The 288,358-nt window shown below is 42.8% G+C and overlaps 3 protein-coding genes across 4 annotated transcripts; 2 read left to right on the forward strand and 1 right to left on the reverse strand.

Annotated features, from left to right (window-relative positions):
• Positions 1–5,717: 5,717 nt before the first annotated feature.
• On the reverse strand, positions 5,718–121,888 carry LOC147897080 (uncharacterized). The gene is made up of 9 exons (XM_087382039.1): positions 121,803–121,888; positions 120,764–120,816; positions 92,873–92,958; positions 64,542–64,625; positions 64,191–64,273; positions 8,614–8,752; positions 7,261–7,432; positions 7,019–7,100; positions 5,718–6,143 (listed from the first exon to the last, which is right to left on the reverse strand). The coding sequence occupies exons 2-9, from the start codon at positions 120,764–120,766 to the stop codon at positions 5,989–5,991; spliced, it is 804 nt and encodes a 267-aa protein (XP_087238165.1). The 5' UTR covers positions 120,767–120,816; positions 121,803–121,888; the 3' UTR covers positions 5,718–5,988.
• A 57,332-nt stretch (positions 121,889–179,220) lies between these two features.
• Positions 179,221–186,961, forward strand: LOC147897081 (protein BROTHER of FT and TFL 1-like). The gene is made up of 4 exons (XM_087381210.1): positions 179,221–179,581; positions 179,751–179,860; positions 180,686–180,795; positions 186,868–186,961. The coding sequence occupies exons 1-4, from the start codon at positions 179,221–179,223 to the stop codon at positions 186,959–186,961; spliced, it is 675 nt and encodes a 224-aa protein (XP_087237336.1).
• A 44,042-nt stretch (positions 186,962–231,003) lies between these two features.
• On the forward strand, positions 231,004–241,861 carry LOC147897082 (NADH-ubiquinone oxidoreductase). 2 transcript variants are annotated; one of them, XM_087381715.1, is made up of 3 exons: positions 231,004–231,076; positions 231,139–231,503; positions 241,540–241,861. In XM_087381715.1, the coding sequence occupies exons 2-3, from the start codon at positions 231,359–231,361 to the stop codon at positions 241,686–241,688; spliced, it is 294 nt and encodes a 97-aa protein (XP_087237841.1). In that variant the 5' UTR covers positions 231,004–231,076; positions 231,139–231,358; the 3' UTR covers positions 241,689–241,861. The 2 variants fall into 2 exon arrangements, with proteins under 2 accessions (XP_087237841.1, XP_087237842.1); XM_087381716.1 differs by lacking the exon at positions 231,004–231,076 and having other exon boundaries at positions 231,132–231,503.
• The last annotated feature ends 46,497 nt before the right edge of the window (positions 241,862–288,358 follow it).

Here is a 288,358-nt window from a genome sequence, read left to right on the forward strand (position 1 = left end):
AGATAACCTTACCCATGCATGGTACCAATGGACCAGATAAGTCACCAAATGACTCCCCCCAGTTTGAAGATGCAGATGGTTGCACAAGAGAAGGAGAACCATACCTTCTAACATTTTCTTCTTGCCCTTTTGAGTGAGGATCCTCTAATATGGATCCTCCCAATGTTTGATGCTTTTGTCTCAGTGTTAGCTTTCTCCAAGAAGTCCACATGTCAGGAATAAGGTGACTCTAAGTAGTAATGCCTGTTTTATTATGACCACGACAGTTAAGTGTTATATTTTTTCAAGAATATTTCTTTATCAAGAGATGTTGAACATCATGGGTGAATCATCACCACTTGTGGTAGGAAACACTGCTTGCATGCAGTTGAGATAGATAAGAATAGCCTATTCATAGGTTACATTGGCATTTAAATAGGAAAAGAAGACAAGATACTAAGGCTTCCAAATTCACAAAGGGATTCAAAGCATGAATCTCAGCAAAGTGAAGCAAGAGAGAGAATCAAATGTTTCCTTGTCCTCCTCTTTGTAGTCTTGAAAGTGGCAGTATCCACTATCCACCTATACTAAAGGATATGCCGAAGCGCGATTTCTTTTTCAAATTATTAACACTAGTTTGGTAAAAGGAGAGAAAAATGTCATAGGACACTTTTATGTCCTATTAACTTAGCCATTTCCTAGAATTATTCAAAGGGTATTTTGGGGTTTTAATTATTTACCATAATAGATTATATGCTGAAAAAACTTAGAACTATTATGGATTAAAACTTGCACTTATTACTTTAAGTTCTACCTAAAGCTTTAAGGTTGACCTAATATTTAACTTTCAAGCTTTTCTCAATTTTTATACAAAATGGCCATACTTCTTAATTAGAATGAGTTTTTTAAGAGTTTGTAAGTCCTAGAGTCTTAAGGATTTCTATAACAAACATGTTTAGATTTTTTTGAAGCTAGATAATCATATTTATTAAGGTTGATGGTCTCAAATGTAATTTTAGTGATAGCGAGTCAAATTTTAAGGGACTTATTAAAACCAAGATTTGCCCCATCTTTAGCATCAAAAGGCATTAAATTTTGGAGAGCATAACTTTTTGCTTAGAACTCCAAATTCTGAGCTTTCTGAATCGAGAATTTACAACGAAAATACTGATGGATATACCAATAACATTTGATGCAAAAACCTACGACCTAAACTTCGTAATGAAGAAGAAGTCCACGATCTCGCCTACAATAGTTGGGTCTTGCTTTTCTTTGGTTTTAAAGGTTGGAAGGTTTGGAGACTTACTTGAACAATTTTGCAATTTTGACGTTTAGAAATCCCCTTATGCAAAGTTTTCACCTAAGTGCAGTTATGGAGACTTCAACCCATGACCACCTTTGTAGTAGGAAGAGAGAGCCTTACCACTAGGGTAGAGGCATTTCATGTGGGAATACGACTGTAAATAGGTGGAAGCTTGACCTTTGAATTTCAAAGGCCAACTATTAAGATCTACCCTATTAAGCTAGAACTTTAGGGTATTCTTGTAACTTGCCGAGTATTGATTCTTCTCATTTGTGAAGCACCTTTTTTTTTTTAAAGTGCCAATAGCGCTCCCATCAAGATAGAAACCCGAGATGCCTTGGGGCTTGAACTCATGATGTGCACATACACCCCCACACGTTTTAGCCACTTCTCTATATCTATTAAGGGGAGGGTGGCTCAGGGAGGCTCGTAGAGCTTCGGGGACCTTCGCGGCTACAAGGCATGCTAGACGTTAGATCAGAAGGGGAAGATGGGAGGTCAGCTACCGTGGCTACACAGAGGCTCGAATGCGGTTCGGCAAATGATGGTTCGACACAAGGCTCAGACGCGAGGAGGAGCATAGTAGCTACACATGGCAGCACAAGAAACGTCATCATATATGCGCTGGACACATGGCCAACTCACGACTGAAATGATGCAAGGATCGAGACCCTCAATCGCCACATGTCGCGCATGCACACCGCCAGTCTGGGACACAACGGTCTGACCCACCACTTTGACTCGTAGACTCAGGACACGAGAGAGAGAGAGAGAGAGAGAGAGAGAGAGAGAGAGGGAGGGAGGGAGGGGGGGAGAGAGAGAGAGAGAGAGAGAGAGAGAGAGAGAGAGAGAGAGAGAGGGAGTATATATCTATATCTATATCTATATCTATATCATATAAACAAACTATATATATGTATATATATATATATATAGAGAGAGAGAGAGAGAGAGAAAGAGAGAGAGATGGAGATGGGAGTTTTTCATAGCAAGGCTTATCCGAAGCGATCCGCATGGATCGAACACACACACACTTACGACACAAACTAGAGCCTCAACCGCCAAGACCTACGCGGGTTTTACTAAACTTGGTGGGGAAGGATGGCTTATACAAAGAGGGAGATGGGAGTCTTTTACTTCGTATAGCAACAATGCCAAGAAGCCAACAAGGATGGCTTATAGAGAGAGAGAGAGAGAGAGAGAGAGAGAGAGATGATAGCATGGCTCGAGATACCTCTCCAATATGCATATTTTTCCTTTCTGCAAGTCCATTTTGCTGTGGGGTATGACTGCATGAATATTACTGCTTTATGCCATGCTCCTGCTGGATGATAGCTATCCTTATGTACTCTAGTTCGTGGCTTAGTTAGTATGCCACCTTAGTTAGCTGAGTTTGGTTTGAGACCCACTGGGCGATGTACCAACCGCATCTGTAGCTAACAAGTCAGTTACATAAATACACAACAGTCACCCTGGGATAAACTCTCTCTCTCTCTCTCTCTCTCTCTCTCTCTCTCTATCTATCTATATATATATATATATATATACACGTGCACACACATTTGTTTAAATATGTATTTAAAAAAATAAAATAATATATATATATATATAATATACATATATATATATATATATATATTATATATATATATTATATACATATATATATATATATCAGTCACCCTGGGATAAACTCTCTCTCTCTCTCTCTCTCTCTCTCTCTATCTATCTATCTATCTATCTATCTCTATATATATATATATATATATATATATATTATATACATATATATATATATATCAGTCACCCTGGGATAAACTCTCTCTCTCTCTCTCTCTCTCTCTCTCTCTCTCTCTCTCTATCTATCTATCTATCTATCTATATATATATATATATATATTATATACATATATATATATATATCAGTCACCCTGGGATAAACTCTCTCTCTCTCTCTCTCTCTCTCTCTCTCTCTCTCTCTCTCTCTATCTATCTATCTATCTATATATATATATCAGTCACCCTGGGATAAACTCTCTCTCTCTCTCTCTCTCTCTCTCTCTCTCTCTCTCTCTCTATCTATCTATATAGATAGATAGATAGATAGAGAGAGAGAGAGAGAGAGAGAGAGAGAGAGAGAGAGAGTTTATCCCAGGGTGACTGATATATATATATATATGTATATAATATATATATATAATATATATATATATATATATATGTATATTATATATATATATATATATTATTTTATTTTATTTTTTTAAATACATATTTAAACAAATGTGTGTGCACGTGTGCACGCATGCGTGTGTTTGTATGCACATATAGTTTTCCTAGAATATTCTTAAATTGCTCAAAGTTTGAGATTTACAAATGAAACCTTGAATTTTATTAAAGAAGATTGCAACTTCTAGACCAAGCAAAGCTGTGATCTCTAGCCCGTGTAGACGGGTCAAGTTACTCGGCTAAACGATGTTACCGGGTTCTTCATGCCAACTTCTCTTACTTTCTCAAGTGCCGTTAGAATATCTCTGCCCTTCACTCTACTCCCCCTTTCGAGCTCAAGCTCTCTCTCTAGTCGAGCTTTCTCTCTCTTTCCATAGCTCATTGGAGATAGCCAAGCTTTGAGTTGTGCTTTGTTCGTGAGCGGGTCGTGGAGTTCTTTCTACTTCTAGAAGACAAGCTTCTTCAAGTCTTTGCCTTGCAGATTGCGGGCAGACCCTCAAGCTCATCTACAGAATGGCTCCGATTGTCCTTGTTGAGCTTCGTCTGCTCCACATCTACCCACGAGCGCTCAATGGGCTTTCCTTGCTACAGGTCAGGTGGAAGCTTACTGCATGGCTGCTGTCTTCCAAAGCGTCTCTAAGCTTCTACACAACAGTAGCCGTTCAAACTATTGGTTGCATGCCTCTGTCGACGTCGTTCAATTGCTCTTTTCTTCCCACTAGTGCCTTTGCTTCGCGTTGCTATAGAGTGGTCATAGCGATTGCTTCTAGAATGTCTTCACACCCACTTCAGCTCTCTGAGTTCATGTCTGCCTTAAGGCTCCTGACCAAAACTCTTATGAGCTACCTTCTTTGTTGTCTTGAAAGCTTTTCCCTGTTCTACTGCTATTTGCAATTTGAACTATAATGCAAGCCTTTCACCACCAGAGGGACACACCCTCTAAAAACTCGAAATGAATAGAAAAAATACCAGAGACGCTATCTCAATATTAACTCGAAAATGAACAAAACTCCACTCAACAACTCTTCTCAACAAGCCTTATATGCACTCTTGCAAAAACTCTCAACGTACCTCTACAAAACACACCTAGCAAGGCTTGCACGGCAACCTTGACACAAGATTTCAAAAAATGAGGCCAATGGGAGAAGGGAAAAACATTCCTTGACACACAGTCCTCTCCCCCTTCGCAGTATGCTCACAGATTTTGAAAATCCAACATTCTAGCACACACTCAAACACTCTAACACATAGGCAGAAACTCTTGCCTACCAAGTAGGAACTAACTGCATTGATACTATGTGAAAGAGCACACAGCTCTGATACCATGTGAAAGAGCACACAGCTCTAAATGAGGACACACCATCCAACACTCGATGCACACAGCAAAGAGGATGAGAGAGAACACACTTTTTTTTAGTGAAGTCCAAGCAATTATATTCACAAAAGTGTTTCCAAGGAGAGCAATTACATCTTCAGAAAACTTGAATGTAAGTCAGGTACTAAGAGTAATCCAACTGGCCCGGATGATGCAGACAGTCATAAAAGGACTACTTGAGGGACAAACTTGTTCAGAGAAGGATCACCAAAGACCCAATGTTTTATGTCCTTCCGAAGAGTCCATAGTGCCCAGTAGCGAACCCAGGAAAATGGCTATACAAAATTACCACAATATATATTATCTAGTGAATTGTAAGCGGTTTGTCCTAAAGTCCAAAAGGACTGTTTACACACGGACTTAGGATCCCTTCTATCCTCCGATCCATCTACCCATATATACAACATATGAACATATGTGACACCATATGCACACATATGATGGCCAACTCAATGTAGGTATCTTATAATAATTCAGAGTCCCTTTATGTACTCCTTGGGAGCTGCCTTGTGCTCTCCCTGAACAGATGTATTAGCTAGGTTTTTTGCTCCCCCATAGGCATGTTGGTCTCCTGTGGACATCTGTAGACATTAACAGACTTTCTTTCTTGCTTTCTCTCTCTCTCAGATACAGAATAGGAGGCAAAAAGAAATGCCGAATTGGCTGCATTGCAAACTATTCAAAACGGGATGAAAAATGTACTTTACTGCATTGGCAAGTATGAACATGAAGAACTCAAATGGTGACTACAAAGGCGTGCAATCTCTTCAACTAGTTCTTGGGATTTTACTTTTAAGGATATCTACTCCCCTCTCTTCCTCCAGTCTGCCTACTACTGCCATGTTAATTTCCGTTAAGACCCAAGGTTCTTTCCCCCCTCCTTCTCCAGGGTGCCTAGTACATCTCCCATTTTGGTTTCCTTTAAGACCCTCAATTTTTTCTAGCATATGGAAGACTCATTTAAGAAACAGCCTCCTTGATAGCTTATCCTACCAACGATGATCAACACATCTCCTTCAAGCAAGCATGTAGCAGCACACAGATCTGTAAGCAATTGCGTTTTTTTATCAGATTTCAAATTTCCCTTGTGCATGGATGCCTCCTATTTGCTTTTCAAACGTGACTGCAGGGTCGAGAACTTCTCTTCAAGCTTTCTCTCTTGCTCTTGAAGGATTCCAGTGAGCTCAGATTTGATTTGCTGAAGGTAGAAGTCGACTATTTCCTTTGTCTTTTGAGCTATCTCCTGAGGTACAGAATCTGTTTGAATGGAAAACATATAATGAGAAGCTTTGTTGATGATATATCAATTCAATACACTATTGCAGTAGTCTTCCTTAGTTGAGATTAGGCTTTGAAACAATCAATACAGATGTTTCCTAAATAAAACCAGGTTGTAAAGAAATCCTATGCTTTCCTGAAGGACTATGAGTGGACAGCTTATATTGGTGAGTTACACGTTCAAATCAAGCTGGAAAATCTCACGTGTATCCGACATTTGGCAATAAAATCATACACCACTGAAAGAAAGGTCCAAAGTTCTCACATTTAAAGACATTAGGCATTATGCTTCCAAAAAATAAAAAATGTTTGCTTTTAAAGAAAGCCAGAACCCTCAAAGATCTTGAAAGTACATGTCAACTTTTCTAACCTCATATGAGGACTCCAGTTGATGGGTCTGATTTCCAAGATAAGAATAAGGTCTCACACAATATAGACCATTGGACTTAAAGCAGAGATAGGCCATTTGAAGGAATTTATGCCATATGAAGAGATCCAACTAGGGGCATTTCATGGAGGGATAAGCGCTATGGATGGTATAGCAATTCAAAATCTCAATTTATCTGGAAAGAAAACCCAGCTCATGAAGTATGAGAGAATGAATTTCTGAAATACTCCACTAAGAAAACCACCATCCATTTCTTTATGCATGTCCCCTGTGAATATAATTATTTTTTGCCTCAAGGAAATTTTCACTTTTGCCCACTCAAGTTCAAGTTCGCTATGATCAAATTTTGCATTGAAAGTTGTTATTTTGTTTGACTTTTTCTGCAGTCAATGAGAACATAAAAACGTAGAACGCTCTTTATCATCATTAAACAAGTCATGCAATCAATAGAAACTTTTGTACTTACCCCTGTAAGCTGCCTCTATGCTAGCATGTCTATCAGCTTCCTCAGCCAGGGTCCGCTCTGCCAACTTTCTTGCATCCTCTTCCTGATCAATATGGTAAAAGCTTGATCAATATGGCATGAGTATCCATGATGCACTCTTGCAGAGAAAACACGATGAGTATCTTAAGACGCATTCTATTAAAATGTTATTGAGAAAGAAAAAAAGGCACTGTGCATTACAGTTACATGTCTGAATGCCTTACGGTTTTTTGTCTTTCCATTGTTTCTTGCTCAATATCCCATTGTTCCTGACTTGCAGCTTCATTAAGTGAGGGAATAGGAGGTGGAATCTCAATATCGTCCTCGTCTGTCTCCAAATTGAGAACCAAAGTTGGACAAAATGCGTACTGGTATAATTTATAATGCCTATAGTACCTGTTCAAAAATGCAAATTTCAACATGAGAAAACATAACATGAGACCAAATTAATTTTGTATCATAATTTTCATAATATTTCATGATAGGAAGTCAGTTTCTGGAAACCAAATGTTTGCACTTATTCAGCTGCAACTTCACAGACAGGGTGCAAGGAAGTTATATACCTATATGAATCCAGGAACATTCCCAAACTCATCCTCTAAAAACACAACATTGTGCAGTTTCAATCTCATGATAGTCACTCACAAGGTTGAAAACCATAGACTCCATCATGCATAGCAGGGACTAGCTACTATGACATCCCCACTGACGTCATTAGCGCCCAACAGTGGGTGTAGACCATAGTATAAAAATATGCTCTCACACATACAAATCCACACACCCACACATACTAGAGCATCCATTTATACAAAGTCTTCATACTAAGTTTCTGTCGGCACTCCGGAGGTGAAGGACAGACTCAGCCATGATGAAGGCTAGCACTAAAGGAGAAGGCTAATCAAAAGGTAGTCCAAAATCTCTTCATTCAAGCTACAACTGCTTGTGAACTCTATAAAGGTTTTCATTTTAGTCTCTCCCCAACGAGCATCTAAATCTAAATCTAGCTAATAGGGCAACGCGCAACGCACCATTTAAGATAGAAAGAATTATCACAATACCAACAGGCCACAACTTGGACGAAAACTTCACAAGGTGAAATTTGCATGTCCGCTAATACGGCAGAAGCATATACCTAGATGAATCCACGAACAATCCCAAACTCATCCTCTAAAACACAACATAGTGCAGTTTCAATCTCATGATAGTCACTCACAAGGTTGAAAACCATAAACTCCATCATGCATAGCGAGGACTAGCTACTATGACATCCCCACTGACGTCATCAGCGCCCAACAGTGGGTGTAGACCATAGTATAAAAATATGCTCTCACACATACAAATCCACACACCCACACATACTTGAGCATCCATTTATACAAAGTCTTCGTACTGAGTTTCTGTCGGCACTCCGGAGGTGAAGGGTAGACTCAGCCATGACGAAGGTGCAAGGAAGTTAACAGAAAAACAAAAATGTTTCAAGATTTGTGTACATGTAAACATTCCCACTTTGCAATGATAATTTCATTCCAGTAGTATAATTCTTAAAATCAACACGTCACCTGAGCAGAAATACTTACGTATTAAGAAGGTATCTTGTAATAGCTTGTAGTTCAGCCCAGGAAAAGATTTGAACAGAAAAAGGTGGTCGTTGCACACTATGCATCAGCAAAAGATGTTTGGTTGTTTCCCAACTTCTTTCCAGCGTCAAGCATTGACCTGATGATTATTTTTTAAAAAAATTAAAGTATTTTCTGTACAAGTCGCTTGTTCCTTTCCCCCTCCTCTTCTTGACAAGAAAATGCTTTAAGAAAACTTTGCTAACTATGATGAGAAAAAGATCAAAATTTTTAAAGAGATGCACCAAAAAGACAGGCAAAACTGCAAGGGAAATTTAGAATAGAGTGGGAGATCAACACTTATGCAAAGGCTATTTGCTCGCATCAGCTGCACCCACGTCCCTAGGGATGCTCAACACCCACTTGACCAATGGAACACCTCTACTATGTCAAAGTTTCCATGGTCACAAATAATTCTTGTACAATGCTTCCTCTGCTCCCAAGGTAAGGTAATGTAAGGAGCCAATTGCAATATATAAGGGAGCAAATGGAAGTGGTAACATAAGGAGCAGCCAGTTACAATATATAAGGGAGCACAAATGGAAGGGGTGGGGTGCCTTTAAGTAGTAAGGATCGACTTGCATTATCCCCACTCCCCACAAAATAGGAACCTCATTAACAGAAGTTGAGCATTAAGGAGACAAAACCAAGTAATTGGCAAATATATACAGGGTCGCAAACATAAAAGCATTCTGAACATTCTTTTGTAGAGGGAAAAAGTCAGGCTTTTGGACCTCTTTTGAAAGTCCCTGCACTCAGAAAGACAATCACTAAACAATGAAATGTTACAATAGGTCACCTGAGGGAAAAGGATGGTACTTTTGCAGTCGTTGAATCAGATTTTCATAATTTTATTTCACATGTCACGCAGTGTGCTCTACGGCGTGCAAAATTATTGTACAGAGCCCCCCCCGGCGGCCCACTCTACTTCTACATATCTCCTCCCTCCTCCTCCACCTCTATTATTCAATTGGGTGTTGAGTGACTATTTCCTCAAAAGCCGACAAGTTTCATGCGTTGATGAAATTAAAATTGCATGTCCGAATATCCCTTCTCAATCTAGGTGCAATGAACTTAGACAAACATCAATGAATTCGAGCGACTGTGAGAAGAGAGGAAGTTGATGAAGTGTGTCATTACACATCTTCAATTATATCAAGAGCATCTCCTCTTTTGTTTGTATTTTTCTTTATGATTTATTTTTTCAATGTCGTCCTCTTATTATATCGCAAGGGGGTAATCTTCCTCCCTAATTAGGTGGTTTCCATGTGATGACCCTCACACCCCTTCCGCTTCTCTCCCAGCCCCTTTTGCTCACCCCTCGCAACTCCTTCCGCTTACCCCCTTCCGCTCCTCCCTCGCAGCTCCAGCAACGGGCCAAGGTCACAAGCAAGCTTCTGACCAAAGCATTCCATAGTTAACCACCTGGTCACGATAAGAGCAATAGTACAAGGGGCAATGGGTACACAAAGTGCACTCTATTGTCGCTTCGTAGACTTCAAGAAAGCATTTGAAATGGTACCCTAGGGAGAAGCTTTGGGCACGATACCAAGGCTCGGGATCCTGCAAGACCTAAGGGAAGCCACATGCAGGCTATATGAGAGTATTAGCTGAACTAGCAAGGCCACCGATAGACAGCTCAAATTCAAATGGAAAGGCCAATATAGGCAGAGATATCGGTGTCAAGCAAGGATGCCTCCCCTCCCAACCTTTATTTCGTTTGTTCATTGATGTACTAGATCAATGGATGAGTAGTGATGAGAGTGGTTTACAAAGACACTTGGATGCCTAGACTAAATTCTGTATATTTTCCTATATTCAGTGAACATTGACAAGACCAAAATCATGATCGGTGGGACATGACACAGGCAACTCACATTTAAATTTGAGGACAACGATTTAGAAGTGGTACAATCATACAGATAATGTTCTAGAGTTCACAGATAACTACAAAAAGAACACGTGTGCAAGAAGAATCCTGGGGGAAAGGAAAGCACTCTTTAGCCTCCAAAGACATGCAAAAGGTCACACTTTGATGAGAAAATCTCTGCACACCACACTAGTGCAGACAGTGGTTCTCTATGAATGCCAAGCTTGGGCTCCACACGACTCACCAAAATTATGTACCATAATAGAAAGAAAGAAAGAAAGAAAGAAAGAAATTTTATTAGAGTCTTTGGAAGACCGATGGGTCTATGAGACTGAAAGAAAACCTGATACAAATCACAGTAAGGGTGGAGCTACTGAAACGAGCATCATCACCCGTGGTGAATCCAAAGTCTAATCATACATAATCAAATACATCTAGATGTAACAATGAATAGAAAAGGACTGGAGCGGAGAAGAATCCTCCGTATGTCATGTGGCCCTGGCTGGTGCATAGCCGGTGATGGGACGCCGGTGCCCGTCAAGGGGTGTCGTGCGTCTCGGTCTCCTGGACGAGGCTCGACGCAAGACCAGAGCCACTGTGACTCCTGTGGGATGTATCCCGGGTCTAACAATGACGGGAGGTCCCCTAGAGTGATCTGTGTGTCCCCTCGATGTCTCGTGTGTCATGCTGCAATCGTCGGGTCGGGGTCTCTGTCACGTCTGTGGCTAGAGACTAGACGATCAATGTCACTCGATGGGAAGATCGATGTCTCACTCGATGGGAAGAACTCTGTGATCGTGCTTTGAGAGGTGTCTAATGATGTGGCCAAGCCCTGTCGCCTGAGTAAGTACTCTCTGTGTCGGACCCCCTCGTGAATGAAGGCCGCGAGGCATCTCTGATTTGGGTAGGCGCGAGGAATCTGGAAAGGAACCTGGAGCCGTCTCTGAAGAGGCAGTGGTAGTGACCTCGGATCTCGTAGTACACTGGGCACCTGAAAATAAAATGCTCCTCCGACTCAACCTCCTAACAGTCGCACAATATGCATAAGCGATGCTCCCTAGGAATCCCCTCTGCTCTGCCGCTCTCTATGTGGAGGCGGTGTGATGATACCCGAAATTGTCCGATGGAGATCCGTAGTGAGTGAGGCATATGAAGCTTAGTGTACCCCGGTGGTGTGATGAATTCCTCCTCCGAAATACGAAGACAGTAATCTCTGTAGAAACTCAGCTTCACTGGAAGCTCCCTCGGCTCCAACCATGTAGCTGCAAGAGATCCTCTCGAATTACCCGGTTGGTGTGTGGCCCGATCGGGATGGTGGGTGGGAACACCGGAGGGGCATCTAAACTATACAGAAAAGGAGGTATCCTATCGATGTGGAACCCTAGTCTCATAAACTATCTGTGAGTCCGTGCATACCAGCATTGCTCCTCTCCCTCTGCTACCAACCTCATGGAGGAATCAAGAGCCAACCATGGCAACCTCTGTCTCCCTGATATGCAGTCCCCATATAATCTAACTCGGTGTAGATACGTGATGGTCTCAAAGGCTGCATCTAGCTGGAGTGGAGAAGCACCAAACTCGGCCTGAATGATGTGATGTGGTACAGACGGTTTCCCCCAGATCATCCGTGAGAGCATGAGGATCTGCAGGCACTCCACCCGTGTCTACTCTATCTCTGACATGTCAGGCCCCCAACAAGGGCTGCCATACATACCGGCTGGTCGGACCAAGGAGCCGAAGAGAAGAGCCTTGGTCCGAGGGTCCTGGAAGTGGGAGTGGAAGCATCGTCTCTCTAGTCGAGCCAGTGAGGCGTATCCCCTGCTCAGTCTGGCCTGCATCGTTGGTCTCATCGTGAAGATCGGGCCGGAGAAGATGACCCCCAAGTAAGTGTATGAGGATACGATCTCCACTGGTGACCCACCAAAAGTAAAAGTAAACTGCTTTCGTTGCATGTTTGCTCGAGAGGTGTTAAAGATCATGACCTTAGTCTTGCCAAGGTTGACCTCCAAATCATGGGATAAACAAAAAGCCTGCAGTGCATCCAGGTGTTGCTGGAGCCCCTCGGGTGTGGACGACAAGAGTGCCACGTCATCTGCATAAAGAAGAATCATGATGATAATCCCTGCAAGTGAGCAACTGGTCCCTCCGAACGCCCCCATGAAAGTCTCAAGCTCATCGATGTAGAGGTCAAACAGGGTCGGTGATAAGGGACAACCCTGTTTGACCCCTATGGTATTCAAGATCTCATTTGTCCAACCTGCGTCTGTCCGAACTCGGCTTGAGACTCTCTCAAACAATGCCATGACTGCCCAGATGAACTCCTGATCCCAGTGTCTATAGGCGTGTGATGAGACGAGCTCGAGGTACGTGTCAAAGGCTTTGCGGAAATCCACAAAGCAGCAATATACCCTCTCCTTCCGTGATCTGGCCTGCTCAATGACACTCCTGAGTGTGAGTATGTGATTCATAGTCCCATGGTCTCGCCTGAAACCGGCCTGACCCTCAGCTCTGAGCCCTCTCATCTCTACGAATAGGCTGACCGACGCATCCAATACAGCTGCATAGATCTTGGACATCACATGTCCAATCATGATAGTCCTGTAGTTACTCGGGTCCATGGGATCCCTTGCCTTGTGGATGGGGGTGATGGTGTTGAGTGTCCAAGTGCAGGAGAAGCCAAGGCAAACAACGTCATTGAATAGCTTTACTAGGATCGGGGCTAACGTTGATAAGAAAAAAAATGGGAAGACAACCAGGAGTTATGTACTTCACCACGTCAGATAGGTGAGACTTCATAGGGATCAGCTGCAATGTGGGCTCATAGATGATGAGCTTATGAACCAGGTTCCAGAGCAGATATCCACAGCACGCAAATAACAAGTCAATCTCCCACACAATCTGACTAGAACACACACACAGAAACACACAGACTCTTTGAAAGAAGGGAAAGACCACACATCCTAAAACAAACTGAACTTAGAACTGAACTTCCCCCAAAAAAACTCAGAAAACAGTCAGCCTCTGAATACTATGAACCCACAGCCCACTGCTCAATGGCCAGCAAGACCCCCAAGCATAACCTCTGTGTGCATTCTTCTGTAATCATTGCTTTGCTCACTCCCAGGTAGTTAGCATTTAACACTGCCCAACCATGAGTACACAACTTGAGGCAACAACCAGCCTATGACCCTCGTGCCCACAAGCTGTCCAAAAGAAGAACTAGCGGGTACAATCATCTGTAAACCTGCAGGTACGTTCACTGTACAAGCAGCCGTACAATCATACGTATGACAGCAGGTACTTACACCCCGTACAACCATGCACAGTAGTCCGTACAGCCTGCATTTAATGATGACCATCCTCTGTACAGCTCGTAGAAGACATCTTTAATGACCCATACATGCCTGTACAGCCTGCAATCAAGGCACCATACTACCAGCCCGTACCAATCAGCAATTAAGGCCCGTACAAACTCGTACTGCAGCCCGTACAAGCCCATGCTTGAGATTCTGTACCAGCCCGTATGTAGAATTTAATGCCCGTCTGTACGTCGCCGTATCAGCAGCATTAGCTGGCATTCAATTGCTCCTCCCGTACACAGTCCCCTGCATCAGCCCATACAAAGCCCGTACGGCTCTTTCCAGTCCTCAACCCACGCACGTCACCCGATGCAAGGCTACCCTTAGTCATCTTCCATACGACTAGCATACACCCCCCGGTGCAGTGTTTCTCCATGCCTGAGTGCTCCTGAGCCCCCGATCCTCCTCCTGCAAGTTGTCACCTTCATCTACCTCCAGCTCATCGACTAGAAGCATCCCTTCATCCATCACGTAGCCAACTTTGCATGAGTAGGATGCCTTCCTAATTAGTCCAGCCACCTCAGCCTAATCTGCCACCTCATTAGTGACATTTTACCACTCTCAAGACATTTCCCCCAAATCAAGTTAAATGCACATTTTGGACCTTTAGTCACACAATTCCCACACACATTAGCATGCACATTAAAGCTTGCATGCACCCCCGTGCACACACATGAAAAGCCCTTGACATGGACACCATAACATATCAAATTCCTGTAACATGCAAGTGCACATTGACTCAGGAAAACATAAAAAAACCCTTCATGACTTGACTTTACGTGACCCTAAAAACATTCCATTTGGCCACACACTGGACACCCTTGCTCTGGAAGTCTGGTACAACCACATTGCATTTCATCATTTCCCATGAAGTCCTTACAAAACATACTTTATTATCTCAAAAAAATATACATCAGTCCATCATGCTTGTGAAAGAAAAATCCACAAATGCCAAAAGCCCACACCTACCCTAGATGTGTACAACTATGTGCCTACCCACAGCTATATACAGTGCTAAAAGACTTGATACAGATTTTGTCCTATCATTTTGCCCATCCCCAAGTCTGCAGACATTCATTTCTTGTCGATAGAGGTATATAAGATTTGCATTTCTTCAAAGATATCCTCATCCATGAGGTCTTCCGGCTTATTTGGTTTCATCATAGCAGGTCCACAGCCGCCCACACTCATGATCCTATGAAAGTATTTCTTTAGTGTGAAGCCATTAACTCTATTCTTATGCTGCTGACCATCCAAATCCTCAAGTTGATACGATCCATTTTTGAATTTCTTCGTCACACAAAAAGGTCCATCCCATTTGGTCCAAATTTCTTCTTGAAGGTAGAATCCAGACTACTGTTGTATCTCAAAACTAGATCACCCTCCTTGAATTTCCTGTTTGCTCTCTTCTGATTCTCTTCTTGAACTAAAGCATAATGTTCCACCGCCTTTTGTCTATCTAGTTGTGCTTCCTGCAAATCCAATAACCGGTTCTGGAAAGTAGAATTTGAATCCTCGTTTATCTTCATTAACATCTGTAATGCAGGAATTTCTACTTCCAAGGGTAATCGAGCTTCTTTCATGTAAACAAGATGAAATGGTGAAAACTGGGTGCCTTCTTTTATTGCAACTCTGTAAGCCCATAAAGCCCAGTGCAAGGCAAGATCCCACTCCTTCTCATAGGTTCTCATGATCTTTCCCATGATATTAGTACACAAACCATTAAATTTTTCATTCATCCCATTACATTGAGGGTAATACGGACTTGCATATCTGTGTTTAATCTTCAGCTTACCACATAATAAATCCATCAGTTCACTCCTGAAACCTAGACCTCTATCAGAAAGCAACTCCAGTGGTACACCAAATCTACAGCAGATATCCTCACACACAAACTTACATACAGATTTTGCATTGACAGCCCGTACTGCTCGTGCTTTAGCCCATCTCGTCAAATAATCCACAGCTGTCAGCATATAACAATTTTTCCTGGCTGTCATGGGTAGAGGACCGATGGCATCTATTCCCCATTTCTCGAAAATATTATAAGCAAGCATGATATTTCTGAGTTCTGGATGTAAGATCCTCTTACTCATTTGCTGACACTGTAGGCATGACTTGCACCAATGTCGTGTGTCTCTCTGGAGGGATGGCCACACATATCCTTCTATAAGTATTTTGCTTAGCATGATTTTGAAAGTAAAATGTCCTCTACATACTCCCTCATGATTAACTTGTAGAATATGAAAGACTTCCACATGCCAGGGAATTCTTCTGAGCACCATATCAGCCCCTTTCATGTAAAGAATATCATCGATCAGACAATAAGAAGTACAGCTTTTAATAAATCTGTATTTTCTTTGTTTCGGAACTTCTTCAGGCACTTTACCAGTTAACAAGAAGCTTTCCTCACAAGCTAATGTCTCCCTTCCTTTGTATAAGGGCTCTTGCACTCCTACTGCATCAACATAGGCTGCTATAATTTCCTGCGCAACATCATGTGCATTTACATTCTTACCTCTTTCAATATGCTGGAGTGTCCAGGCATCCAATTGATTTAACAGTTTATTCACCGCACTTATCCATCTCTTCAGATGAACATGCTTAACCTTCCAGACACCTAAAATTTGCTTCACAACCAACAAAGCATCTCCCTTAATCATGAGTCTCTTAATACCCAGACTAATGCATACTTTCAAACCTTCGAAGAGGGCTGCATATTCAGCTTCATTATTACTGTTGGCTTCAAGCTGAATTCCCATTTTCCGAATCTCATTTCCTCCAGGATCATAAATGACAATTCCTCCTGTACTTTTATTTAAACTTTTTTTATAAGATCCATCAAAGTGTAAAACAAATGCATCCTCTAGTACTTTTTCTTCATTCATGTCAGTGTTCTTCTCCACATCTTCAACTAAAATAGGTCCTTCCTTATAGGTGAGGAGATCAGCCAAGGAAGCTCTGGTAGAGTTCTCAACCAAGAAGGTAAAAGAGTACTCCTGTAACTCTACTATCCATTTAATCATGCTCCTGGAGATGTTTGCACTATCAACATATGAGGCAGTAGTGAACATGAGGTGAGAACCACAAAAGCCCTGGACAATAGATAAGACCGAAATCTCCTACAGGCACACAAGAGGCTAGCCAGGACCAATTCAGCCGCTCAATACTTTCTTTCTACTTCACTCTTCACCCTACTAGCATAGTAGATTGGCCTCATATATCTGGAACCCTCTCCCTGTTGCAAAAGAATAGCACCAATAGCATCTGGTCCCACAGACGGATTCACATAAAAAGTCTTGGAATAATCTAGTGGCTTTACACTTGAAATATGAGTCAAGGATTCCTTAACTGCCTCAAACACCTCTTCACGCTCTGTCGTCCATTTCAGAGGCTCAGATTTTACCACCTGCTAAAGGGGATACAAAATCTGAGATAACATATGAATAAATCTTGACAGATACTTCACCTTCTGGAGAAAGGTATGCAACTGCTTGGTATTCTTAGGAGAGGACAGCATAATTAAATCTTTTACTTTACCTGGATCCGGCTCAATCCCATTCTCAGATACAATATGCCCCAATATTTTAATGCTGGTCCGAGCTAACTGAGTTTTCTTAGGATTTAATTGACCACCATTATTATCAATCTCATAGAATACCTAATTCAGCTTTCCACAGTGCTCCCTTCTTCCACTGTACACACAGATGTCATCAATAAACACTTTACAAAATTTATCCAGGAAGGGTGATAAAATCATATCTGAATTCTCCTGATAGTGCGAGGGGCCGTTGGTAACTCCAAAAGGCATTTTCCTGTAACACAAACAGCCCCAGGGGGTAACGAAGGTAGTCTTGATTTGATCTTCCGGGGCTTCGAAAAAAAAGAAAAAAAAAAGTAATTAAAAAAAAAAAAAACCTCCTCCCTCTCCCTCCCCGCCCCCTTCCTCCCTTTCTCAGCTCCCCACGCCTCCCCCTCAGCCTACCTCCGTCTCCCCTCTCTTTCTCCTTCTTCTTGCCCCTCTCTTTCCCTTCCCTTCCCCTCTCTCCTACCCTCTCTTTCTCCTTCATCCTGCACCCACGTTCAGGGCGTCCTGGGCAGTAGTTTCACGGACGGAGCTTTTTCAGTGTTGAAATCGGCCTTTTCACTCCGTCCACCTCCACCGGCCATGAGAACCGTCATTTTTTCAGAAGACGAGCTGCAGCAGCTCAAGAAAGATGTGGAAGTAGAGGGCTCCACATCACTTTTCGCCCGCATCTTTGGGTCACACCCTTCCAGATCACAGGCTAGAGACTGGATGCTGGTGGCGTTACCAGGAGACCTCGCCCCTCACCTCAGGGATATTCAACTTTTGGGACGTGGATTCTTCCAAGTGGTTTTCGACTCCCACGAGTCCACAACCCTTGTTCTCAAAGCTAGTCCCCTAGCTTTGGGTTCGAGGAGGATCTTTCTTTTGCCCTACACCTTGGGCTTCGATCCGGTCGAGGAGGACAAGCAGGTCACATCACTGTTCATTAGGTTTCCTGGTCTTCCTCAGGTCTACCATCGATTGCTTGCCACTATCGGAGCCACATTCGGAGTGGTCACGGAGATCCCCTCCCTTCCTGGCATGCCTTCTTCCTTGGTAGAGGCAGTCAGTGCAGACGGGTGCCTCGTGTTAGGGTCATTGTCTCTGACCCTAACATCTCAGATGACCACATTATGCTTCAGCGTCCAGACGACTCTCTCTTTCGACAGAGAGTCGAGATTTCATGTAGACAGGACCAGTGCAGGATTTGCAGGACCCTTGGGCACTTTGCTAGAGACTGCCCAAGGAAGAGAAAAAGACCCAAGAGGTCTTCTGGTGCGGCTCCTTCACGTACTACCACGACTGCACCTCCCCAACACCCTGTACCACGCACTCCAGGACCACCAAGAGCAACAAGGCGCCCTGCTTCGCACACCCCAGGACCACTAGGGCAGCAGGGCGCCCAATGCCCGTAGCACACCCAGTACCATGATGGAGAGCTATCAGAGCGGCTCCCTTACCTCAAGAGGAGACTTTTGATCCTGTTCAGACTCCTGTTCAGACAGAAGCCTTCCAGACTCCAAAGGTGGATGTTGCTGCAGCCCCAGACACTACAGTTCCACATCAGGAGGGGCCTTTAGATCCACCAGCCTTAGTCACTTTGGTCTCTGACCCCTTGGTTTCTGACCATGAGGGGACTGTTGGAATACTGAAAGGAAAGAGTAGAGTGGACACAAAATCAGAATACTTGCTTATAGAATGAAGAAGAAAGAGGTCCTTAAGTAGGCACCTCATACAAGGTCACTGACATCACTGATGACCTCAAAGCTCCACAATCATCTCCTCAATCTGCTCCTAGATTCACTCAATCATCCTATGTGGCTTTTCCACCACCTAACTGTGCTTGTGGGCACCTAACTGTGCCTCTAGCACTCACACATAGAAACATAAGGTGTGCCTGAGGCATACACCTTGAGATATCCCAACAAAAAGGAAAGAGTAGAGTGGACACAAAATCAGAATACTTGCTTATAGAATGAAGAAGAAAGAGGTCCTTAAGTAGGCACCTCATACAAGGTCACTGACATCACTGATGACCTCAAAGCTCCACAATCATCTCCTCAATCTGCTCCTAGATTCACTCAATCATCCTATGTGGCTTTTCCACCACCTAACTGTGCTTGTGGGCACCTAACTGTGCCTCTAGCACTCACACATAGAAACATAAGGTGTGCCTGAGGCATACACATTGAGATATCCCAACAAACCCCCCCTCAAGGAAATGCCTCAGGCTATGTCAAGGATACATCTAGTCTCATAGTTTCTCATGCCATCTCATGGTGGTCAAGGATAAATCTATGGCTAGGTTCTCATGCTAGCAAGGGTTCCCTTGGGTGTAAGGTAAACAGAAAGGGATACAAATAGACCTTCCAATGGTTATCTCCCCTACATGTACATGCACACAATGTCTGTAGGAGGTACCATGGAACAAAACATACACATGGCCTACATCATAAGGTGACCAGAGGTGTTTACAAAACACACAACACACAATAGTTTATTTTCATTCATTTTGGAGGACTATCCAGGCTTAGTACCTTGACATAAAAAGAGAGATCTGGAGCATACATAGAGATGAGTTTAAAATGCATAATCTTCATGGGATGCCTCATCTTGTGGAGGCAAAATATCCATGTCAAGGCAAGGTCTTACCACATGGGCAGTGTCTAGTGCCTTATAAGATGGTACTATGATAGAACAAGTGGATCTGAAAGTCATATCCTTCAAGAGAACAATTATCTTGTCATCTCCATAGTTGTGTAGAGAAGCATATCTTAGGTATCTGAGCTTCATCTTTTTCTTGTACTTGGAGTCAAATAAAAGTGCCATGAGAGGGTAGATCTCTGTAGTTGCTTCCTTTTTGGCAACCATTGTTTTGGCAATCTTCAACAAGGAAGTCAGGTTGGCATTTTCATCCTTTGTAGCATAACAAGACATTGCTTTATGTTTTGGCTTTTCACATATTTTGCATAAGCAAGCCATGAGAGGCTCTAACCCAAGTATTGGGTAGTGTCTTCTCTCTTACAGGGCTTAGAATAACAACTGAAATGCTTCAAAATATAAGCATTTAATGTAGCAAATAGTAGTGACTAGATTTCAAACAATGATGCTTCCTTTTACATGCTTCATAGAAGTGGATGAAATAAACACTTTCCAATCACAACCAGGTCTAGCAAATCAAAACAAAACTGAAGCAACACTTGTAATGAAGTTATTGAAAACTTCAAAAGACCAGAAATGCTAGAGTAGCATTTTATGTAGCATCATCTTCAAAACTTGTCCAAAACTGTCAAAAATGAAAAGCTGAACTTGGAGGGCTTGTAGCTCACTCTTCAAAGCAAAGAAAAGAGGGCTTTCTGAAGCAAAAGAAAGCTCATATACTAGAGAGGGTCCAGCATAGAGGTTGGACGAAATGGTGCGCACTTTTGCCCGGGAGAGTTGCTACATGCTGAAACTGAGTTTTGACGATTTCTCCCTCGTTACTGAACCAAATGACCTGAAAAATGGCTCAAAATCTTCGTCTTGAGGTCGCCCATCTACTCCTAAGAGGGCTCAGGCAATGGCGGAGTATGCAGGGAGTATTGAGCAACAGAAGAAATTCGCTGTTTGGAGAATGGCAGCCACCACAGACGTTTTTTCTTCAATTGCTTGCAGGTGGAAGTTCGCCCATACTAGAGGAGTTTCCAGCTCAGAGGGTTTGGGCAATGGCTGTCTGTAGATGGAGAACCAAGCTCTCAAAGATTTTGGGAAGAAAGAGGAAAATGGAGAAGAAGAAGATGAAGAAGAAGATGATGATGTGGCAGAAATGGGCTCAAGGGGGATCAAAGGGCTCTGATACCATGTTGGAATACTGAAAGGAAAGAGTAGAGTGGACACAAAATCAGAATACTTGCTTATAGAATGAAGAAGAAAGAGGTCCTTAAGTAGGCACCTCATACAAGGTCACTGACATCACTGATGACCTCAAAGCTCCACAATCATCTCCTCAATCTGCTCCTAGATTCACTCAATCATCCTATGTGGCTTTTCCACCACCTAACTGTGCTTGTGGGCACCTAACTGTGCCTCTAGCACTCACACATAGAAACATAAGGTGTGCCTGAGGCATACACATTGAGATATCCCAACAAACCCCCCCTCAAGGAAATGCCTCAGGCTATGTCAAGGATACATCTAGTCTCATAGTTTCTCATGCCATCTCATGGTGGTCAAGGATAAATCTATGGCTAGGTTCTCATGCTAGCAAGGGTTCCCTTGGGTGTAAGGTAAACAGAAAGGGATACAAATAGACCTTCCAATGGTTATCTCCCCTACATGTACATGCACACAATGTCTGTAGGAGGTACCATGGAACAAAACATACACATGGCCTACATCATAAGGTGACCAGAGGTGTTTACAAAACACACAACACACAATAGTTTATTTTCATTCATTTTGGAGGACTATCCAGGCTTAGTACCTTGACATAAAAAGAGAGATCTGGAGCATACATAGAGATGAGTTTAAAATGCATAATCTTCATGGGATGCCTCATCTTGTGGAGGCAAAATATCCATGTCAAGGCAAGGTCTTACCACATGGGCAGTGTCTAGTGCCTTATAAGATGGTACTATGATAGAACAAGTGGATCTGAAAGTCATATCCTTCAAGAGAACAATTATCTTGTCATCTCCATAGTTGTGTAGAGAAGCATATCTTAGGTATCTGAGCTTCATCTTTTTCTTGTACTTGGAGTCAAATAAAAGTGCCATGAGAGGGTAGATCTCTGTAGTTGCTTCCTTTTTGGCAACCATTGTTTTGGCAATCTTCAACAAGGAAGTCAGGTTGGCATTTTCATCCTTTGTAGCATAACAAGACATTGCTTTATGTTTTGGCTTTTCACATATTTTGCATAAGCAAGCCATGAGAGGCTCTAACCCAAGTATTGGGTAGTGTCTTCTCTCTTACAGGGCTTAGAATAACAACTGAAATGCTTCAAAATATAAGCATTTAATGTAGCAAATAGTAGTGACTAGATTTCAAACAATGATGCTTCCTTTTACATGCTTCATAGAAGTGGATGAAATAAACACTTTCCAATCACAACCAGGTCTAGCAAATCAAAACAAAACTGAAGCAACACTTGTAATGAAGTTATTGAAAACTTCAAAAGACCAGAAATGCTAGAGTAGCATTTTATGTAGCATCATCTTCAAAACTTGTCCAAAACTGTCAAAAATGAAAAGCTGAACTTGGAGGGCTTGTAGCTCACTCTTCAAAGCAAAGAAAAGAGGGCTTTCTGAAGCAAAAGAAAGCTCATATACTAGAGAGGGTCCAGCATAGAGGTTGGACGAAATGGTGCGCACTTTTGCCCGGGAGAGTTGCTACATGCTGAAACTGAGTTTTGACGATTTCTCCCTCGTTACTGAACCAAATGACCTGAAAAATGGCTCAAAATCTTCGTCTTGAGGTCGCCCATCTACTCCTAAGAGGGCTCAGGCAATGGCGGAGTATGCAGGGAGTATTGAGCAACAGAAGAAATTCGCTGTTTGGAGAATGGCAGCCACCACAGACGTTTTTTCTTCAATTGCTTGCAGGTGGAAGTTCGCCCATACTAGAGGAGTTTCCAGCTCAGAGGGTTTGGGCAATGGCTGTCTGTAGATGGAGAACCAAGCTCTCAAAGATTTTGGGAAGAAAGAGGAAAATGGAGAAGAAGAAGATGAAGAAGAAGATGATGATGTGGCAGAAATGGGCTCAAGGGGGATCAAAGGGCTCTGATACCATGTTGGAATACTGAAAGGAAAGAGTAGAGTGGACACAAAATCAGAATACTTGCTTATAGAATGAAGAAGAAAGAGGTCCTTAAGTAGGCACCTCATACAAGGTCACTGACATCACTGATGACCTCAAAGCTCCACAATCATCTCCTCAATCTGCTCCTAGATTCACTCAATCATCCTATGTGGCTTTTCCACCACCTAACTGTGCTTGTGGGCACCTAACTGTGCCTCTAGCACTCACACATAGAAACATAAGGTGTGCCTGAGGCATACACCTTGAGATATCCCAACAGGGACTACATGTACTTCTTTCCGGCAGACTGTTCCTGCCACAGTCAGGACATCCGAGAAAGTGCAGGCGCAGATGAGGGCTCCTGATTCCTCTTCACCCCAACCACAGGCCTCCTCAACCCCTAGCTCCAGTTCTGCTGATAGAGGCCTGGTAGGTCCTTCTTCTCCATCTTCCACGAGTGCAGGTCTTCTTCGCACTCCTCGGCCAGACTTGCTTATCAGGAATTCTTTTTCAGCACTGGCAGATTCGGCGACTTTCATGGATGATGAGGAGTTTGTGCCCTCCACCTTAGGGGTCCTGGTCATTGGGATTCCTTCTAACAGGGCCTCCCTTTCAGCAGGTGTGGGGATCCTTTCACCTGTTGAGTTTCCTGCCCTCAACAGGAGTGTTTCGGCCGAGGGCAAGCTGGTCTCCTCTACTAGGTCAGGTAAGCCTTTCCATCCAGCATCCTCCTATCGATGAGGATAGTCAGCTAGAACATACAGGGCCTAGGCGGAGTTCCACACCGTCGCCGTAGGCAGCTGATCCGGAACCAGCTTCATCTAGGCGTCACTGGAGGTGCTATTGATATCCTTTTTATCCAGGAACACAAGCTGGATGCGAGTGATTGCTCTAAGTCTGGCAAATTGCTTTTAGGACATACCTTCTGGTCGCCTGTTATGGGCACAAGGGGAGGTACTTGCATTTCGGTCTCTCTTTCTATTCTCCCCTTGGTTGCTGGTCATGGTATTATCTCCCCTTCTAGAGCTCAATGGATCATTATTTTGATTGGAGGGCGTAAGATTGGTCTTCTCAATCTTTATGCTCCCAACAACAGAGGGGAGCGGATCTCCTTTTGGAAGGAATTACTCTCTTGGGCCCCCATTGCAGATTCTTGGATCATTGGTGGCAACTTCAACATGGTTGAGTTGCCTTCAGACAAAAAGGGAGGCAGACAGGGTGCAATTCATTCTTTGGAGAGGGCAGCCTAGGATGCCTTTCTCTTTCAGTTTAGTGGCAGAGACACTTGGTTGGATGATGCCTTTCATATTATGCCACAGTCACTCCTGCACTCTTGGTCGAACAGAAGAATACACATGCCCATTCATGCATGGATTGACAGATTTTATGTAGACGATTGGGCACTTGACAGAGGAGGATCTGTATGCATTTCTACTGGGGTTTCCACCTCATATCATTTTCCAGTGGTGTTGCAGATTCTTGAGCCTCATCGAAGAGGATGCTCTGCCAGTGTCAAGATTCCGGATGCTTTTTATGCAGAGGAGAGCCTCACGGAGGATATTTTACAGATTTGGGTTTCTCACATACAGGGTGGAGCTGTCCATCCATCTCAGGTAGCTGCATCCTTATCCGGAATTAGTGACTATTATCATTCAGTCATTGATTCTAGGAGACGTGAGATTCTTAGATGTGAGAATGGTATACGCCAGCAGTTAGCGTCGATTCAGAGGGAAGAGCAGAAGAGGCCCACAGATGCTTGGATTCAGGAGCGCCTTGCTGCAGCAAGGGCTCATTTGCAGACATTGTTCGATCAGAGAGCAGAGTATGCCTTTCATGCATGGGAATCCTTTTGGATTCAGATGGGTGGCAGGGTCAACAAACACTTTTTCTCTACTCATGGGCCCACACATAGTAGAGATAGTGTTTCGCAGCTTGTTGACTCAGACGGGGTGTTACAGTCAGATCATGATGCTGTCATGCGTGTAGCTTCAGATTTTTTTGCATCCCTTCTTATTGCAGATCCAGGCACACAGGCCATTGATGATGCTAGAGAGGTTATTTGGCAGTGTATCCTTGTATTAGTGAAGGATGATATGTATGTTTCTCTGGATGCACCTTTCACCAATGCAGAATTCAAGACTGCATTACTTGCCCTTCACAAGGGCAAGTGCCCAGGTTCAGATGGACTTACCCCCTCCTTTTTTATTACTTTTTGGGAGCAGATTGGTGATCACATTACATCAGCCCTGCAGGGCATGTGGGACTCTGGTGAGATGCCAGACTCACTCACAGATGGTCTCATTCATCTCATCCCAAAGGGGGGTAATAGGAATCTTGTGTCTCAATGGAGACCCATCACTCTTTTGGGCACTTTTTACAAGATTCTAGCGAAAGTCATTAGTCTGCGGCTACAAGTTTTTCTTCCAGATTTGATTCATGACATGCAGACAGGGTTTGTGCATGGCAGAAGCATTTTTGATAATATTTTCTCATTTTGGGAGGCCTCAGAATGGGCCATGCAGAGCCGCCAGAGATTGGCCATTCTACTCTTGGACTTTGAGAAAGCTTACGACAGAGTAGACTGGGATTTCTTAGAGGGTACTCTATCTCGCTGGATGCGTCAATTTTACGAGCGAAAACCTATGAGCAGGTTTATCCGAGCGTGTTTTTCAAGAGATTTTTAAAAATGTTTTTCTTTAGGAAACATGGTTTTTACACTTTTATTTTCACTAGAACTAGATCCCTTTATCATAAAAATATACAGACAAGTCACTCATTCATTTTTACACAACATAATTTTCTTATTTAGAGACATCCCTTTGTACCCCTGTTATTACCTTAAAAAAGTGTTGATTCCTTTAAGAAACATTCCTCATAGTCACTCTCAATGTAATAATACTATGCATATATAATTACTTATTAACACATTTATATCATATGGCAATATCTTTTTAGTGTTTTTATAGCATATTTATGGACATGTTTCTAAAGAAGTTTAAATTACTATAAATAAGTATTAACTTGGGCTTATATATCACTCTCATAAAATACATGTAATATTTAATACTATATATGAAAGATTTTCCAAAATATAACTCCATAGATGTGCTCAAATGGGGTGTTCCGATCAGTTTGAGTGGTTGAATGACTATATTTGGACATTGGATATGAAAGTTATGTCACTTTTAAAAGTGCTGTCCAAGGTAGTTTCGCCAGCGAAACTACCTTGGGAGACTTGCTTCAAAGGGGTTTCGCTGGCGAAACTACCTGGATGGCTTGCTTCAATGAGTTTTCTTTGAAGAAACTCTTTCATGAAGATAGGTTGAGAGAGGGTTTTCAATGTCACCCCCTATTAGGTAAAAGTTGTAAGAAGGATCATAAGGGAATTTTCATAGAGAAGTCTACTCTACTTTGCATATTTCTAAGTGAAACTATGTTTTCTTCTTATCGATTTTTGCCATATTTATGCAGAGTTGGAAGCTTTTTTTTTCCTTCGCTCGGACGCTCGGAAGATTTCGCTCAGAAAATGCTCGTCCCCTATCTCGCTTTGGTTTTTCAAATGCATGGATTAGAGGAGTATCCTCTCTCTACAGATCAGCCCATAGCCAGTTGCTCATTTGGGGGGTAAGAGGGGACAGGTTTCAGATTTCCAGATCCGTCCGCCAGGGATGTCCTCTGTTTCTTTTTTTGTTTGTGGCGGAAGCTATGAGTATCTACATTAGATCTCAAGCTGATATTTATGGGCTGAGGCAAGAAGAGCTCCTGGATAGTGAGTTGGCAGATGACACGGCTATTTTTTTGGATGCCTCCCCCAGGACACTTACTTCCTTATGGACAGCCTTAGATTTTTGTTTTGCACAGCTGCAGGTGCATACATCAATTGGCATAAATCCAGTGGTTTTTGGATTTGTGAGGATGACACCCTGGATTGGGGTAATGATATTGGCTTCACTTGGGTACAGAGGGGCTTCTCCGTCAGATATTTGGGCTGCTAGGTTGGGGCGGGCATCTCTCCCTCACAATAGTTTGCTCCGGTGTTGGAAAGCATCAAAAGAAAGCTGCTTTTCTGGAGCTCAGCCAAACTTAACTTGGCCTCCAGGGTGGTGGTGGTTAACCAGGTTCTTCTAGCCACAGCATGGTTTGTATGCTCTTGTTGGTGCCACTCAAGGGATTGTATCACTCAGCTTAAGAGGCATGTACGAAACTTTTTATGGAGTGGTCTAGATGGCACAACTGATGTTACAGCCAGGGTGGCTTGGGAGACCTTGATTCTTCCTACAAGAGAAGGGGGTTTGAATATCATCGACCCAGATCTACAATGTAGAGCTTTACTCTGCAAGTTCATTGTGAGAGGGCTTATGCCAGGACAAGAGCCTTGGAAGGATTTTTTTATCAGATGCGTACAGTCTCGCACGCGCACTTCAGGAGAGGATTGGACACACAATACTAGATGGGTTTTCACCACAACCCACCTCAGGTCTCCCTCTTCCCCTCTTATGGTTGCTATCCTGAAAGCATGGGCCAGCTTCAGGAGTACTCTTCGCAGGATTCCCCCATCCACCTGTGAAGAGATTGAAAGGCAGCCTATCATGTGGAATGATAGGATTTTGGATGAGCTTGGCAGACCACTTGGAGCTTCTCCTTACATGCAGTGGCCAAGATGGGAGAGGCGTCCTGCATCTACAGTGGGAGCATGGAAAGCCTTCAGGAAGCTTCCTGTAGACCAAGAGGCCCAGATGGTTCTTAATCTCAGCAGAGGGAGTGCAGGGAGAGTCCAATAGATTGATGCAGCCTTGCCGTTGGATTGGGTGGACACAGATGACATGCCCATTACTTGCTCCACATGGATGGGGGCATTTTCCAGATTGGGAGTTCCTTTATAGGTGATTGCTTTTCTTGACCCACATGAGGATGCCTTAGTATTTGATGTTTCTTCGGGGGGCAAGCTGTCTAGATCCACAGACGATATCTTGTTGGAGGTACTGTTTCAGCCAGTCAGGATAGTGGGCTTCATGGAGCATGGCTCTCTTTCACAATGGTACTTGGATCCTGACCCGCTTCTTCTTGCCCTTGGCTCATGGAGGCTGTGGCTCTATGGAGGTGTCCCAATTAAGTTTTTGCAGTGGGACCCTGGGGATTGGGAATGGATAGATGAAGGGCACCGAGAGAAGGGCATCCCCTTTTTTTGTTACACGGTCAGTAATGCAAGGAAATTCCAGCTCAGCTCTAGGGGTTGGAAGCCTACCAGAGCTCCTCATTGGGAGAACTTTCAGATTTCTGCTGACTTGCAGAGAATTTTTTGGCAGAGGCTCTGGAAATCCCACCGGAATAGAAAAATCACTCTCTTCTTTTGGCTTTTTATTCATGGTGGGATAGCAGTGAACCATTGGAGGTCCAAGTTCAGAGCTGACACTTCTTGCCCTCGCTGCCTTTCTGCTTTGGAGACAATACAGCTCTACCTTTGGGATTGCAGACAGGCGAGAATCATATGGAAGTGGATTGCAAGACTTTTCAGCACTTTTGTTCGCCTACCTTTCTATATGACCTGGGGATCAGTGGCTTGGCTTACTCTTTCAGGGCCCCGGGTATTTTTTGAGAGACTTGACTCCTCTTGGGCTCTTCACATCCGACGACACCTTGTGGAGTCATGCTCTCTAGAGGATGTTCCGGCCACTCTTTTCAGGGCTGCTCACTCCTCGGTCGACTCTCCATGGGAGATCCTAGCTAGCATTGCAGCATGGCACATTTGGAGAGCCAGGTGCACTGAGGCTTTGGAGGGTTCTAAGGTTCACCCTTCTCAGATCTTGGCCAGTACTTGGACAGATACTTGGACAGATACGATACACACTTTGATGGCCATTTGGGCGACCTTGCAAGGATCATCTCGAGCAGCCTCCTCCAGGAGAGTTACTTTTCTCAGAGATTGGAAAGACTCTCCCTTCTTTGCTGAGACTTCTACAGGGTTGAGATGGCATTTTCAGCCTCAGCCTTGGTTTCTTTCTACCTCATTCCTCTGAGGTGTTTTTGCTTAGCATGGTGTATTTCCGCACAGAGCTTGCTCTAGCGGGTTTCTTTCTTACTTAATAGAAGTCTCTTTTTTGAAAAAAAAAAAAAAGATCGGTGAGACTTCATAGGGATCAGCTGCAATGTGGGCTCGTAGATGATGAGCTTATGAACCAGGTTCCAGAGCAGATATCCACAGCACACAAATAACAAGTCAATCTCCCACACAATCTGACTAGAACACACACACAGAAACACACAGGTTCTTTGAAAGAGGGGAAAGACTACACAGCCTGAAACAGACTGAACTTAAACACACAGGTTCTTTGAAAGAGGGGAAAGACTACACAGCCTGAAACAGACTGAACTTAGAACTGAACTTCCCCCAAAAAAACTCAGAAAACAGTCAGCCTCAGAATACTATGAACCCACAGCCCACTGCTCAATGGCCAGCAAGACCCCCAAGCATAACCTCTGTGTGCATTCTTCTGTAATCATTGCTTTGCTCACTCCCAGGTAGTTAGCATTTAACACTGCCCAACCATGAGTACACAACTTGAGGCAACGGCCAACCTATGACCCTCGTGCCCACAAGCTGTCCAAAAGAACACCTAGCGGGTACAATCATCTGTAAACCTGCAGGTACGTTCACTGTAGAAGCAGTCGTACAATCATACGTATGACAGCAGGTACTTACACCCCATACAACCATGCACAGTAGTCCGTACAGCCTGCATTTAATGATGACCATCCTCCGTACAGCTCGTAGAAGACATCTTTAATGACCTGTACAGCCTGCAATCAAGGCACCATACTACCAGCCCGTACCAATCAGCAATTTAGGCCCGTACAAACTTGTACTGCAGCCCGTACAAGCCCACGCTTGAGATTCTGTACCAGCCCGTACGTAGAATTTAATGCCCGTCTATACGTCGCCGTATCAGCAGCATTAGCTGGCATTCAATTGCTCCTCCCGTACACGGTCCCCTGCATCAGCCCATACAAAGCCCGTACGGCTCTTTCCAGACCTCAACCCACGCACGTCACCCGATGCAAGGCACCCGATGCAAGGCTATCCTTAGGCATCTTCCATGCGACTAGCATACACCCCCCGGTGCAGTGTTTCTACATGCCTGAGTGCTCCTGAGCCCCCGATCCTCCTCCTGCAAGTTGTCACCTTCATCTACCTCCAACTCGTCGACTAGAAGCATCCCTTCATCCATCACGTAGCCACCTTTGCATGAGCAAGATGCCTTCCTAATTAGTCCAGCCACCTCAGCCTAATCTGCCACCTCATCAGTGACATTTTACCACTCTCAAGACATTTCCCCCAAATCACGTTAAATGCACATTTTGGACCTTTAGTCACACAATTCTCACACACATTAGCATGCACATTAAAGCTTGCATGCATTCCCGTGCACACACATGAAAAGCCCCTGGACATGGACACCATAACATATCAAATTCTTGTAACATGCAAGTGCACATTGACTCAAGAAAACATAAAAAAAACCTTCATGACTTGACTTTACATGACCCTAAAAACATTCCATTTGACCACACACTAGACACCCTTGCTTTGGAAGTCTGGTACAACCACCTTGCATTTCAGTTCCCATGAAGTCCTTGCAAAACATACTTTATTATCTCAAAAAAATATACATCAGTCCATCATGCTTGTGAAAGAAAAATCCACAAATGCCAAAAGCCCACACCTACCCTAGATGTGTGCAACTATGTGCCTACCCACAGCTATATACAGTGCTAAAAAACTTGATACAGATTTTGTCCTATCAACGTGTCGATCCCATATGTGATAAACTCAGTGCATAGCCCCTCCTGATCCTTAGCTCGGCCATTGTGCAGTTTCAATGTCGTGTCCTTGACTCCCCCTTTGGTGAACAACATGCAAGTGGTGGGGTGAGGTGTGTGTATGAGATCTGGAGTGGGCTAGTGTGGAACATCATAAAGATGGTGTGCATACATGTGCCAGACTCTCGTGTCGGTGAGGGGTGATGGAGACCTACGCTCAAGGAATGCCCGCCAAAAATCCTTAGAGTTGTTGCTGTACAAGATGTGCAGTAGCTCCTCCTCATTTCGACGAAGAAATGCTTGCTTCTTCCGACGTATGAGACATCGGTACTTGCGTACCGTGTCTGGTGTATTCGGGAGGTGACATTTGGTTTCAAGTCGGAGCTGTCGACGATAAGCCTTGCACTCCACATCGTACCAATTGTTGCAGGGTACAAAACCAAGAGGTGGTGATCTAGTGGACCGTGTGGTGTGGGCAAAGATTTGGAGGGCAGTCTCGTGGAGTGTGCGACTAATCAGGGCAGCACGGTCCTCTATGAGTGGTATGTGATCGATGTAGGCTAGGAGTCTATTTAGGCATCCAGAGTAGGCCGGTAAGAGGCTGTGATCAAAGTGTATGTCGTGGTAGGTGTCGTACTTCCTATGTGGTGTGTGCAATGTGGCTAAGTGTGGGGTGGCGATAGTGAAGAATAGGTATGTGCGATCAACTCCTGGAGAGAGTGGTGCTACGGTGAAGTCGGTGATACATGAAGTGAAGGTAGGGGATCCCATGATGTAATCTACTACACTAGTGCCCCCCCCCCCATGTGGGAAGCAAGTAAAACCACCTGAGGAGGGCCATAGGTCAAGCCCGTTGTAGATGATGGGATCATGCATCCTGCCCAGATCACGGAGCACATGTCCATATGGTGTAACAGGCCCGTGTCGGTCCGATGAGGTCATGGTCATACCTGCTCCGTCTAGGTCCACGTCTGGTAGCATGATAGAGTCGTCTCGAAAGTCCAGGAGTGGTGCCTGGCGCGTGCTCGTCCTGGCGTTGAAGTCCCTAACAAGGAGAACTTCCCCGCAGGCTGAAAGGTCTGGGATATCCTGATGTAAGGGTGCATATGGCAATGTCTCACCCTCCTCTCGTGCCACTTTGGCGAAGTGGGATGTGTCCGGCGGGAAGTAGCATATTGCTATGAAAAGGTCACAGGTGTATGTGCGTCGGATCCGGATCCACATGAATCGGGAGTGTGCGTCCTTCCTCTCAATGGAGATGGCTCCAGCAAGGGAAGACCTGTACAATACTACGACCCCGCCTGATCCTCGGACTCGTCCTGTATCCCTCGTCTCATCCCTGAAGGCTGACTCCCATGTGTAGCCACTGACTATCGGTAGTGGACACTCTGGGCTCTGGTGTGTCTTCGTGTGAAAGACTATGTCTCGTCCTGTATAAGACTCCGAGAAGTTCCCTGGGTCTGACCATAAGGTACCATTACAGTTCCAAATGGTGCAGTCTAGGGTCTCGGAAACCTGAGTCTCATAGGCCCCGTCCACCTAGGGGATACGGGTGGGAGCCCGATGGGTGCTGGTCAACAACCTACCATCTCAGACCACGGCCCATTTCCCCTCCTTGCGGGCAACATCCCGTTGCTGCAGAAGAACTGATCGCTCCTCAATCTGTAGTGGTGTTAAATCCTCGTCCATGGACAGGGTGGGATGCTCTCGTAGAGCGGCTTGGCGTCGGAGTGTCGCTAGTTGAGCATGTGAATCTCTGAAGCGAATGACTAGGGGCTGCTCTCGGTTGGGATCTCTCCCAACACGCCATGCTCCCTCTATGCCATGGTCGAGGACCCCCATGGTGGTGGTCACAAAGGTGATCGCCTCCTCCATGGGTGTCGTAGTGGTGCTGGTGCTGTCTCGCGTGATCCCTCGTATCTGGATGTTGAGGGCCTTCGAAGCCCTCTGTTGCTGCTCCTATATGGCGGCTGAAACAGTTGCCTTTGCGGGCTCCCGTTTCACCACATCCACCCATCTAGTCGTCTCTACTATAGCCGACTGTATCGTGGCTATCTGTGCCTCCATCTCTGTGATTGGGGTCCCTCCAAGTGCTCCTCTGAGGGTCCCGAGCTCCTCTCGAAGCTGTGTGATGTCGTGTCTGAGTCCCTGGATAAGGGTGACCTACTCGTGTATAATGCGGGCTTGCTCCTGGGTGTATCGGGCCTGCTCCCTGGGTGTAATCTCCTGGGTGTAATGTGCCAGCTTTGCCTGACGGGCCCGGATGGTGTGTATCTCAGCCAATAGGGAGTCCTAAGCATCTAGTGGGGGCCTAAGATGTCCTGGTCTAGGTGGGAACTGGATCTCGAAAGGGGTTGGAATGAAGGTGGGTTGCTGAGGTTGTACTGAGGGTGGGGACAGCATGATCTGAGCGGGGGAGTGGTATGTAGGAGTAGTGAGGCCAGACAAGGTGATGAAGGGTGGCTGACTGAGAGGTAGAGGTGATACGAGGGGAAAGTACTATGGAGCCGTGGCCGGTGGGGCCAGTGGTGAGGCTATTGGAGAGGAGACCTGTGATGATGCAGGAGAGGGGGAGGAGAGAGGTGGCGTAGATGATGAGGCGGATGATGGTGGTGAAATAGTGGTGGTAACCATAGAGGTCGAGGATGTGGTGAGCGGCATGGGCTTTGGGTGGGCCCCTTTCTTCTGGGCCGCAGTGCTGTACACTGTCAAACCACTCCGGTTGCTGCATTTGTTGAAGTCCTCCAGACTGAGTTGCTTTTGTGTTTTCGCCTTGTCACCGTTCCCCTTTCCCATCTCCACGCGCATGCAAATTTGGACCGAAGGGTCTCCCGCCTAATCTCCTGTCCTCATCCCCCTGTTCCCTTCATTATGGTAGCAGCGGGCAAAGAAGGGATTGCAAGAGGTTGGAGCTGTTGAAGAAGAAGAAGAAGAAGAAGAAGAAGAAGAAGAAGAAGACGGGGAAAAAAAAAAAAAAAAGAGGTCGGAGCTGCGAGCGGGGTTTTTTTTTTTTTTAAAGCGAGAGAGGGGGGGGAGGGGCTGAGCGAGGGGTAGCGGGGGGGTAGCAGAGGGGGTAGCGGAGGGGTACGAGGGGGTACGGACGGGTAGCAGCGAGGGGGTAGCAGGGGTAGCAGAGGGGGTAGCGAGGGGTAGCAGAGGGGGTAGCGGGGGGGTAGCGGAGGGGGTAGGGAGGGGTAGCGGAGGGGAATTTATATGTTGTGCAACAAAAAACAGATTTGATATGAATTTTGGCAAACCCAAGAGGGGATTTCTATGTCACAGACAAAGTATTCGAAGGGGTTGTTGCAGAAATTTTAGATGGAGAGCTATAAGCATGTGGCCACTCCATTGGAAAAGGGAATCAAGCTGAGTAAGCATGATACAATTGAAAAGTTTGATGGCACATTGTACAGGCAGTTGGTAGATAGGTAGTTTGATCTACTTATGCTCCACACAGCCAGGCATTGCCTATGCCACAAGGCTTCTTAGCCAGTTCATGCATTGTCCCATAGTCACGCATTGGAATGCAGGGAAGAGGGCTCTCAGATATGTACAGGGTACACTTTCCTATGGGCTGCATTATGCTTCAGATGGTGACATTTCTCTCAGTGGATCCACTGACTCAGATTGGTCAGGGGACATCGATGATCGCAAGTCCACTTCCGACTATTGCTTCTCATTGGGCTCAGCGTGCATCTCATGGCTTAGTAAGAAGCAAGACCGCGTGTCTCTCTCCTCCAGTGAAGCAGAATACAAAGCTGCAAATTCAGCCACTATGGAATGTATGTGGTTAAGAAAGCTTCTACATGACTTGCATCATGCTCAAGATGGTGATGCAACTTCGATCTTCCACGACAGCCACAGTTGCATTGCTATTGGAAACAATCTTGTATTTCATGCTCGCATGAACACATAGAAAATCACTATCATTATGTGTGGGATTGTATCACAGATGGCTTCATTGATCTCAAATATTGTTTCACTGATGACAATGTGGCAAATATCTTCACTAAAATCCTGTCAGCGTCTCTGTTCACACGACATCGACATGGCTTGGGGATATGAGATATTCAAACAATGTCAAGGGGGGTTGCAAAATGACAATGTTTTCTTTTGTACTCCCATAAATTGCTATATCTACATGTGGATGAATTTGTGCAACCATGGTACTTTGGGTGTTGCAGGTGCTTTTGGGATCATTCCAAAGCATTTCAGCCATATCATTGAGGGGGATTTGTAGAGATATATACAATGATATGGTGGTGTAGGATAGACTAGGACTTAGTCTATTTTGGAGTTTTTGTGTACTCTAGTACTTGGACTATATATACCAAGTACTAGTGCTTCATTTGGTTGAACATTTCAGTAGGAGTTCACTTGTGTTCACTTCTTGTTCTCTTGGATTCTCAACTCTTCTCCATTCCTTTTCCTACACTAAAATGATGTATGGGTTTTCTATGGTGTGTGGCTCCATGTCTCTCATTAGTCCCTGGAGCCACGAGGGGGGGAGCCATGTATTGGCTTTGATAGGTCTATTTATCAAGCCTAGCATGTGAGTTTCAGGATGTTGGTGCATTGATCTCCTAGACCTCTGAGTTGGTCATACATCCATGCATGATGAGCCTCTAAGCCATGCTACGTAAGTCTCTGAGTGTATACCATGATCACTAGCCTCTGAGCCATGCTCACTTGCCTTTGAGTTAACATGGGAGCCATGTCTAGTTCTAGACCGTCATTGTCATGTTCTGTTCTTGGTTCCATTCTAGTAGTCACTCACCTTTTCTCCATGGAGGGGGTGTTAGGAAATGGAGTCAAGTTGAGTCAGTTTGGTTTGTTCTAGTGAGTCCTAGTGTGATTTTTATAGTACTAGGTGTCTAGGAGTGACACGTGTCATATTGGGAGTTATCCCATATACATCTAGTACTTAGTGTGTGTGTGCCTATCCTATAAAGGCATTGTACTTTCACTTGTCAAAATCAATCAAGTCTCAAGCCTCTTTTGGTTATGTAAGTACTTTCCTTTGGTTATTCATTTCTTTTTGGCTATCTAGTCTAGTCTTTCATGCCTTAGCCTAGACTACCTTGCCTCCCATTAGGTTCCAATAGAATCAGACTTTTTCCAATTACGGTTAGGAATCCAAAGGATTTCAACTCAATTCGGCATTGGAGTAGGTATAGGCAGAAGAGAGTTGTTGAACAGATAAACTCCTTTCATATATAAGATGATGCCCTCCTTTTCTAAGTGACCTAGCCATTTCACATCTCGATTCTCTAGCCTATTCATGATGAGAGTTTTATCATTCTTAACAAGTATGAACTCTCTTCGGACCTCTCACCATTGTTTAAGATCTAATGTCCTTGTCTGTTCCATAGATGCCCTGTGTCTGCAGCCCTTTCTGAAGAGGATCCAGGCATGTGAGAATTCCTCAATTGACAAATAACTACCCTTGAGGAAAATTGAGAACCAAACCAATTCTAAGGCCTTGAAAGCACCCTTGACCCTTGGCTGACCAAATGATATGAGCCTTGACCCCTTCAAAAGAAGACCAACCCATATGATTCTTGCCTGTCTGCAATCCCTAAGGCAGTGCTGGCTGCTGCTCCTCCCTGCTCCCTTACTGCCCCCTCTCCCTCAGCCCCTCTCTCCCTCTGTCCCTTGCCCTCAGCCCTTCCCCCTCCCCCTCCCTCAGCCCCTCCCTCCCTTCTCCTCCTCTCCCTCTCAGCCCGCCCCCTTCCCTTCCTCTCAGCCTGCGCCGCCGCCCCCTCCCTCCCTCTCCTCTCCCTCCTCTCCCTATCCTCCTCTCCCTCTCAGCCTGGGCTGCCCCCTCCCTGCCTCTCAGCCCGCCCCCTCCCTGACTCTCCTTCCTCTCCCTCTCCTCTTCCTCTCAGCCTGCGCTGCCCCCTCCCTTCCTCTCAGCCCGCCCCCTCCCTGCCTCTCCCTCCTCTCCCTCTCCTCTCCCTCTCAACCTGTGCCGCCGCCCCCTTCCTCCCTCTCCTCTCCCTCCTCTCCCTCTCCTCTCGGCCCGCCCCCTCCTTGCCTCACAGCCCGCCCCCTCCCTGCCCCTCCTTCCTCTCCCTCTCCTCTCCCTAGCTGCGCACTCCCTCCCTCTCAGCCTGCCCCGTCCCCTTCAGCCTCTCAACCTCTCCCCTCTACCCCTCCCTTCCTCGCCCCCTACCCCCGCTCCCTCCTCACCTCCTATCCCTGTTCTCTACCCCCCTACCCCCGCCTTTTTCCTTCCTCCTTCTCCTGCAGCATTCTTTGGAGTGGAAGGAGGCCCGAAATTTGTCAGAGTCGGCCTTCTCACCTCGATTGGCGATGGATATTCCGTCAGCCAATCCTACTCCACCTCCACCGGCCGCAAAAACTATTACTTTTTCTAAAGACAGTTGCAGCAGCTCAAGAAGGATGTAGAGATTGAATGCTCTACCACGTTGCTAGCACGCATCTTCGGGTCTCATCCCTCCAGATCCCAAGCCAGAGACTGGATGCTTGCGGCTCTCCCCCCAAACCTCACTCCACGATTCGTAGATGTTCGTCTTCTGGGACGAGGTTTTTTCCAGGTTGTTTTTGACACTCCAGAGGCTACGAGCACTGTGCTCAAAGCTGAGTTTTTACACCTGGGACACAGAAAGATCTTCTTTGACGCCTTTGATATTAGTTTCGACCCAGTGGAGGCAGATAAGGAAATATTTTCGCTCTTGATTAGATTTCCCGGGCTTCCCCAGGTTTACCATCGACTTCTTTCTGTTATTGGGGAGCATTTTGGCGCGGTTGCTCAGATCCCACCCCTCCTTGGATTGCCATTGACTGCAGCAGAGGAAACCAAGGCTGATGGGGTACCTAGAGTTAGGGTCCTTTGTAAGGATCCTAACCTCAAGATGGACCATGTTATGATCCAGCGCCCGGATGGTTCCTTTTTTCACCAGAGAGTAGAGATTTCAGGCAGACAGGACCAGTGCAGGATATGCAGGACCATTGGACACTTTGCAAGGGATTGCCCCAGGAAGAAGAAAAGGCCCAAGAAGCCCTCTAGTATAGCTACCGCCCCACGGCCTTGACAGGGGGGTGGTACAGGTCCAGCACTTTCTCCTTGGCCTCGAGAGAGGAGTGGTACAGATCCAGCACCTGCTCCTCGACCTCCGCATGGCGGTCCTCCTCAGGATGGCGGTGGTACAGGTCCAGCACCTACTCCTCGGCCTCGACATGGGGGTGGTACAGGTCCATAACCTACTCCTCGACCTCCACCTACCTCAGGGGCACGTGACGCATTCCAGTGGGTTCCGGCTCGTGTGCAGATCCCTCCTTCAGTTCACGAGGGTACACTAGTGGACTCTGCTTCACCTCGAGCTATCCCTCTAGTCTCACCTCGCACAGTCCGAGACACTGAAGCTTCGACCTCCTCCCTGGTTGCAGCTTCTTCCCTAGAACCAGTGGTGCCAGACACTCTCCTTGAGGCAGTAGAGGTCTCCGCGGCTGGGTAGACACAGGATCAAGAGCAGTCCTCACTTCCTCCCTTGGATAGGGGGAAGGGGATGGTTTACACTATTGATCCTCTTCCCTCAGAAGGGATCCTTCGCACTCCGGTGTCTGGCTTGCTTCACAGGAACTCATTTTCAGCCTTGGCAGAGGATTCAAATTTCCCAGAGGAGTTTGTGCCCGCTAGGTCGGGTAAGGTGTTCCACTCTACATCCTCCTGTCGATGAGGATTATTAGTTGGAACATACAGGGCCTAGGTGGCGTCCCACATCGCCGCCCTAGACAGTTGGTCCGGCTTCCATCCAAGTGTTATTGGGGGTTCCATTGATATCTTACTTATTCAAGAGCACAAACTGGATTCTAGAGATTGTGCCAAGTCAGGCAAGGTGCTTTCTGGCCATACTTTTTGGTCACCGGCCTTGGGCACCAGGGGGGGCACTTCTATTTCAGTTTCGCAGTCAGTTCTCCCCTTAGTTGTTGGACACGGAGTCATTATTCCCTCTAGAGCTCAGTGGATTATTCTTTTGATTGGAGGGCGTAAGGTTGGTTTCCTTAACCTGTATGCCTCCAACATTAGAGGGGAACGTGTCCTTATGTGGAAGGATTTGCTCTCCTGGGCCCCCATTGCGGATTCAGGGGTGATTGGAGGTGACTTTAAGATGGTTGAGTTACCGTCAGACAAAAAAAGGGGGTAGAGAAGGACTTCACTCTTTGGAGAGAGCAGCTTGGGATGCCTTCCTTTTTCACTTCTGTGGTAGAGATACTTGGTTGGACGATGCCTTTCTTATTCAGCCACAGTACCTCATGTTCTCTTGGTTGAACAGGAGGCAACAGATGCCTATTCATGCACGCATTGACAGATTCTATGTAGATGATTCGGCACCATACAGAGGTGGATCGATATGCATTGCTACTGGGGTTTCCACTTCAGACCACTTTCCTGTTGTGCTGGCTATCTCAGAGCCTCACTTGAGAGGCCAGTCTCCCAGCATCAAGATTCCAGATGCCTTGTACACAGAGGAGGACCTTACAGAGGCAGCCCTGCAGATATGGGTTTCTCATGTCCAGGGTGGGCAGCCATATCCATCACATGTAGCTGCTGCCCTTTCTGGTATTAGCGACTTGTACCTCTCAGTTGCTTGTACCAGGAAACGAGATATTCTCAAACGTGAGATTGGTGTTCGCCAGCAATTGGCAGCTTTGCAGAGGGAAGAGCAGAAATGGCCTTCAGGTGCTTGGATTCAGGAGTGCCTTGCTGCAGCAAGGGCTCATCAGCAGATATTGCTTGATTAGAGAGCAAAGTATGCCTTTCATGCACGGGAGTCCTTATGGATTCAGATGGGTGGTAGAGTCAATAAACACTTTTTCTCTACTCTTGGCCCTAGACATAGTAGAGAGAGTGTATCCCAAGCATATTGACTCACATGGGGTTTTACAGACAGAGCCTGATGATGTCTTACGCATAGCTTCAGACTTTTATGCCACCCTTCTTACTGCTGATCCTAAGACACAGGATAGAGAGGTTGCTAGGCAGGCTATTTGGCAGAGCATCCCTTTGTTGGTCAATCCGGAAATGCATGTTTTGCTCGATGCACCTTTCACCAACACAGAGTTCAGGATTGCACTTTCAGCCCTTCACAAGGGCAACTGCCCAGGTTCGGATGGCCTCACCCTTTCTTTTTTCATTGCATTTTGGGATATGATTGGAGACTACATTACTTCAGCCCTGCAGGCCATTTGGGACTCTGGCGAGATGCCTAAGTCGCTTACAGAGGGTCTCATCCACCTTATCCCGAAAGGAGGTTGCAGAAATTTAGTGTCCCAGTGGAGGCCTATCACACTTCTGGGGACTTGTTACAAGATTTTGGCCAAGGCAATCAGCCTCCGATTGCATCCCCTTCTCCCTGATCTTATTCATGACACGTAGACGGGATTTGTGCATGGCAGAAGCATTTTTGATAACATTTTCTCTTTCTAGGAAGCTTCAGAGTGGGCCATGCAGAGTGGCCAGAATCTAGCCATTCTACTTTTGGATTTTGAGAAAGCTTATGACAAAGTAGATTGGGGTTTTTTGGAGGGCACCTTTCTACGTTTTGGCTTTACTGATGCTTGGATCAAAGGTGTTTCCTCTTTGTACAGATCAGCCCACAGCCAGGTACTTATTGGTGGGGTAAGGAGTGAAAGATTTCAAATTTCGAGATCAATCCATCAGGGATGCCCCCTTGCTCCTTTCCTTTTTTTGTTCGTGGCCGAAGCTATGAGTATCTATGTTAGATCTCAAGCTGACATCTTTGGGCTGAGACTTCCCATCAGAAGGGAAGAGGAGCTACTTGACAGTGAGTTGGCAGATGACACAGACGCTCACTTCTTTCAGGACAGCATTGGATTTATTTTGCTTGGCGGCAGGGGCGCAGATAAATTGGCATAAATCCAATGGCTTTTGGATCAGTGATGAGGACACTCCAGTTTGGGGCCTTGACATAGGATTCACTTGGGTTCAGAGGGGTGTGCCTATCAGGTATTTGGGCTGCCAGGTCGGCATGGATATTTCTTCCATGCAGCAGTTTGCTCCCGTGTTGGAGAGCATCAAGAGGAAGCTCCTTTTTTTGGAGCTCAGCCAAGCTGGATCTTGCCTCTAGAGTTGTGGTGGTCAACCAGGTCCTCTTGGCCACGGACTGCATCATTCAGCTCAGGAGACCGATCAGAAACTTTCTTTGGAGTGGGCTTGATGGCACATCAGATGCCTTAGCCAGGGTGGCTTGGGAGACCCTCATCCTCCCTACACAGGAAGGGGGACTCGATATTATTGATCCAGATTTACAGTGTAGAGCTTTACTATGCAAGATGGTGGTGCGAGGACTTATGGAACCGTGGAAGGTCTTTCTTATTAGCAGCATACAGAGGTGCACACCTTCTTCAAGAGGAGACTGGATGAGCAGTATTAGGTGGATCTTCACCACAGCACACCTCAGATCACCTTCGTCCCCTCTCATGGTTGCCATTCTGAAAGCTTGGGCCAGTTTCAGGAGGACTCTTCGGAGGGTTCCTCCTTTCTCTCGTGAAGAGATTGATAGGCAACCCACCATGTGGAATGACAGTATTTTAGATGATCATGGCAGACCACTGGGTGCCTCACTCTACATGCAGTGGTCTAGGTGGGAGAGGGGATCTGCATCATCTATGGGGTCTTGGAAAGCTTTCCGCAGGCTTCTAGAGGAGACCAAATCAAGGTTGACAGGACATCTCAGAGAGAGTGCAGGGAGGATCTTGCAGATTGAGGCAGGCCTTCAAGAGGTTTGGGTAGACACAGATGATATGCCACTCACTAGCTCCACTTGGGCAGATACTTTTACGAGAGGCGGTGTTCCGCTTCAGGTTTTGCCCTTTCGAGATGCACATGAGGATGCTTTAGTTTTTAGTGTGCACGATGGTGGCAGATTGCTCAGGTCCACAGAGGACATCTTGCTTGAGTCTGCTTTTCAGCCTATCAGGGTTGTAGGTCTTTTGGTGCAGGGATCAGATTCAGTGTGGTTCCTAGACCCAGACCCCCGGCTACTCTCCTCCAGGTCTTGGAGGCTTTGGCTCTATGAGGGAGTTTCCTTTAGGTATTTGCAGTGGGACCCCGGAGAGTGGGAGTGGATTGACACAGGGCATCGAGAGAAGAGCATCCCCTTCTTTTGTTACACGGTTAGTAATGCCACGAGATTTCAGCTCAGTAGTAGAGGTTGGAGACCTTCCAGAGTTCCTCATTGGGAGACATTTGATATCACTGCGGATCTGTAGAGGTGCTTCTGGAGGAGACTCTGGAAATCCCACAGGAATAGAAAGATCACTATCTTCTTTTGGCTCTCTATCCATGGTGGGATTGCAGTGAACCTTTGGAGATCCAGGTTCGGAGCCGCCAACCCTACTTGCCCTCGTTGCCTCTTTGCTTCAGAGACTATTCAGCATTGCTTATGGGATTGCAGACAGGCGAGGATGATTTGGATGGGGGTAGCCAGGATTTTCAGTCACTTTGCCCACTCCCCATTCTTTATGACATGGGGCTCAGTGGCTTGGCTTTCTCTTACAGGGCCTCAGGTATTCTATGAGAGATTTGACTCCTCTCAGGCCATTTCAGTTTGACGTCATCAGATTGAGTCCTGTTCGTTGGATGTGGTACGATACCTTCCTTTTACAGCTGTACATGCCTTTGTGGATACTTCTTAGTGAGCATAGCATCCTGGCATATCTGGAGAGCCAGATGCACAGAGGCTTTGGAGGGTACTCAAGTTCATCCCTCGCACACATTGGCTACTATCTGGACAGAAACCGTACATACTTTGATGGCCGTATGGACGAGTATGCAGGGAGACTCCCGTGCAAGGAGGGCTTCTTTCTTCAGGGAATGGAAGGATTCTCCTTTCTTCTCTGAGACTACTACAGGGTTGAGTTGGCACTTTCAGCCTTAGCCTTGGTTTTTTTCCACCTCACTCTGAGGGGGTTTTATTTATCCTCATGATTTCATGATGTATTCCGCTTTGAGCTTGCTCTCACGGGTTTGTTCTCTTACTTAATAGAAGTCTCTTTCATGAAAAAAAAAAAAAAGAAGACCAAATAGATCTCCATATAGTGCTTCCCTTAGTTGAACAAGGTTCGGGATGTCATATAGCTGAGAGATAGGGAAAGTGCTTCCACCTGGTCTCTCTCATGAGTTTCACCTAATCCCAATTTCTCAAAAGCAGGTGGATCCACATCTCCTCTTTGTTGATAGCAGCCTTTATGGTCCAGGAAGCAGCTAGCTTTTGAGCTGCATTCTGAACGCCAACCACTCCAAACCCTCCTTTCTCCTTGGGTATTGTGCAAAGCTACCACCTAACAAGAGATCTTCTTCCTATTTTTCTCCCTTCCAACGAAAGATCAGCAGAGTTAGTAAACTTGTTTAAGCCTTTTAGGGGGGAGGCCAAAAAGTCAGATAAAAATGGAAATAGGATATATGCAATGGTTGAGAGCCATTTTCCTTCAAGCAAGGCTAGCCTAGAATCCTACCGACCTATCCAATTTGCTCTTGAACCTGTCCAATAACATGTTTAGTCCCAGCTAGAGGAGGTTTGAAGAAATCCCACTCGGGTATGGCATAATCTCATTGAACCTTTACTGTATGTGTAAGCAGGACAGGTCAGTTATGTAAAATCGTTGCTCTTTCGTAATACACAGTTCACATCAATGATAGAAGCATTTCACACAATATAAACTGCAACTTTAATGAAATGAACTAAGAGACCTACGACCTTCTGGACAGCAGCGCACCTCTACTGAGTTTGTTGCTGCAATACAAGATAGACTCACACACACAACAACTGCTAGAACCCTATACGACTAAGCTGATCATACATTAGAACCGACTCTCATCGGAGAGCTATTTTTCTCATTCGCGAACCTTTCTCACTGAAGCATCTCGACACACCGCCATCATGGTTTCATAGAGACTTGCCCTAATTGGATAGGCCACGTGGCTGCCATGCACTACGTGTGCTAACCATGCATTTGACCCCTATGAAGATCAATCTCCAACAAGTTATTTGTTATTAACTGGGGATATTTTTCCTCTGAGGGGAGCTTCCTGTCTGATACCTCCAAGGATAGGGTTCAGTACCACCTCCAATTATGAGATCCTATTGAAAGAATCATCTGCTCCTTTTTATTGTCTTGGGACATTTTTCATACAGAAAATTCTGTACCTCTTTCTGTCCGAGTTCGTTGTCAATTTCCTTTTCCAGTAGCTTCAGTCTTCATCTGTCTCCTTTTGTGGTTTAACTAAGAGTCTTCACGTCCCTGTTTATCATTCCATTTCTTGCTGCTGGTGCGCATCCAGTCTGTAATATTTAAGCATAGTAGAAAACTGTACCTTTGATCTGGTTTTCCAGGCTGATTTGGGCAGTCTATATTCTAGCACCTTTACATCAGGTTTCTCTTGGCCCCAATATTTCCAGTTTCTACATTTTGACGCATGAAACAGGATGGGATAGGCTCTTGTCTCCTTCAAGCCATCAATTTAGTGAGGAGCCTCTTTTGAACTTTTTCTACCTCAAGTATCCAATGACACATTATCCCCCCCCCGGTGGCCCCCCAACACTCAACTACATATCACAGAACTAATATAAGAAGCACCTTACAGCATATACCTCAGCAACTAGTTCTAAATGTAGGCCCCTATGCATTTGTTTTTAAAGTTGTCGTATTGCCTCCATCTTCCTCCTTCAATGCAACAGCCCCATCTGTTGTGGAGGACATATCAACAATCTTTATTATTTGTTCTTGAAGCCACGTGTGTGTGTATGTGTGCGCGCGCGCGCCGTGGGATCCCTTGTTTGATTCGACCTAGAATCTCCTACGTTATTGTCCTGTGTGGGTCACCTTGAAAACCTTGCCAATACCTCTTCTCCTGCACATTTCCTCTATTGCAACTCTTTTGGGGAGAGTGTTGCATCTTCCCAAAGCAAGAATTTTTGGCCTTGAGCAGGGACGTACAAATTTGCATTTTATGGGATATGGAGCAACCTGTACTTTCGTGTTTGAATATACATTATGGTTTCACACATCCTTTTCACATTCCTTTATATTTTGCTTCTTTCCCAAATGCATGTTACAAGTGTCGTTAGCTTGGTCATTTTGCTCCAAATTGTCCTCCATCTACTGATGTTACGAGCTCCTTTGATATTCCTCAGCCTTCTACTCCCCTCCAGTCAGATAAAGTGCAGAAGCCAAAGATTAAAAAAGAATGGAGACGGGTTCATCACCCTCAAGGAAAAAAGTTGGTCTCACTATCTCCTTCGCTTCTTTGTCGAACCGTTCCAAGCTCTTTCAGTGGAAGAGACATGTATGCCTGAATCTCCGTCTCCTTCTCTCAATGTTTCATCGCCTTCTGATGTTGATGGTTCTGATTCTAAGGAGGCCTCTTTAGTTCAATCTCCTTTGGTTGCAGTTGATTGACTCACCTAGCCTCTTTGGTTATTGAGTCACACTCTTTTGAGTTGCAGGTGGATCTCTCTCCTTTTGATATAGTTGATGATGATACAGTGGAATAGACTGGATTTGAGAGCGCAAGATACTCAGGATGCTTCTCCTCAACCAAAAAGCAGTTTTACACTTGAGGCTATGCATCCCATGTTGCAACAGTTTTTTGACCCGGTGATTCAACAATTTCACCTTCCTGCTCACAAAGGTCAAAAGAAATTGCATTTTATTGATGGCACTACTACTTCACTCGATGCTTTTCTGGTACAACATGGGATCACTTTCGAGGATATTGTCTTATGTCGCCACCTGGAGGGCGTAAATTCATATTTTCCTCTTTTGGCTTTTGGTTTCTTGTTATCTCCATTCCCTTTCTCTTCTAAATAGGTGTTCCTTTTGTACTTTTCTTTTTTGTACTTCATGGTGGGTTTTCACCTTTTTTTGAGGTTTCCCATGCAGTAATATAAAGCATTACAAAAAAAAAAGTGTGTGGCATGTTGCTAAGGTGACCATGATGTGACCCAGGTGTGACTCTTGGTGGGAGTCCCGGAGACTTTAAGTACAACAGATCCCCCGCCACTATCATTCACCGTCCCGGTGAATGACTGAGGGTCTGTGTGAGAGAAAGTTAAGTATAAATTACAAATAAGAAAGTGACCTTGTGGCTGACATCCCAAAACTGAAAAGAAAGGGCTCATGGCCTTACAACTGTAAAACTGAAATAAAACTGGCTCATGGCCATACAACTCCAAAATTCCTTTATTTACATGAGAGCTGCAAAATCCAAATGTACAGAGCTCGCAAAAAGAAATGCCGAACTAAAAGATCCAGGAGCTACTGCTTGCTGGATGAAGGTCAGGGAGGGGGAGGGGGTGGGTGTGGTGGGTGTGCTGATGTTCCGAGGCTGATCTTTGCCTCTTCCTCGACTGTGTCCATGAGGTTGCGGATGTCCTCGTATTTGGATTTATATCTGTGGTAGCTAGACCTGTAATGATCACATCGAGATTTGAGAGCAGCATTTTCAGCTTGCAGCCCATGGAAGTCCTCTTGCAACTTGGAATGTGAAACTTGGAGACGGTCCTCCTCGAGAATCTGCTTCATCTGACTCCACACCACCTCCACCTATTGATCCACAGTATGCTTGTCCTCTGCTAGTGAGGTGTATTTGTCCTATAGGGCTGCAAGCTCCCTCTGGATCAGCCTGTTGGGCTGAATGATTGTCCTCCAAAACTTTCTTGCTGGCTGTCCACTCTGCCTCCTTCACTGCAAGACACTGCTGAAACTCGTCTTGTTGAGTTTTCCACGCAGCCTCCCTTGCCTATAGAGTTGCTCCCCACTCCGCTTCTTTCACCTGTAATGTTGTATCCAATTCTTTATGCATGCTGGCTACCTGCTTCTCATGTTCCAAGCGGAGGTGTTGCTTCTGTGACAGAAGCTTGCAAACCTGACCCGTAGTATTAAAGAGGGAGGCACCCATCTGAATGAAGCTATCATCTATAATGCGCTGAGCCATACGAAGGGATCTTTTAGCCCATGCATACCTGTCCCGATAGGTCATTCGGTCAGCCATGTCAATGAGTTTGCCATATTCCTCGAAGGCTGCTTTCATCCCTTCTTGCTCTAGGTCCTCGAGAGCTGCCACTGGAGCCAGTGTGTCAATGTCTAGGTAACAACTTGGAGCTTGGGATGGCTTTCTTGTTGGAAGCCATTGTCTCTTGCAAGGGAAGTGTGAAAATTTGGTCCAAGTCCTCCTCCTCCATGCAAACACGAGACCGCTTCCGCTTTAATGCATACAGCAGCCGTTTGTGTTCCTGGCTCTGTTCCTCTATCTGGGCCTCATGGGTGAATAGATCTCCTGAGGAGGATGCGAAGTAGGTATCCAACATATCATTTTGAGAAAGTGGAGGACAATTAGCTTGAAAAGGTATCTTACCCCCAGCAAAAATAACCTCGCCAGGTCGAGTTTTCAGTAGGTCTTGTTCAGCAGCCTCCATACTCGGTTCAGGGGTCAGTTGTCGAGACACCCGGGGTGGTGTCTTCGCGTCACCAGTGGCTCCCAAAGTAAGATTCAAGTTCAATAACCTGTGTCACTCTGATGCCTCTCCACCACGAGATCCCAAGGCAGAGGTCCCTGCTGCCATAACTTCTGTCAATGGATCCCCCTGAGTTGTGGGGCCAATGTCCGTATCTTTGGACCCTACTGACCCTTATGAGATGATCGGAGGGGGAATGGTCATGACTGCGGGGGAGGTAAGTGGTAATGTCATGCCATGGTGGGTGAGACCTGAGGAGGGCACGGGAGAGACCGCGGAAGAACATCATCAGGGAAATCAAAATCTGCCTCGAAGGGAATGGATGTATTGGCAACTCCTGCATGAGCAACGGATGACAAAGCTCGAGAGGCTGGCTCAAGAGGGGATGGCTCAGAAACCTGTGTTGCAGATGTGGGAGTGGGTATGGAGACTGGAGAGGAAGAGGGGACAGAGACTGATGCAGCAGAGGCCAAGGATACTGTGGCCGCACTAAGAGCCAATGGAGCTGATCTCAAGTGGGGAACCATAGGGGCGGAAGGTGGACGGTGAGGAGAAGATGAAGTATGTGAAGGTGGAGGAAAAAGTGCAGGCATTGCAGCCCGCCACTGGTGCAAGAGGTAGGTGAGGTGAGATCCACAAGTACATGTGTGTGTGCCTCTGTGTGTGCGATTTCGAAAAGTGGCCCGAAATGTTGAATAGAAGAGGGATGCAAAATCATACTGAGTGATGGTGAAGAGAGCATTGAGAGTAGAACGGATACCTTTCGTGATGTAGTAATGCCCGGGTGCTGAATAGAAGCGAGTGAAGAAGTAGCGAGTGATCACTGCTTCTCTGCTTCCACCTTCCAAAACCTTTTTGCAATCATATCCCTTCCTGTTGGGTTTGCACTGTGATAGGAATGAAAGGAGATGTGGTGAATCGTCAGAATGAGGCTGAATAGGGAGAGCAGGGAGCCCCATGTACTGTGAGACCAAATTGGATGTGAGAAGTTGCCTGGAGCCCATGAACTCAAAAGTGTCTGTGACAGAGTCATAATATCTGATGAATTCTGTACACAGTTCCACATCCACAAGAGGGAAGATGACCTTGTCGAACTCAGTTAGACAAAGGGTCTGGATCTGTGAAGATGTCAACACTGAGGATAGTTTGAGGTTTGGATCCAGAAGAGGTTTAAACATAACCCGAATGTGGGAGAGAGGAGGGGTGGTTATCGAAGGGCTCTGTATCTCTGTTGGCCCACCCGACCCTTCCGAATGTGGTCTCCGTGCAGAGGGGGTGTAATCTGAGCCCCCATGGTCGGAAGAAGAGGCACTAGAGCTCTGAGAGTGGGAAAGAACCTCCCGCTACTGTCTTGATTGCGGTGGCTCTCCATCCGAGATGATAGTGATGTCCGAACCAAGATGGGGATGCATCACAGATGAAGTCGGCCCTACTAATGAAGTCGGCCCTACTGATGAAGTTGGCCTTGCTGATGAAGTTAGCTCTGTTGAAGTTAGCTCTGCTGATGAAGTCGGCCTGGCTGATGTAGTCGGCCCTGCTGTAGAGTCTGTAGGCATGGGTGAGGTCTTCTCGTGCATGAAGAAGGAACAAGATGTGAAGTAGAAGCTGATGGTAGAAGCTGATGACAAAGCAGGAAGGTGAGCTGATGACGAAGCAAGGAAGGAAATCAGGAAAGGAAGGAGAGCTGATGACGAAGCAGGTGTTGGAGATAAGTGCACACTAAGTGTACTATTTCCTAGTCTACATTTGTCTAAGTCTAAGTCTAGTCTTTATGTCTTGAGTGTGTGCCATGTGGCACTTCTACAATTATCCCATAAGCACTCTTGCTTTATGTCTTGTACTTTGGCCCATATATTCAATGGGTCACATCATTCTAATCTATCAGTCTAGCTTGTGTCTTGTCTACACTCTTCTCAAGGTATTTCTAGTCTTTCAGTCTTGTTATTTCATTTCCAGTTTCTAGTTCTAGTTCTTGCTTCCATATTCCAACATGGTATCAGAGCTAGGTTGATCCCTCTTCTTCCTCTTCTCTCCCCTCAGTCTGCCTTTTCTCAGATCTCTCTCCCGCTGCAGATCTGCGCTCCCTCTTCACATTTTCCCCTCTTTCTGCCCCGCCATTGCGCTCCAAATCTACGCGACAGATCTGTGTGTTTCTGCTCCAGATCTGCGCATCATTTCTGCCAGATCTGAGCTCCAGATCTGTGCAAACCTGCTGTCACTTCTGCACCCGCTCCTGCTGTCGCTCCTGACAGATCAGCGCCGTCCGTACAGGCGTCCGTACTCCGCTGACCGTACGCCGTCTGTACTTCGACGTTGTCCGTACGTACCTGCACCCGTTGTACCAGTGCTGTACCTGCACCCGTTGTACCAGTTCAGGTGGCCTCTACTGCTGCAGATCTGCCTGCCATTTCTGTCCTGATTTCGTGAGCTGAAGGAGCTGCCCACGACTTTCTGAAGCTGCTGCCCGTACCTTTTCTGTTCGAAATAAAGGAGGAGCTGAAGCTTTTTTATCTCTGCCCAACCTGCATTCAGTTCTGCATTCAGTTCTTGCTAAGGTACTGTACATTGTCTCTTTCAGTTTGCTGAGCAGTCTTTTTTAATCCTCATATCTGCAAACTGCTGGCTCCTCCTGCTTCGATGGGCTGTCATATGCTATGGCCCTGACAAAGTGGTGAGAGAACTGGCTTCTGGGATCTCTTCTTCTCATTTATTTCTACAATATTGTAAGGGAATAGACACTGCCCTTGCATCCTAGCAAGAGGTAAGACCTTCCCACATGGCATCCTCCTCTCATTCTCTCATATCTATCGACAAATTCAATGGGTCCAACTTTCATACTTGGCAGATCAAAATCAAGTGCCATCTTATGAAAGAAGGCCTTTGGGACATTGTTCACCGTGATGCTCCCGAAGGTCCATCTGAGCAAGTTGTTGCTGCCAAGAACGACAAAGCCTATGCTATCATATTGCTCGGCCTTGGAGATGATTACATTCATCACATCTCCGACATACAGTCTGCTCCTCAAGCATGGATCACTCTGGATACTCTTTTTGGAGCCCGATCTAAAAACTCTAAAATTGCACTTATGATCTCATTCTTTGATCTACATATGCAGGAAGGAGCTACTATAGCCTCTCATGTTAATTATCTTCGCAGTCTTATGGTTCAGCTTGCGTCAGTTAAGTCTCCCATCTCCGAAGATATTGCTATTGCTGTGCTTCTCAAAAGCTTACCTGACTCCTATGATACTCTTGTCACTACCTTCAAGTATCATAATAATCCTTCTCTTGAGGGTATCATCAATGCTCTCCAAGAGGAAGAAAGAACTCAACAACGAAAGGTAACTGACACTGCATTTTTAGCAAAGAAAGGAAGTTCTAAGGTAAGAAAGCCTTGCACCCATTGTGGCAAAACTAATCATATGGAGAAGGACTGTTTCAAGGCTCATCCATGCACCATTTGTGGCCGTGATAATCACCGGGAGAGGGACTGCTACTCCAAAACCTCTACATCCACCCCTGCATCTACCTCAGCCCATGTTGCTACAACATCTCCATCAGCTGATCCTGCTGTTCCTTCCTCACATGATGAGAAGTGGGCTTTCTGATTACTTCTATGTTTTGTCTACCACCTTGACCACCGATGATGTAGGTCAAGGGGTTCTAGTGTCTTGGTCTTTCTATTTGTCTATCAATCTGACTGTGTTTTAGATCCATCTTGTCCTTACCCTTGTGGACCCATATGAGGATATCACTTGAGGAGGGGTGTCTCAGGATCATTTGTCTGTCATGTTTTCTATCTTGTCTATCAGTCTATCAGTCTGTCTTCTAGTCTTGTCTTTCTGTCTTACTCCTAGTGTCCACTTAAGGAGGGTGTTGGAGATAAGTGCACACTAAGTGTACTATTTCCTAGTCTACATTTGTCTAAGTCTAAGTCTAGTCTTTATGTCTTGAGTGTGTGCCATGTGGCACTTCTACAATTATCCCATAAGCACTCTTGCTTTATGTCTTGTACTTTGGCCCATATATTCAATGGGTCACATCATTCTAATCTATCAGTCTAGCTTGTGTCTTGTCTACACTCTTCTCAAGGTATTTCTAGTCTTTCAGTCTTGTTATTTCATTTCCAGTTTCTAGTTCTAGTTCTTGCTTCCATATTCCAACAGCAGGAAGGTGAGCTGATGACGAAGCAAGGAAGGAAATCAGGAAAGGAAGGAGAGCTAATGACAAAGCAGGAAGGTGAGCTGATGACGAGGCAAGAAGGGAAGCAGGAAAAGAAGGGGAGCTGGTTTCGAATCAGGAGGTGAGCTGAAGCAGGAAGGTGAGTTGATGATGAGGCAAGAAGGAGGAAAGGAAGGGGAGCTGATGACGAGGCAAGAAGGGAAGGAAAGGAACGGGAGCTGATGACGAGGCAAGAAGGGAAGGCAGGAAGGGAAGGGGAGCTGATTTCGAATCAGGAGGTGAGCTGAAGCAGGAAGGTGAGCTGATGACGAGGAAGGTGAGCTGATGACGAGGCAAGGAGGAAAGGAAGGGGAGCTGATGACGAGGCAAGAAGGGAAGGAAAGGAAGGGGAGCTGATAACGAGGCAAGAAGGGAAGGCAAGAAAGGAAGGGGAGCTGATTTCGAATCAAGAGGTGAGCTGAAGCAGGAAGGTGAGCTGATGACAAGGAAGGTGAGCTGATGACGAGGAAGGGGAGCTGCTGTCGAGGTGTTGGCAAGGCCTGCTGAGAGATAACGAGAGAGTGGGGCGGGTGATAACAAGAGGGGGAGTGATGGCGATGAGAAGGGGAGCTGATGGAGAAGCACGGAGTACTGTGGAGACGAGGAAGAGACCTATATGGCGAAGTAAGAGATAGAGAGAAAATTTGAGCAGAGGAAGCAGGAGTACTAGGGAGACGAGGAAGAGACCTATATGGCAAAGTAAGAGATAGAGAGAAAATTTGAGCAGAGAAGGGCAGATCAGAAGAAGGAGCTGAGTTCGAGAGGGCAGCGAGGTGGCAATTTGCAGCAGACTGTCCAAGAGGGAGAAGCGTTCCAAGGACCTTCCCAGGCCGCCTATGAGGAAGAGGCGATTTGCTGCAGGCTGCCAGAGAAAGTGAGGCGCAACTGGAAGAAGGGCTGCTGGGAGAGATGCGATCAAAGAGAGGGTGCTGTTGGGAGTGATGCGATCCAAGAAGAGGGTGCGAGATGGGCTGCAAGGAGAGGTGCGCTGCACCTGGTTGGTGCAATCCAAGGAGAGGCTCTTGCTAGGGAGCTGCCAAGAGATTTCATTGATGGAGGGAGCTGCTGCAGGCATTGATGGAGGGGGGGGGCTGCTATCGTTGATGGAGGGGCTGCTGCAGGAGAATTCGCTGATGGAGGGGGGGCTGCTGAGGAGAAGTTATGCAAGAGGGACGATTTGCTTGCTGCGTATGGTTGCGTTGGAGGGGGACAGCCAAAAAGACACAACCAAAGAGCCAAATTTAGGAAGGTAAGCCAAAAATAGCATGAGTGGGCTGTAAGATGCGATGGATGAGCTGATCCCAAGGATCTACGCTAAGTTTAGCCAAGTGCTAAATATAGCACTGGTGGGAATTGGGAGGTGAGATGAAGGACCTACGCTGAATTTGGCACTGAATTTGGCGGCTAAATATAGCCCTGGTCGGAGGTGGGAGGTGAGAGAAAAAGCGGTGTGGGCAAGAGGCAATATTTGAATGAAAAAGGTGGGAGGCAATATTTGAATGAAAAAGGTGGTAAATTTTGAATTTGAATTATATACCTCTTGTATAGGCCAGTGGATGAGTGTGACATAGGGGTGAATGAGGGTGAAGGAGGGATGAACCAAGGCTGAACCAAGGATGAACAAGGGGTGACATTGGTGTGCACATGGGTGATTGAGGGGTGAACAAGGAGCGACAAGGAGTGACCTAGGGTGAACATAGGAGGAACAAGGGGTGACATAGGGAGGAACATGGGTGACAGAGAGTGAACTTGGGGAGGTGACATAGGAATGAACAAGGGTGAACTAGGAGTGAACAGGGGTGACCTGGAGGTGAACATGGGTGACCTAGAGGTGAACATGGGTGACAGAGAGGTGAACATGGGGAGATGAAATAGGAGTGAACAGGGGTGACCTGGAGGTGAACATGGGTGACCTAGAGGTGAACATGGGGAGGTGACATAGGAGTGAACAGGGGTGACCTAGGAGTGAACAGGGGTGACTTGGAGGTGAACATGGGTGACCTAGAGGTGAACATGGGGAGGTGACATAGGAGTGAACAGGGGTGACCTAGGAGTGAACAGGGGTGACTTGGAGGTGAACATGGGTGACCTAGAGGTGAACATGGGGAGGTGACATAGGAGTGAACAGAGGTGACCTAGGAGTGAACAGGGGTGACCTAGGGGTGAACATGGGTGACAGAGAGGTGAACATGGGGAGGAGACATAGAAGTGAACAGGGGTAACCTAGGAGTGAACAGGGGTGACCTAGGAGTGAATAGGGCTGACTTGGAGGTGAACATGGGTCACCTGGAGATGAACATGGGGAGGTGACATAGGAGTGAACAGGGGTGACCCAGGAGTGAACAGGGGTGACCTAGGAGTGAACAGCGGTGACTTGGAGGTGAACATGGGTGACCTAGAGGTAAACATGGGAAGGTGACATAGGAGTGAACAGGGGTGACCTAGGAGTGAACAGGGGTGACTTGGAGGTGAACATGGGTGACCTAGAGGTGAACATGGGGAGGTGACATAGGAGTGAATAGGGGTGACTTGGAGGTGAACATGGGTGACCTAAAGGTGAACATGGGGAGGTGACATAGGAGTGAATAGGGGTGACCTAGGAGTGAACAGGGGTGACCTAGGAGTGAACATGGGTGACAGAGAGGTGAACACGGGGAGGTCACATAGGAGTGAACAGGGGTGACCTAGAGATGAACAAGGGTGACATAGGAGTGAACAGGGGTGACCTAGAGGTGAACAAGGGTGACACAGAGGTGAACATGGGAAGGTGACCTAGGAGTGAAGGGGTGTGACCTAGGAGTGAACAGGGGTGACTTGGAGGTGAACATGGGTGACCTAGAGGTGAACATGGGGAGGTGACATAGAAGTGAACAGGGGTGACTTAAGAGTGAATAGGGGTGACTTGGAGGGGAACATGGGTGACCTAGAGGTGAACATGGGGAGGTGACATAGGAGTGAATAGGGGTGACCTAGGAGTGAACATGGGTGACCTAGAGGTGAACATGGGTGCCAGAGAGGTGAACATAGGGAGGTGACATAGGAATGAACATGGGTGGCCTAGAGGTGAACAGGGGTGGGGTGACCTAGGAGTGAACAGGGTGACCTGGAGGTGAACATGGGTGAACAGAGTTTCAACCTGAGTGACAGGGGTGAAGAGGGATTAAGGAGAAGTATGTGCCAAAGAAGGCAAGGGCTGTTTCCGTCTTGCCAGAGAGGGAGAAACTCAGTTTTTATTGATCTCCCACCAAAGAGCGCAATTGGGCAAAGAGTAGAAGCTTGACAGGGTTAGGGAAGGGAATACATTGTTGTTTTTTTTTTTGAATAAATAAAAATTCAACTAATAGGAATGGAAATCCTTATCCAAAGAGAGAGAGTCAATGTGGATGATACTTCTTTACCCGTGAGCCATTTATAGGTGCTGGTAACTTCTTGCCCTCCAAGGTGGCCAAATAAACCCCTCCACTGGGAATAATCCTTGTGATAAAGAAGGGCCCTGTCCAGCCACTGACAAATTTGGGTTTATGCTTCAGGAACTTACTGGAATATAACAAGACCAAGCTGCCAACTTGGAATTCCCTCTTCTTGAGATTTCTATCATGCCATGCTTTCTGCCTTCTTTGCCATACTTCTCGAGCAAGGATCGTTTCACGACGATGTTCATCCAAGGCTTCAAGATTACATAATCTCTCAAGTGTGCATGCCTCCAAGTTATCATCCATCTCTGCCATGACCCTAGTGGTCTTCATGTGGAACTCATGGGGCATAACCGCTCCAAGCCGTAAACTAGCTGGAATGGTGAATATCCAGTGCTAGCCTTGTATGTGCTGTTCTGTAAGCAAAAAGAGCAGCTGGTAGTAGAATATCCCAATCTGCCAAGGAATGAAGGCATAACCGAGCCACAATATGAGATATGGTCCGATTGGAGCTCTCGGCCAAACCATTGGCTCGAGGGTACTATGAACTAGAGGTCTTGTGAACAATTTGCAGTTGGGTGATGAGGTCAGTAATGACATCATTGAGAAAGTGGGTACCTCTGTCACTCATCAATTCCACAAGACATACAAATCTAGAAATGATTTGATCATACAAGAATGAGGCCACAACTTGAGCAGTGCAGGTCTTCGCGGCCTTAGCCTCCACCCATTTAGTGCCATAATCAGTAGCAATCAGAGCATACGTGTTCCCTCTTCGAGTTGCAAGAGAGATGGGTCCAACAAAATCCAATCCCCATCTATAGAAGGGTGGTACAGGGCTGGATGGCTGAAGGGGAAGGTACTCCCGTCGGGTAGGCTTCGGCCCCCCTCTTTGACATGAGTCGCAGCGGCGCACATAAGCATTGCAGTCTTGGAATAGCTTTGGCCACCACAACCCAGAGCGCATTATCTTTCTAGCAGTGGCCTCTGGTGCCATATGACCTCCCCCCATTCCTGAGTGAGCCTCCTGAAGGATGGCTTGTGTTTCATGAGGGAGCACGCACCTCCTTAAAATGTGGTCCTTCCCCAACTTGTAAAACTGACCCGCGATCAGTTTGAAAGGAGCAGCCTAAACAATCTGCCTCCGCTTTTGTGCTGGAGTTAACCCTTTGGGGAACTCACTTGTAGACAACAAGTGTACAATGTTTGCATACCATGGGGGAGAGCAGTCCACAGCAAACAGGCAGTCATCCTTTGGTACTGTGGCACCGACACGGAAGAGGCCCGCATCTGGAAGGTCATCATCAACTCCTATGGCTGCTTCACCTGAAGAGATCCTTGACAAGTGGTCTGCTGGTTGATGCAATCGGCCTGCTCTCACTAGGATGTCAAAGTCAAACTCTTGAAATAGAAGAATCCACCTGCTCACTCTCCCCCTAAGCGTTGGTTTGTTCAGTAAGTATTTGAGAGCTTGATGATCAGTAATGATGATAAGCTTACTGCCCAAGAGATAGTGCCGATACTTTGTCATGGCATAGACCATGCCCAAGCCCTCGTGTTCAGTGGTGCTATAGTTTCTTTCTGCTCCGTTGAGTTGTCTGCTTGCGAAGTACACAAGTAGGTCGAGTTTGTGCTCTTCATCTGGTTGGGCCAATATCGCCCCAATCGCTAGCCCACTTGCATCAACATGCACATGAAAAATGACATCCCATTGAGGTTGCCGCAAGATGGGTGCCTTTACTAGACGATCCTTGAGGTTGTCAAATGCCAATTGTTGAGGTGCCGACCAGTTGAAGGACTGCTCCTGCCGAAGGAGTTTCGTCAACGCCACTGCTATGTCGGCATAGGACCTGATGAATCTTCTATAATAACCCACATGTCCCAAAAAAGACTTGACTTCTTTGGGTGTGCGAGGAATAGGCAAGGTCAATATCACTTCCACCTTTGCTGGGTCCGTGGTCATTCCTTCAGCTGAGACGATGTGGCCAAGGAGAACCCCTCGCAAGGCGAGGAAGAAACATTTGTCCGGATTCAAGTACAACCTAGCTTCTCTGCACTTACGAAAAACCCACCTCAACTTACTCATGTGATCAATCTGAATAGCAGGTTCGAGGTGAGAAGCATTCTTACCATTGAACACAAAGAAGTCATCCAAGAATACCTCAAGAAACTTTCCGATGTTCTCTTGGAAGATTTTGGTGACAAGACGTTGAAACGTGGCCGGTGCATTGCATAGACCAAAAGGCATCATCCGGTAAGCATAAGTTCCCCATTGGGTGACAAAGGTGGTCTTTAACTGATCTTGCTCTCGCACCCGAACCTGGTTATACCCATTGTATCTATCCATGAAGGAGTAGAGAGCATGACCAGCTACGGTTTCTAGCACCCTGTCAGTGAAGGGGAGAGGAAACCTATACCAATGTGTGGCGGTATTCAAACTCCTATAGTCGACACAAACTCGGAGTTTGCCAGTCTCTCTTTTGCGCACCACTACAATGCCACTAAGCCATTCAGAGTAGTCAACAGGGTAGATCAACCCTGCTTGCTCCATCTTTTGAATATCAGCATGGACAGCCTTGCCATAGTTAGGATTCATGCGATATGGTCCCCTGATCACCGGGTCTGCTTCCAGATATAGATCGATGCGATGTTCCATGAACTCAGTGGGTACTCCCTTTAAATCCTTATATGACCAGGCCTCGTGGTTGGTCCTCTGTCCCAATGTTAAGATACCTCCAATCCCTGGCATGGTCAACCTGAGGTATGCTTCCTAATGTGGAGTTGTTCAGTTCTTCTGCTCCCACAACTGGGTGCGGAGGAGAATCATCCAGAGAAAAATCCCTCACTACTTCCATCCAAGAGCTCGGATAGGACGGTTGGGTGTCTTCTCGAAATGGTTGAGATGTAGAGGCAGCACTTGGGCCCATTCTCTTTTTTCCTTTTTGTGCTTGCTTGAGCATTCCTCTGTATGGTAGTCCAACCACCTCATATGTAGTTTCGGGAACCTCCTGTGTCGTTAAGGGGTCAGCTTCTGACATGTATAAGTCGAGTAGAACAAGGTCCACGACATCTTCTTCTCCCTGTATGCTGTGGGCTTGCCTTGAAGGTCTAAAGTTCCAGACTCCAGTGTGAATGCGGACGGCTCCTTCAAGTTGTCCAGCCTCTTGACCCCTCCTAGGTTGGTCAGGTTGCACAATGGATTCAATAACCCTTCCAAGAGTCATTTCCAACACCGCTTGCGTTTGAGTGACATTAGTAAGTAGGTGGTCATCCTCTTCTTCTGCAGATCCATGAGTGTCTTCTCCAATACCATCATTGTGCTCAGCCAGCCCATAATCTATGTGGTCATCCTCTTCTTCCACAGATTCATGAGTGTCCTCTTCAGTACCATCATTATGCTCCGCCAGCTCATCATCTTCTTGCATAGCATCCTCTTCCTCCTCTGTTGTGACCCCATGGTCTTTTTCTTGGTGTGAGCCATCCATGTCGTGTGCCTCCATTGCTTCCATTGCTGCTTCATGGTCTTGTCTTTGAGTCACCCTGTTGGCCTCCCCACCACTTGGTCTGGTACTTGTGGTTATCATTCGCTGATACATGTGGGGATTATTAAGAAGACCAAAAGGCATCCGTTCATACATGAGATCAGCCAAACCAGGTGGTGGAGAGGCTTCTTGGCTCACCTCTTGTGCATTTTGTGAAGTACCAAGATGGGCTTCAGGATTCTCTTCTGGACACAACTCCACCATGTTGATGGCTAAGGATCCCAGGGCCCCCATCCAATCCAAGATGACAGCTTCTTCCTCATCTGGTCCAGCAAGCTCTCCCCATCATCTCGTGCTGCTGCTGTTACATAGGTTTCACCTTGGAAGGGTGAGTCCTCCACATAGGCCAGCTCTTCTTTCTGTAGGGGCCAATCCCCAAGTACCCATCGCTCCTCTTCCACCCCTTCTTCTTCTTCAAAATCCTCTTCCCCAAGTTCCACAGGTCAGTGACGAGCCCTTCCAGTAACCATGTCTATTTCTAAGGATGTGGATCCCAAAGGCAGTCGAACTTCATCACTTGACCAATCTTGAATGGCCTTTGCTGAGCGTAACCATGGTCTACCGAGAAGTAGAGGATAAGTCTGCTCACCCTCCATCATATTAAGTACAATAAAATTGGACAAGAATGTAGCTCCCCCAATCTTCATGTGAACAGCTTTGACAGCCCCCATAGGCTTCACCTTTCATTGATCCGCCATGCATACTTGAAAATGTACGTCAGTTGTCAATTTCAAACCCAGTTGTTGAAGAGTACCTCTCGGCATGATGTTCACTGTTGCCCCACCATCCAAGAAAACATCTTTCAGCTCCACCCCATTGATCTCCACTATGAGCTTGGGACTTTGTTCACATGTGAGGGCAGCATAGGCTGAGCAATTGTCTAGTGTTACTCCATCTTGAACTGTTACCGTCTCTGGTGTGGGCCCACCATGAACAGATCCCCTTTGGCACCCTCCTGGCATGCAATTCAAGAATGCAATAGTCTGATGCTTGATATGTGGAGACAATTGACAGAGTTGTCGTAAGGTGATATTGGGCCTAAAATCCACCAAGTCATCCATCAAAGAATAAGGCTGGACAGTAGCAGTAGCCTTTTGTGCCTTCATCCGCTGAGCTTCTAGCCGAGGGTCGAAGCTCACACGAGGGAGAGGAGATGCCTTTGGATTCTCAATCAATATTTCCTGCGGTGACTCTCCCATCACCCATTTCCCCTTTTCTTGGGCACTACTAGGCTTCACCCCTTTTTCCTTCTCTTGCTTCACATTGTGCTTCCTGAGTGGAAAGTGGATGGGCCTGCCCGTGACTCCTCACGTTTTTGCCCTAAAGTTGTCACTTCCATTGCAAACCTCACTATTCTGGACTTGTGGGAAGGGAACTGAGGTGTGACGCCTTCATCTTCAGAACTAGATTGAAGATCTTTGGTGACACTCCTGACCACCTCCTGGTACCTTGAAGGCATAGATTGCTCACTTGGAGCTGAGGTAGTTTTAGAGCTATTGATAGGTCTTGATGGCTGTGGGGCCCTTCGGGTCCTTTCTAATCCAATTACAGGAGAGGACAAGGGTGATGCATTCCTGTACCCAATGTCCACCTTGGAGGAAGGAGGTGGGGATGCTCCTCTAGTGACTGAGCTGGTATTAGTTGGTGATGAGGCCTCCGATATTGATGTTGAGTCATCCTTACTACTGTCACCCTTCATTTGTGACCTAGTCACAGCTCCCAACACTGCACCAATCAAATGGGGTTTGTCACCCTCCCCCGCCACTACTACGTCAACCATGTTGACTTGCGATGTTGATTCCCTTCTGCCATTGGGACAATCTCTGGTGTAGTGATCATTTGTGTTTCACTGTGTACAAGAGGGTCCCCCGAATGGTTGTGTACAATAATCTTGGTAATGGCCGTACTCGCTACATCTATAGCACATGATGGGCTTGCGAAAGTTGGTACCTTTGTCTCCACGTCCACCTCGGAACCCACCCCGTCAACCGCGGATATAAGGGGGTCCATATCCACCCCCTGACATAGGTGGTTGATACTATGCATAGTAGGGCGGAGGATAGAAGTATGGAGCCCCAAATTCACTAGGAGTAGGAGCTTGGAGCAAAGGAGGATTAGGAAGTAGTGGAGGTGGAATGATAGGATGGGTGGGTGGTTCAGGTGTCTTCACAGGGGCTGAAGCTAGGGGTATTGGCCCTGAAGTGGTCGGTGCAGCTTTGTTGATTATAGCCACCAGTGGTTCTCCAATTGGATACTCCGGTAGAAGCTTCCTCAACTCCTTAAGATACCTACACTCGGAGGCATCATGTCCATGAATTTCACAAAATGTGCAAAAGGAGGTCGGGGTGGGTACCTTACGCTTCGATGGACATTCCCAATAGCCATGGCCAGAACCCTTGCAGTCGGTGCACCAGAGACCACTTCTTATCTGAGCTTCAAAGGGTGACGATCCATCCACTTTTGTTCTGTCTTTCAGACCTTCTTTGATTTCTTCTAATTCCTTCTTGAGTTGCTGCCATGCCTCTGAGCCCTTTTCTCTCGGAAGTTGGGTGATCTGGGCGGGTGTTGAGGCGAAACTTAACTAGGACAGTTCCATCTTCACCGCTTCTCTCAGAAATTCTTGTAGTGAGGCATGCTCAGGGAGTTTGTCAACTAGCCTTATAGCAATGGTGGAGGGTAAAGCCTTCAAAAACCACCCCTTCATGACGGCGTCATTGGGTGGCACCGACATCTTTGCCGCCAAGACCCTCATCCTTGTATACATCTTAGAGATGCTTTCTCCAGGCTTCATGGTGTCAGTGGATAACTCTTGGTCAATCATGTGTTCGAATTTTTCCAACTTGAAAGTGCGTAAGAATTCCTCCCTTAGGTCTGTCCACATTTGGAAGTGGTCCGGAGGAAATTGATTGTACCATACATCCGCGGCATCCTCCAATGACGAGGGAAAGATGTGAAGGAACGCATGCTCATTCTCCACACCTTTAGCTCTACATGCTGTGAGGAACTTCCTCACATGAGCTTCCGCATCCTCGTGGAGGTGGCCTTTGAACTTTTGAATCTTCACGTGGACCTTGTTGAGTAGCTCAAGAAGTCTAGCTCTGTTTGGAGGACTGAGAACGGCCATCCCCACCCGAGAGGTTGGAGAAGATGCAAGAGTTGGAGGGAGTCCCGATGGGGCTGTAATGAGTGTTGGTGCTCCCAAGGAGGAGACCACCCCGACAACTCCTCCTATGGAGGACCACAATGGGGAAGTCACTACTGATGTAGTCATAGAGGAAGTGTAATTAGATGGTAGCGCGTAAGTGGGGGGTCTCGGTGTTGCAAAGGGAAAGGGTGAGAACATGGAAGATGTGGGGGTGAAAGAGGATGGGAGAGCATTTGGGAAAGAGAGGGACGGAGTTGAAGTCATGGATGAGTAGGTAGAAGGGAAGGAAGGAGGTGGTGGAAAAGGCAACACCGGTGTGGATGGAAAGGGAGATGAAACCATCATGGCAGGTAAAGGCATGGCCGGAGCAAAAGTACCCCCCAATGGGATAGATGTAGAAGAAGGATTAGCTAGGAGCCCGGAGCTATGCATAACAGATGAGGTAGCACCTTGTCCACAAGAGGTCGAGGCGGGAGCAGATGGAGTCACCACTCCGGTAGAAGAGGTGGTTGATGAAGACATCGTTGCAGGAGGAGGAGAGGGGCTGCCTTGACCTTGACGAGTCCCTGAGGAGCCCTCGTCCTTAGTACCCTCTTCTTTCACCTGTTCTCCGCTTTGCACTTCTTCTTCTCCGGAGTCCGGATCTGACCACCAGGGTTCCTATTGATCCAAGTCAATGAGAGTGTCGATGAAGTTACTTGCTCTGGCTACTGCTCCAATGGGCTCACTTTGTGCTCGAGTTGAGGACTTTGCAAACTTACGTTGCACGTAATGCTTCTTGTACCTAGTTTGGTCTGCCGGAAGTCTTTTCTCCACTCTCCTCAAGTACCTCCTAGTTCTCTCACTAGCTCCTTCAAATGTTTCAAAACTACTCAGCATAAGACCTCTCTCTAGGACCCTAGATCACCACTTCACTGGTGCTACTCAACACCAGCAATGTCCCACCATGATCGCCATAAACTGTCTGAGGGAGGGGAGGGGGTCCTAACACTTCCGGAAGTATTACCGGAGGCCTAGGGCCACTGGTGTGAGAAGCGAGTAAGACATGCCATAAGTGTCACTGATAGTCGATGGTGTCAACTATGTGCAAGCGATAGATGGTGTCAACTATGTGCAAGCGGTACAAGTGCTGAAGTGATGTGAGCAAGAAGAAGACCAAAGCGGAACAACATCATAAAAGCCAACCCTCGACATGAACGGCAAAGAACTTCAACCACATGACACAGGTCCGTTGTACCAGGTGAAGGGAGAGGAGGGGAGGAGAACACAACGGAAAGAGATTTTAGAGTAGCGAGTAGAGATGGGGAGTAGCATAATTCATTAGAAAGCAAGATGACTGATACACCCGGAGAAGATACACACGAGGCGAGCTCTTGACTCTAGCCTCGACTCTAGCCTCTCACTCCTCCACTCACGCCTCCCGCCCCTGCCAGAATGTCCAGGTCAAGTCACGTCCAAGTCAAGTCATGTCCAGGTCAAGTCATGTCCAGGTCATGTCAAGTCATGTCCAGGTCAAGTCATGTCCAAGTCATGTCAAGTCATGTCATGTCCAAGTCATACCCAAGTCATGTCCAGGTCAAGTCATGTCCAAGTCATGTCAAGTCATGTCCAAGTCAAGTCATGTCCAAGTCATGTCCATGTCAAGTCATGTCCAAGTCTATTCCAGAGTGACCAAGAAGAGTGACCAAGATGTGAACATATGTGAAGACGATGCGACTAGGTATGACCAAGGTCTAACAACTTGGCATGTTGCTGAGGTGACCATGATGTGACCCAGGTGTGACTCTTGGTGGGAGTCCCGGAGACTTTGAGTACAACTGGCAGGGATATGATCTTAAATTTTTTATGGGTTCGTTACTGGGCACTATGGACCTTATGGAAGGACCGCAATGATAGGGTCTTTGGTGATCCTTCTCTTGCTAAATATCAGTTTTTTCGTGCATCATTATGACAATCATTGTATGACTGTCTACATGAGCGGGACTTAGATTATCCTGCTTTCTTGTAATAGAATTAGTTGTTTAAATATTTGTAGCAGTTTGTTCCTTTCTTTGAGACTTCTTTTTGTAATATAACGACAACTAGATTTCACCCCCAAAAAAAAGTGTGTGTGTGTGAGAGACAAACAGATGGACAAACAAAAGAGGAGGGGGGAGGATTGGAAGTGGTTAAATGAACATCATTATTATCTCAACCAGATTTCATTGCATCAAACAGCAATTCTCTTTACAAATCAGTTGCAATGCCAATATGCATCTACTGAAACAATTCTTTCTTCTCCACCGTTTATCATAAATGGTCTATGGGTTAGCTCGTAGTTTACCAACTGCCTGAGTATGAACGTCCTTGACAATTGAAATGAGTGCAGAAGTGTTCTCTGGTGAGAAGTGATGGTCCTGAGTGAAACTTATCCTCCGTCAAGGTTCAACTGTTCTTAAATTTGCAATCAAAAAGAGTGGACGAGCATCTTCTGAATTCTCACAATACTAGCTTTGAGGCACTTTGTACAAACTCACACTACATTTTATGTAGTGACCTCTTAGCAAATAGACCCCAAAAAATGCCTCCCAAGTACTTAATCACATGTTTATGTGTTACACTAGAACTTGTGATAAACCCTTGAAGAGTAAGAAAAGATTATCTAAATCTACCAAACACGTAGATTTTTGGATACAGGAATGCACTCAAATACATGTCGAGCAAAACTTCAGATTGGGACTCGCTGTTATGTTCAAGCTTCAGGTAGATCTGCAGATGCCTGAGAATAAGATCCATCAGCAATCACAAGTCTCTGTCATTTATTGGAGGTAGAGATCAAAATTCTGAAACACTGAAAATATTTGTCTGACTATACAACAACAAGGAACAATGCAATATGGTGGCCTTTGTGCACGTACAATCTACAACAAGATTTATCATAAGTTCACACCCCCCTGTATTGCACACTTCTTGAAACAATTTCATCAGTGCCATTCTATACACGTAATTTTATTCCTCAATGTACAAACATTCATGGAGATATCCACCAGCTGCTACATCGCCTCTAATACAATGTGATGATCTTTATAAAAAGAGGAAAAGAACATGTACAAAACCAGTGTATTCAATCCTTTTCAAGGTGACCACACTAAAGATTTTCCTTTCATTGTACACAAATAAGCATATATTATTGCAGCCTAACAAAACAACAAAAAAATACTTGACACGAATGCCTCGATAATTTGATGCAATGCGGACACAAACTCTCGCTTACTACAGACCCTAATGATTTCTTAGTGAATGTCGGGAAAGACACATGGATAATCTCTCTCTCTCTCTCTCCCCACTCGGCCTGCTCCTCTCGCTCCTCCTCCACCCATGCCTAACACCTAGCTCCCTATCTCTTCCCATCCTCCTACTCCTCCCACCTTGTTGTAGTACCCAGAAGCACAGCAACGCATCAATAAAAGGTGGCGCCCAAGGTCAAGTCGTGGCGGCGGCGGCATCAGCACAGCAGCAGCCTGTTTCTTTGCTTAGGTCGCGCGGGGAGGGAGCCAGTCTTTTTCGCAATTCGTCAGCTCGAGAGGTGCAAGAACAACCTATCCTCAACCCCTAGGCTGAGCCAAGCCCTGGGCTCAGTCTAGGGTATTAGAGATAGCAAAAGTGCCCCCAGCTATACACACGCCACGATGGAGCTCCCAAAGGTGAAGACCTTTGTCACAACCCCTGTCAGCAAACCCTCCTACTCCGACATTGCAGCAACACCTAGCCCATACACATTGCATTACAAGCGAAGGAGATTGGCTCAGCCCTGCAAGAACAGATATACTTTCTATAGTGGGAGGTAAGGGAGCTCAGACTTATGGTTGCAGCTCTTGGGAAGAAAGTAAAGGAGATGGAGAACAATGGCAAGCAAGAAATCATACAGGAAGTACTACAGATACAAAGGGAAGCATCACCTGCACCACAGTTGGTAAACAAAGTCCAAGACATGGTTACCAATTGGGTCAAGTCGATCAAAGAGGAAATCTCCTCAACAATGGACAATAAAATCAACAAAATTGAAGTATATGGAGAGGTACAAGAGCAAGAAAAAAGGGCTACTAATGCTCGATGTCTATGCATTGGAGGACTACCTAAAGATTGGTATGAATGGAGTCTGGCAGAATATCATAGCAGCAACCCCTCAGATTGAGTGGGATTTAAAGGACATAACCATTGTGGCTCCTATTGGGATACAAGCTAAAGTGGTGCTCAATGACAGGAAGGCAAGAGCCAAGATTCTTATGCAAACAAGCTGAGAGGTACCAAGGTATGGATATCACAGGAGCTCATACCAACTCAGCTCAAGATGAAGATGAAGTACACGGAACTAAACAAAGTGAAGGACGCTCACAAAGAAGGAAAATGGGCTGCCTACAGAGATGGAAAAGCACTTATCAAAGACTTTAAATCCAAACCCAAGGACTCTCAGTCTTAAACTGATGTAATACAGGCCAATTATCTTGCTTAGTACAATGTATCTACTCTATAATAACTTTGGGAGTGATATATGCACTTCCAAGAAACTCTCAGTCTATAACTGATGTTCGGTGTTTACCCTTTTGATGTGTGCACTGTCTCATAGTTCCGCAAGGGCTCCTAAAGACGTTAATACTTTTTTCTTTCTGTTCTCTCTCAAGGAAACACCAAAAGCTGGAAAATGGGCAGTACCGAGACGGAATAGCATTAATTTGAGATTTCAAGTCTAAATCTAAAGACCCTCAATCTTAAACTGATGTAATGAAGGCCATTTTGATATAGGACTACAACTTAGATGTGTGCTAAAATAAGCTCGAGCTGAGTTGCCATGTGCACTCCTCAACCCTCTCTAGTTTATCCATATGATATAAGGGTTTTGCTTTGTACTTGGTACTTTGTCCCATAAGCCCCGTGAGGCTTTCTGCAGACGTTAATCTCTCTCTCTCTCTCTCTCTCTCTCTCTCTCTCTCTCACACACACACACACACATCATGTCACACATCTCATCGCTCGCTGTCCATCTCGTCAATCCATCCCGCCGCTCGTCGTACATCCCATCGCCCGTTATATCATGTTGCCCGTCGTTTGTACCTCTATACAATCCATACAGCCCGGACCTCCGTATAGTTTGTACCTCCGTACCACCAGTCATCCGTAGATCCCGTCGACCGTGCCTCCGTACATACTATACATAGTAAAACAGCAGTAGAGCAGTCTGTGCCTTGCCTCGTCTGTACAGCGCAACGGAGCGGGGTTCGAGTCCACCCCAAGCTGAGCTACGCCCATGGCTCAGCTTTGGTGGTTAGCTTCAGCAAAAGGCTTGTTAAAATCTTCACAGGCCACCATGGATTTCACAAAGATAAATACTTTTCACTACACCGATTAGAAAGCTCTCTTACTCCGATGTTGCAGCCTCGGCATCGACACCCAGCCCCTATGTATTGCATTACAAGTGGAGGATTGGATCTGATCCATGGGAGACAATATACTTTTTTTTTTTTTGCAAAAAAGAGACTTCTATTAAGTATTAAAGAAAACCGTTAGAGCAAGCTGCATTCGGAAATACGGGATACACCATGCAATGCATGAAAAGCTCAAGAGCCAAAAAGAAAGGATTGGGGCTGATAGTTCCATCTCAATCCGGTAGCAACCTCCGAGAAAAAGGGAGAACCCCTCCAAACTCGAAGAAATACAGTCCTCCTAGAAGAGGCTGCCCGTGAAGGGCCCTACATGCTAGCCCATATGGCTATCAAAGTGTGAACCGTGTCACTCCAAATACCCGTGAACACCTGTGATGGGTGTATCTGGGTGTCATCCAAGGCCTCTGTGCATCTGGCTCTCCAAATATGCTAAGAGGAAATGCTAGCCAAAATCTCCCAAGAGGTGTCCACTGAAACATGTGAAGCTCGGAAAGGAATATGTGGTACATCTTGAAGAGAGCAAAGCTCTATCACCTGCCAGCAGATCGAGAGTACCCAAGAAGGCTCACTCTCATAAAACACCTGGGGCCTAGTAAGGGATAACCATGCGACCGAGCCCCAAGTCATGAAGAAAGGGGAAGTATGAAAAATGCTGAGTATCCAAGCAACTCCTTTCCAAACAATTCTCGCTTGATTGCAGTCCCAAAGGCAATGTCGCACTGACTCCTCTGCAGAATGACAGCAAGGGTAAGTGGGATGAGCCACACTAGTTGGTTGCGAGGGTTGGCGCACCACCTATACTGTTGGAATATGAAGCCAAAGTGAGTCTAAAATGAGTGTTCTAGGTGGTCTAGGTGTGGTTTTATAGTCTAGTGAGTCCTAGACATGCCACGTGTCATATTGGGAGTTATCCCATATACACTATGGCTTTCTAGAGTCTAGTGTCACATAGAGTCTAGTGTCACACTATATAGTGTTGTACTTGTCTTGAGTCTTTTGATATCAGTCAACATCAAGCTATCTACATGTGAGTATTTTGGTTATCATTGCCTAGCACTTGTTCTTTCATTTTCCTTTCCATTTTTCTTTTCATTATGCTTTCCACATTTCCATTCCATTTCTAGCTAGCTACTAGATCTCTTCATATGATATCAGAGCCATGTTCCTAGTCCTGCTCTCTCTTTCCCTTTCCCTTCCAAGAGGTTGAGGTGAGGGAGGCCAATGAAGCTACTCTAACTCCTCCTCCTTGGATGGCTGCCCTCTTCTCTCCTTCCTTATGCTCTCTTCTCCACGCCATGATCTGCCACCTCTCTTCTCCTTCCTTCAGCTACATCTTTATGTGACCTGCGGACGATGTGACGCTTCTATTCAAAGCGAGAAGCAGAATTACAGCTTTATGTCTTCAGCAAAGTTGTAGAGGACCTTGAGTACTACAAATTTTGTTTTTACATCATTGCAATCCGAGTTTTCTGTGAAAAGTTACAGCCCTTGCAAGAAGTGACGAAATTTGTTTCTGCGAGCGAATTTTGTTCTGGAACTCAATGATTTGACAGCCCAAGCATGATGCAACCAGCTCAACTTTGGTTTTGCACTGTGAAAGAAATGAAAGGAGATGTGGTGAATTGTCGGAAGGAGGCTGAATAGGGAGAGCAGGGAGCCCCATGTATTGTAAGACCAAATTGGGTGTGAGAAGCTGCTTGGAGCCCATGAACTCAAAAGTGTCGGTGACGGAGTCATAAGATCTGATGAATTTTCTATACAGTTCCACATCCACAGGAGGGAAGATGACCTTGTCGGACTCATTTAGACAGAGGGTCTGGATCTTTGAAGATGTCAACAGCGAGGATAGTTTAAGGTTTGGATCTAGAAGAGGTTTAAACATAACCCGAATGTGGGAGAGAGGAGGGGTGTTTATCGAAGGGGTCTGTATCTCTGTTGGCCCACCCGACCCTTCTGAATGTGGTCTTCATGTAGAGGGGGTGTAATCTGAGCCCCCATGGTCGGAAGAAGAGGCACTGGAGCTTTGAGAGTGGGAAAGAACCCCCCGCTACTGTCTTGATTGCAGTGGCTCTCCATCTGAGATGATAGTGATGTCCGGGCCAAGATGGGGATGTAGGGTTGAATGCATCACTGATGAAGTAGGCAATGATGATGAAGTCGGCCCTGTTGACATCTTTGGGCTGAGACTTCCCATAAGAAGGAAGGAGGAGCTACTTGACAGTAAGTTGGTAGATGACACAGCAGTTTACTTGGATGCCACTCCACAGCCGCTCACTTCTTTCAGGACAGCATTGGATTTATTTTGCTTGGCGGCAGGGGCGCAGATAAATTGGCATAAATCCAATGGCTTTTGGATCAGTGATGAGGACACTCTAGTTTAGGGGCTTGACATAGGATTCACTTGGGTTCAGAGGGGTGTGCCTGTAAGGTATTTGGGCTGCCAGGTCGACATGGATATTTCTTGCGTGCAGCAGTTTGCTCCCGTGTTGGAGAGCATCAGGAGGAAGCTCCTTTTTTGGAGCTCAGCCAAGCTAGATCTTGCCTCTAGAGTTGTGGTGGTCAACCAGATCCTCTTGGCCATGGCCTGGTTTGTTTGTTCATGCTGGTGTTGTTCTAGGGATTGCATCATTTAGCTCAGGAGACCGATCAGAAATTTTCTTTGAAGTGGGCTTGATGGCATAGCAGATGCCTTAGCCAGGGTGGCTTGGGAGACCCTCATCCTCCCTACACAGGAAGGGGGGTCTCAATATTATTGATCCAGATTTACAGTGCAGAGCTTTACTATGCAAGATGGTGCTGCGGGCACTTATGGAACTGTGGAAGGACTTTCTGATTAGCAGCATACAGAGGTGCACACCTTCTTCAGGAGGAGACTGAATGAGCAGTATTAGGTCGTTCTTTACCACAGCACACCTCAAATCACCTTCGTCCCCTGTCATGGTTGCCATTCTGAAAGCTTGGGCCAGTTTCAGGAGCACTCTTCGGAGGATTCCTCCTTTCTCTCGTGAAGAGATTGATAGGCAACCCATCATGTGGAATGACAGTATTTTAGATGATCATGGTAGACCAGTGGATACCTCACTCTACATGTAGTGGTCTAGGTGGGAGAGGGGACCTGCATCATCTTTGGGGTCTTGGAAAGCTTTCCGCAAGCTTCCAGAGGAGACTAAATCAAGGTTAACAGGACATCTCAGAGGGAGTGCAGGGAGGATCTTGCAGATTGAGGCAGCCCTTCCTGAGTTTTGGGTAGACACAGATGATATGCCACTCACTAGCTCCACTTGGGCAGGTACTTTTACCAGAGGCAGTGTTCCGCTTCAGGTTTTGGCCTTTCGAGATGCACAGAAGGATGCTTTAGTTTTTAGTGTGCAGGATGGTGGCACATTGCTCAAGTCCACAGAGGACATCTTGCTTGATTCTACTTTTCAGCCTATCAGGGTTGTAGGTCTTTTGATGCAGGGATCAGATTCAGAGTGGTTCCTAGACCCAGACCCCCGGCTACTCTCCACCAGGTCTTGGAGGCTTTGGCTCTATGGGAGAGTTCCCATCAGGTATTTGCAGTGGGACCCCGGAGAGTGGGAGTGGATTGATGCAGGGCATTGAGAGAAGAGCATCCCCTTCTTTTGTTACACGGTCAGTAATGCCAAGAGATTTCAGCTCAGTAGTAGAGGTTGGAGACCTTCCAGAGTTGCTCATTGGGAGACATTTGATATCACTGCGGATCTGCAGAGGTGCTTTTGGAGGAGACTCTGGAAATCCCACAAGAATAGAAAGATCACTCTCTTCTTTTGGCTCTCTATCCATGGTGGGATTGCAGTGAACCTTTGGAGATCCAGGTTCGGAGCCGACCCTACTTGCCCTCGTTGCCTCTCTGCTTCAGAGACTATTCAGCATTGCTTATGGGATTAAAGATAGGCGAGGATGATTTGGATGGGGGTAGCCAGGATTTTCAGTCACTTTGCCCACTCCCCATTCTTTATGACATGGGGCTCAGTGGCTTGGCTTTCTCTTACAAGGCCTCAGGTATTCTATTAGAGATTTGACTCCTCTCGGGCCATTTTAGTTCGACGTCATCAGATTGAGTCCTGTTCGTTGGATGTGGTACCACACCTTCCTTTTACAGTTGTACATGCCTCTGTGGATACTTCTTGGGAGATTCTAGCGAGCATAGCATCCTGGCATATCTGGAGAGCCATATGCACAGAGGCTTTGGAGGGTACTCAGGTTCATCCCTCGCACACATTGGCTAGTATCTGGACAGAAATCTGGACAGAAACCGTACATACTTTGATGGCCGTATGGACGAGTATGCAGGGAGACTCCCGTGCAGCCTCAGCTAGGAGGGCTTCTTTCTTCAGGGAATGGAAGGATTCTCCTTTCTTCTCTGAGACTACTATAGGGTTGAGGTGGCACTTTTAGCCTCAGCCTTGGTTGTTTTCCACCTCACTCTGAGGGGGTTTTATTTATCCTCATGATTTCATGATGTATTCCGCTTTGAGCTTGCTCTTGTGGGTTTTTCCTCTTACTTAATAGAAGTCTCTTTCATGGAAAAAAAAAAAGAGAAGAAGCGGTGTGGGCAAGAGGTATAGCACTGGTGGGAGGTGTGAGAAAAAGCGTTGTGGGCAAGAGACAATATTTGAATGAAAAAGGTGGTAAATTTTGAATTTGAATTATATACGTCCTATATAGGCCAGTGGACAAGTGTGACATAGGGGTGAATGAGGGTGAAGGAGGGAGGGTGAACCAAGGATGAACAAGGACAAGTGTGACATTGCTGTGCACATGGGTGACTGAGGGGTGAACAAGAAGTAACCTAGGGTGAACATGGGATGAACAAGGGGTGACATACGGATGAACATGGGTGACAGAGGGTGAACATGGGGAGGTGACATAGGAGTGAACAGGGGTGAACTAGGAGTGAATAGGGGTGACCTAGAGGTGAACATGGGTGACAGAGAGCTGAACATGGGTGACAGAGAGGTGAACATGGGGAGGTGACCTAGAAGTGAACAAGGGTGACCTACAGGTGAACAGGGGTGACCTAGAGGTGAACATTGGTGACAGAGAGGTGAACATGGTGAGGTGACATAGGAGTGAGCATGGGTGACCTAGGAGTGAACAGGGGTTACCTAGAGGTGAACATGGGTGACAGAGAGGTGAACATGGGGAGGTGACATAGGAATGAACAGGGGTGAACATGGGTGACCTAGAGGTGAACATGGGTGACAGAGAGGTGAACATGGGGAGGTCACATAGGAGTGAGCAGGGGCGACCTAGGAGAGAACATGGGTGACCTAGAGGTGAACGTGGGTGACAGAGAGGTGAACATGGGGAGGTGACATAGGAGTGAACATTAGTGACCTAGAAGTGAACATGGGTGACCTAGAGGTGAACATGGGTGACAGAGAGGTGAACATGGGGATGTGACATAGGAGTGAACAGGGGTGACCTAGAGGTGAACAAGGGTGACAGAGAGGTGAACATGGGGAGGTGACATAGGAGTGCACAGGGGTGACCTAGGAGTGAACAGGGGTGACCTAGAGGTGAACATGGGGAGGTGACATAGGAGTGAACAGGGGTGGTGAACATAGGTGATAGAGAGGTGAACATGGGGAGGTGATCTAGGAGTGAACAAGCGTGACCTAGGAGTGAATAGGGGTGACCTAGAGGTGAACATGGGTGACAGAGGTGAACATGGGTAGGTGACATAGGAGTGAACAGGGGTGACTAGGAGTGAACACGGGTGACCTAGAGGTGAGCATGGGTAACAGAGAGGTGAACATGGGGAGGTGACATAGGAGTGAACAAGGGTGACCTAGGAGTGAACAGAGGTAACCTAGAAGTGAACATGGGTGACAGAGAGGTGAACATGGGGAGGTGACATAGGAGTGAACATGGGTGACCTAGGAGTAAACAAAGGTGACCTAGAGGTGAACATGGGTGGCAGAGAGGTGAACATGGGTGACAGAGAGGTGAACATGGGGAGGTGACCTACGAGTGAACAGGGGTGACCTAGAGGTGAATATGGGTAACAGAGAGGTGAACATGGGGAGGTGACATAGGAATGAACAGGGGTGACGTACTAGTGAACAGGGGTGAGAACATGGGTGACAGAGAGGTGAACATGGGGATGTGACATAGGATTGAACAGGGGTGACCTAGGAGTGAAGAGGGGTGACCTAGAGGTGAACATGGGTGATAGAGAGGTGAACATGGGGAGGTGACATAGGAGTGAACACGGGTGACCTAGGAGTGAACAGGGGTGACCTAGAGGTGAACATGGGGAGGTGACATAGGAGTGAATAGGGGTGACTTAGAGGTGAACATAGGTGACAGAGAGGTGAACATGGAGAGGTGACCTAGGAGTGAACAGGGGTGACCTAGGAGTGAATAGGGGTGACCTAGAGGTGAACATGGGTGACAGAGAGGTGAACATGGGGAGGTGACATAGGAGTGAACAGGAGTGATCTAGGGGTGACCTAGAGGTGAACATGGGTGATAGAAAAGTGAACATGGGGACGTGACATAGGAGTGAACAGGGGTGACCTAGGAGTGAACAGGGGTGACCTAGATGTGAACATGGGCAGGTGACATAGGAGTGAACAGGGGTGACCTAGAGGTGAACATAGGTGACAGGGAGGTGAACGTGGGGAGGTGACATAGGAGTGAACAGGGGTGACCTAGGAGTGAACAGGGGTGAACTAGAGGTGAACATGGGTGACAGAGAGGTGAACATGGGGAGGTGACATAGGAGTGAACAGGGGTGACCTAAGAGTGAACAGGGGTGACCTAGAGGTAAACATGGGTGACAGGGAGGTGAACATGGGGAGGTGACCTAGGAGTGAACAGGGGTGACCTAGGAGTGAACAGGAGTGACCTAGAGGTGAACATGGGGAGGTGACATAGGAGTTAACAGGGGTGACCTAGAGGTGAACATAGGTGACAGAGAGGTGAACATGGGTGAATTGGAGGTGAACATGAGGTGAACATGGGTGAACAGAGGGTGAACCTGGGTGACAGAGGGGTGAAGAGGGATTAAGGAGAAGTGTGTGCCAGAGAAGGCAAGGGCTGTTTCCATCTTGCCAGAGAAGGAGAAAAAAAACTCAGTTTTTATTGATCTCCCACCAAAAGAGCACAACTTGGCAGAGAGTAGAACCTTGACAGGGTTAGGAAAAGGAATACATTGTTTTTTGTTTTTTTGAAAGAAAAAAAATTCTAATAATAGGAATGGAAATCCTTATCCAAAGAGAGAGTCAATGAGGATGATACTTCTTTACCTGTGAGCCATTTACGGGTGCTGGTAACTTCTTGCCCTCGAAGGTGGCCAAATAAACCCCTCCACTAGGAATAATCCTTGTGATAAAGAAGGGCCCTGTCTAGCCACTGACAAATTTGGGTTTATGCTTCAGGAACTTACTAGAATATAACTATACCAAGTTGCCAACTTGGAATTCCCTCTTCTTGATATTTTTGTCATGCCATGCCTTCTTTGCCAGACTTCCTGCTTCACGACGATGTTCATCCAGGGCTTCAAGATCCCATAATCTCTCAAGCGTGCATGCCTCCAAGTTATCATCCATCTCTACCATGACCCTAATGGTCTTCATGTGGAACTCATAGGGCCTAACCACCGCTAGGCCGTAAACTAGCTGGAATGGTGTATATCCAGTGCTACCTTGTATGTTGTTCTATAAGCAAAAAGAGCGGCTAGTAGTAGAATATCCCAATCTACCAAGGAATGAAGGCATAACTGAGCCACAATATGAGACATGGTCCTATTGGAGCTCTTGGCGAAACCATTGGCTGGAGGGTAGTATGAACTAGAGGTCTTGTGAACAATTTGCAGTTGGGTGATGAGGTCAATAATGACATCATTGAGAAAGTGGGTACCTCTGTCACTCATCAATTCCATAGGACATCCAAACCTAGAAATGATTATGAGGCCACAACTTGAGCAGTGCAGGTCTTCGCAACCTTCGCCTCCACCCATTTAGTGCATAATCAATAGCAATCAGAGCATACTTGTTCCCTCTTCGAGTTGCAGGAGAGATGGGTCCAACAAAAGCCAATGCCCATCTATTAGAAGGGTGGTACAGGGCTGGATGGCTGAAGGGGAAGATACTCCCGTCGGGTAGGCTTTGGCCCCCCTCTTTGACATGAGTTGCAGCGGCGCACATAAGCATAGCAGTCTTGGAATAGCTTTGGCCACCACAACCCAGAGCGCATTATCTTTCTAGCAGTGGCCTCTGGTGCCATATGACCTCCCCCCATTCCTGAGTGAGCTTCTTGAAGGAAAGGTGGACTCGATATCACATGGGCAGAAGAGCTTGGTTTCTTCATCAAAAGGAAAAGAGACTCTTTCTACTTATGTCAAAAAGGGAGTTCAGTGATGTTGATGATCCATGGGATGCTACATTCTTTAAAAAAGATATGAATTCAAGCCTTGTAGTAGGCATAATGATAGAGCCAAAAGAGACTTTTATGGATATTTTCACAAAGAGTTCAGATCCTGAAGTTGGCGGTCTTCATTTTGTTGTGTCAAGGAGAGACTCAAAGACCTTTGTGATGCCTCCTCCTCAACCATCAAAGTTTCCAGAGCTACAAAGTCCATTGGAGGCTCTTGCATATACTTGGGAGCAATTTCCTAGTGTGGTGGCAAAAAGGATGCATGCAAAGATTATGTTTGAGTACTTTCACGATGCACAATATGCTCCTCAGATTCAAGGATCTTCACATGAAGGAGGTGTTTCATGAGGGAGCACACACCTCCTTGAAATGTGGTCCTTCCCCAGCTTGTACAGCTGACCCATGATCAGTTTGAAAGGAGCAATCTGAACAATCTGCCTCCGCTTTTGTGCTGGAGTTAACCCTTTGGGGAACTCACCTGTAGACAACAAGTGTACCATTTGCATACCATGGGGGAAAGCAGTCCACAGCAAACAGTCATCTTTTGATACTGTGACACCGACACGGAAGAGGCCCGCATCTGGAAGGTCATCATCAACTCCTATGGCTGCTTCACCTGAAGAGATCCTTGACAAGTGGTGTGCTGGTTGATGCAATCGGCCTGCTCTCACTAGGATGTCAAAGTCAAAGAATCCACCTGCTCAGTCTCCCCCCAAGCGTTGGTTTGTTCAGTAAGTATTTGAGAGCTTGATCATCAATAATGATGACAAACTTACTGCCCAAGAGATAGTTCCGATACTTTGTCATGGCATAGACCATGCCCAATCCCTCGCGTTCAATGGTGCTATAGTTCCCGTTCCACAGCCACGCTATGCCTCTCTCTCCTCCCAAAAGATCCCGGGAGGGATGAGAGACTTCCCACATTGCTTATGGGATTAGGAGGCTCAATGCCACACGTCCCACGAAGCCACAACGAGCCCATATATGGGTTCTTGCCAATTAACCACAAACCACAACAAGCCCATATCCAACAACAAGATTGTAGAGTCTATAACCCTTTCTTTTAATGTTGTGACCTGCAAATATGCATTTCTCAGCTCTGTCATCCAGCTTTTCCCACAACTCTTGAGATACATGTGCATATGTTACCCATTAAAATGTGCGAAAGTAACTTATATTGGGTCTTGTTTCATACCAAGCTTGATACCGTGTCATAACCTTAATTGGGTCGGACACCCATCCAAAACATAAAGGGCACGTTGTTGCTTCTATCCAAAACTTGTGAGCTAGTCCTTTGGCCTCAATCGTGCACCTGGACTTTCCATTTGTGACCTGTTTGTTAGAAAATTAAGTCAAGTTGAGTGTGTTTTAGTAAGTTCTTCTAGGAGTTATCTAAAAGAGTCGTGTGTGAGTGTCACATGTCATATTGGGAGATATCCCATATACACTTTGATATTCTAGTGTGTGTCTATCCTATATATGATTATATGTATGTCACATCAACACACATCAAGGAGTCTATATCAAGCTTTATCAATGTGAGTCTTTCCATTTTGGTCTATTGCTCATTTCCATTTCCTTTCACTTTCATTATGCTTCCATTTGAGTATTATCTTCTCTCTCCCTAGCCTACCCTCTCTCTCTCTCCCTCTCCACCATGTTCCTTCATGTGGTATTAGAGCCATCCTCCATCCTCCCTTTCTTTCTTCCTCCATCCTTCCTTCTCCTAGTCCTTTCTCTCTTGCTCCTTGCTCTTCCAAGGGATTGAGGTGAGGGAGGCCCAGAAAGAGGAGCTACTCTCCCTCTTTCTGCTTGGAAAGCAGTCCTTCACCCTTAGCCTCTCCATGAGCTACTTATCTACATCGACTTTGGAGCTGTTTTCATGGAGTTGCTGTGACTATCTGCCTCAAATTTGCTGCAGATTTTTGCTTAGATTTCGAGCAACTTGGTCATCATTCTCGTGGGCATTAGGGTTAGAAGAATGTGGGATAGAATAGATGCATCATGTCACAAAGAGAGAGAGCTCAAGTGAGGCAAAATCCATTGTATTAGAATGAAGGAATGTCCTTCTTTATATAGAGTGAGAGGATGGTGCAAGCACCTCCCCTATATCAGTGGCAATCAGCCCCTACATTAGTGGGACTGGCCTAAATCAAGGAACCTCCCATGTGGGGGCCTTTGTGCTTACAGGTGCTTCAACAACAGGAGGGATAGTATCCACTTTATAGCGTAAAGACTGCCAAATGAGTAACAATGGTGAAGTTTCAAAAAATCAGAAGATCAATTCATGAAAACATGTGCAAACATTCCAATGTATGCAATAGCCTGCACACAGATGTGCTATCATAAACCCTTTATACCTTGCGGTTAAATGTGGAATATGTGTTATCCCAAATAAGCTTGAAAGAACCCACGAACGGTGAATAAAAGTTTCCCTACGACACAACAATTCAAATTCACTTAATCTCATTCAGTTTTGCACAATATGACAACATTCCAAAATGTTCACTGGAAGTCTGTAACAACATAGAGACGGGGGACAATTTTAATTGAAATCTAACCACTGACAATAAACTACTGCTTCAGATGACTCCCCAATTTTTGAAGTGGGGGAAGTTCCAATCTAATCTCACACTAATTTGTTCTATTGAAGAATCCCCTACAGTCATTGAATGACAAGTCACCTGATTCGACTCATAACGTTGGTATGGTAGCATGGCCTGCAGAACGTTTCATTGACAGTAATCAGTAAATGGGGATTTCAGTATCCTTAATTCTAGCTAATGCCATCATCAATGTATCATCACTTAGGTCACACACTAGACACCTCATAGCGCTAGGTGTGCTTCTACAACACACACACACGCACATGTGACTCCCCTAGATGCACACATGCACCATAGAGCAAGCCCTCGACCATACTTATCCCAACATACCCCCCCTCTTGGATGGGTGTGCCTCTTTGAGAAAATTTTAATACCACCTAGGTTTAGGTGCATCGGATATCCTTTGCATGGTCGATCAAGGATACATATAGTTTCATAGTTTCTCATGCCATCTCATGGTGGTCACACATGGCCATCTCATGGTGGTCAAGGATAAATCTACGACTAGGATCTCATGCTAGCAAAGGTGCCAAAGGGTCAAGGTTTACAAAAAGGGTTAGACCAAACACACATATCACATGGCCTACATCATATGGTGACCAGAGGTGATTTACAAAAGATAAAAACACATAGCATTCTTTTTGGAGTACTACTCCAGGCAGAGAACCTCAAAATTTGACCAAGTGATGATAAACAAAAATTCAAAAGACAAATTGCTCAAAAGGCAAAGTCCTTGTCTTCTAACACAAAATTTGATGCTTCATTTGTTGATGGAGTTCTCTCTTCAACCATATTTGTCATAGTTCTCTTTTTCTCATTGCAAAACTTCTCAGAGTGATTATTCTTGCCACAATAAGAGCAAGGGTTGATTTTATAATAATCCTTCTCAAGATGATTGTTTTTCCCACAGTGTTTGCATGCCTTGTACCTGCTCCTTGAAAACTTCACTGCAAGTGCTTCTATGTGCATTTTGCCCATTCTTGAAGTGTTCTTTCTTTCCTCTTCTTGTAAGGCAATAATAATGCCCTCTAATATGGGTTGAGGACCTTCAAAGTAGTAACCACATAGTCAAAGTCTTGAGGCATACTCTTTAAAAGCACTGCCATAGCATCATCCTCAGTGACAGGAGAGTTAATTGAGGCTAGTTGTGTCATTAGACTCCTCATAGTGTTGACATGAGCAGCAACATTGTCTCCCTCCATTTTAAGTTTAAAGAACTTAATTTTCAGATTTAATTTGGAAGTATGAGAGCTAGCACAAAATAATATGTCTAATTTATGCCATCCTTCAAAAGGGGATTCCAAATCTGAAATGTGGTGTACATAATCATCTCCCAAACCTAATGCAATTATTGCATAGAATTTCTCTATTCTTTTTGCATCTGCAGGTGTAGAAGTAGAGTTACTAGCCTTTCCTTTACCTTTGGTTGTAGTTAATTCACCTTCCTGAGAGGATTGAGTTCCTTCCTTGACTAAGTCCCATAAATTCTCTTTCATAAGCATAAACTTTGTCTTCATCTGCCAAGTATGAAAGCCTTGGCCATTGAACTTGTCAATTTTATAAGTAGCCATGAGAGGGTCTTACCTTTTTCAGACAGTGTCTACTCTCTTACAAAATGACTAATCTTGTTGAACAAAGAAATCTCCCTCACCATACAAATGTAGATTGCTAGAGATGAATTCAGAAAAACCTAATTGTTTAGCATATTCATACCGAGTTGGCTTCTCCCAAAGTTTCTTGACCGGGGTCTTCTTCACTTTAAACTTTGTCCTTCTTGTAGTCTTTTTCAAGTACTTAACATTGGAAGAACAATCAGAACTTGGCATCTTGACAAGAGATTAGTCCCAACTTCTATCTGAAATTGCATTCTCTGATCTGTACCTTAGCATCACTCATTCCTCAAACATCATCCTAGCATTTACTCTAGCATCAAATTTTCAAAACTGTCCAAAATGCTTTGTAAAATACTAGCTCAACTTGGAGGGCAGAATTCACACAATTGGAGAAGAGTTAGAGAGGGCTTTCTGTGCAAAACTAAAGCTTGAATACCAAGGTAGATTCAACACAGAGATTGGGCGAAATAGTGCGCCATTCTGTCTGGGAGAGTTACGCCTTCTTCGACTATCTTTTCCTTGATTTCTCCTTGCTCCAGCATGCATTGGTCTTCAAAATATACCAGCAGCAAGCTCTAGGCATAGCCTAACTTGTGCTTGAAGGAATTTGCACATAGGTAATCACACAGGCGGAATTGCGCGATTTGTCGTCGACTTTTGTTTGGATCAGCACAGGTGACTACGACCATATCTGGAGGAATGCTCTGAGCCAGAGGTACGCCCCATAGGGTAGAGTCTTGAGCTAGGAGGGCTTGGCAAAAGACGCAAGGAATGGGGAGAACAGAGCTAAGCCATTTCTAAGGAGGACGGAAGAAGAAAGCTTCAAAAGGAGGTGATGGAGAAGATGATGAGGTGGCACTACCAAAGTGAGTTCTCCAAAGTCTACCAGCTCTGATACCAAATGTAGAAGAATGTGGGATAGAATAGATGCATCATGGCACAAAGAGAGAGAGCTCAAGTGAGGCAAAATCCATTGTATTAGAATGAAGGAATGTCCTTCATTATATAGAGTGAGAGGATGGTGTAGGCACCTCCCTTATATTAGTGGCAATCAGCCCCTACATCAGTGGGACTGGCCTAAATCAAAGGAACCTCCCATGTGGGGGCCTTTGTGCTTACATCATCACTTAGGTCACACACTAGACACCTCATAGCACTAGGTGTGCTTCTACAACACAGGCACACACACACACGTGACTCCCCTAGATGCACACATGCACCATAGAGCAAGCCCTTGATCATACTTATCCCAACAATTAGTGAGCGTCTTCATAGAGGAAAAGACAGCTCGTTTTTTGCTCAAAAATAGTATGTTTTATGCTAAAAGACAGCTCGTTTTTATTGTTTTTAGAGCGTTTTTGTGAAAGAAATAATTGCTTACTGTTGTGGAGACATTTCTACTACTGGTCACCCTAAAAATAATCTCATCCTCAACCTTTATGCTCCGAACAACAGAGGGGACCGTGTTTTGTTTTGGAAAGAGTTGCTCTCATGAGCTGACATTGCGGATTCATGGATTATTGGAGGTGACTTCAACATGGTTGAGGCACCTTCAGATAAGAAAGGGAGAAGAGAAGGTGGTATCCACTCCCTTGAGAGAGCAGCCTAGGATGCCTTCTTGTTCAGGTTCAGTGGCAGAGATGTTTGGTCAGATGATGCATTTCTTGTTCAGTCTCAGTCACTTTTGTTTTCATGGTCGAACCATAGGGTGCAGATGCCTATCCATGCTCGGATTGATAGATTCTATGTGGGTGACTAGGCTCTTGATAGAGGGGGGACAGTTTGCATTGCACCCAGTGTTTCCACTTCAGACCATTTTCCGGTAATTTTGTCCATTTCAGAGCCTCATCTGAGAGGACGGTCTCACAGTATTAGGATCCTTGATGCCTTATACACGGATGAGACTCTCACAGAGGCAGTGTTGGAGATCTGGGTTTCTCATATGCAGGGGGGGTGGCCGGTCCTTCACATGTGGCCACAGCACTTGGCAGTATCAGCGACTTCTATCACTCGGTTGCTAGTGCTCGGCGAGATGAGGTACTCAGGCGAGAGATCGGTATCCGCCGGCAGTTGGTAGCGCTTCAGAGGGAGGAGCAGAAACGACCTTCAGATGCTTGGATACAGGAGTGCCTTGCTGCGGCAAGGGCTCACTTGCAGACCTTGCTTGATCAGAGAGCAGAGTATGCCTTCCATGCACGGGAGTCCTTTTGGATATAGATGGGAGGGAGAGTCAATAAACACTTTTTCTCTACACTTGGACCCAGACATAGTAGAGAGAGTGTCAAGCATCTCATTGACTCTAACGGCGTTTTGCAGTCCCATCCGCCGTCATGCATTTAGCGACAGATTTTTATACCTCCCTTCTTTCTGCAGATTCGAACTCACAGGCCAGAGAGGTGGCTACAGATGAAGTTTGGCAAAGTTTACCTGTGTTGGTCACCCCAGAGATGTTATGCTCACTTGATGCACGCTTTACCAACACAGAATTCAAGACTGCTCTTTCTGCCCTTCATAAGGGCAAGTGCCCTGGTTCTGATGGTCTTACTCCCTCTTTTTTTATAGCCTTTTGGGATATGATAGGTGATCATATTACTTCATCCCTGCAGGGCATTTGGGACTCAGGCAAGATGCTTGACAATGGATAGAAAGACTCCCTTCTGGGTCATTGTTTGCTTGGGTGTAGCCATTTTTGGTGAGGACCGAGGGACTCATTCACCTTATCCCGAAAGGTGGCAACAGGAATTTTGTATCCCATTGGAGACCCATCACTCTTTTGGGCACTCTTTATAAAATCCTTGCCAAGGCGATCGGCATCCGACTACAGCCCCTTCTTCCAGATCTCATCCATGATACTCAGACAGGCTTTATGCATGGCAGGAGCATTTTTGATAATATCTTTTCCTTTTGGGAAGCCACAGAGTGGACAAAGGCTAGCAGTTTTACTCTTGGACTTCGAGAAAGCCTATGACAGAGTAGATTGGGGTTTTCTTGAGGGCACTCTTCTACGGTTTGGATTTTCAGATGCTTGGATCAGAGGGGTGGCCTCCCTCTACAAATCAGCCCACAGCCAGGTTTTGATTGGAGGGGTAAGGGGTAACAGGTTTTAGATTTCCATATTAGTTCGTCAGGGATGCCCTTTAGCCCCCTTCCTCTTTCTTTTTGTGGCAAAAGCTGTGAGTATCTTCCTTAGATCTCAGGCTGAGCTTTTTGGGTTTAGACTGCCCTTGAGACAGGAGCAGGAGCTTTTTGACTGTGAGTTGGCTGATGACATTGCTATTTTTATTCAGGCCTCCTTGCAGTCACTTGATTCTCTCCGGACAGCCTTGGATATTTTTTGGTTAGCTGTAGGGGCACACATTAACTGGCATAAATCCTTTGGCTTTTGGATCAATGATGACGACACTCCAGGCTGGGGAGTTGACATTGGTATTTCCTAGATTCAGAGGGGTGTTCCTATTAGGTATTTGGGATGCCAGGTAGGATTGGACATCTCTCCAGCACAACAGCTTGCCCCAGTACTAGAAAGTATAAGAAAAAAGCTCCTTTTCTAGAGCTCTGCCAAACTCGACCTTGCATCTAGAGTTTTGGTAGTGAACCACGTTCTCTTGGCCACCTCCTGGTTCGTGTGTTCTTGCTGGTGCTGGTCTAGGGATTGTGCATCACTCAGCTCATCAGACCAGTCAGGAATTTTTTATGGAGTGGACTTGATGGCACAGCAGATGTTGCAGCAAGGGTGGCCTGGGAGACTATTATTCTCCCTACATGTGAAGGGGGCCTTAATGTCATTGACCCGGACTTGCAGTGTAGGGCATTGCTTTGTAAGGTGGTGGTGAGGGGACTCATGCCTGGGCAGGAACCTTGGAAGAATTTCTTTTTTGGACACATTCAGGCTTGCACACCAACCTTGGGAGATGATTGGGTGGACAGCCCTCCATGGATTTTCACATCAGCCCCTCTCAGATCTCCTGCATCTCCTCTCATGATTGCCATCCTGAAAGCTTGGGGGAGCTTCAGGAACACTCTTCGAAGGATTCCACCTTCTACCGTCGAAGAGATTGATAGGCAGACGATCATTTGGAATGATAGTATTCTTGACGAGCATGCCAGACCACTAGTCACTTCCCATTACATGCAGTGGTCTAAATGGGAGAGAGGCTCCGCTTACACAGTAGGCACTTGGAAATCTTTTATCAGACTACCTGTGGATCAGAGACTGTAGTCTGTGAGTCACCTCAGAGGGGTAGCACGCAGGATTCAGCAGATAGATGCAGCCATCCCGGTGGAATGGACAGTTGAGCTGCCTATTACTTCTACCGCTTAGTTGGGGCTTTTTCGAGGACATCAGTTCCTTTGTAGGTGATCGCTCTCCGAGGTCTTGGGGAAGACGCACTGGTCTTTGATGTTGGGGATGGAGGTTTAATTTCTACATCCAAGGATGGCATTCTTCTTAAGGTTGCCTTTTAGCGTGTCAGGATTGTTGGTTTTGTGGACCTTGGAGCGGGCTTGCAGTGGTACTTAGACCCCGACCCTCTGCTCTTGGCCTTGGGATCCTGGAGGTTGTGGTTATATGGAGGTGCACCTATCAGGTGCTTGCAGTGGGACCCAGGAGAGTGGGAATGGATAGATCATGGGCACCGAGAGAGGGGGATTCCCTCTTTCGTTTCACGGTTCGTAATGCCAGGAGGTTTCAGCTGAATAGTGGTTGGATTCCCTCCAGAGCCCCCCATTGGGAAAGCTTCTTCATCACCGCAGACTTGCGTAGAAATTTCTGGAGGAGGCTCTGGAAATCCCTCAGAAATAGAAAGATCACTCTTTTCTTTTGGCTTTCTATTCATGGAGGGATTGCAGTGAACTTGTGGAGATCACGATTTGGGGCTGATCCCACTTGTCCTCGATGCCATTCTGTAGAGGAGTCAGTGCGACATTGCCTTTGGGACTGCAGTCAGGCGAGGACTGTTTGGAAAGGGGTTGCTCGGATACTCAGCATCTTTCACACTTCCCCTTTCTTCATGACTTGGGGCTCAGTCGCATGGTTATCTCTTACCGGGCCCCAGGTGTTTTATGAGGGTGAACCTTCTTCTTGGGCACTCTCGGTCCGCCGGCAAGTGATAGAGCCCTACTCTCTACAAGATGTACCACTTACTCCCTTCAAAGCTTCTCATGTTTCAGTGGACACCTCTTGGGAGATTTTGGCTAGCATTTCCTCTTGGCACATTTGGAGAGCCAAATGTACTGAGGCCTTGGATGGCACCCAGATACACCCATTACAGGTGTTCACGGGTATTTGGTCTGACACAGTTCACACGTTGATAGCCATATGGGCTAGCATGCAGGGCCCTTCACGGGCAGCCTCTTCTAGAAGGACTATATTTCTTCGAGTTTGGAGAGGTTCTCCCTTTTTCTCGGAGGTTTCTACTGGATTGAGATGGCACTATCAGCCTCAATCCTTTCTTTTTGGCTCTTGAGCTTTTCGTGCATTGCATGATGTATCTCGTATGGAGCTTTCTCTAACGGTTTTTCTTTAATACTTAATAGAAGTCTCTTTTTGCAAAAAAAAAAACCTCATAGACTTTCCAGCACTTTTGTTCGCCTCCCCTTCTATATGACCTGGGGATCAATGGCTTGGCTCACTCTTTCAGGGCCCCAGGTTCTCTTTGAGAGACATGACTCCTCTTGGGCTCTTCACATCTGATGACACCTTGTGGGAGTCGTGCTCTCTAGAGGATGTTCCGGCCACTCTCTTCAGAGTTGCTCATTCCTCGGTTGACTCTCCATGGGAGGTCTTAGCTAGCATTGCAGCATGGCACATTTGGAGAGCCAGATGCATTGAGGCTTTGGAGGGTTCTCAGGTTCATCCTTCTTCTGCAGATCTTGGCCAGTACTTGGATAGATATGGTACACACTCTCATGGCCATTTGGGCGACCATGCAGGGTTCCTCTCAAGCAGCCTCCTCTAGGAGAGTTACTTTTCTCAAAGATTGGAGAGATTCTCCCTTCTTTGCTGAGTTGGCATTTTCAGCCTTAGCCTTGGTTTCTTTCTACCTCATTCTTCTAAGGTGTTTTTATTACATGCTTAGCATGTTGTATTTCCGCACAGAGCTTGCTCTAGCGAGTTTCGTTCTTACTTAATAGAAGTCTCTTTTTTGCAAAAAAAAAAAAATAGTAACCTCGTTTCTGCCCTGACTACAACATGAGTTCCTACCTACGCTATTCCAACTAGTCCGATGCCTTTTCTTGGCCGTTTTCTGCCCCAATTGCAAGCTAAGCTATTGCTACAGCCCAGATTATTCTAGCCTTTGCTCCGAGCTTGCACTTCAATCCGTATTGCTGCAACATTTGAAGTAGACATTGATTATTCCAAAGTGAGAATTGTTATTGAAAAATTTTCTGGTAAGAACTTTCCAACTTGGCAAACCAAGCTGAGGCTTCTGCTTATGAAGGAAGGTATGTGGAAGGTGGTTAGGGACAAAGACAAGAAACCTGAATCTGATGAAAAGAAAATTATAACGTGGGAAACTCTCAATGACAAAGGTCTTTCTATCATTGGTTTGGGTTTGTCTGATGACGTTATTCATCACTTGGATTTTGATGACACTGCACATGAATTGTGGGACAAGCTAGAGCGCTTATTTGACAACAAAATTATCAATTCCAAAGTGTTTCTCAAACATAAATTCTTTAAGCTCCATATGAAGCATGAAGATTCTCTTAATGCTCATTTGAATTATATGGAATCCCTCATCACCCTATTTGCTTCTTTAAAGGCCCCTATTCAACCATTTCATCAAAGGACAAATCCCGTGCTACTTGAAGCGCTGGTATGATATCACAAAACTAAGGAATATCCTCAATGCTGGAAAGGAGGGCAGCCACCTGATCATCTTCCCTTGCAATGCTTATCGATCATGAATGAAGGCACAAAGATGTTCATAAGGAGTAGGCTTTATATTCCAAGGATAGAAAGCCGTTCAGACCTTTCAAATATACGTATTGTAAGAAATTGAGGACCGCTATTTTTCAAAAGCTTGCCAAACAGCCCAAGGAGCATGCTAACTTGGCTGTAGCTGCCACTAGTGAATTAGAAGAAAATGACACTCTGACACCAACTTTTTCTCTCATTGCTCATCTCCAAAATCTATCCTTTCCTCAGGAGGTAGATGAGGATGATGAATATGTCTTCTAAAATATGTCCATGAGCTTTTGATGTATATGGGTACTCTGCCTTGGGTAGTCCCCTAAAAATTGAATGTAATAATCTCTTTGAGTCAATAAAGGTTCTCAGCCTTGGATAGTCCTCCTAGAACGATGTATTGCTATCTATGGTGTGTGGCTCCATATCACCTTGTTTTGGAGCTAGGAAGGGGATGTATTGTGGGAGCCATATATTGGCTTTGATAAGGTCTCTTTATCAGCCCTGGCCGAGTTCCAGGATGTTGGTATATTCCTAGACCCATGAGCTAGTCATGTAGCCATGCCGAGACATGAGACTCTGAGTCATGTTGAGTCTTAGGCCATGAGAGTGCTTGGATCAACCTCTGAACATGCTCAGAATTTAGCCTTTGAGTTACTTGCGGTGCACAGATTAGTAGTCCATCATTGTCATGTTCTATGCTTGGTTCCATTCCAGTAGTCCCTCACCTTTCCTTCATGGGGGGGTGTTAGAAAATGAGGTCAAGTTGAGTGTGTTTTAGTGTGTTCTACTAGGAGTTCTAGTAGAGTCTTATGTTGTGTGAGTCCTTTGTGAGTGCCGTGTGAGTGCCACGTGTCATATTGGGAGATATCTCATATACACTTCGGTATTCTAGTTTGTGTCTATCCTATATATGATTGTACTTGTGTGTCACATCAACACACATCAAGGAGTCTACATCAAACTTTATCAATGTGAGTCTTTCCATTTTGGTCTATTGCTCATTTCCATTTCCTTTCACTTTCATTATGTTTCCATTTGAGTATTATCTTCTCTCTCCCTAGCCTACCCTCTCTCTCTCTCTCTCTCTCTCCACCATGTTCCTTCACTGTTCTTCTGCTCAACCACTCCATTATGCTTAAGACTATAGCGGACATGCAATGATCTAGGATGCCTTTCTCACCCAAATCGTTTGCTAAATCCTTGGACATTTACTCCCCTCTCTATCCAAACATAGGGTCTAAATCATGCAACCACATTAATTTTAAACCATAGCAATGAAATGCTGAAACACAATGAACAAATCTGACTTCTTTTTGAGTGCAAACATCCCAAATTAATCTTGAGAAGTGATCTATAAAAGTATCAAAATAGAAGTAACCTCCAGGAGACTAGGTCATCATAGGACAGCAAACATCACTGTGAACTAGCTACAATTTCTTTGCAGCCGTGACTGCCATAGTTAATAGGGAACGGGGAATGTTTCAGGAACGTCATATGAATGGGAACATTTTGGGAAGGGGGAAAATAGGAACACGAATGCCATGTCATACGACATGTCATGATATGGCATAAAACTATGCTAGAACATGAAAGAAACTAGCTTTATACAACTTTGAACTTTCCATTGGTTGCAGCTTTTCTCGATGGGGTTTCATGATGATCAGGGTGCTCATAGGAACCCAACTTATCCTGAGATGAGGGCAGCCTTCATGGATAGGTTTATGCATGTCAGAGATCCTGACGGCATTTGGAGGGAGTTATGTTCCTTGCAGTAGCAGCCAAACCAATCAGCCGATGAGTATGTTGGTAGATTTACTGTGATGTGGAACAAATGGCAGGTGGCTCTTTTGCCTGAGACTCCTCCCAGGATCATCAAGAAGGACAGATTTGTTGCTGGCCTGAAACCAAAAATCAGGATTAAGGTAGAATGTAAAGAGTTTCCTACTTCTGAGGATGCCCTCAGAATAGCTAAGGAAAAGGAAAGGAAGCAGAAGAGGTTGACACAAATGTCTTGTGAGATGCCAGCAATTCAGCATGTTTCTGAAATCATTCCTCATGTAAGGTAGAAGCACAAAAGCCTGAGATTAAGGAGGAGGAGAGCATGAAGGAGGAGATACATGAGACGTTTGAGCTCATGAAGAATCTAAGTTTGAATCTAATGAATGGTAGGGGATGAGGTAGACCACCAAATGGTTATGGAAGAGGTGGAATGCCTTCTACAACTAGTTCGATCCCATGGCAGGCAGGCGGAGGTCATGCTTCATATGCACCCTACATCCAATGCTTCAATTGTGAAGAGTGGGGGCATTACAGCTCACAATGTGATCAGCCTCGTGCTGGTGGAGGTATGTACCAGCTGCAGGTAGGTTTAAATAATAGGGTGGATGATCACAATTTAGAACTTAAAGATGTAACTTAGCCTAGTACATCTGGGATCCATAAAGCTACTACAGAGGAGAAAGGAAAAGCGAAGGAGGTTACTTTTGGTTTGCTTGAGTTGGAAGAGGAGAAAGATGTCATGCCTTTGGGGAAGAGGGACATAGAGGAGGAAGCTTGTCCAAGTGCTAAGAAGGGGAAACAAGATGAAGAATTAATTATCTACCAAAGAAAGAAGAGTAGAAGGTCCAGAAGAAAATTTAAGACCTTGGATTATCCCATTGGGAAAGAGCAGGGAGAGTATGACTTAGTGAAGGACCTATCAAAGAGAAAGCCAGATATCACTTTTGCTCAAATGATTTGTCTGTGACCAAGGCTTAAAAAAGAATGGAAGCGGGCTGTAAATCCAGCAAAGAAGAATGCTCATAAAGAACTATATAGCTGATGTCTTGCCTGATTTATTGCCTGCTGTGGAAGCTTGGCATAAGGGAAAGGGGTTTAATGCATCTTATATAGATGGGCGAGCACAGATTTGTGTGATCACGCAGTCTTGTGTGGAAAGGTTAGGTTTGAAGATATCTCGCTCTTCAAGCTTCCGTATCAGAATGGCTAATCACTCTAAGGTTAAGACCTTAGGGATAGTACCTGACTTGGAGGTTGAGGCTTTTAGTGTACCTTGTCGAGTGGATTGTCATGTGATGCCTCTGCAAGGATGGGGGCCTACTATCCCTTGATTCTTGGAAGGCCATGGTTGAGGAAGGTGGGTACGATTCAGAATTGGCAAAGAGGGATCTTCTCTATGCATTCAAATGGAAAGAAGCTGAATTGTGACATGGTAGGCAGGGCTGAAATTCCAGGTACATCAAGTGAAGAAGAAAGAAGTGAAACCAGCAATGAAGGTGAGAGCTTAGTGACTAGTGATAGTGATGAAGGAGTGATGGCATTTGTGGGATTGGAGGAGGATTCACAGGTGGACTAATGTAGGGACAGCAGGGGAAGAAGTGGACAGATTTGAGGTCATGGAGGGCTTGATGCAGCCCGAAAGCTCCCAAGAGTCAACTCAAGTGTTGATTGAATAGGCTTTTGATCCACATCTGACTATTGGGGAGAAGGGTGGGTATTTGAAGATGCTTGCAAAATATCCAAATCTGCTTATAACTTCTTATGAGGAGATCAGGGGGTTCAAAGGAAGTCCTTTAAGAATTGAGCTGACATTTTACTTTGTCCACATTGAGCTCGACACTGTTATGCTGATCCTGTGGGTGTTCAGACTTCATCTCCAAATCTGAGACTATTTGTTAGATACAATGACTAGTACTTAATTGAAAAGATGATGATGGTGACTTTGTTTTTTTAAAGGCTTGTCTATGTGCTGGTTATTTAATCTACTTGAGGGTTTTCCACTGCTCCCCTACTATTTTTTTTCTGCTATCACCGTCAACATGTCGATACACAAATCAGGCTTGAGGATCTTCCCTGCATTTGCACCAGACCAGAGGCAGACTAATAGGTGTGACAGTGGCACTTGTCAAACATAGGGCAATACGTCATACGGTTAGATCTCCTCCAGCACCATACATCTCGGACTTGGTGGGGGACCACCAGGAGTTCCCCACCAAGATCTAGTTCTATCGTGACCACTTCTTGAGAGTATCGGAGGATGTACTCATCATCAGATCCCAGTACCTCAAGGACAGAGAAGTTTCACACACTTTGAGGATTGCCATTGGATAGATGCGGGTCTCATCCCATCAGTTGAGGATTGAGACTATGCAAATCATGCATGCTGGATGAGGTCGAGACATAGAGCCCTTTTTATGTATTCGCCCAACCTACCATGAGATCTAGGGACGATACCATTGTCTCTTTCGGAAGGGGCATGTCTTTGGCCCACTTTCATGCCTAATCCACTCCATGAGATGCGGCAACACAAAGATACACTATTGTGACAAATCAGAGAGCAGGAGGAGGAGACCGCACCACAAGCTACTGAGGTAGACCGAGCACAGAGACATGTCACAGATTACTATGCATTTTGAGTCAACTCTAGGACACAGTGGGATGGAGGAGAAGGAGATAGCTGATATGAGAGCAACAGGGATCAGTAGAGAGAGCTGAGACCATGCTCCCGAGCAAGGGACCTCACCCGACACGGAGAGGGACCAGAGCACATACAATCTAGGTCCGGCCTATCTTAGCCCTCCTCAAGGGGGACCACCAGAGACAAGGTATCACTCTTGACATAGCCCACAAGATCCAGAGATCGAGGAGACCATGTCCTTAGACGCAACACGAGATAGCTCGATAGACACAGATCCAAGATATCCTCACAGCTCACCAGAGAGCCACCACGGTGTCAGGCTTTGGTTTCTGAGGCGCAGCTTTCAATCTGTATTTGAAATCTTAGTTTTGTTTGAGCTCTTAAGCTCTTTAGCTTAGTTTTAGCTTATCATAGTACTCAGCAAGGGACCTAGAGCGCCCTTTGCTTCAGCCCTTCGTGGCTTGTATGAGCTTTTTTTGCTTGGTCTACTTTGTCCCATAGGCTTGCAAGGTCTCCTGAGGATGTTAATCTCTTTCTCTCTCTCTCTCTCTCTCTCTCTCTCTCTCTCTCTCACACACACACACACACACACTTTTTTTTTTTGTGAAAACTTTTGTTTGATTATATTACAAGAGTAGCGACCTCAAAAACGAGGCAGCCAAAAGTACATCTAACTGAAAATCTCTCTCTCTCTCTCTCTCTCTCTCTCTCTCTCTCACACACACACACACACACACACACACACACTTTTTTTTAGTGAAAACTTTGAGTACTTTATATTACAAGATAGCTATCCAGAAAAAAACTGGTAAGTTGAAATATTACATCAAACGAAAACGTCCATGTAGGACAAATATACACCTTGATCTATGCAGTGAGTTTGCAAACAATTGAAAAGCGATTGCTGCAAAGAACTATGGAAGAAAACAAAAGGAGAAAAAACTGGATACCCAAAGGCTTTGTGGTTTCTAGCTTTTCAAGTCCAGGGTGCCTAGTAGCGAACCCAGGTAAAGAACAACTCAAAAGCCGGCCGTCTAGGATAGATCCCAAATAACCAAAAAAACTTGCCAAAAGAACACTCTCTCTCTCTTTCTCTCTCTCTCTCTCTCTCTCTCTCACACACACACACAATTTGTGAGCTGGGGTATTTTGAATATGTTTCAATGCCATTAGCATAGACAATAGAGTATATACATAAACTCTTATGCCTATGTCTACTTTTAGACAGAGCCGTGGTTCAAATTAACATTCCATACAATACAGCTGCTATCTTTGGAGTTCCGATGCATTTCTTAAAATAAAGCTACTATTCTGAAGGTCACATACATTCCATACAACACAGCTAATATCCAGAAGTTACAAACCAGGTATCACATATTCTAAAGATCACATGCATTCCATACAACGCAGCTAATATTTGGAAGTTACAAACCAGATATTACATATTCTGATACAAGCTTGTATCTATGAGAAGAATGGATGTTCATTGCACTTTCATAAGAGATTTCAGAATGTTGAAAACTGAAATCCACACTGGTAGACATTCCATTAGCTAAATGCTAACATTTACAGGGAAAGGAGGAATCCAAGTACGAATTATGATCCTCTCTTTTGTGACATACAACCATACCTCCTAATGTCTGATGGAGAATCACTGTCCTCCAAGATGCTCAGAATTTGAGATTCTGAAAGATCACGCCAAAGCAGTACTTTTGCCTGCAAAATGTAGTGTCACTCTTTTTATTGGCCTCTCAGCAATTTCCACTCTTAGGCACTTCACCTATGTCTTGTGAATCAGCACAAAAATAAAATTTGTACAGTTCTCTTTGCAGCTCCCACTTATAATTGCTATATCTTCAAAGCATAATATCGTATTATCTTTCTGTGGCCTCCCACCTTCCACTTGATACTACCCATACATCTCTCTCTCTCTCATGGGCATGCACAACACACACATTTTTTTGGGGTAAAAGAACCTTTCATTAAGAAGAATGTACATTCATAGTTGTCCCAAAGTGAGACAGCTACTACTCTCACACACACGCACATGTACAGAGAGAGACACACAAAAACAATTGCTACCACTATTGAGGAGGGTTGGAGGTTTTTCAAGAGAAAAAACATCCAAATGTGGAGCACTATTAGACTGAACTCACAGGTTCGGGCTTCATCTCAACTAAATTAAATCTGTAGGAACACAATGTTGAGAAAACCTGACGGTGGGAGATCCCAGCCAAGCCATTGGCAATCGAAGATAGCTCAAAAATGTTAGTAGGCAGGCAGCTCTCAGAAGAGGAAGCTGCATGGATGATGACATGGCCATCCATGGTAACCTCTATCCTTGCCTATCTCATGGAATGCTCTCTGAGCTTATATGCTTCCCGCCATAGCTAATGGGTAGTACCCAAACAAGTGCCTTCTGCTCTAGTTTGAATATTGTGGAGTACTCAAATTCACAGGTATATGCATAGCATCCATCCATCAGTAACCTCATCCCCTTGCCGCCGGGACACCACATAACTCCATTGGTTATCATGCATCGCAACTATACCATGAGGCTGGCCCATCTCCACATAAGCTCCATATCAACTCCACACACATAGATCTCTTGGGCTCACCCAACCCATGATCTACAATCGAAGATTCCTCAATAGGCTCTACTACCTCCTTAACAGTCACAAACACAACAATTAAGTCATCAACAAACAAGCATCTAACCAGAAGTGTGTTCCATTGATTGTGAGAGAGGTGACTCTCTCTTATAGAAATGGAGAGAGGGTGGCCTAGATCAAAGGCACCTTCCCTACATCAGTGGCAATCAACCCCTACATCATAGGAACTGGCTAAATCAAAGGAACCTCCCATGTGGGGGCCTTTGTACTTACATCATCACTTATGTCATAGTCTAGACACCTCATAGCACTAGGTGTGCTTCTACTACACACACTTACACACATGTGACTCCCCTAGATGCACACATGCACCTTAGAGCAAGCCCTTGATCACATTTATCCCAACATAACCCCCCTCAACGGTTTGCCTCTTGCTATGTCAAGGATACATCTAGTCACATAGTTTCTCATGCCATCTCATGGTGGTCACACATGCCATCTCATGGTGGTCAAGGATAAATCTATGGCTAGGATCTCATGCTAGCAAAGGTCCCCAAGGGTCAAGGTTTACAAAAATGGGATAGACCAAACACACATATTGTTAGAGACTCACTGTTCCCACCTGTGAGCCCCCGTTTTGTGGGGACAAGGGGCAGTGAGGGTAAGGTGGGATGGGAAAAGAGAGACTCAGCAAACAGCAGCACTCTGGGGGGGGCTCCATGCCTACCTAGAGGCAAAGCACTGGCTGCACAGGGCGCCCTTTTATAGGGCCCTGTTGCAGGACCAGTCGGTCCAACCAGGGCCACCGACCAGGGCCGACCCTGGTCGGTTTTACTGACTGACCTGGTCAGTCCCCAGTCACGGAACCGACCCTGCTGGTCGGTCAGACGAACAGGCCTGGGCAGTGCCTATAAAAGGCCCTCACTTCCCTTCATTTCAGTCATCCAGTGCAGGACAGAAAGCCTCTGATTTGGGCTGTGCTGTGCACTCAGACTTGGCATTTTCTGACACAGAATTTCTGCAGTTTGTCTCAGCACTTGGCTGAGTTTTGTATTGCTCTCCTGGAGCCAGTTTTCTGCCCACCATCCGGTGGATGAATATATTCTCTCTCTGCCTAAGTTTTCTCTGAGTGAGTATTGTATCTGTGATCATTTATCTGAGTTGAGCGTTATTAGAGTGGGAGAGGTCTTGGCTGGAGGTTAGAGTGATTCTTTCCTTCTGTTTTCTAACATGGTATCAGAGCCATAGGCTCCCGACTCTTCCTCATCAATATCACTCTCTGAAGGAAGGAGTTCCTTGGCTATAAGGCAACTCTGTTTTCAGCTCAGTTCAGTACAGAAGGTCAGTTCATTTATTTCTGTTTCAGTTTTTCAAGTTCTGTAGCTATTCACCGAGATGGATCAGCGATCAGAAGCCTCTACATCCATTGCTCGTCCTTCCTCCTTCTCCAGTCATCTTCCTTCTTCATTTATCCCTAATTTCGGTGAAGCTGGAAAGCTTGATGGTACAAACTTTCCAATCTGGAAAGTCAAGATCCGAAGCCATCTGTTGGCACGGAAGTTGTGGAAGATTGTCAATGGTACTGAAGAAAAGCCGGAGGATATTGTGGACAAGAGAGGTGAAGTTCTAGCTGAAGCAGATGCAGATGAACTCTGTGCATGGGAGGAGAGGGATGCTCAGGCCTTAGCAATGCTTATAGGCACGACAGCAGATTCTGTTATTCCTCATATCCAGTTGGCAGAAACGTCTTCAGAGGCGTGGACCATACTGAAGGAGTTGTATGAAACCGATAATACAGCTCGTATCATCACATTGCAGCATCAGCTTTATAACCTTGATATGAATGAGGGTGACAGTGTTCATGATCATCTGACGAAGGTGAAAGTTGTGCGGGACCAGCTCGCTGCGGTTGGTCAGAAGGTGGACTCGAGTCAATTAGCATTACTCACACTCCACAAGTTGCCACGGAGTTTCAAAAGTTTTGTGACTACGGTCACTGCGGGTCAACGGACAAAGCAAATCAACTTTGAGGAGCTTTGTCCACTCCTACTTCAGGAGGAGGCCCGAGAGAAACTCTTTACGCAAAACGACGAAAAGGCATTGGTTGCCAAAGACAAGCCTGGCAAAGGCAAGTCAAAGGATTCCAAGAAATCAGAGGACGCTGAACGTAAGAAGAAAATGAAGTGCTTTTACTGTGAAAAGCTTGGCCACTCTGCCAAAGAATGCCGGAAGAAGAAGGCAGATCAAAAGCGGAAAAGAGAAGCCAAAAACAAAGAAGAGCCTAAGAGTGATTCTGCCAATGTGACAACTGGTCAGTTATTCTTACTCAGTGAACATTGTTCAGCTTATGCAGTTAGTGAAGGAAAAGAAGGTTGGTATGTTGACAGTGGTGCTTCTAAGCACATGTCCAACAGAAGGACGTGGTTCAAAACCATGGACAGTACACACCCGGATTCCAAAGTTTCTGTTGGGGATAGCCGGACATGTCCTGTGAAGGGCATAGGTAGCATTCCTTTCATTACCACGGTGGGTGAGGAGAAGGATATCTCTGGAGTACTTTATGTACCCGACCTTTGCAAGAATTTACTATCTGTAAGTCAGATGGACAAAAACAACATGGCAGTTCTTTTCCAAGATGGCAAGGTCACCGTGACATCCAAAGGGAGTGGGCAAGTGGTAGCACAGGGTGTTGAAGAGAATGGACTGTACCGTCTCAGTGCAATGTTGGTTCATGATGATCACGGAAAGTCCAAACTTTGGCATGAGCGCTTCGGTCATGTCAGCTATGGAATCTTGGCTGAAATGTCAAAGTCAAAGATGGTGGATGGACTTCCACCCATTACAGGCAAGGATGATGTCTGTAGGGCTTGTCTTGAAGGCAAGCAGCACAGGGATAAGTTCCCACAAGAAGCTTCGTTTCGGGCCAGCAAACCACTTGAGTTGGTTCACGCCGACATTTGTGGTCCAATGTCTACTGCATCATGGGCAGGATCCAGGTATTCACTTCTCTTTGTGGATGATTTCAGTAGAATGACTTGGGTATATTGTTTGGCTAAAAAGTCTCAGGCTTTTGAGAAATTCAAAGACTGGAAGGCTAGAGTTGAAAAGGAGACAGGGGAAGGGGGGGAGAATTCACCTCAAGTGAGTTTAATACATTTTGTCGCAAGCATGGGATCAAGCGACAACTCACCACGGCACATACTTCTCAGCAAAACGGGGTAGCCGAGAGAAAGCATAGAACCACCACTGAGACAGGGCTTGCTATGCTCCGAGGGAGAAATCTTTCTAAAGCCTATTGGAGTGAAGCTATCAATACAGCGGTACACATTCTCAACCGTACCAAGACAAAGGCCGTCAAGGACAAGACTCCATATGAGGCATTTTATGGTAAGAAGCCCTCTATTTCTCATCTCCGCATTTTTGGTTCTAACGCGTGGGTGCATGTGCCCAAGGAAGATAGGACCAAGCTTGATTCCCGAAGCAGACCATGTATCTTTGTTGGGTATAGTGAAGAATCCAAGGCCTACCGCCTCTTCGATCCAGTAAAGAAGCAAATACTCATCAGCCGTGATGTTGTCTTCGCGGAAAAAGAACCTGAACCCCAGGAGGAGCCTCAGATTGAGGAGGAGGAGATTGTTCAACCCCCGATCCCACCCCGTCCCAGATTGACCATTCAAGAGGTTACCCAATCAAAAGCTGATATTACACCCGATACACAGGAAGAGCAGGATGTTCCCGCAAAGATTCCCGTTCCTCCTCCCACAGAGAAGCAGAAAAAGTTGCCCCAATGGTACCTCCGGACATTGGAAGAGTCTCGTGTCACCTCTTTACCTGAGAGTAGCAGTTCCGGATTGCGTCGGTCTCAACGTCTTCAAAAGACCCCATCCGTGAATGTTGCTTTGGTGGCTCAGATTGTTGAGCCCAGAACCTTCGCGGAGGCGAAAGACAATCCCGAATGGCAGGCTGCCATGCAGGCAGAGATGGATGCTATTCTGAAGAACCATACATGGTACTTAGTGGCCAGGCCCCTTCGACGAAAAGTCATCGGCACTAAGTGGGTATACAAACTCAAATACAAATCTGACGGCAGCTTGGATAAGTATAAAGCCAGGTTGGTTGTGAAAGGTTTTGCTCAAACTGAAGGCATGGATTTTGATGAAACTTTTGCTCCCACAGCCCGCATGGTTACTATCCGGACAGTGATTGCCCTTGCTGCCCATTTCCAGTGGCCTATTTTTCAAATGGATGTGAAGTCTGCATTCCTTAATGGAACCCTGGAGGAGGAGGTATATGTGGAGCAGCCACCGGGCTTTTAGGATCCAGTGTCCCCATTAAAGGTCTGCAGGTTGAAGAAGGCGTGGTACGGGCTGAAACAGGCCCCCAGAGCTTGGTACCAAAGGATTGATATATTCTTTCAGAAGATTGGGCTCAGTCGGAGTCCTTCTGAGGCAAACCTTTACTTGTTCATTGAGAAGGGATTGCGATTGGTACTCATCCTCTATGTTGATGATCTTATCTTGACAGGTGATCATGTCAAGAAGATTTCACAAGTCAAGAAGCTACTCATGTATGAGTTTGAGATGACTGACCTTGGGTTATTACATTACTTCCTTGGGATTGAAGTAAAGCAGGCTAAAGACAGGATTTTCATTTCCCAGGAGAAATACTGCAGAGAAATTCTGAAGAGATTTCAGATGGAGGATTGCAGAACAGCATTAACTCCCATGGAGGTCGGGCTGAAGCTAAGTGTTCACGACACATCTCAGCTGGTTGATACTCTTTTGTATCGACGATTGGTAGGAAGTTTGCTTTACCTTACCAATACGCGTCCGGATATTTGCTATGCAGTTGGGTTATTATGTCAGTTTTCTGCTTCTCCCAGGAAAAATCATTGGAATGCAGGTTTACGTGTGCTGAGGTATCTGAAGGGTACTTGCACCTTTGGGATCAGCTACACCAAAGGCATTGAACTAGGCGGGTTCTGTGACAGTGATTGGGCAGGTGATGTGGACACCAGAAGGTCGACGACAGGATATTGTTTCTTACTTGCATCTGGAGCCATCTCTTGGCTAAGTAAGAAGCAACCCACATTATCCCTTTCATCTACAGAGGCAGAGTACAGAGCCGCGTGTACAGCCGCTTGTGAGACATTGTGGTTGCGGTGGATTCTGGAGGACATGGATGTGTGTCAGGAGGATGCGACAGTGCTAATGTGCGACAATCAGAGTTGCATAGCTATTGCAAAGAATCCAGTGTACCATGCGCGGACCAAACACATCGAAGTTCATTATCATTTTGTTCGTGAGCTCATCATCGACGACGTGATCAAGCTTATCTACTGCCCGACCGCCGACAATTTGTCCGACCTTTTCACGAAGGCACTCCCTCGAGAACAGATGGAGCACCTCATCAAACGCATGGGGATTGGCCCACAGTTGTGACATTGAGGGGGGGTGTTAGAGACTCACTGTTCCCACCTGTGAGCCCCCGTTTTGTGGGGACAAGGGGCAGTGAGGGTAAGGTGTGATGGGAAAAGAGAGACTCAGAAAACAGCAGCACTCTGGGGGGGGCTCCATGCCTACCTAGAGGCAAAGCACTGGCTGCACAGAGCGCCCTTTTATAGGGCCCTGTTGCAGGACCAGTCGGTCCACAACCAGGGCCACCGACCAGGGCCGACCCTGGTCGGTTTTACTGACTGACCTGGTCGGTCCCCAGTCAGGGAACCGACCCTGCTGGTCGGTCAGACCAACAGGCCTGGGCAGTGCCTATAAAAGGCCCTCACTTCCCTTCATTTCAGTCATCCAGTGCACGACAGAAAGCCTCTGATTTGGGCTGTGCTGTGCACTCAGACTTGGCATTTTCTGACAGAGAGAATTTCTGCAGTTTGTCTCAGCACTTGGCTGAGTTTTGTATTGCTCTCCTGGAGCCAGTTTTCTGCCCACCATCCGGTGGATGAATATATTCTCTCTCTGCCTAAGTTTTCTCTGAGTGAGTATTGTATCTGTGATCATTTATCTGAGTTGAGTGTTGTTAGAGTGGGAGAGGTCTTGGCTGGAGGTTAGAGTGATTCTTTCCTTCTGTTTTCTAACACATATCACATGGCCTACATCATATGGTGACCAGAGGTGATTTACAAAAGATAAAACACATAACACTCTTTTTGGAGTACTACTCCAGGCAGAGAACCTCAAAATTGCCTTACATGACCAAGTGATGATTACATTTATTTTAAAGATGTTGGACCTTAAAAGACCCAATATTCTACCACAAAGTTTGTTTGTGCATTTGTTGAAGTACTTTCCTCAATCAGATTTTTTTTTTTTGCAAAAAAGAGACTTCTATTAAGTAAGAAAGAAACTCACTAGAGCAAGCTCTGAGCGGAAATACAACATCATGAAATCATGAGGATAAATAAAACCCCCTCAAAGTGAGGTGGAAAACAACCAAGGTTGAGGCTGAAAGTGCCACCTCAACCCTGTAGGAGTCTCAGAGAAGAAAGGAGAATCCTTCCATTCCTTGAAGAAAGAAGCCCTCCTAGCTGAGGCTGCACGGGAGTCTCCCTGTATACTCATCCATATGGCCATCAAAGTATGTATGGTGTCTGTCCAGATACTAGCCAAATGTGCGAGAGATGAACCTGAGTACCCTCCATAGCCTCTGAACATCTGGCTCTCCAGATATGCCAGGATGCTATGCTTGCTAAAATCTCCCAAGAAGTATCCACCGAGGCATGTACATTTGTAAAAGGAAGGTGTGGTACCACATCCAACGAACAGGACTCAATCTGATGATGTTGAACCAAAATGGCCCAAGAGGAGTCAAGTCTCTCATAGAATACTTGAGGCCCTGTAAGAGAAAGCCAAGCCACTGAGCCCCATGTCATAAAGAATGGGGAGTGGGCAAAGTGACTGAAAATCCTGGCTACCCCCATCCAAATCATCCTCGCCTGTCTGCAATCCCATAAACGATGCTAAATAGTCTCTGAAGCAGAGAGGCAACGAGGGCAAGTAGGGCTGGATCTCCAAAGGTTCACTGCAATCCCACCATGGATAGAAAGCCAAAAGAAGAGAGTGATCTTTCTATTCTTGTGGGATTTCCAGAGTCTCCTCTAGAAGCACCTCTGCAGATCCGCAGTGATATCAAATGTCTCCCAATGAGGAACTCTGGAAGGTCTCCAACCTCTACTACTAAGCTGAAATCTCCTGGCATTAATGACCGTGTAACGAAAAGAAGGGGATGCTCTTCTCTCGATCCCTGCATCAATCCACTCCCACTCTCCAAGGTCCCACTGCAAATACCTAATGGGAACTCCCCCGTAGAGCCAAAGCCTCCAAGACCCAGTGGAGAGTAGCCGGGGGTCTAGGTTAAGGAACCACACTGAATCTAATCCCTGCACCAAAAGACCTACAACCCTGATAGGCTGAAAAGCAGACTCAAGCAAGATGTCCTCTGTGGATCTGAGCAATCTGCCACCATCCTGCACAGTAAAAACTAAAGCATCCTCCTGTGCATCTCGAAAGGCCAAAACCTGAAGCGGAACACCGCCTCTCGTAAAAGTACCTACCCAAGTGGAGCAAGTGAGTGGCATATCATCTGTGTCTACCCACTCCTCTGGAAGGGCTGCCTCAATTTACAAGATCCTCCCTACACTTTCTCTGAGATATCCTATCAACTGAGACTTGGTCTCCTCTGGAAGCCTGCGGAAAGCTTTCCAAGACCCCAAAGAAGATGCAAGTCGCCTCTCCCACCTGGATCACTGCATGTAGAGTGAGGCACCAAGTGGTCTACCATGATCATCTAAAATACTATCATTCCACATGATGGGCTGCCTATCAATCTCTTCACGAGAGGAAGGAGGAATCCTCCGAAGAGTGCTCCTGAAACTGGCCCATGCTTTCAGAATGGCAACCATGAGAGGGGAAGAAGGTGATCTGAGGTGTGCTGTGGTGAAGATCCACCTAATACGGCTCATCCAGTCTCCTCTTGAAGAAGGTGTGCATCTCTGTATGTTGCTAATAAGAAAGGCCTTCCACGGTTCTTGCCCTAGCATAAGTCCCCGTACCACCATCTTGCATAGTAAAGCTCTGCACTATAAATCTGGATCAATAATATTGAGACCCCCTTCCTGTGTAGGGAGGATGAGGGTCTCCCAAGCCACCCTGGCTAAGGTATCTGCTGTGCCATCAAGCCCACTCCAAAGAAAATTTCTGATCGGTCTCCTGAGCTGAGTGATGCAGTCCCTAGAATAGCACCAGCAAGAACAAACAAACCAGGCCGTGGCCAAGAGGACCTGGTTGACCACCACAACTCTAGAGGCAAGATCCAGCTTGGCTGAGCTCCAAAAAAGGAGCTTCCTCTTAATGCTCTCCAACACGGGAGCAAACTGCTCCATGGAAGAAATATCCAAGCCGACCTGGCAGCCCAAATACCTGATAGGCACACCCCTCTAAACCCAAGTAAATCCTATGTCAAGCCCCCAAACTGGAGTGTCCTCATCATTGATCCAAAAGCCATTGGATTTATGCCAATTTATCTGTGCCCCCGCTGCCAAGCAAAATAAATCCAATGCTGTCCTGAAAGAAGTGAGCGTCTGTGGAGTGGCATCCAGGTAAACTGCTGTGTCATCTGCCAACTCACTGTCAAGTAACTCCTCTTCCCTTCTAATGGGAAGTCTCAGCCCAAAGATGTCAGCTTGAGATCTAACATAGATACTCATAGCTTCGGCCACGAACAAAAAAAGGAAAGAAGCAAGGGGGCATCCCTGATGGACTAATCTAGAAATCTGAAATCTCTCACCCCTTACCCCACCAATAAGTACCTGGCTGTGGGCTGATCTGTACAAAGAGGAAACACCTCTGATCCAAGCATCAGTAAAGCCAAAACATAGAAGGGTGCCCTCAAAAAAACCCCAATCTACTCTGTCATAAGCTTTCTCAAAGTCCAAAAGTAGAATGGCTAGATTTTGGCCGCTCTACATGGTCCACTCTAAGGCTTCCCAAAAAGAGAAAATGTTATAAAAAATGCTTCTGCCATGCACGAATCCCGTCTGAGTGTCATGAGTAAGATCTGGAAGAAGGGGCTGCAATCGGAGGCTGATTGCCTTGGCCGGAATCTTATAACAAGTCCCCAGAAGTGTGATAGGCCTCCACTGGGACACTAGATTTCTGCAACCTCCTTTCAGGATAAGGTGGATGAGACCTTCTGTAAGCGACCCGGGCATCTCACCAGAGTTGCAAATGCCCTGCAAGGCTGAAGTAATGTAGTCTCCAATCATATCCCAAAATGCAATGAAAAAAGAGGAGGTAAGGCCATCCGAACCTGGGCACTTGCCCTTGTGAAGGGCTGAAGGTGCAGTCCTGAACTCTGTGTTGGTGAAAGGTGCATCAAGCAAAACATGCATATCCGGTTTCACCAACAAAGGGATGCTCTGCCAAATAACCTATCTAGCATCCTGTCTAGTCCCGAGAAATGTGATAGGCCTCCACTGGGACACTAGATTTCTGCAACCTCCTTTCGGGATAAGGTGTATGAGACCTTCTGTAAGCGACCCGGGCATCTCACCAGAGTCCCAAATGCCCTGCAAGGCTGAAGTAATGTAGTCTCCAATAATAGCCCAAAATGCAATGAAAAAAGAGGGGGTAAGGCCATCCGAACCTGGGTACTTGCCCTTGTGAAGGGCTGAAAGTGCAGTCCTGAACTCTGTGTTGGTGGAAGGTGCATCAAGCAAAACATGCATATCCGATTTCACCAACAAAGGGATGCTCTGCCAAATAACCTGTCTAGCATCCTCTCTATCCTGTGTCTCAAGATCAGCAATAAGAAGGGTGGCATAAAAATCTGAAGCTATGCGCAAGACATCATCAGGTTCTGTCTGTAAAACCCCATGTGTGTCAATAAGTTGGGATACACTCTCTCTACTATGTCTAGGGCCAAGAGTAGAGAAAAAGTGTTTATTGACTCTACCACCCATCTGAAGGACTCTCGTGCATGAAAGGCATACTTTGCTCTCTGATCAAGCAATACCTGCTAATGAGCCCTTGCTGCAGTAAGGCGCTCCTGAATCCAAGCATCTGAAGGCCGTTTCTGCTCTTCCCTCTGCAAAGCTGCCAACTGCTGGCGAACACCAATCTCATGTCTGAGAATATCTCGTCTCTTGGTACGAGCAACTGAGAGGTAGAAGTCGCTAATACCAGAAAGGGCAGCAGCTACCTGTGATGGCAATGGCTGCCCACCCTGGACATGAGAAACCCATATCTACAGGGCTGCCTCTGTAAGGTCCTCCTCTGAGTACAAGGCATCTGGAATCCTGATGTTGGTAGATCGGCCTCTCAAGTGGGGCTCTGAGATAGCCAGCATAACAGGAAAGTGATGTGAAGTGGAAACCCCAGCAGCAATGCATACCGATCCACCTCTGTCAAGTGCCCAATCATCTACATAGATTTGTCAATACGTGCATGAATAGGCATCCGCTGCCTCCTATTCGACCAAGAGAACAGAAGGGACTGTGGCTGAATAATAAAAGCATCGTCCAACCAAGTATCTCTGCCACAGTAGTGAAAAAGGGGTGTGCGAAGCAGGGCACCTTGTTGCTCCTAATAGCCTTGGAGTGCGTGATACAGGCCGCAGGGGAGGTGCAGACGGGGAAGTATGTGAAGGAGCCGCACGAGAAGACCTCTTGGGTCTTTTTCTCTTCCTTGGGCAATCTCTAGCAAAGTGTAAAAGGGTCCTGCAAATCGTGCACTGATCCTGTCTACCTGCAATCTCGATTCTCTGTCGAAAGAGAGAGCCATCTGGATGCTGAATCATGATGTGGTCATTTGAGATGTTAGGGTCAGAGACAATGACCCTAACTTGAGGCACCCCATCCGCTTTGACTGCCTATTCCGAGGAAGAAGGCATGCCAGGAAGGGGGGGAATCTCAGTGACCACTCCGAAAGTGGCACCGATAGTAGCAAGAAGTCGGTGGTAAACCTGAGGAAGACCAGGAAACCTAATGAACAGTGATGTGACCTTGCTGTCCTCCTCGACCGGATCGAAGCCCAAGGTGTAGGGCAAAATAAAAATCCTCCTTGAACCCAAAGCCAGGGGATTAGCTTTGAGAACAAGGGCTGTGGACTCGTGGGAGTCGAAAATCACTTGGAAGAAACCACGTCCCAGAAGTCGAATAACCCTGAGGTGTGGGGTGAGATCTCCTGGTAACGCCGCCAGCATCCAGTCTCTAGCCTGTGATCTGGAAGGATGTGACCCAAAGATGCGGGCGAAAAGTGATGTGGAGCTCTCTAATTCCACATCTTTCTTGAGCTGCTGCAACTCGTCTTCTGAAAAAATGACAATTCTCGCGGCCGGTGGAAGTGGACGGAGATTGGCTGAATGGGGATCCATTCGCCAATCGAAGTGAAAAGGCTGATTCCAACACTGTTAAAGCTCCGTCCGTGAAACTACTGCCCAGGACGCCCTGAAACGGGCGTAGGAAGGAGGAGAAAAGGAAAGGGTAGGAGAGAGGGGAAGGGACAGAGAGGAGAAGCGGAGGGGAGCTGAGATAGGACAGAATGGAGAGGGCTGACAGGGAAGGAGAGGGTAGGCGACGGAGAGGAAAAGAGGGGGGGTTTAGGAGGGAGGGAGGGGGCGGGTTAGGAGGGAGGGAGGGGCCTGAAGGCAGGGAGGGAGAAGGTGGGCGGGGGAGAGGAAGGGAGGGGGCAGGTTAGGAAGGGAGGGGGCGGGGGGGTTAGAGGAAGGGTGGGGGAAGGGGCGGGGGCAGGAGGGGGCGGGGTAGGGGGCGGGAGGAAAAGGGGGGGGCGGGGAGCAGCGGGGGGGGGAGAGGGAGGGCGGGGGAGGGGGAAGGGGAGGGAAGGGGCGGGGGAGGAGGAGGGGGCGCGGGGACAGCGGGAGAAAGAGGGGGGGAGAAAGGGGGCGGGGGAGGGAGGGGGCGGGGGGGCAGTGGGTGGGGGAGAGGGGGCGGGGGAGGGGGAGGGAGCGGGGGCGGGGCAGGGAGGGCAGCGGGTGGGGAGAGGGAGGACGAGGAGGGAGAGGGAGGGGGCGGGTGGGGTGGCAAGGGGGGAGAGGGAGAGTGGGGAGGAGGAAGGGAGGGAGGAGGGAGAGGGGGAGGGGGCTGGCAAAGGGGAGGGAGAGGAGGAGTAGCAAGGGGAGGGAGAGGGCAGGCAGTGAGGGTGAGCGGGAGGGAGAGAGAGGGAGAGGGGGCTGGTTCAGAGGGAGAGGGGGGGGGGGGCAGCAGCTCACGGGGAGAGACCTCAATCAGATTTGCCTTGGCATTCTTTGTAAATGCTTGATCATCTTCAAGCTTTCTAGTGTCCAAAAGTGATTTCTCTTGTTGAAGAGACTCACAAGCAATATGAGTATCATCCTTCATCTTGAAAACTTTGAGGAAGCCTTCAATGTTGATCTTGACATCCATATACATCTTGTCATTTGCCAATGAAGTTGGCATGAAATTAAAATGTGAAGAGAGTAGATCTCCCTTTTTCAATGGTAGCATCATGAATATCTCATCAGCAAGAATGTTGTTCTTGAGAAGTACAAAACATTTCCAAAAGGAAACATACTTTGAAACATAGTCATCAACATTTGCATCCATTTGTTCACCACTATGAGTGATCATAAACTTCATGATTGTAGAGGAGGATAAGTTTGTCTCACCATATACATACCATACTTGCTCATCTCCATATATGTTGGCATGTCTCCACCATGTTATGCTTCAATGCTTTTAGAACTGAAGTCTCCTATCAATGCATCAACCTCAACACACATTTGTACTTGTTTCAAGCATGAAACCTCTCAAAACTGTTTTCTTCTTCTTAAAGTAGTTAGAGTTTCGTTCAGTAACAACAAGAATTGGGCATATTCCCTTCAACTATCACTTCAAACTAGTCAAATACTTGCAGATGAATAAAAGTCTTGAACTTCCAGCACTTGCTCAAAGTCAATGCAATGGATTCTTCAACCAAAACTGTCCAAATTCTTCAAACAGCAAACATGGAAGTTGGAGACCAAAATTCGCATAGCTCGTAGCTCTATCCAAGGGGACTTTTATGCAGAAATGAAGGCCATATACTAGAGATTATCCTCAACCAAGAAAGAGTGCAATGTTGTGCCAGGTCGCCATAGCCAAGCTTCACAAATTTGACTGGTTTTTTGTCTGTTTCTCCTCGAATACTTGACCAAACGAGCTCAAACTTCATCAGAAGCTTGCTTGTAGTGTTGCCCAACTTGCCCTCAGAGGAATTTTGAAATGAATGACCACAGAGGCAGAATTATGCAAAAGCTCGGCGGATTGTTTTCTTAGCGGCACGAGTAGCTCAGGTGAAATTTTAACAAACCCACCGACCCAGACATGCGCCCTAGAGTGGGTAATCTCCTGCTAGAAGTACTTAGGCAATGGTGAAACGATGAGGGAGAACAAGCTCTCACAAATTTGGGGGAGAAATGGTGAAGATGGTAGAAGTAAGGAAGAAGATGCTGAGGAATCTTTGAAAAAACTAGGAATTGATGCTAGAGAGAGCATCTAATGCTAGGCTAGGCAAGATCTAGAACCTAAAGCTCTGATACCAAATGAAGACGTGAGTGGGATAGAAGAGATCCATCTTGGAAGAGAAGTGAGAATACAAGATGCAAACCAGAAGTGTGTTCCATTGATTGTGAGAGAGGTGACTCTCTCTTATAGAAATGGGGAGAGGGTGGCCTAGATCAAAGGCACCTTTGCTACATCAGTGGCAATCAACCCCTACATCATAGGAACTGGCTAAATCAAAGGAACCTCCCATGTGGGAGCCTTTGTACTTACATCATCACTTATGTCATAGTCTAGACACCTCATAGTTACTAGGTGTGCTTCTACTACACACACACACACACACACATGTGACTCCCCTAGATGCACACATGCACCTTAGAGCAAGCCCTTGATCCCATTTATCCCAACAGATTCGACATGGCCAACCAAGATGAAGCCGAGCGGGCTGATATGGGTAGCAGATTGGATGGCGCAGATTTGTGGCCAAGTCGAGGTTTCCTCGCCAGTCATCCCACTAGGTCGCCCAAACTGAGGAGCCGCTGGAGCAAGAGGACCGAAGTTAAGGATGAAGTTTCAAAACTTCAAACGAAGAGGGAGAGTGTCATGTTCATGGACTGTATCTGACGTGTGCTTGCAACTTAGGCACACAGGACTAGCTCAGGTAGCTAGAGGAGGCTAGGGGATAGGGAGGCGATTCTCAGGTTGGGTTGCAAGGGCAACGGACGAGTTAGGGTTCTTGCTATTTTTAGCAGCACTAGGCTCGAGCCTATATAAGGAGCCCAAGGGTTCAGTTTTCAGTCACGCAAGCTTGGCTCTTCCTTGCTGGTCTAGATCCTGGACCGTGTTGCGGACGCACACCTTCTTTTTGGCGTAGCCCGGATTCCCAGCAAAATCTTGAGACCTTATGGGCACCTCTTGGTGGTATGGGACACGGATGGTGGTAGACTGGTTTGATATAGATGTTTATGCCAGCAACCCAACCTATGGCTCGGGAGGATGCTCGGATCCTACCGGTTTGTGGACCCAGGAGCATCGTAGTTGGGTGGTGAGCTTGCTTACTGTTTTCCTTGTGGATCTATGGTCAGTTGTTTGTGCTAGTGTGTGGGTCCGGATCTCTACAAGTGATCTTGGTTGTGTCAGTTAGTATCAAAGCTAGCTTTTGGAGGGCAAGTTAGTTGTAGGAGAAGGTGATTTTGCTTGGCACTTCCAAGTATGTTCAAATTTCGTTTTGCAGTCTTTTTGCTAGTGACAGCTGAATTTCGTCAGTCAGATAGGGACGGAGTATTGTCCATATGTGGGAGGATGAGTCCTGGCTCGGTTTGGGATTGGCACCTGTTAGAAAGGGAGGTTTTTGTTGGAGAGGAAGGGGCCGATTTGAAAATTGGGGCATGGATTTGGATGGAGTCTGGAAGGTGATTTTTAGCTTTGGAGGTGCAATCTGGTTGGGGAAAGTGGTTCACGGTGGAGTTCCTTATTGGAAAGCCCAAACATGCTCCAGGAATTAGGCGCCTAGCCTGAGAGAATGGGAGATCATGAAATGCAATCCTGCTGTAGTCATAGTAACCCCCAAGGCAAGCATATAAAATTAGAAGGCTTAGATTTTTTCAAAAGCTAAGGCACCAGTTTTAGGACAAAATCTCAAGATATACCTACAAAGATAGGTGCTCTTTTGCTTAGAGGCATTCAGCCCAGGATTCGCAAAGCGCCTATTGGGTTGAGCATTCGACTTGCCGCTTTTTGCCCTCCCTACCTTTTGACACTTAGACAACAGCTGTATAGCTATTCGGGCTGTTCATCATCTCGCTGGTTCAGTCACCTACTTGTTTTGGGACAGCCCACTGGCTGTTTGGATTGCCAGGCTATTCGCCTAACTGATTGGCCCTAAGCTCAGTCAACCAGCAGTTCGCTCAGCCGACTAGCAGTTAGGGCAGCTGCCAAAATTGTTCAGCTAATCGCCCTCCTATTCGACTAGCCTGTGAGCTAGCCTCTCCTCTGTCCAATCAAAATTTCGGCAGGTCTATTGCAGTTTACAGCCTTCTACCTCTTTCCGGGTATTCCTCTTGCTGGATTTTAGCATGGCTGATGCAAATCATGTCCCTCAAGCGGACCACCCTATGGCAAATTCTAGCCAGCCTTCCTAGATGTCTGAATGAGAAGTCGATATGGACAACTATGATCTTTACGGAGCTCTAGCTACTAAAGACGCCTTCAACCAATTCCTAAGGCAAAACTTGAGCCATTAAATTTGAATCATGAGAAGATGTTTCAGTAGATCATTGCGATGCATACTCATGTTCAAGCTTTGTCTCACATGGATGCAATGGTTTTGGTTCTTAGACCGAACATGACTCCCGCTCAGTTTTCTAGGGAACAGAAAGATCGTAAGAAGGAAGTGGTGGATACTTGGCTCCCTAAATGGCAAGTACACTTCAACTTCCATCCCTATTCTCAGGACAAAAGAATTCAATTATCAATTGGATACCTAGCAGGAAAAGCTCTTCTCTGGTGGAAAGAATTGAGGCCTCGGCCAGCCACTTGGGTAGAGTTTGAGATGACTTTCAGAGCTGAATTTCTCAAGAAGGAAGACGATTACAATATTGTGGCTAAGTTTAAGCTATCAATATGACCAAGCAGAATCTCAATTTCGAGACATACCTACAAAAATTCAAGGATCGCACTCCTAGATATAAAATGATCTAGAAATCACTCTAGGACTCAATAAAACACACTAGAAGTCACTCAAATTGACTCTATTTCCTAACACCCCCCCATGGAGGAAAGGTGAGAGACTACTGGAATGGAACCAATAACAGAACATGACAATGACAAGACTACTAATTTGTGCTCCGTATGTAACTCAGAGGGTAAAGTTTGAGCATGTTCAGAGGTTGATCCAAGCACTCTCATGGCTTGAGACTCAACATGCTCAGAGACTCATGTCTTAGCATGGCTACATGACCAGCTCATAGGTCTAGGGAATACACCAACATCCTGGAGACCCTATCAAAGCCAATAGCTCCACATAACATCCCCCTCCTAGTTCCAGGGACTAATTACGAATGTGGAGCCACACACCACAGATATGAAAGGAAATACACCATTTAGGAGGACTATCCAAGGCAGATAACCTTTATTGATCCAACACACATCATTATTTCATTCATTTTTGGAAAACAACCCAAGGAAGAGTACCCAAATACATCAATCTCAGAAAATATACTCATCATCCTCGTCTACCTCTAGAGGGAGAGAGAGATTGCAGATTTCAGCGAGAAGTGCTTGTTCTAGAGTGTTGTCCTTTTCGTCCTCATTGGTGGCATCTTGCATCAAGTGGGCATGCTCCTTTGATTGTTGCTTTGCCATCTTTTGAAAGTAATGATCTTCCAAATGGCCAAGCTTTTTGCAATAAGTACATTCGAAGGTTTTAAACTACTTTTGCCTTTCGATAAAAGTGTCTAGGTCTTCGTTGAGTCTTCTTATTGCAGTTGTGTCCTTGTTACAATGATCCTTCTCAAGGAGAAGAGCCACCATGTCATCAAAGGTGGTTGTTGCAAGGCGAAGAACTTTAAGGGTGTTCTCAAAACAAGAGACCCTTTCCATACTTTTCATGAGAACCCCCATTTTGTCCTCATCATTTGGTGGACATTTTAAACTGGATAGTTGTTGCATAAGCGATTGCAACTTGGCTAAATAATCATGGAACTCATCACTATCCTCCATTTGCAATTTGTAAACTTGTAATTTCAAAAACACTTCAGACTTTGTAATTTTGTTACAGAAAAGGCTCTCTAGGCACTCCCAAATCTCCTTAGTAGTTTTTTTGAAGTCCACATGATGAACAAGTGAGTCAGCCAAGCATAGACCAATGATAGAAATGGCCTTAGCATTTTGCTGCTTCCATATCTTGTGTTGTGGTTGATCAAGTGTGGCCTCATAGTCTTCCTCAACAACGTCCCAAACTCCTTCGCGCATAAGAAGAAGTTGCATCCTTGTTTGCCAGGTAGGAAATCCCTCCCCTTTGATCTTTTCCATGAGCAATGAGGCAGAAGTAAGAGAAGTCATTGTGGTGCGTAACAGGCGACAGCTCCAAGGTGGAAAGAATGTGACGTCAGGTGGATGCAGAATAACGGGCAGTTAGAGCATGAGCGGCTGGAGCGGCAAAGGGCTGAAATCTGAGGCAGAATCAGCAGCATGCTGGAGCGGAAAAGGACCAAAAGATTTGAGGCATAGGCAACAGATTATGGGTAGCATTTATGGGCTGATTGAAACGTGAATAGCAGCAACATCAGCAGCTAGAACTGAGGCAGAATCAAAAGCAGCAATTGGCGGGAATTTTGAGGCTGGTGGCGAGGGCGGCGTGAGCAGTAGTAGTCGTGAGCAGCAACCACATGTCGATGTAGTTCAGTAGTAGGCGAATTTGCAGCAGCTCCAAAAGCTCCCTGGAGAGGCTAAGGTAAAGTAAAAAGGGAAGCTCTCCAAGAAGAAAGAGATGGGGAGAAAGGAGGGAATGGAAGGGAGCTCAATCATGGAGGAGAGGGTGGCTTCCATTTGCGGGCTTCCCTCATCCTCTAGATTGAGCATGGAGAAGGGGAAGGTAGGAAAGGAGGCTCTGATACCACTTGATGGAACTAGATAGGAGGCATGCTAGGCTAGGCTAGATAGCAAACATAATGAAATGAAAATATGAAGCAAAGGAAATGAAATGCTTAGAAAGAAATGAATAACCAAAGGAAAGTACTTACATAACCAAAGAGGCTTAAAGCTTGATTGATTTGACAAGTGAAAGTACAATGCCTTTATAGGATAGGCACACACACACTCTAAGTACCAAATGTATATGGACTCTCACTATGACACGTGGCACTCCTAGATATAAAATAGTCTAGAACTCACTCTAGGACTAAATAAAACACACTAGAAGTCACTCATATTGACTCTATTTCCTTGCTAGAAAATGGAGTCAAGTTGAGTCAGTTTTGGTTTGTTCTAGTGAGTCGTAGTGTGAGTTTTAGTCTAGTGTGTCCTATGGATGCCACTGTCACATTGGGGGTTATCCCATACGCATTGTACTCATATGTGTGTGTGTGCTCTATATAAGAGCTGTACTTGTCACTTGTCACATCAATCAAGTATCAAGCCTACAAGCTCTTTGGTCTACATGTGAGTACTTTCATTTTGTTCATTGCTCTTGCTATTTCATTTCCATTTCATTATGTCTCTCTTTGAGTATCATTCTCTCTCTCCCTAGCCTACCCTCTCTCTCTCTCTCTCTCTCTCTCTCTCTCTCTCTCTCTCTCCACCATGCACCTTCATGTGGTATCAAAGCCTCCTTTCCTAGCTTTCCCTTCGGTGGAGGATAGAGATGTCATCATCATGAGAGAGATGGAACAGCAACTTGTGGGCAAAATGAGGGCAGCTCAGCTCACTAGCTCATGCAGAATGGGAAAGGCAAAGAATATTAGCAATGCCATGCATCACGAGGACACAAGAGGGCTGGTATGGACAGCAGCAGTCGTGGCAGGTGCAGCATCAATGGGCCGACAGTACGAACAGGCTGGAACAGTCCGTACTGTTTGGGACAGTCTGTACAGTCCATAGGGACTATATGGCCTGTACAGCCTGCTTACAGCGGGCTGTACGGCCTATTTGCAAGTCGATGAAGTAGCTGGTGACGAGGCTAATAAGGCGGCTGATGGAGAAGCAAAAGACGGGGCTGTTGGCGAGGCATTTCGGGCTGAGGAAGGGGTAGCTGATGGCGAGGTAGATCAGCACCAAATCAGCTTCGAAGGTGAGGCTAAGGGAAGCAAGATGGGAAGAAAGGAGTGGAAGGGAACTCTATCTTGGAGGAGAGGGGAGCTTCCATTTGCGTGCTTCTCTCATCCTCTAGGTAGAGCAAGGAGAAGGGAAAAATAGGAAGGGATTCTGTGATACCACATGAAGGCACATGGTGGAGAAGGAGAGAGAGAGAGAATAGGCTAGGGAGAGAGATAATGATACTCAAAGAGAAATGGAAATGAAATGACTAAGAATGAACAAATGAACGTACTCACATGTAGACCAAAGAGCTTGTAGCTTGATACTTGATTGTCAGCACTTTAGGAGTGGGAAAGCATGATGGGCAGATGAGCAATGGTGAAGACGTCATTGCGGGTAGTTTGCTGCTGTACATGGTAGACAGAAAGCGGGCAGCTGAATAGGAATGGCAGGCTGTAAAGGGCGGACAGAATGGCAGAGAATGGTGAGCTGTATTACTGGAAAAGATGGTGGGCAGATTGACAAAGAATGGCGGGCTGGAGTTGTAGAGATGGCGGGCTAGAATGTAGAAATGGCGGGCTGGAGTTGTAGAGATGGCGGGCTAGAATGGCATCGGATGGAATGGTAGAGAAGGCGTCCAAGAAAGCGGGCAGAAGCAGGCAGAGATGGCACAGATGGCTACCAAATGGGCAGAACAAACAGTTGAAGTAGCAGTCCACGCAGCAACTATAGTTGCCAGCTCCAAAGTGTCTTCAATGGCACCTCCAATGTCGATGTAGATCAGCTCATGGAGAGGCTAAGGGTGAGGGAAGGGAGCTCTATCTTGGAGGAGAGCGTAGCTTTCATTTGCGGGCCTCCCTAATCCTCTACATTGAGCATGGAGAGTAGGGAAAGGGCTAGATACATAGCTTTGATACCACATGAAGGGAACATAGTGGTAGGGAGAGAAGCAAGCTAACACAAGGAACGGAAAGGAAAGATAGCAAACATAATAAAATGGAAAGGAAATGAAAGCAATGAACAAATACTCACACGTAGACCAAAGTAGCCTATACTTGAATGAGTTGAGTGATTTGACAAGTGACAAGTACAATGCCTTTATAGGATAGGCACACACACACTAAGTACCAAATGCATATGGAATAACTCCCAATATGATACGTGGCACTCCTTGACACCTAGTACTATAAAACTCACACTAGGATTCACTAGAACAAACCAAAACTGACTCAACTTGACTTCATTTCCTAACACTTTCTTCACCTTCTGTCACTGTCTATCCTATCCACCCTCTCTTCCAGTTCAGCTCTCTCCCAAACATGGCAAATTTGTCCGAGATGGCAGAGAACAAGACTAGAATTCCAGTTTTGCCCACGTTCCCGGTTGACAATCACTTGCTCACGTTTGGGTTGTTGCCATCTTTGACGTCAAATCATTGGATTGCTTTGTCGGTCAAAGCACGTCTCAATTCGGCTGTCCCAGGATTCTCCTAATCATTGGATTGCTTTGTATGTCAAAGCATGTCTCAATTCGAAGAGAGAGAGAGAGAGAGACACCTCAAAAGAAATTCAGAGTCAAAATCCCAATAGAGAAACAGAGAGAGGCACACGGGCATGAGGGTTCCCAGCATCAACACAGAAACCATGGTTATTAGAGGTGACTTGAATCCAAAAACGAAAGTGTATGTCTAGAACTTTATTAACAAAGCCAATGTACCAACATAGACTTATGTATGGGCTCAATTATGGTGTCTAGCAGGTGACGATGGAGTCTCTGTTACAATCATATGATCTAGCAGATTTCATTTTAATAGGTGTTTCCAAACTAGATCCCCTTACGAAAGACCTTGGCATCCTAAAGGAGGAGACCGAGACCCTGTCTCAGCTCTAGGACCATGTCAATGCAAGGGTAAGATTGTTCATTTTTCTTAACTGTACTCCTCAGGTGATTAATCACGTGAAGCACATGACCGTGGCCAAGATTATATGGGAGCATTTGGCATCCCTGTATAATCAAACCCCTCCCATAAAGGGGTTTCCCTAGAAGTCTAGACGCGGTTGTTGGATTCCCAATAAGTCTTCATCAATGTGGGACCACATCAACAAGTTACAGGAACTACATTAAGAGATCCTCTAGGTGGGGAAGCAGATATCATCAAAGGACATGACCATAGCTCTACTGTCCCAATTATCCTCTTAGTATGGGGTCTTCTATTCGTCCATGATCACAAGTGGCAGGATGAATGAGTTGACCTGGGAGGAATCCGTCTCGATGGTGCTTAACCAGGAGGAGCGCTTTGTAGATCGTACAATGTTACTGCCGCGATGATGTATATCCAGCCTTCTAGTAGCACGAGAGGCAGGATGCGTTGCCAGCAGGTTTTCTAGATCCAAATGCAGGATTGCTTGCTTGTTTGTGGCAGTTGGACCTTCCAATCAGGTGCCAATGGAAGGGAGTCATTCATTGAGGTAGGCTTTCAGGCAGGACCTCAAGCCACAAGGAGTTTTTCCTGCTAGCTCAGGTGGCAGTATGTTCCAATATGTATTCTATTTGGACGTTATGACGTGGAAGATTCAAATGGGTCCTCCTAGTGTTCTGCTGACAGCTATGGTCTAATGAGCTACTAGAGATCCAGATGGGTCAGTAGATTGCTAGTGCAGGAATCCAAACACAGGTGATTGATCCTTGTGAGCTGTTATTTGCTCATTGTCGTTAGAGCACTGATGTTCATCGATCTGGCAACAGTGTACCAATTTGGACTTGAGCAGGTCTTCAAGGGGGGCTATCTAGCTCTGAGATATAGGTGCCCATGCAGGGAAGTGGACCTTGCGTCAGTGGCAGTATCAGTTGTATTATTTTTTGAGTACAATCTTTTGGAGTGATGTACTAGTACCAGCAGTTGGATTGTTGTACCATATGATATGTACCAGTACTGAACCAAAGTAGTGTACCTAGAACCTGTGGCTTGGGAGCAACACTTCCAGATTGTGCTAAGGCAGTTCGTGCCAAGAGGGAGCTTTTTCAACAGTACCAAGGCGGCCTTCAGCGATGGGGTATCACACGACAGATTCCTCCAGTTGTTCCAGTGGCACACCTAGCTCCCTGGCGTTTGTGTTCCATACAGGAGTTGAAGAGGGGATGTTAGAGGTTAACATCTCCTGATGTCACCTATGAAGGAGGGCCAATGCTTGTGGGTGTGCCCACCCCCCCTGAGGCTAGGGTAAGGTGAGCAAGGGTTTGTGCTGTGGGTGTGCCCACCCCTGTGAGGGTAGTCTAGGGTAAGTACTACATGGTCCTCCTGGGCCCATCGTTGGTCCACATGCTGTCCCATGGCAGCCTTGTGGAGGCACATTTGCTGCTCACTGGGGAGGCCTAGAGGCAAGGCCAGTAGGGCTGTTTTCGCAGGACCTAGCAGCCCCCTATAGGCTGAGAGAGGCATGCTAGTCGGCCCATGGTAGGGCAGCAGGGGTCGGCTCTAGAGGAGGTCCAGTCGGTCCATGTGGCGTAGGGGACCAGCCCCTTGGAGGGCTGTTACCAGCCCCTTATGTAGGGCAGAGGTGGTTTGGCCCACCCTCCTTGCTGGTCGGCTGCCTAGGGCAAAGGGGTCGGCCATGTGCCCCCCTGCTGGTCGGTTCTTTAGGGAGGAGCTGGGGGCTATTTATAGCCCCCCCCCTCAGCCCTCATTCCTCACTTGCTAGAGCAGTACTTCCAGTCCCGTGTGTGCATCTGCTGGAGCAGTAGTACATCCAGCCCGTAGTGCATGTTCTCAAGCAGGGTTGTGGAGCAGTTTTCCACACGTGTGCATCCAATGGTTGAGGTTGTTGAGCAGTCCTATGGAGCTCTTGAGCAGTCTGTTGTGCAGAGATTTTCCTCCAGTTGTAGCGGGGCTTTTGCCAGAGATCACTTGCAATTCTCCTGTTTCTATCTCTCCCTCTTAGTGTGGTGTGGGATGCTCTCTCTCTCCCTCACAGAATGATGCTGATAAGACATTCTTGCAGGACATGGAAGAGATGTTGCAGTTTACCAAGGAGTCTATTAGAAGTGCCCAAGACAGGGACATTTTTTATTCTAATCGACATCGTTCACCTAGAGAGTTCAAATTGGAGCGATGGTATATTTGCGTATTCCCAAGGAATCGAAGAGCCTAAGTACTGGAAAGGTTGGGAAATTATCCCCCAGATATTGTGGTCCATTCACTATTATCCAAAGAAATGGCCAAGTTGCATATGAACTGGAATTGCCTCCTAATGTAAGAATTCATACAATCTTTCACGTTAGTAGAGTGAAGGAAGTACTGGGTGCTGAGGATCAGGTAGTAACTCCTCAAGACCTTATAGGCATTGAAGATTTGACCTTTGTACCGCACAAACCAAAAAGTATTCTTGGATTTCGTGAACGTCAAGTTAAAAATTAGGACGATCGCTAAATAGAAGATTAAGTGAAAGGATCATGTCGAGGAGGACTCTACATGGGAGACATTGACTAACCTTCAGAGAGAGTTTTAGGACTTTCTTATTAACTCAAGAGTGAGTTCTAAGAGGAAGGGGAGTATGTCATGTGCATGGACCGTATCTGACGTGTGCTTAGGCACACAAGACTAGCTTAGGTAGCATGAGGAGGCTAGGGGATAGGCATGTGATTCTCAGGTTGGGTTAGGGTTCCTGTTAGGGCAACGGACGAGTTAGGGTTCTTGTTATTTTTAGTAGCACTAGGCTCGAGCCTATATAAGGAGGCCAAGGGTTCAGTTTTCAGTCACACAAGTCAGAGAAAGCTTGGCTCTTCCTTGCTGGTCTGCTGGACCATGTTGCGGACGCGCACCTGCTTTCTAGTGTAGCCTGGATTCCCAACACTGTCTTGAGGCCTTATGGGCACCTCTTGGTGGTATGGGACACCAGGGTGGTTGTAGACTGATTGGATGTAGATGTTTGTGCTAGCAGCCCAGCATGTGGCTCAGGGGGATGCTCAGATCCTACGGGTTCTAGACCCGTGAGCATCATGGTTGGGTGGTGAGCTTGCATGTTCTTTCCCTTGTGGTTCTATGGTCGGTTGTTTGTGCTTGTGTGCAGGTCTGGATCTCCAGGAGTAGGCCTAGTCCATGCACCAAAAAGAGATTTGCAAGGCCAAGCAAGACCGGCTTGCAGAATTGGCCACACGAACCACAGTCGTGCAACTAATCAAAGTCGACACCGAAGACCCCCACCGCCACCACCACCACTCACCAAGGTGTACCTGACAACAAGCACAAAAGAAGGTAGTGTAGGAAGGAAAAAGCAGAGGGGAACGCATCGTCATCCCCCCCATGTCATTAGACATTCCCTTACCACTGAGTAGGCATGGAAAACGGCCTTGAAATCAGCCTTCAAATCAGCCTCGAATGAGCTATAAAGATTTGAGAGGTGACTACACGTCACAGATGCTCACTTGTCGACAATGTAAAGTCGTTTCAGCTACTTTGGGAGGAGCCGACCGGAATGACCTGATCAAGGGCGTATTTGAGCTCAATACCCTCTGTTGGCAAATGAGTGAAATCTGTGCCATGCAAGCTAGTAAGATTTACAACTTGTTTCACTCATGCATCAAGCCTCCTGCTCCACTTTGGCCATGCGCCACCAGGTAGCGCAACCAGGCCCGCAAATGGGAGCTACGAGGATACGGCATGAAACAAAGGGGGGACGAGCATTGAAACCTGGGACAGACAGTTCAGGAATTCAACTGCGGCTGAAGACAAGCTCGTAGACCGAAGAACAAAGCAGGCAAACGGAGCTCCCCCATGAAGGACAAAGGGAGCCGACTAGCAAAGGTCTCGACGAGGAAGGGATAAACATGAACCCGTCAGTCCACAAAGTACAACGGCTGCCCAAAGGGCAGGTTGTGCATTAAGTTCACGAAGACCGTGTGCATTAAAGGCAAGTGCCAGCCAAGGCTCATGGCGCTAGGCACCAAAGGAAGTGGCACTAGAAGATGAAAGGAGTCAAAGGAGAGCGGCCATCATAATGACCAAGGTGAGCACCATTACATCAATTGATCCTCGTGTTGACCAACTCGATGAAGGATGCCATCGTGGGACTCGCATGAACGATAACTCCAAGCAAATCCTATCAGTCCAGGTTGATACATCTAATGGCGCTTGCACTTCTGACAAGAGCAAGACGAACCATTGTAAATGCGATGGTTAGTACCCTATGTATATAAGGATCTAGGGTCCTAGGTTTGAGTATTGTTTTTGCAACATAGGTACATTCAAGTGTGTAGAACACAGCACATAGGTGTTAATCCAAGCCCTTTTGGGCTAAGTAATAGAAGGGCCATTGGAACACCATGACTGCATACTCACCTTCTCTCTCTCTAAGCATTCAATTCATTCTGAGTTGCATGTTCCCCCCTTGCCTATAGGCATTTGGTCTGCTTTTCTTGTCTATCTGGAAAAGGCAATTGCCCTACAAACTCGGACAAACGAAAGGCCACAAGACAAAGGGCCAAGCCTCCAATCATGATGCACATTCGGCATCAACACTTCCTCCCCAACCACTCACTCAGCACACAACTTGGGGATCAGCCACTAGCAAAAAAATGAACATTGCACTTCATAGCCAAGACATTAAAACTCTCCCCAACACTAAAAAGGATTTTTGTCATGCTAGAAGCGATTGCAGCTCTGTGTGTTGCCAAGCGGGTATCGACTTGGGCACCCCTCTGTCAGTGACCCGTCACCTCCATGCTCACCTCACCCAAATGTCAAAGGCAGAAGTTTTAGAATACAGAATTTTATTTAGAAATTAGCAACCAAGCAAGGGGTGAAGGAGAGAGAAGATCCCAACTGAATTGCACTCCTTTTCCATTTCTCATTTCCCCCCCAAAAACCTCTTCCCTCTCACTCCCTATACAATGGTGTCTTTTTTCTCCCCTTGAGTGTCCTATTTTTCTCTAGTTTTCCCCGTTCTCTCTTATCCAATAGATCTTTATTTTGGCTCCATTTACACCGGATCTAAGTACTATGACAATGTATCCATACTACATCTTCCATGGGATTACCATCAACCCCTCACATTTAATTACATAACTCGGGCTCTAGTAACCCGATCAACACAAAACAGGTCACATCCAGAAGCCTGTGAGATTCCCTACCTCCCTCTAGAGCCCATAATAGAGGTGGATTTACAAAAACCTGGTATAGGCCTGCTATACCAGTGACTCTTGAACCTTGCAAACCAATGCAAAAGCCATGAAATAAAGTTTTACATAATCGATCCAAATTCATAGGGAGGGGGGACACACACACACACGGCTCGCGTGCGCACGCGCATATGTATATATATGGAGTATGTATACATAAACATATCAGCCACATGTACATGCTTCTTAATGCAAAGTTGCTTTACCCAAAAAAAAAGTGTGCATGTACACATACATACATACAGATATAAATAGATAGATAGATAGATAGAGAGAGAGAGAGAGAGAGAGAGAGAGAGAGAGAGAGAGAGAGGTATGTACACACACACACATGTGTGTGTGTGTGCGCAAGGACACACGCATATGTATATATATGTAGTATGTATACATAAACATATACATGTGTGAATGCATGTATTACTGCCAGAATAGATGCAAAAGAAGAGCATACCATGGCCAACTTGATGATATTGCAAATATCATATAAACATGCAGCTACCTTTCCTGCAACCACTACCAAAATTATTAGTACAGGTATGAATATGCACATTAAATAGAGACTAAGCCATTGTGGAGATGAAAGACAGTCGCTGACTTCATTATATTGTTTGGAGAATCTTTAAAGTATGACACTAACAGCGAATTTGCCATTTTGTTTAGAACGATATACATAGCAATTAAATGATTAATATTGTCTTTAAGCGCATCAGAATCAAGGAGAATACATAACGAACTCTACAAATGTATGCAAAAGCACATAGAGTGAAAGCTGGCTCCATTTCCCATAGGACATTGAGGGACAACACTTGTTCCAAATTGACATCTTCTCTAGAAAAGAACAAGAAAAAGATGATCAGCAAGTTCTTATAATCCTTAAGATGTGGCTGTGTTAGACACGAGGTAATGTACTCCCCATCGAAAAAAAGAATCTAGTGATGCCCGAAAAATCAAATATTCCCTCCTCTAACGATTTATGAGATCAAAACCAAGATTTTCTTGACATCTGAACGGATTGTAGTATGCAATACCCTTTTAATTTCAAAAATTAATCTCTTTTAAGGGAAATTTCAGATTGAGCAGCAGTAAGAAGAATAGTGAGTGGTTCTTATGCTCTTAAAGTTGTCTAGTCAGAATTGATAAAAGCAGGAAAATATTGACTGAATATGCCACTGGACAAACAAGAACTAGAAGCTAAAATTTCAATGTCTTCTTGAAGCTCACAAAATGTTTAAAGCATTTGTCGTTTCTATTTGACTAAGACAAGAATTAATTTTACATAAACTACCATTAAATTATGTCTTGATCTTTCAAAATAAAGTGAAATCGAAGTGATGCTATGAAGCCTTATTTTCGATGCTCTCAAATTTTGGCAGCACAAGAACGGTAACGTGATAATGATAGGAGTTTTGCTTAATAAGCAAAAACTAAACCATCTGCGAGCATCCACAAAAGGGTAAGACAGTTTTAAGTACACTCGGATAAGGACTCACCTAAGTGAGCAAGACACGCTGCCGCCACTATCCTGCAGAAACTTCCTTCCACTTCGGATTCAATTTTCCACAACCAATAACTTCTAGACCTGCTTACTTGAGGACGGTTGAGTCGTTACATACGTACCTGCTGAATTACCAATGGGCATGATTAAAGCAGGATACAAGACAATGGATAAGACACTAGGAGGCATTCTTTTGCATTACTCCCCAACCCCTTCCGAAACGATATTTTGTCCATGTCCATTTTATGCAGATACCATGTTTATAGGAGCTTTCCGTGGGCCTCCAGGAGCCCATAGTCTCCATTTTTGGGACCTTGATATGAAGGTGTGTAAAGCACAATCATCGGTGTGAACCTAAAACCCGGTACGAATGTTCGATGAATAAGCCAACAACGCTCTTCGTTCCGTTAAAGAAAATCCCAGCCAGTCTCAAAGTCCAGCATACAACGAATACGTTTTGACGAAGGTTACAATTCCTCTTTTAAACCGACAGGAGAAAGCACGTACAGACAACGAGTGCATCTCTATGCTTACACCTTGTAACCACGTCTGCATACCCGCTGTGTTCCAACTTCACCAAATTAGTCCGCCAAGCATTGTAGAATCTTCTTCGCAGTATTGTCGTTGATTTAATAAGAATGATGCCACATAGTTTACGCGTTGTAGAATCTTCTTCCCACGATTTGTGTCCTCGTCGATAAGTGTTTGTGTAATTCCAGTAGTATCAGACCACTTGCTTTTGCGGAGTGAATATTATGCAAGTCCGGGCGGGAAAAGGCTTGTTGTACTGCATTTGGGTTCATGGTGGGTGATGGTAAACATCGCGCCGGAGGTTCTCTACAGAATTACAAAGGTACAAGAGTGGCTACGTACCTTGAAATGCATGATCTGTCTAGTGAGAACTTATCACGCATGTGTCTCGTGAGAACTCACGCATGGCAATGGCAAGGTGGCAACGACTGGATTCTCCACGATTCTACAAAGCTTGGCGATAAGCAATTTGGAATTCCTCACGAATTATAGGCTTTTAGGACAGTTGCAATGATAACAGCTGTTCGTATGCGTAGTACGTACCCGCTGTCCTTTGAGTCGCCATCAAATCCAGAGCCCACGTCGTACAAGGCACCGTACAAGGCACAACTTCCACCTAATTAAGGGCCTGTTTCCACGGGAGCGGCACCTCTGCGCGCGGTGGTGGTGGCAGTCTAAGCATGCGGATGGCCGATCCAGCATTTTGAAAGACGATAGACTCATTATTCGACCCTGAGCACTCTCCGCGTTTGGCCCCAACGGGCGATGGCAGTGGGCCACCCCATCTGGCTGCGCAAAATTAGGTCGCTCATGACTTCAGCACACATTCACATGCTCTCCCAAAGAAGTGGCACTCGGCATTTGAATTGAGAGACTCCCAAGCAATGGTCACATTTTTGGTCATGAATGAAACCTCCAAAAAGTCTTGAGAAGTTTTTGGCCTGCCCTAGGGGGAAGGGTATAGTAATGTATGGGTGGTCCTTGCACAATGGATGGGAAGGCGATCGAGTTACCATTCAGTGATTGTGGAGGTGATCTCGCTCTAACGGGTGTGGTGATGTCCTGCGGGGATTTCGTTCTTTCCTGCTATGATACCGATGAGGGACGTATGTGGTGGTGCTTCTACTATAAGACCATGTGTTGGCGAACATCCTCGACCGCATATTGTCCTCACACTCTTCTTGTTCCATTGCATGTTACGCATGTATTTAAACTATTAATGTTAGGCACGCCATCAATTTAAAGTAAGGACCTTTTTTATGTTTCCAATTAATTCCACCATGTCTCCATGGTTTCTTACATTTATTTAAGTCACCAATTAATTCCACCATGTGTCTATGTTTGGTTACATTTAATTCCACCATTTGTGTATGGTTTCTTACATTGCATTCTTTGCAATCAGCAAACAAACAATCCATAATAAGGAGTGAATGTGGTGATGAGAGGAGATTATATGGGCCCTCGACTAAAAGCGCTAACTTTGCAGCACCCTTTGCAAAACTCTCATCATGACTTTAGAGCCATAATTCCCATAGGAGAGAACTTCATTCCTGGTGGGAACTCATTACACATACTCCACATAGGCAACCTTTGCAAGTACATTCGGTATGGTTTTGCCTTTGAGGGCAAGCTGCTCTCAAAGTATGGTATATATAAGGCTAGGGGTGTCTCTTACCCATTTACTTAAGGGCAGATTTAGCGTATTATTACAATTGTCAAACAGTGACATTAGTAGTCGCGCTTGCACATGTCCAGCAATTCTGGGACACACTCATTCTTGAGTCATTCTATTGAATCGAGGGGGCATTAATTGTTTCAAAGGCCACTGGCGAAGAAGGGTCATGCAACTATTCTCTTCATGTGAATGCAACCATTTAATTGTGAAGGGCAACCGTTCGATGGCGCCATAACCTTCTTCCATGATCCTCAATAGCCTCTTATATTCCTTGGGCTTTGTCTATCATTAGTTCAAATCGTGGCTTGATATCCACTGTCATGCACACTATATCATTTGTTGTGATTAAGGTCAACATGGATGGGGGACCCAGTGACCAAATCTTATAGTAGCTGGTGGGCCTAAACGAGGATAGAGCAGTGGTAAGATCATGTAATTCATTAATAAGAACTAAATCATATTTGTCAACATCCTTAGTGACTTTCCAAGCTCTTGATATTGTACAACTATCATTCATGAACGAGCATAAGAACACCCAAGCTCATTTGATGCAAGAGTATAACGACAAGGGGATAGTGATATACACTTTGAAGAATGTTTCCTTCCTCAGAGCGCATAACACATTGGGATTCTTCAACTTCACCATACTAGGAGAGGTTCTAGAGGGCAGCAAGCATGAAAAGTTAAAGGATGCTTTTGTCATCCAAGTTTCAGATTTAGGATATGGATGGAAGGGTGGTTTTCTCGAGTGCTTAAGCTCACCGATGGCTTGCGCAAATTGAAATGTTTGTCTTATGGATTTTTTTGATGATTACAGGTATTTGGAAAATTGCACTTCACCAACTTGAATGGGCAACTTACAAAGTACCAGTGCACATCATGTGGAGGTAGCAGAGTAAGTCGAGATCTAGCATGGCCATACTGCTACACATGCGAGGTAGTGCAAGGCATCATTCAAGTTACTTCTCTTCATGGATGAATTCTCATACATGACAATGGAGAAGTCTCAATTCAAGGGAAAGCCACGCATATTGACTACATTCTCATGTTGGACTCATCCTTCCTCGACATCCATAGTGAGAGCACGATCCATGCTCTTAGACACTAAGCCAGTAGGGAGCTTTACCATCAACAGTGCTGTTTTTATCATTGACTTTGAACCAAACATTTTATATTGTCTTTACTAGCAGTTCTATTCTTGTGGTTTGGTTTTCAAATAAGACACTTTCAATCTACTTTGTTTCAACTATGTTTTCCAATGAGTACCTAATTTTCAAAGTTTGTGATCATCATTTGGATTTCTTCATTTCTCATTAATATCAAATAATTAAAGAAGAAGAATGGTCATACCAGTGGGAAACTACGGAGGGTTCAAGGACTTCAACATGGTGTCACCTAAACATTTTTGAAGAGCACATCCTCATAACTCGGACTATTGAAATGTGTTCTATTGATGCTCCCAATCGAAAGTTATGTGTCCCTATTCAATGTCATATGTGACAAAATATGAAGAGGGGAGAGGAGAAGAGTGGAGATGAGGAGAGAGGGTACAGCTAGAGAGCACACCACAAATGACTAATTGTACACTAGATTTACTTGAAAATGTAGAATATATACAAACCCGTTAAGGTTTAGGGTTAGGGCATCTAGCCCTTTCCTTTATAGCACTCTATTGGGTTAGTGCTATGCACATATGATCACATGATGGTGCTCATGAAGTAGGCCTTCCCTCAAGATGATGATTCTATGGAATCGAAGAAGGACTGAACATTATATTCCATCACACCCCTTTAATGGGAATGTCCGTCCTCTATGTTAAATCAAGAGCTAGTCGGTGTTTCTCGAAAAGCTCTTTACCGAGTGGTTTGGTAAAGATGTCAGTAACATTTTCTTTGCTATCACAATGCTGTAGTGTGATGTCACCAAGTAATACTTTTTGTCTGATGAAGTTCTCTCTTACATCAATGTGCTTTGTCCTGGAGTGGTATATTGGATTCTCGGCCAATGCTTGAGCTGATTGATTATCACAATATATTGTTGTTGGCTTTGACTCATCAAAGTAATCTGTTTCTAACAATAGTCTTCTGAGTCATATAGCCTCATATCCACCTATAGTGAGTGCTCTATATTCTGCTTCAGTTGAAGATAAAAAACAGTTGGCTGTTTGTTTGACAACCATGATATAGCACCTTGACCAAGGAAAAATGCATATCCCTGTGTGGATCTCTTGGTCTCATGATCTTCGGCATATGATGTATCTCAAGACGCTTTTGGTTGCATTCCAATGAGACTGTTTTGGATTTGCCATAAACTGTGCTAGTGAGCTTACTGCATAACAAATATTTGGCCATGTGATAGTCAGATATATAAGAGATCCCATGAGCTACCTGTAGTACCTGTCATTGACTGTAGACTTTTCTGAATCTTTTGTAAGTTTCAAACTTTGTTCCATGGGAGTGGCTACAATCTTGCAATCTAACATCTTCAGGAGACTATCAACATACTTGAGCTGACTCATAAAGGTGTTGTTTGAATCTCTCCAGAACTCAATTCCAAGACAATAGTGCATAAGTCCAAGATCTTTCATGTCGAACTCTACAGATAACTCTTGTTTTAATTTTTTTGATGAAGCTATCCTTGCTTCCGGTCACAATTAGATCATCTACCTACAAAAGTGCAATAGTAATGTCTTCCCCTTGAAATTTGTAGTAGAGAGTATGATCTGCATTGGATTTAATGTATCGTAGATCAGCAAAATACTTGTCGATTCTGCTGTACCAACTTTTGGGTGCTTGCTTTAAGCCGTAGAGACTTTAGTTATGATGGCAAACCTTATTCTCCTTTCTTGGTTCAACATAACGTGCTGGTTGTTACATGTAGACTTCCTCGTCTAGGTAACCATTGAGAAATGCATTCTTGACATTGAGTTGATACACATTCCATCTGTTGAGTGTCGTTAGTGATATCAGGAACTGTATGGAATCCATATTTGCTACTGGAGCATAAGTCTCATCATAATCTTGACCATATTGCTGTGCAAATCCTTTCGCAACTAGTCTGGCTTTGTATCTTTGAATTCTTCCATCTGGATTGTACTTCACTTTGTATACCCATTTGTTTGCTATGACCTTCTTTCCTGGTGGAAGGTCGCATAATTCCCAAGTATTATTCTTGTACAAAGCATCCATTTCTTCATTGATAGAGATTTGCCATTCTAGCTTGTCTAATGCGTCTTCGAAGCACACTGGCTCTTCTATAGCCATGACGGTAGCCATAAGAGCATAGTTGGTGGTTTCAACTTGAATTGCTTTGCCTTTCTGAGCATATGTCAACGTAGCTAGTGGTCTGCTTTCCCTAGTAGACCGTCTGAGTTGGTGTGGCTCTACTGCTTAGGGTGTTTTTGGCAATTCTTGCTCTTCTTCCATCAATCTTTTATGTAGACTATGAAATCGGTGTGCCTATCTCCTGTGTTTTTGAGGTTTTCCATTCTGATTCCTCATTAAAGATTACATCTCTAGAGATAATGACCTTACAGTTGATGTGATCATACAACTTGTATGCTTTGCTTTCTTCACTATAGCCAACCATGATGCATTTGCGTGACTTCGCATTCAATTTTCTGCGATGATCATCATGTATGTGGGCATATGCTATGCAACCAAATATGTGGAGATGCCCAATGTGTGGCTTGTGTCTAGTGAATACTTCATAAGGTGTCATACCATGTATTGGTTTGGTAGGAAGCCGATTAAGCAAGTAGTTTGAGTGGCTATTGCTTCTACCCAATATTGATTTGGAAGATGCTTCTCACTAAGCATAGCACCATCTGCTAAACCATTCTTCCTTTCAGCTCTTGCATTCTACTGAGGAGTATCGGCACAAGTGAATTGTCTTCGAATGCCGTGACTTCTGCAAAAGTTCATGAATGTTGAAGACATGTATTCACCTCCCCTATCTCATCTCATGACTTTGATCTTTCTGCCTATCTAGTTTTCTACCATGGCTTTGAATTCTTGAAATCTGGAAAAAACTTCAACTCTTGCATTCTACTGAGGAGTATCGGCACAAGTGAATTGTCTTCGAATGTCGTGACTTCAGCAAAAGTTCATGAATGTTGAAGACATGTATTCACCTCCTTTATTTGATCTAATGACTTTGATCTTTCTACCTATTTGGTTTTCTACCATGGCTTTGAATTCTTAAAATCTAGAAAAAACTTCAGATTTCTCTTTCAAAAAGTAGACCCAACAAAAGTCAAGTAGTAAAGTGAACCATTGATGCTACGGGTCTAGGCATAATGCCATAAATCTTTATGTATCAAATCAAGAATTATTGAGATATCGAGCTCCACTCGTGATATGCCATGGTGACTGTTGTGCATTTGTCACCGACTTGTTAGCTGCAGATGCGGTTGGTACACCGCCCATGATAATAGCTAGATGACAGCTATCTTTATGTACTCTAGTTAGTGGCTCAGTTAGTATGCCACCTTAGTTAGCCGAGTTAGGTTTGAGACCCACATATAGGGTTCACCTATTCCTTTGTACTTAGAGTTCTTTTGGCTTTCACAACTAAGAAGAGAAAAACTGTTTTCAGCCTCCACCTTTGTGTATATTCCCCCATTGTGTATGTGAGAAAGCTGCAAGTGAGACTCCTTCCTTCTCTCCCACTCTCTTCACATGGTATTAGAGCTCGGTTTGTGGTAAGGAGCTCAAGAAAGCAAACCAAGTTCACGGTATCCTAGTAAGAGGATCAGTGTTGCTTTCCTTTTTTTTTGAGTTTGGGAGCAAATCTTTGCAGGTAGCACAGTCGGAAAGTGCAAGAGTGCACTGTCTCAGATTGGGACACCCTTCACGGTGTGGCGAGAGGGCAGTATATACTACAGGAAAGGGCTAAGCCCTTGGTGAAATTATTTTTTTGATTCGAGGCCATTTCGGGGCCCGTTTTGGTGGTGAAAGTTTTTCGCAGGCACTTAGGAAAGTGCCTTGTTTTTGCTGTGCGACCATTGTTCTGCAGGTCAGTGAAAAGTTATCACAGAAATTACATCATATGCCTATGCGCAGAGATATTGGGAGTGACAGAATCATTCTTATTGCTTGTTGATGCATAATCATCACTAGGAAGTGACTGTGTGGCCAAATACCACTTTCGTTAATTTTGCAGATTTGCCCTTGTGAGGCAGAAGTTTGTTTTTTTGTAGTGACAGAATATTTTGCAGTGTTCTGTAATGGCGTCTGATGTTCTTTCATAGATTGTCATTGAAAAGCTTGACAAGAACAACTTCCAAGCATGGAAGTTTAGAATGACAAATTTCCTTAAGGGAAAAGGCTATTGGGAGTTCATTATTGGAGCTGAAGAAGAACTAGTTATTCCTAATGTTCCTAATCAACAAGAGTTGCAGGCATTCAAAGGCTGGCATGAGAGAGCCATAAAAGTTATGTACTGGTTGTCTATCAGTATTTCAGATTCTATGATTGTGCATATTCAAGATGCAAGCACGCCGAAGGAGGCGTGGGATACTTTGACAAAAATGTATAGCACAAATATGCAAGCCAGGAAAATGCAGCTCAAGCAGGAGTTGCATAATGTGCAGAGAGAAAATATGAGCATCAATGACTACCACATGAAGGTGAAGAAGATTGCAGATGCACTTGCTTCTATTGGGTTGCCAGTGGGGAGACTGGTGATGATACTGCACATCCTATTGTGCAGATTGGTAAAATTCCTTTGTCTATGCAGGATGGGAAAAAGAAATACTTATCTGATGTATTTCATGTCGCGAATATCACCATGAACCTAGTTTCTGTTGGTCAAATGGTTGAGCAGGGCTTGCAGGTCAGATTTAATCCTCATGGATGCTTTGTTGAGGATATGAAAAATAAAGGTCGCTTGAAAGTAAAAGGGAAGAAGAAGGGTAGGATGTTTATGTTGGATGCGGACATGCCTGAATTGAGCGCAGCAATGTTTGCACAAGGGACTAGTGTAGTTGCAGATATTGATATCTGATATAAACGCATTGGTCATGTTAATGTACAATGACTTAAATTAATGCAGGCCCAAAATATTGTTGCAGGATTGCCTAAGTTCAAGGTTGCAGAAATGCATAAGATATGTGAAGCCTGTCAATTTGGAAAACAAGCAAGGAAACCATTTCCTAGACATGTTTAAGAGAGTAAGAGGCCATTGGAATTAATCCACTCTGATGTGTGGACTACTAAAGCTGCATCTATTGGAGGCTGTGACATGACCTCCTATAGCATCTAGTAAGGAATCACAAAATGGTAGAGGAAAAGGGTTAGTAATGGTGGCAACATTGAGCTTTCTGTAGTCCACACATATTTTGAGTTTTCCATTCTTTTTAAGCACAATCACAATAGGTGAAAGCCATGTAACATGGGTGAGAAACCAACTCTCAATAGCTTATCAATTTCCTCTTTAACTTGTTTTGCATAGTTTGGATTCATTCTGTACCTCCCTTGCATCACTAGGACATCATCTTGCTGTAAGTTGATTCTATGTTGACAAAACTTGGGGTCTACTCCCTTCATATCAGTATAATACCAAGCAAAGACGTCCTTATACTCTATCAATAAATCTTTTAAAGCCATTTTGAAAGGTGGAGGGAGACCTCTACTTACCAAAACTGTCTTGGGGTTGTGGGGGTCTCCAAGGTTCATCTTTTCTAAGTCATCCTGTCGGACTCTAGCACTCTTTTGCATATGCTCTTCAAACTAAGCTTCAGCTTCTAGGATGGCTTATGCAACTAATTTTTTATTTTCATGTAGTGTGTCATCTAGGTGGGCATGATTGTCACGCGTGATACTATGGTTGATAGAATCTTCTTTCGATTGTTTTTCGACCATCTTCTATTCTACCATGGTCAGATGTAGGTTGGATGGCTGTGTTTGTTTATTTGAGCATGTATACTGATCAATAATTTTGATTACATCAATTTCAAATATGGGGAAAATAGTAGGATTTCTCCCAAGAAAATTTTCTCCTCATCTTCTTAAAATTCAGCTATCATATTGATGCCCTTTGCTTGTAGTGGCTGAACTTGTTTTGCGAAGCTTCTCTTTGAAGATAGATTGCCCAGTCTTGTTTTACTTTGGCAACTCTCAACCATGGCCTCCCCAATAACATGGAATATGCACAATCTCTTTCCTCCATGCTAAGTACTACAAATGTAACTATGAAGGATAGCCCATAATAGTAATTTCCTATCCTCTTAGTATTCCAAGAGGTTGTATCCTCCTTTGGTTAGCCATTTTGACCTGAAATGGTGCTGGTGCAAGTTCATTATAACAAATGTTTTTAATAGATCCTTAGAGAGGATGTTCACTCTTGATTCTCCATCTACCAGTACTTCGGGGATCCTTTTCTTTTTATAATCCACATCTATGAGTGGGACTTGATAATCCACATCTTCAATATTGGATGTGTAAATGTCGGGGGTTTCCTCTTCATCATCACTCTGTGGGTGATTTGTGGGTTGAGGAGCATCAATAAAATGCAAATTCTAACATAATTGATTCTTAAAAGCTAGAACAAGATTCAAAAGTTGATCCAATGTTATTTAAACATTGAAATCCAAAAGCTCTTTAAAGAAGAGTGTGAGATCGTCATGTTCATGCTTGGCCTTTTCCTGTATCTGACTTCTGTTTTTCAATGTGGTGTCTGGAATTGGAACTATCTATTCCTCTTTGATTTCTATCAACTTGACCATGTCACCACTGTTTTTCTACTCTACTGAGTTTGAATTGGTGGTTCTGGCCAGCAAATCATTTTTATCTTTTGGAATATATCTCCAGTTGGAAGAAGCTTGTACTGTGTTTATGTGTCTGGAACCTTGTTAAGTTGTTGTATGTTGCCATGCTCTTGACATCAGACATTTTCTGTCGGAAGATTGTCAGACTGTGTTTGGAGTTGTCTGCGGTCAAGCTAAGCCTTACCCTTGTTTTGGAGCTATGATCTCTGTGCTTCTATTGTTGGTGCATTATTCTCAAGTATTTGTTGTAGAGCTTGATTTCTGACCTATTGGGTCAATTCATTGGTTTTGCTGTCATTCTTGGTGCATCTCCAAGGCTAGGCATAGGCTTTGTACCTTTAGATCTGGTCACTACCAGTGCATGTATATTACCCTGACTTCTTTGAGTTTGTATATTGTAATCCTCATTTATAGGATCCAAGTACACCATATGCATGCCTGGTGGTAGCTACTACTGCTGATTCTGATTATCTCTTGCATTATAGTTGATGATGGGAATTCCTCTTTCTCCTCGGTGCTTGCACTAAAGTTCACACTGAGGACCTTGTTTGTGGCCTTCCATGGCACACTATGTGCCTGCTTGATTCTCGTTTTTTCCTTGTTGATTTCCCCAATTCTACTGATTGGGTCTTCTGGATTGTTGAACCTTTGTTGTTCTTGCTTGTCTATTGCAATCTAATTAGCTACCATGGGTGGGGCTTGGTTGTTTGAGTTTTGTACATGAGGAGGAACTCTCCCCCCATGATTGGGATCTATACCAGCATCTTTCTTTCTCATGATTTTCCTTCCCACAAAATGCACAAGTAACTTTGGGTAGAAGTGGGGGTGTTTTTAAAGTTTTCAATTGCTCCATGATCATTTTCTCTAACTTAGAGAGCTTGTCAATTTTCTTCTTGCCTTTTGATTTTTTGTTGTTCTTGCTCTGTCTTTTCTTTTTCTTGGAGGTCTCTTCCTCTTCATTTTCTTCATTTGATGTGTCATCTTTTGTTGCACTAACCACAACATCCATTGCATGAAAAAATTTAGCAAAGAAGTGGCACCATGAGCAACATAGCCTCTACTATGAGCAAAGCTACCCAAGCTCCACAGATTGTAAAAGGTAGACACACCACATAGTGCCCTTGAACTAGTATGCGAAATGATGCCCAACCATTGCAGGGACCCCTACAAGCTATCAACATCCACTCAACAACCTCACATAAGCCTTGAGGCTTCAGCAAGCACAACAATGGTGCAAAAAGCAACTACATCCTGCTTCTACATAGCTCCAGGCTTCTACTCAATTGGCAGCTACATCAAAATTCAAGATGGCCCCCGTGAGCCCAGCAGCTTCCTGCCTACAGATTGTGAACTCTTTCTTGTGACCCACCTCTGCTTGTTGACCAGCTAGACTATGTAGAGCTCTTCATGTAGCTCTTCACAAAAAGTGGCCTCTCATGGATCTACACTACAACCTAAGCAATGCACAACACCAACAACAGACAACCACAAGCACTCCCACATTTGACTCATCCTTAATCCCCCTTTGACATGATCTTTTTACACCTTAGGTCACTCTGGATTGTGGGGGTTAAAGGTCACTGTGCCTTAACCCCGGTTATGTACAATACTCAAACACATATATAAATGAATAAAAAAGAAGATTAGGGTGGTTTTGCATCCACCAAAACTTGTGGCTCTGTGTCTCTCTCTCTCCTTCTTCCGTTCTTGCTTCCGTTGAGAGCACTCTCAACTGGTATCAGAGCCCGGGTGATCTAGCTGAGCGTGCGTGAATGCTTGAGGCTCAGCAGCTCTGTGGGAGGAAGGAGAAGCTCTGTGGGAAGCTTTGTGGGTAACTTTACTTGCATCCGAGTGTGCAAAGACCTTAGAGGAACCTTTGGAAAAGTCACTTTGGCTTTACGAAGTGGTTTTGAGAGCTTGTTAAGTGGTTTCAAAGAAAAAGTCGTTTTTTGAGATTTTCCCTATTCCGTTCGACGACAAAGACTTCGTATTGACTTGTAGAGGCAACTATTGCTTGCTTTTGGTGTCCACTTCACTTCAGGAGCTTGGAAACACCTTCATTCTTGAATCTGGGATCATTTCATTGGATTTTTGACTCACTGTGTCAGTTTCTACGTTTTTTGCTCGGGTGTTGGAACTCAAGTTTGGAGCAACCATTTGCAGATCTGTCAGCTCCGATGGACTCAGGAGGTCTTAAAACTGCTATGTTGCTCATCATTCGCACTCCGGTGGAGTTTACAAACAGCTCTGTTTCCAAAAACGTTTTTCAGTCCGTGTGTTGGACCCAGTGTTTGAGACCACAGTTTTCAAAACCATCTGTCCCATTGCATTCTGGACGCCCAAAAACCCCTACCTATCAGTTCTTGCGCGATTCGGTGGAGGATTTTCAGAGTTATAGATCTCTGTGTATTCGATTTCATCTCTCTGTTATGCATTTTTCATTCTAAGGTTTTGAAACCTTAGATTTATGCCACATGGCAGTGGATAAGTGTTGACTCCCATTTCTCACCCATCGGTTGGGATTTTGGAGTTCTAGCAGAAGAGAGATATTTGCAGATTTTCTTGCCGAGTCCGATTATGCAATGGCGCCCATATTTTGAGGCATCTCAGGTTCTATTTTCAGTAGCGGTCATTACCGTGGGACCATGATTTCCTGAGCATACCTTATGCAGATCACTCTGGTTGCAGTTTGAGTAGTGTGCGCTCATTCGTGCTGTGCATTTGGTTGTATTGGATGATTTGTAGGCCATTTGGATGCATTGCGGTCCTTATTGGATGCGCTGATAGGCCCAAATTGCCTTATGGGATGCTATTTTTTATGGACGCTTTGCACATGGATGCTATTTTATGTTGAGGGACAGCTTTGACACATTGCAGGTGATGCACTGATAGTGCTATGCTCTCTTGGATGAGATATTATTGATGCATATGCCAGTGGACGGTGTTTATGCTTGAGTCATTTGGCACTTATTAGCATTTCCTTTTGGGCCAGATTTGCTCATATGGATGCATAGTATATGCACATGAGTCAGATGCATCTTTTGATGCTTTGAGCTTTGAGTTTTGGTGATATTTCACTCTATTGTGGCATACACATTTGGGTGCACCTGGTATTTGGTGTGATTCTCTCTTGCAGGCACTAGCATTTGGGATTTTGTTTCATTTGCATCATGGCGTCCTCTTCCATGTCTGAAAAGGAGTTTTTCAACATTAAAAAGTTTGATGGGACAAACTTTTCTTTGTGGAAAGAACAAATAAGGGATGTGCTTATTCAAAAGGAGCAGATTAAACTCTTGGCAGGAATTGAAGCTAAGCCTACAAATATGTCTGAGGATGATTGGAATGAGTTGGATGCATTAGCAAAGTCTACTATTAGACTTCATCTTGCAGAGTCAGTTTATCTCACAGTAGTAAATGAGCAGACTATGGAAAATTTGTGGAAGAAACTGTGTGCCACTTATGAGAAGGAAACTGCCTCTAATAAAGTTTACCTCATGAAGAGCTTGTTTGCGCTACAGATGAAGGAAGGGGTCTCCATTGCTTCTCACTTGAATGAATTCAATATTATTTTCAGCCAGCTTCAGGCTCAGAAAATGAATTTTGATGTGGAGACTAAGGCAATATTTCTCTTATGTTCATTGCCATCCTCATGGGATACCTTCCATACAGCTGTCAGTAACTCTGCACCTGGTGGAGTACTGAAATTTGATGATGTAGTGGGTAGCTTGTTGGCCAAGGAGATTAGATGGAAGTCTATGGATGGCAACAAGCAGGATGCAGCCTTAAATGTGCAAAGGGGCAGATCATAGTTCAAGGGGAAGTCCCAAGAAAGAGGGAAGTCTCGTAGCAAATCCAGGGCACGGAACATTGAGTGTTACCATTGTGGCAAGAAGGGCCATATGAAAAAGGATTGGTACAAGCTAAAAGGAGAGCAAAAGGATAAGAAAAAGAATGCAAATTGGGGTGCAAATCAAAAGGAAGAGAGTCCAAGGGAGGACAAAGGAAAACTGAAGATCGAGGAGATCAATGCAGTCACACATGATAGTGACAATGACGTTCTCTTCATGTCTAGTTTATCTGCATAGTTGCTTACCACTTCAGATGATACATATTCCCAGGATTGGATTTTGGATTCTGGTGCTTCATTCCATGTTACTCCCCATAGGGAATGGTTCTCCACTTATGACAGTGGAAAGACAGGTTGTGTGCATCTTGGAAATGACTATGCATGTGACATAGTGGGAGCAGGTGACATAAAGTTTTCTTTTGCAAATGGGTCTGCATTTGTTTTGAAACATGTGAGACATGTGCCTAAGATGACCAAGACTCTTATTTCAGTGGGTCAGCTAGATGATGCTGGTTTTCACACCACTTTTGGCTTTCAGAGTTGGAAAATTCAAAAGGGCTCTATGCTTTTGGCCAGGGGTGCTAAGTGTGGGACTTTGTATCCCTTACATGTATCAGGGGTATTTGATCATGTTGTTGCAATAACCGAGCAGCCAAGCACTTCTTTGTGGCATTGCAGGTTGGGACACATGATCCAGAATGGAATGAAACTCTTATGCTGTTTGGGTTATGTACCGCATTTGAGTTTCTCTGATTTTGAATTTTGTGAGCATTGTCTCTATGGGAAGCAGACTAAATCATCCCATAAAAGAAGGGGAAAGAAAGAATTTGAAATGCTTGATTTGGTGCATTCAGACGTATGTGGTCCCATGCCTACACGGTCATTAGGCGGGGCTGAATACTATGTGACATTCATTGATGATGCAACTAGGAAAGTGTGGGCTTATGCTATAGCTCGGAAGAGTGATGTGTTCCAGGTATTTCAGAAATGACTGGCCTTGGTTGAGAATCAGTCAGGTAGAACGCTTAAATGCCTACGGACTGACAATGGTGGAGAGTATCTCTCTCATGACTTTCAGCATTTCTGTGATACACGTGGGATTAAGAGGGAGCTCACATCCCCTCATACTCCAGAGCAAAATCCAGTTGTAGAAAAGATGAAGCGTACCATTCAAGAAAGGTTGCAATGCATGCTTTCCAATGCAAGTCTTTTTTGTGGTTTTTGGGCTGAGGCAATGAAGACTGCAGTGCATGTGATCAATAGATCACCTAGTAAGAGTTTGGATGGTGGTATTCCTGAAGAGGCATGGAGCGGCAAGCAGCCCTCTTACTCTCATTTGCATATATTTGGGTGTGAGGCATATGCACATGTGCCAAAAGAGCTTCGAAAGAAGCTAGATCCTAAGTCTAGGAAATGCATCTTTCTGGGTTATGGTGAAAGTGGAGAGATGGGCTATCGTCTCTGGGATCTAGAAGCAAAGAAGATCATACGCAGCCATGATGTGGTCTTCAATGAGAAGAAGATGCATAAGGCACCCATGAGGGATGTGGAAATGAGGAGAATCACTTTCCAGGATGTGAATCCACCTACATATGTTGATAGACAGCAAGCTGTCCATGCACCAAATGTGCAAGAAATGGTACCACCAAGTACTCCCACAGGTATACAATCAAGGGTAGATGATGGATCATCTATTGGTGGAAATGATGAGCCAAATGTGGCTGATATGCAAGTGGGACAGCAAGCTGAAATGCCCTTGAGAAGATCATCTAGAGTGTCTAGACCACCTGATAAGTTTGTTCCAGGGGTAGACTATGTGATGCTTACTGATTGCGGGGAGCCTTCTTGCTACAGAGAAGCTATGATGCGTGAGGATTAATGCAAGTGGAAGTATGCTATGCAATCAGAGATGAGTTCACTTATGAAGAATAAGACTTGGGACTTGGTTTCTTTGCACATGGAAAGAAAGCCTTGCCATGTAAATGGGTCTACAAAATGAAGGTCACAGGTGATGATGTGCCTAGGTACAAGGCCCGTTTGGTTGCTAAAGGAATCAAGCAAGAGAAGGGTGTGGACTTTGATGAGATATTCTCTCCGGTAGTGAAGATGACCACACTTAGATGCATGCTTGGACTAGTGGCATCAGAGGATATGGAGCTTATGCAGATGGATGTCAAGACAGCTTTCTTGCATGGGGATTTGCATGAGGAAATTTACATGGTGCAGTCAAAAGGCTTTGAAGAAGAGAGCAAAGAGCATTTAGTTTGCAAGCTGAAGAAGAGTCTCTATGGTCTTAAGCAAGCACCTAGAGAATAGTATCAGAAGTTTGATGCTTTCATTCTGTCCCGGGGTTTTAGAAGGAGTGAAATTGATCACTGCCTCTACACTAAAAGGGCTAAGGATAGTAGCCTGATAATCCTGGCACTATATGTGGATGATATGCTATTAGCTAGCAAGAATACTTATGAGCTAGATGCATTAAAGGCCAAGTTGCATGAGGCCTTTGATATGAAGGATTTGGGATTTGCAGGTCATATTCTTGGTATGCGCATCACGCGTGATCGGAGTAGGAAACTCCTTTGGCTTTCACAAAAAGAGTATGTTACAAAAGTATTGAAGCGTTTCAATATGGAGGGGGGGAAGGCAGTGAGTACTCCATTACCTCCATATGTGAAACTGATTCATACAGATAGTCCCAAATCAGATGAGGAAAGGGCCGTGATGGCCAAGGTTCCTTATGCATCAGCAGTTGGGAGTCTTATGTATGCTATGATAGCTATTAGACCAGACATTGCATTTGCAGTGGGAGTTGTTAGCCGGTATATGGCTAATCCAGGAAAGAGGCATTGGGAGGCAGTTAAGTGCATCATGAGGTACATGAAGGGTACCAAGGAGATGCGCATCTGCTTTGGTGAAGGAGACATGCGTGTACTTGGGTACATAGATTCAGACTATGCAGGGCATGTGGATAATAGGAGATCCACTTCTGGTTATGTGTTCACCTTTGCAGGTGGTGCAGTGTCGTGGATGTCTCGTGCACAGAAGTGCGTTGCTTTGTCTACCACAGAGGCTGAGTATGTTGCAGCCACAGAGGGTTGCAAGGAGGCTATATGGCTTGATCGGCTAGTGGGAGATTTGGGGATTCATACAGGTGTACCGACATTGCATAGTGATTCCATGAGTGCTATTCAGCTAGCACGGAATCCAGTCTTTCATGCAAAGACCAAACACATTGAGGTCAGGTACCATTTCATCAGGGAGGTACTTGAGGACAAGCGCATAGAGCTTATCAAGGTTCATACAGATGTACAGATGATAACCCTACAGATATGCTGACGAAGAGTCTACCTAGTCAGCGGTTTGAGTATTGTCGTGTATTGATGGGCATTGGATAGTATGCTCACTAGTTGTTCTCCCTTAAAGGCACATTGTCCTTTAAGTGGGAGGTTGTGGGGGTTAAAGGTCACTATGCCTTAACCCCGGATATGTACAATACTCAAACACATATATAAATGAATGAAAAAGAAGATTAGGGTGGTTTTGCACCCACCAAAACTTGTGGCTCTGTGTCTATCTCTCTCCTTCTTCCGTTCTTGCTTCCATTGAGAGCACTCTCATGGATGGTAGCCGAGAATTCATCCTTTTCAATAGGGTGATTAAGTAGCACTTGGGCTAGCAAAGGTGCAAGCAAACTATGCCTTCATCAACCAACAACTCGGCCTACGACCATCAAGCGATGGATGCAGCCAAATTCACCAACAACTCAAACTAAGGTGACTACTATCACAATGCAGGAGCACCACTAGCTATGAGGACTAGCACAACTATTTGCCTTCAATGACAGTTGAATGCGTGATGAAAAGGTAGGCTTTGCCATCCATCTTGGCAACTCCTCCATGCAGTCATACTAACAAAAGAAATGACTGACAGGGACCTAGCCAACCTCTTGGCTAAATTTGAAGTGCTAACACCACCAGTAGACTGCTCTACACAACTATCAAAAATGGAATCTTCAAATATTATGGCAAATTTTGATGGATTGTGTTCCTTAAAGCCGATTTTTTGCCACATGGAGGATAGGATTGACATGTCAACACCGTGAGCTTCTGACAAGTGGCTTACCTTATCCGCCATATGGTAGACCTATCTGCCACACCAACATACCTGACTTCCTTGACACATCATTGACATCTTTGCAACATCAACCTTATCATCCATGTTAGGTGGCATGTGGCACACTTGCCACATCATAGGTCCACGTCAGACCTACCACATCATCTATTGACTCATCTTTCCATGTCAACAGTGCCACATAAGTAGCACCAGCTCATTGTCCATGTCATCAGTCTCATGTAGGCCTACAACCTCAACACTCTAGCCTTGTCAGCCTGTCATATCAACACCTAGTGTACCATGTAAGCATGGCATGTGAAGGTGCCATGACATCATGCCCAAGTAGCATATCATGTCGCCATGTGCCACCTAAGCACATGATGCCACATAGGCACACTATTGTTATCATAGCATGTGATCCCATTGCCACATCACCCTCCATCCACATCATCAATTTTTCCTCTCTCTTGGGATCAAAGTTTGGCCATTCTTTTGACAGCCATAACTTTTTATCCAAGAAATTTTTTAGGAGCTGTTTTTTTTTTTAAAGATTGACAGATCGTGATCTATGCATTGAGCAACTTACATCTGCATTATAGATTATGAATAGGTCGAAGTCATCCAATCTTCATCATCAAAACCACCTCCTGATCCATTGTAGCCACCCAGCACATAAAATGAATGAATTAAAATTCATTTTGCAACATTTTGTGCTTTGACGTATAGTCTAGCTATAGAATAGTATAGCCATAGAGGAGAATAAACTCCACCAAGCCATGTAATCCATTCCCATATCACTCAATTAGTTCCCACCAGCATCAATCCATTTGGTTCTATCATTACTATACACACTCACCCATCTGGCAATAGCTCGATCTCTTGGCATTTGGTAGTTCAGCATGCTAGTGTGGCACTTGGTAGAGTGATCTTCCCCTCGGATTTAAGATTGTTGCATTCTTCTTACATGCACAACGGATACCACCCATGTACTGTCATTTTTATTGAATATTTTCTAACATTGGTTCATACACATATCCATTAGCCTTGTACAACCTCTTGGCTACTCTCGACACACAGTTGTTATCACTTTCCTATAGGCTTGATCCTTGTCACATAGCTATTCTTCCATCACATGACTTGGTTTTGACATTTTAGCCTAAGCCCCCAATGGCAACTCAAGCATAAGACCCTAATGGCAATTCTCATACAGTGTTCTCATGGGTAGACACTCTCGTTGAAACACCGGTAAGTCTCTTGCACAAAGAACTAGAATGCCTCCCATATGGAGTTATTCACATGACACAATTGACGATACATCAGTCATGACTCTGAATGAGATCTGTGAGTGGAAAGAGAACCTACTTCAACCATTCATTGCCACAGGGTATGTACCAATCTATGATGGACTCGAGCATGATTGGTCTTCATAGATTGGACATAAATGTTCCACATGTTTGCATGGATCAGCCTTCACATTCTAATCATGCATATTTGACGATAAGCCCTCAGCATGAGGGGGTTGGACTTTGTGGGATCACTCCCTCGCTCATCTCAAGCCAAGAATTATTTATTGCTGGCCATAGATTATGAAACTCGGTGGGCAAAGGCCAAGGCTACAACCAATAGCAAGGTAAGCACAATTGCAAATTTTCTCTTTGGCCATTGTTCATGCTTTGGTTGTACTTCAGAAATCCTCACTGATGGAGGAACCTCTTTAAGAAATGTACTAATTGAATATGTGGTGCATAAGCTAAAGATAAATCATAGCATGTCCATGCCATACTATCCCCAATGTAATGGCTTGGCTAAGAAAACAAATGGATTGTTGTGCAATTCAATGGGAAAGCTTGTAGATGCCAAGAAAAGGCATTGGGATTTGCACTTGGCAGAAGTTTTATGGGCTTACAGGACCAACACAAGCTAGCTATTGGGTTTACACCATTCCAACTCGTGTATGGGATAGAAGCCATCTTGCCCATTGAATTGAAGATACATAGTCTTCGCGCTGCTGTTGCAAGAATAGAAGGAGAGGAAGATGTCTATGCTCAGTGCTTGGTACAATTAGAAGCCTTGGATGGATGTAGATTATAGGCCTTACAAAAGAGATTTGATAGCTATTTGGACAAGAGGCTAGACAAAAAGCTTATCGGCCGATGGGAGGGACCCTATCAAGTTAAGAAGAAGTTCACCAATGGAACCTATCAGCTTGAGGATGTTGATGGCATGGTGATACCTGGATGCACCAATGAGTATCGCCTTAAATTCTTCTATGCTCGACCACCTTGAGGGCCAGCAGACCCTCTCTATTACTAGGAGAGGATCTACTGGGGGGGAAAGACGTGAAAAAATTTTTTAATATATTTTATTTGGCATTGGTTTTGGTTTTCTCTATGTTTGATAAGAGTTCGAGTATCAAGTGATAGCCTAGTAGCTCTCACTTATTTCCATTTTCTATGATATTGCATGGGATTGAGAGGATGAGTGGAATGGGTCATTGTAAATACCATGTGTATGAATGGTAAATACCTTGGTATGGGGTGAGAGTTATCTGTGCATGGGATATTATGGGGTTTTTAGAAAATAGGAAGAGTGAGTCATATAAAGAGTGGGTCTCATGTCCATGTGTTCCAATAATGTGGGGGAGTGTGGAAAAGTGTGGAGTCAAGAGGAATCCTTCTAGAATTCCTATCTGGAATAAGGAGGATGTGGACATTTGGAAAAGAGAGGGCACCCTCCCTATGGGCTCCAAATAGGGAGACTCTTGACTTTGTCAATATTTTAAGAGTATTGAGCATCTTTTGATGGGACACATGTCAAGACTAGACCAAAAGGACATGGATGGTGACGTATGGGCTTACATGATTGATGGAGAAAGGAATCTATAGGAAGCAATTGTAATTGGGTGAAGGAGGGTGATGAAATCTCTATAAAAGGAGCCTTCCTCTCCCTTGTTCAACATCTCTTCTAGCATTGATCCTCATGCTAATGTAGCTCTAGTCCCTTCAAGCCTCTTCTATGAGCCTTCTCTCTCCCTCTTGTAGATATCCTGTTATGTAGACTCTTGAGTCCATATCTCTCTAGTTCATTCTCTTTCTACGAGTAGTCTTGGAGTCTGACTCCCTCTTGTATATATGAAATCTCTTATTATCCCTTGTGTTTATAGGATTTTGAGTTTCATTTGAGTGACATCTCACTCTATTGGTAATGAAGGTCACTTCAGGTTCTCTCTCTTGAGTGTCTCTCTCCTTTTTCCATTGCTCTCTCTTCCAAACTGTTCAAAATTGTTACTTTTTGGCCGCTCATTGGGCATACATCTATCCATTGCCTGAGCCACAAAGGGAGCTCATTCTTCCCTCATAGGCAAACTCTATGGGAACCTTTGAGTGCACTTGTAGGGAGTTAGCAAACAAGAGCATCAACATCTGGCGATCCTACCTGGGAAGGGTCTCGAAAGGGTCAATTGAATTCCGAGTTGGCGTGTTGTTAGCTCGTTGTTAGTAGGGGAATCTAGAGGTATGAGATAGCAAGACTAGAATTGAGTGGCCATTGAGAGGTTCATGTTGACCAGTGATCAGGTGAAACAATTGCTAGGTATCATGAGCTATTACAAGAAATTTACAAGAAATTTCTTCGAGTAACTCCAGACCAATGGTGCAATCTAGTGTTGTGCTTGAAGACTAGAGTGTGACATACAAAAATTATTTAGACAACTAATCAAATACTTTTTTACTTAGCCAATTCCTAATACGTGCTTGACAAGAAGACAAAGATACGTGGCCAGGCGAAAGAGTTCCTAAGCCAAAGGAATTGGCTACATCCTTCAATGAGCACTGGTGCAATCTTAGGACCAGAGTTCAATGCCTAAAGGAGACTAGAAGTAGAATCAACTATCCAGCAAGAGCATAGAGCACACGAGGAGAGAAACTCGACCATGCTACCCTAGGGGTGCAAGTTGATTACTATGTAAAGTCAAAAGGACAAAACACTAGTATTGGGCTATGTGTCCCAAAAGACTGGCAAATGAAGGCCTGTGATGACAAGTGGATTCCGAGCATTCTTCTACCAAAATTTTAGAGTTCAAGTGGTTGGCCATTTCCTTTTTGGATCATCAAAATGTGTGTGAGTACCACATCAATGAACAAAGAGACAGACTTCTTCAATACTTGATCGGAATTCTAGAACAATCTCACCGAGAAAGGTATGAATGAAGAAGGCCAAAGACTTTAGATGGCTAAAGAATCAATAGACAAGAAGGATGGTGTGCTTCTGATGAAAAAATATGCCACTGAGTAAATGAAGGGGTGAACGTGGAATAGCTAAGGCAATTTGCCTGAGTTCCTATCGCCATTGTCAAAACTTCTACTCGACATGCTGACGTACATCAACCTACACTTCAAGATTGAAAATATTCCCATGAAACAATTATGTCTTAGTCTCGATAGTGACCTCATACACATGAAGGAAGATATGATAGATGGACATTGGTGATCCTATTCTTTTGACTGTATGACCTATTCACACCAAGTATGGAGCAAACAGAGTGGAAGCACCTATGAAATGAACATGGAATTCTAAGTCTAGTTCCAACATCAAGGTAAAATTTTAGAATTTCAAAGGCACTGATGGACGAAGACCCATATTCATCTTCAAAGTTTTTTGCAAGTGTTGTACTCTAAGTCTCCGGGACTCCCACCAAGAGTCACACCTGGGTCACATCATGGTCACCTCAGCAACATGCCAAGTTGTTAGACCTTGGTCATACCTAATCACATCGTGTTCACATATGTTCACATCTTGGTCACTCTAGAACAAACATGGACATGACATGACTTGACATGGACATGACTTGGACATGACTTGACATGGACATGACATGACTTGACTTGGACATGACTTGACATGACTTGACATGGACGTGACTTGGACATGACTTGACATGGACATGACATGACTTGACTTGGACATGACTTGACATGGACATGACTTGATAGTACATGACTTATAGAGGACCTAGACATGACTTGAATATGATGGAAGCAATACATGATTAAAGAGTGCCAAACCTCAACCTTGACCCACCATGGTCAAAGTTAATCAAAGGGAACTAGAGGGAAGTACTGGCGCAATGGTGCACCGGGTACACCTGTTGGTGCACATGGGTACACATGTTGGTGCACATGGGAAGTAGTCCAACAGAGTGCACAGGCGCATAGGCTATACTCGTTGGTGCACATGGGAAGCTGTCCAACAGTTAAGAGGTATACGTGGTGCACCAACCCTCGCAACCAACTAGTGTCAAGAGCGCATGGAATAGACAGAAAAACAAATGGAGAATGAGATTCAGTGACCTAGAATAGGCTGGAGTGTTGCAGAAGCCATCAAGGGCGAAGTGGCCCACAAACGGTGGAATGGCTAAGGATGCAAGAAGACATCCAATAGGAAGAAGCAAAGGAGATTTGCAGTGAAGGGAGCAGATGAGGAGAAGGTGAAGAGGGGGAAACGGGGAAAAGGGGGGGACATTCTAGCAGGGGTAGGAGGCATGAGTGAAGGAGTGAGAGGCTAGAGTCAAGATCTCACCTTGTGTGTATCTTCTCCTGGTGTATCAGTCATCTTGCTTTCTAATGAACTTTGCTACTTCCCATCTCTACTCACTTCTCTAAGATCTCTTCCCATTGTGTTCTCCTCCCCTCCTCTCCCTTCACCTAGTACAACGGACCCTATGTCATGTGGTTGAAGTTCTTCTCCGTTCATGTCGAGGGTTGGCTTTTATGATGTTGTTTCGCTTTGGTCTTCTTCTTGCTCACATCACTTCAGCACTTGTACCGCTTGCACATAGTTGACACCATCGACTAGCACTCGCCTACGTACCATCAATGGCACCTATGGCATGTCTTACTTGCTTCTCGCACCAGTGGCCCTAGGCCTCTGGTAATACTTTCAGAAGTGTTAGGAACCCCCTAGACAGTTTATGGCGATCACGGTGGGACACTGCTGGTGATGAGTAGCACAAGTGAAGTGGTGATCTAGGGTCCTAAAGAGAGGTCTTATGCCGAGTAGTTCTGAAACATTTGAAGGAGCTAGCAAGAGAACTAGGAGGTACTTGAGGAAAGCGGAGAAAAGACTTCCAACAGACCAAACGCGGTAGAAGAAGCATTACGTGTGACATAAGTTTGCGAAGTCCTCAACTCAAGCACAAAGTGAGCCCATTGGAGCAGTAGCCAAAGCAAGTAACTTCATTGACACTCTCATTGACTTGGATCAATAGGAACCCTGGTGGTTAGATCCAGACTCTAGAGAAGAAGAAGTGCAAAGCAGAGAACAAGTGAAAGAAGAGGTTATGAAGGACGAGGGCTCCTCAGGGACTCATCAAGGTCAAGGCAGCCCCTCTCCTCCTCTTGCAATGATGTCTTCATCAACCACCTCTTCTACTAGAGTGGTGACTCCATCTGCTCCATCTGCTCCTGCCTCATCTGGACAAGCTGCTACCTCATCTGTTATGCATAGCTCTGGCCTCCTAGCTAATCTTCCTTCCACATCTATCCCACTCGGGGGTACTTTTATTCTGGCCATGCCTTTACCTGCCATGATGGTTTCATCTCCCTTTCCATCCACACTAGCACTACCTTTTCCACCACCCCCTTCCTTCCCTACTGCCTACTCATCCATGACTTCAACTCTGTCCCTCTCTTTCCCAAATGCTCTCCCATCCTCTTTAACCCCCACATCTTCTATGTTTGCACCCATTCCCTCTACAACACCGAGACCCTCCACATATGCAGGGACCATCTGTGTACACTTCCTCTATGGCTACATCAGTAGTGACTTCCCCATTGTGGTCCTCCATAGGAAGTGTTGTCAGTGTGGTCTCCTCCTCTGGAGCACCCACATGTGGGGGTTAAAGGTCACTGTGCCTTTACCCCGGTTATGTACAATACTCAAAACACATATATAAATGAATGAAAAAGAAGATAAAGGTGTTTTGCACCCACCAAAACTTGTGTGGCTCTCTATTTCTCTTTATCCCTCTTCCGTTCTTACTTCTGTTGTGAGCACTCTCAACTGGTATCAGAGCCCGGGTGATCTAGCTGAGCGTGTGTGGATGCTTGAAGCTCAACACCTCTCTGGGAGGAAGGAGAAGCTCTGTGGGAAGCTTTGTGTGTGACTTTACTTGCATCCGAGTGTATAGAGACCTTGGAGGAACCTTTGGAAAAGTCACTTTGGCTTTGTGAAGTGTTTTTGAGAGCCTGTTAAGTGCTTTCAAAGAAAAAGTCGTTTTTTGAGCTTTTCCATGTTCCGTTCGATGATAGAGACTCCATATTGACTTATAGATGCAACTTTTGCTTACTTTTGGTGTCCACTTCACTTCAAGAGCTTGGAAACACCTTCATTCTTGAATTTTTGATCATTTCATTGGATTTTTGACTCACTTTGTCAGTTTCTGCATTTTTCTGCCCGGGTGTTGGAACTCAAGTTTGGAGCAACCATTTGCAGATCTGTCAATTCTGGTGGACTCAAGAGGTCCTAAAACTTCTATGTTGCTCATCATTCGCACTCCGGTGGAGTTTACAAACAGCTCTGTTTCTAAAAACGTTTTTCAGTACATGTGTTGGACCCAGTGATTGAAACCACGGTTTCCAAAACCGTCTATCCCATTGCGTTTTGGACACCCAAAAACCCCTACCTGTCAGTTCTTATGCGATTCGATGGAGGATTTTCAAAGTTATAGATCTCTGTGTATTCGATTTCGTCTCTCTGTTATGCATTTTTCATTCTAAGGTTTTGAAACCTTAGATTTATGCCACATGGCAATGGATAAGTGTTGACTCCCATTTCTCACTCATTGGTCGGGATTTTGGAGTTCCGGCAAAAGAGAGATATTTGCAGATTTTCTTGCTAAGTCGATTATGCAATGGCGCCCATGTTTTGAGGCATCTCGGGTTCTATTTTCAGTAGCGGTCATTACTGTGGGACTATGATTTCTTGAGCATACCTTATGCAGATCACTCTGGTTGCAATTTGAGCAGTGTGTGCTCATTCGTGGTGTGCATTGGGTTGCAGTGGATGATTTATAGGCCATTTGGATGCATTGTGGTCCTTATTGGATGCGGTGATAGGCCCAAATTGCCTTGTGGGATGCTCTTTTTATAGATGCTTTGCACATGGATGTTATTTTAAGCTGAGGGATAGCTTTGACACATTGCAGGTGATGCACTGATAGTGTTATGCTCTCTTGGATGAGATATTGTTGATGCATATGCCCATGGACGATGTTTATGCTTGAGCCATTAGGCACCTATTGACATTTTGGATTGCCATTGCAGTTGGCATTTTCTTTTGGGCCAGATTTGCTCATATGGATGCATAGTACATGCACATGAGTCAGCTGCACCTTTTGATGCTTTGAGCTTTGAGTTTTGGTGATATTTCAGTCTATTGTGGCATACACATTTGGGTGCACTTGGTATTTGGTGTGATTCTCTCTTGTAGGCACTAGCATTTGGGATTTTTGCTTTATTTGCATCATGGCATCCTCTTCCATGTCTAAAAAGGAGTTTTTTAGCATTAAAAAGTTTGATGGGACAAACTTTTCTTTGTGGAAAGAACAGATAAGGGATGTGCTTATTCAAAAGAAGCAGATTAAACCCTTGGTAGGGATTGAAGCTAAGCCTACAAATATGTCTGAGGATTATTTCATAGTAGTAAATGAGCAGACTACAAAAGATTTGTCGAAGAAACTGTGTGCCACTTATGAAAAGGAAACTGACTCTAATAAAGTTTACCTCATGAAGAGGTTGTTTGAGCTGCAGATGAAGGAAGGGGTCTCCATTGCTTCTCACTTGAATGAATTCAATATTATTTTCAGCCAGCTTCAGGCTCAGAGGATGAATTTTGATGCAGAGACGAAGGCAATATTTATCTTATGTTCATTGCCATCCTCATGGGATACCCTTCGTACAGCTGTCAGTAACTCTGCACCTGATGGAGTACTGAAATTTGATGATGTAGTGGGTAGCTTGTTGGCCAAGGAGAGATTAGACGGAAGTCTATGGACGGCAACAAGCAGGATGCAGCCTTAAATGTGCAAAGGGGAAGATCACAGTTCAGGGGGAAGTCCCAAGAAAGAGGGAAGTCTCGTAGCAAATCCAGGGCACGAAACATTGAGTCTTACCATTGTGGCAAGAAGGGCCATATGAAAAAGGATTGCTACAAGCTAAAAAGAGAGCAAAAGGATAAGAAAAAGAATGTAAATTGGGGTGCAAATCAAAAGGAAGAGAGTCCAAGGGAGGACAACGGAAAAGTGAAGATTGAGATCAATGCAGTCACACATGATAGTGACAATGATGTTCTCTTCATGTCTAGTTTATCTGCGGAGTTGCTTACCACTTCAGATGATGCATATTCCCAGGATTGGATTTTGGATTCTGGTGCTTCATAGGGAATGGTTCTCCACTTATGATAGTGGAAAGACAGGTTGTGTGCATCTTGGAAATGACTATGCATGTGACATAGTGGGAGTAGGTGACATAAAGTTTTCTTTTGCAAATGGGTCTGCATTTATTTTGAAACATGTGAGACATGTGCCTAAGTTGACTAAGAGTCTTATTTCAGTGGGTCAGCTAGATGATGCTAGTTTTCACACCACTTTTGGCTTTCAGAGTTGGAAAATTTAGAAGGGCTCTATGCTTTTGGCCAGGGGTGCCAAGTGTGGGACTTTGTATCCCTTACATGGATCAGGGGTATTTGATCATGTTGTTGCAATAATCCAGCAGCCAAGCACTTCTTTGTGGCATTGCAGGTTGGGGCACATGAGCCAAAATGGAATGAAACTCTTATGCCGTTTGGGTTATGTACCGCATTTGAGTTTCTCTCATATTGAATTTTGTGAGCACTGTCTCTGTGGGAAGCAGACTTAATCAGCCCATAAAAGAAGGGGAAAGAAAGAGTTTGAAAAGCTTGATTTGGTGTATTCAGACGTATGTGGTCCCATGCCTACACGGTCATTAGGTAGGGCTGAATAGGCTGAATACTATGTGACATTCATTAATGATGCAACTAGGAAAGTGTGGGCTTATGCTATAGCTCGAAAGAATGATGTGTTCCAGGTATTTCAGAAATGGCTGGCCTTGGTTGAGAATCAGTCAGGTAGAACGCTTAAATGCCTACAGACTAACAATGGTGGAGAGTATCTCTCTCATGACTTTCAGCATTTCTGTGATACACGTGGGATTAAGAGGGAGCTCACTTCCCCTCGTACTCCACAGCAAAATCCAGTTGCAGAAAAGATGAACTGTACCATTCAAGAAAGGTTGCAATACATGCTTTCCAATGCAAGTCTTTCTTGTGGTTTTTGGGCTGAGGCAATGAAGACTGCAGTGCATGTGATCAATGGAGTGGCAAGAAGCCCTCTTACTCTCATATGCGTATATTTGGGTGTGAGGCATATGCACATGTGCCAAAAGAGCTTCGAAAGAAGCTAGATCCTAAGTCTAGGAAATGCATCTTTTTGGGTTATGGTGAAAGTGGAGAGATGGGCTATCGTCTTTGGGATCCAAAAGCAAAGAAGATCATACACAGCCATGATGTAGTCTTCAATGAGAAGAAATGCATAAGGCACCCATGAGGGATGTGGAAATGAGGAGAATCACTTTCTAGGATGTGAATCCACCTGCATATGTTGATAGATAGCAAGCTGTCCATGCACCAAATGTGCAAGAAATGGTACCACCAAGTACTCCCACAAGTATACAATCAAGGGTAGATGATGGATCATCTATTGGTGGAAATGATGAGCCAAATGTGGCTCATGTGAGACATGCTGATCTGAGAAAGGATAGTGAATGCTGGCTGCAGCATGTCAATATATGCGATATAGCAAGAGAAAATCAAATCTACTCATAAAGACTCAATTTTGGCCATAGAATTCAGCTAAGCAATTGAGGGTACTGCTCCACAATTGTAGATGGCTGCCAAGAAGACTCCTCATCAGGTAGACCTCTCCATTTGATAAGATATTCCATGTAGGACTTGTTCCTCAACACATGATCTCTAAATCCAAGGATCTTCTCAGGTATACACTCAATTTGGCCCTCTTCATCCATAGGAGGTAGCTCTTCCATAACTTGCTCCTTAGGCCCCAAATACTTCTTGAGCTAAAATGACCTGGAGAAGATCATCTAGAGTGTCTAGACCGCCTGATAGGTTTGTTCCAGGGGTAGACTATATGATGCTTACTGATTGCGGGGAGCCTTCTTGCTACAGAGAGGCTATGATGCACAAGGATCAACACAAGTGGGAGTATGCTATGCAATCAGAGATGAGTTCACTTATGAAGAATAAGACTTGGGACTTGGTTTCTTTGCCACATGGAAAGAAAGCATTGCCATGTAAATGGGTCTACAAAATGAAGGTCACAGGTGATGATGTGCCTAGGTACAAGGCCCGCTTGGTCACTAGGGGGTTCAAGCAAGAGAAGTGTGTGGACTTTGATGAGATATTCTCTCTGGTTGTGAAGATGACCACACTTAGATGCATGCTTGGACTAGTGGCATCAGAGGATATGGAGCTTATGTAGATGGATGTTAAGACAGCTTTCTTGCATGGGGAATTGCATGAGGAAATTTACATGGCCTGCCGGAAGGCTTTGAAGAAAAGGGCAAAGAGCATTTAGTTTACAAGCTGAAAAAGAGTCTCTATGGTCTTAAGCAAGCGCCTAGAGAATGGTATCAGAAGTTTGATGCCTTCATTCGGTCCAAGGGTTTTAGAAGGAGTGAAATTGATCAGTGCCTCTACACTAAAAGGGCTAAGGATAATAGCTTGATACTCCTGACACTATATGTGGATGATATGCTATTAGCTAGCAAGAATACTTATGAGCTAGATGCATTAAAGGCCAAGTTGCATGAGGCCTTTGATATGAAAGATTTGGGACTTGCAGGTCATATTCTTGGTATGCTCATCATGCATGATCGGAGTAGGAAACTCCTTTGGCTTTCACAAAAAGAGTATGTTACAAAAGTATTGCAGCATTTCAATATGGAAGGGGGGAAGGCAGTGAGTGCTCCATTGCCTTCATATGTGAAACTGAGTCATACAGATAGTCCCAAATCAGATGAGGAAAGGGCCATGATGGCCAAGGTTCCTTATGCATCAGCAATTGGGAGTCTTATGTATGCTATGATAGCTACTAGACCAGACATTGCATTTGTAGTGGGAGTTGTTAGCCGATATATGGCTAATCCAGGAAAGAGGCATTGGGAGGCAGTTAAGTGCATCATGAGGTACATGAAGGGTACCAAGGAGATGTGCATCCTCTTTGGTAGAGGAGACATGCGTGTACTTGGGTACACAGATTCAGACTATGTAGGGCGTGTGGATAGTAGGAGATCCACTTCTGGTTATGTGTTCACCTTAGCAGATGGTGCAGTGTCATCGATGTCTCATGCACAGAAGTGCGTTGCTTTGTCTACCATAGAGGTTGAGTATGTTGCAGCCACAAAGGGTTGTAAGGAGGCTATATGGCTTGATCAGCTAGTGGGAGATTTGGGGATTCATACAGGTGTACCGACATTGCATAGTGATTCCATGAGTGCTATTCAGCTAGCACGGAATCCGATCTTTCATGCAAAGACCAAACACATTGAGGTCAGGTACCATTTCATCAGGGAGGTACTTGAGGACAAGCGCATAGAGCTTGTCAAGGTTCATACAGATGATAACCCTATAGATATGCTGACGAAGAGTCTACCTAGTCAGCTGTTTGAGTATTGTCGTGTACTGATGGGCATTGGATAGTATGCTCACTGGTTGTTCTCCCTTAAAGGCACATTGTCCTTTAAGTGGGAGGTTGTGGGGGTTAAAGGTCACTGTGCCTTTACTCCAGTTATCTACAATACTCAAACACATATATAAATGAATGAAAAAGAAGATTAGGGTGTTCTGCACCCATCAAAAGTTGTGTGGCTCTCTATTTCTCTTTATCCCTCTTCCGTTCTTGCTTCTATTGATAGCACTCTCACCACACTCATCACCGCTCCATCGGGACTCCCTCCAACTCTTGCATCTGCTTGAGCCTCTTGGGTGGGGATGGCCGTTCTCAGTCCTACCTGACTAGTTCCTACTCGGAGTCAGTCCCTATGCTCACATACGGTTTCACATCATTACATTACCTGAAACCTGACGTTCATCACTTCAGTGAGCAGACTTCAAAGTGTTCAGAGGCATTTCCAATTAATTAGTGGCAGATAGCACATGATTTGATTTCACACACATGCCATCATTGTAAAGCCTATTCGGCTATTTCACGGCATTGTGCACATCATTTCAACCTTATAAAGCCTCTTGGCTATTCCCAACATCATTTTCCACAAGACTTGTAATTCAGGTCGGATTATATATTACAGTTCTACCTTCACTCCCAATAGTTCAAATTTCACTTGCCACAGGCAGTGTTTTTGCACTTGATTCAGACAATGATTTTCATGACACTTTGAGTACATTTCTTGCACCATGTCTACAACTAGAAACCTCAATCTGGAGGCATCTTCTAAGCTAGACAACTCCAATTATGGCACATGGAAATGTAGTAGATCTTGCCATTGCCTGAGCTTAGGCAAAAAGGGATAAGAAAGATAAGTACACATATCATCTGATCAAGCAGAATGTGCAAGCTGTCATGCTAGGATAGCTCAACACAATCAAGACATCAAAAGAAGCATAGGATATGTTTGCAGCCCTCTACAAGTCCAAGAACACTTCCAAGATTCTCACACTAAGTAACCAAATCAACCAGAGTTTCCGCAACAGCAATGAAACTAGTCATGCTTATGTACTCATAATCAAAGACTACAACAATCAACTCGTAGTAGCAGGAGAGACCATGAATCTAGCAAAAATGGTTCAAGTTATCCTGAATGGACTAGAAGAGGGATACGAGAATCTAGTGTAGAGTATTGCCATTCAATGGCAAATTCTGACACTGGAAGAACTTTAGTCAATCTTACTTGGTAAAGAACTCAGGACGCAAGCCATTCATGCACGCAAAGGTCATTCTAATGATTAGGCATTCACAACTTCATAAAGAAGCAAAGGCAGAGGTTAGATTATTCCAGAAAACTGGCCATCATCAGCAATAAATTCATCATCAAAGTCAGCATCAACATCAACAACATCAAAATCAGCAAAGAGGAAATCATTCCAACCGAGGAAGATTCCAAGGATGAGGGAATACATCCACCAACATGTCAACCATCTAGTGCAACTACTATCATAAGTTTGGACACTATGAAAGAGATTGCCACAAGAAGTAGTACAACCAAGGCAGTCAGTCCAGCAACAATTGAGGGAATTTTTGCGGCTGAGGAAATCATTGTGGTGGACATTCTAGTCACAATCATTTTACAAATGAACATGGGAATATGTTTCTTACGAATGAGGAAATATAGAAGATTGATACAGTGTACCTAGACAACAGTGTACCTAGACACTGATTGCAATTCAAAAGAGGATTTCAGCTATCAAGTTGACCAAGTAGAACAGGATCCTTGGTATATCGACAGCGGAGCATCATCTCACATGACAAATCATCAGGAATGGTTCATAGACTTGAAACCATTAGAAGGTCAAAAGAATGTCATCTACACAGCAGATAATACACCGAATCTAGTTCAAGGGACAGGCATTATCCCTATGAACAATTTCACTAGTACGAAAGGATTGGCAAACGATGTACTCTACGTTCGGAAGCTCAACAAGAACCTCTTGTGGCCAAATGATGGAACACAACTATCGAGTCATCTTTGACGGAGATGAATGCACTATCAAAGACAAATCCAAAAGATTTCAACTATAGTAGGACAAGGTGTCAAGGAAGGATGCTTGTATAGAATGCTAGCTACAGTACTAGATTTGCATGCCATGTCAGCTCAACCACAACAAATGCCACTATCTGCAAAATGGCACAAGAGATATGGTCATGTTAATTTCAAGAGCTTGTTAGATCTCATGAATCACAATATGGCAATCGGGATTCCTAAGCTATAGTTTCTTGGAAAAGTTTGCGAAGCATGCTACTTCAACAAACAAAAGTGAACCAACTTTGGCAAAAGTACCTCTCGAGCAAGAGGTATTCTTGTGAAGAGAGTGGGAGAGAAGGAAGGAGTCTCACTTGCAGCTTTCTCACATACACAATGGGGGAATATACACAAAGGTGGAGGCTGAAAACAGTTTTCCTCTTCTTAGTTGTGAAAGCCGAAAGAACTCTAAGTACAAAGGAATAGGTGAACCCTATATGTGGGTCTCAAACCAAACTTAGCTAACTAAGGTGGCATTTTAAGTGAGCCACTAACTAGAGTACATAAAGATAGCTGTCATCCAACTATTATTCATGGGCGGTGTACCAACTGCATCTACAGCTAATAAGTCAGTGACATAAATGCACAATGGTCACCCTGGCATATCACGAGTGGAGCTCGATATCTCAACACTCCCCCTCGAGCTCAATCCCAATTCTTGCACAACAAGCAGGTCTCTGAACTTGCGCAGCTTCTCTGCACCCAATGCCTTCATGAATATGTCAACTACCTGATCCTCTGTGCTGATATAAACTAGATCAATAAAACCTACTAGAACCTTCTCCCGCACATAGTGATAATGCACCTCAATGTGCTTCAAGTTCTGGCATGATAGACTAGGTTATTTGCCAAGTTTATACTACTCATCTTGTCACAATAAATGACAATTGGCCCAGATGCATATCATAAAGTAGCTTATGCAACCAAGCTGCCTCACATGTAGCCATTGCTGCACCCTTGTACTCAGCCTCTGTGCTCAACAAGGCAATTGTAGGCTGTTTTCCTTTTCGTGATACTTGCATACCACTATCTGCATTGCTTTGAGGAGATCCTCCTAATCTCAATCTGCCTATCCATGGCGAAATATGTGAACCATTGCTAGAGAACACTACAGGTCCACTAATGTTTTGTGATTGCTGCTGTGAATTCTATGCAGCATTACCATTTTGTGCATCTACATCATCAATCACATTTACTGGTTTATACCAGCTGCTCATCTCATAAAAAATAACATCTATGCTCACTGTAAACTTATGAGTATAAGGGTTATAGCATCTATACCCTTTCTGCTGCAAAGAATAACCAATGAAGATGCACTTCTTAGCTTTTGGATCCAACTTGGATCTCAACTCATTTGGCACATGAACATAGGCAATGCAACCAAAAACTTTCAAATGAGAAATATCCGGTTTCTACCAGTATACCTCTCCTCTGGTGTCATGCCATGTATTGCTACAGTGGGAGTCCTGTTCATTATGTAGACTGCTGTAGCAACTACTTCAGCCCAATAATAATCTGGCAGGTCTTTTTCGTTGAGCATGGCATGAGATTCCTCTCCACTATGCCTATTTTTCCTTTCTGCAAGTCCATTTTGTTGTGGGGTATGACTGCATGAATATTGCTGCTTTATGCCATGCTCTTGCAGGAAACTTGCAAACTCATTTGAGAGGTACTCTCCCCCTCCATCTAACCTTAGGCATTTTATTTGCAGGCATGTTTCTTTTTCAACCATAGCTTTAAAAGCTTTGAACAGATGAACTTCTTGATGCAGTCATTTTTATGGTAAGAATTGAAGAACCACCAAATTGGTATGATAAAATGTTGTTCTTTCTTACTGATGGTTTGATCCTTGAAACATTATCTTGGGATCAGAGAAAGAAAGTTGTTTTATAGAGCAGACCTTTCCTAGTCATTGTTGGTGTTTTGTATAGAAGAGGAATTGACTAGGTAATCAAAAGATGTGTCCAAGATCATGAGCAAAAAGTTGTCCTAGCTGAAGCCCATGGAGGACCAGTAGGAGGACATTTTTCTTGGAGACATTACAAGTAAGAAGATTTTGCAAGTTGGTTTATGGTGGCCCATAGTTTTAAAAGATGCTCATAATTGGGCCAAAGCATGTTTACCATGTCAAAGAGATGATAGAACACTTGACAGTGATAGGATGCCCCATCAACCAATTCTCCCCTTGGGACCTTTTCAAAAATGGGGGTTGGATTTTATTGGACGCATCAAACCTCCAGCAAAGTTTTCAGGTAATCAATGTATTTTGGGGGCCAATGACTATTGTACAAAATGGGTTGAAGCTATACCACTCAAAACATGCAAGGCTAGGACTGTGGCACATTTCCTTTATCACAATATTGTCACCAGGTTTGGTGTTCCTATTGAAATAGTGTCAAATAGAGGAACCCATTTCCTCAACAAAACAATTAGAAAGATGACTAAAATGCACATGATGTTGCATAAAAAGTCTACAGCCTATTATCCACAAGCCAATGGGTAAGCTGAGAGCTCCAACAAACTGATGAAAAAGGTCTACATAAGAACAGTTGTTGATCACCCTAAGGATTGGGATCAACACTTGGATTCAATACTATGGGTACTTAGAATAGCACACAAGGTTGCAGCTGGGTTAACACCTTTCAGGTTAGTATATGGCTATGAAGTAGTAGTACCTATGGAATTTCTGGCAGGTAGCCTGAGAGTGGCAATAGATAATAGATTATCCCCAGAAGATTCCATCAATGCAAGATCAGAACAACTTCTACAATTGGATGAGGATAGGCTCACAAGTTCACATACTGCTGATATAATTCAGAAAATGAGGGTAGCATGGAAACATCAAGTTCAAATTATTCAAAAAAGGTGATTTAGTGTTAATGTTTAACACAAAGTTGGGGAAAATGCTAGGAAAGTTCAAGCTCAGATATGATGGTCCCTTCAAAGTGCTTGAAGTTTTTGATCAAGATACCAGCTTCAAATTAGCTGACCTATATGGGAACACATTTGATAAATCAATCAATGGTTTCAGGCTCAAACCTAATATTGGACCTGACCCCACTCAAGCAAAGATAAACACAATCTCTTTGTAACTCTGCAAAGACCTCAATCACGATGATATATATGTTTTAGCTATTCAAATTGACAAATTTATCTTCAATAGCCTTTGATTGCATCTTGATACCAGTTCGATACCAGTTCGACAGACAAATGAAACATGTTGTCTCATCTACAAAAACATTCAGGTATGCTCTAATCCTTACCATCCCAATCCAATCAGTGATGTAGGTATGCCAAACTTAAACGAAGCACCCACAGTGGTGAACCTGGCTCCAATGACCATCCGACCACCATCCAATGAGGGAAGATCCGACTCCAACTCTGACTCCAACTTTGACACAAATCCAACAAGTGCCCGCAAGTGGATGAACGTCTCCGACTCCAATCCACTTGACACATGCGATATTACTCATCCATCCAACCCCACTCTGACTCACATCTAACTCCAACATTCGATTTTGCTCAGCTTCATGCAAAAGCAAACAATATGCCTCCGATTCCGACTACTATTTTGCCATCTGACACAGCTCCAATGTACTGATGAGTCGTTGACAGTGCTTTGACCCTGCTGCAACAACAAGGGAATCTGTCTCATGCATGCTCAAATCTCCGTACCGATAGGACAACCAATGGATGTACATGGTATGAATTGGACCCTTGTTGACAAGCCTATTCACTTAGATGAGCCTCACACCTCCACATTGGCCATTCTCCCCAACAAACTCCATCATCAAAAATACATCCCACAGTGCTAAACAAAAGCTGATATGTAGTCCCTCACACATGCCGAAAATCATTCCCAACTCACTGCATGTGCCACTGATGGACCGTCCATTGCAAAACAAGATCGACAGAAGCTTTTCCCACGAGCCTCCTCTACATATCGTGCCCACATCACCTCATATTTCCTAGCACATTCTAAGAGCCTAAGCCCAACCTCTAACTGTTGAGCACAGCAATGCTCCTTGATGCAGCCATGGCTCCTAAGACATCCCTCACCCCTGCTCAAAAAAGCCCATGCCAAATCTCGACCGTGGAGAAGATTGTTGACATACCTGATTCGGAGGAAATAGAATCTGATGACGAACCACCACTTCCACCTCAGAAATAGTAGATGATCACAACAAGCTTCACAAATTTTAAGGTATCATTCGACTTGTCAAAGCATCAGAAATGGCTGAAAAAGATTGGCTTATTGTATTACGCAAGCCTGCCCTAGGCATCATGGAAAGCTTCCCTGCATGCTCTCACACAATACAAAAGTTTCCAACACAATGGAGGTATGCTCGCTGGAAATATCATGCTTTCCCCTGAGATTATTGCACAGGTTTTTCAACTTCCAATCATAAATGAGGAGGTTGTCTACAAAAAAGATATCGACTTCGACATGTAGAAGGAGTTCGCCCCCCTCGCAAAAACAAAAGAACTACTTTTTCATCAATAATGGACAAGATTTGAGAAGATGACAATAATTTGTGTGGTATCTTGAATGGATGCAGCTGCTCATCAAGACTAATACTATGAGAAGAGATTCCTATGCTACCCTTAGTGCAGTTGAGAAGGGAACCAAGATTTCATGGGCTCATCTGCTACACTCTCGACTAATGAGCAAAATTGCCACAAAAGACTTGAGCACCTCCAATTCTCATTCAAAGATAGAACTGTTCATTGTAGCATTATTTGAATTTGCTAGCTAGTTGGATGCAAAGGGCCCGAAGGTGGTCCAACACTAGAGTGAAGACCGCACAAAGGCAAAGTACGAGAAAAGGCCCGAGGAGGATAGAAAGAGGGACATGATGCAAGCACTAGAAGATGCCCAAGAATCAAAGGAGGAAGCCACTATGGCTATCTATAGCCAATCCTTGGCCAAACAACAGTGGGATATGCCTCTTGCAGGAGAAGAGTTGCTAGCCACACCAACAGAGCCGAAATCTTCCAAGAAGATCAAGTTAAATCTTTGGTCAAATTTTGTGCTTCAAAAACTAGAAAACTGGAGCAAACGGTAAGATAACATTGCTATCATACTGCTTACAATGCCTTCCAGGAACTCTTTTGAACCATTCTCCCCTGTTCACATCATGGCCGACTTGTAGGCATCCCCAAAACAGAAGCTAAAGAGTCCAACTACAAAAGGAGTACAGGCCACCATGGAGCCAAAACATGCACTCAAAGTTTTATAGAACTATGTTGATGAACAAAGGACAATTCAGCTGCAGCTAAGGCAGCAAGTACATGAATTAATAGAGGACAAAAAGACTAGGCATGAATACATTCTGAAGCAGGCCGACATGAGGAAAAAGCTACATGCCATCGAGGAAGTCAAGAGGGAATATGCATAGTATAGGACTATGCAGGAGAAACAAGTCTCCAATCTCACTGCCCAGGTGAGAGTCCAAAAAGAATGCCTACCTATTGTCATGACTTGGTTGGAAGAATCAAGGATAGACTGTCACACTCCGGTGGATTGAGGCAGAGGTTTTCCTACAGTTGGATCGAATGGGTGCAGCCCATTCCGACTTGAACATTGAGAATCTGTTACTCAAGGAATGGATAAATGCCTTAGAAGGGATTGATCAGAAACTTAGGGAAATGGATGAGGAGGTTGATGGAATTTTCTTAAGCTCCTCTGATCTCACAGATATGAAGGCATAGCTAGCCAAGACATCTCAGAACCTGTGGTCCAATCTTAAGAAATGCTCGTTTGTTATTGCACAACGACCTTATGAGGCATTTTCATCTACTGTTTATGCCTATGAGACCATGGCACAGGAATTGGAAACCCTCAAAGCTACAGCACACAGAGCCAAATAGAATTAGGTGCCACTGGATGTTGAGACAAAATTTTTTGAGTTAGCAACAGAGCCTAGGAGGCTAGATGAAACAGAGCAAGGCCACTCCACACAGTTATCTGCAAAGCATGCGACTTTCAAGGATGAAAAATATCAGGATACAAAATTCTTAGCTACTCCCAACTAGGCGTTTACTCCCAACTAGGCCTTAGCCCCTACTATAGATTTTGAAGAGGAAAAGATAAAAATTGAGGAGGAACGAGAGCTTAATGACACCTACAAGCAAGACATAGAGGAAGTAGACCCAATTGCTACCAAGGTAGTAGTAATAGGTCTAAACTCAACCCACACCATCAAGGTCCACTTGATGGACTATTTTTGGTAAGGGTTCGAGTCTTCCACTTTTTTGCAAAAAGTTTTACCATCGGGAGTGCCAAGTGTTCACACACACACACACACACACACACACACACACATACTACTGCTCTTCTTTCTAGCACATCCTCTTACTCTCTTTGTCACTCACCTCCCCTTTCATTCTCTCTTTCACTCACCTCCCCTTTCCATCTATTAACTACCTTAGTGACCCCTTTCCATCCCTCTCTCTCATGCATAATACATGTATACATATATCTGCATAACTTTAAAATTATAAGGATTTATCAATTTGTCATTCATACCATAGAGAGCCCAAAATCTAGAGGTGATAATGTTCAAACATAGTCTTCATGATCAATGAAACATTGCTCTATATTATTTGTAATCTCTGTTCATACATCTAACAATGTCTCATGGCCAAGTGCATTGTTGAAGCACTCAAAATTAGAGCAACTAGATATTATTAATCTCTGATATTTGGGACAAAAATATGGACCCATGCCATCATGTCTCTATTATCTCTAGAGTATGTGGGGGACAACAATTCTTACAAAGGATGTTTGTCTCATTGCAATATTTAATTTTGCAGCTATCAAGTCTAACCATCCTTCCTTCTAGCACATCCTCTCAATCTCTCTTTCACTAACCTCCTCTTTCACTCTTTCTTTTATTCACCTCCCCTTTCCATCTATTAACCACCTTAGTGACCCATTTCCATCTCTCTCTCTCTCTCTCTCTCTCTCATGTATATTACATGTATACATATATCCTCACAAATTTAAAATTATAAAGATTTATAAATTTGTCATTCATACCATAGAGATCCCACAATCAAGAGGTGATAATGTTAAAATATAGCCTTAATGATCAATGGAACATTGCTTTGTATTATTTCTAATCTCTATTCATACATCTAACAATGCCTCATGGCTAAGTGTATTGTTGAATCATTGAGGATCAGAGCAGCTTGATATTCTAATTCTCCAATATTTGGGACAAAAATATGGACCTATGCCATCATGTCTCTATTATCTCTAGAGTATGTTGGGGGCTAAAATTCTTACAAAGGATGTTTGTCTCATTGGTATTTAACTTTGCAATTATCAAGTCTAAAATAATAGTCCTGGGGAGGGCTTGCTGTTGCTTTTCTGATGAACCACATGGTCCACTCCTCATCCAATTCTAGCATTAGATTAGGATGTCCTTGCCAAGAAATGAATACTTCAAGGAAGGTACTTTTAGTCCCATCACATCAGGATGTCCTTACCAAGAAATGAAGACATAAAAAAAGGGACTTTGAGTCCCATCACATAAACTATGGTCCCTCACTTCCCATTATAGGTTTTCAGTCTAAACCTTGTATATGTGAAACATACACAAAGACTTTGAGGTGAGTATTACATAATGAAAAAAGACCTTGAATATGAAAAAGAAAGAAAGTTTAAGAAGATTTTAGTATGTGATGAGAAAGACACATTTGGTGGCTTGCTAGATTTGAACTTCTCAAAGAGATACACTCATGTACTAGAAGTGAGTCTTGAGTATATTTCCAATTCCAAATGCTATAGTGCTAAAATGTTTGTGTGTTTGGAGTAAAATTGACTACATGCAAATAAATGTGCCTTTTTTGCATGCACTCACAATAAGTTCTAGTGACCAAGGGTATGGATATGGTAGATAATGATGCTAAGAGACAGATGTTACTAGAACAATGGAATGATGAGTTGCAATCAAGATGTTGCACCCAATAGATGAAAAACTGGGATCCAGATTTTAAGATCCCATCATAAGTAGTGCATTTTTGTTTGTTGTGCACTTGTAAATTGTATATGTATGGAGCATGAAGTCATAAGAGAGAGCGGTATCATGCATTGTAAAGCTTGAAACTCTTCTCTCTAGCATTGGACTACATGGAGGAACCATGAAGTTATGCAAAGACACACAACTCTCTGGAAATTAGGAAAGATTTTGAGTAAAGTGTTTATGGGAGGCTTCAAAGGGACAAACTTTTTTATCCAATCATGGTAAAAATTGATTAATTGTACATCATAATTATTGGAAAGACTTATGTGAGTGTACCACTAATTGGGAAGCTGACCCTTATGTGATTAAGGAACCCATTTTATGAAGAATGTTTCAATTATGTGACACTCTAGTTCATGGTCATTCAGTGTATGTCAACAACATATTATCCTCACTACAATTGCCAAGCCAAGTTTATCAAGAAGTTTCTAAAATCAAGTTTGATGAGGATAGTCAACATATATCATTGAGATTGGAATAGCCAGTTGCATGTTGCATTATGGGCATCTAGGACTAGGAACAAGATACTAAGAATGAGGAACTTTAAAACAATTAGGATACAAACATGATTTGCACTAACCTCATCAATGCTGAGACACTTATGTTGTTTGACCATCCATAATTTGCTTGCAAATTCAAGATCATGAGGCAAGATCATAGTTTTTTCATCCTTACCATCATACAGGCGTGTTGATGCCAAATCTCCCATCATGATCTCATGCTTAGAAATCTTGCCCCCATTTCTTGTCATGCCTCCAAAAATAAAATCCATCATGTTCACCGTACCCTTGTCCTCTTCTAGAGGATCATTTGGCGGCTTGAATTTTGGTAGTGGTGCATGTGCTCCCTCGCTACTCTCCTCATCTTGTATAATGATGCAATGCTAGTGTGTGCAATATGCATGCAATATAAATATTCATGAATTACTCAAACATCATTGGTTTATTGACTTTGCACTAGCATGATGACCAATATCCACTTTTGGTGGTGCCTCTCCATACATCTACAAGTGGCGCATGACAATATGGTGCTCATGACAAACCTCTTGCTTGCAATGCATGCAAGGACAAGGCAATCTCTCAGGAAGCCACTCCGCACTCTTGGGATGTGTCCCCCATCCGATGAGTTGTCACTACTCATCCTCTCCACCTGAACACATCCAAAACCATCCCCCCAATAAATTCAAATACCCAAGTCCCCCCACACACCCCCAATCCCCCCTCTAAAACCCTACACCCTAAACCTCCTTAAGCCCCCTTAAACCCCCAATATCTCATCCCCTTAAACCCCCCAAAACCCCTCAAATCTCCTAAACACCACAAACCCAACCTGCCTAAATCCCTCCTAAATCCCCTTAAACCCCCATAAACCCCCCAAAACCCCTTAAACCCATCCAAATTCCCTAAACCCCCCCAAACCTAAAGCCCTAAACCCCCTTGGCTCCTCTTCTTTCAGCTCTCTTGTTTCATTCTCTCTCTTTCTTTCTCTCCTTTGTTCTTTCCCTCCTCTTCTTTCGGCTCTCTTCTTTCATTCTTTCTCTCTGTCTCTCTTTCTTTCTCTCTTTCTCTCCTTTCTTTTCGTCCTCTCTTCTTTCTTCTCTTTCTCTCTCCACTCTTTTACTCTCTTTCTTTCATCTTCTTCCACTCTCTTCTCCTGCTTCTTTCCCTCCTCTCTTCTTTCATTGTTTCTCTCTTTCTCTCCTCTCTTCTCTCCTCTCTTGCTTTCTTTCTCTCCACTTTTTTACTCTCTTTCCCTCTTCTTCTTCCACTCTCTTCTCCTTCTTTCTTTCCCTCCTCTCTTTTTTCATGTCTTTCTCTCTTCCTCTCCACTCTTTTAGTCTCTTTTCCTCTTCTTCTTCCACTCTCTTCTCCTTCTTTCTTTCCTTCCTCTCTTCTTTTCATTGTCTCTCTCTCTTTCTCTCCTCTCTTCTTTCCTCTCTTGCTTTCCACTCTTTTACTCTATTTCCCTCTGCTTCTTCCACTCTCTTCTCCTTCTTTCTTTCCCTCCACTCTTCTTTCCTCTCTTTCTCTCTTTTCCTCCTCGCTTCTTTCAGCTCTCTTCTTTCATTCTTTCTATATTTCTCTCCTTCTTTCTTTCCCTCCTCTCTTCTGTCCTCTTTTTCTCCCTTTCCCTCTTTTTCTCTTTCTCTCCAATCTCTTCTTCTTCCACTCTCTTACATGTTTTCATTTTTCTGCATTTTTGCTTGTTTGTATTTCTATGTTTCCATCTTTCCTCTTCCTCTTACTCCCTTTCTCTTTTCCTCTCATTCCTTGTCCTCTCTTTCCTCTCTTTCTTTCTCTTTTCCTATATTTTCCTCCCCTTCCCTATATTTTTCTCTCTTTCTTTCTCTTTTCCTTTCTTTTTACATTATATGCGATGAGTGATTTATTTTTTACATTCTTGGTTTGTAATGTGTTTTATATGCTCCTACTTGCTTGTTGTTTTCCACCAGATTAATCACCACCCAAATCCCCAATAGTCTTCCCTAAACCCTCTCCCTCTCCTTCATGTTGCCACCATATGGCATTTGGAGTCCCTGCTATCTCATGTCGTAGAGAAAATTAAACACAACCTAGAATTGGTGAAGTTTAATGTGGAAGTGCATGGACGTTGGTGTGATTGAGATAGATCTTCAAGGGAGGAGCATTTCTTGTGGGTTACAAGATCCAACATGAGTTCCCACTGCAAGATTTAGAGAAATTGATTTGAGCCCAGAATTGATAAATTGGATACCGTGAAGGAGATAATGGATTGTGTTGAGATCTTCTTGGACCTCCATTGTTCCCTCTCCTACACCCCTTGGGGGTAGATCAGGGGTAGCCATCCTCTCTTGCCCCTTCCAAGGGATCATCAATCGAGTGTCACTATCATAGGTCCAAAAAGAGTAGCAAGGGTCAAGGTTTTTGTGTTGGCACAAGAGATGCAGATGAGTATGCACACTCCTCACACTGCAAGTCTCCCCATGCTTATGAGACATAGCTCTAGTATGGTCCCTTGCCCAACCCTCTCATAGGTTGCAACACCTCCCACACCCCTCACTCCACCCCTTACTCTAGCTCTACTACTCCCACTCCGTGCTCAGGCTCCACTACTCCCTCCACCATGCATCCTTTAGACTATGTTTTACCCGAGGACCTCCTTGTGAACAACATTGGGGAAGTAGTAGAGGACGACGATGAGAGGAGGGTCATAAACTACATAAGGAGGTTGATGTGAGCATGCATTTCCGCAAGGATATATGAAAACTTTGGAATCAATAGGACCAAAGAGCCAAGGATGCCATCATAGATGCCCTACAACAATAATTTCCCAACCCTCCCAGGTATGAGTTTGAGCGAGGTGCCACGCTTATGCACATGGGAGAGCTCCTAAGGTCGTGTAGATATGAGTTGAGGGAAGATGTTAAGAAAGGTAAGAACAAGTTAGGGTGAGCAGACCCAAAAGATTGGAAGAAGGAGAAGAAGGACTTCAAGGGGAACCTAGATGTGTTTGCAACTCAATGGAAGGTGGCGAGGAGACACCTCAAGATCATAGGTGCTAGCACCTCAAGAGCTGTGGCAGACTAGCCACTGACGCATGGGTGGTAAGCGTATATTTATCTTCTACTGTATGTTTAGTCATTTAAATGTTTTATCATTCATATCTAACTCCTTGAATTTGGATCCATAGTTCTATGATTGGTAGGCCTATCAAGTATAGAAGGGTGCACAACATTGGAGCTAAACCTTGGTATAAGGAGATGGAGGAACAAGGATATAGAATCGATTGGCAAAAGGTGGCGGAGCATCATGTGAGTATACCCTAATCCTCATCATTGTGTCATTTGAGTATCATCATTGTCTTACAATCGACGCTCTTATCTTATTTCCTAACTTGTTTCGTTCTTAGGGAGGAAACCTCGACCCATTTGGAGATCCAAACTTGGAGATGGAATCTCAAGCCAAAAAGGAGAAGCTCATAGAAGAGGAGGGCGAGGGTTTAGGCCTATGTAGAGAGGCTGTAGAGACGAGGAGGGCAGGAAGGATGAGGAGAGTTTGGAGGAGGAGGAGCAATAGTAGGATAGGACATTTTGTTATTTTGTATTTCGAAACTTTTGCCATTTTGTAGCGCATTACTTCGGCATATTTGCCATTTTCAACTTTGGCACTTTTGACATTTTGTAGACCTTTTTTGTAACATTGTAACATGAACTTTTAGACCTCTTTTGTAACATTTTATCATGATTCTAATGAAAAAATCATGTGCAACAAGATGCGACTGAAAGAAACTCCCATCCTACCCCACAAATGTTTTTTAAATCATGTTAAAGCGTGGGTATATACTGACACCTATATGACACTATACTATCAGTATATGACACTATAGTGTCGGTACACATGAATTCCCATATCGACACCCATACTAACACTGAGAACATTCACTTAACAACACCCATACTGATGATGATATTGATGCTTTCTTTGCAACATACACACTAATGGAGATTCCATTAATTTTTACTTGTTAAAAGAAAAATATTTGTATTTAGCATCAGTATCAGCATCAAAAAGCAACCCATCTTGTAGTGAATGATTAAAAAAAAAAATTGGTGGCATAGCTCACATTGCAGCTTGTTGATTTTTGATTTTCAAGCCAATCGCTGTTTTCTTGTTCATGCAATGGTAGGCTTTCATGACATGATGATACAGTAAGTGTACAATTAATGTGTTGTTAATTCCATATTATATATCCCATGGAATGCACATGATAGCTCTATTATATGTTATCATGGGCAGGTCTCCAACAAAGCTGAAAACTACTATTGAAGTAGTCACATAGCATTAGGAAGGTGACCTACGAGAGGATAGATTTATAAGATGCAAAATATTGGAGTGCAAAGATGGACACAGTTATGGGTGGAGTGTGTGTTATGACTGCATATTTCTCCTCAAGTACACTTTTTCTCTAAACTCACATTCATCATCACTTGCATCATATACAAAGATGGGTCTACATGCACTGTCATCATATACAAAGATGGCTCTACATGCACTTATAGATAAAGAATGTTTAAAAGCTAATTGCTAATATTAGGGAGCATTGTGGAATTCAAGTAGAGGAGATTTAGTCTACACTCAAAGCATCACAGCCTCCAAAGGAAGGGTCATAGGAGATTATCCATAGAAAAATTTACCCTTGTGGAGAATGCAGCCAATGGCCCTCGTCCAAACTGGCCAACCAAATACATTCAATGTAAATACAACTATTTGATATTTTCATGACGCTATTTCATGTGCTCTTCTTTCAAATTATATGAAATGTGTCATGATGTTTGTTTTTTTATTATATTAAATGTCTAAGGAGCATTTTCTCATGATGTTTACTCAATGTGTTTTTTTAAATTACATCGATGTCTCATGATATTTTTTTAAATTTTTATAAAGAGGTCTTAATGTATATAATTACACTAACACTGTGCAAGTGAAAAATAGTATCTCAATAGTATCTTATCACTAATATCATGCTATCCATGTTTCCTACCCAAATTACCAGATGGCAGAGTCACAAAATCTAGTCAAACTCATCCTATTCCCATAGGTGATTCATACTCCAAAGTAATTATAATGGTTCTCTTGCATCTTTGTGTAATTCTTGCTCTAAAATGCCAGATTCATAACTAATGTTGATTGATGTGTTGCATAAATATCTGAGACTCCCCATGAGCCATTTATACATAGAATCATCCCTTAATAGAGAAGAAACTTCCACCCATGAGAGCTTTGTAGCAACCACCTTGATAGGACTAGTGCCCATTTCTTTGCATTCATACATTTCAAATGCTTCTAGAATCTCTCTAGCAAATGCCTCTATTATCTTTTTAGAATTTCTTTACATTTCAAATGCCTCTAGAATCTCTCTAGCAAGATTTTTCTATGCCATGAAGATGTAATTGGCTCTTGCCAAAACCTCTATTCCTATATAGACCAAGTTTAGCATCTTTTCTTCCATACATCTCCTACATCTGAGAGATCGTGTATTCATGTATCCCTATGATGATGAGGTTTTCCACATAAAGGAATATTACCACATACTAGCTTTAATTAATAAAGCTAGCAACACATGACCCAGGGGGGGGCATTATGTAAAAACTCCATATAGCACGTGCGATCAAGAGGTATTTAAAAAAATCCTACCCATGGAATTTTAGAACCTATATACACCCCTTCTGTGAATTTTGAGATGATTGAAGTATCCCTTATGTATGAAACTTTTTGGTTTTTAAATTTAAAAAATCCTTTTGCATGTATGTATATTTTGTGTAACTCCATAAAAATATAAAACCCCTTCCATTCACAGGTGCTATCCTACATATTTTTTAGTAACCCCCTCAGATGCATTACTAATCCTTGCCTGTACTATGTTTACATTTTAGCTTAGATGCATCATTGTTGTACTAGTGGTAATAATAAATATGGTTGACATAATATCAGATGTCCTTGATCAGTTGGTTCACACTTTGTTTGAAAACCCCAAGAATTGAGCTTTTCTCCTCCGGTCCACAAATTTGCTACTATGTCAAAACACCCGGCAACATGGACATATCTCATGCCATTCCACATGCACTTTGATCCTCCATGTAAATATTAGGGGTAATGATTTTGTTATTGATGATGGACAAAGATTAGCATTTTTTGGAAACAAAGCCCAACAATACATGAATAAGGGTTTGTTTGCACAAGCTTGTGAGTTCTCTACTCGATAACATGGAAATAATCATCATTATGACTAGGTTTTTCTCACATGAGCTTGCGAGTTCTCTATTTGATAACATAGAAGTAATCATCACTATGACATTTGAGATATTATGATCTAGACTATAATCACATGAATGATGGTGTTAACATCCTTTCGTTTTGCATTCACTATGGTCATTTCTTTTGATTATTTATCTCTCTTGCTATCAAGAACATGCATTAAAAAAGAGAGAGCTGGTCAAGTATAATCATAAGTTTAAAGGATTTAAGTCTAAATGTGTTGCAAAATTCTAACCCTAATATTCAATCAATGAATAAAAAGCTCTTCCCCTTTAATAGGGAACCCAATGAAAATTATAAAAAGTGAGACAAAACATGTTGTAAAATAAGAACGTTGTGAAACAAAGGACACAAGTGCATACGCAACATTTGTGTCCATACGCAACATATTGGGAGAGGTGGCACGCTGGCTCTCTAGTTATTTATACTATGAGAGAGCATGCCGTGCTCTCATTAGCCTTTAATTTTAGCTCTACTTTTATCTCTTCTTGGTGCTCCTTTTTGTCTTAACCATATATTCTACTTTACTTAGTTTAAGTTTTAAAAGCTTAGCAACAATGGTTTGCTCATATTACCCTTTTGTTGACAGCGATTGTGTTTGAATGAATACCTACAGAGAAAAGGAAACACATTTTTAGTGAATTAGTTTACTTATTCTTTGAGGGAAAAGATTGGTTTCTCAACAACATAAGTTATTTATTATACTATGGTGGCTCAATAGCATGGGGATGTCTTTAGTTCAACCAATGTACTTCTTCCCCATGTATGAGATAAAGAAGTCAACAATACCGAGGGTTGGACATGGACTTTTCATCCATAAGAGCGTCAAGGAAAAACAAGATTTAATCTTAAACAATGGTCCCAAGTACGATTATGATATTTGGAAAATGCAAAGTACGATGTGCAAAATGCAAAGTGCTATGTTATGTATCCCAAACTCAAATCGCTACATACTATATGCAAAATGCTATGTCCTTGGTATTTCTATGTTTCCATCTTTCCTCTTCCTCTTACTCCCTTTGTCCTTTCCTCTCATTCCTTGTCCTCTCTTTCCTCTCTTTCTTTCTCTTTTCCTATATTTTCCTCCCTTTCCCTATATTTTTCTCTCTTTCTTTCTCTTTTCCTTTCTTTTTACATTATATGCGATGAGTGATTTATTTTTTACATTCTTGGTTTGTAATGTGTTTTATATGCTCCTACTTGCTTGTTGTTTTCCACCAGATTAATGGACCACCCAAATCCCCAATAGTCTTCCCTAAACCCTCTCCCTCTCCCTCATGTTGCCACCATATGGCATTTGGAGTCCCTGCTATCTCATGTCATAGAGAAAATTAAACACAACAAAGAATGGGTGAAGTTTAATGTGGAAGTGCATGGACGTCAATGTGATCGAGATAGATCTTCAAGGGAGGAGCATTTCTTGTGGGTTACAAGATCCAACATGAGTACCCACTGGAAGATTTAGAGAAATCGGTTTGAGCCCAAAATTGATAAATTGGATACCGTGAAGGAGATAATGGATTGTGTTGAGATCTTCTTGGACCATGGATACATCATCTAAGAAGAGTAAAAGTATATAGAACATGATGTGCAAGCCAAGTGACCCTTCTATCCATGAGGAGGAGAGTGACGATATGAGTGATAGTAATGTAGACTAGTAGTAAATGTTTTTCTTTAACATATTAATGACAATGTCTCTTTTGGAGACCAATTTTTTTTCGAGATCTAGATAGTACATGATAATGTCTTTTATGGAGACCAATTTTGTTTATCAATATGAATTTTGTTTAATGCATATGGTTTCTACTTTTATCTTTATTGCATATTGTTGAGCCGGATGGCATGCTTGTGTTTGTGTTTGTGTTTGTCTAGTCCCATTAAATTAGCCATGTCGTCACGTCACACGTTCGGAGGGTGGACTCCCATTGGTTATGGGACTCCTTGTAGTAGGAGGAGAGATCATGAACTCTATGGTCTAGAGGACTTCGTTCCTTCTGAGAGGCCGAATCCTCAGGGGCCGACCCCTTGAGGGACTCCTTTGTTTGGAGCCCATGGCTTCATCGGGATTCCTAACAAGCTTGTCATAGCCATGAGCGACACGGATGTAGAGAGATTCTTTTCTCATCTCTCCTCCTAGAGGACCTCCATTGTTCCCTCTCCTGCACCCCTTGGGGGTAGATCAGGGGTAGCCATCCCCTCTTGCCCCTTCCAAGGGATCATCAATCGAGCGTCACTATCATAGGTCCAAAAAGAGTAGCAACGGTCAAGGTTTTTGTGTTGGCACAAGAGATGTAGATGAGTATGCACACTCCTCGCACTGCAAGTCTCCCCATGCTTATGAGACATAGCTCTAGTATGGTCCCTTGCCCAATCCTCTCATAGGTTGCAACACCTCCCACACCCCTCACTCCACCCCTTACTCTAGCTCTACTACTCCCACTCCGTGCTCAGGCTCCACTACTCCCTCCACCATGCATCCTTTAGACTATGTTTTACTCGAGGACCTCCTTGTGAACAACATTGGGGAAGTAGTAGAGGATGACGATGAGAGGAGGGTCATAAACTACATAAGGAGGTTGATGTGAGCATGCACTTCCGCAAGGATATATGAAAACTTTGGAATCAATAGGACCAAAGAGCCAAGGATGCCATCATAGATGCCCTACAATGATAATTTCCCAACCCTCCCAGGTATGAGTTTGAGCGAGGTGCCATGCTTATGCACATGGGAGAGCTCCTGAGGTCATGTAGATATGAGTTGAGGGAAGATGTTAAGAAAGGTAAGAACAAGTTAGGGTGAGCAGACCCAAAAGATTGGAAGAAGGAGAAGAAGGAATTCAAGGGGAACCTAGATGTGTTTGCAACTCAATGGAAGGTGGCGAGGAGACACCTCAAGATCATAGGTGCTTAGCACCTCAAGAGCTGTGGTAGACTAGCCAATGACGCATGGGTGGTAAGCGTATATTTATCTTCTACTATATGTTTAGTCATTTAAATGTTTTATCATTCATATCTAACTCCTTGAATTTGGATCCATAGTTCTATGATTGGTAGGCCTACCAAGTATAGAAGGGTGCACAAAATTGGAGCTAAACCTTGGTATAAGGAGATGGAGGAACAAGGATATAGAATCGATTGGCAAAAGGTGGTGGAGCATCATGTGAGTATACCCTAATCCTCATCATTGTGTCATTTGAGTATCATCATTGTATTACAATCGATGCTCTTATCTTATTTCCTAACTTGTTTCGTTCTTAGGGAGGAAACTTTGACCGATTTGGAGATCCAGACTTGGAGATGGAATCTCAAGCAAAAAAGGAGAAGCTCATAGAAGAGGAGGGCGAGGGTTTAGGCCTATGTAGAGAGGCTGTAGAGACGAGGAGGGCAGGAAGGATGAGGAGAGTTTGGAGGAGGAGGAGCAATAGTAGGATAGGACATTTTGTTATTTTGTATTTCGAAACTTTTGCCATTTTGTAGCGCATTACTTCGGCATATTTGCCATTTTCAACTTTAGCACTTTTGACATTTTGTAGACCTTTTTTGTAACATTGTAACATGAACTTTTAGACCTCTTTTGTAACATTTTATCATGATTCTAATGAAAAAATCATGTGCAACAAGATGCGACTGAAAGAAACTCCCATCCTACCCCACAAATGTTTTTTAAATCATGTTAAAGCGTGGGTATATACTGACACCTATATGACACTATACTATCAGTATATGACACTATAGTGTCGGTACACACGAATTCCCATATCGACACCCATACTAACACTGAGAACATTCACTTAACAACACCCATACCGATGATGATATAGATGCTTTCTTTGCAACATACACACCAATGGAGATTCCGTTAATTTTTACTTGTTAAAAGAAAAATATTTGTATTTAGCATCAGTATCAACATCGAAAACCAACCCGTCTTGTAGTGAATGATTTAAAAAAAAAATTGGTGGCATAGCTCACATTGTAGCTTGTTGATTTTTGATTTTCAAGCCAATCGTTGTTTTCTTGTTCATGCAATGGTAGGCTTTCATGACACGATGATACAGTAAGTGTACAATTAATGTGTTGTTAATTCCATATTATATATCCCATGGAATGCACATGATAGCTCTATTATATGTTATCATGGGCAGGTCTCCAACAAGCTGAAAACTACTATTGAAGTAGTCACATAGCTGTAGGAAGGTGACCTACTAGAGAGAATAGATTTATAAGATGCAAAATATTGGAGCTCAAAGATGGACATAGTTATGGGTGGAGTGTGTGTTATGACTGCATATTTCTCCTCAACTACACTTTTTCTCTAAACTCACATTCATCATCACTGTCATCATATACAAATATGCGTCTACATGCACTGTCATCATATACAAAGATGGCTCTACATGCACTTATAGATAAAGAATGTTTAAAAGCTAATTGCTAATATTAGGGAGCATTGTGGAATTCAAGTAGAGGAGATTTAGTCTACACTCAAAGCATCACAGCCTCCAAAGGAAGGGTCATAGGAGATTATCCATAGAAAAATTTACCCTTGTGGAGAATGCAACCAATGGCCCTCGTCCAAACTGGCCAACCAAATACATTCAATGTAAATACAACTATTTGATATTTTCATGATGCTATTTCATGTGCTCTTCTTTCAAATTATATGAAATGTGTCATGATGTTTGTTTTTTTATTATATTAAATGTCTAAGGAGCATTTTCTCATGATGTTTACTCAATGTGTTTTTTTAAATTACATCGATGTCTCATGATATTTTTTTAAATTTGTATAAAGAGGTCTCAATGCATGTAATTACACTAACTCTGTGCAAGTGAAAAATAGTATCTCAATAGTATCTTATCACTAATATCATGCTATCCATGTCTCCTACCCAAATTACCAGATGGCAGAGTCACAAAATCTAGTCAAACTCATCCTATTCCCATAGGTGATTCATACTCCAAAGTAATTATAATGGTTCTCTTGCATCTTTGTGTAATTCTTGCTCTAAAATGCCAGATTCATAACTAATGTTGATTGATGTGTTGCATAAATATCTGAGACTCCCCATGAGCCGTTTATACATAGAATCATCCCTTAACAGAGAATAAACTTCCACCCATGAGAGCTTTGTAGCAACCACCTTGATAGGACTGGTGCCCAGTTCTTTGCATTCATACATTTCAAATGCCTCTAGAATCTCTCTAGCAAATGCCTCTAGTATCTCTCTAGAATTTCTTTACATTTCAAATGCCTCTAGAATCTCTCTAGCAAGATTTTTCTATGCCATGAAGTTGTAATTGGCTCTTGCCAAAACCTCAATTCCTATATAGACCAAGTTTAGCATCTTTTCTTCCATACATCTACTACATCTAAGAGATCTTGTATTCATGGATCCCTATGACGATAAGGTTGTCCACATAAAGGAATATTACCACATACTAGCTTTCATTAATAAAGCTAGCAACACATGACCCAGGGGGGGGCATTATGTAAAAACTCCATCTAGCACGTGCGATCAAGAGGTATTTAAAAAACTCCTACCCATGGAATTTTATAACCTATATACACCCCTTCTGTGAATTTTGAGATGATTGAAGTATCCCTTATGTATGAAACTTTTTGGTTTTTAAATTAAAAAAATCCTTTTGCATGTATGTATATTTTGTGTAGCTCCATAAAAATATAAAACCCCTTCCATTCACAGGTGCTATCTTACATATTTTTTAGTAACCCCCCCGGATGCATTACTAATCCTTGCTTGTACTGTGTTTAATTTTAGCTCAGATGCATCATTGTTGTACTAGTGGTAATAATAAATATGGTTGACATAATATCAGATGTCCTTGATCAGTTGGTTCACACTTTGTTTGAAAACCCCAAGAATTGAGCTTTTCTCCTCCGGTCCACAAGTTTGCTACTATGTCAAAACACCCGGCAACATGCACATATCTCATGCCATTCCACATGCACTTTGATCCTCCATGTAAATATTAGGGGTATGATTTTGTTATTGATGATGGACAAAGATTAGCATTTTTTGGAAACTAAAGCCCAACAATACATGAATAAGGGTTTGTTTGCACAAGCTTGTGAGTTCTCTACTTGATAACATGGAAATAATCATCATTATGACTAGGTTTTTCTCGCATGAGCTTGCGAGTTCTCTATTCGATAACATAGAAGTAATCATCACTATGACATTTAAGATATTATGATCTAGACTACAATCACATGAATGATGGTGTTAACATCCTTTCATTTTGCATTCACTATGGTCATTTTTTTTGATTATTTATCTCTCTTGCTATCAAGAACATGCATTAAAAAAGAGAGGGCTGGTCAAGTATAATCATAAGTTTAAAGGATTTAAGTCTAAATGTGTTGCAAAATTGTAACCCTAATATTCAATCAATGAATAAAAAGCTCTTCCCCTTTAATAGGGAACCCAATGAAAATTATAAAAAGTGAGACAAAACATGTTGTAAAATAAGAACGTTGTGAAACAAAGGACACAAGTCCATATGCAACATATTGGGAGAGGTGGCACGTTGGCTCTCTAGTTATTTATACTATGAGAGAGCATACCGTGCTCTCATTCGCCTTTAATTTTAGCTCTACTTTTATCTCTTCTTCGTGCTCCTTTTTGTCTTAACCATATATTCTACTTTACTTAGTTTAGGTTTAAAAAGCTTAGCAACAATGGTTTGCTCATATTACCCTTTTGTTGATAGCGATTGTGTTTGAATGAATACCTACAGAGAAAAGGAAACACATTTTTAGTGAATTAGTTTACTTATTCTTTGAGGGAAAAGATTGGTTTCTCAACAACATAAGTTATTTATTATACTATGGTGGCTCAATAGCATGGGGATGTCTTTAGTTCAGCCAATGTACTTCTTCCCCATGTATGAGATAAAGAAGTCAATAATACCTAGGGTTGGACATGGACTTTTCATCCATAAGAGCATCAAGGAAAAACAAGATTTAATGGTAAACAATGGTCCCAAGTACGATTATGATATTTGGAGATACCTCACTAGGTTTTTCTTAAGGATAAAGACTTATGGCATGTTTGAAGATCCATTGGTTGAGCCTTGGATAGAACTTGTGAAATGTATTGTTGGAAATGTATCGTATAGTAATGTCATTGGCTATATAAATAGTTTATAAATGTATTACAAAGAAAGAACAAATGTTATATATGTATGCATATGTCACTATGTTACCGCAGTGGGCTCAAAGGTCACAAATAGATTTTCATGTTGATGGCCACCCTATTGAATAAACCATAAAGAAAATTTCCTCTGGAGATGACCTACTTTGTGAGTATGAACTCTAATATGACATTTTATATGATTATGTTGAATGTTATTATCAATGAGATACAAGTGGTGTACAAAATGTAGCTGCCGAATTGGCTATATGTTGAATAATTTATGTCAATTTGCTAATATTTAGCATAGGAAAAGCTCTCATGCCAAGAAATTTAGATAGACGTGGTAATTAACAGTACATGTCTTTGGAATTTACAAGCGCTCTCTTGTGATGGAGTGTGTCCTTATGTATATAGTTTGAAAGGTGGCTTTGAACACCACATTTATTTGATGGATATCAAAGCCCTACAGAGGCCCTACAATAATTCTATTGCACAAGTTGATATTGCAGACCACTAGAAAATAAAAACATCTACATTTGATATTAATTTACTCCAATGAATCCTCGTTATGTAAAATGTCTTTGGCTTTTATTTGGTTGCATAGTTTGATAGAAGTTTGATATGGAAACAACAACCATCTTTGACTCATATTCAATCATCATTAACCAAAACCAACAAATGCTTTGGCCCTTGGGCTAAAGCTTTGTTTATGCAAAGATTGGTCACTAAGTCTTTGATGATTGATGCTATTACGTAAGCTCCCGATGGCCAACATAAGCAAGGTCATTGCCAAGATTCTAGGCATTGGGTAAAATGTTTCACTACTAAAATAGCATAGATGGTCTATTAATTTCCTTAACATAATTAGTACTTGGGTCCTCGGTGGAGCCAATCTTTCACTCAAAAACATCATATTTCACTCTAGAGGTGGCTATATTGAGTTTCGTGGGAATTGGGAAATTCGATAATATGGTTTTGCATGAAAATGTTATAGATAGCGGGTTTTTTAAGTACTACCCCACGAGTTTCCCTTTGCCTCTCTAGTATTCCCAAGCCCTTTCATCACCCTCTAAGTTTCCCCCTTTTGCCATTTAAAATTACCCTCACCCTCTTCCCTCCCCCATTCTTTGTCTCCTCTTCCTCTCCCTAGTCCCCCAATCCATATCCCTTTCCTTGTTGCCCTCTCCATTTCCTCTTTCCCTCCTCCATTTCCCTCTCTCTCCTTTTTCTATTCCATCTATCTCTCTTCCCACCCTCTAAAAATTCCCTTTTTCCTTCTCGACTTCCGTCTTTTTCTAGGCTCCCCCTTCTTGGCTACCTACCCCTCTTCATCTCGCATCTTCTCTTTTGTTTTCTCCCAGTCCACTCTCCCTTGGCCTCTCCCTTTTCCCTCTAAAATCCTCTTTCATTCTTGGCTCCCCTTTCTTAATCGTGTTAACCCCTTGTTTTTCTTCCTCGCAAATGTAAGCCTCCTTGTTAGTTTGCAATATTCGGTCTTCCTCCTAACTTCTAGTTCCTCCTTATTGCCAGCTTTCTTGTTGATCTAAACTTATCTTCCTTCTTGGTTATTGATAATCTCCTCGTTGATGACCTACAATTCTCCTTATTTTTGATTACTTCATAGCATTTCATTTGCATGACAAAGTCTACAAAAAATATTTGAGAATGCCTTTAAATATCAAAACCACCAATAGTCAAAATAAGACATTTTCCTAGGCAGATATCGCATTGACTATCCTTTTAGCATAGTCCAAATCTTATAGTCAAAGAAAATGTCATCAAAACCCGTCTTGGATTTGTTGTGCCATACACAAGTTATAACATCCTCTTCAATGATTACTAGGTTCAGATAAACGAGGAGATATGTTAGGTTGTTTTTAATAGCATCAAGAAGATAGCTTGGTAGAAAATATGTGTCCAAGCACCTATTAATTGACGTAATGGTTGTGTCCCTCGAGGACGAGGCCTTCCCCCAAGTCCAACATCAAAATTAGGATGCATGAAAAGGCCAAAGAAGACATCACATAAAAGAGGTGGGTGCTTTGCATGCATGCGTGTGTGTACACCGAAAACGCACACTTTTAGATTCAGTGATAGCTGATGGGCGTTTGATAGTGCTTCAGTCCAAACCCCTCGTACTGCATATATGGTTGATAGTGCTTTCTTCGTCTGCTGTTTTTTGTAGCTGATGGTAGTATTAATATTCCGACCACATCGCTCAGTCCAAACCCCTCGTGCTGTTTGTTGTAGCTGATGGGCGATTGATAGTGCTTTCTTGGTCTAGTATGGTTGTTCTGTCCATATCGTAGCTAGCTAGCATCTTATTTGTCATCGGCAAACCACGTTAATTGGAAGCTCTGCTGGAGCGATCTGTGTCGACTTGTCCATCCCAATCCTGACCGAAGGGCCTCAAATGCATAGTTGGCTTAAAAACGCGTATGCCTTAAAACGCGTGAAGATTGACTTGGAACGGTCCCCCTGCGGATTGGCAGTTAGCCATTCACGAACGTTTATAAAGACGGGAGCTCTTTTGTGAAGCTGAGTTTCTTCTCTCCACTCGCTATTATTGGCAGAACTCTTACCGTTCTTTGTAGAGACTCTTCACGTACGTTTAATTTTGAAGCACCTATACCTCCATCGACCCTCCATGGCTGCTTACTTCCTGCACTGCGTTCTTCTCCTCCTCGCGTTTCCAAAGGTCTACGATGCTACCGCACTCCTTGACTCTACCATTCCTCCTTGGCTTGATGCGTATGGCGAGACTCCCAACATCACCTTGACAGTGTCTTTTGCGGGCACTACAGTTGAAGAGACTGGGCAGCTGCTATCCCTCAATCAGACCCAAATAACGCCACGCGTGCAAATCTCTGGTCCAGATGCCGAACCCGGAGCTGGTTATACATTTATCATTGTGGATCCAGATGCGTTCAATCCTAATACTCCTATCCTTAAAAGCGTCGTACATTACATCGTTTCCAATATTCCGGGCTCAACTCTGCTATCCCAAGGTGAAGCAAAGAACGTACATTCTCCGATCAAATCTCTCTTATTTATGTGATTCTATGTTTACAACTACGGCTTTCACCTTAACCTCGACTCTGAGAAGTGGAGGGCCATAATTAACGACGTCTTCTCACGCTTGACTCATCGTAAGTGATGTTGGCCCATCCATGACAGATGTGGCGAAAACAGGAACTGTAATATTGCACTATGTGGCGCCCCGGAAGCCATTGCGGTCTCTATCTCCTTATGGAACTCACCGTTATTACAATCTTCTCTTCAAACAGGTTTCATTACACGACCCTGGCCTACTTTCTTAGTATAGTTCATTGTTAATGTCTCCCCGTATGCGTTCTTAGAGCGGGGCCGCACGGAATGGATATTTGGAATATATCAAACGGATGTAATGAGCGGTGTGCCACTAATAGCCTTTTAGAGGGGTATGCATTCTTAGAGCACGGCCACATGGAATGGATGTTTGGATGTCAAAAGGATCTCCTTAGGAGTGTGCCATTAATAGCATATTCAAAGCCTCTTCAACAAATCACATGACTCACACCAGATCGAGGAAGAGTGTGGTATCCGAGGATAGAGGTTAGATGGGCATAGAGTAGAAGAAGATGCCACATCAATACAAACGCATGCGTGAATGTTCAACACATGATAGTTTTTTTCCAAAATCCACCCCAATGTTCACGATGTATGTATGGAGGTCAAATGGAGGGAGGAGGGGGGGGCATTCATTTCAGCAGTCTGCATTCCCTTAACACTTTGATTTCCCTAGTCTATCTCCCAATTCTTCCTCCATTTGGGGGGGGCATTCATTTCAGCAGTCTGCATTCCCTAGTCTGATGTCAACACTTTGATTTCCCTAGTCTACCTCCCGATCCTTCCTCCATTCATTGATGCATGTAGCAACACCTCCAAGCCTCATTCCAATTTCATAGTATGTTGTCAGCACTTCTATCTACCTCCCCAGTCTTCCTCCATTCGTCAATGCATGCAGCAACACCTCCTCCAAGTGTCCATTCCACCTCCAAGCAATAATGCATTTGGCTACACTCTTCGTTCTCTGATTGTAAACTAACGTTTCTATTTCATTTCTATGACAGGAACATCGATATGAGCTAATCAAGAACATAACTACCTCATTTCCCAATTTGTTCAGCACCAGGAATTTCACACACTATTACAACTTGGGTTATCCTGTGGCAGGATTAGTATTTACTATCAACCTCGATGCCTAGGCAAGGAAACGTCTATATCATGTGCGTTCAAGGCTTCTTTTCTAAATCCCTATGTAACCTATTTCTAGCATTTCCTTGTATCCCCTCTATAAATATTGGGAAAATTTATAAATCCCATTATGTAATTATATTTATTTTCCTACAGGAATTTTAAAAGTCCTTATGTGAGTCATACACTACTACTTTTGGAGTCACTTTAGGTAGGATGAGATATTTAGAATGCAAGATGTCTACATCACCTGCATTATTTGAATCTACACACAAAAAATTGAGGCACCGATTGCAATAATGGGCACTGCCTAAGTTCAAGCTGGGTTTTTGTCTTGATGATGCCATTAGGCAAGAGAAACAAAGAATAAAGACATTTTTGAAAAATTAAGAGGAACAAATATCAAACAAGACAAATCATGTGTGCCATACACCAAGAGCAAAGAATTGTGCAAAGTCACTTGAAACACGCAAAGAGCTCCTGAGAAACAACCTTTTAAAAAAAAAATACATGAAAGATTGGGAGCTTTCATAAATGTTGTATATCTTTCAAATTTTTACAAAACCATACGTATGGGTGTTTTAGCTAGGAGAAGGGATGATAGATTAGCCAATTTTACAAAGCATTCGATGAAAATATATAATATTTATTTCTTGCCAAATACAAACATCTAGATCTTTCTTATGTCAAAGATTGGAAACTTGTTTAAATGATGTATATTTGAGACTTATTAATTTCTTCCATGTCTTTATTGTTAGAGAAGAGGAAACTAAAACACCATGCTTTCAGCCACATTCACGATTGGCCTTGCCACGTTTTCCATGTCTTGATTGTTCGAGAAGAAAAGGATGAAAATATCATTCTGCTTTGCCACATTTATAGAAGACCTTTCCATTTTTTTCCTTCCATGAAAACCCTTACTAAGACATATCAAACCATGGTATTAAAACCATAGAGGCTACATTCATACAAGATCTTGTTGTACACCTGATGCCAAAATAGCATTTTCAAACTTGCTTTATGGCATTCATATAAACAAAAGTACCCAGGCAGTTGCAAATCATCCACTTATGTGATTCAAGGTCCTATGAAATTGTAATTTAAAAAATCCATCAAGACAAATCAAACTAAACTCAACGCATTGTAATTATAGTAATAAATGGAGAATAAATGTAGCTTTTCTCATATTAGGAAGACTACAAAGAAGCTCCAAAGAAGAAGCCCCTACCAAGTGAATTTAATGCCCCTTTACAAAGTCATTGAATACATTCCAATCATTCTCATATAAAGTATACTTATTGCTATTACACTCATAGGTGAGGTTTGCCAATGCAATTACACTCTCAATATTTATCATGTCAAGGTCTGTAAGGTCATATGTGAAGCATCTTGAACCTTTTGCCTTTTGATACCACCCAAGCTGGACTTCTACTCCAAAAGGTCTATCTAAGAGGTTGAACCCTCTCTTATATTCCACATAGCCCCCACCAACCTTTCTCCTTATTTTTTGAACTCATCTAAGGTACCATAAAGCTTGTGCTTTCTTTTTTTGCAAAGATCTTGGATTTCATTTCCTTTTGATTTTCCTTGTTTTGTCTTCTTCTTGAAAGAATATGGCACAATCAAAACCTATTCCAAATAGGTTCTCATTTGATGTAGCAAGAGGTATATCTTCCTTAGAGTAGTATACTCCTTGGAGAACCCTTGTGAGTCTATCTTTAGAGAGTGTGGGATTTCCATTAAGTTAGCTTACCAATGTGGACTTGAAGAGAGTTTTACCATCAATGGTAACAACTGGGCTCATTGCTTCTTGTTCATCAAGGAGAGAATCCACCACATGTCTGATTTCACTTATGGAGGCATCGTTGTCTATCATCTATTTTTGACACATGATCTACTTGTTGGTGTTCTTCTTCAAAATCAGATTCTTGTGAATATGCATCTGTGAATCCATTTGACCAAGGTTCTATCCACCACTTCATATTCTCACCCTTTGGCTTCATATGCAAACTTTCACACCTTTCTTGAGCACTTTTCAATCCCTTCTTCAATGCTTCGATGATTTTATTTCATCAGTTGACACACACTCATAGTCTCCTAGATTAGCTTCAGGCATGTTCTCTTTGAGATTCAATTCTCTCCAAACACGTTCTTGCTTCTTATGTACCTTGGTAAATAGAGGACTATCCTCTTTGCATTCAAAGTGTGCAAGCCTATTCATACTACCTACACTATGTAGCATATCCATCAAGTCATAAGCGTGTTCTTGTCCCACCATGCTTCCAATCTTGTTGAAGGACACCTTAGGCCTAAACAAGATTCTCTAAAGTACTTGATTAATAGGACCACAAAATGGCATGAGAGTTGCACATCTAAGAAAGCTTCCCTAGTTATATGAAGTTTCTATTCAACGTATAGTTGGCATGATGAACAATCCAAGACCTCAAAATTTGAAAGAAAAAAGAGACTTTGCCCACAAGATAGACTCGATCCACAAGATTCAAATGTGGAGATAAGAAGATGTCGATGTAGTCTCCAGCAATTTCAAGATAAGCTTGTGTTCCTAGCATGCAGCTCCTCTCTTTTCTATGAATTCTGTTGTTTGCCAATTCTCCCAAGCACCATTGCACTTGTCTACTGCATATTCTTTGAGCTCCAACCCAATTTCGGCGGTCATCTCGCCTAATGTCTCCCTCCCTTAGCATATGCTTGTCAATAGAAAAAGCACCATACAAAATAATGACATGATTTAAGGTGATCCATACATTGCCAATAGCCAATTGATGCTTAGGCTTGTCAAGGACATTGACTAACTTTTATCCATTATGTACAAAATCTTGATCATGTAGCCCAAAAACTCAATTTTCTAAAAGTTTTGATGAGAGAAGCCATCCATCCCATTTTATCCCAAATCTACTACCTCTTTTATCTAGATAATCAGAGATCATCAATGTTCTTTGTCGACTATCACCATGTCCAATAATTGGACCAACCATGGTCTTTAGCTTCTCATTCCATAAGTTTAAAATAGCATCCCATTGCTTGCAAACAAAACTTACATCAAATCGGCCACAAGTGCAATGAAGTGCGAGAACCAAGGGTGCAAGCGCATCATGCAATGGATTGACAAGAAAAACTCTTGCACATCCACTAATGACAATTTTGAAATGCATCAATGATCTAATCAATTACTTTTTGTCCTTCTCCCACTTTGATCATGCATTATATCCATCAAAACCTACAAGCATGTCATCCTTTGGATTCCACATATAAGAAATAATAAGCACAAGTCTGTAAGCTCATATGCAATCCTCTTGCATTTAAAAACAAGATTTAGATTATGAAAATAATTTAGAGAAAAAGGAGGTTACCTTATCTGCTTCCTTATTGCGGTTTCATCTTCCACTATGATGAAGGGAATCCTTGACTTAATTCCATGCTTTTCTTTTTCTTTTTCATAAATAATTTCAGCGATTGCATCAAAAATATATCCATGTATACCAGGTACAAACTGAGTAGAAATTCTTTGCCCTCGCTTTGTCATTGATAAAGAACGTCCACTGAGGTCGGAACTCAAAAAGTCATGTAACCTTGGGCCTCCCCACATCTTTGAAACCTTAAATATTTCTTTTATGTTCTCACTATATCTTCGTCCTACACTTGACTTGATTATGTTTGTGGCAATATCTTGTAGAAAGTCCCATAAGAAAACTTTACCACCAAACTTTTCCAATCTATGGGCTTCGATTATATTGTTACAAAATCCTTTTACATCCTTTTGATTGAGAGAATCTATGCTAGCTTCTCTTAAAGTGCAGACTCTTACTAAAAGAATGGCAACCTGAGACTTTGTCCACCATAGTTGCTAAGAAAGGTCTCTTACTCGCCTTTTAGCAAAAAGAGTTGCATTTCTAAGCTCACTCTTTGTAAGATAATCTAGCCTTCTTCCACAACCAGTACCCCTATCTCCTCTCTTGTTCTCAACCTTCTCTTCTCTGTACAATCTCATTCTAAAGTCAACAAGGTTAACTATCCCCTTGCAATGGTGGCATGTAAAGACTTTAAATGGTTGCCCATCTTGTGAAATGTGTATGCAACTTATGTGATGAAATAATACATCCACATGAATGTCAGTACCTCCATTAATTAATGTCGCCTTAACATGACGCTCTATTAACCAATACTTCCCACCACATTGATCATTTGAGAAAGGCTTTATCTTGACATACTTGTTACCTACTTTGACCTCATGGCTCTAAAGACCCCAACATAGCAAGTAAAAATTTACAAAATAAGTTTCATTTTCTCTATTAAAACTTGAATCAATAGAGAAAGCACTCGTACTTGGCCTTCTAGTTTTCATTGAAACCAAAAAGTTGCTAAGAGATCTTTGCTTTGGATCATGCTCCTTATCCTTTCGAAGATGCCCTTGCAAGCCAGTGAGTGCTACCTTTAGATCTTTTCTCATGAGCGACTTGATATGAGAGTTTGACTTTGTGTGCTCATTGAGAACCGTGTACAAATAAGATCTTGGAGGACATAAACGCAGCCACGCATCATCATATTTGCATCACACCTTCACCAAGATTTTGTCCTTAAAATCATGTATTGTAGCTTCAACAACCGCAAAATCCCAACCTATTGAAACAATAGGAGATGAGTAAGAGACCCAATGTAAGAAGATGGCATATACTACTTGGGGAATAAAGGAACAAATAATACGTTCATTTGTTTGACATAAAAGAATTAATCTTCTCTATCGCATCTTCTGTCTCTCTTTTGTCATCCTTTGTCAGTTAATTCACTAATTTGACACAATCATTTCCTTTAGCTTTGATCTAACTCTATCATATTCATGTTGCCAAAGTTCAACAATACTTGGGCTCAGTAATCTACTAGAAAGCTTTGAAGACATGTTCTCTTGGGCATCAAGATTTATGTCATTAGCTGGTTGAATGCAATGCCTTTTACATGGATAAGTAGTTTCCTCTATGTAGCATGGACTTCTCTTGATGTGCATTAAGAGTTGATCATTGATTGTCCATCATTCCTCTTGCCGTTTGGTTATTGTATATTCATCCTCAACAAACTCAAAGGGTTCCAATAGAAGCTCATCACCTTCAATTTGTTCATGAACATGAGAGAATGTGGGATGACCTGTGTCTCTTGTCACCCTAACAACACCTAATTTCTCCTTCCTATAATCACATTCAATCACTTGAATCTTGAAAAAAGATGCCATGATAGGAGACCGATGTACTTCAAAATAAAATGAGAACCTTGATTATAACCTCCCCTCCACCTATCTGTGCATGACCTACAAAATTTAGATTGTCAATTTGTGCATGACATGTGAGTTTAAATTTAATCATTATAATACAAATTCATGTGCATGACTCATGGGTTTGAGTTTAACCATAATAAGCACAAACTCTTCCCAAATTAATACACAATTCTAATACACAAATATAAAATTTTGGGAAAAAATAAAAAGTACAATCTAAGACACTTTACACTTTATTAAATTCAAATACTATAAACACATATACTAGTATTCAAAATGCAAGAAGTTGTAGCACGAAGATAAAAATTTGTGAATTTTAAAAAATATTATTATAATACTTTATTCAATTCAAATAGTAAAGATGCATATACTAGTATTCAAAATGCATTGAAAGAGTAATATTATAGTTTATAAACATAATTGTCCAAGAACTGAGTAATCAGCTCTTTGTCGGCATTTTCTTTATTTATCTGCATAGCCTCTGCCTATTGTACCTAATCAGACTCTGCCATTCTTTATAATCAAATCGGATTAATAAAACTGAGGCATCATCACAAGTGTAGGCCACAAATAGGCATGGGGTTGAGTGTTAAATCTTGCTAGTCGATTATTCATCTCGGCCAATGTCATTCTATTTTGTTTTTCCACAAACATATAGTTAGTTGCATTGAAATAAATCTGCCGTAACTTGCCACTCCATGCTGAAAACATGCATTAAAAAATCAAGTATTGAGCGAGAATCTAAAATATATTCATATTTTAAATAATCAATGAACACAAAGTTAATTACAATAAAGAACACAACAAACTCCATTCTTATGAAATTTGCATCATGCTTACATGGGCCTACCATTTGAGTGTGTGTTAGACACAAGATTCTCAACATTGGAAGAATATTTCAAATAATATCCAATGGATGATGACACACAACTGATTAAAGATAAGATTCAACTTGGAATCCCTATACATGAGCAACTTTCAAAGACCCCATGGAGAGGCATGAATCAAAGACACAAATATCATCGGCTCTAGCATTATTACCTCGGATGTATGAGTAGGAATCAGGGAGACATTGAGCATTCATTTCATGCATTTGGAGGTGGCTGTAGCATGCAAAATGATTTCTAATAATGAACGTCTATTCCTATAGCTTAGAGTGATGATTGATGCTATCCAGCGAGTGAAGAACCTCATCATAGTCTTTCCCAAAATATCCCCATCAAAACAATACCTGGCAACAATAGTCGATATGGCACCTGCCATCAGATGCTTAGTAATGTTTTGCAAATTCTTTGTACTGGAATTGCTACCATTCTGGGCTTTTCATGGATCATGCAGTTCTCGATCTTCCTCTAGATCACCCACCGTTGCAACCCCTAAGGATCTGGAACTTAATGTGCTTCCTTTGACTATCCTTCGATTCTGTCTGTCATTTCGTGAACTGTCCACATTCTGTTCCGAGGACCATCTCGAACTGTTAGAAGCAGATGTTGGATCAAATCATGTCGCCAATTTATGGAGCGCACCTGCCCTCGTATGCCCTTTAGGAAGCCTGAATGTATTCTTCATCTCTCTATCTCTTTTCGCTTTATCAAGGGCAGACCTGTGATCGTCACGATCCTGATGTGTGCCGTATTCTTTTCGAGACCTCTGTATCATAGCCCACACTCAAGTTATACTGAAAATTACGCTTCTCACGGAATCGTTTGACTGCTGAGATAAGACACAGTTGAAGAATCAATGCGACAACATGAAAGTGGCATGGGAGTCACGACTTACCCACAACAGCCGTCTTGCACGAGTGATGAGAGGGATGCCTACCTGAGGCAAAGCGTGATTGCTGGTGGATGCTACGTGAAAATAAGGATTTGGAATTATCATGGCATGCCATCGAAATTGCAACGAAGCAAACTAGAGGTGGTGCTAAATGCATGAAGACGTGCTAAATAATCAAAGGTGGTGCACTTTCTCCCATATACCTCACGGATCTTCAGCACCAGCAGATGGTGATCGATGAAGGCGAAGGCTGCAGTCGCTCAGATGCTCCTGATAGGCAGGAAGTGGGAGGGAGAAATGCTTCAGGATGGGTCACAGATTTTTGATCTCGGAGCTATGTCGAAGACCAAGATTCTCCATTCCAGCAGCATCACTCAACGTTCCATCGACCTGCAATCTCCAACGACACCCAACGAGCAGGCAACGACACCCAATGTACTACAAGCTCTGTTGAAGCATCTATGGTAGATGAATCATTGTGTCTACGGGATGAGATACGCCATGAGATACTGGTGCATGCAATACTCACGGGAAGCTCTCAAGCACACACATAGCAAGGTGAAGCATGGGCCGAGGTGAAGCTCTCAAACACACACTCGGGGGGAGAGAGAGAGAGACTACATACGAGAATGAGGGTGTTGCTTTAGCAACAGGGGATCATGGAGGATAGCGGAGAAGGAGATGGCGAGGAAGAGGGAGGAGTATTAGGAGGGGTTTCAAAAGTGGAGGTCCATTAAAGGGCCATTAAATTTCATTAGGCAGGTAGCATTGTGACATAAAAGGGAAATCTGGCCTCTCATGAAGCCACGTGTTATTATTTCACGTTTATTTTTAGATTTTGTCTTTGTTTTCTAAGGGACAAGAAAATTTTCCAAACGGTGTCTTCGTCGTAACTATTCGCTTGCCCATGGTTCCTTCTTTTCCTTATCATGATCGTCATTGTTCCACACATCTGAGGACCTGCTTTCCCTTATCTGCTTCTACTTTTGAGCTGATTGACCGTTGGTTTTTGCATCCCGTGCGCGATCGCATCATCATAGAGCTGCACCAGGAGATCGAGATCTGCTACCTTACTTTCTTGTTCACACTGGCTTACGTCAAAGGCAAAGGATTCTGCTCGCCTCCTTGACGTTCTTGTTGTAAGCTGCTCTCCATCGTTGCATATATTGTTTCTGTTTATTAGGTTTCCTTGGCAATGATCGAAAGATCATCGTTCCATAGTGTGTCTCGCTATTCCCCTGTTGAGTCCACAGGCTGTTTCATTTCCTTTGTTAAGTATGCATTGGAGGTCACCCAAATCCTCCTAAACGCCTAAAGCAGTTTCCAGTGCAGGACTTGCCTGCATTTCTTCTATCATTGGCACATGAGCTTGCAAACAATGACAAATCTTCTGAGAGTGATGCACGAGAGGTACACTCCTCTAGCAATGTATCTTCGAGTGTATCCTGGAGGAGGATACAAGATGGGCACCGTTCATTCTCTCGCTAGAGCAAGACGGTGATGTTGCCAGGCAATCGATCAGGATTCCTATTGCCAAGCCATTGGACAACTAAAGAATCTCTCATTGCAGGTGCGATAGAAAGAAAGGAGGGATAACAAAAAGGAAGCATTTCAGGGTTTGGGATGTGCGAGGGCAATCCCTCCATCCCCTCCATTGTTTCTCCTCCCTCCCCTCCCCCCATTGCCCTCCCCCCTCTCCCTTCCTTCCAGCTTTATCCAACGACCTCTCTCACTCCCCATTTGCTCTAACATAGCTCCTGCACCCTGCAGAACCATGTCCATCCCTCCTTTTTTGCCTTCTGGAACAGTCCCCACCATCACCCGCCTCCCTTTTTGCAGTTTTTGAACAGCTCCCCTTGTAGCGAGTTATCAATTCCTCGCAGCCTCAAACAGTCTCTTCCAGGGCATTGCTTCATTGGTCGGTCCATTTTTGTGGGAGATTTTGATCACATGGATTCAGCTTGCATGCCAGCGAGGATGTGCATGGCCGAGCAATGTGGATTCGCAATAACTATGGCTACCATTTCTACTCATGTAGTCCTATTCCTTCCGATCTTTGAGGTCCATTTGCAATGCTTGGGCCTTTGTCTTGCGGCATGGCATGCATGAATTTGTTTCCAGGTGAGTATGAGTATTTTGACTCATTTCAGTGATGGATTTGCATTTTTAGTGTGGCTTTGCATCTCAATAGCCATGATATTCCAACACAAAATGCTCTTGGGTAGTGTGCACAAGGTCAAGGTGGGGGAGGGCTAGGTAGCTAGGATGGAGGTCTTGTTCTGTAATAAGATCTGTGTAAATCTGGAGTCAAGATACTGTTAGATTTGAGGGCCTACTGAATGAGTAACTCTATGTAGAAAGGGATGGCACTTTGGAGGCAGGTATATCTTGCCACTTGTTTATTTATCAATGTAGTGGAATGCTTTTGCAGTATATGTTGGCCTGGGGTTCGAAATAGGGAGAAAAGAGACTGGAGTTAATAACCAGCCAGACAGCTAGAGTAGGTAAGCGTTGGCTTTGTAGGCAGCATGAAGGCTGCAATGCTAATGTCCGTCATCAAAGAAGCCACCCCCGATGTAATCCAATTGATTTTGACATACGGGTGCCTGGACCAAACTTGAAGGGTGCCTTTGATAAATCCTAACTACCCTTCCAAGGGAGAAGATTAAACACATTCTTGGAGGAGGGGGCTGGCAGCTCACATTGGCTCATTGAGAGGGAGTGTTTGATCATATGGATCAACCCCCGAGTCCCCACATGTAAGCCCACATATGTGCATTGTGGAGAGCACTATGGCATAACATAGGATGCCATGTTTGCACTATACTAATTACCTTCTTGTATTTGATTGGGCCCTCTGTATAGGGCGTAACAGTCCATGTAGGACTGCTATGGAGCTTCCCTTCATTGGGGCTGCTCATTGGCCTGTTTGGAGAGGTCAAGGTTGGGATTAAACCTAACATATAGCCCTATATATGGGCAAAGGAGTTGGGATAGCACAGTTTAGCAAAGGTGTGCTGGATATGGGCCATTCATAGGCTAGAAAGGAGGGATTGGTCAACCAATCAAAGGGCAGTTTGTGCATTGCATATACTGGTCATCGACAAACTAGTTTAGTCTGTGGGGTCACAGTAATGATAGTAGCAGGTATCTTCACTCAGTTTGCTCAGTTTATGAAGCCATCTAGGGTTATAAGTAGGCCAAGATGGAGCTTACTTGTGACAATTTTGTCCTTGACCAATCCACACCTTTGTGGAGCATGGTCATGCATTTTGGTTTGCCTATCTTGCTCTAGATATTCTTTGGTCTATATTATGTACTTGTGTGCACATGCTTAAGGGCCTGTGGAAGTTAACATTTTGCTGTGAGGATAGTGAGATGCGCTGCCCTATTCTCCGATAGAACGCTAGCCCACCTAATCCTATTCTACAATAGGAGGCCAACCCATTCTTATCGCAATGACTAGCATGACAACACATCACATAAATGCACATCTGTAATGATCAATGATGATTTATTTCATTGTAATTAAGATGAGTGATGACATGATAATATAATGTGTGGTTTACATTGCATATAGTAAGTGTAGAGACTATTTCTGTTGTCCCTATGCATGCTTTTATCTAGCACATCTTTTTGTTAGTCGAATGATTGCCATATATTGTTTGAAAAGTGTTAAGCATAATGGGGATCTAGCTTCTCATAGTTAAAACCCTATAGTGGGAAACTTTTCCAAACTCTACCAAAGCTCAGGTACATTGGATGACATATGCGCAAGTAAACTTGAAGCAAAAATCCAGATTTGAAGAACTATGTATATCATACCAGACAGCCAAAATACCATCTAGTAAACTGCATCAAAATGGGTCAGTCTATGTACAAAAGCTGCACTCTCTTGTGTTGTAACATATCTTCACTTTTCCCATGGACATTTCTTCCATTTATGTTATTTTTCAGCTAATTTATTTATGGTACATGCTGTGCAAGTGTAGCGGCATCCGCTGTCCTCATGGTGTGGGCTGTGAGTGCACGTCTGTATCCATATCATGGTCCTATCTGTGAACCTTTCTAGTATGTACTTGGTTGCTACACATTGCTGTCTACTTCATTCTGTGCATGGAATTATTACCTTCTTGTGTGCACATAATGGGTAGCTTCTAGATTAAGGTGTGATCTTGTGGATTCTTTTTCTTTTTGCTGTCGCAAGCAAGGCCCATTCACTGTTAATCTCTAACACCCAGCCCCTCCCTAGTCGGGTGCAACAAGTTGGCCAACCAGCCTACATAGTGGCCGACCCACGCATCTACTCATGGGGCACACATCCCTATATGAAGGGCACACACAACCCTTTATGAGGGCCTAGTATCAACCCTCCTTGATCAAAGATCTTGGAGGCCAAGGATGGGCCTACTAAATACACTGCTCAATGATTGTGCCTGACATCAAGAAATGAAATCGAGAATCCATTGTTTGAAAGAAGACAGCCTCTCTCTAATGGATTCCCAAAATGTCAGTTTATAAACCATGCCTCAACCATGGCCCCAGAGATTCCTGTCGTTGATTATTTTTTAAACAATACAAACTTTGTCCATGAAGGGCAGAGGATAACCTAGGCAGTTTCACCTATTGGTCAGTGTAAATGGACCGATATAAGCATGGATTTTAGCTCTTGGGTTTGCACACAAGCAACTAACATGAACTTATCAAATGATTCCAAGCTTTGCACCTGATTGGTAGCTATCACTGCCACCAACAAGCCAGCAATCCTCCTGATGGATCCAAAAAGTCAGCTAGCAATGCATCTTGCCGTGTGCTGCTAGAAGGTTAGAGTATACGTCATAGCATTGTAACGACCTTACCCTTGCATTGGCACAATCCCAGTGTTGAGACAAGGTCTTGGCCTCCTATTGCTATAGGATGCCAAGGTCCTTCGCAATCTGGCAACACCTATCAAGGTGAAATCTGCCAGGTCATACGACTGTAACACAGACTTCATCATCACCCACTAGACACCATAATTGAGCCCATTCAATTGCCCGATCAATCAAGAACGTGGGCAACACTAGAATTTTAGTCTTGTCTTCTGCCATTTCGGACAAAGTCGCCATGACGGAGTGAAGAGGAAGCTGTACTAAAAGATAAGATGAATGGGATAGAAGGTGTTCTATATCCCAAACTCAAATTGCTACATACTATATACAAAGTGATAAATGAAAATTGCTATATCCCAAATTCAAATAGCTACAAATGTTTGGCTTAAGTTCCCCGTCCTTTGAGTTATAATCACTATCACTTTCTTGGCTAAAGAGATCCGGTGATAGAACGTTTAGGAGCCACTCTTGTCTGCACCTTTTGGCTAGCTCACCTTCCTCCACTAGCACGAGTCCTCCATCGGTTTCAGTCTGCACAGTGGGGGAGCTCCAATCTGTGCATTGAGTGTTCTTGATCTCTTCTAGTTGATGTAGCTTCGAGTAGTCAAGTAGCTCTTGTGTGCCAAGTTGCTCCTAAAGGTACTTGTGCTTGAAAACCTTGTAGAGGCAGCTTGATGATTCAGAGTTTCAATTGGCATTAGCTTGATGTTCTTCTAGCTTGTCCTTGTTGGTTCGATGGCCATGCTATTGATGCTTGCAATTTGAGCTGCTACGCATGGGTGATTGCCAACAACCTCAAAGTTTTTTGTACTATAGAATTGATCCATTAAATTTTCAAAAATGCAAAATACTATGTACAAAATCATACATTTCTAAAAACAAAGTACAATGTGCAAAATGCAAAGTGCTATGTTCTGTATCCCAAATTCAAATCGCTACATACTATATGCAAAATGCTATATGCAAAATGCAAAATCATATTAACCTAAGGAAGGGCACGTTCGTTTGTCTTATAATTTTTGGAGAGGAAATGTACCGACTCTCCCCCCACACAAATAGTGGTTAAGTTTATTTGTTTATGTGTTGGATACAAAGTGCTATTTGCTAAACACAAAAATGCTAGTTGATCAATGCTAAGTGCTAATTCTAAATGAAAAATGATATGTACGAAATTTAGAGTGCTATTTCTCAAATTCAAATTGCTACCAAATATATACAAAGTGATAAATGAAAACTGCTATATCCCAAATTCAAATATATGCTATATTCAAATTGGTATCAACATAAACTAGAGACATTATAAATTTTGAGTGAAAATAATAAAGTGTTAACAACCTTGATATTTTGTTTGCAGATTATTCGAATTGGTGAATTTCAATTAATTTTTAATGCTCTCATCCACAACAGGAAAATAAAGTAGGTGCTTCTACTTCAACATATAATTTACTTTACAAATATGAAAAGGTCTCTTATTGAAAGGAGAGAACGTGCTTCCTACATTAGCATAGAAAACAAGAAAAGACGCTTACAACCAAGTTTCTCCTCATGGTTATTCATCGATAATTTTCTAAAAGAATGGAACCAAATCACTTCTCAATATATTTCAAAGATGCAATATTGTGTATATTGTGGTAGAATAGAATTTAACACAGGTTCTTTTACAAAGTTAAAATCAGTAATATCAGTACTAGAATCAAGTATAACACCATATGACTTATCCAATACGTTCATAAGTTTGCATGTAGAAAATGGCCTAGGACATAGATAAAAAATGGCTTGTAAAGCATGCATAGATAGTCCATTCAGAAAGTTGTACTCAGTTCCCTATGATCCAGACTATTTACAGAATGTATTAGGTGCAGACATATTTCAAATGCAAATGCTTTCTATAATCGATATATCCCTAAACGTTTCTAAAGGTATTACATCTTTAGCAACAGGTATACTACAAAGGAGATCGATGTTGGATAATCCACTAATATGTTGGAATCACCAATAAAGATTCTATAGTAACTCAACAAACTTACTATCAACAACAAAACACGTTCTAGCGTTTAACTCTAGAACAAATCCCATATTTAAAAAATACTTAACAATGTATGAACGACTGCATCCAAAACTAGGAGTAAGTGTTCTTTCTTCAGAAGTTATTTCTGATATTCTTGAAAGACACTCTGCTGAATCACCATTCGATCTTATGAAAATTGCACATGAGGACAACTACTTGTCATTACTAGAATAAATCAACATGCTACCTACAACTCATCAATTAAAAAAAAATACACCACATGAAGTCGAGACAATTGTACTTCATGATTCAAAAAGAATTATTGAGCGTCTGCTCATAACATCTATGGAAGGTCTGTCACAATGTGATGAATTAATAATAGAGTATGCATTATTCCCATTCCTCTAGAGTTCCTCTATCCTTTCAGATATGGTGCTCATGACGGCAAGATGTTCTTCAATGTATATTTAAAAATAAGAATATCAACATTGTTCTCCATGTTCACTCTTTACAAACCATACTTGTTATTGACGTACCAAATACGTCAATCTATTTTAGTAGCAAACTCTACTCAAACTACAGTATTACAAAGACATATTGACCAACAAAGACGACAAGATCTAAGAATATTTGAACAAGAGATAATTAGACGTATTCTTAAGTTTCAGATACCAAATTCTATTCCTGGATCTCCTTCATGGCATTGTAGAAACTTAAAAGATCTAATGGCAATGGTTGACACATGGGGCCTTCCCAATATATTCCTTACACTTACTACAGATGAGGTATCAACCACAAGATGGTGTGAAATCGATCAAATAGAAACCATTGCTAAACAATTCAATAAAAACTTCACATGGAGGGATTGTCCAATTGAATGCGCAGTGCTCTTCCATGTTAGATTGTAACAATTCTTAGCAAGATATATTCTATGCGATAAAGGACTAGTAGGTAGAGTTAACCATCACATCATAAGATATGAGGTACAAAATAGAGGATCTATGCATGCACACATGATGCTATGGATAGATGCACAAGATAGATATATTGTATCAAACCAAATAGATGCACATATCCCTTACATGAATGATTTTAATAACTGGCCAGAGAATTCAATTCAAAGAAAGCTTAACTATATGGTAAAGAGAAAACAAATGCACACATGTAGGCCAACATGCAATCTATTTGACTCAACCACAAACCACAAATGCAAATACGGATTTCCATATCCAATACATTTAGATACTAAACCTCCTATAGATCCTCTCACACAAAGATGGATCTACTTCCGTCCATCACTAGAACATCATAATGTTGTTCCATACCATGCAGGAATATTACTCTTGTGGCAAGCACATATGAATATTCAAAAAATAACAAACACAAGCCTCTCATATTACCTTCTAAAATATGCTATGAAAACCAAACCCATGGGACACATGAACTTGAATCCAGGTGATGCGAAACTTCTAGGACTAGATAATCTAGATCCAATTAAATTAAAAATGATATTTGCATACATTATTTCAAAGCCAACATCTCCAACAGAGGCAGCATTGTCATGCTTACAAATATCTACCATTTAAACAAGCGAATCTGTACATTTCATTGACTCCTCTCCTCCATCAATGCGCCAAAAATACCTTCGTGAACATTGTGTTTCTGTAATGCATCCTATAGATACATATTGCGGTCATCCAAGTGTCATGGAGAACTTGACCTTCTATGAATTCTAGAAAAATTCCAATGTCCAAAAGTCAAAGAAAAAAACCAAAGATAACATAACTATCGTAGATTCTTTCGAAAATTATGTGTATCCATCAACACGGATCGTACGTTTCACAGATTACCACCCTGCTCATCATTTTGAAGGATTTTTTTACAACCTTCTACTAAAGAACGTAAATTTTAGAAATGAGAATGAGCTCATTTCTGAAAACAATCATACAAAATCTTACTTCTTAGAATGCCATAACCGAGACCTTGTAAAAACAGAAGAAGACATTGAAACTCTTATCGATTAATATTGCAAAGTGCACTTGCTAATAGATCAAAATCGCCACCAACTAACAAACATGATACTCCAAAAAAGCCTAGTACGTGTTATTCAGAACTCATTCATGGCTTCAACCGACCTTCATGAAGATACCAATATACATAACACAACATGCACAAAATTACTTCAAATGATGAACGAGTTCAAGGATTTCGAAAATGCAACTCTTTCTTCTGAACAACAAGAAATTTATGAAAAGATAAATGGATCACCCACAGGACTTCATGTCATTTGTGGTACTTTTGGTTTAGAAAAGACATTTATGATCAAGTACATTACTTATAATTATGTAAAACAAGGGAAATCGATTGTTCTAGCAGCAACAACAAGAGCTACTGCAATGAGACTAAGTCGATTAGCAACTACTATCCATCATCAGTTTGCTCTACCAAAATAGACACGATATGTTTCGTGCCTCCTTACCAGTGTTAGACGAATGATACATAGAATTGCAAAATGCAAAAATCATAATAATTGATGAGATCTCAATGATGACATGCCAAACATTAAACACAATAATCAGACAACTGTGCAAAACTTGCAAGCAAACAATCTTGCATCCTTTTGAAAATAAAAAGATGCTCTTATTCGGAGATATGTCCTAGTTACCTCTAGTATGCAAATGCAAGGTGCAAGAAAATGAATTCTGTAGAAAATGCTATTTGGAAACTCGGGTTTCTGGACAACTGCAACCTTTTCATTCCTTCACACATCAATACGTCACCTAGAAGATCCAACATACATAGATTCTTAAACATAATTAGAATAAGACAACCAACGGTAGAAGAGATTCAGTATTACCTAGGTAATTTAATCATAAATGATAGCTCAATGATAGTGAAGCAAACGATTTCATTGACAAGGACACAACTATATTGTGCACTGATCAAAAAGACACACGATACTATAATGACCTCATACTACATAAGAAATTCAAAGAGCATCAAATTAAAGGCGTCATTGTCACATCCAATGCAGATCAAGTCTTAGAATTAAAAGAATGGATAATGGATCCAAATTTCCACTCCATACAACAAATAGCAATAGGAGCAAAAGTGATGATCACAAAAAATATAGATCTCGACACAATCAGAGCTACAAATGGTGCTATTGCAAGTGTCATATCACTAGAAATAGATAATAACACAAACAACATTTTAAAAATTCATGCCAAGATCTTATCAACAAATGAAAAAATCACACTAAGATGATCAAAACATAGACGGAAGGTATTAAACTCAATATGGTATCACAAAACAACTTTTCCAATCACACTAGCATATGCAATTATGGGACACAAGTCACAAGGATGCACACTCAAAGGCTCGTGGGGGTCACTATGTATGAACCCTCTATATCACGTGCGTTCAAGGCCTATTTGTAAAATCCCTTATCTGTAAATTTTTCCTTAATAAAACGTACCCTTTTTCTATACAAATCTATAAATTTTTTTACATTTCATTTTAAATGTTCCCTTATGTATATTAATTTTTGAGAAATTTAGGAATTAAAAATATCCTTCTGTTGAACTCACGTGATAGGGTTACATCTGATGAGTGACCCCCCCGAGCTCAAAGGAAAGGCTCTTGTAGTAATACAAAAATCATTTGCACCAGTTTTAACATATGTCATGCTTTCACGAGTCACCACTCGAAAGAACTTAAGAATCTTAAATAAAATCAATCCATCTGACTTCATTCCAATGCTTACATGAACTTTTAAAAAATAGTAATCAATAGAAAATCCTTTTATTAAATATTCATCATTTAAGAGAAAATAAACTTTTGATATACAAACTAATATGTAGGATCTATCAAAAAACTTATTTGAAGAACAACCAACAATAAAATATGGCAACATCAGACGAGGTATGTTTTCAATATTAAGCATTGTAGTATTTCTTCACATTAGTTTATATTCTAATTTATAATAGATTACTATTTCGCAGATCTTTAATCAATTCAAAAGTAAAGCCTGATTGGCTCAACAAGATCAAGAGAAATCAACAAAAAGAACAAAGGGACAAATTTACTTCTTGTATACAGCTCAAATGCATCTTGCAAACATGGCTGGAAAGGAACCAAATGAATACATGTATGGATGGAGCACATTGCAAGACCTTAGGAATTTCATGGATAACAATCAACATGAAGTACAACAATGGAAGGCAGAACATGGGGACAAAGAAATGAGAGCAAACGGTTAGTAACCCAATTTTATTTATAAAAAATGATTAAAATTTAAATTTTAAAAATACAATAAATAACATATACATAATATCAATTCAAACATAATGCAGGTCTAACTAAGTACATAATTCAAAAAATCAAAAAAGAGGACAATATCATTACTCCAATGATGTTGAGAACAGAAGCACAAGCTATAATAGATAAGCACTCAGAAGGAATTTCAGCTTATTGCCTTGAACTTACACTTTGGCTACAATGTAAGCTTAGCCGAACTCCTCAAAATAGATCGTAAGACTGGAAATGTCATACTAGCAGAGTTCAACAACATGTTTCAAATAGATGATTAAAAAAAAGCAAAAGAGTTGCCATTTACCATAGAAGGTATAATTTCCATTATTGATTTAAATTTTGCAAAAGAAGCATATGGCAAACATTTTGAGTTTTTCCCAACTCCAACAAAGAATAATATATTTCAGCCCCCTACAAGTACATTCTTGACTCCATATCTTAAAATACATACAAACTTCATCTTCTAACACATAAGAAAAACTCATCGTACTTCATTTTACTATTTCAAATAGGAAATCGCAAAGAAGACAAAGAAAAAGGCACAAAAGACCCATATTACATATATTCTATTCTATGTATTGCTACAGAAAAAAGATATACTGGACAAACTAGAAATCTTGAAAAATGGATAGCACAACACCAAACCAATCCTCCATTAAAATTGAAACATGATGTTAACAGGTACAAACCGTTCAACTCGAACTTCAAAACAGAAATCCTAGCCACCACAAACTTTAAAAGCAAAGTTGATACACTCGAAGAGAAATACATAAGAGAACTAAACACAACCAACTCGAAATATGGATACAATGACCTCAGTGGAAATCAAGCATCTACAAAAAAATTTTACTTTCTCAAAAATAGAGACATAATCTAGTATATTTAAGTAGAAGCCCATTTTCAATACATGTAAAGGACTTCCTATTTAAAACTATAGTTACATCATACTCTTGAAGGACTCTTAATTCATAACATATATTACTCATTTTTTTTGGTTTTCAAAGCATTACTACTTTTTTTCAATACACATAAAATAATTCATGTATAACCTGTATTAAAAAATGCTTATAAGCATCATGTTTTTATTGATATATAACTCCATTTAAAACAATTCCAATAATAACCACTTTTAGGTATACTATATAAATTTTCATGTATTGTTACTCTTATAATAATATTATAGTGTATTTCAAAAAATTCTACTATTATAGTGCTTTTCTTCATATCATAATTAATTCTTCTCAATTAACGTTTACATAAATCAAAGTTCTAAATTCACTTTAACAATCAAGTCAAGATGGAAAATATTATTTAACAATTTTTACAAAATAGCACTAAATTCATTCATATATATTCAAGCTCAATACAGCTACCTGCTTGGATCTAGTTACATTTTGGCAAGATAAGATTCATTCGCAACTTGTAGAGAGCTTGCAGCCATGTTCCTCTTAAGGCCATTCGAGGGCCATTCTTACAACAGAGTTGTGGGAAACATATGGCTACATGGAGTTAGTAAAATTACTAAGCCTAGATGGCCTAATTGTTGAATTTTATAAGGGATTTTGGCATGTCATTTAGGATGTTTTGGTTAGTATGCTTAATTTTATGTGTTACAATGGTGTTCTATTAGAAGGCATTGTTGAGAGTTCATGCTCAACATCATGTGATCATGTGTGCATAGCACCATCACGTGATCATATGTGCATAGCACTAACCTTATAGAGTGCTATAAAGGAAAGGGTTAGATCCCCTAACCCTAACCCTAAAAGGGTTTGTATATATTCTATTTTTTCAACTAAATCTAGTGTACCGTTAGTCATTTGTGGTGTGCTCTCTAGCTGTGCCCTCTCTCCTCATCTCCACTCTTCTCCTCTCCCCTCTTCATATTTTGTCATGGTATCAGAGCTTCCTTATCTTCCGCTAAGACATTGAGATTCTTGAGAGTGCGAGAGAGATTGTGAGATTGAGAGTTCTCTTGAGTGATGACAAAATATGAAGAGGGGAGAGGAGAAGAGTGGAGATGAGGAGAGAGGGCACAGCTAGAGAGCACACCACAAATGACTAACTGTACACTAGATTTAGTTGAAAAAATAGAATATATACAAACCCTTTTAGGGTTAGGGTTAGGGGATCTAACCCTTTCCTTTATAGCACTCTATAAGGTTAGTGCTATGCACATATGATCACGTGATGGTGCTATCCACACATGATCACATGATGTTGAGCGTGAACTCTCAACACCTTCCCTCAAGATCAACATCATGAAGTAGGCCTTCCCTCAAGATGATGATTCTGGGGAATCGAAGAAGGACTGAGCATTACATTCCATCACACCCCTTTAATGGGAATGTACTTCTTCTGCATCAAACCAAGAGCTAGTCGGTGTTTCTCGAATAGCTCTTTACCGAGTGGTTTGGTAAAGATGTCTGCAACATTCTCTTTGCTATCACAATGCTGCAGTGTGATGTCACCAAGTAACACTCTTTCTCTGATGAAGTGCTCTCTGACATCAATGTGCTTTGTCCTGGAGTGATATACTGGATTTTTGGCCAATGCTTGAGCCGATTGATTATCACAGTATATTGTTGTTGGCTTTGACTCATCAAAGTAATTTGTTTCTGACAATAGTCTTCTGAGCCATATAGCCTCACATGCACCTGTAGTGAGTGCTCTATATTCTGCTTCAGTCAAAGACAAAGAAACAGTTGGCTGTTTGTTTAACAACCATGATATAGCACCTTGACCAAGGAAAAATGCATATCCCTGTGTCGATCTCCTAGTCTCATGATCTCCAGCATAGTCACTGTCAAAGTATCCATGCAACCGTGGATGACTTCCTCTGTATTCTATCCCAAACTGTCTTGTACCTCTGATGTATCTCAAGACTCTTTTGGCTGCATTCCAGTGAGACTGTTTTGGATTTGCCATAAACTGCGCTAGTGAGCTTACTGCATAACAAATATCTGGCCGTGTGATTGTCAGATATATAAGAGATCCAATGAGTTGCCTGTAGTTTCTATCATTGACTGTAGGCTTTTCTGAATCTTTAGTAAGTTTCAAACTCTGTTCCATGGGAGTGGCTGCAATCTTGCAATCTGTCATATGAAACTTCTTTAGGAGACTGTCAACATATTTGAGCTGACTCATGAATGTGCTATCTGAATCTCTCCAGAACTCAATTCCAAGACAATAGTGCATAAGTCCAAGATCTTTCATGTTGAACTCTGCAGATAAGTCTTGTTTTAATTTTCTGATGAAGCTATCCTTGCTTCTTGTCACAATCAGATCATCTACGTATAAAAATACAATAGTAATATCTTCCCCTTGAACTTTGTAGTAGAGAGTATGATCTGCATTGGACTTCATGTATCCCAGATCAGCAAAATACTTATCAATTCTGCTGTACCAACTTCTGGGTGCTTGTTTTAAGCCGTAGAGACTTTTCTTGAGATGGCAAACCTTGTTCTCCGTTCCTGGTTCAACATAACCGGTTGGTTGTTGCATGTAGACTTTCTCGTCTAGATAACCATTGAGAAATGCATTCTTGACATCGAGCTGATACACATTCCATTTACTGAGTGTCGCTAGTGATATCAAGAACCGTATGGAATCCATCTTTGCTACTGGAGCATAAGTCTCATCATAATCTTGGCCATATTGTTGTGCAAATCCTTTTGCAACTAATCTGGCTTTGTATCTCTGAATACTGCCATTTGGATTGTACTTCACTTTGTATACCCATTTGTTGGCTATGGCCTTCTTTCCTAGTGGAAGGTCGCATAATTCCCAAGTGTTATTTTTATACAAAGCATCCATTTCTTCATTCATAGCAGTTTGCCATTCGGGCTTGTCTACTGCGTCTTTGAAGTACACTGGCTCTTCTGTAGCCATGATGGTAGTCATAAGAGCATAGTTGGTGGTTTCCACCTGAATTGCTTTGCCTTTCTGAGCATATGTCAATCTGGCTGGTGGTCTACTTGCCCTAGTAGACCGTCTGAGCTGCTGTGGCGCTGCTTGGGGTGTTGCTGGTAATTCTTGCTCTTCTTCATGAACCTGTTCTGTAGATGACTGTGAAGTCGATGCTTCTATCTCCTATGTAGGTGAGGTTTTCCATTCTGATTCCTCATCAAAGATTACATCTCTGGAGATAATGACTTTGCGGCTGATGTGATCATACAATTTGTATGCTTTGCTTTCTTCACTGTAGCCAACCATGATGCATTTGCGTGACTTCGCATCCAATTTCCTACGATGATCATCATGTATGTGAGCATATGCTATGCAACCAAATATGCGGAGATGCCCAATGTGTGGCTTGTGTCCAGTGAATGCTTCATAAGGAGTCATACCTTGTATCAGTTCGGTAGGAAGCCGATTAAGCAAGTAGTTAGTTGTAGCTATTGCTTCTGCCCAATACTGATTCGAAAGATGCTTTTCACTAAGCATTGCTCTAGCACTGTCTGGTAAAGTCCCATTCTTCCTTTCAGCTCTTGCATTTTGCTGAGGAGTATCTGCACATGTGAATTGTCTTCGAATGCTGTGATTTTTGCAAAAGTTCATGAATGCTGAAGACATGTATTCACCTCCTCTGTCTGATCTCATGACCTTGATCTTTCTTCCTGTCTGGTTTTCTACCATGGCTTTGAATTCTTGAAATCTGGCAAACACTTCAGATTTCTCTTTCAGAAAGTAGACCCAACAATATCTATTGTAATCGTCGATGAAGGTCATGTAATAAAGTGAACCATTGATGCTGTGGGTCTGGGAATAACCCCATACATCTGTATGAATCAAATCAAGAATACCTTGTGCACGAGAGGTGCTTCTAACAAAGTTGGTTTGCTTTTGTTTGCCGAAGCAGCATGCTTCACAAACTTTTCCAAGAAACTGTAGCTTCAGAATCCTAATTGCCATATTCTGATTCCTGAGATCTAACAAGTACTTGAAGTTGACATGACCATATCTCTTGTGCCATTTTGCAGATAGTGGCATCTGTTGCATTTGAGTTGACATGGCATGCTTATCTGGTACTATAGCTAGCATCCTGTATAAGCATCCTTCCTTGACACCTTTTGCTACTAGCTGACCTCTTTTGGATTTGTCTCTGATAGTGCATTCATCACCGTCGAAGATGACTTTGTAGTTGTGTTCTATCATTTGACCTACTGACAAAAGGTTCTTGCTGAGCTTCAGAACATAGAGCACATCTTTGACTAATCCTTTTGTACCAGTGAAATTGTTCATAGGAATAACACCTGTCCCTTGAACCGGATTCGGTGTATTGTCTGCTGTGTAGATGACATTCTTTTTTCCTTCTAATGGCTTCATTTCTGTGAACCATTCCTGATGATTTGTCATATGAGATGATGCACCGCTGTCGATGTACCAAGGATCCTATTCCACTTGGTCGACTTGATAGCTGAAATCCTCTTTGGGATTGAAATCAGTGTCTAGGTGCATTGTCTAGGTGCATTATGTATGCAATTCCTCGCTTGCAAGAAACATATTTCCATGTTCATTTGCAAAATGAATGTGACTAGAATGTCCACCATGATGATTTCCTCTTCCTCGGGAATTCCCTGCTGGATTGACCGCCTTGGTCGTACTGCTTCTTGCGGCAATCTCTTTCATAGTGTCCAAACTTGTGACAGTAGTTGCACTGGATGTTTGACACATTGGTGGATGCATTCCCTCGTCCTTGGAATCTTCCTCGGTTGGAATGATTTCCTCTTTGCTGATTTTGATGTTGCTGAGGATGATGCTGAACGTCTTCTGCTTGCCAAAACAATGAAGAGTAGCTCGAGATAGCTCTACCCATTATTTGGTTCAAACGTCATGCCAATTTGATTTCTTGCCTCATGCCCAAGTACTGCTGCATTCGGGAATGCTCTCCTTGGCTTCATGGTTTCGGAGGTAGTCTGCAAGATCATACAGTCCGTTGCCAATAATTTTGAATACCTCTTGCATACTACTTTGCACTCATTGGATTTCGCAAGGATCGGTTGCAGTGCTTTGCTATGTTCTTCCAAGCAATAAGGGCTCTCTAATTCCAATGCGTTCTCAGCATCTCTACGTGCAGCTTCAAAGAGTCCTAGCTTCCGCCAACCACCTTTCGCTGGCCTGTTGGAGTTTGCCGCTACGAGGGCGTCAGTATCTTAGCAGCGGTGGATGGCTAATGTGTACAACATGGCCTCTTTGAAGAGCTCACCCTTGCCTTGAGAGTGGAAGGTTGCATGTGGAATCTCCGGTGAGGCTTCGTCACACGGGAACAGTTCAAGCATCTTCGTCACACGGGAACGGTTCAAGCTTCATCACATCTTGTGTAGTCCTGGAAGAAGTAGCGTCAAGCATCCCAAGATGAGGAACCTGCTCTAATTTGCCAGGTTCGTTCTTCCTGTTGGTCTAGTGTACTGTGCGGTGCCGCACACACCTGAATTGTCTACTCTCCATCTTCCTTCTCCAGGTTCATTTCTGTGTCTCCTTCTCCTTTCCATTCAATCTTCCTTTTTCTTTCCATTGGTCTTCCTGTTGGTCTAGTGTGTGCGGCGCCGCACACACCTGAACGGTCTACTCTCCCTCTTCCTTCTCCAGGTTCATTTCCGTGTCTCCTTCTCCTTTCCATTTAATCTTCCTTTTCCATGCTTGATTCCTTGTTTTCCACGTTATCCGTGCTGGATTCCTTGTTTCCTCGCTTCCCTTTGTTGCTTCTTCATGCTCGTGTAGCTTTAGCAAAACCGTTGAAGCATCACATGGATATGAACGAAGTGTATCTGAGCTGATGGTGGCTGCCTGTCCTCTGAATCCCCTTGTCTCTAATCTGGGACCCCGTTCGACTTTGTGCGGTGCCGCACACAGTCGTTGGAGGTGAGTTTGTTGTAGTGGGGCACTTCCACTTCCCCAAACTCTGGCGTGGTTCACAATCTACCTAACTTCCCTTGCTCCTAGCTTCAGATCGTAGTTCATAGCGTCAGCAGGTCCACTACAGAGATTAATGTCCTCCCCTCCTTTTGGCTCCATAGTATCATAGACTTCAACAATAAGGAAAATATCTTTGAAGAGGTCACGTAGCTCAAGTCTGTTGCTTCCTTTGATTGACGGGAAGGACTCCTTAGCACTATCAAGTGGAACATTCAAGCACTCCTCAAGCACACAATTGAACGGTGTTGCCTTAAAACCGACATAGATGTTGAGTCTTACATTTTTTGTTTTAAATTTTTTTTAATGGATTGTGAATCTCACTACATAGTCTTTTGTTGTTTGTTAATATGAACTCACATAATGGTATTGATGAGGTCCTTCCTAACCAAATCATTAGCTAAGTTATCTGGTCCTTATACACCTCCCTCTCAAAGAAGGACAAACACAAACTCTCATTGTGGGATGGTTGATTTGGAAATGGGAATTGAGGAGGAGCAGGTTTCAGAGGTAGAGCGTATTGAACAATAAGGAAAATATATTTGAAGAGGTCACATAGCTCAAGTCTATTGCTTCCTTTGATTGATGGGAAGGACTCCTTTTGGCTCTATAGTATCATAGACTTGAACAATAAGGAAAATATCTTTGAAGAGGTCACGTAGCTCAAGTTTGTTGCTTCCTTTGATTGATGGGAAGGATTGCTTAGCACTATCAAGTGGAACATTCAAGCACTCCTCAAGCACCCAATTGAACGGTGTTGCCTTAAAACCGACACAGATGTTGAGTCTTACATTTTTTGTTTTAAATTTTTTTTAAATGGATTTTGAATCTCACTACATAGTCTTCTATTGTTTGTTAATGTGAACTCAGATAATGGTATTAATGAGGTCCTTGCTAACCAAATCATTAGCTAAGTTATGTGGTCCTTATACACCTCCCTCTCGAAGAAGGACAAACACAAACTCTCATTGTGGGATGGTTGATTTGGAAATGGGAATTTAGGAGGAGCAGGTTTTAGAGGTAGAGCGTATTGAGCTTGTTCCAAATGTGGGTGCCACTATCACAAGCTCATTAGAGAAAAAACCCACATTGACTACAAAATGTGTTGAACCTACTAAGCTGGCTTTGATTTCAAAAAATAAGGATGATGATGATGTAGCACTTCCAATAGAGTTCTCACAAGAGATTTTACAGAGCACATTGGAGAAGATTCGAGTTGTGAGAAATAATCCTCCACCTAAGGTTCCTCTATGTAGAATCATTACAAATCCATGGATTAGAACCATTGGAAAGCAATCAAGGGAGCTTGGATTTACTCTGAGGAGAGATGGATATATTGAGGAGAAAGGGAGCTTCATCGCAGCTATGAATATCATTGCTAGTGATGGATGAGGAGAAGGCTTCATGAGACCCCATTTGGAGAGAAATTGATGATAAATTTGAGATTGAACTAGAGAACAATGAGGAGTGGAATGACATGGCTGAAAAAATGTTCATTTGCTGGGATGGCAACCATAGAGTGGTGGGTTGGAAGAAAGAGATTGATGAGAATTTTTCTTCTACAAAGAGCATGCATATTTTGGTGAGAGCGTCTTTCATTGCACCAACAAGGGATGATGAGGTTGCCCTAATTGGAGCTATGAATCGGATCAATGAGTATGTTCTTCAAGATGCTTATGCTTCCTTGTAAATACATGATGACATATTATTTTGTTTGGGCATTGTATTTGATGTTTATGACATTTATAGTGCTAGAATGTTTTTATAATTTATATTTTTGTGAATATGTACGTTGAATGATGTTGGGGTATTGAAAACCACCTTGAAAGATATTTTATATTTTGTTTGCAAGCTTTGTGAATGTGATATGAAATATTTCATGAGAAAGTTATCACGCAATGATGTTGAGGCTATGAATGAGCAAAGAAAAAGAGAGAGAGAGAAAAACACCCTGAAAAAGAAGATCCATGGTATCCATTGTCAAGGTTTCTATTGGCAAAGATGTTGTTTCAGGTAACCTCTACTAAAAAGAAAATGGTTTTTCATTGCTTGTGTTCTTATAGAAAAATATTGAATATTGTTGTATATTTATCTTGCGCAGTCCTCTATAGATCGAGAGGTTGAGCATGATCAAATCAAAGTATCAAAGGGGGAGACATCAAACACGAAACTTTCATTATTTACCATCCATGTTTCATTTGATCTAATATTGGATCATCTTTGTATTTCAATAGGGAAGATCGATAGATCCAGAGTCCATTGTGAGGAGGCGATGGGAGGCTAAGATGACCAAATGGCTGGGCATTGTGAATCCAAAGTAGGTGATGATTGGTTTCAGCTAGTTACCAACAATGACTTAGAAGGGAGTGGATATAAATTTGGGTTGCAGAAATTGGAGATGATTATAAATGCATGCTTTTCAAATGACATTAGAGTGTAGTGCTTGGTGAGAAACTCACATGGGGGTAGGCTATTCATGACACTTACGAGATACCATGCTTAGATAAAGGTTATCGATTATGGATTGCAAAAGAAACATGGATTCATGATTTAGAGAGAGAGGCAAACCCAGTGTTGGGCACACTTGGCAAATTGCATCCTTCCTTGTCTACTCATGGCATGGAATCTCTCTATGACTATCTTGAAAGATATTGTTAACAAGATAGGCATAAAATATTTAAGGCTTTTGAGTCACGCATGCAATCAAATCTAAAAGCTAGAGAGAAGAACTATGAGAGTACTAAAATTGCCAAGAGAGTTTTTTACAGGTATCCAAATCATTCTTCTCTATTTGTCCTTGGTTTGGTTGTTTCATTTGCTTATGGTTATGTGTTCCATTTGATTGTGGTATTGCATGAAGGTATGTGAACATGCTAATGGAGAATGGTGTCCTCTCAAAGAGACTAGAAATGATGGAAACATAGAGAGACATTGATGATGATGCGAAAACAATGTACTCTTGCATAAGTAAGTAGGATTGTGTTATTTTTTTGAAGTTCTTTATTTATGGGAAATATAATGATAACATCAAACATGTGTTCATGAAGGGAATCTTAATAGGCCACATGGCCTCTCCAAATGGGAGATCGAAAATTGCCCATGGTGGCTAGATTACGAGCAAGATTATTATCCTAAAAAATGAGAAAGAGATGTACTTAAAGCATAGAGAGGACATGGAGAAATTCACCAAGGCATCGAAAGGAAAAGGTCTCGACGAGTCACATAAAGAAAGAGTTAATAGTATGGGTGGAGAGAAAAAGCAGTGACAAGGCATGGACAATATGGAGCAAGAGTCGGCATACACTTGGGGTATGTTTGATAACCCTCATTGCATAGGTGATGATTGTTTTTCAATAGATGGTATGTGTCTGTTCAAATAAAAATAATTATTGTCTTACTGGCACTACATGGTTTTTTTTAGATGATTTTGGTGAGCAAGCCATGCTAAAACCTTGTTCTGGAAATTTGATGGAAAATGCGAGAATTGTATTTCGTGATGCACAAGAGATAATTAGCAAAGATTTGCAAAACGAGTCTATGAATGCTGCTTTCAAGGTAATTAAAGAGTATTTCTATTCCACTAACATTACAAAGCGAGAAGTGTGAGGAAAGCCAAGAGCATGGGGTGTGGATCTTGTTGTCTTGGACTTGCCTACTGGCTTGCAAGTGCCAGGCTTTGACAGCTCCATACCACTATGGAATATGGTTCCACCTAAGCTTATGGATGATGCCTTTGCAGTGGATGACCTTACTGTCTATGATAGTGGCCATGTTATTGTATTCCACATTGATATGATGCACAAGGAGGTTTGTGTAGCAACAACTATGAAAGGCCATGAGCTAGGTTTGCATGTATATATATATTGCAATGAGCCTATTGGATTTGTACCAAGGGCCATGTTTGGTGAGGAGGTAATGAATGCTATTTCTATTTTTTAAGATGTCTATTTATCATCGCAAGGGTTGTATACCATTTTCAATCATGCATAAGATACATGGCCAGCCATTCATGGATTTAACACATGACTGCATCAAACACTCCTTTCCCACAAAATGCAAGCGGTTTTATGACGATGGAATGCCATGCTGTGGTATGTGATTCTTCTAAAAATATTAGTAAAAAATTGTTATGGTATTATCAATAGAAATAAGTATGATTGGAAAGTGATTTTTGTACAAATGTCATTCAAAACTTTTGGGGGTACTATAGATACTAATAAGTATGATTGGCAGGTGGACTTGAAAAGATTCCTCGCTTCATGGCAGCTTTGGTTGAGGCAATGACACCACCTAATGGTCTTGTGCTAGACTTGATGGTGGGTTGTGGTGCAACATTGGATGCATCCATTTCAAGTGGACGAAGAGCATTAGGCATGGATAATCACAAAAACGTGATTGGGTTTGTTGAGGCAATGCTACGTCTTCATGAGGATGACATGCATGTGCAAGATGTTGGAAGTGAGTTAGATGGAGAGAACCTTGAAGGCATGGGAGCATTGGATGACCTTGATGATGACTAGTGCAGTATCCACTTACTTTGAATTTTAAATTTTATTTGTATTTAGTTCAAGGCTGAAGGGAGAACCTCAAGTACTAATGCAAGAAATGCTTTGATGGTAGCATATTGTCGATCTATGCAGACGAACAAGCTATTGCTTCCATATTGCAAGGAGATTTCAGCCCTCCTAGAAAGAGGCTTAGACTTCCACCAAGATGTGTTTTCTTGGATGATATGGCAGAGGAATGAGCAAAGTTTTATTAAGCATTTCTTTTTAGCAGTCTGCAATGAACATGGCTTGAACTCTATCAAAAATATAGCATTAGATCAAACATTTGAGCTCTTGTAAAGACATGGATTTTATGTAATGTGCCTTTTAAGCAAGTTTTTTTATATCACCAAAAAACATTGTTAATGCAAGTGAGCCTCTCTCTCTCTCTCTCTCTCTCTCTCACACACACACACACACACACACACACACACACACACTTACACACACACACGCACATGCATACACATGCATGAACATGCAGACGCATGCATGCATGCATGCACACACACACGCACACACACACCCACACACATGGGCATGTGTATGTAAAATAACCATCATATTCTTGGTCCTAATTAATACCCCCCCACACACACATACACATGCACACACACTTTCCTTTTAATATGATACTCTAGAAAAACTCATGAACTTGCTGCAAAAAAACTCACCATAAAGTAAACTCCAAATCAATGGATAGGCACGTGCATCTGGCTTGGTATGGATCACCTGAAAAGTAGTCGGCAAATAAATTCCACATACATCCACTTCTAGATTCTTCAGAACTCCCAAGGTCTTTATCCTAGTATTGTCAGCCAATTTGATGCGATAAGCAGAGGTAGTACTAAAGTATTTTAAATCAACATCTATCATGGTCTTCTCACTCATGACATTAATTGATGCACCTCCATTAATGTAAACATTAGAAATCACTTGACCATCAATGATCACATCATCCCCAACATCTATACCTTTGGGACAACCACTTTGGCACCTCTCTTCTTTTTCTTCTTTGACACCTTTATGCTTGCTAGCTTTCCCCATTCTTTCTGTAGTGTTGGAGACAAAGCAAGTAACTGACCAAAGGTGATATGAGATTCCTTTTCTTTAAGATCAGACAACAAGTCATAGCTTCCAATGCCTTGTCCTAAAGGAAAGTCTGTCTGGCTAATTCTCCTTCTAGATGCCTTCTTTTTCTTACTATGGTGTTCCTCTTCCTGATGCCCCTCATCTACTACTTCCTTACTTTCTTCTTCTCCCTTTGCTTTACCATGCCCTCGTTTTTCCACATCATTACCTCTCTTTCCTCATCCCCTGTTGAAGAAGCTTCTATCAAGGATACTTGTTTTTTCTTCTTTCTTTCTTAATATAGGACATTCAAGGCAATAGTGACCTTTTTCATTACATTCATAGCAAGTGACCCCATTCTTATCTCGAGGCCTATGCTTACTCTTGGGTGCTCTAGATTGTTGTGCATTAGCCAAATGCAATTTCAAATCAGTAAGCTCTGCCATCAATTGGGAGATATTATGATCTAACTCAAAGGACTTTGGTACCTTGTCCATAAAGCTTCATATTGGATTGCCAACATAGAGACCATCTCACCCTCTCCTTGGTAGAAGCGGTCCAGCTGAAACATCAAAGAATTTGGTGACTCCACTACCCCAAATCTCTGCTTCATTGCAATCATAACTTGGTCATACTCCTCCTTGGTAGAGAGTCCGGCAAGGCCTCTTGCCAATTCAAGGCTACACCTTCAAGAAAATTGGGCAAAACCTTTAGCCAATCCTTCAGGGACAATCCAGAAAGCTTGTAGCCTCAAATAAATTCCCAAAGATAAGACTCCAAGTCTTCCTCTTGGGTCCCTCAAAACACTAGGATCTTCACCATGATGAAACACAAAATCTAAACAATATCCTAAGCAAGATCCAAACAAGCTCCCACAGAGCCTTAGTATACCAAGACTAACTTATTATGCATGACCACTTGTTGAATGCCCTCCACAATGTAATCCTCAACCAAATCTTCGAAAATAAGTGACCAACCAGTACCGTGAAAACATTGTGTGTTGTTATGGATAAATTTGACCAAGGTAAAAGGCATAAATATGTGTGTGTGCTTGTATGTGTGGCAATAGTATAGTAAAATATGGTGTGCATAGGGCCTAGGGTTGAGGTGGTAGGGCATGACCATGTGCCACCTTCCATGTAAGAGAACCCATAGGTGTGTTGTACATAATCCATGGTAGTAATATTATAAAATGTTAAGGTGGCATGGTTCCTCCATGTGCCACCCCTCCACATAGGCAGTCCCATGCCTACATTTAGTGGGACATGGCCCAAGGACCATGGTAGAAGTAATATAAAATAGGTGGAGATGGATATTATATTGGATTATTCCCTCCATGTAGGATAGGCCCATGGGGGGGGTAGATAGTCCAAGAATGCAAGTTAAATAATAAGGGAAGTAGGATGAGGTGGCAACATTCCTTGTGCCAACCCTCCACTTATCCTCCTAGATGTTTGAATGTATTATAAAATTGAGAAGAGATCAAGGGAGTATCTTCGCCTTGGGATATGGGGTTTCATTTATGTGGAAAAATAAGGCAAAGGGTTGTCACACCCAATTGAGAGTGCGTACTCACCTAGCCCACATGGGATATTCCTCCACACACACCAAGCATGTGGGAGGATGCATTTATTGGGAGAGACCCCCTCTCTTGGCTATGAAAGGAGGGGGATATTCCTTGATGGGACACGCTCATTCTTGTAAAGCCACCATGCTAGTACTTTGATTTCCCCCATCCTCCCTTTCAAATAAAGTATGACTCTCTTCCCTTGATGTCTCCATCTCTACATTCCACCTCCCATCATGTACATGCTCCTCTTCCCCCTCTCCCTTCCTCTTTGTTCCATGGTCTCCCTCTTCATTCCCACACCTGTTAATCCATTTTCCCCACCCATGTTAACGCTTCTCCCCTCACATTCCCTTTCCCCCATGGCCCTTGAGCATCACCATGCCTAGCGTCTAGCCTCATGCGTTGATTTCTTTTCTAGTTAATAGTATACATGCATTCAAGAATCACCCTTCTCACAATTAGAAGTGCACATAACAGCTTCAAGATATTGTACTCTTCATCATTTGCATAGCAAAAGAAGGTAAATAGTGTTGTAGTCAAAAACCACCCAAAGACTCAACTCTTCTTCACACCAAGCTGCCAGTGCATGAATCAATCCCCAATCTATCATTGTTTTTTATGGAGCTGTCTATTCACTAACCCTTCACCAACATATTCAAGAGTGCAAACATAAAGAATATGATCATGATGACTATGTGAATAGCTTGAGCATCACCTTCACAATCTTCTAGTTCTCTTAAATGGGTTGCAATCTCTTCTAATGGAGTTCTTCTAGGCATCCTCTTTATCACATCAAAAAACACATCCCTATATAAGGCATAACATGCAATCCACTACACCTGAGACCATTTAGTAGGATGGTGTGAATCCAATACCAATGTACCCAGCATCTCCACCAAAAGATGTGGGCAATAAAACTTTACATACCTGTTAGCTTCCATTAGGAAAAAAGGGATCTCATTTTGGGGCCTTTTAGAAGAGAGAGAAAATAGGCTCTCAACCAATCAGGAGTGGGCCAACGTAACGTTGAAAATTCAACAAAAGAAGATGACAATAAGAAAAAGAAATAGTACTATATGTTCGTAGAAGCATGTCACATTAATGAGGTGATCTAATTTGAATCTTTTAAAAATTTATTTTCTATGCAGAATTTGGTGATTCTGACACTGCAGACGCGTCCGGAACGGCCCAAAACCCCAAAAACGGCACTGGAAACGCTGGAATCGGACATCCGGAGGCCCGAAAACGGCCAAAAAAGGCCGAAAAGTGGGATTTGCAGCAAAACGCGATCTGGCACCTTTTGAGATTGGAAACGCTGGAATCGGACATCCGGAGGCTCGGAAACGGCCAAAAAAGGCCGAAAAGTGGGATTTGCAGCAAAACGCGATCTGGCACCTTTTGAGAAAGGCCGAAAAGTGGGATTTGCAGCAAAACGCGATCTGGCACCTTTTGAGATTTCAAAAGGTGCCAGATCATGTTTTGCTGCAAATCCCACTTTTCGGCCTTTTTTAGCCGTTTCCGGGCCTCCGGATGATTTCAAAAGGTGCCAGATCGCGTTTTGCTGCAAATCCCACTTTTTGGCCTTTTTTGGCCGTTTCCGGGCCTCCGGATGTCCGATTCCAGCGTTTTCAGTGCCGTTTTTGGGGTTTTGGGCCGTTCCGGACGCGTCTACGGTGTCAGAATCACCAAATTCTGTACAAAAAAATGTTTTTCCTATATGAACATTGAATGTAAAGCATATGAAAGAATATATTTATTCCTTCTCACACTGACATTTCTCACGCAAGTATCCATATTTTCTTGCTTTTGTAGAGAGAGAAAAGAGAAAATAGTGAATTTCTTACAGGGCCCCAAAATGAGCTCTCTTTTTTCCTAATGCTACTGCTTCCAAACTTAGTGACAGAGATCTTCATTGTTGGGAAAGGGGAGATTAAAAAAATAAACTTTCATACCAAGAGACCACCCCACACAGTCTTTCCCTTCTTTCTTTAGACTATAATGAAGATGTAACTTCCCAAGTGATATTGTAGTCTAGCATAAAGAGAAAGGCCATAATCTCCCCAAGCCAGTCTGTGCTAAAGAGAAGACCTTGTGGCTCATTATGACATGAAATAATATATATCAAAGAGTTAGAAAGGGCTGATTGGGTCGAATGGGTAGGCTCTGGGGAAACATTACATCTCCTTCATAGATATCTCTACAAGTAGCTCAAAACACTCTGCAAACTATCGTCAGACACAGAGTCCTAAAACTTATGCCAAAGACATGATATCAAATATTGAAACACATTTTAAAATGTGCCTTGAAATGGTCTTCTCCTTGATATAAGTTTCGTAAGAAACAGAGAAGCAGCTGAAAAGTTATGGGAAGGGGGTAAACACTGTGTGAAAAAAGAAACAATCACACACAAAGACTCATAACTTTTGAATTTCACATTTGATACAAAAATTGAAAAAATAGGATCATGTGCCTTCAAGAGAGATTAGTAATGATATAAGTTTTATCAAAATTGGAGCATCGAGTAGAAAGTTATGAGAAAAATACTGACAGGGGGTCAAACAATCATGAAAAACACCTACTCCTTCTACTGATGCTGACTCCCTCCATGCTCAGAATTCATCAGTTATCCAAGTCCCATAGAGGCCACCTAGGAGGGAAAGAAGAGCTCCCTTTATGATTCAGGAAATGGATAAACTATATATGTGCAATGAGACACCAAATAGACAACACTTTTGAACACTTTGGAAGAGAGAGAACCTAAAGTGACCTTCATTACCAATAGAGTGAGATGCCACTCAAATGCAACTCAAAATATTACAAACACAAGGAAGAAGAAGAGGTTTCATACATAGAAGAGAGAGCAAGAGCTCCAAGACTACTCAAAGAGAATGAACTAGAGAGATATGGACTCAACATTCTACTTGGAGAAACTAAAGCTTCATTACGTGAGCTAGGGGATTTTTTCAATCACAATTTCAAACTTCAAGCTAAACAGATGAAATGATTGTGCTTATTAAAGTTCACACACTAGACTGTACACCAGACAAGAGATAGGTATCAAGAGCGTAGACATCCCCAAAGACCTCCGCTGCATCCAAGAGGATATCTACAAGAGGGAGAGAGAAGGCTCATAGAAGAGGCTTTAGGGAACGAGCTACAATAGCATGAGGCTCAATGGTAGAAGAGATGTTGAACAAGGGAGAGGAGGGCTCCTTTTATAGAGATTTTGTCACCCTCCTTCACCCATTTACAATTGTTTCCTATAGATTCCTTTCCCCATCAATCACATAAGCTCGTATGTCACCATCCATGTCCTTCACTCCCCACCAAGCGTTGATACAGTGATGAATCAACCGGCCGAGATGGATCATGCACACTCAGCTTCAGACCAATTTCCATGGAAGTCACTATTGCTTTGCAATTTTCCATCTGAAAGCATTTGAGCAGTTCCTTGCAATATTTCTCCTGTGAAATAAAGATATAGCTCTTTCCCTACTAATATTGATTACAAAAGTTTATTCTAATTGGTGCTGGGTTATCCCCTAACATGGTTGCTCTCTAGCCCATCCTTCCTAGCCTTGAAGCTTTGTCATAGCTCCTACATCACCGCTCTAGTTTCTGTATTCTTCCTTTTCAGTTCCTCCATCATCTGGTCTTTTCAATGTTCAATGTGTTCTACATGTTGCAAAGCCATTTATAAAAAGCATCCTTTTTGGCTCTCTAATTTTCAAGATGCTTTCGCATCATTGCTAGCTCCTTCCCCGCGATGTCCCCATCCATTCTGATGTCTTCAAGCCTATCCTCGAGCTCCTTGATGTGATTACTTCTTCTCTTATATGCCTTTCCATGTCGATGATTTTTGCAGCGGCCTCAGTGCTGCACTACCACCCCTTGATGCAACGTAATCCCAATGTTGTCTGTCTTCTCTTCTAAGGTAATTGTGAACATTCCACTCTATAGGACTAGAAATGCTGGCTCTAATATATATATATATATATATATATATCTCCAAGAACCAGTGTAGTGGTTGTCATAGTTCTCCTTATGTTTGCCAACGTGGTGGTCATGTGATATCTCCTTCGGTAATAAGTAAAAATATGTAACTCCATAACTCAAAGAACCAATGCGATGGTCGCTCCAATCCAACCTTGAACTTTCCTGATCTCCATGGGCATGCTGCCCGGTGATAGGTGGCAAAGTTGCTACAAAAGGCTGGGTGAAGATAGGTGGTTAGGCTAGCACTACAGCTATAATCACAATGATAGATTGCTACTCATTATTATGCCAAGAACCAACGCGGTGGTCTCTCCAAGCCAACCTTGAATTTTTAGATTTGCATGGGTGCACTACCCAGTGACAGGTGGCAAAGATGTGGCAAAATGCCTCATGTGACTTTAGAGGAGACTTGGAGTTCATTAGTGTGATTTTTTACAAATTGATTATTGATTATTACAAGGCGCTCCCTTGTCATTCATTTTGACTATCATGTAGTAAGCTATCTACTTCAGCAAACATTCTCCCAACTTTATACAAACTCAGATTGGGTTTACGTAGTCTTCTAAAGGATCCTGCCTACGTTGAAGAGGGTCATTTTTGTATAAATTATACATTTCTCTAAGTAGCTCCTCATTGGGTGATCATCCTGTAAATGCTTTTCTTCTTCTTGTTGTTTGGAATTTAGGGATTTAGGAGTCTTAACGACTACATTTGTGTTTAGGAAGAGGGCATAAGCCAAGAAAAGGAAACATAAGGACCCTCAATCCTCTTTTTGCCGTCATATAGCTACATTTATGGAATTGAGAGTGTCAATAAAACAAAGCGAATCCTAAACTGTATAAGAAATGTACTTGTAACTTGCCCCTGCAATAAATTTTATATTTGTAAGACAAGAGTATATATTTTGTAATTGCAGGTCATATTTAAGTTTTCTTTTTGGCTATTTGTACATGCTTATCTTCTACTATGTGTGTGTATTATGCAAAATCTACCACATTACTGAACATGGAATTAAAGTTAATGGTTTAGGCCATGGCAACGGAGTGGATGTGTAATGTATAGCTTCACATGCTCCTATTGTGAGAGCTCTATATTTACGGTAGGCAACCTAAGGGCAAGTTTTGGTTTTCTAAGCTCTCCTTGAGCCACGTGTACCATTATTAACCCTTGATCTTAGATTGATCATAAGCGCTACAAGGTTTCCTAAAAAAGCTCCTTCCAAAGCGCTAAAGTTGTTGTAATTTGTGCTTCTCTTTTTGCTCACCACGAAAGTGATTGCTGCATTAAGTACGTAGTGGTTCCTCTAAGGTCTTCATGTTTTCAACTTTGTGCACTTGACATTCAGTAGTTGATCGATTCCAGAGATGCAACTATTCATGCGATCTTTGACAGGGAAATAAGAAGCAGAGGACCAAGAGACCCAGAAATTCAATGAATTGGAAGGTAGCATGGAAGAATACGATGAAGATGACAAGGAATTGTATACGACTTTGGAGAGCATTGATCAATGCCTCATCGAAAAGTACAGAGCAACGAACTCTAATCATGAAGAGATGGTTTCTAGAGTAATACAAAAAGCAATCAGGTCCTTGCATTGGGATGGCATAGTTATAGACAGGGAAGCATGCATTAAAGAGCAAAAGAGTTGGTTGTGTGGCAACCTGCAAGGCCATTATCCGATGTCTGAATGACAATTGGGAATGGTACCATCTGCAACCTTAGGATGAGGGAGGGAGTCAAGAAGCAAATTCGTCATGTATAGAGCAAGACTATGGTATTGATGGCTACAATAGTTAAATCAAATGCCTATCCTACTATGCAACAGGGTTCGAAATGCATGGTCTGCCATACCCCCATCATAGATGACTGCATGAATCGATGGCCTGCGTGCTACCACCCTGTGGCCACATAAGAGTGACCTACATTCACATCAACCATGGGCTGATCTACTTTCTCTTTTCCTATTCATGATACTTGCATACCACTATCTGCATTGCTTTGAGGAGATCCTCTTGATCTCAATCTGCCTGTCCATGGTAGTATGTGAACCACTACTAGAGGACACTACAAGTCCACTAATATTTTGTGATTGTTGCTGTGAATTCTGTGCAGCATTACCATTTTGTGCATCTACATCATTAATCACATTTACTGGTTTATACTAGCTGCTCATTAGTAATCAACATTAGTAATAGTAGTAGTGGGGAAAATAGCCACATGGGCAATTATAACTGTTTGGACTGTTATAATTAGTTTTATCTTCATCTCCTACACTCTTTGCTCACTCTGTGCAACAACTTCATTTGAATCCCTCAGCATTTGTTGAAGCTGCTTAAATTGCTCAAAAACATCAACATGAGCGGTTTTCAAGACTTCCACTCTAGTTTGGAAATCTCTCGGGATGACGGACTTCGTTTCATAACTATCAAAAGCCAAGGCAAGCTCGTGCGCCATAGCCCTATCATAATCTTGTTGCAGGGTCTTGTAGCTTACTCTTTGGACTTCCAATAGTGTTTCGAAAAAACAACCCTCACCATGGTTGCTACAAATTGCTCCACCATGGCCCTACAACTTGCTCCATCGTGGCTGCTCTCTACATCCTTCCTAGCCTAGAGAGCTGCCTCATTGTCTTCTCCACTACGGCTACTCTCTACCTCATCCTTTTCGGCCTAGAAGCTCTCTCATAGTTCTTGCATCATCTTTCTAGTTTCTACATTCTCCTTTTTCATCTCCTCCATCATCTAGTCTTTTTCAATGTTCAATGCGTTCTGCATGTTGCCGAGTCATTTGTAAAGACCCTCCTTTTCGGCTCTCTGATCTTCAAGCTCCTTTCACATCATTGCTAGCTCCTTGTCCACAATGTCCCTGTAACTTCTCACTTCTTCAAGCCTATCTCGGAGCTCCTTCATGCGCTTCTCTGCTTCTTCTTTTCTATGTCTTTCCATGTCGACTATTTTTATAGTGGCCTGAGCTAGCTCTTGTGCCTACAAGGCCCTCTCTTGTGCCTCCTCTACCTTGGCTTCTGCACCTTCCCTATGAGTTTTCTCAAGTTGCAATGTCTTTGCTACATCGGTGACTGTCATGAAAAAAATGTAGATATTGCTCTCGGATGTCGGAAGGGATGAAGACTCGGGGTGAAAAGGGGGCTCATGGTAATATAATAGATTATCGATGAGACAAAAATACAACATTGGCTAAGGAGAATTGAGGCTTTGGATTATCCGAATGCACTCGGGGTCATGCTCTTGTGTGTGGCGGAAGGTGGGGGGGTCTGTGGATAGGCATAGGTAGCAGGGTGCGATGGGTTTTAATGTTTTGCTTTGAAATAGATTTCTTTTGTGAATGAACAAAAGAACATTTAGGCTTGCTTGATGCAAGAATACATCAGCAATGTTATCTATGCTATAGATAACACATTGAATCTAGTTCAAGGGAAAGGCATTGTCCTTATGAACAATTTCACTAGTACGTAAGGATTGGTGAATGACGTACTCTATGTTTTGAAGCTCAACAAAAACCTCTTCTTCCTTGGGCAAATGATGGAACACAACTGTCGAGTCATATTTGATGGAGATGAATGCACAATCAAAGATAAATCTAGAGGATAGCAGCTACTAGTACAAAAAGCAATTAAGCAAGGACTCTTGTTCAGAATGCTAGCTTTAATACCAGATGTGCATGCCATGTCAGCTCAGTAGCAACTGATGCCACTTTTTGCAATATGACACAAGAGATATGGACAAGTCAATTTCAAAAGCTTGATTCATCTAAGAAATCAGAAGATGGCAATTGGAATTCCAAAATATCAACTTCTTGGAAAATTTTGTGAAGCATATTGTTTTGGTAAACAAAAGAGAACCAATTTTGGTAGAAGCACCTCTCGAGCAAGAGGTATTCTTGATTTGATTCATACAAATGAATGGGGTTATGCACATATATATGACAACCATTACAGAAAGTTGGATGTGAAGTCACGTAAATGCATCATGGCTAGCTACAATGAAGAAAGCAAAGCATACTAATTGTATGATCCCATCAACCGCAAGGTCATACTCTCCAAGCATGTCATATTTGATGAAAAACCAGAATGGAAAACATCAAATTCTTAGGAGATAGACACACTGATTGCTCAGTCACCTACAGAAATGGTTGATGAAGAAGAGTAAGAATTGCCAAAGAACCCTCTAGAAGATCTATAGCAACTCAGACCATCTACTAGAGAAAGCAAACCAATGGCTAGATTGACATATGCTTAGAAAGGAAAAACAATTCAAATTGAAACCACCAATTAAGCTCTTATTACTACTACTATCATGGCCATAGAAGAGCCAGTGTACTTTGAAGATGGAATTGATAAGCTGAAATGGCAAACTGCTATGAATGAAGAAATGAAAGCTTTGTATAAAAACAACACTTGGAAATTATGCGACCTTCCACCGAGAAAGAAGGCCATTGCAAACAAATGGGTTTACAAAGAGAAGTGCAATCCAGATGGAAATATTAATTAAATAAAAGCCAAACTAGTTGCAAAAGGATTTGCACAACAACATGGTCAAGATTATGATCTCCTATAGCAAAGATGGATTCCATATGGTTTTTGATATCACTAGCGACACTCAGTAGATGGAATATATACCATCTCGATGTCAAAAATGCTTTTCTCAATCATTACCTAGACGAGGAAGTCTACATGAAACAACCAGTAGCGTATGTTGAACTACAAAAAGAGCATCAGGTTTGCCATCTTAAGAGAAGTCTCTATGGCTTAAAGCAAGCACCTTGAAGTTGGCATATCAGAATCGACAAGTATTTTGCTAATTTGGGACACATGAAGTCCAATGTAGATAATACTCTCTACTTTAAAGTTCAAAGGGAAGACATTACTATTTCACTTTTGTATGTAGATGATCTAACTATGATAGGAAGAAATGAAAGCTTCATCCAGTAATCTGAAACAAGACTTATCTATAGAATTTGACATAAAGATCTTAGACTTATGCACTATTGTCTTGGAATTGAGTTAGAGTCAAACAACACCTTCATGAGCCAGCAAAAATATGTGGAAAGTCTCTTAAAGAAGTTTCATATGGCATATTGCAATATTGTAGCCACTCCCATGGAATAGAGTTTGAAAATACTTACCAAAGATCCAGAAAAGCCTTAAGTCAATGATAGATACTATCTATCAACAGCTCATCAGATCTCTTATATATCTGACAATCACAAGGCTAGATATTTGTTATGCAGTAACGTCACTTGCATAGTTTATGGCAAATCCAAAACAATCTCACTGGAATGTAGCCAAAAGAGTCTTGAGATACATTAGAAGTACAAGACAATTTGGAATTGAATATAAAAGAAGTCATCCAAGGTTGCATGGATACTATGACATTGACTATGCATGAGATCATGAGACGAGGTGATCCACACAAGGATATGCATTTTTCCTTGGCCAAGGTGCTATATCATGGTTATCAAACAAGTAGCCAACTATTTCTTTATTTTCAATAGAAACAGAATATAGGGCACTCACAACATATGCATGTGAGGCTACATGGTTGAGAAGACTATTGTTAGAAACAAATTAGTTTGATGCGACAAGGCCAAAAACAATATACAATGATAATTAATCAGCTCAAGAATTAGCCAATAATCTAATATATCACTTGAGGAAATAGCCCAATGATGTTAGAGAGCACTTCATCAGAGCAAGAGTCCAACTTGGTGACATCACATTACAACATTGTGATAGGAAAGAGTATGTTATAGACATCTTTACTAAACCACTTGGCAAAGAGATTTTTAAGAAGCACCAAGAAGCACTTGGTTCGACGCAAAGGAAGGAAATTCCCATTCAAGGGGTGAATGATGGAATGTAATGCTCAATCCTTCTTCATCCCTTATAATCATCATCTTGAGGAAAGGCCTACTTCATGATGTTGATCTTGAGGGAAGGTGTTGAGGGTCATCTCAATGTCATGTTATCATATGTGTATACCACTAACCCAAAAGAGTGCTAAAAAGGAAAGGGTTGGAAGCCCTAACCTAACCCTAACCCTAACCCTAACCTTAACCCTAAAGGGGTTTGTATATATTTTTATTTTTAACTAAATCTAGTGTATAGCTAGTCATTTGTGGTGTGCTCTCTAGCTGTGTCCTCTTTCCTCATCTCCACTCTTCTCCTCTCCTCTCTCCATATTTTGTCACCATCGTCCATGCAACAACATTCCTTTGATTCAACTACACTGATTTATAAGTCCACAAACTAAGACACTGCTCCTCCGCTATGCACAATCAATCATGTATGTTGGCCCATGCTGGTAATCTTCTAGGGCATCTTTGATGAACCAAAATATGGGCACTCAAACTTGCAAATCACCAAGTGTCACCAAGATACATGACTCTTCACCAATACCCATAGGATATATAAAATAAATCAAGAAACATAGATTTTGAATAACTTTTTAGACCTTTTTGCAAGTCCATTTTGCTGTGGGGTATGACTACATGAATATTGCTGCTTTATGCCATGCTCCTTTAGGAACCTTGCAAACTCATTTGAGAGGTACTCTCCCCCTCCATCTAACCTTAGGCATTTTATTTGCAAGCCCGTTTCTTTTTCAACCATAGTTTTAAAAGCTTCCACTAGCTGCAGGTCTACTCTAGTTGGTCGTGGAGTTGTTTTCATTCTAATTCACACCAATTAACCCTACTTAAGAATTCCCAAGTAATGTGCAAATCCCAATTAAACCAGGATACTCATTAATTTGAGCACCTAATTTGTCGACCAGATGATAGACATACAAGCAATACTATACATACAAGATCTCAAACCTCTCCTATAGTGCAATAAATCCTTTGAAAGGATAAAGAGAAGTCAACTATGTGCTTGAGAAATCAAGCCAAGGCTTGTATACTCACAAGCATGAATTCTAGTTGCCAAGTGAAGCTATTGTTTGTGTACCATAGAAGGGGTTCCACCTTATTATTCTCTCTTCCATATGTGGATATTTGGAGAGAGACCTCAATGCATTCATCGAGTTTGAGCTCCTTCCCCTTCACTCTATGCACATCCCCACTACTCTCTTCTTCCCCTTTCAAATTCAGGCTACCACTTATTCCACCTCCCCTTAGTTGAAGCTATTGTTTGTGTACTTTAGCAGGAGTCCCACCTAATTATTCTCTCTTCCATATGTGGATATTTGGAGAGAGATCTCACTCCTCGCATTGTGTTCATTGGGTTTGAGCTTCCCCCCTATCACTCTGTGCACATCCCCACTACTCTCTTCTCCCCCTTTGAAATTCAGGCCCCACTTATTCCACCTCCTCTTAGTTTATTCGTGTTCTTGCCCTCATCATTTTCATCCCTTTTCTCTTGTTTATAAGTAATACCTTCCAAGTAATGGAATTTTTCTTCTTTTTCTTTTAAAGAGTAGGGAACACTAGAACCAGTGCCTAGTGCTTGTTGATAAAATATATATGCAAGTAAGAATATATAAACTAGTTATATAAAGCCACCAATACAAATCTTGATGTATCTATAAAGTTGAAAGATGTAGAGTACATTACATATTGCTCACTAGCATGTGCATACATGCTTAACTTGCACCAATATATGGATGGAGAGAGAGAGAGAGCATGTGCACACAACACACTCATGTGCATGCGTACACACATGCATGGGCAAATGTCAAATTCACATATCTTATTGGTCCTTACAAGTGGTAAACACATATCTTATTGGTCCCTTCCAAACCTTGAAGTGGAAGAGTTAAGGAAAAGTTCTCTAGGTGCCTTCTTCAATTAAGGCATGCAAGAGATTTTTTATTCACATAATCACAAACCTGTTGACCATGGCTCATAGAAGAGGCTTGAGAGGACTAGAGCTACAGCAATATGAGGATCAATGGTGGAAGAGATGTTGAACAAGGGAGAGGAAGGCTCCTTTTATAGAGATTTTGTCACCCTCCTTCACCCATTTACAATTGATGCCTGTAGATTTCTTTCCCCATCAATCATGTAAGCCCGTATGTCACCATCCATGTATTTTTTGTCTACTCTTGCCATGTGTTCCATCAAAGGATGCTCAAGACTCTTAAAATATTGAGAAATTCAAGAGTCTCCCTATATGGAGCCCATAGGGAGGGTGCCCTCTCTTTTCCAAATGTCCACATCCTCCTTATTCCACATAGGAATTCTAGAAGGATTCCTCTTGACTCCACACTCCCCCATATGCCTTCCACATGCTTGGCATGTGACCTCTCTTACATTATTGGAACACATTGGACATGATACCCACTCTTTATATGACTCACTCTTCCTATTTTTTAAAACCCCAATAATATCCCATACACAAATAACTCTTACCCCATACCAAGGTATTTATTATTCATACACATGGTATTTACAATGATCCATTTCACTCATCCTCTCAATCCCATACAATATCATAGAAAATGGAAATAAGTGAGAGCCACTAGGCTATCACTTGATACTCAAACTCTTATCAAATATAGAGAAATCAATAGCAATGCCAAATAAAAGATATCATTTTTTAGTGTCACAGTATCAAATTTTTTAAATATGCTTTTTCACTACATGAATCTCTATGTTGTAAGAACCTTGTGGTGGAAAATCAAACGAAAATAATAAAATCTCAAAAAAAATAAAAATAAGGGTTTAGATATCTTACCATATGATTAATTGAAGCAAATTGCTCATGTAGACAACCCTGGAAGCATGAAATTCGATATGGTGCGACCAAGGCCTACTTTTAGTAAAGAGTAGGCCATGGTTGCACCACACCGAATTTCATGCTTCTAGGGCCTAGTCTATTTTGAAATGCAACAATATGTTATGATGTCTACATGATCATATGGGTTCGAAATTAGAAAGAATTTTTTAGTCTAGGGTTGCTACCCAAAAACCCTAGTTTTGACTCCCTACAGATTGAACACAAAACAAGGATTTTATATGCAAAAATAGAACCGATAGAAATATAGAGGATATGGCTAGGAAATTAAATCAAACGATGAAAAGAAATATGATAATAGATCCTAAACCCCAATCTAGAAAAGTTGCATACTTTTTATGCCTCATCGTTAAGGACATCAACTACAGTGTCTAACTAGAATCCCTTTTCTAGTGGTTCTTGAGGTTGATGCTGAGTGGAGGTGCCAGGTTCTTCATCTTTGTCCCCAAAAAATGAACTCTAAAAATCCCACAATTTGTCCTCAGACATATGGTACTTTGGCTCAACATCCTTGATCGCCTTTTGTGTGAGACAAATTTCCTCTAAATCCGTGACGCTCGAGTCATCGAACAATCTCATTGATTATTGGATTGATGGGAGTGAAAAAGTCAATTACATCCTCACACGTGCCATTCAATAGCTGGCATAGTACATCATCCTCTTGAAGACCAGTTTCTTCCAATACTTCGTTAAGAGGGATTTATTCCTTGTTGTATGTGGACCCTGATCCTTTTTTTAGAGATTGTTTTTTAGTCATGCTTTGGACCCAGGAATGTTTATATCCACTCTTATTGAGGGTGGTGTAAATCGTACCTTACCTTAAGGGAATTAGGGGCAAACTCTAACCCTAGCCCTAACCCTAAGAGGTTCTCATGTATATATTCATGTTTATGTTCAATACAACATACTACGGGTCGTTATATTGTGAGCACTCTCCTCTCTCTCTCTCTCTCTCTCTCTCTCTCTCCAGACACTTTATCATGTATTAGAGCCAATGGTGCTCACAAGCCCTTGCATCTTGTCAAGGCACTAAGCCCTCCTTCTACGAGGCATCCTCCTTCTCTGAGAGTGAGATTCGTGAGGTTCGTCCTTTGTGAGAGAGTGTAATCCCTTGTTCCATCAAGGCGTAAGCCCTTTGTCTAAGGCACCTTCTTCACATCTTCATCTCTTCTTTGTAGATCCCCTTCTCATCTTCATCTCGGTTTAGAAAGCTCAGGAATTTGCTTCCTAGAGCTTGAGATATAGTCTCTTCAGTGATATGTGGTTCATTTCATGATTTTGTTCATTTTAGTGAGATTCTTAGTGTTCAATTCCATCCATTCTCGGCTCATGTGAGAGAGAGATTTCATTGTGAGAGCACACTTTTATGAGTCCATTCTCTATCAAGGCAGAGAGGGAGAGTTCCTCAGGTCTATTTGTGAGAGAATAGATTATGTCCAGTCACAAAGAGGTTTTGGCCCATCCTAAGCTTAGTCATGACTTGGAAGCAAGGGGACTCCTAGCAAGGCAAGCTCTTCTCACAAGCGACCTCGAGCAGCAACAGCAAAGCATCAAATTAAGCCTGAATGATAGCAGTCCAATAGATGCCTCCTCCTTGACCTTGTTCACCTACCTTCAAGATCATACAGCATATGCTCAGATAGCTGGCAACTTGATACTAACCACAACATCCACGCTTATTACCCCCAACTTCATGTCATAATTTCGTGCTATTTTTTGCAAAAAGTAGGTCCTGGCCGCATAGTACTTCCAAGACTTTTCTAAATCTAATTTTTCACCAAATGAACCCTCCATTTTATAAGAATAATATAATGCAATTTTAGCACAAGATTATTTGGGTTTACGGTGTTGATGTAATATTCATCAATGGTTGATTCAGGATGTTTTGTGGCAGGATGAAAATACTATGTGCAAGCATGAAAGAAGAGGATCTATAGGGGGATTGATGGCTCCAATTGTCGCTATATCAGCAAAGTGTATTGGTCCTCCATCGGCAATTTTTGTCGAATGGAAAGGTAAAGATAATGAATTTTAGGGTCCTTAGTTAGATGTTGAAGATGAAGGCCTTCTATCACAATGCCACTTGTGTGGTTTTGATAAAGCATAGTGTTGGCCCTTGGGTTAAGGCTAACAAAGGAAAAGAAACTTACCAATACAACAGTGAGCCTGGTACCTATATGTGGTGTCAAAGAATCTCATTGGCTAACTCTCGTAGTAAGCGATCATGAGTGGTGTGACCTTCGTTAACTTTTGAATGGCAAGTACTAGTATCACAAAGCGACACCATCTCTAGTCCTTCATTGCAAGATTGCCTACTCCATAGCTAGTCCTTCATTGCAGCCAAGCAGTTACTGGACGGCTTGAAAGTTGCAGCCAAGCAGTTGCAACGAACTCTGCTTTCTCGACCATGGTGCCTCCTCTAGTAGAGACTAGAGGAACAAAAGCAGGAGGACTTGGTTGGAGCAACAGAGGAATGGCAGGAGAAGAAATGGAGACAACTACTAGAGAATGCAACTTTCCTAACGTTCACATAGCACAGTAGAAAGCTCAGGCAAGGCCAGGCTCCCATCAGACCGACGACGCAGCCCAAAAGCAAGTCAGAATCATTGTTAGCAATTAGATGTGACTGCCCGATTTGAAATTTTATTCAATTGGTAAGACCTTTGCAGTGGCGATACGCACCCCAACTGTTGAGAAGCTCATTGGGGAACAATTCCACACTTGGTCTACACAAATGAGATATCTCTTAATGCATCAAAAGCTTTGGAAGATTGTAAAAGAAGACATACCCATTGCACAAAATAATGCCTGGAAGGAAAAAGACGAAGCAACACTATCACTCATTGGTTTGCACTTGGGTCCAAACATAATTCATCATATAGACTCCAAGGATCATGCCAAACATGCATGGGATGAGTTGAACACAGTGTTTGGTACAAAAGCCAAAAACCAAGAAATTCATCTTAATCTTGAATTCTATTGTTTGCACATGAGCTTCAATGAATCCATGTCACAATTTGTCAAGAAAATCAAAAGCAAAAGTAGATTAAGGGAGAGTTAAAAATAATCAAGGATTAACCATTGCAATGTAAGCATGACCTATGCAACAAATAAACTAGGTGTTGCAACTTCTACAATCAATCATTGCAAGCGCTACATGTTGTGCTTACAAAATGTAACCAGTCCACTATAGTACAATCATCCTTCTTTTGCAATCTGTGTATATTCTATTCTATCAACCATGTGATTCAAAGTTGTTATGGAGCAATGAATTGTCTTGCATGCTGTACAATAATCCAAATACAATTTCTAATAGCACCTACCATAATAATGAGCACAGTCAGAACATAGCACACTCAATGCCCTCAGGAAATCTTTCAACCATATGACAGATTATTAGGCTTTGGGTGAAAGAAGGAATAACAGTGCTTTGGGGCCATATGAGTCAGTTGGAATTTCCCTTGACTAGTGCTTAAGAAGTATCACCCTGGCTAAGATATTTCTTGCCAAACCAACAAATGGCAAGCCTAAGCAGGTCACAGCAACACAAGCTTTGAAGGGTTACTAGTTTGAAGAATAATTGATGCATTGTATTGTTGGAGGAGACTATGGTGCTCGTGATGATTGAATCTGATCAATGACAAAGCAACAACAATGGTAATAGAAAAGAGAACGACTCTTTGGAATAGCCTGTTTGCATGGTATTATTAGCACACCATATCTTATTCGGATGCTTTTCATGTAACTAGCTTTTTTGTCTTGGAAATTGACCAAAACAAGGTGAATGATATTTAATCATTCATAAGGCCTACCCAAGATTAAAAAAACAAACAAAAAGGAAATGGTGTGGAGGAAGACTCTAGGAGAGAGAGAGAGAGAGAGAGAGAGAGAGAGAGAGAGTCAACCACTTTAAAGTCTGCATTCAAGTCCAATGAAGAGGAGTCAACATATTGCCCAATAGGAAAAATGCACTTCCAAAAATTCTAAAAATGCCTAATTTCTGCTTTGCCAAATTTGAAGCATTGCTAAGGCTACCAAGAGGGCAGACCAAAAAACCTACATATGCAAAATTTTCAAAAGAAAGATCAACTTTTCACTAAGGTGGATACATACTACCCAATTCCCACCCAAGCGAGAGAGGGGTTGGGTACTATGTGGTTATACACATGATGTCCCATGTGTGGATACAAAAAAATAGAAAAAAGAGCATAATTATAATGAACATAAGAAGTGGCTCTCTTCGTTAAGGAAGGAGCACTTGCATTTTTAGCACAAGGGTTTAAAACCTAATGTCAACATAAATTTTGGATGGACGGGGGTTGGGTAGGGTTGAGGCTGTTTGCACTAACAGCTGAACCATTTAGTGTAGCCAATGTAAGGATGTCAAGTGGCGATCACGTCAATGCACGCCCTTGGTGCCCATTACTTGGGTGCTTGGTCTCTTAAGGCCCGAAAGCACTCCCTCGCACTAATAACAAGGCCATCTCAGATATTTAAAAAATAAAGAAAAAATAAGGTGGGTTTTTGACACGTGGCATCTTGGAGGAGAAGAGCTTAGGAAATCATGCCATGTGCCACCCTTGGACTCTTTGGACTTTAATAATTACCACCCTAGGAATCTTGGACTTTTATATACTCATGAACTAACATACACACATGTATGCATGCATATAAAAACATACACGTGCGCACAGTGACTCGCCTTCGGAAGGTTATGCAAAATCATGTGTTTAGCTAGGGTGTTTTATAGACTAGAGCCACCCATGCTTGCCCATGATGCATTGAATACATCTGGCGGGCCATGGGCGAGACATCTTGCTCGTCCACAATCCATGGGCACTCTCAGGCTGGATGTGGGAAGGGAACCTTGCTTATCCATGATCCATGGACACCACCCGCCACTAGCCATCCTCGTGTGAAGGGCTCGAGCCCTAGTTGGCCTAATAGGAGAGGGGGCCCATTGACACAAAAGATTTGTCTGACCCATGAAGGGCTATAGTCCTTGTTAGCCTAATAGCAGGCAAAGGCCATACATTGAAGGCCACCTACTCATTCCATCTCCTCCGAATCACATGTTGGTGACATAAACTAGCAGAGTGGTTGTGAACCACAACCATGCGAAGACCATTCTCCAATTCTATTTCCTCGTGAATGGGCGAGCTGGTGTGAATTCACATTACTTGGCTTTGGTCTTCTCCAATTCTATTTCCTCGTGAATGGGCGAGCTGGTGTGAATTCACATTACTTGGCTTGTTTGACATAAATTAGAATTGTGGTGTGAACCACTACACTGGGGCCATTCTCCAATTCTATTTCCTTCGTCTTCCATTTCTGTTGTGCAATTGTTGTGCAATTGTTATCTTTTGTTGTAAAGCTAGGAGATCGAGCATTCGGGTCGCCCAAGCTTTCTTCTGCACAGCCTAATAAGATCGAGCAGGAGGAGCCATGGGTGTCATCTTCGAGGAGCCCAAATACCCTGTCATCGACAGAGACCCCTCCGTCTCCACCACCTTCTCCAACTTCAACCTTACCGATTACCTGCGCATGACCACCTTCACTTCTGCCTCTCTCGTCTTCGGTTACCTCGCAGGTTTGCTTCTTTCCCTTCCTACCAAGAAACACATGGTTGGGGTATGGTATTTTATCACGGGCTTGCATTGAGCAAGCACGCGTTCCGTCCCTCATTTTTTGGGTTCCTACAGAACCTTCGACTAAGCCTGCCCGGAGTCTCTGATCGTCTTCCAGTTCGGCAACAAGCCTAGCGTTGGTCTGCCGTAACGATTAGCTTGCCTAGATTACCGTTTTTCCCAGCTTACGGCCACCCTGAGTTCAGAAAGATACTTCTGCTCATCGGAAAGTGGGAAGGCAAATAGAAACTTTCACCGATGTCTATTGTAACATGAAGTGTCTACGATCACAGTTTCAAAAAGATACAGCATGTTTGTCTCACTTGGCAGATCTTTTGTCCTGTGGCATCTACAAATTGTGCACACATGACACCTATCTGACCCATGTATCCTTATATGGGGGCTCACAGGTGGGTTCTACCCCAACACCTCACTAAAGAGAGCTGGATCTATCGTGCTGAAGAGACAATGGCTGGCTGCGAAACATATCCCACGTGAACATGGATATGGAGGGGCCGAGGGGGCTGTAGAGGCTGCTATAGGGTTGCTGGATGCTGGCTGAGTGCTGCTACCTCTGATGCTTTATAATGGAGGGAGGCATGGCCTTTAATAGCTGATCAGTCTGGGCCGATCACCATGAAGGCCAATTGAGTTTGTACAAGGCTGACACTGTCTGAGCTGGCTGACAAGCCCTGTAAGGGCCCAACTGGTTTTTTGGATCATCACTGACCTGCATTTCTCTACTGTGGACGTTGTTAGTCAATACGGCACCTGATGGAACAGCCTACATTGCTGTATAACTGCCTATGCTGCCTTGGAAACAGTTGGAGCTTGCCATGGGTGATCTGGCAGTCTGCGTGGCTGCCACACGAGTCTTCTGGAACTGATTGGCTGCTGCCACCTGTCCCATGTCCTTGCTGTTGCATGGATCTAACCCTTGCCCTGTGGTCACGGAGGTGGCTTCGGGCTGTTAGATGCCAGTAACATAAGTTAGAAATGTATTTTTGCCTCTTTGCAGAAACGAGACATAAGTGTAAAGTGCTATTTAACTTTTTCTGTTTTAATTAAGAGAGAGAGAGAGAGAGAGAGAGAGAGAGAGAGAGAGAGAGTTTCTAGTTTTTTGGAAGTTTTTGTTTCTTGACCTGCTTGTTTATTTTTGCTTAAATCTCCTGCTTCGTTTCTTCTTTATTTCTTGTTTTCATTCTCTTTTGTTTATTTGACGTATTTTAGTAAGCACTGGGTTTGCCCAAGAGACTCCGCGGGTCTTTAGAAACCCAGTAGAGCTGCTTATGCTTGGGCACTGATGACGACATAAGTGTTGCTTTGCTTGCTAAGTATGTCTTCCTTTTGCTTTTCATAAAAGTTTTTGTTTACCTCTTTTTTCTTCTCTTTCATTTTCTCTTTTATTTTCTTTGTAGATTTTTGATCTTTAGAACAACAAAAATTCTAAATTTGTATGATTGGACTTATTCTAGTCTTACAAAGGTATATGTTAGATGCCAGTAACATCCCCTTCTGCTGAAAGTGGAACAGAGGGCAGGTTCACAGATCCTTGCTTGGTTATGGGGAGTGAGTGGTAGACACTTGACTACATGTATATGCTCTATTTGGTTTGGACCAGGACATCCCGTCCTTGGCTAACTTGGCTTCCATCAAAATCTTGCTATTCTTGACAAGATGGAGCCTGGCTACTAACTTTCCGTAGGAAAGCTCAGGCACCATGCGAAGCATTCAGGCTGTCTTTCTGCATCTGGAACTGTAGTGGTGTGGTCTTGCTAGCTGATTGTTGCTTCGTGGTTGGCAAACCATGGTGCTCCAAAGATGACATTGGCTGTGTCTAAGCAGGTGACAATGAAGGTCCGCTGTCATCCTAGTGATTTCGTGCTTGAAATGGGGTGCTGCAGTTTGAGTACCACACTGGCTGAATGTGTGTCATTGAGGATCCCCTGCACCAAGGAATAAGCTATACATAGCCAACTGGCTGTAGATTTCTGTTTGGCCATTAAACCGAGGGTGAATGCTATTAGAGAGACTGAACTTGGTACTACTGAAGTTATCCAAAAGAGCTCTCCAAAATTGACTCGGGAATTTGGAGTCTTGATCGAATACAATGGCTATGGGAATGACACAGAATTGGATACCACCACCGGAGAAACAGCTTGGCTGTATTTTTGCATACAATGAGCATCTAAACAGAGGAGAGGGGGGAATCAATAGCTGTTGCAGCATTTGTCACAAATCCGTGCTGGTTCGTTTGAAGGGCTGATCAGGAATCTTAAGGTTTGGGACAGGCAACTTCCCACGAGGAACCTTCACTTTCGGGCACACTTGACATTGAGAAACGTGGACGTTGCTGTGAAGATGAGGCCAAAAAAACTCCTTGTTGAGCTTTTCAAGGGTGCCTTGAACACCTTGATGGCTGTCTATTGCTAAATATGCGCACGCCGCATCGTGAAGTAGAGCAGTGTGGAATTGGGATAACACACAAGGCTGAAACACTCTTACTGGTTAGACATCCCTAACCTAGTGGAACAACGCAATCCCGTATCCACAAGCTACTTGCAAACATCATCAAGAGATTAGTACACAAACACAGGGACACACATGGTATAGGCTAGTGTGTCACCACCAGCCATAGTTCCTCGAAAGGATCACTGCTGAGCTAGACGTCATGCAACCCTGGACCAGTGAACTCCTGGGTAAGACAACAAGCCCCATACCATGCAGTCTCACCTAGCACAAATGTTAGGAAGACATAGGCCTTGATGGGCTCCATCCTAGCTGGGTATTCTCAGGAGGCCCCACTCCTCGAAAGGATCACCCCAAAGCTAGAGGTCATGCATTGGGTAAGACAACAAGCCCATACTACGCAGTCCCAGCTAGAGGAAGACATAGGCCTCGATGGGCTCCATCCTAGCTTAGTATTCTCAGGAGGCCCCACTCCTCAAGCATCCCCCTAATGAGGTAAGGCTCACACTAAGTGTCTCAACCCTAAGACTACCCTAACTATATCAAAGGTTACATCATGTGTTAATTGTCCCAGAGTTAGGCTACATGATTATAGGTTAACCTGATCTACATGACACTAGCCATGTTATGTCCATACGTGAACATGACATTCCCCCCCTTATTCAAAGGAAACTCTGTGTTCCTAAGCTATTGGTCCTTGTAATCCAGAAGGCTTTCCTGTTTATGGATATGTAAGTGGTTAGATCCTAGAGTCTCAAAGACTAAATTATCTCCTGCATCCAACATCTCTTTAGTTTTCTGACATGAAAGACTGGGTGTAACTGGACACCATTAGGTAAACGCTACGTGTGGGCCATTGCATTGATCTTTTAAGGGTCAAGAAAGGACCACAGAAGTGTGAAGATATCTTATAGATTCGACCAGTTTGCATTACTTGAGAATCTGTACAGTTCTTCAAGTAAAGCCATTGGCCCACAGAGAGAATTTGGGTAAATCCTAGCCTTTGGTACCATGTTAGAACATGCATTGAAAAATTGAATCAACCACAAGCTCACACCTGAGGACTCTAGATCCTACTCAGGATGTGCACACATACATGTAAATGTAAACGACGCTTAGGCCTGGAATAGACAGCAAGATATGACAACCAATACTCGAAAAAGAACTTACAAGACAGGACCCAAAATGTATTAAAAATGTTACACTCACAAACCATGGCAGCAGGGTGTTGCTCACTAGTGCTGGATCTGAGGCCATATAGTGTTGCTCTAATCCGCTGTTCTCTGTTTGTAATGTGTGCCTCTATGGGAGGCACCAAAACTCTGACTGACGGTTCCCTTTTTACCTCTGTATGTTCCACTCACTGAATGAGCCCTATATACTCGCTACGATCTACTGCTGCTGGTGCCTCTGTTGCACCCTGCTGGGACCTCTGTCTCCACCTGCTCTAGTGTTCCGATACACTTCTGCTGGGTGGAACATGAGCTAGATCCACCACACTGCTGCTGCGCCTTGTGCTGCCTCCTCTAGTGTCTGCAGAACACTTCTGGAGGGCTGGGACTACTGTCTGTAGATGGGTTGGCTGAATGCCTATGGCCTCCAACAATGGGGAATATATACAGGAATGAATGGCCAACACGATGGCTGTCTGTACAGTGACAGATCTGCTCTAAAGGGTGGGTCAAAAGCAAACCAACAGGCATGTGTCAGCCTGTGTGCTGCTGCGCAAATGGCAGCCTCTTCATCCCTCTCCTTCCCCCTATTTCACTATAGGTGTCACTCCCCTATGCTCTCCATCTGGGGCTTACAAACAGGGAGTTGACCATAATTCTCTGACATCCCCTCATAACGAGCGGTTGTGAGCCACAGCACACTCCTCAAAGTATACGCTCCATCTGCTCCCTAGGAAGAGTGCTGAGGAACACATTGAAGGCATCTTCTATGTCTGGTCCCACCAAACACCCATACATGAAACAGCAACGTCTAATCTTTGATGGCGTGCTCCATGTCTCCTCATCGTCTACACTCCCTGTTTTGTACTTGGTAACTCGTCCATGATGACACCCGCTGATAAGTAGCGATCGTTTGACAAATTTCTTCGTCAAATCTATGTCCAAAAGCTCTTCCTATCTTTGGGTCAATCCTTCCCTTTGAGCAATCGTCAGGTTCGGATCCCATGCCTTCCAAGGTGTTTGCATGAATGAGCTCAACAGCCCCAGTGGAAAACTCAGGTCCAATCTGGTGTTCAGCGACCAGATCAATGAGCCGATAAGTTTCCGATACGACCAGGCATCAACCTGCTCACAAGGATCATTTTTGGAAAGCTTGGTATTTGGGCCCATTGGACATGAAATGGGCTTGCAGTTCTCAATCTCAAAGTCCTCTAGCAGCTCATGAACATAGCGCTGTTGAGATTCGAGAAACAAAAAACCAAGAAGAATGGAGGAGACCTAAGTCTGTCATCTCAAACTCCTTTGATAAGGCAGCCTTTCTCATGGCCATGTGCTCCACATGACTGCCTAGTCCAGTTAAAATGATATTATCAAGATAAAGAATGACCAGCGTGACCATAACTCTGACCCGAAAGAGATACAAATTGGGGGCCATTGATCTCCAGAACCTTTACATAGAATTAAGGCATAGATTCCAAGCTCTTGAAGCCTGCTTGAGACCATACAAAGCCTTTCTTCAATCTGTAAACCATACCTTTGGAGTTAGGAAGCTCGAACTGTGGACGCTGCCCCACGTACACCTCGTCTTGCAAGTCACCATTCAAGAATGCTGATTTGAGATCCATTTGGTACAATGGGTCACTGCTGATGAGAAGCAAGGGCAAGAACTGTTCGGATTGTGGCCATTCTTGCAGTTGGTGCAAAAGTGTCCTCGTAATCGATTCTTGGTGCTGTGCATAGCTCTTAGCCACAAGTCCATGGACCCATTTGACATGTACTTGGTCTTAAATTTCCACTTCACACCAATCACTGATTGTCTCAATGGCTTGCTTGGAAACGAGCTCCTAAGTCTCATTCTTTTCAATGGATTCTATCTCCACTTGCATGGCTATCCTCTAGTCGCCTGCGAGAGGGCTTCTTTGAGGGAGGAAGGCTCCTTGTCCCAAAGAATCCGTGACATCGATGTATAGCTTACCTGTAGATGCTCCTTCGTCGGGGCTTTATTACAAACTCGGCAAGATCTTCGAGGTCCTTCCTCCATGGTCCAGTTAGAAGGACACTTTGACAACCGGGAATCATGAAGTATGTCCACCACTCAATTCCGTACTTGCCAAGAATTCTGTGCCTCTTATTGTTGTGGCTCATCACCAACCTCAGAAGCATCCTCTTCTATTGGCTAAGGCTAGGGCGCAAGACGAGCTTGGGAAGGATTGTCAAAATCACATGGCTTTCCAAGAAGCATTGGCTCTTCTGCCGTGGAATTGGAACATACTCTTCGAAAATGGCATCCTTGCCGACAGCCCTCTCTCCTTTTTGGGTCGTAGAACTAGCCTTTTGAATGAGTAGTGTATACATCTATATATCTATATGTCTAGATGAATCCAAGAACATGCCCAAACTCATCCTGTAAAAACACAACATAGTGCAGTTTAAATCTCATGATAGTCACCCATAAGGTTGAAAACCAGTGGAAGATCGCGATGCTCTAACATTGTCCTTGCCATCTCTACCATAGTCCGGTTCTCTCTCTTGACTACTCCATGTTCTAAGGGAGTCCCTATATTGGCAAGATCCCTCTTGATCCCTTCTTTGCACAATATCTCTCAAAAGAATTAGAACAGAATCATCCACTTTTGTTAGCTTGAAGAGTCTTCACGAACAATCTAGATTCCTTTTCAACCAGAGCACACCATTCTCCGAAACAGGGAAAGGCTATGCCTTATGGGGCAAAAAATACATCCATATAAACCTCCTGTAATCATCAACCAGCAGCATGAATAAAGAGCTCCACCCAGTAGGGTCTGTATAGGTCCACAAAGATTAGTGTGAACCAGTTCTGGAGGTTGTGAAGCCCAGCTGTACTTGCTTCGGAGCGATCTCTCTATGCTGCTCTCCACAGATGCAAGAACTACACCGTCCTCGTTTGTTGCCCACATGTGGCAAGCCATCCATCATGTGGTGCCGTCGCAGCGCATCCACATTCAAATGACCATAGCGAAAATGCCATAAATCACCAAGAGGAGTATCTGTAATTGAACAGAGGGCGGAGAGTATGTAGATCTCGTTGTTAGCACTTAGCCCTTGTATGGCCTTGTAGGCCAGTTAAGATTTCAGTCAACCCTCAGTTGACTTTCTTGGTCAACTCTAAGGTTGACTGGGGGCCTAGATAGGCCACCACTCATGTACTTTCTCATTATCCATTTGAAAATACTCTTTGTTCTCCCTCAGCTTGTTGTTTTCTCTTGTATTCCATTCCACTCCATTGCTCTCCGCACCCAGCAGTGGTATCAAAGCAGCTTCTTGATCCGGCCTGCTCCCCCCCCAAATGCACATCTGCAGCCATTTGCTGTGGATTCTCTTCAAAGCAATTACAAATAGCCTCACATTGCTTCAGTTGCTTCTAGTACCTCAGCCTCGTGACCAAAGGCAACAAACAACGAGCTTGAGCGTTGTCCGTATAGCATCGTTGTACCTATTTGATATAGGGATTTATTTGCATTTTCCCTTTGATTGGGTACTTTGTCTTTCAAAATTTGTGGCTTTTGACTCTTGTGCACTCCATCTAGCTCTCGTGCACCTTGGAGATTGCTTTACAGGTAACTTCAGTCACTATTTGTGGGAAGAGAGCTTAGATTTGCATTGGACAGATTTGTTGACATTCGCCCTTTGATTTGGGCTGGTTACTTTTGCAGGCCAGTGTTTTCTTGGACAGATTTTGCAGGACAGCTTATTGGTAGGACACCTGGCATTTGGAGACAGCTTTTTGCATTTTTGCTCAGTGTTTGAGCAGTCCTTTGTGGCATTTACACTTGCAGAGGCTTTGCCTTCCTAAATGTTCAACACGTACTATCAGGTTGACATATATCCACACATACACCACCTGCGTATGTTCGTCATATTTTCCCCTCCTGCGTTTAGACTCCCTTGACACTTGAGGGATTCCTACCTTGACTTAGCAGCTTGCCAAGTGTTAACTCCTTATGCTTTTTGCATAAGACTTTCCATGTCCTGGTCGCAATATTTATAGTGAAACATATGGAAAGTATGTTTGCATTTGACAGATGATGCATATGACCTTTTATTTCAGTTTGGTGGTCACAGATAACTAATGCGTCCCTGTTGTCTCAAGGTTTTGACTCATAAGATCATAAGGCATGGTGGCAGAATTCCTCAAGCTACTTTAGTTTGGAATTCCAACCGTTCATGGTTTTACCATTTTAGATCCAATGGTTTGACTACTGAAAGAAGGCCTTGCATTACTTCAGTCATCTGATATACCCAAATATGGGATGACTGCTTGACTTCTATAAGATTCTTGAACTTTATATGAATTAAACTAGACTTGTCACTCATTAACGTCAGATCGACTTCTTCATTTGGGCTATATTCCAATGAATAGTATCAAGGAAATCTGTTGTTTTCTTGACTTTCTTGTTTATTTTTGCTTAGTCACCTGCTTCCTTTCTTCTTTATTTCTTGTTTTCTTTCTCTTCTGTTTATTTGATGTATTTTAGTAAGCCCTAGGTTTGCCCAAGAGACTCCGCGGGTCTTTAGAAACCCAGTATAGCTGCTTATGCTTGGGCACTGATGACGACATAAGTGTTGCTTTGCTTGCTAAGTATGTCTTCCTTCTGTTTTTCTTAAAAGTTTTTGTTTACCTCTTTTTTCTTCTCTTTCATATTCTCTTTTATTTTCTCTTTTATTTTCGGTGTAGATTTTTTATCTTTAGAACAACAAAAAATCTAAATTTGCATGATTGGACTTATTCTAGTCTTTCAAAGGTATATGTAATTTTCTTGCTTGTTATTACATTTTTGGAATTCCTGCTCTTCAAATTCTTGAGTGAAATCAATGAAAGAAGCATAGGTGAGAATGGGGAGCATAAGACCTCTCTTTTTTTCTAGTCTTAAGTGGTTTTCAATGGTTTAACCTTTTTTCAGAGCTATGCATGTGCCCGTCCACATGAGTGCACTGTTTTGTGCATGCACGCATGCTTACACACAGAATATATAAGTTTTTATAAGTATGTATATATGTGTGCATGTATGCTATAGAGAGAGAGAGAGAGAGAGAGAGAGAGAGAGAGAGAGAGAGAGCACAAATAAAACATACCCTGCTTTGCAATGGTTTCAGAACTCCAGTTTGTTTCAGTTCACGTCTTAGTAATACCTCAGATATTATGAGCTTTCTTGAAATTTCTAGGACAGCTTATCCTTGGTCCTTTTGAGCCTAAAGGACTGCTTATCCTAAAATTTGGTTCCCGTAAGGAATTTTCATCTTCCTGATTGTGTGCCTCTGTGCGTGTGCATGTGCGCGTGTGTGTGCTATAAGCCATCCTTCCCCACTATGGTCTTGGTTGTTGAGGTGTCATCATTGTGTGTGGTAGATTCCTGGCATAGGAATCGCTTCGGATGAAACAGAATTGGCTGCTTGACGTTGCTGCTACCCAGTAAAAAAACTCTCTCTCTCTCTCTCTCTCTCTCTCATGTACTTGTGATATTGTATTGCTCAGGTCCCATAGGCCGGTGTTGGTCTTCAGAGGACGATAATATATTCTTCTTCTTCTTCTTCTTCTCTCTCTCTCTCTCTCTCTCTTAGAATATCTAAATTTTTGTAAGTGTATGTATATATGTGCATGTATGCTAGAGAGAGAGAGAGAGAGAGAGAGAGAGAGAGAGCATACATGCACATACATACATGCTAGAGAGAGAGAGAGAGAGAGAGAGCATACATGCACATACATACATACACTTACAAAAATTTAGATATTGAGAGAGAGAGAGAGAGAGAGAGAGAGAGAGAGAGAGAGCACAAATAAAACATACCCTGCTTTGCAATTGGTTTCAGAACTCCAGCTGTCTCAGTTCACGATATTATGAGCTTTCTTGAATTTTCTAGGATAGCTTATCCTTGGTCCTTTTGAGCCTAAAGGACAGCTTTTTTTAAAATTCAGTTCCCGTAAGGAATTTTCATCTTCCTGATTGTGTGCCTGTGTGTGTGTGTGTGTGAATTGGCTCTTGGCATCGCTGCTATAAGCCATCCTTCCCCACTAATTTTTGTCAAATCTGTGTGGGTCTTGGTGGTTGAGGTGTCATCATGTGTGTATGGTAGATTCCGGGCGTAGGAATTGCTTCGGATGAAACAGAATTGGCTGTTTGAGATTGCTGCTACCAAGTAAAAAGAACTCTCTCTCTCTCTCTCTCTCTCTCTCTCTCTCTCTCTCTTTTCTGTGCTATGGGTCACTGGCATCGTTAAACGGTGACTTTATGCTTCTGATGTAGCCTTTAACAGAGAAACATCACAGGAGCCTTTCTTCACTCTTTAACATTAGTTTTTGTTTTGATGCATCCATCTGCAGGAGGAAATTGCAATATGAGGGGTCCATCAATGTACACTGCAGGTCTCCTTGGATTTGCGGGTGGACTTATGTATGCATACCAAAACTCGTACTTTCGGCTAATGGGCAATTATCCCAATCATGAGGATCTTCCAAAGTACAAGAAATGAGATTGATTGAGATAATCCCTTTTCAGGTTAAGGCCAGATAATAAATAGAGCATGGAAGGACAATTCTTGAATCTTTTAGCTCTAGTGATGTTCGTGTGTGGGACAAAATATTCTTGGCTAGCTTTTGTATCTTGCATAGATGAGTCAATTTGTGAGATTATGCCAATTTTGCCTATCGCATTTGGTCTAGATGTTGTTTGATGACTCTTGCATAATCTGGCCTTCAACTTGTCTCCTTAAAAGGATATTTACATGTTATCTCACAAAAATTGAAATGCACATTCATTGGATTATGTAACATGCGTGGAGTCTTAATCCTTCATATTGCATTTATCTTTGTCTTGTTAGACGGATATATTATATCTACATTAAAAGTGGGTATTCTAGTCGTGCAACATGTAATTATCAATGCAGGCAAGGAATCTTGGGTGATGTAGAGTGTTGACAAAAATGTAGACCTGGAAATATAGAGGCAATTTTGGGGGATGCCACTTCAGTTAAATTCTGCAGTTTGTGCTGCTGTTTATGCTACACTGGCAAGAGAATTAGTGTTTGCTTGTGAAGATGACTTCCATTTTCTGGGCTTTTAACTAAAAGCATTGTTGAAGTGGAAGCTCATTTGCAATGGTTTGAAAGTATGGCCTTGATTACGAAAAAATGGGACTCAAGGCATGATCTCGCGTTTGGCTCAAAGTTTTTTTTTGTTCAATGAGATGTTGAATTTCAACCTCTTGTATGTCTTATGAAAAGGATGATGTATTGAGTCAAGGGATTGCAAGTCTAAAATCACTGTAGGTGAACTTTGTTTAGTAACCTGTAAAGCGTGCCTAAACTAAGGACAAACTCTTGGTGAGATGTCTTATGGCATTAACAAGAGAGTCTTGAGAATTGAAATAATTTTGATGCATAAAAGCACCTCTTTGGACTCTTAATGAAATTGACTATGAATTTAATTGAATCTCATATCAAACAACGGAGATTGCATCTCACATTCTAGTTGAGTAATGAGATTGCATCTCACATTCTAGTTGAGTAATTTGTGCCCTTTATTGTCAATTTGCACTTTGAGGAGTATACGTATCTCTTTCTACCTTTATGTGTTGTAACGTTGTGGCTAGTATCTATGCTCTATCTCTTGACATGAACATGCTTTTGGTAGTGCATTCTTATGTTTCAACTTGGGAATAATGATTGTGGTTGTGGAAGGAGTTGACTAATAAAGTGCAATGTATATGTTTTGACACAAACTATGGTGTAATGAAATATAATGTGGATCAATGTTGTACTTTGAAAGGCTAAAAACTCCATATTGCGATTCAAGTTGCTTGCCAAACCTTGAGTAATTAAGCATGTGTTTAAAGGTTGGTAATTATACCTTTTTAATTAGTTGGATTATGCCTTTTATTTAGACCTTATGAGTTAAACATGCACATGTACATGGACATAGACATGCACATGCACAGATGCATACACAGGCATGCACATGCGCGTGCACACACACACACACAAGCCCAAATGGTTGTCATCCACAGGAACAGGGTCACCGTGGCCACAAAAGATATGGAGTTTATTGTACGCCTCAGGAGATCCAAAGATACTTAGGTTTCATTTGTGTACTACGCCTTGTACAATAGTTACGGTTGGTGTGCGTATTACGCCTTGGGCGATCTCAATCTTGTATATGATTCCTTTCAATCTTGCAATCCATCAAGTGCAGTATGTACATGCTCGGGTGATGAAACAATTGTCAACAAGGATTGCTGTTGAAGGAGAAATACGCTACTGGTACTCGCCATCCAGGAGTTAAGAAGGTCGCACCGCTCACGACCGCTTGCTACGAGAGTTATCCAATGAGATTCTTTGACACCACATATAGGTATCGCACTCGCTTTTATATTGGTAAGTTCTTTTTCCTTTGTTGGCCTTAACCCTAGGGCCAACCTTTCGCCTCGGCTTCCTTCAATCGGGTCCTCATGGCGGTTCCGGACTAGCAGGTACCAGCCCTGCTTAAATATTGAGGCATGGGGTATGAAGCCACAGGGTCATTGCATAGCATTGCTGCATTGTCGAGGAGGGGCAACAGATGGACCTAGTGCATATGAGGTCCAGCCTCATCAAAGGCAGGATCTCGAGAGGATGACGGGCCTGGAGATAAAGGGTTTAAGGGATTGAACCTTCGCCATTGCTCAAGGGGAGGCCACGCGGAGAGCGAGCTAATGTTGAGTGGTGGTCTATCTAGACGAATTAGCCAATCCACTACCATAACTTGGCAATGGGATCCTTGGCAGGGTTGGAGCGGTGAGTCACATACCACCGAACGACCACTTTGGAAGCGAATCTTTACATAAATCGCGTATGTTTTTCGGCAGAGTTGTCGCCTCGGTGGTGTTGCTACTAATAAGTTTTTCGAACTACCAAGAATATCTTTGCATTATGTATGGTAGCTCGGGCATAGCAGGACATTGTGCTGGTGCGTTGCTCAATCAAAACTGTTCTCTACCAAAAACGACACTTGAACTCTCGCCTCTGCAAAACTGGTGTTGGTTTGAATTCCGACTTCTTTGCATGACGCAAGTGTTGCAAAAGGGCCTATGCAGTCACGACTTCAGCTTCCTTAGAAGTACCTGTCTTGGAGTTATCCGTCGACGACTTCTGGTCCGAGATACCTGGCGCACACCAGTATTGCCCATAGCCGAATCATCGTTGTCGAGCTCCTGTCTCCGGGACAGCTTTTGGGTAGGCGCTTACCAGGTGCCTGGAGTAACCGAATCAAAGACTGGAGTGCGGCATAGGTCTCCAGTTTCCCCTTGAGGAGAGCATTTTCCCCCCTTCCACTTTAGATTGCCATGGTACTCCTGCATCTTGGTGGGAATTTGGCACAGCAGGTAATGACTTTCCACCGGCTCGTCATACGCAATTTTCTTGCCATCGAGCTCCTCCTGCAGACTGTCTCGCTCGGAACTGAGATCAGCCCATGCTTGCCTTAGACTAGCCGTGTGTGCCTCGAAATAGAGTTAGCTCCTCCTGATACTGCGTTTGTTTTCCCTAACAATCTGCCACTGGCTCAGTGGCATTTCTATTCTGATGATCATCTTGCATCAATAGAGGTTTAAGTGGGAATCGCTCGAGAGAGAGTGAACATTTGAAGAGCTACAAGAGGCGTAGGGAATGTGATGGTGCCGGTCGGAGCTTCCGCTGTTACTCCACTTGTTTTTTGCTCCTACTTGGGCTACTTTGGTTGCTCGGCTGGCATATCCTGCGGTTGCTCGGTGTCGGCCTTGTCATCTGCAGGCACCTCCTGCCCATGTTGCTCGGTGCCTACTTCACCTGTGGCTGCCTTGTCACAGCATTTGTCCCTAAATTTGATTGCTCTTGGGAGGTGCCCTCGCCACTGTTCCCCTCAGGAGTCTTCTGACCGCTATGGTCAATGAGCTCCTTGGAGTCCTGTTCTTCAAAGTGCTGCTCGCTGTCCTTAGCCCCAGATGTTCTGGCTCCTCCAATCGGCACGGGAATGGAGTTTGGCCACTGTACCTCACCAGCTGTAGTGTAGCATACACAAGTGGGTCCGAGCTTGCAGTGGGTCTAGCCTTTGCTGATAGCCCTCAGCTGTGATTCGAAGGTCTTCTCAAAGGTTGAGAACCAATCTACTTCATGGTCATCTTCTACTGCTGCTGTGATCATCCAAGCCACATATTATCATGGCATGTACCCCACGCTTTCTTCAAGCCGATGAGCTTTGAAAGAAATCTACAGACTACTTGAGGCCTTCGTCAAATGCGTTGCTGACTAGATACCCTTGTGACGAGACGAGTAGCTACTGTTGTCGAAATAAGCATCGCAGTGTTTATAGCTATTAATAGACTTGGGGCTGCTGGCGTGCCCAATCAGAATACTTCCTCCAACAAGCCAGAGCTTAGACAGACATGAACATCCTGAACGATCAAGTTGTGATCTTCATTGTCGTAGGATTGGAGAACCTCTTTGCCAAGGCTCCGTTCCAAACCTACTCCCACAGCAGCTTTGTGAACTTCAGGAGCTTATTGCTCCTCAGAATCCCTCTGACAATGTCGTTGCTGAAATCTGCGAGATCGGGTGTGGAGGCAAGATTTGTGAAGTTGCTCGTCACCTTTTTGGATGGTCATTATGTGCCCTACGATACTTCATAACATAAATTGAAACAAATGGAAGTGGCGATGGAAGAGGTAAGTAGGCAATTGAAAACGCAGATGAGAGCAAGGAGAGTGTAAGAATAAGTGACGAAGACGGAAGGAAGCCAGAGTTAAAATGGATGTCCAGTCACTTGAATGGTTGCATGATTCACTAGAACATCCCCTTCTTGGTGGGTATGATCAATTGTAATTAATGCCCCATAACATTCAAACTGCCACGTGGCTGCATGCAGCCGATCCCTTCTATTGTCACCAAATAGTTGACTGCATTCATGTTGCCACACAATCAACCAATTCATTTGCAACCCACTCACTTGTACCCGAGTTTCGTGTGATGGAGGAACATGTTGCTCGGTACGGCTTTACTTTTCTCCCATTATACAACGCGAGGAACACATTCCCTTGTAAATCTTGAAGCTACATTGTCCCGTTGTGAAAGACTTCAATCAACACAACGTGTAGGACCCATTTCATCCAATCTTGACATTTGTTTTGAGGGGTACCAACTTAGTACTATGTAGTAATACGAGCATACCTTTTTCCAAGTGCTTAGGCACAATAAGCCTATCATGCCATGCTTTCCTTATGTGCTGAATCACTTGCTGTGACCAGGTTGCTCGAAGGCATAGTTCATCCAGGGTTGATGCAATCGCCCCTTGATTGCCTCAAATTCATTAAAATACTTGGTTTCCATGTGGAGATTGGGAACAATAATCCAAAAGCCATACGAAAAAGTGTTAAGATTTGTAGTTACTTTATAGGCAATTCGGTAAGCCCAGAGCACAACATGAAGTTTAGGATCCGAGTTGCTTTTATGAGACTGCATTGTCTTAGTCAAAATTAACTTGAGTGTATCATCAGTTGAGTCATCTTCACCACCACTATCACGAGGATAATAAGTGGTTGAAACTATATGCATAATCTTGAATTCAGTCTTCACCAAGAGGTGCATAACGTCATTGAGAAAATGTGAGCCTTGATCACACTCATAAGCTATATGGGGCATCCATATTGGAAAATTATATTCTCAAAGACAAACTTGGCAATGCCCTGAGCCGGGTTATCATGGATTGCCTTAGCTTCAGCCCACTTAGTAGAATAAGCAGTAGCCACTATGATATACTCATTCTGTGTGAACCTGGCAGGTTTGAAAGAACCAACAAAATCCAAACCCTATATTTGAAAGGCTTCTCAAGCAATAGATGTTCAGTACGTTGGCACACATCACAATGCATACACTTAGTTTGAGCATCCTTAAATAAGGTTTCCCACCATAAAATAACCTGTAAAACTTTTTTGGTGGCCAATTTGCCCTGGAAATGTCCACCATATGGACCCGAGTGAGCTTCATGTAGAGCTATAGCTCGCTCGTGTGGCAAACTTAGAGACAAAGAACACCATCTATACACTCGTGGCGATATATTTCCAAGCCTTCAAGGCTAATTGCCTGCGCTTGTCTCATGGCATATTGTTAGGAAATGTACCCTTAGACAAATAATCCATTAACTTGGCATACTCATGCTCATAGTAATCAATTGCAAAGCATTTCGCATCTGGAAATTTAGTGATGACTCCTTGAGTGTCTTTTGGGGCAGCTAGCCTAGACAAATAGTTAGCTCCTACATTTGATCTCTTGTAAGAGAAGCATCCAATGTACAAGGCATCCCTGAATGACAGTTTTGTTGATCAAATAAAGAAAAACCTGATGATAAACATAAAAAACAAAAGGGTTTGCATACTGAATATCATGCCCAAACCTTCTCGCTTGGTGGTACTATAGTTAGGCTCAGTGGGAGTCAATAATTGACTACCATAATACATGAGATAATCCAATCAACCATTTGGTTGAGCCAAAATAATGCCAAATGCATAATTAGAAGCATCTGCATGCACATGGAAAATGACATCCCACCTACATTGTCTCAAAATGGGTGTAGCTACAGCAGGGCTTTTCAATTTGTGAAAGACCACAGACAATTGAGTAGTCCATTTAAACTTGGCATCCTTTTTAATCAACTCATACAATGGAGCTGCAATCTTCGCAAAATCAACGCCTATAAAAAATAATGAACCCCACAAAAGAACACAAATTAGTTAGATTCTCAGGCTCTAGCATTTGTTGAATAGTATAAATTTTACCTGGCTCAGTGCATATACCATCTTGTGAAATGGCATGCTTGAGTAAAATACAATCTTGGACACAGAATACACTTTTAGCCGAATTGAGCAAAATACCAGCTTGTCTATATCTCTAAAATACCATTTCTAGATAGCAAATATGATCTTTATCTAAAGAATAGACACAAAAATTATCCAAATAAATGCTAAGGAATTCACTTAGGTAGTCCCAAAATGTTTCTACCATAAACTCGTAAAAAGTTGATGGAGCATTTCTCAAACCAAAAGGCATCACTCGAGCTACATAAGTGTCCCATTCTGTAAGGCAGCTTTAAAGTGATCTTTTGAAGCTATAGTAATCTAGTTGTAGCCATTGTAACCATGCATGAATGAGTATATCTCATGGCCTGCAACCTGATTCAAGATCCCACTAGTAAAAGGTATTGGAAATGGGTTAGGAATAGTTTGTGTATGAATGAGTACATCTCATGGGTTGCAACTTGATCCAAGATCCCACTAGTAAAAGGTATTGGAAATGGGTTAGAAATAGTTTTTGCATTCAACTTCTAGTAATCCACACATACTCAAAGCTTATCATTCACCACAAGGGGAAATAAACCATCACTGAGGTCAATAGCATAAAATAAATCCAGCACAAAGAATTTGATCTAACTCAGCTTTTACCTGTTTAACATAATTTGGATTCATCCTATACCTTTGTTGTTGAATTGATTTAGCATTTGGCACCAGGTATTCTATGTTGACACAACTTAGGAGGAACTCCTCAAAGGTTAGTATAGTTCCAGGCAAAACATCCTTATACCTAGTGAATAGTTCTTTGACAACCTTAACTTGCTTGAAAGAAAGATTGGCACTTAGCACCACCATTGTAGAGTTGTCTTCAGTTCCAATATTGAGTTCTTGGTTTTGTTCTAGCACTATCTGCTCAGTTTCGAGTTGTGTAATAGTTCACTGGTATCTCAAGTGGCTCCCTTTCTCCTTCAATGTCTTCATTGAAGTTACTTAAGAATATATCTTTTTGTTAAGAAATCTCCTTGGCCTTTAATTTTTGCTTGATTTTTGCGGCCACTTTGGAAAATATCAATCTCACCAATAGGAAGTATTTGTAATTCCACCAATCGTGACTCCATATCTGAGGAAATAAACTTGTAACGTACAAGTTCTTAGGACGATAATTGCTTGAAATCTTCTAAGGATTTGTAGGAATGCAAACATCTTGATTATCAGTCTTGATGATCATTTCTTGTCAACCCCAATCATGTAGTACCTTTGCACTTTTATGCCCAGGTCATCCCAACAAAATAAGTTTCTTTACTGTGTTGAGTAAAGAAACCATAGAGCTATGTGCATCAATTCAGTAAATGTTAAATTGATATTCATATTCTTGAATATTTCCCATACATGGGCTAGCTCTAAAATAGAATCTACTGAAGTGCTTTGTTCTTGTGCACTTAACTTTGAAGATTCGCCTGGCTCTGTAATAGGTAGTTGAGGCTGCTTACTGTTATCTCCACCATTGTTGGCGTATTGCCCAAATCCCTGGCAAGAAAATCCCTTTTGTGCAGAGGTTGCAAAACTGGTCCTTTTGACCTGGTAACCATTTAGGCATCAATTGCATTTGGTAGCTTGGCGACAACTGCTCGGCATTTTGGATCCACTTCTATTTGTTCCACATTAGATTTAAGGAACTTCAAATATTCAGCCCAAATTGAATAGTCACATGGGAGATGGTTATCTCCACAGTAGAAACATTTGATCTTGCATGGATCTATTTTCTCCTTGCCATTCTTATTCTTATCTTTCTACTCAAGGCATGGTGGTTTGCCACTAGGAGGCCGAGTATTAGTGGTCATTTGGTTCGCTGATACTCGGCGATTTTTGCCATTGAACCAACATTTCAAGTCATTGTGCCCGAACTTGGTGCAAGCGTTTCAGTACTTCATTTTACATTCCTCTTCTATGTGTCCATTCCTAGAATACTTAGTACACCACTTCTCATTACTAGGTTTTCCTCGAATGCCCATTTCCTTCAAGGCCTTCTTTAGCTCAATCTTGAGCTTATATGTCTTTGCTGGTGTTTCTTCAGTATAACTATTGGCATCTTTCTTCTTTGTCTTGACTTTCAAGCCTTCACTCTTTTCAACGACAGCTCGATCTAGCAACTCTTCATATGCCTTAGTTGGGTTGACTATTTGTAGCTTATGCAAGTCCACTTGGGTGCATCCCATAATCAACCAGGATCTCATAGACTTGTCATTTGGAATAGTAGTTAATTGATTGATAAGAGCTCGCATCCTCAGCACAAAGTCTTGGATGGGACTCTCCTTTGGTTTGTTTTAGCTCACTTAACTTTGTGCAAACATCTTCTTCATTGATTTCCTATATGATCCTTTGTAGGAATGCTTCTAACATAGCATACCAATTAGGAAAACATCCAATTGGAAACTAGTTTGTGCATTTTTGAATAAAGTACATGTAAAATAATCCATGTATTATTCATTTGTCATGGCACCATTGATATGGAAAACCTGCAAAAAACTTTGAAGATGAATATGGGTCTTCGTCATTAGTGCCTTTGAAATTCTAAAATTTACCTTGATGTTGGAACTAGACTTAGAATTCCATGTTCATTTCGTAGGTGCTTCCACTCTATTTGCTCCATACTTGGCATGAATAGGTCATCCACTCAAAAGAATAGGATCACCATATGTCCATCTATCATATCTTCATGTGTGGTGAGTAGAAGTTTTGACAATGGCGATAGGAACTCGGGCAAATTGCCTTAGCTATTCCACGTTCACCCCTTCAGGTCCGCAGTGGCATCTTTTTTCATCAGAAGCAAACTGTCCTTCTTGTCTATTGATTCTTTGGCCATCTGAAGTCTTTGGCCTTCCTCATTCATACCTTTCTTGGTGAGATTGTTCTGGAATTCGTTCTGGAATTCCGATCAAGTATTGAAGAAGTCTGTCTCTTTGTTCATTGATGGGGTACTCACACACATTTTGATGATCCAAAAAGGAAATGGCCAACCACTTGAACTCTAAAATTTTGGTAGAAGAATGCTCGGAATCCACTTGTCATCACGGGCCTTCATTTGCCAGTCTTTTGGGACATAGCCCAATACCAGTGTCTTGTCCTTTTGACTTTACATAGTAATCAACTTGCACCCCTAGGGTAGCATGGTCAAGTTTCTCTCCTCGTGTGCTCTATGCTCTTGTTGGATAGTTGATGCTACTTCTAGTCTCCTTCAGGCGTTGAACTCTATCTTGAGATTGCACCAGTGCTCATGGAAGGATGTAGCCAATTCCTTTGGCTTAGGAACTCTTCCAAGCTTGGCCACGTATCTTTGTCTTCTTATCAAGCACGTATTAGGAATTGGCTAACCCAAAAAGTATTTGATTAGTTGTCTAAATAATTTTTGTATTCCACACTCCAGTCTTCAAGCACAACACTACACTGCACCATTGGTCTAGAGTTACTTGGAGAAATTTCTTCTAATAGCTCATGATACCTAGCAATTGTTTCACCTTATCACTGATCAACATGAACCTCTCAAAGGCCACTCAATTCTAGTCTTGCTATCTCATACCTCTAGATTCCCCTACTAACAACACATCAACTCGCAATTCAATTGACCCTTTCGGGACCTTCCCAAGTAGGATCACCAGATGTTGATGCTCTTGTTTGCTAACTCCCTACAAGTGCACTCAAAGATGCTCAGTCCTCATAAACATTCCAACACCATGTAGTGCTCGAGTGAAGATGCTTGCTCTTGCAATCTATTAAGTGCAGGTACGTACGTGTTTGGGGTGATGAAATAGTCAAGGAAAACTTAGAGTTCCCTTCTCCATGTTACAATGCTATTCTAAACTATTGCAAAAACTAGAGGGCAGTCTGTGGACTGCATGGAGGCAGCTAGGAGTTAGTGGCTGGCTGAGCTTTAGTCGCGGGTCTTAGGGCAGAGTCGAAGGTAGGTAGTCGTAGAAGGTGGCGGTTGTAGATGGCAAGCTGTTCGTAGGCACTAGTGTGCATGTGCTGTTTGTAGGAGAGGCGGGAGTTAGTTGAAGAGCACAAGAAAGGTGAGTCAAAGGAGATGGCTAGTAGTCAAGAGCTTGACCTGTACTTTAAGAGCCTTTGCTTATGAAGGTCCTTGTAAACACAGCATGCAACGCTTGCAATGCTTGATTGTAAAGGTTGCACCACCCAACTCATTCATTGAATAAATCATGCTTACATTACGGCATTTAATTCTTGCTAATACATATTTTGAACACATGCGAAGTGCTAGTGGCATTATCATAGGTGGCACTGAAGGCAAATCAATTATGGCTTGTAATAGTCGTTAATCTTATTTTTTATTCTCTGCAACAAGCCTGGTAGGGTAGAGCAGATTATATTAGAATTGCTAATACAATTTATTTTTAGTAGCAAATTCTCATGCGGTGTGGCTCTTATGACTTTATAATGTTATAAACTTTGACCCTATAGTATGATTTGCGTAATGTTACTGTTTTGAGTCACAAATTCTCATCAAGTGTATCCGCACTACCTCCATTAGAAAGAAGAAGAAAGCAAGGGACGCAAGTGGCTAGTGTGTTTGTTAGCACTACCTCCATAAGAGGGGTACTTTAGTGGAGATTTGATTTACTTTCAGGAGACTTCTTCATGTATTTGTTTTGTTTTTCTCGAAAAGGATAGGCCTATTACATAGGTGGAATGTCTGTTTCAAAATAGGGTTTGCTTAAGTAAGTTCAATGGATCCAAATAAAACGTGATGTCTAAATAAAAACATCTAGTGCTATCTAATATTGGCCTCTCTTTCCTTGTTTGTGTGTTGCATTAGTGACACAATGTGAACTATTGGTTTACATGCCTACAACAATAGGATTATGTTTATTCTAAGGTATGCTCCATTGCCTTGCCATGCCCTATTTGCTTTAATTGTACTATGCTCATATGTAGCACTTTGCACATACAAATGATGAAAGGACTTAAAAACTTGCTGTATTGAAATAATTTGCATGCTGAGTCGCTCCTCTATTGAAGCTTTTCATGGCCTCTCCAATACTTCACTAGCTGTGTAGCTCCCCCTTGAGTTATGGCTAATTAGGTTATGTCTCCTTCAAGTTCCATCTAAGGTAATGCTCTTCAAAGTGAAGTATGCACTGTTGTCACTAGGGGTGTCACCTCCATTAAGAGCTCTCCTCCATAGTGGCTACATCTCGCAAGAATAATGGGTTGGTCTCCACGATGATATAAATGATCCCAAATAATACAAGGACTTCTTGCCAAATATCTAGGTAAGGTGGTACGAAAAAGTGTGTCCTAGACAATAGTGCTTTTCACTACTTTTTGGTGCTTTAAGCAAATCCAAAGACATCAAAATAGAAAAGTTACATTTTTATAAAATTCCAATATTTGGCATGTATAAATCACATTGCTAGTATACAAAAACAAATATGATACTATATTAAGTAGGTTTTTTGAAATAGGGCTTAAAGCACACAAAAAATACCACCTTAGCTTGCACACACTCAAGCGATAGGAGAAAAAGCAGGCCTTGACTTGTTCCAAGAAAGAGGATGTGTTAATTTTATGAGCAAAAACCTATGAGCAAGTTTATCTGAGCAGGTTTTTCAAGGGATTTAAAATTTTGTATTTCTTTAGGAAACATGGTTTTTACACTTTTATTTTCACTAGAACTAGAATCCTTTATCATAAAAATATATAGACTGGTCACTCATTCATTTTTACATAACATAAATTTTCTTATTTATAGACATCCCTTTGTATCCTTATTATTACCTTAAAAAAGTGTTTAAAATAATTCCTTTAAGAAACATCCCTCATAATCACTCTCAATGTAATAATATATACATATATAATTACTTATTAAACACATTTATATCATATGAGAAGATCTTTAAAGTGTTTTTATAGTATAAATAACAATATATTTATGGATATGTTTCTAAAGAAGTTTAAATTACTATAAATAAGTATTGACTTGGGCTTATATATATCTCTCATAAAATACATGTAATGTTTAATACTATATATACAAGATTTTCCAAAATATAATCCCATAGATGTGTTTAAATGGGATTTTTCAATCAATTTGAGTGGCTGAATGACTCTACATGCCTCAATTCTAAAGAGTAATACTTAGGATTTTGTAGATTTTCCTTCTAAGGTTGCATGCAACACTAAGTACATTTTGCAAGTCAAATGGTCCAACTAAAATACAATACCAACTTGTAGCAAAGAGATCCACACAAAGAAAAGGCACTGATATGAGAACAATTTTGGTCTCCTTGTGCAAAAATTACTCTCATCAGCGTGCTCATTGTATTGGTTGCTCATCATGGATGGACGATGTAGTAGTGCTTGTGCTAGGATAGATTGTCCACCATGTTATAAAGGTAGAAGAACAAACTTATTAGGCAATGATTTGAATCTTCCCAACAATCATCAGTAGATATCTCTTCTACACATGCTTAGTTATTAATCTAAAGAGAGAAATCTGAAGATTTCTATCAAAAATTTTGGATAAGGGCACCTTTCACATCCTATTGAAGAGGAAAAGTGATAGCCTTCTCCTTTTTCTCTTGAATTGGGATAAGTCCATCCAGATGTAAGGCCCTCTTTGTATGCCAGGCAACGTCCACCTTTTCCTCCATGGTAACATGCTCAAGCATATTATTCAATGTGGGAGGGTTTTTGGCAACAGGAAAGTCACTAAGCTACATGTTCATGTTTGGAAAAAGCGATAGAACTATCATAGTTTTGGAATCACCTTACATTACTTGACATATTATCTATTGACTTCTGTTGGGATATCTCAAGGTGTATGCCTCAGGCACACCTTATGTTTCTATGTGTGAGTGCTAGAGGCACAGTTAGGTGCCCACAAGCACAGTTAGGTGGTGGAAAAGCCACATAGGATGATTGAGTGAATCTAGGAGCAGATTGAGGAGATGATTGTGGAGCTTTGAGGTCATCAGTGATGTCAGTGACCTTGTATGAGGTGCCTACTTAAGGACCTCTTTCTTCTTCATTCTATATGCAAGTATTTTGATTTTGTGTCAACTCTACTCTTTCCTTTCAGTGTTCCAACATGGTATCAGAGCCATTTGATCCCCCTTGAGCCCATTTCTGCCACATCATCATCTTCTTCCTCTTCTTCTTCTTCACCATCTCTCCCTCTTCTTCCAAAAATTTGCTTGAGCTTGTTCTCCTCTGATTCTCACCCATTTCCCACGCCCTTTCTGCTAGAGATCGCTCTTGTTGGGGCAAATTTCGGGCTGCAAGCAATTGACGAAATATGCGCTCTGCTGGTCGCCATTGCACGAAAATCATCGATTCTTCTTCCTGCGATTTCTCTGCGCCTGCTCCATCTTTGTCTAATTCCTTTCAGGGCAAGCTTATCCATACCTAGAGCTACCTTGTGCTGAAATCTGAGTAGCAATGGCTGCATATTGAAGGAGAAAACAGAGAAAAACCAATCGACTTTGTTCAAGAAGGTGAAGGCGACCTGACGCATATTTTCGCCTCTTCTTCCCAGAGGATCTACTATGGTATACCAGCTTTCTTTTGCCTCAAAAAGCCCCCTTTCTTTTGCTTTGAAGAGTGTGATATGAGCCCTCCAAGTTCAGCTCTCTAGTTTTGACAGTTTTGACATACTTTTGAAAATGATGCTACATAAAATGCTACTCTAGCATTTCTGGTCTTTTGAAGTTTTCAATAACTTCACTACAAGTGTTGCTTTAGTTTTGTTTTGACTTGCTAGACCTGGTTGTGATTGGAAAGTGTTTATTTCATCCACTTCTATGAAGCATGCAAAAAGTAGCATCATTGCTTGAAAACTAGTCACTACTATTTGCTACATCAAGTGCTCATACTTTGGAAGCATTTCAGTTATTTTTTTGCCTTGTAAGAGAGATAGACACTGCCCAATATCTGGGTTAGACCCTCTCATGGCTACCTTATATAATCTTGAGAAGTTCAATGGAAAGGGCTTCCATACATGGCAAATGAAGGTAAAATTTGCATTGATGCGGGAGAACTTATGGGGACTTGTCAAACCTACTCCTACCGCTTCTTCTACGGCCTCAAATGCTGGAGAAACTTCAACTCCGACACGACCGGCAAGGGATCCAGCAAGAGAAGAAAAAGCATATGGTATAATTGCTTTAGCTTTGGGTGATGATTACATACATCATATATCTGACTTGGAGTCTCCTTCGGAAGCATGGCAGAAGCTAGACTTAATTTTTGGTGCAAGCTCTCACATATCTAAACTATCACTTAAAATCTCTTTCTTTGAATTAAAGATGGCAAGTGATACTACTTTAGCTGCTCATGTCAACTATATGCGGAGTCTTATGACTCAGTTAGCTCTATCAACTCTCCTATCACCCCTGATGATGCTATGGCAGTGCTACTTAAGAGTATGCCTGAAAGTTTTGATCACATTGTTAGCACTTTGAAGAATCTTCCCAATCCAAACCTTGAAGGCATTATCTCAGCTCTCCAAGAAGAAGAAAGACATATGGAGCTAAGGAAAGGCAATGACACTGCTTATGTTATGAAATTCCAGAAGGGCAAGTATTCTCCTTGCAATCACTGTGGAAAGACAAATCACCTTTCAAAGGACTGCTTCAAAGTAAATCCTTGCAAGCACTATGGCAAAAACAACCATAGTGAGAAGTTTTGCAGAGACAAAGCAAAGACAAAAAATGCAAATCTACTTACAGTGAATTTGTCTCCACAAGATGAGGCATCCCATGAAGATTATGCATTTTAAATCATCTCTATGTATGCTCCAGATCTCTCTTTTTATGTCAAGGTACTCAGCCTGGATAGTCCTCCAAAATGAATGAAAATAAATTATTGTGTTTTGTGTGTTTTGTAAACACCTCTGGTCACCTTATGATGTAGGCCATGTGTATGTTTTGTTCCATGGTACCTCCTGCAGACATTGTGTGCATGTACATGTAGGGGAGATAACCATTGGAAGGTCTGTTTGTATCCCTTTCTGTTTACCTTACACCCAAGGGAACCCTTGCTAGCATGAGAACCTAGCCATAGATTTATCCTTGACCACCATGAGATGGCATGAGAAACTATGAGACTAGATGTATCCTTGACATAGCCTGAGGCATTTCCTTGAGGGGGGGTTTGTTGGGATATCTCAAGGTGTATGCCTCAGGCACACCTTATGTTTCTATGTGTGAGTGCTAGAGGCACAGTTAGGTGCCCACAAGCACAGTTAGGTGGTAGAAAAGCCACATAGGATGATTGAGTGAATCTAGGAGCAGATTGAGGAGATGATTGTGGAGCTTTGAGGTCATCAGTGATGTCAGTGACCTTGTATGAGGTGCCTACTTAAGGACCTCTTTCTTCTTCATTCTATATGCAAGTATTCTGATTTTGTGTCAACTCTACTCTTTCCTTTCAGTGTTCCAACAACTTCCAATAAGGTGAAAGATCTGTGACAAGCCTAGATGGTGAGGAGATTCAACTAGGAATCATATTCAATTTAATCCACATTAACTTATTGCGGAGCACTTAATGAGGGTCTAGAATCACGTTTAGTGAACCACTACTACCAATTGAGCTTCCCGACAAAATGCCAAGAACATTCAATTTAAAAAAAGAAAAGACACCAAGGCAGCTGGCCAAAATTGCACAGCATGGTAGGGCAAAGGGATGGGCTAGGGAATCCATTCCAAGGGAACCAATGCCTCCTCTATGCTAAGTAGCTCCCACCATCATGCAAGTTTGGTGGGAAGTTGAAGAAGATCTACATAGGGGCAGATGCATGAACCTCTACAACAATAGATAGATATGCACTCATGGACATTTGAGTTGCTCATCATGATAGATAGCTAGATTGAATGGAGAGCTGCAAGTTGGAGGGCATGTGGTGAAAGGAGTTGGAGAAAAAGATAACCCTCCCTCCAACCACCATCACTAAGTAATTTCTTTTGGCACTGGTGAGCATCCAACTTGCATAAATTACACCAGCAATAGCTGATACCAGCCTTTCCACCATTTTTGCAGCTATAGTATTGGCACAACACATACACAAACACGAGACAAACACATGGAAATACAAACTCCATAGCAGCTATAGTATTGGCACAACCACCAAGATCTTTTTTGGCAACTAGAATGATTTTTCATGTTCCTCCCCCCAAATGAATGGAGCGACCTTCTTTGTCAACTTTCTAAGGTACTCGCAAACATGTGATAAGTATTATAGGAATCGGTTGTGCCATTTCAGTTGTCTACAAAAGCGCTTGCACCTTGTCAAATTCAAAGTCAACTTAGCACTTTGGAATTTATCAAAACACAAATTGAATTGATCTAGATGCTCATATTTCTCCCAAAAACATTAAAGTAATCCAAAAACACTCTCATAAAAGTGGTCAGTTATGGTTCAAAAACCTTATGTATCCACAATTAGAATGTTGGTAGTGCATTCTTCAGCCCAAATGTCATTACGTTGCTGGCGTAAACTCCCCATTTCATAACAAATTCCATTTTATCCTTGTCCTCTTCCACCATCTGGATTTGGTTGTATCCGCTGAATCCATCTAGAAAACTATACATTTCATGACCCACAAAAGCATCTAACAACATATCATAGAAAGGCATGGGAAATGGATCCATGATCATTGCTACATTCAACTTCTGACACTCCACACAAATCTGTAGTTTCCCATTGTTCTTTGGAATTATGACTATCAAAGATAGCCAAGTTACCTTATCCAATGGGTAGAGAAATCCCACCCTTAGCAGCTTGTTAATTTCCTCTTTCACCTACTTTACAAAATTTGGATTCATCTGATAACGTTGTTGGATTATGGCCTTAGTGTCTTTCTTCATGGGTCATTGTTTGCTTGGGTATAGCCATTTTTGGTGAGGTTCAGGGACTTTTCTATATATGGGTATCTTGCATGACCCATAACTTATGCATTGCTCAATGGAATTCGGTAAACTTTCTCTTCAAGTTGTAGTACACATTCCAAACTTGAACATGAGAGCAAAAAATTAGGGAATATGGATTTGGAATGAGATTGTTAAAGCATTATAGGTGCTATGTTGCATGCTAAAGACTATTGGATATAGCAATTTATTCAAAAACATCAAAATTTTGCTCTATACAAACATGCAACGAAGTAATCATTCTAAAGTACACTATGTGAGCTTCTCCTCAACCCAAGGACACACCTAAATGAGATCATTATGCATGGGTTAATGGGCCTCCAATGTTGTGCTAAAGTGATGCATACCCATTTGAGGGCATGATCCATAACTTTATTTTGATTTGTTGAAAACCAAAATGGATTAAAATTTTGAAATCCAAACTATTGGGACTAGTGCATGGTGGTCTTAAAACATTGATAGTTGTTGGTATTGGTGTCTAGATTCACCCTAAAATAGAAGAAGTTGGAAAAGTGCAATTTGTGCATGTGCAAATATATTTTAATAAATCCAACACTATTTACAATTTTAAATTGTTTCTTCTTCCATGCACTTGCTTGCTATATGGCTCATAAGCATGCCAAGGGTCATTGCATTTAATAATAGATAGCATCAAACCAGATAGCATGCCCTTTGGCCTATTTGTGTTTTAAAGCATTTTAGGCCACATTGCACTTGCTTAGGATATCCAATTCTACTGACTTGTATTGTTGGAGGGGGAAAAATCGGTGGCTGAAATTTTGCTATCCCCACGAATTTCAATTTTTCACATCACTAGAAGATTTAAGTACCTGCAACTTGCTTCCACCCTGCAAATGCCCTGCAACTTGCACGTACCTCAACGTGACGTTGCGCAAACTTTGGTTTGCCATTGTCTTCTTTTAGGTAACTTGCCTTCTATTCTTGGCTTGCCTCACTAGCTAGCTTCTCTGGGAGTATTCTAGACTGATCGTGGCCATGGCATCAATGGCAACATGCAGCTCACCATGGCTTGCAAGAGAATCAGACAGAGGCTGCGAGACACAAAAAGCCAAAAAGCCAAGTCAAGGCACAAGGAACAGAGTGCAGGTCGAGGAAAGCATTGGCACAGTATCAAATCGACAATAGAAGACACTTTTACAACATCTACGAAGGGAGAAACAACAAGAACAAAGAAGACTCCTTGTAGAGTAATAGCAAGAAGCGATTGCAGATGCATGCATTTGATCATTGCCATCGGAGCGAAGAACACGAGTTGTGGTGTCATGATTGGTGGGAGCATTCGAGGTAGCAACATCAGGCCATTCACGTAATTACCAGTCTCGAGTCTTCACAAGCTTTAGCCTGTACCCTGAAGTTCATAGAGTAACAACCCTACCAACCCCTCGGGAGATGCATGCCCAAGAGGTGATGCTCTCTAACCTGAGAAATGGCCTACAAAAAGTGAAAGGGATGCACAGCTTAGATCAACTAGCTGCAAAGAGGGTGAAATTAGCTATGTTGGTGTCCCCTGAAACAAAGGAGAAATGGCTTGGGTGCACAATGTCGAAGATGTTGTCAATCAGAAGGACCAATGTGGCTCCAGTACTTGAACATAGAGCAGAAGCAATGCACAATCATCCCGATAGGAGAAGTCTGTGGGCTTCAAGAACATAAGAAAAGGAGAGATAGCCTAATTGCGAAAGTCATTGCTATAGTGACAACATTTTGGCACCAAAATACGAGAGTTTAGAAAGGACATCTGTAAGAAGCGGATGGGACGAAAGGTGTTTGAGGAGCACATCATACACATGCTAGATACAACGCAAGTCAGTGGTGCCCAAACTAGCTTGGTCATTGTTTGTGATTGAGATTTGGTATAGTTTACTTGTTTCTTTTCTTAAACTAGGCTAATGCTAAATGTGATTATCCTAAACCAGCCCGATGGTTGGAACATCATGCAACCATAGGCTAGTTCAGCTCAATCACCAGTGATGTGATTGTCCTAAACCAGTGTGGTTGAACAAACATTAGTTGTTGTCTAGCCCGGTGGCATGGTTGAGCAAAAATTAACAGCAATATATTTTGCAATATATTGTTATTTTACTAAACTAGCCCAGTGGTTGGAACATCATGCAACCGTGGCTGCTTCAGCTCAATCATCAGTTATGTGATTGTCTTGAGCTAGGGTGGTTGAACAGACATTAGTTATTGACTAGCCTAATAGTTGAAATTATTGTGTTTCTTAGTACTTAAATTTGTTGAATTTAATTTCCTACTATTCCGGTCATATACCATTGTTAAATTGTGGAATTCAAAAATGAAAAGCAATATATTGTTACTTTCTAATGGTGAAATTTAGAAATGAAAAGAAATATACTTGTTATTGTCTAATATGTGAAGTTGAGACTATCAGGCTAAATCATCCTGGTGGTTGAAATTGTGACTATCCTAAATGTGTCTTAAACTAGCCCAGTGATTGAAATTGTGATTGTCCTAAACCAGTGCGATGGTTGAAAATTGTTTTGCTTCATTATATACTTCAATTAGACTGTGTTTTGTATTCTTTTAGTAGTAGCAAAAAGGGGGCTCATTGTTCTATTGTTCCCACATGTTGGGTTAGCAGACGGAGTTGTATCTCAAGTTTGTGGAGCAGAATCTAGACATTTCAATTGGGCAGAGGAGATTTGAGCATTTTAAGCCCTGGTACATCAAGAAACTCAAAGACAGGAATGCTTTGTTGGAGTTGCATGGAGACTAGATGGAGAGAGCAAGATGATGAAAAGGGAGAGAGTTTATTCATGAGAGATATGCCCAATTTATAGGCACAAGTTACATCTAGTAGTGACATCATATGTGAGCTCAGTAGAGCATCTAGATCCACAAATCTTTCAATTAGGTCCATGATTCTCTCAATCGCACATCACACACCTAGATTCACTCAATCACACCTACTGACACCTATCTAGGCACACCATGTGTTCACACACTCACTATTAGATATGCTCAATGCCCCACGCTCCTGGTAACCACCAGTGCTCCAAGGTGCTCAAGTTGTAAGGTTCCCATATGAGGAGAAGCCATGTGTGAGTGAGGGACATTGGATGGATCTTGACTTGCATGTCAGATGAGGTTTATCAATGAGACTGTTGGTGGTAGAAAGGTGATTGTGTGGGAGCCCCTTATTCTTGCTGGGGCTTGAGGGCTAGTTGTGGCGCCTAGTTGGGGGGTCCTAGGGGGGCCAACGGCCCCCCTGGTGGGGGTTCAGGGGCGGGAGCCCCCGACCTGATGGTATAAGGAATATTCCTTGAATATTCCATGGATGACTAGTCGGTTCCAATGACTAGGTTGACTGGTCGGCTCCACTGACTAGGTTGACTGCTCGACTCCACTGACTACGTTGATCCAACTACCACCCTCATAGCTATAAAGAGGCGACCTCCCCAATCCATTGTATCAGATCAGTTCAGATCAGATCAGATCTTCTAGCTAGTAGCTCTTCACCTAGTATCTGTCTAGATCACCATCTAAGCTCCATTGTGGAAGTGCATGGGTGGATGGAGCCATCATCTATACTACATCAGTATTGAAGGAAAAGTTTGTTCCTCTCCAATTTGCTGTGTACTCTCTATTCTTTGTTCAATTTCTGTTCTGCTGCGTCGTGTAATTTAACACTCACAACCTTAGACCTTAGGACCCTAGGGTATGATCCCATTACATCAATTTGTCCTTCATTCCCCCCCACAAATTGATGACCTCATCCCTCAGCAGTAGTACATGGGATGCTCCATGGCTGGCCCACCATCATGTGGCAACACACATGGCCCCAACCTATGACTCACTCCTAGGACTCTTGGTTTACAACTGGGAGACAGACAATGGCTATGCATGGGAATACCCTTAGATCCAACAAGGTAAAAACATAAGACTAACAATCATTTAAGGGGGACATTCCAAGGTAGAGAACCATTATCGACCACACACACAAAATTTTTAAATTGAATATGTGGGGAAATACCCCCCTTTGATGGCATACACGGATGCTTTTATCAAAGGTATTTATATATATTAATATAAAATCTTGGCAAAAGTTTATCAAGAGAGTTATTTTAGTTTCATAATATTTATAGAACATAGTACACTTTTGTATATTTTCTTGTGAATTTTAAAGTAAAATATGTAAATCCTGATGAAACTTCAAAAATTTTCACATAAAGGTTTCAAATCTTGGCGAATGTTTCAAAGATTCATTTTTATTAGGGCATACAAACTTTCAACAACAATATAAAAGTTTCTCTTCTTAACGAAACTAACATGAAAAAATCATCCCTAATGGCATATCTTGTCCTTTTCCTCCTTGTCTTCCAAGCTAACATAGTGTGAGGTATATTATCATTGGAGAGGTTCTTGGTGTAGCTCTTTTTTTGTAACTCCTTTGCTCTTTGTCCTTCTCCACTCTCTTTAATGTATCTTTTCCATATTCTGCAATACAAGATCCTTGATATAAGATCTTTGTAGTCCTTTACCTTCTTTGAATGTCGAAGCCTTAAAAACATTTTGTGAATCATATGGACTGAAGAGGGTCTTACCAATTGTCATGCAAGGGCAGTGTCTACTCTTGTACAAGAGGTGGTCATGATTGTATGGCAAAGTATAGTCAATCAAATACAAGTTCATTTCATACATCATGAAAGATGTTGAAACCATAACTATGGCATCTTCAAAGTACAATAACTTCAATCCTCAATATAAAGGATAAAAAATGCATTCAACCTTTCAATGCTGATAGTCAAAGATTAGTTTGGTCTCTTTTTAATAATCTACTCATTTATTATAATTTTTAATTAGTACTTAATTTATTGGTGGGAGAAGTTATCCCATCAAGTACTCATCAGATGGACACGCCAAGTTATCCTTTGCATGGTTGATCGAGCATTAAATATTATTTTTGCTCTAGTGTCATGCACATCCGTAAAAAAACACGATGCTAGGTATGTTATCTGATCAAGTACTTATGGGATGCGCACGCCACTTTGCATGTAAGTCAATTCCACCTAGTTGAAGGTGCTTTGCATGGTCGATTGAGCATTAAATACCATTTTTTCCTTAGTGTCATGCACATCCGTAAAAAAATACGCTGCTAGGTGTGTTATCCGATCAAGTACTTATGCGATGGGAATGCCACTTTGCATGTAAGTCAATTCCACCTAGTTGAAGGTGTGTGCAAAGTATTGTGCCCATCGGATATACTTTGCATTGTGAATCAAGCATAAAACACCATTTTTGCCTTAGTGTCATGCACAATCATAAAAGAACACAGTCCTAGGTGTGTTATTCAAATAAGTACTTATCGGATGGGGGCTCCACTTTGCACACAAGTCCGTTTCAACTAGGTTGAGATGCATGCAAAGTATTGTCACCATCGGATATGCTTTGCATATTCGATCGAGCATTAAATACCATTTTTACCTTAGTGTCATACACATCCGTAAAAAAACACACTGCTAGGTGTGTTATCCAATCAAGTACTTATGCGATGGGAATGCCACTTTGCATGTAAGTAAATTCCACCTAGTTGAAGGTGTGTGCAAAGTATTGTGCCCATCGAATATGCTTTGCATTGTCAATCAAGCATAAAACACCGCTTTTGCCTTAGTGTCATGCACAACCATATAAAACATGGCCCTAGGTGTGTTATTCAAACAAGTACTTATTTGATGGGGGCACCACTTTGCACACAAGTCTTTTTCAACTACGTTGAGGTGCGTGCAAAGTATTATCACCATCGGATATGCTTTGCATGGTCAATCACCCATTATACAGCATTTTTTCCCTAGTGATATGCACATCCACAAAAAAAGAGCAAAAAAACACACCCTTAGGTGTGTTATCTGAGCAAGTACTTATCGGATGGGTGTGCCTCTTTGAGAATATTTCAATACCACCTAGGTTCAGGCATAGGAAAAGTGTTGTGCCCATCAGATATCCTTTGCATGGTCGATCGAGCATTAAATACTATTTTTGCTCTAGTGTCATGCACATCCGTAAAAAAACACGCTGCTAGGTATGTTATCCGATCAAGCACTTATGGGATGGGAGTGCCACTTTGCATGTATGACAATTCCACCTAGTTGAAGGTGTGTGCAAAGTATTGCTCCCACATCGGATATGCTCTGCATTGTCGATCAAGCATAAAACACCGTTTTTGCCTTAGTGTCATGCACAACCATGAAAAAACACGGTCCTAGGTGTGTTAATCAAACAAGTACTTATCGGATGGGGGCTCCACTTTGCACACAAGTCCGTTTCAGGTCGATTACACATTATACAATGTTTTTCCGGTAGTGATATGCACATCGGCAAAAAAACACGCCCTTAGGTTTGTTATCTGACCAAGTACTTATCGGATGGGTGTGCCTCTTTGAGAACATTTCAATACCACCTAGGTTAAGGCGTAGGAAAAGTATTGTGCCCATGGGATATGCTTTGCATGGTTGATAGAGCATTAAATACCATTTTTGCCTTAGTGTCATGCACATCCGTAAAAAAACACGCTGCTAGGTGTGTTATCCGATCAAGTACTTATGCGATGGGAATGCCACTTTGCATGTAATTCAATTCCACCTAGTTGAAGGTGTGTGCAAAGTATTGTGCCCATCGGATATGCTTTACATTGTGGATCAAGAATGGATATGCTTTGCATTATGGATCAAGCATAAAACACCGTTTTTGCCTTAGTGTAATGCACAACCATAAAAAAACACGATCCTAGGTGTGTTATTCAAATAAGTACTTATCAGATGGGGGCTCCACTTTATACACAAGTATCTTTCAAATAGATTGAGGTGCGTGTAAAGTATTGTGACCATCGAATATGCTTTTCGTAGTCGATCACACATTATACATCATTTTTCCCCTAGTGATATGCACATCCGAAAAAAACATGCCCTTAGGTGTGTTATTAGACCAAGTACTTATCGGATGGGTGTGCCTCTTTGATAACATTTCAATATTACCTAGGTTGAGGTGTAGGAAAAGTGTTGTGCCCATCGGATATCCTTTGCATGGTCGATCGAGCATTAAATACTATTTCTACTCTAGTGTCATGCACATCCGTAAAAAAACACACTACTAGGTATGTTATACGATCAAGCACTTATAGGATGGGCGTGCCACTTTGCATGTAAGTCAATTCTACCTAGTTGAAGGTGTGTGCAAAGTATTGTGCCCATCAGATATGATTTTCATTGTCGATCAAGCATAAAACACCATTTTTGGCTTAGTGTCATGCACAACCATGAAAAAACACGGTCCTAAGTGTGTTAATCAAAGAAGTACTTATTGGATGGGGGATCCACTTTGCACACAAGTCCATTTCAACTAGGTTGAGATGCATGCAAAGTATTGTCACCATCGAATATGCTCTGCATGGTCGATTACGCATTATACAACGTTTTTCTGGTAGTGATATGCACATCCGCAGAAAAACACGCCCTTAGGTATCTTATCTGACCAAGTACTTATTGGATGGGTGTGCCTCTTTAAGAAAATTTCTAGGTTAAGGTGTAGGAAAAGTATTGTGCCCATCGGATATGCTTTGCATGGTCGATCGAGCATTAAATACCATTTTCACTTTAGTGTCATACACATCCGTAAAAAAACATGCTGCTAGGTGTGTTATCCGATCAAGTACTTATGTGATGAGGATGCCAATTTGCATGTAAGTTAATTCCACCTAGTTGAAGGTGTGAGAAAAGTATTGTGCCCATCAGATATGCTTTGCATTGTGGATCAAGCATAAAACACCATTTTTGCCTTACTGTCATGCACAACCATATAAAAACACAGCCCTAGGTATGTTATTCCAATAAGTACTTATCGAATGGGGGCTCCACTTTGCACACAAGTCTGTTTCAACTACGTTGAGGTACGTGCAAAGTATTGTCACCATCGGATATGCTTTGCATGGTTGATCACGCATTATACACCGTTTTTTCCCTAGTGATATGCACATCTGCAAAAAAAACACACCCTTAGGTGTGTTATCTGACCATGTACTTATCGGATGGGTGTGCCTCTTTGAGAACATTTCAATACCACCCAGGTTGAGGTGTAGAAAAAGTGTTGTGCCCATCGGATATCCTTTGCATGGTCGATCGAGCATTAAATCCTATTTTTGCTCGTGTCATGCACATCTATAAAAATACATGCTGCTAGGTATGTTATCCGATCAAGCACTTATGGGATGGGTGTGCCACTTTGTATGTAAGTCAATTCCACCTAGTTGAACGTGTGTGCAAAGTATTGTTCCCATCGAATATGCTTTGCATTGTCGATCAAGCATCAGACACCGTTTTTTCGTTAGTGTCATGCACAACCATGAAAAAACACGGTCCTAGGTGTGTTAATCAAACAAGTACTTATCGAATGGGGACTCCACTTTGTATGCAAGTCCTTTTCAACTACATTGAGGTGCGTGTGAAGTATTGTCACCATCAGATGTGCTTTGCATGGATGATCACGCATTATACACCGTTTTTCCCCTAGTCATATGCACATCCGCAAAAAAACACACCCTTAGGTGTGTTATCTGACCAAGTACTTATCGGATGGGTGTGCCTCTTTTATAACATTTCAATACCACCTAGGTTGAGGCATAGGAAAAGTGTTGTGCCCATCGGATATCCTTTGCATGGTCGATCGAGCATTAAATACTATTTTTGCTCTAGCGTCATGCACATCCGAAAAAAACCTAGGTTAAGGCATAGGAAAAGTATTGTGCCCATCAAATATGCTTTGCATGGTCGATCGAGCATTAAATACCATTTTTGCCTTAGTGTCATGCACATCCGTAAAAAAACACGCTGCTAGGTGTGTTATCCAATCAAGTACTTGTGCGATGGGAATGCCACTTTGCATGTAATTCAAATCCACCTAGTTGAAGCTGTGTGCAAAGTATTGTGCCCATCAAATATGCTTTGCATTGTGGATCAAGCATAAAACACCACTTTTGCCTTAGTGTCATGCACAACCATATAAAAACACGGTCCTAGGTGTGTTATTCAAACAAGTACTTATCGGATGGGGGCACCACTTTGCATGCAAGTCTGTTTCAACTAGGTTGAGGTGTGTGCAAAGGATTGTCACCATCGAATATGCTTTGCATGGCCGATCATGCATTATACACCATTTTTCCTCTAGTGATATGCACATCCGCAAAAAAACACACCCTTAGGTGTGTTATTCAACCAAGTACTTATCGGATGGGTGTGCCTCTTTCAGAACATTTCAATACCACCTAGGTTGAGGTGTAGGATAAGTGTTGTGCCCATCGGATATCCTTTGCATGGTCGATCGAGCATTAAATACTATTTTTGCTCTAGTGTCATGCACATCCGAAAAAAACACGCTACTAGGTATGTTAGCCGATCAAGCACTTATGGGATGGGCGTGCCACATTGCATGTAAGTCAATTCCACCTATTTGAATGTGTGTGCAAAGTATTGTGCCCATTGGATATGCTTTACATTGTCGATCAAGCATAAAACACCGTTTTTGCCTTAGTGTCATGCACAACCATGAAAAAACACGGTCCTAGGTGTGTTAATCAAACAAGTATTTATCGAATGGGGGCTCTAGTTTACATGCAAGTCTGTTTCAACTAGGTTGAGATGCGTGCAAAGTATTGTCACCATCAGATATGCTTTGCATTGTCGAATATGCATTATACAACATTTTTCCCGTAGTGATATGTACATCCACAAAAAAGCACGCCCTTATGTATGTTATCTGACCAACAAGTACTTATCGGATGGGTGTGCCTCTTTAAGAACATTTCAATACCACCTAGGTTAAGACGTAGGAAAAGTATTGTGCCCATCAAATATGCTTTGCATGGTCGATCGAGCATTAAATACCATTTTTGCATTAGTGTCATGCACATCCATAAAAAACACACTGCTAGGTGTGTTATCCGATCAAGTACTTATGAGATGGGAATGCCACTTTTCATGTAAGTCAACTCCCCCTATTTGAAGGTGTGTGCAAGGTATTGTGCCCATCAGATATGCTTTGCATTGTCAATCAAGCATAAAACACCGTTTTTGCCTTAGTGTCATGCACAACCATATAAAAACACGGCCCTAGGAGTGTTATTCAAACAAGTACTTATCGGATGGGGGCTCCACTTTGCATGCAAGTCTCTTTCAACTACCTTGAGGTTTGTGCAAAGTATTTTCACCATCGGATATGCTTTGCATGGTCAATCATGCATTATACACTGTTTTTTCCCTAGTGATATGCACATCTGCAAAAAAACACGCCCTTAGGTGTGTTATCTGACCAAGAACTTATCGGATGGGTGTGCCTCTTTGAGAAAATTTCAATACCACCTAGGTTGAGTCATAGGGAAAGTTTTGTGCCCATCAGATATCCTTTGCATGGTCGATCGAGCATTAAATACTATTTTTGGTTGTGTCATGCACATCCGTAAAAAAACACGCTACTAGGTATGTTACCTGATCAAGCACTTATGGGATGGAAGTGCCACATTGCATGTAAGTCAATTCCACCTAGTTGAAGGTTTGTGCAAAGTATTGTGCCCATCGGATATGCTTTGCATTGTCGATCAAGCATAAAACACCGTTTTTGCCTGTCTCATGCACAACCATGAAAAAACACCGTCCTAGGTGTGTTAATCAAACAAGTACTTAGCGGATGGGGGCTCCACTTTGCACCCAAGTCCGTTTCAACTAGGTTGAGATGCGTGCAAAGTATTGTCACCATGAGATATGCTCTGCATGGTCGATTACACATTATATAATGTTTTTGTGGTAGTGATATGCACATCGGCAAAAAAACACACCCTTAGGTATGTTATCTAACCAAGTACTTATCGGATGGGTGTGCTGCTTTGAGAACATTTCAATACCACCTAGGTTAAGGCGCAGGAAAAGTATTGTGCCCATTGGATATGCTTTTCATGGTCGATCGAGCATTAAATACCATTTTTGCCTTAATTTCATGCACATCCGTAAAAAAACATGCTGCTAGGTGTGTTATCCGATCACGTACTTATGCGATGGGAATGCCACTTTGCATGTAATTCAATTCCACCTATTTGAAGGTGTGTGCAAATTATTGTGCCCATCAGATATGCTTTGCATTGTTGCTCAAGCATAAAACACTATTTTTGCCTTAGTGTAATGCACAACCATAAAAAAACACGGTCCTAGGTGTGTTATTCAAACAAGTACTTATCAAATGGGGGCTCCACTTTGGTCAAGCACATTTGTAAAAAAACACGATCCTAGGTATGTTATCAGATCAAGTACTTATCTAACCGACATGCTACTTTTCATGCAACTCAATAACACCTAGGTTGAGGTGGGTGCAAAGTATTGTGCCCATCGGATGTACTTTGCATGGTATATCACGTATTAAACTCCGTTTGTGCCTCAATGTCATGCACAACCATAAAAAAAACACGCTTTTAGGTGTGTTATCTGACCAACTGCTTATCAGATGGGTGTACCACTTTGCATGCAATGCAAACCACAATTTTTGAGACTCATGCAAAGTATTCTGCCCATCGGATATGCTTTGCATTGTCGAACAAGCATTAAACACTGTTCTGGCCTTAGTGTCATGCACAACCGTCAAAAAACGTGGTCCTAGATGCGTTATTCGACTAAGTACTTATGGGATGGGCACGCCACTTTGCATGTAAGTCAATAATACCTAGGTTGAGATGTGTGCAAAGTATTATGACGATTGGATATGCGTTGCATTGTCAATTAAGCATAAAACAGCGTTTTTGCCTTAGTGTCATGGACAACAACCAATAAAAAACATGGTCCTAGGTGTGATATTCTAAAAAGTACTTGTCAAATGGGGGAGCCACTTTGCAAGAAAGTCAATTTCAACTAGGTTGATGTGCGTGCATAGTATTGTGTCTATTGGTTATGCTTTGCATGGGGGATCACACATTATACACTGTTTTTCCCCTAGTGTTATGCACATCCGTCAAAGAACACGCTCTTAGGTGTATTATCATACCAAGTATTTATCGAATGGGCGTTCCACTTTGCATGGAACACCATACCACCGCTTTTGAGGCACGTGCAAAGTATTGTGCCCATCGTATATGCTTTACATGGTAGATTGAGTATTAAATACCGTTTTTGCCTTGGTGTCATGTACAACCGTTAAAAAACACGATCCTAGGTGTATTTTTCAAACAAGTACTTATAGGATGGGGATGCCACTTTGCACACAAGTCAATACTACCTAGGTTGAGGAACGTGCAAAGTCTTATGTCCATTGGATATGCTTTGCATAGCCGATCGCACATTATACACCATTTTGTTCCTAGTGTTATGCACAATCGTCATAAATATGTTTGGAGGTGTGTTATCCGAACAAGTACTTATGGGATGGGTGCACAACTTTGTATGCAAGTCAATACGACCTAGGTTGAGGCATGTACAAAGTTTGCGATAATATTAGAAAATTCTCGGTATGTGTATATGTGTGTGTGTGTGGCAAACAATTTTGATACAACAAAGTAAACACCTATTGTGTCAAAATAAAAGCTGAAATAAGCTTGTTGATGAGGATAAATACCCCCTTGTAAATACGCCCTTGAATAAAAGCACAGTTGTTGTATGACCACAATAAGATCGCTTTGACACGTGATTTTGCCCACATGTAAGTTTGCAAATAGTATAAAAAATCATATAATAATATATTAATAGTTTGCAAATGTGTATAGCAAGTGAGTAATGGGAAGTGGAAGTGGGAGTGAGGAGGGAGGAGTGGAATGGGAGAGGGAAGTAATAGGGGTGTATGATAATAAGTATAAAAAATAGTATAATAATATATTAATAGTTTTCAAATGGCAAGTGAGTAATGGGAAGTGGAAGTGAGAGTGGGGAGGGAAGAATGGAATGGGAGAGAGGGAGGTAATAGGGAAGTAGGATAATAAGGGAGTGAACTGAGTGAGGGGAGTTAATAGGGGATGAAAAAGAGGAGGGTGAGATGGGGAAATATGGGATTTTGGGAAATGGAAGGAGTATGGGATGTGGTGGAAATGTGGAATGGGAGTGGTGGCAATGGGGGAGGAAGAAGAAATGGATGGGGGGAGGGCCAATGGAAGATTGGGATGAGGGATGGGGGTCCAATGGGAGAGGGGGAGTAATGGGAGCCAATGGGAGAGGGGAGAAATGAAAAGCCAATAGGAGAGAGGGGAGGAATGGAAAGCCAATAGGAGAGGAGGAGGAAAACCTAAGTTTTCTTATATATAATCTTCCTTCTTCATTCATTCTCCCCTCATTTCATTCATTGAAGCAAGAAAGTAAGAAAGCAAGGATGAGTAAGAAAGCAAGCAAGGAAGAGCAAGAAAGCAAGAAAGAGCAAACTTACAAACTTTTTCCAGGTACTTGTAATTTTTTTTGATTAATTCTTTATCTAGATTTTTTTTTTTAAATTTGAAGAGAGAGAAAGAAAGAAAGAGAAAGAGGAACTAGAGAGAGAGAGAGAAAGTTTAGAGAGAAGGAGAGAAGCCTTGGAGGCCGTAGCCTCCAGGAGGAAGAGGGAAGTGGAGGAGGATGAGAGGGAGGAGCCAAGGAGGGAGGGAGGAGGGGGGGGGGGTCGAGGGAAGGAGGGGATGGAGAGGTGGGGGGAGTCGAGGCAGGGAGGGGATGGAGGGGGGGTTCTTGGCGGCCGCGGCCGCCAGGACAGGAGGGAGGGGAGGGAGGGGGGGTCGAGGGAGGGAGGGGATAGAGCAGGGGGGGCGGGGAAGGAGGGGATGGAGGGGAGATCCTAGGAGCCACGCCAAGGAGGGGAGGGAGGGGAGGGAGGTGGAGGTCCTGGCGGCCGTGGTCGCCAGGACTGGAGGGAGGAGAGGGAGGGGCGGGGTAGGGGTCGAGGGAGGGAGGGGATGGAGGGGCGAGGGGGGGGTCGAGGGAGGGAGGGGATGGAGGGGGGCGGGGGGGGTCCTAGCAGCCGCCAGGACACCAAGGAGGGGAGGGGAGGGAGGGACGGGCGGGGGGGGTCGAGGGAGGGAGGAGATGGAGGGGGGGAGTCCTGGCGGCCACGGCCGCCAGGGAGGGGATGGAGGGGGGGGGATGGAGGGAGCGAGGGGATGGAGGGGGGAGGGGATGGAGGGAGCGAGGGAGGGAGGGGATGGAGGGGGTGGGGGGGTCCTAGCGGCCGCAGCCACCAAGATGCCAGGGAGGGCAGGGAGGGGAGGGGAGGGAGGGAGGGGCGAGGGGGGTCGAGGGAGGGAGGGAATGGAGGGGGGGAGTCCTGGTGGCCACGGCCGCCAAGGGGGGGGATGGAGGGAGCGAGGGGATGAGGGAGGGAGGGAGCGAGGGGATGAGGGAGGGGGGGGGGTCCTAGCGGCTGCGGCCGCCAGGACACCAGGGAGGGGGGGAGGGGGGGTCGAGGGAGAGAGGGGATGGAGGGGGGGAGTCCTGGCGGCCGCGGCCACCAGGGAGGGGATGGAGGGGGGGATGGAGAGAGTGAGGGGATGAGGGAGGGGGGGGTCCTAGTAGCCATAGCCACCAGGACGCCAGGGCAGGGATGGAGGGAGGGAGGGGATAGGGGGAGTCCTGGCAGCCGCGGCCGCTAGGGAGGGGAGGGAGGGGAGGGAGGGGCTAATCGAGGGAGGGAGGGGATGGACGGGGGGGTCCCTAGTGGCCGCGGCCACCAAGGAGGGGAGGGAGGGGCACAGGGGGGGTCGAGTGAGGGAGGGGAGGGAGGGGGAGGGAGGGGGGAGGGGGGGTGGGGTTGAGAGGAGGGGGTGGGGGGGGTCGAGGGAGGGAGGGGATGGAGGGGGGGGTTCCTGGTGGCTGCAGCCGCCAGGACAGCAGGGAGGGGAGGGAAGGGGGGGGTCGAGGGAGGGAGGGGATGGGGGGGGTCCTGGCAGCCACGGCCGTCAGGATGGGAGGAAGGGGAGGTAGAGGCAGGGGGGGTCAAGGGAGGGAGGGGATGGAGGGGGGGCATCCTAGCAGTTGCGGCCGCCTGGACGGGAGGGAGGGGAGGCGAGGGAGAGAGAGAGGGGAGGGGAGGGAGGGAGAAAGGGAGAGGAGGGAGGGGAGAGGAGGGAGCGGAAGGAGAGAGAGGGAAGAGGAGGGAGGGGAGGGAGAGAGAGAGAGAGGGAGGGGAGAGGAGGGAGCGGAAGGAGAGAGAGGGGAGAGGAGGGAGGGGAAGGAGAGAGAGAATGAGGGGTGGGAGAGAGAAAGTGAGAGAGAAAGTGAGGGGAGGGAGAGAGAAAGTGAGAGAGAGAGTGAGGGGGGGAAGGTATGGGAGAGAGAGAGAGAGTGAGGGAGAGAGAAAGCGAGAGAGAGAGAGTGAGAGGTTGGGAAGGTATGGGACTAGAGAGAGAGAGAGAGATATGCGACTAGAGAGGGAGCTCCATCGTACAGAGAGGGAGCTCCATTAGAGAGAGAGAGAGCCCACCTCATAGAGAAGAGGAGTAGAGGGAGAGAGGTCGAATTCTTACAAGAGTGACAAATAAGATTTGACTTAGGAAAAGAATGAAAGGGACTTACGAAAAGAAAGTATCAAGAAGAATGTTGAACACAAATTTGAATTCTTACAACTAAGAATAGAACTATCACGAGCTCTTCAACACAAATTTGAATTCTTATAACTAAAAGTAGAACTATCACGAGCAAGAGCGACAAATAAGATTCTTGATCAAATAAGATTTGACTTACTATCACGAGCAAGAGCGACAAATAAGATTTGACTTACTATCACGAGCAAGATGGACAAATAAGATTTGACTTACGAGAAGAATGAAAGGGACTTACGAGAAGAAAGTATCAAGAAGAATGTTGAACACAAATTTGAATTCAAAAGGAATGTACGAGAAGAAAGAATAAGAAGAATGTTGAACACAAATTTGAATTCAAATTTCCCTCTCTTTTTTAAAAATTCAAATTTATGCGTGGGAGGAGTGGGCTAGTTTTTCTTATATATACTCTTCTTTCCATTCATTCATTCTCGTTCTCTCCTCATTTCATTGAAGCAACCAAGAGCGGAAGAGAAAGGATAAGCAGAGCCTTACTTTTTTCACTTTTTCCAAGTACTTGCATTCTTTTTCATTCGTCTTGTAATTCTTTTTCTTTACTTACAATTCTTTTTCAATTAGTTTCTTGTTAAAGTTTTTGAGTTCTATTTCTTAAAATTCGTCTTGTAATTATTTTTCTTTACTTACAATTCTTTTTCAATTAGTTTCTTGTTAAAGTTTTTGAGTTCTATTTGAATTAATTTCTTATTGAAATTTGTGTTCTAAATTTGAAAAGAGAGATAGAGAGAAAGAGAGAGCTAGAGAGAGAGAGGAGAGAGAGAGTGTGTGTGAGAGATAGCACTAGATTAAGAGAGAAAAGAAAGGAGGGAGAGAAAGTAGGAGAGAGAGAGAGAGAGGAAAGAGAGAGAGAGAGAGAGAGAGAGAGAGAGAGAGAGAGAGAAAGAGAGAGAGCGATTAAGAGAGAGAAGAGGGGCGGAGGGAGAGAGAGAAAACTAGAGGAGGGGGGTTTTTTAGAAGGCATTACAATTCTTTTTAAATTAGTTTCTTATTTGAGGTTTTGAGTTCTATTTTAATTAGTTTCTTATTTATATTTGAGTTTGTAAATTTGAGAAATGAGAGAGAATAGGGAGGAAGAGAAAGAGAGAGGAGAGAGGGAAAGAGAGAAATTAACAGAGAGAAGAGGGGCTCTTGGCGGCCGTGGCCGCCAAAGGGAGAGAGAGAATAGAAATGAGAGAGAGAATGGGAAATGAGAGAGGAGTAGGGAGGGAGAGAAAGAGAGAGAGGAGAGAGGGAGAGAGAGAGAGAGAGAGAGATTCAGAGAGAGAAGAGGGGCTCCTTAAATGAGAGAGAAGAGTAGGGAGGGAAAGAAAGCGAGAGAGGAGAGAGGGGAAGAGAGATTAAGAGAGAGAAGAGGGTCTCCTGGCGGCCGTGGCTGCTAGAGGGAGGGAGAGAGTAGGGAGAGAGAGGGAGAGAGAGAGAAAGAGAGAGAGGGAGAGAGAGGGAGAGAGAGAGAAGTTTAAGAGAATGAAACGTGGCGAGAGAAGAGAGGGAAAGAGAGAAATGAAGAGAGAGAAGAGGGGCTCTTCGCGGCCGTGGCTGCCAAAGGGAGAGAGATAATGAGAAATGAGAGAGAAGAGTAGGGAGGGAGAGAAAGAGAGAAAGGGAGAGAGACAAGAGATTAAGAGAGAGAAGAGGGGCTCCTTAAATGAGAGAGAAGAGTAGGGAGGGAAAGAAAGAGAGAGCTAAGAGAGGGAGAGAGAGAAGAGAGTCTCCTGGCAGCAATGAGAGAGAAGAGTAGGGAGGGAAAGAAAGAGAGAGCTGAGAGAGGGAGAGAGAGATTAAGAGAGAGAAGAGAGTCTCTTGGCAGCCGTGGCTGCTAGAAGGAGGGAGAGAGTAGGGAGGGAGAGGGAGAGAGAGAGAGAGAAGAGAGGAGGGAGACTTAGGGAGAGAGAAAGAGAGAGAGGGAGAGAGAGAGAGAGAGAGAGAGAAAGAGAGAGAGGGAGAGAGAGGGAATGAAACTTCTGTGTTAGAGGGAGGGAGAGAGTAGGGAGGGAGAGGGAGAGAGAGAGAGAGAAGAGAGAGAGAGATGAGAGAGAAGAGAGGAGGGAGACTTAGGGAGAGAGAGTAGAGAGAGAGAGAGAGAGAATGAAACTTCTAGCGGCCGTGGCCACCAAGAGAGGGAGGTAGAGAGAGAGAGAGAGAGAGAGAGAGAGAGAGAGAGAGAGACTTCTCGCAGCCGTGGCCACCAAGGGAGGGAGGGAGGGGGAGAGAGAGAGAGAATGAGAAATGAGAGAGAAGAGGGGAGGGAGAGAAAGAGAGATTAACAGTGAGAAGAGGGACAGAGGAGAGAGAGAAAGGGAGAGAGGGAGGGAGGAAGGCTGGGAGAGATTAAGAGAGAGAATTCAGAGAGAGAGAGAGAGACATAGAGAGGGAAAGAATGACAAATCCTAGCGGCCAAGAGGATAGAGGTAGGCAGGTAGAGAGGCTGAGAGAGAGAGAGAGAGAGAGAGAGAGAGAGAGAGAGGGAGAGAGAGAGAAGAGGAGAGAGAGAGAGAGGAGAGAGATGGAGAGAGAGAGAGAGAGAGAAATAATTATAAATCCTAGGGAGAGAGAGAGATAAAGAGAGAGAATGATAAATCTTAGCCGCGAGAAAGAGAGACTTGAGATAAACTAAGAGAGAGAATGAGTGGGATGAAGACAGAGAGGGAAACACATAAGAGTTGTCAGAGAGAGAGAGAGAGAGAGATTAAGAGAGAGAATGAGGTATCTTGACTATGGCTACAGAGAGAATTAGGAGTCGAGAGAGAGAGAGAGAAAGTAAAGAGAGAGTTTTATATATTTATATGTTTTATATTATACTTTTAAAAAATTATAAAAGAGTGAATTTATGGTTTGTTTTGGAGGTGAGATAATATTTATATATATATTCATCTTTTAAATTGAAAAATGTTAACTTTTCTTTAGATACTTGTTCTTCATTTCTCTCACATGCAGGTTTAGCCTCTACATCGAAACCCCTTCTTTTGCATATTTAAGCCTCTTAAACTCCAGCACATTAAAATGAACACAGAAAAAGAAATTATTTATTGCTTTTCTTCGCTTCGACGGTTGGTTTAGCATAGTTTAGCATAGATTAGATTGCCTTAGAGGAGAGACAATTCTCCAAGTTGCCAATCTAAGCCATGCTCAAATTTTTCTAACTAGTTCCTAATCGTTGTCAATCCCTTCGCTCACATGCAGTTTAACACTCATAACATGCTATTAAATAAAACCTTTTACCATTTACCAAGAAGTTTATCAGTGGGCAGATTACATGAGTAGATATCAGTGGACAGATTACATATATTAGTGGACAGATTACATGTCATGGGACATATTGGAGCTTGATGATTATTGGTTATTTTTATTGCATTTGTATAAATATTTAAGCTCATTTATTGTCATAAAAAACCTTGTAAAGCCTTCTATGCTATTTTTTACATTTATTGTCATATGAAGTGCCTTGTAATAAACCCGACCATCCCAACCATTCACTATTTAATGAGTATCAGTGGGCTGCATAAGTGGATATCATGTGGGCTGCATAAGTGGATATCAGTGAAATAGTTTTTAGTGGGTAGATTTATCAATTGGGTATCAGTGCACAGATTTTAATGGATGGATAGATTACATGTCATTTCGAAGATTGAAGCTTTATGACTAGAGGGCAAATCAATGGATGGACAGATTACATGTCTTCACGAAGATTGAAGCTTTATCACTAGAGGACATTTTATTTCATTGTAAAGCTTTATTGGCTAATGTTTTTACATTTGTGCAAATATTTAAGCCTTGTAAAGCCTTTTAGGCTATTTCCCACATTTATTGCCATATGAAGCCTTGTAAAGCCTTTTGGGCTATTTCCCACATTTATTGTATCAAGCATTGTATATTGTACTTTACTTGTATGTATCTGAATTCTTCATTATCTTTTCTTGTAGGATTATGGAGCAATCAACTAATGTGGGGGCTATCCTAAATGACTCTGAGATCAGAGCATGGGTCTCTGATGTCACTTTGAATTTGAAAGGAAAGGAATATAGCCCCAATGGCTTTAGTAGGTGGACTCGATATCACATGGGCAGAAGAGCTTGGTTTCTTCATCAAAAGGAAAAGAGACTCTTTCTACTTATGTCAAAAAGGGAGTTCAATGATGTTGAAGATCCATGGGATGCTACTTTCTTCAAAAAAGATATGACTTCAAGCCTTGTAGGAGGCATAATGATAGAGCCAAAAGAGACTTTTATGGATATTTTTACAAAGAGTTCAGATCTTGAAGTTGGCGGTCTTCATTTTGTTGTGTCAAGAAGAGACTCAAAGACCTTTGTGATGCCTCCTCCTCAACCATCAAAGTTTCCAAAGCTGCAAAGTGCATTAGAGGCTCTTGCATATACTTGGGAGCAATTTCCTAGTGTGGTGGCAAAAAGGATGCATGCAAAGATAATGTTTGAGTACTTTCAGAATGCACAATATGCTGCTCATATTCAAGGATCTTCACATGAAGGAGATCAAAAAGCTCAGACTTCGATGCAGGGACAAGAAGAACACGTACACTATCACAAACATGTAGAACATGAGCGCAAACTTGAGGCAAACTTCTAGAGCAAGAAATGGTGGATGTGACTAAGGATGATGAAACACAAGCCTTGAGTGCATGAGAATTAAAAAAAATTACAGAAGATCAAGGTCGATCCACTGCAGTTATGCTAGAAGCTCTTGCTAGCAAACCACAACGTGAAATGCAAAAGGCTAATACTGCAAGAGCCACGGTTCCAAGCAGTAAAAAAAGGCATCGTCCCACTGTAGAGAGAGATAATGTGGATGAAAAACGGTTAAAAGAAGAGAAAGATGAAGAAGACTCGGAACCCGAGGCTGAAGATGATCAAGATAAACTCACATCAATCAAAAATCTTAATCTACATCTTAATGAAGCAGTTACAGATGATGATGTGGGATATATCTAGGGTCAAAGGATGTGGTTTGTGAATGCCAAAGCTGTGGAAACTATAGCTGTCTTTACTAATAGCCGAAGCCTTGATATATCCTATGCACTGCAAACATACGAGGCTTTGAGAGATGGTAAGAAACCTGTGGCAAGCAATGTGGTCCTGCACCCAATAATGTTTTATCCAATCAAAAATAGTTTTCTGGATCAAATAACATTTACAAGGCCTACACATTTCGAGGAAACCTTCAGTCGATTCTTTAAAGACACTCTTAAAAATATTCCACATGAACAAGGTGAAGAGGCACAAGGTGAGAATATGCTAAAGGAAGCAAAGAAGGAATTCGTCCTTCATTGCAGATTCCAGCCCATTGATGGTCAACATTGGGCTTATGCTTGTAATCAGATCGCAAAGGAAGCAAAGGAGGTCAAAAGACTCACTTCAGAACAATTTGCAAAGATAAGTTCATTCCATTATTATCCTGCAACAATCTGTATATTCAAGCATGAGATCAAGTATTTGATTGAGTCCGAAAGACTTAATCATTATGTCCATGGAAAGCATAAGATATCCTCAACATTAGAGGTCTTACAGAAGGCAAGGGTTATATGGACAACATTTGGTTCTCCAAATCTTGATTTGAAGCGAAAGGTCACAAAAGGAGAGGCCTACACACTCACAAACTTCTATACTTCTTTGAGTGCAGTTGTGCCTAAGGGAACTCAAGAGCGAGAAGAAAATATGACAAGCCTCAAGGTGGTGAGGGACAGATATTCCGATTACACTTCTATCATATTTCGTCCTGTTGAAGTGTTCAATGAGATGCTTGAAACGTGCATTGCTTGTGAGCGTGGACAGTTGATGTATGAAGCTCCTTTGTTTATCTCCGAAAAGTCAAAGGTAATGGATAAGAAGGAGTTGACAGCAAGGATGTGGAGGCCTATAAAGTACTTACTTGACAAGTATGCATCCATGGCAGCACAAAAAATTTTAAAGAAAGAATGGTTTTTTGGAAAAAAAGACAAAGACCACTGCATGGAAGAATGCATCAATGTACAGGTGAGGCGTGATACAGTGCATAGTGCCATTAAGTATTTGCTGTCAAAGAAACAAATTCCACTTACTCATTGTAACATTGACTATAATGTGGTCAAGCATATAGCTTCTTTGTCAACACCCAAGATAAAGCTATGGGCAAATAGGTGGATTAAAAAGGATGAAGATGGGTCAGAAATAGTAACCTCTTACATGAGAAAAGAAATCCCACAACAGGTGGTTGCATATGTGGAAAGATTAATTAGCGAGATAAGGATGTCGACAGATATGCACCAAAGCTTTCAATTCAATGTAGAGGTTACGGTAGAGTCTGGAAAGCTTGTGAACTTTAGGGGAGTCTCAGAAGATGACTTCATCAAGAATGAGTCAGCATGGGATAAGCCACAACTATTCTTTATCAATGAAGTTTCTAGCAATGATATCCATAACTTCATTGATAGAATAGTATATACCACCATTAGCAAAGTGGCAATTTGCAACATTGTCATTTTTTTTAATAAAAAAGACAAAGAAGCCATGCAGGTTACTCTAGAGCGAGCATATTCATCAGATTTGAAGATCTATAGTGGTGTTTATGCAACAAAGAGAGGCAAGAGAGAATGTGGCATAGCGATTCAATCTCTTGAATCATTCTTTTTGTGTATGCGGAGTCCCAACTCTGATCATTCCTTACAAAAGAACATAAGAGGGAATTCAAATAATTTGATATTGATGCTAGAAGAGCAAGATATTCCCAAGTCCATACATTATCAAAAAAACAACTATGGAAGTCCTGCAAAAAGTGGGAGTCTCTTGCTTACCATGATGGAGAATTTGCTACTGGCAGGTTAGGAGGTCACCTTGTGCAGGATGGGATATTTATTTGAGGATCTCCTCAGAAAAGGCAACTCCACAATTATTATTGAAAACAAGCATTTCATGGCTTATTTTCAGCTTCAAGTAGATGTAACCACAGGCTATGAAAAAGAGATAGACCACAAGGACACTGATGACATGGATGATTACCTTGAAGATCATAATGTCCTAGTTGATGATGATGAAAAGATGGACTTACATGACCCGTTCAGAGAGAGGTTGGTGGATGAAGACAAACATGATGATGCCTTCTTTGATAATTATGGCTTGTAGGGTTATGAAAAAAGGCCACCACGACAATACTTAGCAGTATGAACTCTCTATTTCTCAACTAAATACAATTTTTTAAATAAGATTTAAATTTAAAGATAATGAATCTAATCTCTCATATTTGTTTACAGGCAATAGAGGGAGAAGAAATGGATGAAGTCAATATGGAGGCACTCTCTTCAATGCAACCACCTCTAAATTTGATTGAAGAATCCCATGAGCACAAGAGCTTTAAAGACACCATGGAAAAGCAGAATGATCGCAAACATAGAATACAAGCTATGACAGAGACCCATTCTAGAAATTTAGCTACATTGGATAAAATGGAGAGCTCATTTGAAGTTAGGATCGTTTTGAAACGAGAACCTCAGTAATGGAGGTTTCAATCCTCTCCATTACTGAACCTCAGTAATGGAGCTGTGGTAGAGAGGAGGTTTCAATCCTCTCCAATCCTTTAAAAGAGATTAATGACAATGTTATCTTGGCCATTCTCAGGTAACGTTTGTTTATTTGTTTACAATGTAGTTATATATCAGTTTCCTAGTGCAGAATGCAAATCAATTCTATGAGCTAACGTTTGTTTATTTCTTGGTGCAGTGTAGTTATTTCTTAGCTTCCTAGTGCAGTGCAGCATCATGTCTACATGCTCGATGCTCTCCTTTCTTCTATTCTTAGCTCTCTTCAAAAGACTATAGAAGATGTTTGTACCTGGTTAAGCCCTTTGAATTTAGATGGGGTGCGAGTCATCTTTATGCCTTATCATGAGGAGTAAGTATCAACTCTAACCTTATTTTTACTATTTCTTTGGCAAGTTTGTGTAAAACAATAATCATTTTTATTCTGGTCATGTAGCTCACATTGGAGTCTAATCGCTTGGGACCTTGAACTCAACCGTTTGTAGTTTGTGAATTCAATGGAAGGCTATCATGCCAACTCCCCAAGGTAATTATTCTCTTAATATTTTTGTTACTTTCTTATTTTGTATCTTATGATCATGACATATTAATATATTTAATATGTCATGATGGACAGTGCTGCATATCAGCTAGTATCTACTATCAGAACAACCACAGAGCAACAAGACAAAGTAGAATTCAAAAGATGTCTACCAGTGGAGCAAAAAGATGGGCACAGCTGTGGGTGAAGAGTTGCCTACAACTGCGTGTATTTCTTAGAGAGATTTCTGATTTGGAGTTACCAGTCAAAATGGAATCATATATAGAAGCCGATCTACTAGCGTTTCGGGCTGAGAGTATTCAGCATCTAATTGCTACCATTGGGAAACAACCTGAAAATATGACTACATTGTAGCATGTATAAAATCTTATCTTTATACTTGTATGCTTGTTCAAGCCTTTAATTGGCATGTGTAAATCTCATAACTTTTTTATATTTTCCTCCAAGAGGAGAAGAGACTGAGTCTAATGAAAGCATGCTATCTTTATACTTCTATGATTATTTAAACCTTTATTTTTATTTAGGATGTGTAAATCTCAGAACTTTTTAAAATTTTCCTCCAAGAGGAGGAGAGACTCACTATAATGAAAGCATGTATGAAACCTTACTTTTCAATTTTTGCTCCAAGAGGAGGAGAGACTTGCTCTAATGAAAGCATGTATGAAACCTTATCTGCTTGTTTAAGCCTTTATTTGGGATGTGTACATCGCATAACTTTTTTATGTTTTTATAGCCGAAGGAGGATGTAGAAGACATAGCAAGTGAAGAAGAATATGATTTAGACTACTCTCTTAATAAGATGAGTCATGAAAATATGAATCTATTAGAGCAGATTGGAAGTTCATTCATCACTATGTTGTTAATTCGACAACAACCTCATTTTTTTGAATTTGGTGAAGAAGAGATTTCAATCCTCTTGAATCCTAAGAAAGAGGTTAATGTCAAAGTCATTACAACCATCCTCGGGTTTGATGCGGCCTTTTCCTTGGCTTTATACTTTGCTTATTTTTATTAAACCCAAGAAGCTAAGAGAAAGCTAATACTTTTTCTTTTAAATATAGTAATGTTATAGCAAATTTTTCGCAAAATATACAATGCATTTCATATATGCTCGATCCTCGTATTTCGTAAGTGCTTAGCAACAAAGAAGAAACCATAGAGGATGTTTGCAAGTGGTTGAAGCACGTTCCTATGAATGAGGCACGAGTTATTTTTATAGCATATTATGAGAAGTAAGCATCAAACCCTACTTGTTTTTTCTATTGCATTGCTAGAATTATCTCAAACACAGTAATTATTATTTATTGATAATGCAGCTCACATTGGAGTCTGGTAGTCGTGGACATCTTTGCTAAGAAGTGCTTCTTTGCCAACTCAAAGACATCCGTCCATGGCACTGTGTTAGAGTAAGTATAGACTACACTTGTTGTCACTTCTTGACATGTAGATTGATATGCCATGCACATATTCACTGTTGTTATGCAGGTATCACATCAAGAGGATAGCCACATCTATAATTGTGGATGGAGGGTGGGCTACAATTGCTTTTTGGTACTTAGTCAAATTTTTGAGATACAAAATGACACCACACTATCAACATATACGGATTTGCATCTCTATGCATTTATAACATGTACCATTCGAGCAATCATTAAGGGCGACATTATGGACCCTCCCACAAGGCAAATAGATAATGGCTCAGAGGAGTGCGAAATGAATGCCGTCAAAGAGTCAAAGGGGATAGAAGACCTCAACTCTACAAACATGGTTTCATTAGAAGAATTGGGAAGCTCTTTTAATGTTAGGGTTATGATTCAACATAGACCTCAGTATCTTGAATTTGGGGGAGAGGAGATTTCAATCCTCTCTAGAGCTTCAATTGAGGTCAATAACAACGTTATGATGGCCATTCTCAGGTTTGATACAAACTTTTTAACTGCTTGATAATTCAATATTTTGATTAAATCTAATAAGCTAATATTCATTTATTTGTTGGTGCAGTATAGTTATCTCACGATTTGGTAGAGCGGTACAAAACCATGTGTATATGTTGGATTCCCTCCTTTCTCCTATTGTTAGCGATAGCAGAAAGATGATAGCCGATGTTTGTAAATGGTTACAGCCTTTACATTTACATGGCATGCGAGTCCTATTTATGGCATATCACGAGATGTAAATATCATGGCAACCTTTATTTTCATCTTATACTGGCAACATTGTGTTAAATAATAATGGTTCTTAATTATTCGTGTAGGGAACATTGGAGTCTGGTGGTTTGGGACCTTGAAGACAACTATTGTTGGTTTGTTAACTCGATTGTGGGCTTTCATGGCTTAGTGCAAACGTACATACATCTAGAGTCTACTCTGAAAGCACTACATACTACGAAGTAGAGACTGAGTGTACATCTAGAGCACCACAGCGTCCATTGGAAGCATCAGAAGAGTTGCCACAGTCTCCACTAGAAGCGTCAGAAGAGTTGTGATGCATGTATGATGTTGTGTTTGTATATATGCATGAGGAGCATATTCTCATGATGTTGTTTACTCCATGAATATTATGGTTGACATTTATTTGTTGCAATGTATGAATCATGATGTAGTTTTTGTTGATTATACACCAATTTTTGACTTATTACTTAAGTGGCATTTAATCATGATATTTATATATTTATTTCATGCACACAATTTTATGATATGAATGTGTGATGATGTGATTATTAGGAAATATAACCTTCTCTGATGAGAATTTTGATATGAATATGTGATGATGTAATATTTGTAATATATTTCATGGCAAAGTATCAATTCCCAATGCTCCACTCACTTAAAGTACAGCATTCCCAATGCTCTGCAAAATTTTATTCAGTTGGATAGTCTCCACTCACTTAAAGTAGAGAATTTCCAATGCTTCTCTCACTTAATTCCAACCTTTATCATAGCGAACACATCGTGCCTTAGTGCACTTGTATTCTTCCATCGTAGTCCTTCCACAAACACTCTCTTATTTCTTACATCCTAGTCCTTCTGGATTAACTTGTATTCGTCTTTCACTTTACGTCTTCCCTCACTTTCTATCACTCTTGAAGGAGGGGCAGCTCACTGTGCATCCCTTGCTATCGCTCCCTCACTCTCCTTCTCCCACTTTCCCTCTAAGACAATGACTAATTACTACCTGACTTCATTTACTGAGAACTCAAATTCTGTCTTAGATCTCTTTTGTATGGACCAATGAAGGGAAAATCATTCAAGGAGGATATGTTACGCACATGGCTTCTTGATTTGAACTCAACAGAAGAGGTGAATATCCTTAGTTTTCTTTTTCACTTCTTTTAATCACGTACTTCTTATGTGAATGAGTTAAATTTTCGTACAAGATATGGCGGTGGCTAGAAGCTGTATTGAAAAAAATGGTGAAGATGAGGAAAGCCAAGAGAGAAAAGAAGAGTTGTTGAATGCTTACAAATCGGCGGAAGATTCGAAACAAGTTGTGAGGAGAGTCTGTGAGGAGATTTGCGATGCCAGCCCTGGTTACGCATGGCCTGCAAGTTTAAAGTCTGCTTGTTTTCATGAAGCCAATGCCATAGTAGGCACTTTCGAGGACATATGCTCTCTCTAATGACTTAATAGTCAAGTGATGGAAATTTAATTCCATAGAAATTTAAAGTAACTGTGAAATTTAATTCCATAGACTTATGTGTTTTCTAAAGTAACTGTAATAGACAAGAAATGAAACTACAGTTCCACAAAGACTTTTTAGTTCTCTAATGTAAAGTTGTAATAGATAAGAGAGACAAAGATGACATCTTCTAGGCTGAGCTAATGGAAGGTGCTTTTTAACACCATATGGCTTTGAGTTATATGATCTACTTCGTGTCATGCTTTTTTTTAAATGTACTCTAGTTTTTTAAATGTACTCTATTTTTTTTTCTAATTTGATTTTTTAAAATCTTACTTTTTGTCTCTTTTAACAACATGAATTCCTCTTTTTTTAATGTACTCTAGTTTTAATAACATGTTATGTCATTTTTTCTAATTTGATTTTTTAAAATCTTACTTTTTGACTCAAAGTTTTGTTTTATAAGAGCCTCTTTTTTTTAAATGCTTTATCCAAAATTATCTCACAAAACGAATTTGGACAGTGCACTAGTCCAAAATTAATGAAATAGGTGTTTAAGGTTGTGAGTGTGGGGGTTAAGTGCCACTTATGAGAAGGAAACTGCCTCTAATAAAGTTTACCTCAATTTGAGCTCCTTGTCTTTAAGATCTTTTGCTTAAATGGCAAATTGAACTGTAGCATCTACTTTCTCATCGTAGATAACTGTAGTAGGCAAGCACATTTGATCTGTCCATGACCTGGGCAATGGCAAATGGCATTCTCTACATAGCGATTTTGTATGCACCCACACTCCAAAGAAAAAAATGTGCATAGGGTGGTAGCATGCAGGCCATTGGATATAGCAGTCATCTATGATGGGGGTATGGCAGACCATGCATTTTGGACACTGCTACATAGCAGGATAGGCATCTAATTTAACTATTGCAGCCATCAATACCAGAGTCTTGCTCTATACATGACGAAGTTGCTTCTTGATTCCTTTCTCCCTCATCCTAAGGCTGCAGATGTTCTCCTTCATCTCCTCCACTTTTTGCTGACTCTGTGCAACAGCTTCATCATAATCCCTCAGCATCTATTGAACTTTGAACATAAATTCCTAAAAAACTTCTTCATGGGTAGTTTCCAAGACTTCCACTCTAGTTTGGAAATCTTGCAGGGCGACGGATTGCTTTTCATAAATGTCGAAAGCCACGGCAAACTTGTGCAAACATCTATCATGATCTTCTTGCAAGGTATTATAGCTTGCTCTTTGGACTTCCAAAAGTGTTTCAAAAAACAACCCTCACCATGGTTGCTGCAAATTTCTCCACCACGGTGGCTCGAACTTGCTCCACCATGGTGGCTACTCTCTACATCCTTCCTAGCCTGGAGAGCTACTTTGTTGTCTTCTCCACCCTGACTGCTGTCATCATTCCTGGCCTCGAAGCTCTCATGCAGTTCCTCCATCACCTTTCTAGTTTCTGCATTCTTCCTTTTTAGCTCCTCCATCATCTGGTCTTTTTCAATGTTCAATGAGTTCTGCATATTGCAGAGCCATTTGTAAAGACCCTCCTTTTTTACTCTCTGATCTTCAAGGTCCTTTCACATCTTTTCTAGCTCCTTGTTTGCCATATCCCTATCATTTCTCACTTCTTTGAGCCTATCTCAGAGCTCCTTCGTGTGCCTCTGCTTCTTCTCTTCAATGCCTTTCCATGTCAACCAATTTTGTGGCGGCCTCAGCTTGTGCTCTTGTTCCTCCTCTACCTTGGCTTCTGCACCTTCCCTGATACTTTTCTCAAGTTACGTTGCCTTTGCTACATTGGTGGCTTTCTCTTGTAGAAAAGTCACCTTCTAAGACATCTGCTTCTCCTATTGCTCAAAAATCCCTTTGAGTGTGGATGCCATTAGGTGCATTGCAACTCCAGTGGACTGAGATAAAAATTGGGATTTGTCATCCACACAATTCTTCAGGTTGGTTAACATGCTCTTGGAGATCGCCCTTAAGAAAGATACATCACGTCCTTTTAGTTGCTCTACTACTGCTTGAGCTTGCCAAAACTTGCAGGTTCCTCTTGTATCAGGAAAGAAGTGTATTGTCTTCTTCAGTACATCTTGGAGGTCTGTTGGCAAGCTCCAAATCTTGACTCCACCATC

This window comes from Dipteris shenzhenensis, chromosome 11 (assembly GCF_047967505.1).
Source record: "Dipteris shenzhenensis isolate YYH24624 ecotype China chromosome 11, Dip_SZ_1.0, whole genome shotgun sequence".
NCBI lineage: Eukaryota > Viridiplantae > Streptophyta > Polypodiopsida > Gleicheniales > Dipteridaceae > Dipteris > Dipteris shenzhenensis.

What these genes read in the sequence shown, in the direction of transcription:
- LOC147897080 (XM_087382039.1), bottom strand. An exon ending in CAATGGAAAGACAAAAAACC is followed by an intron (nt 7,101 to 7,260) that starts GTAAGGCATTCA and finishes CATATTGATCAG; the next exon opens with GAAGAGGATGCAAGAAAGTT. An exon ending in CATAGAGGCAGCTTACAGGG is followed by an intron (nt 6,144 to 7,018) that starts GTAAGTACAAAA and finishes CCATTCAAACAG; the next exon opens with ATTCTGTACCTCAGGAGATA.
- LOC147897081 (XM_087381210.1), top strand. Translation starts at nt 179,221, where the DNA reads ATGGCTGCTTACTTCCTGCACTGCGTTCTTCTCCTCCTCGCGTTTCCA. An exon ending in CTCAACTCTGCTATCCCAAG is followed by an intron (nt 179,582 to 179,750) that starts GTGAAGCAAAGA and finishes CATCCATGACAG; the next exon opens with ATGTGGCGAAAACAGGAACT. An exon ending in TATCCTGTGGCAGGATTAGT is followed by an intron (nt 180,796 to 186,867) that starts ATTTACTATCAA and finishes AATAATCAATGA; the next exon opens with ACACAAAGTTAATTACAATA.
- LOC147897082 (XM_087381715.1), top strand. Translation starts at nt 231,359, where the DNA reads ATGGGTGTCATCTTCGAGGAGCCCAAATACCCTGTCATCGACAGAGAC. An exon ending in CGTCTTCGGTTACCTCGCAG is followed by an intron (nt 231,504 to 241,539) that starts GTTTGCTTCTTT and finishes ATCCATCTGCAG; the next exon opens with GAGGAAATTGCAATATGAGG.